Source organism: Hemitrygon akajei, chromosome 18 (assembly GCF_048418815.1).
Source record: "Hemitrygon akajei chromosome 18, sHemAka1.3, whole genome shotgun sequence".
Classification (NCBI taxonomy): domain Eukaryota; kingdom Metazoa; phylum Chordata; class Chondrichthyes; order Myliobatiformes; family Dasyatidae; genus Hemitrygon; species Hemitrygon akajei.
Window position 1 is genome coordinate 8,250,857 of NC_133141.1, and position 288,358 is coordinate 8,539,214.

Sequence of the window (288,358 nt, forward strand, 5' to 3'; positions counted from 1 at the left end):
CAGGAAGTATTAATGTGCAGTGTCCCAGAAATCAGAAAGGTCTGCATTGTGGTTTTGAAATATCTTGCTGTCACTTAAACTTTGTCAGAATCCATAGCAGGTCATACAGGCACCAAAGGGCAGGGGAAATTGTAATGGGAAGATACCACAGAGTAGCAATGGCCAGGAATGGCCCCACACTGATATATCTGTCCTTCACCTACTCCGCAGTCCCAGTGCCAGTCTCCTCAGTTAAGCACTTTACAGTTTTCCAAGTTTAAATAAGATTTCAATGATTTCCATATAACAATTACAGCACAGAAACAGGCTGTTCTAGTCCATGCCGATGCTTACACTCACCTAGTCCCACTGGCCCGCACTCAGCCCATAACCCTCCATTCCTTTCCTGTCCATATACCTATCCAATTTTACTTTAAATGACAATACCGAACCTGCCTCTACCACTTCTACTGGAAGCTCATTCCACACAGCTACCACTCTCTGAGTAAAGAAATTCCCCCTCGTGTTACCCTTAAACTTTAGCCCCCTAACTCTCAAATCATATCCTCTTGTTTGAATCTCCCTTACTCTCAATGGAAAAAGCCTATCCACATCAACTCTATCTATCTCCCTCATAATTTTAAATACCTCTATCAAGTCCCCCCTCAACCTTCTACACTCCAAAGAATAAAGACCTAACTTGTTCAGCCTTTCCCTGTAACTTAGGTGCTGAAACCCAGGTAACATTCTGGTAAATCGTCTCTGTACTCTCTCTATTTTGTTGACATCTTTCCTATAATTCGGTGACCAGAACAGTACACAATACTCCAAATTCTGCCTTACCAATGCCTTGTACAATTTTAACATTACATCCCAACTCCTATACTCAATGCTCTGATTTATAAAGGCCAGCATACCAAAAGCTTTCTTCACCACCCTATCCACGTGAGATTCCACCTTCAGGGAACTATGCACTATTATTCCCAGATCACTCTGTTCTACTGCATTCTTCAATGCCCTACCATTTACCATGAATGTCCTATTTGGATTATTCCTACCAAAATGTAGCACCTCACACTTATCAGCATTAAACTCCATCTGCCATCGTTCAGCCCACTCTTCTAACTGGCCTAAATCTCTCTGCAAGCTTTGAAAGCCTACTTCATTATCCACAACGCCACCTACCTTAGTATCATCTGCATACTTACTAATCCAATTTACCACCCCATCATCCAGATCATTAATGTATATGACAAACAACATTGGACCCACTACAGATCCCTGAGGCACACCACTAGTCACCGGCCTCCAACCTGACAAACAGTTATCCACCACTACTCTCTGGTATCTCCCATCCAGCCACTGTTGAATCCATTTTACTACTTCAATATTAATACCTAACGATTGAACCTTCCTAACTAACCTTCCGTGTGGAACCTTGTCAAAGGCCTTACTGAAGTCCATTTCAGATTATAAGCATTATTTGCTTGACTTCTCATCAACATCTTCCAGTTATGAGTCTGTGATCACTCCTGTCTTCTTTCTTTACTGGTTCCATAGAATCCTGCTTCCTTGTTCCTTCATTGCTCTTGGTAAGACGGTCAGAATCAAGTTTATTATCACTGGCATATGTTGTGAAATTGGTTGTCTTTGCAACAGTAGTACATTGCAATACATAATAGAGAAAAAAATAAATTACAGTAAAATAAGCTGAGTGTGCACTTTCAGGCTCCTGTACCTCCTTCCTGATGGTAGCAATGAGAGCAAGGCATGACCTGGCTGATGGGGGTCCTTAATGATGATGCTGCCTTTTTGAGGCACTTCTCCTTCCTCCTACTACCTACCTACTTACCCTTGTGCCCTTTCCTCTTCTCTTCCTACCCATATTCTACATAGTTTCCTATTCTGTGCTTGCTAAATAGTCCTTCCTGACATTTCCCTGTTCTGATTGAAGATTATCAACCCCAGAAGTGAATTTGTTTCATTCTCCAAAGATGTTCCCTAACTTGCTGAATACTTCCAGCATTTTGGATATTCAATAGTAATGTAAAACTTAATAAAAGAATAATTTTAATAAGGATTTTGTAGGAGGGAGGTACGGAGTTAATTAAGTTTTGGGGCCTCGGCGTTGTAGAGAATCAGGTACAAGTGACTGCAATGGAGCAGGGAGATCAGAGGATATCTCCGGACTGTAATGAAAATCAGTTTTTCCAGATTGGTAGCTGGCTAGGTCAGTCAGTGCAGGAGTGATGGGTGAGTGGGACTTGACAGAGACCTGCCACAGGGCAGCAGAGGTTTGAATGGATTCGAAATAAATTGGAATAGATTTTCGCAGGACTGGCAAGGGCACATGAGAGGGAAGTAGCAACAGATAATGTGAGGCAAGAGCAAGGAATAGGAGTAAGGACTAGGAGCAAGGAATCAGGAAGAGCTGATGAGTTGGATGCACATTGTGGGACAAGATCAAACAGTGGGAGGCAGGAAGGGGGGGTGGAGAGAAAGGACGGAATGAAGATGAAAGGGACAAGCAAGTGCAGAAAGAGTGGTTGGAGGTGATGAGGAGCTGGTCCAAAGAGAAAGATGAAAAGCGTTATCTAGTAGTTTTAAAGATAGTCCCAGAAGCCACAGACAGTATCAGCTGGTTCATGGCACACGTATTATCGCAGTACTTTTATAAAAACACAGGCTGTTTTGTGTGTGGAATGCTGCCTGCCACGATTACTATGACAATTGTCATCAGACTCACTGAACAGCGTTTCTGCACGTGCACTCTCATTCATGAGGGAGTTTACGGACCTGAAATGGTACTGAACCTTTGGAGCGCAGCATGTGCACACTTGAAACCGGGTAGAAAACTGGCTTGGGCCTGAAATACTGACTGTTCTTTCCTACAGATGTTGCTTCTGTTCTTGTGTCAGATTTCCAGCATCTGTGCTTTTTTTCCAGATAGGAAACTGTATGGATTTTATGATATTTTAAAATATTGTTTTCTATGTATATTTTCATTTCAATACAATCTTTGTTCTTGTCAATTCTCAATACCTCTTGAATTTGACTAATTCCTACTACAAATTATACATCCCGATGAATGTGAAGAAAAATTAAACTCGCGGAGTCCACCACAAGGTGTCCTGCTCTGATTAATTCTGACTCCTGCTTTCCGCCGACAGCGCAACTGCCATTTGCGTTGTGGTTCGGTGTTTATTTCTGCAGATCGACCGTGGATTCCAGAAATATGTTACCCCACGAAAGGCTGACACTTCAATAAGGTCTGAACTTTGCCGAGTTGGAACTTTCCATAACCATCCTATAAAAAGTACTGTCTTCTTCCATTTGTTTAATGTCACAGAGGTGTGACTGTGACTTGGTCCATTTGAGTGAGAAGCCCTTTCCGAAATGACCATACAAATGTTTACAAAGCACCAGCAAAAGAGAGAGTGCAGCTTTTCCCCAGTAGCCTCAATGCAATCAAACTCAGCGATGCAAAGTTTGTGATCATTTGTTGCCCCTATCACACACATAGCAGTTGGACGCGAATTGCCTCATGGCCATTATTTCCTATCGAAAGCAGATTTTGCTCCCCTGATGAACATCTTTTTTATTTGAGCGGGGGAGGCAATTTGCATTGCAAGATTTTTTTTATAATTATAAAACAATTTTGTAACATCTGCATAGGTGCCTGCAGTTTGTGCAGGGTGCGAGTGGGTTGAAGAGCGGCGCACTGCTGCTGCTGACGCACACTGCTTCTCCTCTCCTCTCCGCCACTCCGCAGTCAGTCGGAGCTTGCATCGGACCCGCGCCTGAGCTCCCCACCAGCCATGGGCACCCGGCCCCACCGCCAAACTCCTCTCGCCAGCCTCGCCGCTCTCTGCCTACTCTTGGTCGCTGGGTCGCGCCCGGCGACTTCAGGTAAGGGACGGGGGAAAGTTTCCATTCAGACTTTGCACCATCCGCCGCCCAGCTAAGGGGGAGCGGCGGCACCGGGCTCTGTATCCCGCTGTGGGAGGAGACCCCTGCCCTCCCGGCGCCTGTGTGGAAGGTCTGATTGGCCACGTTCGTATTTGGTCCTTATTTTTCTATGGAACGATGTCGGTTTACTGGTTGTAAAGTTGCAAAAGGAATTCTTGAACTGAGTGTAAACAGATGTGTTGGGGGGTGGTTTATTAGGAATTGTAGGAAGGGTGCTTCACTGAGGAGGGGGTGTTGCAGTGTACAGCCGGTGGAGTAAAGATGTTTTGTGTAACCCCCCCCCCCCCCCATCATCCTCGATCATTCAGCCCCTGGCCCGGTGAAGTCGGTGGGGGGGGGGGGCAGTAATGATTGGGCGGTATCGTGTGCCTCTGCAACTGCGGGACGCCTGTAAATCTGGGTTCTTCCTTTTGCTCTTCTCGTTCCTGGTGAAGGGCGGAACCCCACTTGGAATGGACGAGTGGGAGTGGGAGCTTTATTTCTTTGGGATCTGGTGAAGGGCGAACACTGCTGTCTAGCACAGATGTGTGGCAATGTTTGGATTCTTTAAGATGACGCGATGTAAAGTATCATCACTCTTTAAACAATCTGTCATTTTCTGGAATATCCAGCTGGAACAAATGCTAGAAATCCCAAAACAAAGCAGAAAGTGTTGAAGACAACTCAGCAGGTCAGGCAGCGTCTGTGAAGAGAAGAAAGCAGAGTTGATGTTTCAGCTCAACAACATTTCATTGGGACCTGGATTCTGGTGAAGACTTGCCCAGGCAAACTGAAAGTCTTGTCCTTTGCAGGATGTGGCTTGTGTTCTTTTGTAGGGTCAACCTTCTGACAATGAATTAATAAAAACAAGAGAAAAGGTACAGTGCATATTCAGCCAATGCCTTGGGTTTGTATCAATATGGCAACATAGGGAACTGCAGCCAGATGGTGCAGAGCAAAGCTCCAGTGCACAGTAGTGTGGTAGTGACCAGATAATATACCTCTTCAGTGATGTTGTTGAAGAATATATATTGGTCAGGGCAACAAACTCACCTGGTTATATTTCAATACACTGGAAGGAATAATCAGGAACCTTACATTGAATGTGGAGATTCATTGTGTGTGTTTATCATTTACTCAACCACCCCCACCACAATTCTTCATCAAATGTGAACACTGCATGGAATCTATTCAGTTATATAATAATGCCCCATCCTTGCCTCATGGGGTCCAAGAACTTTCCTTCCATTTTTATTTTGCAAGCGTTTTGTAGCCAGGATCCTGTCTCAATGGTTTAACTCCATTGTGATAAGGAACAGTTGCTGATGATGCTGTGGTCTTGGTACTTGCCAGTGGCACACAGATAATGGTGTGATTGTCACACTCATCGGCTGTGACAGAGGTAATTACAGGTGAGATCATTTGGTTGATCAGTTGTTGCACAAAATGCACACTCTGTTGTACATGTGTGTGCACACAACACCCACCTACACGTACATTATTACTTTTTAGAAATAGAAGCAGGAATTTGAACAGCAATGTACTCCAACTGCCTTATCCTTTCATTCTGCTTGGTGCCAAAAAGCTATTGGCACCTTAACTATACTCACCCGCAGGCCTCTGGGGAGAGAATTCCAAAGATTCACTTTTCCCTTTGTCCTTGGACAATTATTGTCCTAGTTTTTATCTAGTTCCCTCTTCCATCTTGGCTTACCTGTCACACCTTTCCAATTGGCTTTAAACTTAAGGCTCCAATTTTGGATCTGAGAATGTTTCCATTGAATATTCATTGTATAATGATCACTCTGTCTCAATGAACCCTTGATCACTAAATTATTAATTAACCCTGTCTCAGCATAGGTCAAAATTTAAGAAAAAATGTCACTGGTTGGTTAAGTATAATTGAACCTGTCTTGAAGGTTTGTGAAAAACTGGAGTTCTCCATTCCCTTAATCTCAGGAGTTATATGACAAGCTCATTCCATTTGGTTGGATAACATCTGACAATTCTGCTCACTTGATTCAATGTCCCCTCAATTTTCTATAATAGACAGCTGTTGTTTTTAGCTTTAAGCTGGGCTCTGGCATTAATAACATTCCAGGAGAAGAATTCCAGATGTTATTTAAGTCGAGAGTTCAGGTTTTCCCACCAATTGTAATTTCAGAAACTGGGCTCCCAGTTCCTTAGTTCAGCAGCAAAATTTTAACCTTTAAAGGAAGATTTGACCTCTATTGTTGTTTCTTGCGATACTTTGTGTTAAACAGTAATTAGTTCGAGTGTAAAGTGAGAGCATGCACAGAATCCACAGTGTGAGGAGAGGGCTGCGTGCACGTTATGGCGTGAAAGGGGTGTGTGTGCTTATAGTGCAGACTGTGGGGGAGGCCACGTAACCAAGGCACAGTACTAGTGGTTCTATGGAATGGGATGGGTAATCTGATACCTACAGCTGGTTAACAAGTTAGTTGTGACCTAGTTTGATGCCACTTTAGCCTGGATCACAGGCAACAATCATGGAGTTTTAATGTCTTATCAGGAGGTAAATAGTTAAATAAGCTATTTAATATCAAGAACAAATTTAGGGGAAAACAAATCACTTTGACTTTTGGCCCTCGGAGCAGTTCTGCCATTCTCTGAGATACAATCTTCACTCCCTCAGTTTGCCTCATTTCTCTTTGTGCTGCTGCCAACCACAAATCTCAGTTCGATCTCAGTTCTGGAACCTACATGCCTCCCAGCAATAATACTTTTTCAGGCAATGGGAGATTTACAGTTTTTTCCCTACCATTTAAGATTTTTAAAAAATGTGCTTTCTTCCCTCACCTTGGACCAGCTGGGCTCCTGCATTAAGGTCACATCTGTTTGTTCTCTACTGTATCATCAGAAAAAGGATACTTCTCTGTCCTTTCAAATTAATTGATTGTCATAAACGCTTCAGTTATAGCAGTCCTTAAACTTCTCCACTTGCAACAACAGCAAATCTAGATGACGCAATCTTTATTTTATGTAGAGATACAGCATGGAACAGGCCCTCCTGGCCTTCAAGCTGCAGCCTCCTTCAACCCCTGACAACACCAATTTAACCCTAGCCTAATCACAGGACAATTTACAATGGCCATTTTTAACCTATCTGGTATGTCTTTGGACTGTGGGAGGAAACGAGAGCTGCTGGGGAAAACCCACGCGTTCCACTGGGGGGGACGTACAGAGGTGCTGGGATTGAACTCTGAACTCCGACAACCTGAGCTGTAACTGCGTTGCGCTAACTGCTACGCAACTGTGGCATACCTTTTTTGTGATGTTAACAGTTTTAGCCAGTGTAAGATGCTGGAGGCAAATACTCTCACCACTTTTGAACAGTACCTAGGTGAGAACTTGAATTTGCAACAGATACTGACCAGGAGCTGTAAGGTGGAATTAGTATACGTCCAGCATGGATATCATGAGTCAAAGAGTCTGTTTCCATGTTGGATGACTGTGACTGGTCACTTTAGTCTTCACTATTTCCATGACCAACACATCCACCCGTATGTGAGGAGTCTAGTTTAAGACTTTGGCATCTGGGTATCACCTAAGTTCTGTAGAAACTGTCACTCATTTATGATAAAGGTTAGTTTTCCATTTCCTTTGTGTTATTTCCTATTATATCTGTGTATTATATCCTGCCCGGCCAAACTTGAGAAATCTTGCTTGGGTGGGTGCTGTGTGATGTGTCCCCTGTTACAAATCAGTACCATGAAATAACAAACAGTCCACAATATGCAATTAAACGACTGAGCTTTATAATTCTTAATTTGACTTTCGGGTTAGTAAAGAAACAAAAAAGAAAAGGGCCCATTCTCATGAAACAGTCTAATGCGCAACGTTGGAGCTCACGGTTTTCCTATCTGTTCGTTCTCCATTGATTTTCCCCCTGGTCATCGACTCCCAACCCCATTCCAAGTCCACTCCGTCCTGCAGACTACGACTTCTCCATTCTGGCATCTTCTCTTTCCATCTTCCACTGAACAAAAGACTGCAAAACCTTCGCTCAGGCCCACAAGAAAGAAAAAACATCTTCCCTCATTGGACACCGCATATTCCAAAGTCCCCATTATTTCTAGTCATAACCCAAACACTGCTGCTACAGAGAAACTGTTACATTAGCAGTGAAACGTTACAGAGAAACCATTACATCAGCGTTACACCTGTGCTTCAATAGTTAATGTGTTCAATACTTGTGCTTTAAGTCTCTTTCTCTGCACCATTCCTGGTTTTTGAACGTATTCTGATCTGCCTTCCTTGAGTTTAAAGATGAAGTCACAAATTCATATTTTTCAACATTGAGCACCATCTGCCACATTTTTGCTCGTCCTATTAAGGAGGGAAGTAAATTTCTGATGACGCTAAGTAGAAACTCAAAACTAGACAGGATTAAAATTATCTGGTTGACCAAGCCAGAACTAATTGATTTCCATGGTGTTTGGACAGATGTTTGGAACTGCCCCTAGCTGTAAGGCTCCTCCTTAACACGTCTACATAGGATCATTTGGAGACAGAGTGGAAAGTAGCACTGAGTTTCCTGCCAACACAGGGAATGGATCATGGCAGTAAGATACTTCATTTTCTGCAGGAGGTGTGGAGTGGGAGTGGTTCACTGGACCCCAGAGGGAAAGCTTGAGAGCTCCCACTGTGCCCCCAGACTACTGGAAGTAAAACCCAACCCTAGTCTCAGTTTTTTGTTGATGTAATGCAAGTGGTCAGACCTAAATTTAGAAATTGACTACCTCATAGGCTTAAACTAAAAAAAAATTCTTCCAAAGACTTTAAGCCTAAACTTTCAGTTTTGACAGTAGTTTTCTGAAATGACTCACTCTGAGCAGACACACTCCCTGGCAATATCTGACACTCTCACAATCCACTTCTACAATGACCAACTGTACCCAGGAGATAAGCCCCTAAAACTGATGTGATTTCTATTAGGAGAAGGGTAGACTGTCTAACCTCTTGTATCCATACCAATGTTTGGTAAGATCAAGCCTTTTCTGTGTCAAAAGTCTTTCCACTGGCCTTTACCTCATATTCCTTTGTATCTTTGGTTAATAAGGGTCCGTTGGCCTTCCATTTAAAATGACAGCATTAAAATTTACAGCATTTGCAGAAAGATTTGGCTCTTCTGGGTTGGTTCCTTCCATCCCATCCCTGTTATCAGTGCACAGTGTTAGGAAGCTGCATCTTTCAGAATCTCCAGTTGATTGGTTAACCATGCTAATTCCAGTTTGCATCATTTAAAACTGATGTTTAGTTAAATTGGTCAGTAGGTTCCTCCCACCTCCCACCTCCCACCCCAGTTTACAATTGCTTCAGAGTCCAGGAATTTCAGAAGAATGTTGCCATCATCCGCTCTTTCAGGGACACTGTGACATAGATGATCAGTCCCTGGGAATTTATCTGCATATAACCCAATTAACTTCCCTTTTACTATACCTTTATTGATCTTCTTCAGCCCCTCCCTCACTCACCCTTGACCCTTGGCTCCCCTCACATTGTTGGAAGGGGTCCTTTGTGTTCTCTTAACCTAATTGTTATGCTATATCTTTGTTCCTGGTTCTGATGGTTAGAGACCTACATTTGCTTTCATGAAGTAACTAAAGTAGTTGAAAGGGAATGTCTATATTTATCATTTACTTGGACATTCAGATAATCTTGGAAGTCTTTTATGTTACTGGCCTGGTTTGCAAATAAGCTGTGCAGCAGTGGAAAGAATAGGATAAGCAGGGACGTGCAAGGTAGGGAACTCATGGTGTGTCACATACTTGAGTTGGGTCTGCAATAAGAGGATGTCATAGAAGACTACAGCACAGAAGCAGGCTCTTCAGCCCATCTAGTTCAGGCCGAACTATTAATCTATCTGGTTCCATCAACCTGCACCCTGGCCACAGCCCTCCATACCCCTCCCATCCATGTATCTATCCAAGTTTCTCATAAATGTTGAAATTGAGCCCACGTTCAGTATGAAGTTGGTGTTACATGCATGCATTGAATACTGCTAAATAAGTTATAGATATGTCATAGAAATTTACAGCACAGAACCAGGCCCTTTGGCCCACCTAGGCTGTGCTGAACCCTTTAAACCGCCTTGTTTAAATTTAGATGGAGATTTCAGTAAATTTTCAACCAATCGAATCACCACATTCTCGAGTCAACAGATTAAATGGGCCACTCACTTATTTCGGAGCAATTGGATGGAGCTGCATTGGAGGTTGTAAAATGGCATCAAAATTCATCCAATCAAGTATCAAAGATTGAGTTTGCCTATCAGAGGTCGCAGGAACTGGGATGCCATGAAGTCTTGTCATGCGAGCTGGCCCAGTAGCAGCAGTATAGGGTTGGGGGTTGGGGGTGGAAGGTCATATTTGTAGTTTCTGTGAACATATCCTATACAATTGGCAGCACCAGGAGACTGCAGTCTCTTGCAATGCAAGGGAAACATCAAGAAATTGCCTACAAATTAGTGGGTGCATGGCAGAAACAAACAAATGATGTGAGTTTTGTCAACATCAAAATCAGCTGGTCCAAGGTGAGGGAAGAAAGCACTTTTTTAAAATCTTAAAGGGTAGTGAAAAATTTGTAACTCTCCCGTTGCCTGAAAAAGTATTTCTGAATGACCCAAAGGTCATCCCGTTCCAGCTCCAACTCCTTAACATGGAAATAAAGAAGCTGCAGCTGGATGCACTTCTTACAGGTGTAGTCATCAGAGACACTGCAGGTCTCCCTGATCCCACAAGAGGAGCATTCCACTATCCTGTCTGGCATCCCCACTGCTCTAACTGTGCAATAAGAAAATAATGAAGAAAATTAAACAAAAAAATTCTACCTGCAGACTCTGCCTTTTTTTGCCAAAGCCTCAATTCCCCACTCTAACACTAGACCACTCCTAGAAAGGGCGCTTCCACAATGGCCGCTCTGCCTAAACCTAACTTTTTATTTGTCCTTGCCAAAGGCCTCATTACTCACAATCCACCGTCTCCTAGGGAACTGGCACACAGAATGTCCCCACTGTGCCTGCTCACTTCTTTTGAATCTCTGTCCCGCTACGCCAAATCCAATGTCTCCTAGCAACCTGTGGCGTGCAGATTGCATAAATGGAGAGAGAGCCACATTCCCAAGTTTGCTGAAATTGCTAACAAAATATTGTCAGTGGTGTAAATGGAAATAAAATTCAAAGAAAATAGTTGACTAAGTGAATGAAGTAAACTGTGGAAATTGGACGTTAATACATCAACTAGCATGAGGTAACCAATTCTGGACTCAAAAAAGCAATAAATCAGAGTAGCACCTAAATGATGAAAAGCTCGATCCAGAGTAGTAGAAGACAAGGTGAGAGCAGAACTACTGACATCCAGGCGACATGTGCAGTTCTGGTCACCAGGAGAGGGTAACACACTGGCTTTGCAGAGACAATTGATACCTCGGATAAAATGATTCTACCCCAAAACAGGGCTCTATTCTGTAGAATGTAGAAGATTTTAGAGTGATTTGATTTGGTTAAGGGGAATGGATAATGGAAAACTAATTCTGCTGGATTGGAAATCAAGGTCGGGGATGATAGGGAGGGGATGGGATGGAAGGAAACAACCAAAGGGTTAGGGTGATCTTTATTAACCAGAGACATGAAGGGATATTGGGTAAAGATGAGGGAGGTCTAGTGGATGTGGTATATTTGGATATTCAGAAAGCTTTTCACAAGAGGTTAGGGTGCAAAAGTTAAAGCATGTCAGATATGGGAGTGATATACCAGCATTCGTTGACAGGAAATAGAGAATAGGTATAAATGGTTGATCTCCTGGGTGGGAGATCATGACCAATCTGGTGCCACAGGATTTGCTGTTCAATATAAGTTGCTGATGTGAATGAGGGAACTAAGTATAACATCTGCACGTTGTCAAGCAACACAATGTTGGGGATGGGGAGATGAGTGTGATTTGTGAGGATGCAAAGAGACTCCAGTGTCATTTCAACAAATTAGATAAGTGGGCAAATGCAGTTTTATGGGGGTAAATGGGAGGTCACTCCTTTGATTTTTAAAAACAGAAGGACAGATTATACCACAATGGTGATAGATTGGGAAAACGGAAGGTGTCTGAAAGCAAGTGTTCAGGTGCTGTGAGCATCCAGGAAGGTAAATGGTGCAGTAGCTTTCAATGCAAGAGGATGTTCATGCAGAAACACAAATGTTTTCCTGCTGCTGTACAGAGCTTGGGCGGGACCCTATCTATCTACACCTTTGATCTACTTACCTGAGAAAGAAAGTTGATGCCCTAGAGCAGGGGTTCCCAACCTGCACGGTATTGGTCCATGGCATAAAAAAGGTTGAGAACCCCTGCACTAGAGGGAATACAGCAAAGGTTCACTAGTTTGGTTCCTGCGACGGCAGGCTGATCCTCGAGGAGGGATTGAAGTGTCGAAGAATGACAGGGCATCTCAGAGAGGTGGATGAAATTCTAGCAGGACTCAGCAAGCTGGGTACAGTGAGGATGCTCTTGACAGCTGTCGTGTCTAGAACTAGGGGTCACAGCCTCAGGATGTAGGGTATGTCATTTAGAATCAAGATCAGGAGGGATTTCCTCACCAAAAGGGACGCGACTAGAATTCTCCAGCCCCAGAAAGCAGTGAAGTGCATGTTATTAAATATATTTCTGGGAATATGCAGTTAAATGATGAAGCAGGCTGAATGGTTGAGGTACCTGTCTCTATGGTACATTTTGTACAGTCTGGTGTGTATTTTCTAGAAATTCAATTATCTTCATCAACACTATAATCAAGGGCAAAGTGAATGGATCCAGAAACTTCAGCTGATCAGAGAGAGAGGTCCAACCATGATTCCCCTCTCCTTGCCCGCTTCCCACTCTCAGTCTACGATAGAGACCCATATCAGAATCAGGTTTACCATCACTCACATTTGTCATGAAATTTGTTTTTTTGTAGCAGCAGTACAGTGCAATACATAAAATTACTACTGTACTGTGCAAAACTCTTGGGCAACTAGCACCCTGTGCTTAAGACTTTTGAAGAGTTGTCAGGCAAGACTTCCCTTTACAGAAACCATGTTGACTTTGACTTATTTTATCATTAGTCTCCAAGTACCCTGAAATCTCATCCTTAATAATAGACTCCAACACTTTCCCAACCACTGAGGTTAGGCTAACTGGCCTATAATTTCCTTTCTTTTGCTTTCTTCCCTTAAAGATTGGAGTGACATTTGCAATCTTCCAGTCCTCCAGGACCATGCCAGAGTCAAGTGATTCTTGAAAGATCATGACCAATGCATCCATTATCTCTTCAGCAACCTCTCTCAGGACTCTGGGATGTAGTCCACCTGGCCCAGGTGACTCATCCATTTTAAGATCTTTCAGTTTGCCTGGCACTTTTTCCTTTGTAATAGCAATGGCATTCTCTCCTGCTCCCTGACACTCATGGACCTCTGGCACACTGCTAATGTCTTCCACAGTGAAGACAGATGCAAAGTACCCATTAAGTTCATCTGCCATTTCTTTGACCCCCCATCACTACCTCGCCAGCATCATTTTCCGGTGGTCCAATATCAACTCAGACCTCCCTTTTACTCTTTATACTGTATAACTAAAAAACCACTTTTGGTATCCTGCTTTATATTGGCTAGTCCTCAAATTTCATCTTTTCCCATCTTATAGCCTTTCATTGGATTTTAAAAGCTTCCCAATCATCCAACTTCCCACTCACTTTTGCTACCTTCTATGCCCTTTCCTTGGCTTTTCTTGTCAACCACGGTTGACTCTCCCTACCATTTGAGAACAACTTCTGTGGGATATATCTATCCTGCGCTTTGTGAACTATTCCCAGAAGCTTCAGCCATCTCTGCTGTGCCGTCATTCCTATCAGTATCCTCCTCCAATCCACCTGTGCAAGCTCCTCTCTCATTCAGTATTGCAAGGGAATTACAGATACTTGTGAGTTCTGCTTCTCCCGCTCAAATTGCAGTATGAATTCAAACATATTGTGATCACTGCCTCCAAAGGGATTCCTTTACATTAAGCTCCCTAATAAGATCTGGGTTATTACACACCACCCAATCTAAGATTGCCTTTCCCTGAGTAGGCTCAAGCACAAGCTGCTCTAAAAAGCCATGTTGTAGGCATTCAACAAATTCCCTCTCTTGCAGTCCGACACCAACTTGTTTTCCCAATCCCCTTGCATATTGAAGTCCCACATTACAATTGTGTCATTACCCTTATTACATGCCTTTTCCAGCTCCCTTTGCAATCTCAACCCCACATCGTGGCAACTATTTGGAGGCCTATATATGATTCCCATGATGGTTTTCTAATCCATCCAGTTTTTTAACTCCACCTATAAAGATTCAACATACTCTGACCCTATGTCATCTTTTTCTAAAGACGTAATTCCATCTCTTACCAACAGAGCCACACCACCGCCTATGCCTTCCTGCCTGTTCTTTCGATACAAAGTATATCCTTTGATGTTAAGCTCCCAACTATGGCTTTCTTTCAGCCACAACTCAGTGATGCCCACAACGTCATACCGACCAATCTCTAATTGTGCCACGAGTTCAGCCACCTCATTCTGAATGCTACACACATTTAAATACAGCCCCTTCAGTCCTGCATTCTTTGTCCTTTTGCATTTTGCCCCTGTGGTACAATTTAACTCTTTGCTCTTTCTGTATTTGAATTGAATTGACTTTATTTCTTACACCCTTCGCATACATGTGTAGTAAAAATCTTTACGCTATATCTCCATCTAAATGTGCAATGTGCAATCATAGTAATTTATAATAAATAGAATAGTCAATGTAACATAGAAATATACTCAAATCAGCGTGAGTTAATCAGTCTGATGGCCTGGTGGAAGAAGCTGTCCCAGAGTCTGTTGGTCCTGGCTTTTATGCTGTGGTACCATTTCCCGGATGGTAGCAGCTGGAATAGATTATGGTTGGGGTGACTCGGGTCCCCAATGATCCTTCAGGCCCTTTTTACACACCTGTCTTTGTAAATCTCCTGAATAGTGGGAAGTTCACATCTACAGATGTGCTGGGCTGTCTGCATCTCTCCCTGCAGAGTCCTGTGATTAAGGGAAGTACAGATTCCATACCAGGCAGTGATGCAGCCAGTCAAGATGCTCTCAATTGTGCCCCTGTAGAAAGTTCTCAGAATTTGGGGGCCCATACGAAACTTTCTCAACCATCTGAGGTGAAAGAGATGCTGTTTTGCCTTTTTCACCACACAGCTGGTGTGTACAGACCACGTGAGGTCCTCGGTGATGTGGATGCCAAGGAACTTGAAGCTGTTCACCCTCTCAACCCCAGATCCATTGATGTCAATAGGGGTTAGCCCATCTCCATTCCCCCTGTAATCCACAACCAGCTCCTTTGTTTTTGCGACATTGAGGGAGAGATTGTTTTCTTGACACCACTGTGTCAGAGAGATGACTTCTTCACTGTAGAACACCTCGTTACTTGTACCCAATCATTGGCTTGTCCTTCCTTACATTCATGTTACATCCATCATCTACTTGTAAACCTGCTGGCTCACCCTCAGCTCTATCATCCTGGTTCCCATCCCCCTGTCATATTCATTCAAACCTCTCGAAACAGCTCGAGTGAATTTGCCCGCAAGGATATTGTTTCCCCTTGGATTCAAGTGCAACCTTTTGTATAGGTCATATCTGCCCCAGAAGAGGTCCCAATGATCCAGAAATCTGAATCTCTGCCCCCTGCTCCAATCCCTCAGCCACACATTTATCCTCCACCTCATTCCATTCCTATTCTCACTGTCACGTGGCACGGGCAGTAACCCTGAGATTACTACCTTCGCGGTCCTGCTTCTCAGCTTCCTTCCTAACTCCCTGTAGTCTGTTTTCAGGACCTCCTCCCTTTTCCTACCAGTGTCATTGGTACCAATATGTACCACAACCTCTGGCTGTTCTCCTTCCCACTTCAGGATATCGTGGATGCGATCAGAAACTTCCTGGACCCTGGCACCTGGGAGGCAAACTACCATCCGTGTTTCTTTCCTGCCTGTCCCGTGTCACTGCTGCCATCGTCTTCCTTTCCCTACCCTTCTGAGCCACAGGGCCAGACTCTGTGCCAGAGGTGTGGCCACTGTTGCTACCCCCAGTTAGGTCACCCCACCTCCACAACAATACTCAAAATGGAGTACTTATTGTTGAAGGGGATGGCCACGGGTGCTCTCCACTATCTGATGTTCTCCCTCCCCTCTCCTGATAGTCACCCATTTATCTGTCTACTGTAGCCTTGGGGTGACTATCTCCCTGTAGTTCCTGTCTACAGGTTTCCCCCGCTATTCGAAGGTAGAGCGTTCCTATGAAACGGTTCGTAAGCCGGAATGTCATAAAGTGAAGAAGCAATTGCCATTTATTTATATGGGAAAAATTTGTGAGCGTTCGCAGACCCAAAAGATAACCTACCAAATCATGCCAAATAACACATAAAACCTAAAATAACAGTAACATATAGTAAAAGCAGGAATGATCTGATAAATATACAGTCTATATAAAGTAGGAATACTTTACTGCAATCATTGCGGCACTGTCCACCGTAGTGAAAATCTCACGCAAGCACTCTCGGCAGAAGCGCTGTCTTCAGTAACCTTTAAGCTATGAAGCTGCCAAATCATACCAAATAACACATAAAAATACACAGCCTATATAAAGTAGAAATAATTTATGTACAGTGTAGTTTCACTTACTGGAATCAGGAAGACAGCAAGCACACTGATTACGGTGTGTTAGGCTGAGTTGTCGGAGGTTGGGGTGGTGGGAGACTGGGGTGTCATCTCATCGTCATCTGTATCCATCAGGGTAGGCAGGTCACCTTCTATGTCTGCCTGCCTTGATGTTGAAGGTTGAGGTTCGTCGTCTGCTGTGGCTGATGTGGAAAAGGCTTGAAAAACGACAGTATGGTTGACTGCTTAGCCTCGCGCATTTTTCTATCATACAGTTCTTTGTAAGCACTCAAACCATCCTGTAAATACGCCCTAAACCTACATACCCTTTTAAAATTAAGGTCATACTTTTCTACAATCATTGCAGTGTTGTCAATTGCTACGAAAATCTCACGCAACTGCTTCATGTTCAATTCCTGGATGACTTCACTTTTGGGCCGTTCGCTACTGCATTTGGGGTGCCCTAACCCTAATGCCAAAACCTCTTCAACATCATCTTCGTCAACTTGCACAAACCAAACTCAGTATGTCCTTACTTCGTTCACCACGATCAAAACACTTAATTATGTTTAGTTTTACGCTAAGTGTAACACCCTTACGAGCTCTGTTAGGCTTTTCCGATACCTTAGAACTCATCTTGTTAACGGATGCACAAAATAAATTGACATAAAGCACAGATGCTCACGGGCACGTGTTTAAGCAATGGCGGCTAGAATGCAGTTCCGGGGGAGGAGCTTGGCTGCTTGGCACGCGCTGCCTTTTATCGTAACAGTGAAAACACCTTCTGTTAGCGAAAACAAGTAACTAGTGTAGGTCTTTCATAACAGCGAGGTGTCGTGAAGCGAACGTTCGAAAAACAGGGGACACCTGTATCAGCTGCTCACTTTCCCTAACAAGCCGTAGGTCATTGAACTGTAGCTCCAGTTCCCTAACACGGTCTCTAAGGAGCTGCATCTTGATGCACCTGGTGCAGATCTGGCCGTCAGGGAAGCTGGGAGTCTCCCAGAAATCCCATAGCTGACACCCAGACAGAACACTGGACCTGTAGACATAACCCCTATTCTCTCAAGAGTTAAATAAGAAATAAGGAATCGACTTGCCTACTTACCTTGCCACTGCCATTTTTCGCTAAAGCTCAAAGTTGAGACAAAACCTTATCACTCTGACTTTGACCACTCTGATGATGACCGCTCTGTTGGATGGTACCTCTCCTATGGAGACTGGGTTTCTATGGAGACTGGGTCTTCACCAGACCTGCACGGGAACGCTTCTGCAAGCCTGCACAATATTCCAATCAATCATGTACTGCTTAACCATGCCAACATACTTACTTTAAAATACCCACTATATTTAAGTCTAAATTATTAAGTAGAAAGAAAGAGACAGAGTATTGAACTTGGAATTTCAACAGCAACAACTACTGACTCAAAATTCCCAACAATGATTGCCCTTCAGTTCCTGAGGTGCACTGTTTTTGGATCCAATTCATCCCTCTCTCTTTGATTTCAAGGGCTCTTACTTTTTTGATCAGCCTGTCATGTGTGACCTTGTCAAAAGCCTTGCAAAATCTGCATAGATTCCATCAAATGCTCCTTTCTAGACTTGGCATGATTTGAAGCACCTCTTCACCTTCTTTTGTTAAAGGCACCAGCTCCAGCTTCTGCAGTCTTGCTAGAGAACTGCTGAAGTCTCTTATTTCTACCATTATTCTGCTGACTCTCTACGGCTTTCACATCTTTTGAAAAATCTAGGGCTAGATGCCGGATGTTGTACTCCCAAACATACTGCGGTTGTGGTGGTTGTCCATCGTGTCTGATGACGACAGGAGACCTGTGCAGTCGAAAAGCCGTTGCTCTGGGGCAGTTCCACTCTCTTGACCTCAGAAGTTCGGGTCCAGTGGTACGAACAAGCATCACAAATTGGGGTCTCGTTGGTGGCAGTGGATGACCATGACGTATTCTGTGCCTTGTCATGCCCTTCGCTCTCCACGGAGCGTTGCAGAACGGCCTTCCTGGTCATCGGATCTCACTGTAGATCCCATTCGCCCAGCCTGCCAGAGCTAGGACAGGCTTGTTCCTCTCTCACCAGGGTATGAGGCCCGCCGGCTACCCTCTCCCGGTTTAGCCCACCCCTGTCGAATCGGTGAACCGGGGTGTGGCCGTTGTCACATGCAAACAGCTACTTGGAGTCACAGGTGAGAGGTAAGTGTCCGGTGGGGACCAAAGGTGAGTGAGCTGCCCCAGAATGGACATGACAAGCCCCTTAACCAGAGGGGCTACCCCTCCCTGGAAATCCCATACACCTCAACCATACCATTGTTTCATCAAAAGGTTTACCATGCTTTCAATCTCCCTCTGTTCTCCTCTTAAAGTTCAAGATCTTGTACGCTTTCTTGCCTTGTCACAGTCAACTGGATCAACAGACGTGGCTCAGAAAGTCCTCTTTTGAAATGCCTTCTCCTCTGTTTTATATTACCTCCTCTCATTCTTCCTTTTGAACTGTATTGCTGGATTCCCATTTGTGTTCCCTTTCTTGAAGTCTGTCATAAGGACTTTGTTTTCTTACTTTCATTTACTCTTGACCTCTTTGGCCATCTGAGGACCTCTGTCTATAATTGTCCTACCTTTGTCCCTCTGGGGAATGTGCCTTTGCTGTATCTGAGTCATCTCAGAGGCTGCCTATTGTTCAATTGCTGCTTGTATCCCACTCATCAGGATCAGGAGAATGTTTACATGCCTTGTAGTTTCACAATGTTCACCTCGAGTTGCCTCTTTCATATGAGGTAGAATTCTTGCACCTTTAGGGATTTCGATTGATTCACTATTGAACTTCATTTAACCTTAAACGTAATTTTTTTTTTGAAAACCTGCCACTTTTTAAAATAATTTTCCTGATTTTCAAAGTGCCATAGAAAAAAGCTACAGATGCTGGAGATCTAAAATTCCAACAGAAAATGCTGGAAACACTCATCAGAACAGACAGGATCTGTGGAAAATATTTTCAGCTCTACACACTCAAATCTAGAATCTTGGTTATTTTGTCTTTTTCCATTTCAGACACAGAATTGAACGTGATCATTTAATACTCTATGAGATTAATGTTCAAGGCAATTCATTAAAACTCATGTGGTGCTTATTACTAAATATCAAACATGGTTGTAGAAAGGTTGTAAAGAAAGTTATGACCTTGCTGAGACAACTAACATATGAAAATAATAAAATCCAATTAAATCCACAGTGTCTTTGCTTCATGTACAGCTAATCTCTATATTGAAGATGGGCCTGAGCCTAAAATGTCGACTGTTTATTCATTTCCATAGAGGCTGTCTGATCTGCTGAGCTCCTCCAGCATTTTGTGTGTATTGCTCTGGATTTCCAGCATCTTCAGACTTTCTTGTGTTCCTTTTTAAACAAAATAAGCCTTTCTGGCAACATACTATGCATTAGTATGACTACAACATTTTTCTTAATATCTGGAACTAAGATAACTTTTGGATCTCATCTATGTGAGTTGAGTTGTAATTGGCCAGTTGGTCTGTAGTGTGTTTCTTGAAAGAATTTCAATAGTACAAACTTGGGAGCACCTCTCTTGCACTATCACCCAAAAACTGAGAGCATGTGGTGTGTGCTGTTACCTAAAGCTGGCATGCTGATTTGAAATGAAGCCTTTATGAAGAGCATCATCTTGGCTGGTGATGGGGTTGGTGGGACCCCCACAGCTCAGGTGGTCAGCCCAGTGCAATGTATGTGTCACCCTAACCTTACCTCAGATTATGTTTGTCAGGCTTGGGCCAATCTACCTGGCACTTTTAGACTATCTCTTCACTTGCTTTTCGTAGACATTGGTGGACCTAGGAGGACCCACAATTGGAATCCATCTGTGAACTCCTGTCTTGAAACCTGAACACTGTACCTAATGGTGATTGGGCCATCCACCTGGCTGAATTCATGGCAGGTTACGAGGAGATGAGGTCTGCAAATGTGAAATCTTTGGGTAGATGGATCTTGTTAGCCGTGGTTGGCATCTCATCTAGGAGAAGGAAAACTCTGATCTCAAACCTCTGCTGCCTTGTGGCTATACCCACTCATGGGGAAGGCTTTGGGAGTAAACCTCGAGGAAAAGTCTGGATCTGGAGTCCCTAAAGCAGTCCTGTATTGAGTTCAACATCAACTCGCAACTCCTGCAACACTGCTGGTGCCAGCCAGTCTCTGCCATTCCTTTAGATTCATCAGCTGTGTGGAGAGGGGGAGCCTACTGCATGGGCAACAGCTTGCTCTCCATGTTGTGCTGCCCTGGCTTGCGTACTACCTTGCATATCACATAGACAGCTAGGACGTAATATCCATGGTCGACCTGACCAGCGGAGGGCCTCAGATGAGAAAGATCTGTGTTTGATGTCTGCTAGCGAGTGTGTTAATTGCATTGCACACAATTACCACCTGCATTGGCAACTGGCAAGTTCTGATGGCCCAAATATTGACTGTTGGTTCATTTCAATATAGGTGCTGCCTGACCTGCTGAGTTCCTCCAGCACTTTGTATGTCTTACTTTGGTAAATGGCAGAATGTGTTTGTTGTGTGAGCCTGCTCCTGCTCCAGCTCTCTCTCACTATCTCTCTTTCCCCTTCTCTCCCTCTCCCCTCACACTTGCACAATGCCTATCATGATAAAAAGGATGAGGAAAAACTATTTTCTCTCTGGAGAGAAGCAGAACCTGAGATTGTTTCATAGCCACAAGTCTCCCCTGGCAAGTAGAGTACCCACTTTCAGTCAAAGTCTGGCAAAATCTACATGAATCCTCTGCCAGGGCAATGCAGGCCTATCCCAGGGATGGAGAGGTGTTGCTCTTGTCATGTTGACATCCTGAGCAGTCCATGGCAAGCTGCTCAATCTGCTGATCTATCCCAGGCCACCAGACAAAGCTTCGAGCCAACACTTTTCATTTTAACCATGCCTAGATAACCGGCATGTAGCTCCACCAACACGTTACCTCTCACTCTTATTACCCATGTAAGGCAACCTCCATCAAGGGCAAGTTCATCCCGATGCTGGGGAAACTAGAGTTTCTGCTGCACGTTCTAATTATTTTGGGTGTCCATTTAGACCTGCTTTTCTGCTTTCCCTCTAGATCATCGCTGCCATAATAGGGAGACTTTCGATTGCATTCAGGAGAAAACATTGAGGAGTGTCTTTTTTAGTAATTTTTTCTGTATTTCCTTTTCCATGAGTAAATGGGATAATCTATCAGCATTTTCATGATTAGTCATCCTCTTGAATTCAATCTTGTAATTGTGTCCTCCAAGAAACAGAGCCCATCTCTGCATTTGTGCAGCTGCTGTTAGTGGAACACCCTTCTGTGGATTGAAAATGGACCCCAGTGGTTGATGATCAGTAATGGGGGTAAACTCTTCCATACAAGTACTGGTTGAAACGTTTGACACCCCAAACCAGACTCAAGGCCTCTCTGTCCATCTGTCCGAAACTTTTCTCTGCAGCGGTAAGGGAACGTGATGCAAAGGCTATGGGACGTTCACTTCCATCACTCAGAACACCTGACGTGACTGCACCTATACCATAAGGCAAGGTGTCACAGGTAAGCTTCAGTGGATGATGTGGATCATAATGTGTGAGTACAGTGTCTGACATCACCATTTCCTTTACCTTTTGGTATGCCACCTCACACTGCCTAGTCCATTGCTATTTCTTCCATATCTATAGTAATGAGTTCATGGGGTGGAGCCAGTAGCCAGGTTTGGCAGGAACCTGTTACAGCAGTCGACAAATCCAAAAAAGGACCGCAACTGTGTCACATCCTTTGGCTTTGGGACAAAGCACACTTGTGTAATCCTTATGTGTCAATCGTGTGACCACAGTAAGCGATGCTTTGTTTGAAGAGTTTACACTTATCGTGTCAGATTGTAAGCTCATAATCTTCTAATATTTTTAACACTGTCTTGATGTTTTGGAGATGTTCCTTGTAATTCTTACTGGTAACAATGATGTCATCCAGGTAACACATTGCATTGCAGCAGCTGCTCCATAGCTTTCTGCCAGAGTGCAGGTGCAGATACTACTCCAAAAAAGCCTATTATAGTGATAAAACCCTATACGAGTGTTTATGGTGAGAAACACTTTGCTGAAGTGTTTTCCTCCAGAAAGGTTTGCAGAGGTATCCTCTAACCTGGACAGAGGGTATTGATCTACTTTCAGTACTGAGTTGATGTTGACATTAAAATCACCACAGATCCTGGCAGATCGATTCTTCTTGGCTACTGGGACCAGTGGCATTGCCCATGGGCTCCACTCAACCTTGGAAAGAATTCCTTCAGCCTCCATGAGATCTCGCTCACTGGCTATTTCATCACAGATGGTATAAGGAACGGATGGGCTTTGCAAAACTTGGGTGTGGCATTTTCATTTAACACTATTTTACCCTTGATATGTTTGAGTTTTCCAATGCCATCCTCGAACACTGCTGTGACATCATCCAGTATCTTTCTTAATTCACTTTCATATGACTTCATTGCAGGGGATGTGGTATGCAAATGGTGGATGGATCTCCAATCAAGTTGTATATTCTCAGCCAATCACACTCCCACAATGCTGGTCCTCCTGTTTTTACCACATATAAGCTCAACGTGGCTTGTTGTTGTATTTCAGTGTTAGAAATGTCATTCCTAAAGGAGTTATCTTTTCTCCAGTTTAAGTTCTTAGTTGAATATCTGCAGGCTTCAGTTCAGTATCTTTGAAATGCTGTTCAAACTCAACTTGTGGATTAATTCCATCTCCAGTGTTCAGTTCCATTTTAATTAATTTGCTGTTCACTTCTGGTGTAAGCCACATTGCTTGTCTATTGTTAATTTTCACATTGTGAATCTTAGGGCTACACGGTCCTGTGTCACTCTCATCATGATCAGATTTTTCATCAACAGCATTCAGATTAGTGCTCGTTTTGAAACAGCAACTTGACTTTTCATCTTTTTCTCTTCACTGTGAAGTCCATTTATTTTTGTCTACCCAACCCGCTCTTCATATGTGTCCTCCGTTTGCGTTTTCTGCAAGTTTTGTCTTTACACCTGCATAGGTTTGGGATGTGTGAGCCAAGCTAGTTTCTGTTTAGATGCTACAATTTTTGTTCACGCTCCCTTTCATACCTGACTGGAACTCAATTTCATCTCTCTCTGTGGTTTCCATTGATAAAGCAATTTCATCTGCCCTTTTAAATGTAAATTGTGCTTCAGTTAGGAGCTATTCTTGAATGCTTTCTTGTAAGATTCCACAAAGTAAACCGTTTCTCAGTGCATCATTAATCCCATCTCTGAACTGACAGTACTCAGACAGTCTCTTCCAATCAGCCACATATGCTGAAATGGACTTGATTCTGGTTATGAAACCTGAGCGTTCTGCATTCAACAATAGCTTTGGTTCTAAGTGTTCTTGCATCACTTTGACAATATCGGCAAAGCTCATTTTGGGTAGTTTGGTTGGAACATTTAAAATTTCAAGACAAACTGTAAGCCTTTAAACCCAATGCACTCCGCAAAATTAGTACTCATTTCTCATTGACTATTTCATTTGTTTCAAAATATTGTTCAATTAGCTCAGTATATAAAATCCAATTACCCATTGTGTAATCAAATGTGTCTTTTGGATGGAGCCAGCCATTTCTGATTTTTTAAATGATTCTTATCACTGTACTCACTCTTTATGAACCCATGAATTCCTCTGTTTCCTGATTTAGAAAAAACTTGGATTGTGTCTTCCCTCCTGAAGAACAAGTGCTGCTGCACTGCTTTTTGTAAAACTCAAGTCTCTGCATGTACTGGGCTCATTTTTTAAAATTCCACTGTTCCTCTCTCTGCACTTTTTTTAGATTGAATGTATCGCTGTGCTTTAACAGGTCGGTAGCCATCTTGGGTTCGTTTTAAAAAAACCTCGTTGCCAATGTAATGTTTTGTAACTTCAGAACGTTAAGTCAAAGTAAGTCATGGGAGTCAAGGAATGCAGTTCTAACTTCATGTTTACTTTAAGCGAGGCATTTGGTAGTATGATGGTGTATGCAAGTCACGTATTTACAAATAACCCATATGAATTATTTAAATGAACAAGAATGCTTAATCTAATGATGTATATGTAATATTACTCAAATATTATAGAAATATCAAATACACAACATAAGTATAAAAACAAGGATTTAATACTGAGGCTTTATAAGGCTTTGGGCAGACTGCAGTTGGAATATTGTAGGCAGTTCTGAACTCCTTATCTTTAAAAAAAAATGTGCTGGCATTGAAGAGTGTCCAGGGGAGGCTGACAAGAATGATCCCAGGCATGGAAGGGTTAACATAAGAGGAGTGTTTGATGCCTCTGGGCCTGTACTCACTGGAGTTTAGAAGAATCATAGTGTTCTTATTAAAACCTACTGAATATTGAAAGGCCAAGATAGAGGGGACATAGAGAGTATGTTTCATATAGTGGGAGAGTCTAGGAACAGAGGGCACAGCCTCAGAAGAGAAGGACACCTCTTAGAATAAAGATGAGGAGGAATTTCTTTTGTCAGAGTGGTGAATCTGTGGAATTCATTGCCACTGATAACTGTAGAGGCCAAGTCATTGGGTATAATTAAATTGGAGGTTGATAGGATGTCGAAATTTATGGGGCAAAGATAAGAGAATGGAATTGAGAGGAAAAATAAATCAGCCATGATTGAATGGCAGAGAAGACTCAATGGGCCAAATGGCCTAATTCTGACCCTCTATCTTAAGGTCTTTCTTCCCTAATTTCCACCTGCTCCACTTTTGAAGGCACCGTGCAAGTTCAGTGACTTGCTTCACCTCCCAGACCTGTTTCAGGTGACAAGGTGGTGTACATGTAATATTAATTTAATCTACTCTGCCTGGCAATCCAAACCTCAGACTGGTGTTTGGTCAGATGAACAGCTCTGCTGTGTCGACAAGCCTGCTGAGAGCAAATGCTGCTCTACCCTAGTCTGATCTCAGCCGTCTGCATTTGTACTGTTACACTGAAGCTGAATGGAAGCTTCACCCTCCAGAATGCATGTTAAATCTCCAAACTCAACACAGAAGGTCACTCTCTCAGATTACAGCCAGCAACATTTAAGGAGTGTCTAGCCAAGAACTTGAATCACCAAGGCCCAGAAGGCTATGGAGAACATGCTGGTAACTAGGACTAGTATAGATGGGTATTTCATGGTCAGTGTGGACTTAGTGGGATGTTCTGTACTATAAGGTTCTATAATTGCTATTTTTCCAACATCAACTGTCAATATGGCTTTGGTTAATGTCATGCACATCTTCTCAAACCAAATTTCTGTTCATGACCTTTTCCCACCTCCTCCAACTAACTCATTGGTATTCATTGCTCTATCATCCCTTCATCTGTTTCTCTCTCACCTTCTGCCCTTGCAAGCACTGTTGTAATTCTGATATCCAGCTCTGAGACTTCTTGCTTTGATCTCCACTGATCCTCCTCCTTCTGCTAAAAATGAGGCATTTTTTTCCATCCATGGTGTCTGGATTTTGCATTGACTTCTTTGCTCTCTCTTTCCTCAATTGATGCACAGATGGAGGGAGAGCCATTGTTTAAAGCAGATTTCTATTCATTAAAGTTACGGTAACTAAAATGTTTCCCAATGACAGCTATGCAGCTGGTCCCTAGAAGTGTAGGCAGGTTTACGAGGTGATGGTGTTTATGGACAAGGCTGGGGAAGTTGAAATCCTGTCATGTGGGTGTACGTAGAGTGGGGACTAAGAAGGTGGCCAACTAGGGGATAAAGTATTAAATCTCATCTTATGCTGTGAGTTTATTCATGGTGTTATTCAGGGGCTTAGGAGAGGAGTGATCATAATATAATAAAACTATACAATGTCTATAAAATAAAATAAAACTATATAATGCCTACAAAAAGTATTCACCTCCCTTGGAAGTTTTCATGCTTTGTTTTACAACATTGAATCGCAGTGGATTTAATTTGGGGTTTTTTTTTACACTGATTGACAGAAAAGGACTCTTTCATGTCAAAGTGAAAATAGATCTGTACAATGTGATCTAAATTAATTACAAATATAAAACTCAAAATAATTGATTGTGTAAGTATTCATCCCCCTCCCCCTTAAGGTGACACACCAAATCATCACTGGCGCACCCAATTGGTTTTAGAAGTCACAAAATCAGTTAAATGGATCTCTGTTTTTGGAGCCCTGTGTGCAGTCAAGTTGTTTCAATTGATTGTAGTAAAAATACACCTGTATCTGGAAGTTCCAAGCACTGGTGAGTCAGTATCCTGGCAAAAACTACACCATGAAGATAAAAGAACACTCCAAGGAACTCTGCAAAAAGGTTATTGAAAAGCGTAAGTCAGGAGATAGATACAAGAAAATTTCCAAGTCACTGAATATCCCTTGGAGTACAGTTAAGTCAATCATAAAAAAATGGAAAGAATATGGCACAGCTGTAAATCTGTCTAGAGCAGGCTGTCCTCAAAAACTGAGTGACCATGCAAGAAGGGGACGAGTGAGGGAGTCCACCAAGAGACCTAAGACAACTCTGGAGAAGTTACAAGCTTCAGTGGCTGAGATGGGAGAGACTGTACAGAGAACAACTGTTGCCCGGGTGCTTCACCAGTCACAGCTTTATGGGAGAGTGGCAAAGAGAAGGCAACTGTTGAAAAAAACTCACATGAAATCTCAGCTAGAGTTTGCCAGAAGGCATGTGTGAGACTCTGAAGTCAGCTGGAAGAAGATTCTGTGGTCTGATGAAACCAAAATAGAGCTTTTTGGCCATCAGACTAAACACTATGTTTGGCATAAGCGAAACACCGCACATCATCAAAAACACGCCATCTCTACCGTGGAGCATGATGGTGGCTGCATCATACTGTGGGGATGCTTCACTGCAGCAGATCCTGGAAGGCTTCTGAAGGTAGAGGGGACAATGAATTCAGAAAAATACAGGGAAATCCCGGAGGAAAACCTGATGCAGTCTGCAAGAGAACTGCAAAGTAAGAGAAGATTTGTTCACCAGCAAGACTTTGACCCCAAGTATAAGGCCAAAGCTACACTGGAATGGTTTAAAAACATCAAAGTTAATGTCCTAGAGTGGCCAAGTCAGAGTCCAGACCTCAATCCAATTGAGAATCTGTGGCTGGACTTGAAAAGGGCTGTTCAGTCATGATCCCTATGTAATCTGACAGAGCTTGAGCAGTTTTGTAAAGAAGAATAGGGAAAAATCGCAGTGTCCAGATGTGCAAAGCTGTTAAGAGACTCAAGGCTGCAATTGCTGCTAAAGGTGCATTTACTAAATACTGACTTGAAGGGGGTGAATACTTATGCAATCAATTATTTTGTGTTTTATATTTGTAATTAATTTAGATCACTTTGTAGAGATCTGTTTTCACTTTGACATGGAAGAGTCTTTTTCTGTTGATCAGTGTCAAAAAAGCCAAATTAAATCCACTGTGATTCAATGTTGTAAAACAATAAAACATGAAAACTTCCATGGGGGGGTGTGAATACTTTTTATAGACACTGGTCATAAATGTATGAAAGTGATGTTGTTCAGCCCAAATCTAAGGTAGTAAATCTGAAGAAGGTAAGAATGAAGAACTGGCTGTGGTTAATGGGAAAGTATATTGAAAGGCATGGCAGTAAAGGAAATGCTGCATTATTTCCAGGAAAATGATAATCCTTTAAGACACCAAAATTCAAAATGTCTGTATCTGTACTGAAAGGAGAAATGAAAGGAATTAATTAAATTAATTCCAAAGTATTTTCTTTGAAATTAATTAATTCCAAAGCAAGGACTGATAACATTGCTGGAAAGAGCAAGAGGTCTGAGATTTGGGATCATTTTAAAACTCAATAAAGGAGAACCAAGAAATGAATAAAGGAAGGTGCTGAATATGAGAGTAAACTGGGAGGAAGGAAAAATGGATTCTACGCTATGTGAAAAGGAAGCAAAAAGGCAAATGTGGATCCCTTGAAGACAGCGGTGAGAGAAGTTACAAAGCGGGAAATAAAGAATCAGAGAAATTAACTAGCTACCTTATGATTGTTTTATGGAAGGAAATATTAAAGTTCCTGGAATACTAGAGAACAAAAGATCGAGCAGGAATGAGGAAATAAGTAACAGTGGGCAAAGGGTTGTGGAGAGCTTGGTGGGAGTAAAAACCAGGAAAATCCCAAATCCACCTAATCCCTAGTTTTGAAAGGAGACGTGGCTTTAGAAATTGTAAACTCTGTTGTTCCTGTGAATTGGAGGATAGCACATGTTGACTGCACTGTTTCAGTAAGGAAAGAGAGAGGAAACCAGGAAGGACTACTGACCAGTTCTACAGTAGGGATGGTGCTGGAGTCCTAGTGAAGGATGTAATAACAAAATAGCTTGAAAAGAATAGCAGGATTGAGCAGAGTCAATGTAAAGTAAGACAGGAAAAGTCTGTTTGACTAAACTATTGGATATTTTTGAGGATATAAATAGTAAATTAGAAAAGGCAGAACAAGTGGATGTGATTTATTTAGATTTTCAGATGGCTTTTGATAAAGTTCCACAGAGGAGGTAGATCTATAAAGTTAGAACACATGGAATTGGGTTGAATATACAGATGTGAATTGATTATTTTCCAATAAAGAGTTGGAATAGAGGCACCTTTCTTGGGCTGATTGGTTGTGACCTGTGAGGTACTGTAGGTTTCAGTGATTATGCCTCAGCTATTTACTGTGTTTATTGGCTGAGAGAATCAACTACCATGTTTCCAATTTCTTATGATATAAAACAAGGTGAGGTAATGAATAGGGTGAGAGAGCTTGGACAAGTGCTGATGTTCAAAAAGGCCTGGTTGTCCTTGTAGACAAGACATAGATAGCCAATGTGTGGGGATTAGGCAGACATTTTGTATGTTGGCCTTAAATAAGAGAGGATTTGAGTAAAGATGTCTTGTGATTTTATGGGACTGCTTGCCCAAAAAAAAGGATCTACTTGCCTTAGTAATAATTGACTAAACTGGTTCCAGGAATGGCTGATTAGTCAGATAAGGTGAGATTGAGTAGACCAGGTGTGGTGAACTAGATATACCTGTCTGACTGCTCCTGTGGCTCCTCCCACAGACCCCTGTATAAAGGCGACTGTGGGCTGCTGCTCTCCCTCATTTTCCCCAGGATGTAGTGTTGTTTATTCTTCCAGTCAATAAAAGCTGATATCTCGCTTCCTAAGTCTCAGCGTGAGTTATTGATGGTGCATCACCAGGACTGTATTCACAAGAGTTTAGAAGAATGGGGGGAGATAACATTGAAATTTGTATAATTCCTAGAGGTCTCAACTGGCTAGATGCAGGGAGGATGTTTCTCTTGGTTGAGGAGTCTAAAGCCAGGTCTAATTCTTGGCTTGAGGCCTTTTAGAACAGTTGAATTTCTTCAAGCAGAAGATAAAGAATGTTTGGAATTCTCTGCCTGTGGAGACTCAGTCATTGAGTTCATTCAGAGCAGATTTCTGGATTTTTAGAGAGTCAAGTGATATGTAGATTGGGGAGGGGACAGGTACAGAGCTAAAGGATCATCTAGGATCTTGTTGAATGGTAGGGCAGGCTTGAAACTCCTATTTTATATGTTCTTATTCTTCTGGCAACATTCATTTACTCTTCATTTTCTCCTCCCTTTGAACTGACGTGAGTTTATTTGACCTCCCCCTATGGGACTATGAATTGCAAGAGAAATGGTTTGCAATGTTTTCAGTCAACCTTCAGCTTGGCAATAGGCACCACCTCCCCAGCTTGGGCACAGTTGGGGGGAGGGTAGTGAGAGCACTACCTCGGTGGGGTTACTTGATGTGATCAGCACAAGCTGTAATTAAGCAGAAGGAAAATGAAGACGTTGCTTTGGAATGTTGCTATGTTTGTCTGGCAATGTTCCACTCCACGAGTACTTTGGACTTGGGACCAGAGGAGACCATCTCCAAGTGGAGTACAAGAAGCCAAATAATTCATATGTTGGAAGTCTGAAATAAAATGCTGGAAGCATTTGAGGCTGGGCCATATCTGTAGGGAAGGAAATGAAATTAGTACTTTAGGTTTATGTGCTTGCTGGAAAATGTTCCAGGTAGAAGCTTTAATGCAAGTATTGATGCCTGGAAGTAGGGCAGGGAAGAGGAAGAAAAATGTAGTCTGTGATGAGATAAGAGACAAAATAATTGAGAAATTGGTATCAGGCAAATGAAAATGGTAATGGCAAAACTGCAAGCCAGATCCAGGGAAGGTGCAAATGTTCACAATGGAATAATGGAGGCAAGGCAGGGAAGCTTCCTTCAGAGGGAATATGGCCTTTGCTGCTTTTAGCTTTACCAGAAACTGCGCATTGTAGGAAACTAAGTAGAGAATGTTGAAAGAGGGAGGGATTAAAGTACTCTTGGTAAGACAAGGATAAATCAAAAATTGTCAGCATGATTTTGGTCAGGAGATACTATAACTGATTTTTTTTTCGCCCAGAAATATAAAGTGTATTCTGCCCTCGCTCTAGATTTTACCACGTTTGCTTAAGCTAGACAGATAGGTAAATCTCGCCCCAGAATACCGGTAGTTAAAGGCAGTTTTACTATTCCGCAATGTGTTACAGTACTTAAGGAACTGGTGTAAAACACCAGTACTTCTCGTTTTAACGAAAGGCAGATTCAAATATTGATTGTAATTCCTTTGACTTCTAACAAGTGCTTCTAACTACTAAATGAAATCTACAAAGATATAAAATGGCTGACCTGATGACAAAATCCAATTGCCTAATAATACGATGAGCAATCAACAACAGCTGTGAACCCACAAGTGGTGAGATCTAGTAATTAGAAATAAAATAACAATCCAGATCAGATAAAACATAACATGTGTTGATGAGGATAGTTGATGTGGTTTACATGGATTTCAGTAAGGCCTTTCACAAGGCCCCAAATTCTTTTTACATTATATGTCAATAATTTGGTTGATGGAATTGATGGCTTTGTGGGGGGCAGGTAGTTTTGAGGAAGTAGAGAGGCAACAGAAGGATTTAGACAGATTAGGAGAATGGGCAATGAAAAGGCAGATGGAATATATTGTTGGGAAGTGTATGGTCATGCACTTTGGTTGAAGAAATAAAAGTGTAGGCTATTTTCTAAGCAGAGAGAAAATTCAAAAATCTAAGGTGCAAAGAGATTTAGGACTCCTCATCTAGATTCCCTAGTCAGGACATAAGGGATATGGGAAAAGGTAGGAGACTGAAGATTGAAAAACAACAAATGGAATTTAATGCAGACAAGTGTGAGGTAGAACTAACTAGTGTAGGTCCTACATAGTGACTAGTAGGGCACTGGGGAGTGTGGTAGAACAAAAGGATCTGGGAAAACATGTACATAATTAATTGAAAGTAACGTCACAGATAAATAGGGCCGTATGTCTTAAGTGGGGCACTGAAGGCAGACCCAAATGCAAGACACAGACACTGAAGTACTGGGAACTGGACTGGACACAGACTAGGAGCTGGGTTGGGAACATAGACTTGGGCTAGGAAAGTGGGACCAGGACAAGGAACTGGGAACTAGGAGCCTAGGCTTTGACTCCGAGCCAGAGATTGGACAAGGACCCAGAACCTGGGTCTTGACTCCAGCTCGGACCCCGGAGCAAGGCTAGGCTTCTGCGAGCATGGGGCTGGGACCCTTCCTAGGACACTGGGCCAGGTCCCTTCCTTGGATGCCAGGCCAGGATGACTGCCGAGGTAACCCCCCAAGGAAACTGTCAGGGATTCAGATGGGGAGGGGAAGAGAACAGTCCTGCCTCAGGGTAACGGCAAGGACAGCCTGGCTTACCCAACAGAGGCAAGGACAGGAAGGGACAGATCCCACCGCAGGGTAATGGCAAAGACAGCTTGACTTACCCCACGGAGGCGAGGACAGGAAGGGAGCTTAATCTGGGTGGCTCCGAGTCTCGGGGCAGCCAGCAACCTTGGCTGGCTACAGAAACAGCCAAATCCATACCCCGATGACTGCTCCGACTAGAGACAACGAGGCTCCATGAAGCAGTGGTCCTCCAACCAGGCCTAGCGATCACAAAGGGCTGCTCTAGCCTTCCACTAATGAGACAAACCAGCCCCCCAACTCGACCCCAGGGCCACTCATATTCCCAGCCCCAAGACAAGCATCAGGTGCCTATGATTAAACCCAAGTGAAGCAAGGGACAACCGGAAGAACCGGACTGTGAACCAGAATGCGGACTTCACGGACCAGACCAGACACTGCAATGAAAGCTTTTGGAACATTCACCTTCATAAATCAATGTATTGAGCACAAAGATGGGATGGAATGCTGAAGTTGTATAAGACATTGGTGAGGCCTCATTTGGAGTATTGTGTGCAGTTTTGGTCACCAACCTACAGAGAAAATTTACAAGGATTTTGCTGAGTCTGGAGGATGTGAGTTATCAGGAAAGATTGAATAGGTTAGGATTGTATTCTTTAGAACATAGAAGATTGAGAGGAGATTTGATAGAGGTAAACAAAATTATGAGGGGTATAGATAGGGTAAATGCAAACAGGCTTTTTCCACTGAGGTTGGGTGGGACTAAACCAGAGATCATGGATTAAGGGTGAAAGGTGAGAAGCTTAAGGGAACATGAGGGGTAAGTTCTTCACTCAGAGGGTTGTGAGACTGGGGAATGAGTTTGCCAGCACAAGTGATCCCTGTGAGTGAGAAGTTTGGATAGGTACGTGGATAGTAGGGATATGGAGGGCTATGGTCCCAGTGCAGGTCGTTGGGGGTAGGCTGTTTAAATGTGTAACGCGCTGTAATGGCGTCTCTGTAATGTTTCACTGCTGAGGCTAATGAAATGGCTTCTCTGTAATGTTCACTGCTGAGGTAACGGTTTCTCTGTGGCAGCAATGTTTGGGTTATGGCTGCAGATAACAGGACTGTGGTATGCATGTTAGCCAATCAGAGATTTTGTTGCTCTGTCTTGTGAATCTGGACCTCGAGTAGTGAATCGTTCAAATTCCCTTCCCAAGAGTGCTGTGGAAGGCATCATCCCTGACAACGTTCATGTCAGACACCGATAGATTTTTCACAACTGAGGGAGTTGTTTGAACGGTGGTTGGTGGGTCTGGAAGACAAGTTATATGGAAAGCTCGAATAGGTTAGGACTTTATTCCTTGGAACATAGAAGATTGACAGGAGATTTGATAGAGGTATACAAAATTAGATGGGTTTAGATAAGGTAAATGCAAGCAGGCTATTTCCACTGATGGGTGGGACAGGTGGGTCATGGATAGAGGGTGAAAGGTGAAAAGTTTAAGGGTAACATGAGGGGAAACTTCTTCACTCAGAGGGCCATGACAGTGTGGAATGAGCTGCCAGCACAAGTGGTGCATACAAACTTGATTTCAATGTTTAAGAGAAGTTTGGATAGGTACGTGGACGGTAGGGGTATGGAGGGCTATGGTCCTGGTGCAGATTGATGAGAGTAGGCAGTTTAAATGGTTAAGCATGGACCAGATAGGCCGAAGGGCTTGTATCTGTGCTGTACTTTTCTATTTCTCTGTGCAAGAAAGTGACAGGTCAAAGATTAGTCATAATTTCATTGAATATCAGGACAGGAAAGTGTGACCGACTGACTACTTGTTTCTTCCCACTGCTTCACATAGTACAAATTTCAAGTTTTACAAAAATTGCATCACTAGCATCTGCCTTAAATTTTGAAAAGTTTAATTACATGTTCCCAACTGTATATTGTACAATGCAAGTGTTGTCTCAGCATGTTTCAGTGTGTTTGCTTTTGTAAAATGACTCGGGAACTTGCAGCTTCAAAGAACTTGGAACAGTGACAGACAAGTGGGTCACAGTCAGGAGGGGGAAGGGCAAGAGGCAGATACTAGAGAGTACCCCTGTGGCTGTCCGCCTTAACAATAAGTACTCCTGTTGGGTACTGTTGGGGGGGACAGCCTACCTGGGGGAAGCAACAGTGGCCGTGCCTCTGGCACAGAGTCTGGCCCTGTGGCTCAGAAGGGTAGGGAAAGGAAGAAAATGGCAGCAGTGATAGGGGACTCTATAGTTAGGGGGTCAGACAAGCGATTCTGTGGATGCAGGATAGAAGCACGGATGGTAGTTTGCCTCCCAGGTGCCAGGATCTGGGATGTTTCTGATCACGTCCACGATATCCTGAAGTGGGAAGGAGAACAGCCAGAGGTCGTGGTACATATTGGTACCAACGACATAGGTAGGAAAAGGGAAGAGGTTCTGAATACAGACTACAGGGAGTTAGGAAGGAAGTTGAGAAGCAGGACCTCAAAGGTAGTAATCTCAGGATTACTTTCTGTGCCACATGACAGTGAGTATAGGACTAGAATGAGGTGGAGGATAAATGTGTGGCTGAGGGACTGGAGCAGAGGGTAGGGATTCAGATTTCTGAATCATTGGGACCTCTTTTGGGGCAGCTGTGACCTGTACAAAAAGGACAGGTTGCACTTGAATCCCAGGGGGACCAATATCCTGGCAGGGAGGTATGCTAAGGCCTTTGGGGAGAGTTTAAACTAGACTTGCTGGGGGGTGGGAACCAAACTGAAGAGACGGAGGAAGGGGCTGTCACTCACAAACCAACAGCTTGACCCAAGAACCAAGGTACCAGTTAAGACAACCGACAAGAGCAATGTGGTATACAGAATCACCTGTGGAGACTGCAAAATGACAGGGCTTAACTCTCAATCAGGCTCGTAAGGCACGACCTGCCTTTGACAAAGCCATGCTGACTATTCCTAATCATATTATGCCTCTCCAAATGTTCATAAATCCTGCCTCTCAGGATCTTTTCCATCAACTTACCAACCACTGAAGTAAGACTCACAGGTCTATAATTTCCTGGATATCTCTACTCCCTTCCTTGAATAAAGGAACAACATCTGCAACCCTCCAATCCTCCAGAACCTCTCCCGTCCCCATTGATGATGCAAAGATCATTGCCAGAGGCTCAGCAATCTCCTTTCTCCCCTTCCACAGTAGCCTGGAGTACATCTCATCTGGTCCCAGAGACTTATCCAACTTGATGCTTTCCAAAAGCTCCAGCACATCCTCTTTCTTAATGCCTATATGCTCAAGCTTTTCAGTCCACTGCAAATCATCCCTACAATCACCAAGATCCTTTTCCATAGTAAATACATACTGAAGCAAAGTATTCATTAAGTACCTCTGCTATCTGTTCCAGTTCCATACACACTTTCCCACTGTCACACTTGATAGGTCCTATTCTTTCACATCTTATCCTCTTGCTCTTCACATACTTGTAGAATGCCTTGGGGTTTTCCTTAATCCTGCCCGCCAAGGTCTTCTCATGGCCCCTTCTGGCTCTCCTAATTTCATTCTTAAGCTCCTTCCTGTTAGCCTTATAATCATCTAGATCTCTATCATTACCTAGTTGTTTGAACCTTTTGTAAGCTTTCCTTCTTGACTAGATTTTCGACAGCCTTTGTACACCACGGTTCCTGTACCCTACCATCCTTCCCCTGTCTCATTGGAACATACCTATGCAGAACACCACGCAAATATCCTCTGAACATATGCCACATTTCTTCTGTACATTTCCCTGAGAACACCTGTTCCCAATTCATGCTTCCAAGTTCCTGCCTGATAGCCTCATATTTCCCCTTACTCCAATTAAACGTTTCCCTAACTTGTCTGTTCCTATTCCTCTCCAATGCTATGGTAAAGGAGATAGAATTGTGATCACTATTTCCAAAATGCTCTCCCACTGAGAGACCTGACATCTGACCAGGTTCATTTCCCAATACCAGATCAAGTACAGCCTCTCCTCTTGTAGGCCTATCTACATATTGTGTCAGGAAACCTTCCTGAACACACATAACAAACTCCACCCCATCTAAACTTCTTGCTCTATGGAGATGCCAATCAATATTTGGGGAATTAAAATCTCCCACCAGGACAACCCTGTTGTTTTCCACCTTTCCAGAATCTGTCTCGCCATCAGCTCCTCGATGCCCCTGTTACTATTGGGTGGTCTATAAAAAACACCCAGTAGAGTTATTGACCCCTTCCTGTTTCTAACTTCCACCCACAGAGACTCAGTAGACAATCCTTCTGTGGTGTTGCCTAACTTTGAAGCAAGCATGCCATCCACTCAGCTCGGGTCAGTTTCACGTCCTTCTCTGCACTCTCTATAGAGTAGCATGCTGACTACTGCTGTCCAGCACCCCTGAACAAAATGGAAACCAAGCTGTGCAATGGTGCCTGCTTCAGACTTGGTTTAGACCAGTATGGCATGGAGGATATCTAATGCTAGATCAATGTGGGTCCATGCTGGAGATCGTTGGGTCCTCTCTCTGCAGGTTCATGTTGCTCTGGATGTATGGGAAGCAAGTAATACCAGCAAATATTATCCATTCCATATTCAACAGAATGTTCACCCCTCAGTTAAAGGTAGGGGTCCATGGCATAAAAGAGTTTGGGAACCACTGCCTTAGATGGTAGGTACAAGATTGGTGTAGGACTCAAGTCATTTCCAGGCCATGTTGGACAAGGCTTACAGATTTCTTTTCCACACTTGAATTGGGTTTATTTTTCAACAATTATCGGAGAGGATGCTGACAGTCACTGATATCTGTTCTTTATTTCCAGATTTTATTATTGTGCTCATACTTTAAGTTCGCCAAGGGGGCATGTGAACATGTGAACTTTGGATTGTTAATTCAGGTTGTTGAGAGTTCAAGTTAAAGCAAGTTTAATTGTCATTCAAACCATACATAGATACAGCTGAATGAGACAGTGTTCCTCTGGGGCCAAGGTGCAAAGCAATTCAAAATAGCAAGAAAACTTCAAAAATAGCAAGTAACATTCTTCAAAATGCTTCTTTGCTCGCTAAAAATACAGATATAAAAAACATTCACTTTTCACGTGCACATTGTTTCTGGAAGCAGGCAAAGACGTCTCATCTTCTCGTGCCCACTCCAGTGTTTGTTAAAATCACTTTACCTCTGCACCATTTTCCTGTACTAACCCCACATCCCTGAAAACCCTGAATATTTAAATATCTGCTTGCAAGTTGAACCCAAACAGATTTTCCCAAATCAGGATTTTAACGTATACCAGTGATACAAGAAAGTAACTCGACGTTACTGTTGCCCCTGGGGCAATTGGAGTTGAGCAGCAAATGTAGGTCTTGCAGGCCATGCCCAGGTCTTCGAAATGAATATGTAATAAAAATCCTTTCTCATGTTAAAGTACTCACTGTTCAAACTTTTTGGAATGTGGAATGTTAAACTTCCTGTGCAGCTGGAGTTGGGTTTCACATGTGCATTTACAAACTGTAAAAGCCTTAGTTTAGCAACACACACAAAATAATGGAGGAACTCAGCAGGCCAGGCAGCATCTATGGAAATGTGTGTGTTGCTTGGATTTCCAGCATCTGCAGATTTTCTCTTGTTTGTGATGAGAAATTTTAGATTAGATCATCTGAGTTTGCTTTTAATTTCTTTGGCAAGAAGAACTTTAGGGTCCACTAGTTTTATTTCAGTTGAAAGGCCCTCGCATTACAGAATGGAATGTTGTAGCTTTGCCATCCAATGTACTAGAGACTCAGGTATGTCTCTTACACAACATTTTGATACCCCTGAGGCGGGTCTCCTTGTAAACCAGTTTAAAAAAGGAATGAACAAGGTGGTGAAGTGGAAAACTGTACATGTGACTTGGGTTCATTTCACGCCACTGTCTGTGAGGAGTTTGCATGTTCTCCCCGTGACCACATGGTTTTCCTCTGCGTGCTCTGGCTTCTTCTCACAGTCCAATGACGTACCGGTTAGTAGGTTAATTAGTCATATGGGTGTAATTGGGCAGCGGGGGCTCGTTGGGTTGGAAGAGCCTGTTACTGTAATGTTGAAGCCCTCCAGTGGTCGGGGCAAGCTATGGATATTGGGTGATACGCAAGCCAGAGCAGTACGATATGGAGAGTGGCAGGCTCCCCCTCTCCACGCAGCTGATGAATCTAGCAGTGTCACAGGAGTTGCCAGTCTGCGATGAACTGCCTTAGGGACTCCAGCTCTGGGATTTTTCTTCGGGGATTAGTTTGAGTGTTGCAAGGCAGCGGAGGTTTGAGATCAGAGTTTTCTTTCTCCTAGATGAGCTGCCAACTACAGCTGATGAGCCCCAGCTGCCCGAAGCGACTGATTTTAAGGCGCCAGTACCTACCTTTTCCCCTTCTCCTGTTAGTAGAAACAGTTCCGCTGGGCTTAGTAACCAAGCCACATGTGAAGACCAGGAGCTGGACTTAGTTGTCAGAGGCTGTTTGAGTCACACGTCACTGGGAGCATTTAATAGGTAGTGGGAGCTTATTCCCCACTCCCTCCCCCAGCTATAACAACCTTAAGGAACCTGTCATACTGTATCTCTAAAAAATGAAATAAACTGCATTTGAAATAATTCTAAATGGGTTCCAGTTGACAGCATAGCTGCACTTCTCTACCCTCCTTGATATTCACAGCTCCCAAAAGCTGAAGTGCTCTTGTACATGCTGACCATTTCACACGAGACAAGATGATCCACTTGGGGCATAGGAGATGTGGCCCCAATATTTACAGGACGGGCATTCCAAGCACAATAGTCGTACCCTTGTTCCAAGGGTAGAAATAGCTAGTACAAGAGGACGTAATTTTAAGACGATTGGGGGATGTCAGAGGTAGGTTTTTGACAGAGAGAGTGGTGGGTGCATGGAATGTGCTCCCGGGTTTGGTGGCCGCCGAAGATACATGAGAGACATACAAGAGACTCTCAGGTAGGCACATGGATGAAAGAAAAATGGATGGCTATGTGGGAGGATAGATCTTGGAGTGGGTTTAAAGGTTTGCAGACACTGTGGGCTGAAGGTTCCTGTACTGTTCTATATTCTCTCTCCCCTCTCGAAGAGTGGAGTGGCATTTTTGATTCTCAGGTCCTCTGCAACAATTATTGATTCTTGAAAGATCACTACTAATGCATCCACAATCTCTTCAGCTACCTCTTTCAGAACCCTGGGGTGTAGTCCTTCTGGTCCAGGTGACCTATCTACCTTCAGGCCTTTCACTATCCGTGTATACAGGGAAGGACTCCGCCCCTCACCTGGATAATCGAGATTCAACTTCTAGTTTAAAATAGAATTGACTTCCTGTGAGTGAGTGGATATTTGTTCCCATATGTGATCAGTTGTTACAGGAAGTGTGTGGCTTCAAGAGGGCTGGGTTCAGATTTAAGCATTTTTGTTCACTTTAGTGTCCTCTCTAACCCGACTGCACCTTGGGTGAGGTTTACAATGACTATATTCAGTTACCTTATGAAGTGTCCCACTCTGGCCAGCAGTAGTTATGGCAATTATCATGGAGGGTAGTCTGAGAAAGCTAATATGGGCAAAGGAAGCTTAGATTAATTTATAGAGTGTTTTAGGGATTCTTTCTTAAAACCACATGTTTCTATGCGAACCAGAGAGCCACACTATACCAGGCCTAGAACTGTGCAACAAGATATGCTGAATTAATATTCTCAAAAAAAAGATGCTCCAAAGTAGTGACAGCCATAATCCGATCAAATTTTACATTCAGTGTGAAGTGAAGAAATCAAGACCCACGCCAACAGTTTAAACTTAACAAGGAACTACGACGTTGTGGCCACTACAGAGACTTGGCTGTCAAAGGCAGGAATGGCTGTTAGATGTTCAAGGGTTTAGCTGTTTCAAAGGGGACAGGGCGGGAAGTAAAAGAGGTGGGGGAGTAGCATTGCTCGCCATGGATAGTATCATAGTTGCAGAAAGGAAGACCGTCATGGAGGGATTGTCTACTGAGTCAGTGATGTGGAAGTCAGAAACAGCAATCACTGTATCAGGAGAATCCTATAGACCTTCTCCCCCAATTCGCCCCCATAACAGGGGCACTGAGGAACAGATCGGAAGGCTGATTTTGAAAAAGGTGCACAATAAACAGTGCTGGTGTCATGGATGACTTCAACTTCCCTAATATCGATTGGCGCCTCCTTAGTTGAAAAGGTTTAGATGGGGTGGAATTTGTTAGCTGTGTCCAGGAAGGATTCCTGGCCCAATATGTACACAGGCTGACTAGAGCAGAGGTCCTACTGGATCTGGTACTAGGCAATGAGTCTGGTCAGGTGACAGATCTCTCAGCGAGAGAGCATTTTGGACATAGTGACCACAACTCCCTGACCTTTTCTATAGCCTTGTGCAGGGATAGGAGCAGACAGTATGGGAAACTATTTAATTGTGAGAGGGCGAATTATGATTCTATTAGGCAGGAACTTGGGAGTGTAAATTACAAACAGATGTACTCGGAAATGTGCAGGAAATCTGGAGGTTGTTTTGGAAGCACTTGCTGGGGGTGCTGGATAGGATTGTCTCACTGAGACAGGGAAAGGATGGCAGGTTGACGGGAGATGTGGAGCATCTAGTCAAGGGGAAGAAAGAAACATACTTAAGGTTTAGGAAGCAAGGATGTGGCAGGGCTTTGGAAAGTTATGGGGTAGCCAGGAAGGAACTTAAGAGGGACTCAAGAAAGCTAGAAGGGGACATGAGAAGGCCTCAGTAAGTAGAGTTAAGGAAAATTCCAAAGTATTTGACATGTATGTGAAGAATAGGAGGATGACTAGAGTGAGGATATTACTGATCAGGGATAAGAAAAAGAAACCTACAATACTGTGTAAAAGTCTGAGGCACATATATATAGCTAGGGTGCCTAAGACAGTTCTGTAGTAATTTTATGTATTGCACTGTCCTGCTGCCACAAAAAAACAAATTTCATGACATACGTGAGTGATTCTGATATGGGTCTCTATTGTGGACTGAGAGTGGGAAGGGGGCAGGGAGAGGGGAATCACAGTTGGGAAAAGGAGGACGGAGTGGGAAGTACCAGAGAGACATTCTGTAATGATCAATAAACCAATTGTTTGGAATCAAATGACCTTGCCTGAGTGTGTCTGCACCCATTCCAACCTCCACCCCGGCACTCCTTCTCTGCCACCTGTCTCACACCTCTCCTGCGGCACTCCACCTTGACCATTCCCAACATCCTTTGCTCCTGCCAGATTTACAAACTTACTCTCCACTCCACGTTGACAAATACAGTACTGTGCAAAAGTCTTAGCACCCTAGCTATATATATGTGCCTAAGACTTTTGTACCTGGAATCAGAGGAGGTAGGTGAGATCCTTACCAAAATCTTTGCTGCAGTATTCACCAGCGAGAGAGTCCTTGAGGGATGTAAGGACACTGTTGAACTACCGTAGCTAATATGCTGGAACAAAAGGATGTGCTGAAACTTCTGAAAAGTATTGGGATAGATAAGTCCCTGAGGCCAGACAGGATATACTGCAGGTTACTACGGGAAGTGAAGGAAGAGAATGCCGCTTCTTTGGCGATGATCTTTGCATCCTCACTGACCACGGGAGTAATAGCAGTAGACTGGAGGGTGGTAATTGTTATTCCTTTATTCACAAAAGGGAATAGGGATAACCTTGGGAATCAGAGACCAATGAGTCTTATATCAATGCTGGGAAAACATTTGGAAAAAATTCTTGGAGACAGGATTTACAAGCATTTGAAGAAGCAGAGTCTGATTAGGGATAGTCAACATGGCGCTAAGAGGGGCAACTCGTGCCTCATGAACCTGACTGAAATTTTCAAGGAACTGACAACACAAGTTGATGAAGGTAGATCAGTGGGTGTGGTGTATATGGATTTTGGTATGGTTTTGACAAGGGCTCATTCAGAAAGTCAGGAGGCATGGGATCCAGGGAAATTTGGCTGTGTGGATACAGAATTGGTTTGCCCACAGAAGGCAGAGGATGATGAGCGATAGAGTGTATTCTGCCTGGAGGTGACTGTTGGTGTTCCACAGGGGTCTGTTCTGGGACTCCTGCTCTGTGATTGTTATAAATGACTTGCATGAGGAAGTGGAAGGGTGGGTTAGTAAGTTTGCAGATGACATGAAGGTTGGTGGATAGTGTCGAAGGCTGTGCTGAGCAGTGACAGGTGGAGTTCATCCAGAAAAATGTCAAGAGATACACTTTGGAAGGTCAAACTTGAAGGTAGAATACAAGGTTACTTATCGAAATACCTCTTAAAAGTTGAAATTAACCCGCATCCACCACTTGTGCTGGCAGCTCACTCCACATTCTCACCACCCTCTGAGTGAGGAAGTTTGCCTTCATGTTTCCTCTATACTTTTCACCTTTCACCCTTAACCCATGACCTCTGGGTGTAGTCCCACCCAATCTCAGTAGAAAACGCCTGCTTACATATACCCTATTGATATCCCTCATAATTTTGTATACCTCTATCAAATCTCCTCAGTCTTCTACGTTCCAAAGAATACTGTCCTAACCTATTCAGTCTTTCCTTGTAACTTAGGTCTAGACCCGGCAACATCCTTGTAAATTTTATCTGTACTCTTTCAAACTTGTTTACTTCTTTCCTGTAGGTAGGTGACTAAAGCTGCAAACAATACTTGAGAGAGAGTGGTGGTGGCAGAGGCAGATACATTAGAGACATTTAAAAGACTCTTACAGTAGGCAGATGGATGAAATAAAAAATGGAGAGCTATGCAGGAGGGATTCATTTTGAATTAAGTTGAAAGATTGGCACAGCATTGTAGGCCCGAGTGTCTGTATTGTGCTGTACTGTTCTATAAGGCCAGTGAGGGCCTAAAAGCTGCACTGAACCAGAGAACAGGGTGAAATGCAGTGCATATATTTGATGGTATTTTTTGAAATACACTGAAAAGATGAATTCCAATGGAAGGAAAATATTCCACAATCCATGGTTAAAGGTAGTATCAGGCTTAAAGAAAAAAAGATAATTGTGTAAGCTGGAAGTGTCTGAGGGTTGGACAGAATATAAAAAGAAATACCAAAGAGTGATTAATATGGAAACAAAAGTGTAGGTCGAGATAAAAATAGTCATAAATGTAAACACAGTCAGAATTTCCATAGACTTTTTAAGGTGAAAAGGGTGAATGGAGGGATTGTTGCTCCCATAGTAAATGAACCTGGGGAATTAATAATGGAAATTGAAGAAATAGCAGATGAATTAAAATGGTGATTTGCATTATGATAAAGGATAGGAATAGCTTACCAGAAATAGCTGGAAGCCCAGAGCAACACACACAAAATGCTGGAGGAACTCAGCAGGTCAATAGACAATAGACAGTAGGTGCAGGAGTAGGCCATTCAGCCCTTCTAGCCAGCACCGCCATTCACTGTGATCATGGCTGATCATCCACAATCAGTACCCCGTTCCTGCCCTCTCCCCATATCCCTTGACCCCGCTATCTATAAGAGCTCTATCTAACTCTCTCTTGAATGCATCCAGAGACTTGGCCTCCACTGCCTTCTGGGGCAGAGCATTCCACATATCCACCACTCTCTGGGTGAAAAAGTTTTTCCGCATCTCTGTTCTAAATGGCCTACCCCTTATTCTTAAACTGTGGCCTCTAGTTCTGGACTCACCCATCAGCGGGAACATGCTTCCTGCCTCCAGTGTGTCCAATCCCTTAATAATCTTATATGTTCCAATCAGATCCCCTCTCATCCTTCTAAATTCCAGTGTATACAAGCCCAGTTGCTCCAATCTTTCAACATATGACAGTCCCGCCATTCCGGGAATTAACCTTGTCAACCCACACTGCACTCCCTCAATAGCAAGAATGTCCTTCCTCAAATTTGGAGACCAAAGCTGCACACAATACTCCAGGTGGGGTCTCACCAGGGCCCTGTACAGCTGCAGAAGGACCTCTTTACTCCTATACTCAATTCCTCTTGTTATAAAAGCCAGCATGCCATTAGCTTTCTTCACTGCCTGCTGTACCTGCATGTTTGCTTTCATTGACTGATGTACAAGAACACCTAGATCTCGTTGTACTTCCCCTTTTCCTAACTTGACTCCATTTAGATAGTAATCTGCCTTCCTGTTCTTGCCACCAAAGTGGATAACCTCACATTTATCCACATTAAACTGCATCTGCCATACATTTGCCCACTCACCCAACTTGTCCAAGTCACCCTGCATTCTCATAACATCCTCCTGACATTTCACACTGCCACCCAGCTTTGTGTCATCAGCAAATTTGCTAATGTTACTTTTAATCCCTTCATCTAAATCATTAATGTATATTGTAAACAGCTGCGGTCCCAGCACCGGACCCTGCAGTACCCCACTGGTCACAGCCTGCCATTCCGAAAGGGACCCGTTAATCACTACTCTTTGTTTCCTGTCAGCCAGCCAATTTTCAATCCATGTCAGTACTCTGCCCCCAATACCATGTGCCCTAATTTTGCCCACTAATCTCCTATGTGGGACTTTATCAAAAGCTTTCTGGAAGTCCAGGTACACTACATCCACTGGCTTTCCCTTGTCCATTTTCATAGTTACATCCTCAAAAAACTCCAGAAGATTAGTCAAGCATGATTTTCCCTTCATAAATCCATGCTGACTCGGACTGATCCTTCTACTGCTATCCAAATGTGTCGTAATTTCCTCTTTTATAATTGACTCCAGCATCTTTCCCACCACTGACGTCAGGCTAACCGGTCTATAATTCCCTGTTTTCTCTCTCCCTCCTTTCTTGAAAAGTGGGACAACATTAGCCACCCTCCAATCAGCAGGAACTGTTCCTGAGTTTATAGAACATTGGAAAATGATTACCAATGCGTCCACGATTTCTAGAGCCACCTCTTTAAGTACCTGGATGCAGATCATCAGGTCCCAGGGACTTATCAGCCTTCAGACTCAACAGTCTATCCAACACCGTTTCTTGCCTAATATAAATTTCCTTCAGTTCATCCTTTACCCTAGTTCCTTTGGCCACTATTACATCTGGGAGATTGTTTGTGTCTTCCCTAGTGAAGACAGATCCAAAGTACCTGTTCAACTCATCTGCCATTTCCTTGTTCCCCATAATAAATCCACCCGTTTCTGTCTTCAATGGCCCAGTTTTGGTCTTAACTATTTTTTTGCTATTCACATACCTAAAGAAGCTTTTACTATCCTCCTTTATATTCTTGGCTAGTCAGGCTGCAGCTGTGGAGGGGAATAAACAGTTGACATTTTGGGCCGGGATCCTTTTTCAGGGCTGAGAAGGAAGGGGAAGATGAGAGAATAAAAAGATGGAGGGAGGGGAAGGAGACTAGCTGGAAGGTGATGGGTGAAGCCAGGTGGGTGGAAAAGGTCAAGGGCTGGAGAAGAAGGAATCTGATAGAAGAGGAGAGTGGAAATTTTAAAAAGTTACAATTGCTAGAGAAATGGTACTGAGCAAGTTCTTCAACTGTGGACTGACAAACCTCTGGGTCCTGATGGATTCCTTCCTTGGATATCAGAGGGTGATAAATGATACATGGGAATTTCGGAAAGTCAAAACCATAGATTCAGGGAAGGTTCCATTAGATTGGATAAAGAATGAATACAACCCCCTTAATCAGGTAAAAGCAACAAAATTTTGGAAAGGGAAATCACATTTGAATAATTTATTGGAGTTCTCTGAAGAAGGAACATGTGCAGTGAATAATTGGAGAACAGTAGGTGTACACCTCCAAGAGGACGACAACCTTGTCATGGGGTTTGGAGGCTTGCGTGCCTCAATGACCCAGAGAGCTATGCTGGCTAGAGCCAGGACTTCATGCTTTGGCTCTTGGTAGGGTCACCCATGGCAAACAGGTCAAAGGGTAGAGGCCAGACTACGAGTGGTCCACTGATCCTCCAGGTTCGGGGATTCAGCTCATGGTTACCAACCCTAACTGGTCAAAAAAATTTGTTACTGAATCCTACATCTGAGTGTGACAGTATTCTTGAGTCTCCACCTGGGACGTGCATGACTGACAGTAGTGAAAACCAAGAGGAAGCTACTGACACGATGAAGGAAGCCCTGAACACCGACAGAGATGGAGGAGCCTCATTGTTGCCCTAAACACCAGCGGCGTAACAAGCAGTAAATAGAGCAGAGAGAGTGTACAACAGTTAGAGTTCCAGATGGCATTTGACAAGGTGCCGCATCAAAGACCTCTGATGAAAATTAAAGCGGATGATGCAGGAGGTAACATTTTGGTCTGAAGAAAAGATTGATGGGCATAACAGACAATGTAAATGTGCCCATTTCTAGTTGGAAAAATGTAATAGATGGTGTACCACAGGGATTGATGCAAGGACCTGCTGCCAAGGTTGTGACTTACAAAATTTTTGTTGTGCAAGAGGAGCAAATAAATAGGAATGGCTTCCTTTGATGCTGTCCATTTCTGTGATTTCAAAGGGCTTGCCTTTATATACCCTCTTCCACAATCTGAAGCTATGAGATAGGAATGGGACTAGATTGTGTAGTCTCACTGGGCACTTGATGAGATGCTGTCCTGTCTTGTGCCTGTATCTCTGTGTTTCATTCATGTCCATGAACCCATGGGATATACTCTGCTGAGCATCCTTGTCTTTTCAGGACTGGAATAGTCCAAAGGACTACAGCCCTCCATGAAAAATGTGTCTTCCCAGTCTTAAACAACGGACAGGCACCTTGTTCTGGATGTTCCAGTCACATGCAAGAGCATCAACTCTGTTGAACTTTCCGGAAAATGTAATATTAAAACAGAAATTATTGAAAATATTCAGCAGGTCACCTAACATTGGTGGAGAGAGAAACAAGAGTCAATATTTCAGGCTGATGACCTTTTGTCAGACAAGAAGTCATTGCCTTGAGGTATAAACCCTTTTCCTCTCACTGCCTGACTATTTTGAGCATTTTTTGTTTTCTACTTCTGTGCTAAATCTCCAACATTTGCAATTTTTTGCTTCTTGATTTCCAAAACATATCTCTATTGTAATAAGTTCATGTTATCCTAGCCACTGAAGCACTCTTGCAGTGTAGTTGCTGTGACAACGGTCTGTTCAGAACCTCTATCGCTGGATCTGCCTGTCGTCAACACTGTTACTTCAAGATCTATGATAACACAGAAGCTGAAAAGTAATTAGATCTAATAGCCACTTAAACACATTTTAGCATGAGAGATTTAGTAAAGAAATGTTAATTTGCCCTTTATTTTCTCTTCCATTCACTCCATCTCCATCTGCATCCTCAGTTTGCTGCTGATAGTCTGAAGAAAGCTTCAGACATGCTTCCTGAACCACGCACAGGTGATTACAAAAGTCTGTTGAGAGTGTTCCCTTGTGGACATGTTTAAAGAAAGTTCAAAGTAAATTTATTATCAAAGTGCATATATGTATATTACCATATACAACCCTGAGATTCTTTTTCTTGTGGGCATACTCAGTAAATCTATAGAATAATAACCACCGTAGAATCAATGAAAGATCACACCAATTTAGACGTGCAACCAAGAGTCCAAAAGACAACAAATTGTACAAATACAAAAAGAAAGAAATAGTAATAAACAAACAAATAAATAAACAATAAATATCAAAAACATGAGATGAAAAGCCCTTGAAAGTGAATCCATAAGTTCTGGGAACAGTTCAGTGATGGGGTAAGTGAAGTTGAGTGAAGTTATCCCCTCTGGTTCAAGAGCCTGATAGTTGAGGGTTAATAATTGTTCTTGAACCTGGTGGTGTGAGTCCTGAGGCTCCTAAACCTTCTTGATGGCAGCAATGAGAAGAGAGCGTGGCCTGGATGATAGGGGTCCTGTTTACGATTTACATCAACGATTTAGATGAAGGCATTGAGAATAACATCAGCAAATTTGCTGATGATACTAAGCTGGGTGGCAGTGTGACATGTGATGAGGATGTTAGGAGAATTCAGGGTGACTTGGATAGGCTGGGTGTGTGGGCAAATACTTGGCAGATGACGTTTAATGTGAATAAGTGTGAGGTTATCCACTTTGGGTGTAAGAACAGGAAGGCAGATTATTATCTGAACGGTGTAGAGTTAGATAAGGGAGAAATACAAAGAGATCTAGGAGTACTTGTTCATCAGTCACTGAAGGTGAATGAGCAAGTGCAGCAGGCAGTGAAGAAGGCTAATAGAATGTTGGCCTTTATTACAAAGGGAATTGAGTACAAGAGCAAAGAAATTCTGTTGCATTTGTACAGGGCCCTGGTGAGACCACACCTGGAGTATTGTGTACAGTTTTGGTCTCCAGGGTTAAGGAAGGACATCCTGGCTATAGAGGAAGTGCAGCGTAGATTCACGAGATTAATTCCTGGGATGTCCGGACTGTCTTACGCAGAGAGGTTAGAGAGACTGGGCTTGTACACGCTGGAATTAAGGAGATTGAGAGGGGATCTGATTGCAACATATAAGATTATTAAGGGATTGGACAAGATAGAGGCAGGAAATATGTTCCAGATGCTGGGACAGTCCAGTACCAGAGGGCATGGTTTGAGAATAAGGGGTAGGTCATTTAGGAGAGAGTTAAGGAAAAACTTCTTCTCCCAGAGAGTTGTGGGGGTCTGGAATGCACTGCCTCGGAAGGCAGTGGAGGCCAATTCTCTGGATGCTTTCAAGAAGGAGCTAGATAGGTATCTTATGGATAGGGGAATCAAGGGATATGGGGACAAGGCAGGAACCGGGTATTGATAATAGATGATCAGCCATGATCTCAGAATGGCGGTGCAGGCTCGAAGGGCCGAATGGTCTACTTCTGCACCTATTGTCTATTGATGATTGATGCTGCTTTCTCGTGATAATACTCTGTGTCAATGTGCTCAGTGGTGGGGAAGGCTTTATTCATGATGGACTGGGCTGTATCACTACTTTTGTAGGATTTTCCAATCACGAGCATTGGTGTTTCTATACCAGGCCGTGATGCAGCCCATCAATATACTCTCCACTACACACCTATAGAAGTTTGTCAAAGTTTTAGACATTGTGCGGAATCTTCACAAACTCCTTAAGGAAGTAAAGGCGATGTCGTGCTTTCTTCATAATTGCACTTACATGGTGTGCCCAGAACAGGTCCTCTGAAATAATAACACCACTGTGTGGGTTGATCTGAATGTATACCCATGCTGTGCTGTATCAGAGCCTCATCCAGCATTGGCATGGTTTTCATCAATAAAACAAGTCCCATCCTGTTCTGCATTAGTTTTACATTGCTGCAGGTCTATTGTGGAAACAGAATTTTAGTGTCTGTCAGTCCTCTGTGTTCACACTACTAAACTCCACTCACAACTCATGTTCTCCTGGTGGTAACATTGATAACTCAGAATGTTGCTTTTGAGGGAAGGGAGGTGAAGGAAGAGGCCCTGTCATTGTGTAACTAAACACAAGGTGAAGTTCATCTAGCTTTGCTCACGCGAGTGGGGTGTTGCCATCGAAAAGTATTCATTCACACACTTGTCACCATCCAATGATCTTTGTCAAGAAATTTGTTTAAAATTTCTTTTTACCATTTAACTTATTCACCCTTCTTTCATGAAGTGTTTAAATTAGAATTTGAAGCAAATAGAAATTTTGAAACAGCTCCTAAACTGGACATGTAGAATGGGAAGGATAATTCTCTCTGCCTCTCCTTGGGGCCTGGGTGATTCAGCCTTTCTTATGTAAGTTTGTCTTCAACAGGGAATTGCAGTGCATAAGCCTGAAGGCCCTCCATCCACCTTTCTGCCTCTCCAAGCAGTACCAATCCTTCACCTCATTCAGTGCAAAGCGGTTTCATTTATCAGTCTGATAATGTTGTTGGCTTCACCATGTAATGAAGTCAGCACTTCGCCAGCATTCATCCTTGGCCAGCATAGCTTCCTGGAGCAACACACAGGATGCTGGAGGAACTCAGTGGGTCTGTGTCTGCAGGCCCTTGTACCTGCTCTTTGGTTTTCTAATAAGGGCAAATGTAGGTTTGTTGCTTGGCCCAGCTTATCGATGCAGTTACAAAGAAACTCCTAATGAAGTATAGCAGCTATATTTCATCAGGAGCTTCAGGAGATTTGGTATATCACCAACGTCACTGGCAAACCTTTACAGATGTACCATGGAAAGCATTTCAACTGGATGCATCACCGTCTGGTATGTGAGGGTGCAGTGGGGTGGGGAAGGGAGGTTACTGCACTGGATCGAAAGAAGGCACAGAAAGTTGTCAAATCAGTCAGCTCCATCATGGACACCAGCCTCCATAGTATCCAGGATATCTTCAAGGAGCGATGCCTCAAAAAGGTGGTATCTGTCATTATGGACCCCCATCACCCAGGACATGCCCCCTTCTCATTGCTACCTTCAGAAAGAAGGCACACACTCAACGATTCAGGAACAGCTTCTTCCCCTCTGCCATCTGACTTCTGAATGGACGTTGAGCCCATGAACACTACATCCCTACTTTATATTTTTTTCTTTTTTTGCACTAAATTAATTTAATTTATTTGTATATATACTTACTGTAATTTACAGTTTTTATTAAATGTATTGCAATGTACTGCTGCTGCATAACAATGAATTCCATGATATATGCCAATGATAATAAACTTGATTCCGATTCTGGTCTTGTGTACAGTACTTCAACTGTTGATAGGATAGGCTGCAGAGCTGGGGCAGTGTAGTGTTCGAGGTTGACCAGTTGCTGAGGACAACATTAATTGTGTGTATCAAATATTGGAATTGATTCTGTTGCAATGAGACCTAGAATGTGCCAGTCAATGGAGAAGATATCACGTTTCTGCAGACTTCATTAGATGAGAGAGCATTTCTGACAGTTTGACTGTAGAACTGGTGTGGTCGGTCACATTCAAGTACTGGGATAGACAGAGGAGTCCAGTCTTTCTGTGAGCATGTTACATCTCCATGGGCAGTGTGTCACACTGCTATATGTAAATACAGGTCATGAATCAGCAGAGTTGGAGATTAGGCTTCCTGCTAAAGATTGGCCTCCCTCTAGAAAAGAAATACAGACTCACCCACTTCTTAGAGATGAGCCTGCAATGATCCAAATGTTAAAATTTACTGGAGACCTAGATGTTGTACAGAGAAGAATTGGTTGACACAAGGTCTTCGGATGCTAACAGCTACGCTGGACTTTCTCAACACTTCATTAACTGCATTTAATTTAGAGAAATGTTGGGCTGATGTATCCTTGTTCAGGATGGTGGAATCACTGTCTTCATTTGAAGCAGCATAATGTGACCTTCATGTGTGGTTCTCCCTAAACGCCCTTTATAAAGGTGGCACAGCAGTGGAAACTGTGAGCAATTTCAAACTCCTGCACACACAACCTCTCATGGTCCCAGAACACACCCCACAGAATCAGGAAAGCTCACCAATGCCTCTCCTTTCTGAGAAAGCTCAAGAGAGCTGGATTATGGACATTTGTATTCACGTCTTTCTACAGATGTGCAGTAGAGCACACCCTAACAAGCTGCTTTGCAACATGGTACGGAATCTGTACTGTGACAGACAGGAGGGCTCTACAACAGGTAGTCAAAACTGCTCAAAGTATCACCGGCACCAGCCTACTCAGCATCAAGAACGTACAGTACATACAGAAAGCTGCTGGAAAAGGGCCAGTGACATCTTGAAGGATCCCACCCACCCTGCTCATGGACTGTTGGTCCCACTCCCATCACTCCCATCAAGTGTATGTGGCATCCACACCAGGACCACCAGACTCAAAAACAGTTCCTTTTCCCAAGCAGTAAGGCTGATTAACACCCCCACCCACTAACACCATCAGCACTTTATTATTTCCCGTGCTGATATTATTATATCAGCACTTTATGTATAGCCTATTGGCACTTTATGGACATATGATCAATCTATACATATAAGCTATCTTCTGTATTAATATTTACTGTGCTTTTTAATTATTATTGTGTTCTTTATCTTTTGTGTTTTTTCTGTGCTGCATCAGATCTGGATTAACAATTACTTTGTTCTCCCTGCACTTGTGTACAGGGAATGACACTAAGCAATCTTGTATCTTGAATTTGCCTATGGATCTCTGGCATCTGTTTGACATTTTGATGCTTGGAGTGGTTGCTAAGTTCTCTAATCTGTAAAAAAAATCAAAATCAAAAAGCAAGTCCATACACATTGCGGATTTGTCCGTTGGCATATTTGTGGAGAGGTTTGCTGGCAGCTGGAAGGGCATTTGATTAGTTGCCAGTGTTTAATACCCACACTTGTTCCTGCGGGAAGTTGCTGATTTCCCAATAGGAATGGGAAAAGCCGTAAACTGACCCATAGGACGGAGGTGTTTTTCATGGAGGACCTGCATCAGAATTTTGTTTTTACTTTGTCTGCAGTATGACTAGCGTGGCTGCTCCCGCACTTCGAAGTTGGAATGTTGTGGGATATCGATACCTGTCCGAGTAACTGGCCTCATGCTGACCAAAGAATGAACTATGTACACCAACTTCGGAAAAAAATCCTCTCAAAAATAACTTTAAAGCTGAAGCACTTTGTTCGAGTAACTGGGACAAGTTTATGCAACCTTTCTGAGTTCTGGGATCATGGAGTGGTTATGTAGCCCCCTCTCCAGGGTGTATGCAAACTTGGCTCGTTTAGCTGGCTCTGCTAATAGCCACATGACTCAGCTACCTTTCATAAGCAATATACATCTAGGGTCAGTATTATTTGGGGTAAAGTTCTGATGTTCCGATTAAAGAAACCTCAATTTGAGCGATATTCCCAAGTTGAACAGCAGGACATCTTACCTTCAGCCAAAACCAAAACATTCTACCAGCAGGACACACTGGTTTTGCAGGAACTGCTAAAATGAACTGTCTACAGCATAGCAGTAGCGATCTTAGCCAGGGCATTACACTCTCCCCACAACCAAAAATAATCATGTCCTCAAAGACTTTGGAACTTATTAAACCATTACTAATAACACAGTATTCAAATGAATGTCGTGATTTCAGGATCCCAAATCCATTTGTAAATGGAAGTAGCATATCTCCCCATGGGAATGGACATAACACTCTGTTTCCCAGGTGTAACCTCTGCCAACCTAGCTAGGGGTTCCCTGACTCTCTGAGACCTCCTTATCTCATCTTCAGCTTCAACCACTCCTCGTGACCTCTCCTGTCTACCAGAGGGTGCCTCCCCCGTCTATCACTCGTGTCTTCCGACGGCTCAGCTCCCTCGCTCCATGACTGAACATAACTTCCTTCAGCTTAAGCAGGTGCTGCTGAACATCTTCAACCTCCGCTGGTGCTAACTGGCGAGGCCTCTCTCGGAAAGGGGCGTGTTTGGTCACTCCAATAGTATGGCAAGTACTTTTGGAGCAACCAACATCAGACTCGTCAGTAGAAAAAGCAGCTTCGCGTCCCAACATCTTCTCTTCCGTTTCCCCAGGAAAACTAGACACTACCATCACAGGAAGAAGAGGGGCGACTGGCACCACACGTCTGAGGGTAACCTCTCTTCCTGAGGCGTTCCTGACAGTCACTCATCCTGTCTGCTGTTTAGGTCTCAACAGCAGTACAGTTTCGGGAAACGTCACTCTTCCTCCTGATCATCAGGAGCATCCACCTGGATGGATGGCCAAGGTGTTGGGCAAAACTTGGGTCTCCTGTCACTCTAGCTGCTCCTCCAGGACACAACATGACAGGTTTAGACGAGCCTTCTCACAATGGAAGTGTTTGTTCCCACAAGAATGGAAGCTCCATCCTTTTTGACTGGATCCGAGCAGACCAACACAGGTGTGTCAATAGCTTCAGCTACTACAACATCTGTGCTTCTGAAAACTCCCGTTTCAAGGACAAGTAACCATCGTATGGGTACTCATCGGTACTAAATCCCTGACTCTCAATGGTATTGAGTGGTGTCAATGGTAAATATTCAAATGCTGTTTGTAAGAGGATCGATAAAGTAACTTGAGAACCTGTGTCAAGTATGGCTCTAGCATAAACACCTTCAATCCGTATGGATACGTCAGAGCCTGGTCCCACTGAACCTTCAGGAATGCTGTTTTGCACTTTACTGTTTCCCTCGATACACCGATTGAAATGTTTCCTCTCCAAAACGCCAGCCCATTCCTTTACTGGGCCCCTTTGTAGTTTTGTCCCTTTTTTTCTCTGTCTAATCACCCACTGAAGTACTGTCCGAAGATTTTCCTGTCCCTCACAGTCTCACTTGAAATGTCCATCTTCTCCACACTTGTAACAGAAAATACCCATCAGCTCTCCAGTCAAGAGACCCTTCTCAGCAGCACTCCTCTTTGTTGTAAGTCCTACAGGTGGGTGAGGTTTCACATTCGGCTGAAACGTTAGCAGACATCCATCGAACGAGCTCAGCAAGAAGGTTTTCCACCTCATTCCTCGAAAGCTCTATCTCTGTGGCATCACAAGTCTCTTTAGCAGCAGCTGCCGCCGCTGGAGACACAACCTGACTTTTGGAAATGTTCCACTTCTCAGTCGTGTTTTCCTCCCCTCTCACTTCTCTGAGTAACTCAGTAAAAGATGGAGGAGGAGGGTGCACCTTGTGGGTCATTCAAATATGTAGAACAATCACATCGTGTGACAGCACGCCCTTCACAACTTGTTCCACCCTCAAGCAATTTCTCTCAGACGGTTGAATGCCCCCTTTGTGACACAAACAATGCGGCAGTTTCTCCAACCTGAAAAGGTGGGCAGAAAGCTTCTCTCCTCCCTCCTGGAATGTGTGCCTAAACTTCATCATCAGATTGGCTGTGGTTTCAGCAGTGCCAAAGGCATCTTCCAGAGCTTGCAAGTAATTAGCTAACGCGACTAATGGGTTTTTTGCCTTTAGGAACCTTATTACATCAGCCGTCGGACCCTTTAAGCTCTCCACCAGTCTCTGTTCTTAATCATATTGTCTGAGCACTGCCATTCATCCAGTAACTGAGATGTCTCCTCAGCCCAAGCCTCATATTCCTCTTCCCCATCGGGTGTGGGCTCGACTCTGGAGAGCACTCCCAGCCTATGATAACTTTGGCTCTCTGCAAGTACACTTCTGCAGTTATCAGCCAGCGATGTAATAGCCAAAACCAGCTCAGAATTTAAATCAACTGCTGACGGACCCATGAGACCTTTCACATCAGACAGCTCTTTTCCCTCACTTTGCAGAAACGAGAACGACTTGTCTTTAAAGTCTTCGCCCTCAGCTACATGTCCCCTTCTCTAAAAATATGGATTGTCCATGGCCCCGCCTCTCCAGGGTCTCCCAACCTATCAGGCAGCACGACTTCAGTCATGTCACTGCTAGTCTGGACTAATGTGACATCCTTACAAGCTGACTGGTCAAAACACCGATCAATCAGCATAACTTTCCCCAAAGCTCTTACAGACCTCAGCCCTCTGAGTAACCGTTCATCAGGAATTTGGACATCTACCCTGCTCAAAACAGAAGCATTATTTGTGGATAATCTCTTTGAATGGCACCAATCCTTAATTTCTGTAAGGTCCATAATAAAGTACATTAGTCACTTCCCCTGACACTAGTTTAAACACAGGCTTAAACACACAAACTGCTTTATCAATTCTAAAACAGCAGTCAGGGAATTGCCAGACGATAGCCCCTATAGTCAGGACTGCATGAAGGGTCTCGGCCCGAAACATTGACTGCTCCTTTCAACGGATGCTGCCCGACCTGCTGAGTTCATCCAGCTTGTTTGTACGTGTTTATTTGACCACAGCATCTACAGTGTACTTTGTGTTTAGTCCCTACAGTGTAGCCCCTTCACCGGGCCTGTATGCAAATTTGGCTTGTTAGCTAACTCTGCTAAGAGCCACTTGATTCAGGGGTGAGAAGACCACCTTTCACACACAATAGGTGTCTTGGGTCAGTGTGATTTGGGGTTCAACCAAACAGGAATGTCATGAGGTTCCGATTAAAGAAACTTCGATTTGAGTGATTGCTGTGTAAATACTGCCCGTACACAATTGTCGGTTGGCAAGAAATATTACTGCACACTGCATAAAGTTACAAAGAAAGTATATTTACAAATTTCAGCTTCATCAAACAGTTAATAGGAAAGAGAAAAGAAAAAACAAATAAAAGGGCCCACTTTGGTTGACCCAGTCCAAATGTGCACATGAAGTTGGAGCTCAGTTTTTAACTCATGCACTGGACCCAAGTTTGCGTGAAAGCACACACCACATTCCAAACTTACCTTGAAATCCATCTCGAGCAAACTGGCACTCTCTTTCAGGAGTATTGTCCTTCCTACTTGGAGATATTCATCTGCACAAAGCACTTTGTGCAATGGGGACTTGTCTTCCGTCGCCATTCTGCGTCATCTTCCCTTCTGTCCCCCTTTGCAGCTCCCGCCAAAAGCCCCCGAACCCAGACTACTGTCCGTCACAAATCTCTCTCCATTCCACCCTCTCTAGAACTTTCTCCGATTCCACCATCCTGATTGGCTGACCCAACATTCCTAAGTTGAATGGCTGGGCTTCTTCAGTTGAAATCAAAACATTTTACCAGCAGGACGCATTGCTTCTGCAGGAACTGCTAAAATGAATTAACTACAGCCTAGCAGTAAAAATCTTAACCAGGACATTACAGTTACAAACAGAAATACACCATTGTGTCAATCCTAGCTTTTCACCAATGCATCTCATTGTTACCACACATCTCCACCCAATCCCAGTCCCTTCTTGAAATTTTTTCTCCACTATATACTTACCCAGTTCCCTCTTGAAGACCATGTTGGACCTGCTTCCACCATATCTGGAAGCAGTGCATTCCAGACTCCAACCAAGTGCTGTGTGAAAAAAAAATTCTCATATTTTAATTCTTTTTATTTTCTACCTGTGACTTCCTCGAACTTGACCCCTTCACCAACAGCAACTGCCATCCCACTATCCTGACTTGAGATCTCTTCTTAGCCTTCTCTTTGAAGAAAACAGCAGCAGCTGCTGCGTACCAAGGTACCCACATTGTCTATGAGCAAAAGGACAAGAGCATCACTGCCTACCTGTTCCCCTCCAATTCACACACCTTCCTGATTGCACATGTATTGCTTAATGTAAATCCTGCAACGCATACCCAACAGCATGATGGGATTCTCTTCAGCAGAAGGACAATGGTGAAGGTGACCACCATCTTCTCTGGGGTAACTGGGACAATAAATCCTGTGGTATTATCAGTGACACCTTTATCTCAGGGTGCGGAATGTGATGGGCTTCACCAAATATTGAGGAGGAGGAGACCTCCGTTGGTCAGGGTTGACCATGGGTGTTACATCCTAACCGTCTACATGATACACAAGCCAGGACAGTACAATATGGAGAGCATATTGCCCATGTGTTGCCCATGTAGCAGGCTCCCCCTCTCCATGCATCTGATGAACCCAAAGGAACGGCAGAGACCAATACAGTTTGGCAACACCAGTGTTGCAGGAGTTGCCAGTCAGCATTGAACTCAATGTAGGACTGCCTGACAGACTCCAGCTCTGGATTTTTCCCTTGGGGTTTCCTCCTGAAGCCTTCCCCATGAGTGGGTATAGCTGCAAGGCAGTGGAGGTTTGAAATTCAAGTTTTCCTTCTCCTCGATGAGCTGCCAACCACAGCTGATGGGCCTATCTGCCCAAAGCGACTGGTTTTAAGGTGCCAGTAATCCACCTTTTCCCCTCCTGTCAGTAGAAACAGTTCGCCGTCTTTAGTGTCTGAGCCACATGTGAAGGCCAGGAGCTGGACTTGGTTGTCAGAGGCCATTTGAGGTGCACGTTATTACGAGTATTTAGTAGGTAGTGGGAGCTTGGCACCATTACCACCCCCAGCTATAACAACCTAACAGAACCAGATATTAGGAAACTTGGTGTGCTGGTGTGCCGTGTGGCCACTTCTATATTCCAGAGGATTGCTGAAGAACTATATTGTCTGTAGGACAGTCACTACCTCAGCTGTTCCCACCTACCATCATGGTGGGTATCATGTGAAGCAACTCCTTGGCTGACCACCTGAGTAGGGTGGCCTTGACCGGCCATCTCACCCTGGAGAGCAGAAGCCTAAGCATTACGCCCACTGGTGATGTTCATCTCGTCTCTCTATGGGTCATCGAATAAGTTTCACTCACTTATTCATGCCTCTTTTCCAGTGCTCCATTTCCTTCCAAGCTGACTGCTGAGCATAGCCCAAGATGACGGCTCAAATGCCAGGGCATTGTAAGTCAGCAGGTCATTGGACTTGCTGCCACAGCCTGCAGTCCGTAACCTGCCTTTGATTGGGGAAAAGCTGTTCAGGAAAGGATAAATATTGCTGCTGCTCAAATAAAAATGAGGAATTTCTGGAAATATCTGTGGAGTGAGAAACAGAGTTAATATTTCAGTTTGAAGATCCTTCTGCAGAACTGGGAAAGAAATATAAAACAAATGTAATTTTAATTTGCAGAGAAGGTGGAGGATGGATAGGACAAGGGGAATAACTGTGATAGAGTGAGGCCAGGGTTACCATAGAGATGATTTCAGGAATCATCTGATCAATGGGACAATTAGGAGGTGATAATATTGACAAAAGGATGCAAGGTTCTGCAGCAGGTTTGGGACGTTCCCAGCTGGTCTGGCTGTACTAATGGAGTGAGGAAGAACTGGAGCACTATCACTATTGGGACTTACAGGAGAAATGGCCACTTCTGATACAGACAGAGAAAGCAAGTTACCTAATATCGAGTCCAGAAGGCTGCAATGTGGGCAGAAGGAAGAAGATAAGGTGTTTTTCCTCAAAGTTACATTGGGTCTAATTATAACACTGCAGAAGGACCCATACAATAAGTTTGGAGGGAGATCAAGAATTAAAGGGCCAGGCATGAGGAAGCTTGAGATCATTCCTGCAGACTGAACACTACTGTTCTGCAACACAATCACCCAATCTGTGTTTGGTTTGTCCAGTGTAGAGAGACCAGATATAGCTTGAACATTATCCTACCAGATCATTAGTGAGAATTGAGAATGAACTGACAGCAGCACAAGAATGTTGTATATCTGAGATTGGAGCAAGGGGTTCCTCTGAGGCAGTGTTTGTGAAACTGGTGCTTTCAATTCCAGCAGACATTCTACTGTATTACAAATCCCAGAGGAGATGATAACCTCAGTTTTGATAAGGCTGTGTCATAAATCATAAATGTTTCTCATTGTTGCTTCATTTTTAAAAATTAATGAACATTAAATTCCTAGCCTCCTTCAGAAGGCCAGCATTCATGATTGAGGACCCCCATCATCCAGGACATGCCCCCTTCTTGTTACTACCATCAAGGAGGAAATACAGGAGCCTGAAGACACAAACTCAATGTTTCAGGAATAGTTTTTTCCCCTCTGCCATCAGATTTCTAAATGGATATTGAACCCATGAACGCCAACTCAGTTTTTTCTTTTTGCACAACTTATTTAATCTATATTTATATACTTATTGTAATATATAGTTTTTATTATTGTGTATCACTGCAGCAAACAACAAATTTCACAACATATTCTAGTGATGTTAAACCTGATACTAATTCCTTTTATGGAACACTTTCTTATCATTGAACACTAATCATTGAACTTAATCATTAAAGAATCCCATGTCAAAGTGAGCTCCCTTTGGTGGGGGTGGGCAGTAGCATAACTGAGGGTGTGATGAGATGAACCAGGGTCAAAGCCAGTCAATATTACAGGCAGAGAGATGGAAGTAGGTGATCTTCTTTATGGCACAGAACTAGCCTCTGGAACTCAGGGTTTTGACGCCAAGGTTGCAAGTTACAAACAGACCATTTATCTTCTACAAACAGAGGTCCAGGAAATGGCATTTGTGGCAAGAATGAACATGTTCTCAGTCTTATTAACGTTTAGGTGGAACAAATTTCAGAGTTGCACACTGGCCCAGTGAATAGACCAACTGGTTCACAACTCGGTGACCCAGCTACATTCCTGACCTTTGGCACTGTCTGTGGGGAGTTTGCACGTTATCTCTGTGACCATGTGGGTTTCTTCTAGATTAGGAGTTCCCAACCTTTTTGATGCCATGGACCCCTACCATTAACTGAGGGGTCCATGGACCCCAGCTTGGGAATCCCTGGTCTAGGTGCTCCAGTTTCCTTCCACATCCCAGGTGCTTAGCTACTGTAAATGATCCATTATGTACAGGTCCGTGGAAGAATTTAGGAACTTTTGATAAGAATGTAGGGAGATCAAAGATGAGAAGTTGTAGGATCTGATGCTTAATAGTTGGCCAAAGGCCAGTTTTCATGTTCTGTTCATATGATACTAATTGGTGGACAAGCACTCAGGCAACTCAAACAGAAAGACAAGATTTAAGTCATGGTAGTGTCATCAGCAGGGTCCATGTGGAAATTTGATACTCTCTTGAAAAAGGCATTAATTAAATGAGCAGAAAGATCAGATCAAGGATAAATCCTTGAGGGTTGCCGCAGGAAATGGGGAAAAAGCTTTTGCAGATGATTCCCTCATTATAACGAGTTAAATAAAAAATGGGGCTAAGCCACTATGGGGTGAGCCTGCTGGCAATGGTCAAGGGATGTTGCAAGGTAACATGGTCAGTATGGAGGATAAGGTGGTCAAGCTGAAGAGAGACGGATCACCTTGATCACAGTCTCACGGGCAACTTTGACGAGAATTGTCTCCATGACAAAGTCCAGAAACCCATTTCAAACAAGTAGTTGTTAGAACATTTGATACAAGCCTAGAAGGCTCAAGGGACATTGAAGATGGAGTAGTGGTTTGCAGGGATTAAGAAGTAAAAGGTTTTATTTTAAGTGGAGACATGAAGGAAAGGTGTCAGTGTCTGAGAGGACTGCTACAACATCTGCTAATGTCAGAGTCAGTACGGGTAGTCACATGGTGAGTGTTATAATGGGAACAAATACAAAAAGGGACAGAGCAGGGGTTACATGGACAAGTTAATTAGCACATTCCTGTGAGACCTGTGGTTCCTGTAACACCTCTCAATGGGTTGGCTGCATTGAGATGAACAATGCTTTTTTCTATACAGTACAGAAATGGAAATTGTGTAGAAGTTGTTTCCATGCGCCATGTCTCCATGACTTCAGGACTCGAAGATTGCTAAGTGTTTACAAAGATGATGGTGCTCTAAATAATGAGATTTGGAACATGTAATTATAGAGGTGGTTCACACTGACAGCCTGTGGTTTCCTGCCCAGATAATGACCCTTTATGGAATCTATCCTAATTACCTCTTGAAGAGACATACCAGCTGCTAAGTTGAGGGTTGGGAAAAATATATATTGTTGCTCATTTGTACTTTTTCTCTTTCATGACGTCATTTAGCATGGAAACAGGCAATTTCAGCTCACCAAGTCTTCACTGGACATCAAGCACCCAGTTGCACTAATTCTATTTTATTCCTCCAGATTACCATCAACTCCCTGGATTGAATTACTCACCTACACACTCAGGGCAAGTTGCTGTTGCTAATTAAAACTACTAAGATGACACATATTCAGGATGTGCGCGGAAGCCTGAGCATTCCAAGGAAACCTTTACGGTCACTATGTGAAAATGAAAACTCCTCACAGCCAGCGCTGGAAGTCAAGATTGAATCTGGAACTTGAGCTGCAAAGTAGTAGCTCTGCTCACTGTTCTGCAGTGCTGCCTCTCGCAAGAGACCATTTAGTTATTTCTAAAATGCTATTTCACTGTCTATTATACAGGCCTTTCAGTCGAACTGATCTCTTGCTTTCTAAAATTCGTCTGAAAAACAATTCTGGCTTGCTCAACTTCTTCATTGTTAAATGTGTTCTATATTCTAGCCTCAGCATTACATCCATTCTTTTATATTCAAGAGCACTAGAATTTAAAAGCAAGGATGTAATGCTGAGGCTTTTGTAAGGCACTGTGATGGCCTCACTTGGAGTCTTGGGAGCAGTTTTGGACCCCTTCTTTAAGAAGGGGTGTGCAGATGTTGGAGAGGGTTCAGAGCAGGTTCAGGAAAATGATTCTGGGAATGAAAGGCTTATCATTTGAAGAGTATTTGATGGCTCGGCCTTTACTCGCTGGAATTTAGAAGATGGGGGATTAGACATTGAAACCTATCGAATGTTAAAAGGCCTCGATAGAGTGAATGTGGAGAGGGTGTTTCCTACGGTGGGGGAGTCTAGGACCAGAGGACAGAGCCTCAGAATAGAGGAATGTCTATTTAGAACGGAGATGAGGAGGAATTTCTTTAGCCAGAGTAGCGACTCTGTGGAATTCGATGCCACAGGTGGCTGTGGAAGCTAGGTCATTCAGTGTATTTAAGGCAGAGGTTAAGAGGCTTTTGACTAGTCAGGGTGTGAAAGGTTACAGGGAAAAAGGAGGAAAATGGGGTTGAGAAGGAAATGGAGCAGCCATGATGAAATGGTAGAGAAGACTTGATGGGCTGAATGGCCTAATTCTGCTCCTCTGTCTTATGATCTTATATTCCTTTAGTTTTTGTCATTGATTTCTATAGTTTTATAGTGATCTGTTCTGCCCCATCCACAGTCAAAGGAAACTTAGCTTGTAAACATTCTTAACTCGTCTCTGATCTCTTTTGTTAACAGAATTTTTTTGTTATAAAATTTGATCGTTATAATGCCTTCTCTGGAGGGCATTAATGAACTATTTGGTTTATTTTCTTACAACCTAATACCGCAGTAGTTACTGTTATTAATTTAATGGAATTTAATTTTCCTAGTTCCATTTTTGAACTCTTTCTATGATTACTTCTTCTGCTCACTGAATTCCTAACAATGATATTATTCATTGTGTAGGTCTGATTCCACTTGACCATTGAGTGTGGCTGCAGTCTTGTGCAGCGTTGAAGACATTTATTGGGTTCTGATGCTTCATCTGGGGATGCTGGAAGGCTGTGCTGCAGGCTAAAACTCGACAAATTCTCATCTGCTCTGACCCTTAAACTGAGCTTCTGCAAAGCAGATCTGCTGATGTCACTGTGTTGTTAGATGCTCTGGTACAGTTACTTCTGAGTTGCTCACCCGTCCCAAGCAAGGACAGCCAAAATCATTATCTCCTCATTTAATCGTTTCACTGGAGAGGGTCTCAGAGCTGAAAGGGTGTACTAGTCAGTCTAATACTGAATGGAGACTGATCAGCTCTTTAAAATTTTCTTAACCAACACCACCTAATCCATAGCTGAATGCCTTTAATGCTGTTATTTTCAACCTTTCTTTCTTAAAAAATATCACTTCTACTGAGTAGTGATTTCTTTGTTATGTGAGGGCAAGGACCGGCCCACTACTTGACCAATCGAAGTACCGGGCCAGATTGAAAAGGTCAGTGTGTTGGTGTCAGATGTTCAGCTCGCTGCTTGGCGAGGTTTACTCGTCTCTGCGCTGAACTGAGGCTGTGGCCTGCAGCGAACGGGCTCCTGGACCAGCTGTAGTGATGACTGGCTTTGTGGCTGTGAACTCACTATCATGAATTTCAGTTCTGAATGTTATTTGCTTACTTTTATTGTTTGCAGGTTTTGTTTTTTTTTGCACATTGGGTGTTTGATGGTCTTTTTAAAATGGTTTGTGTTGATTAATTTGTTTAGTGGCTGCCTGTAGGGAGCCGAATCTCAAGGTTGTATATAGTATACATACTTTGATAATAAATGTACTTTGAACTTAGATGTTCCGGGAAGGAAAACGATATTCTGAGCAGAATTGACATTGTGGATGTCAAGAGGTTTCTTCAGGCCGGAGAGCTTAGAACTCAGCACAATAGTCTCTGGATAAAGATGCTTGCATCAGTTATCCTTTAGTGTAGAATAAAGGCAAATAGAATCAAAGCAGAGTTGGTGTGTGTATGTGCGTGAGAGAAAGATTTGCAGGTGTACAGAGATATAAGAGGAGGGGATGGGACTAATAGGAGTGCTCCTCTATGAGCCAACATGGGCCATATGGAATGAAATGGCCACTTCATGTGTCATTATTAAAATAAGATCATGCATTCAGGACTGATGTGAGGAGAACTTTCTTTATTCTGAGGACAATGAGCGTCTGGAATTCCCGCCTCAGAGAGCTATGTCTGCTTGGTTAGTGAGTTCACTCACAACTGAGATTGGTTGGAGTCTCAGACAGATAGGGGGTCAGGTAGAGAGCGGGTGGGGCTCGACCTCACTGGATGTGGAGAGGTTGAGTGTTCTGCTCCGGCCTATGTCAGTGTCCCAAGGACAATACTGTCTGATCCATCATCTTCAGACAATCTGTGTCATCCATTTAACTCCAGCTGTCCTTGACTTTGTCCTGGAATATCTTTACCTACTAAATGCCATTTCATCTTTCTCTCTGATTCCACCTCACTATGTCAGCCAATTAGATGTTTGTGAAGAAAGCATCAGATTTTACCGCAACTTGCTCACTAAAATCAAATTTTAGTCCCTGAAAGCAAAAAAAACCAGCAGATGTTGGGAATCTAAAACCAGCAAATATGAGAATTACTCAACGGGTTAGGCTGCATCTGACAAGATAGAGAAGTAATATTTCAGATCAAAGACCTCATGTCAGAGCCTTGGTTGAAGGGCCTTTAGACTGACTTGTTTCTCTTCCAGCAGTTGTCTGATCTGCTGATTACTTCCAGCATTTTCACAGTTCAAAGCCATCAATTCCGTCATCCAAATCATTGACTGACATATAACATAAAAAGTTGAGTGAAGTTATCCCCTCGGGTTCAGGACCCTGATGGTTGAGGGGTAATAACTATTCCTGAACCTGGTGGTGTGGGTCCTGAGGCTCCTGTACCTTCTTCCTGATGGCAGTAGTGAGATGAGAGCATGGGCTGGATGGTGAGGTGTTGCACTGGGATCACTAAACTCATACTCCCCTTACACAGCAGCGAGAAGAGAGCATGACCTGGGGTGTGGGGATCCCTGATGATGAATACTGTTTTCCTGTGACAGTGCTTCATGTAGATATGCTCAATGGTGGGGAGGGCTTTACCCATAATGAACTGGGCCGTATCCACTACTTTTTGTAGGATTTTCCATTCAAGGGTATTGGTGTTTGCTTACCTTGCTGTGATGCAGCCAGTTGGTATACTCTCCACTTCACGTCTATAGAAGTTTGTCAGAGTTTCAGACGTCATGCCGAATCTCCACAAACTTCTAAGTAGCATCTCTTTGTGCCTGCCCTGCAACAGTTATTGGAAGAATCTAACAGTAAGTAAAAACATTAGAATTCCCAGTGTGAATAATTTCAGGTATAAGCTTCTAGACCACAAAAACTCAAATGAAGCACCACTGGCCAATTAAAGCAAATCAGGAACTCAGGCTTCACAAAATACCGACTGCTTTTTGAGGTTTCGTCCAATGGGATGTTTTGCAGTTTTAGAATTGCTTTTCCCAGCTAATAGAATCCCATTTGACTTGGTCAAATAGACCTGACACGGTGCATTAACACACCCAATTTTCTTCATAGCTGGCTATTTAAAACTTATGGCAAAACTTTGGAGTAGATGAGAATTGGCAGAGGATTAGAAAGAAGCAAATACTTCTTGGAGGCACCATGTTGGGGTGGGCATGAAGTGCTGAGCCATGTTGGAGTGGCTTAGAGGCCAGAGTTGGAATCATTTGCTTCTCCATTACTTGTTTACAAAAATCTGCATATTGGGAAAATTTGTACTTGGAGCCAAATTAGGAGGCAGCAACTACAAATGTGTGAGACTGATTATGTACGTGGAAGTAAAAAAGGTGTTAAGTACAGTATAAACCTGGTGTTACATATACAGTGCCTATAAAAAGTATTCCATAACCACATAAGACACAGGAGCAGAATTAGGCCGTCTGACCCATCAAGTCTGCTCCGCCATTCAATCATGGCTGATCCTTTTTTATCACCCCCACCCCTTGGAAATGTTCATGTTTGTTTTACAACATTGAATCACAGTGAACTTAATTTAGTTTTTTTGACACTGATCAACAGAAAAGACTCTTTCATGTCAAAGTGTAAACAGATCTCTACAAAGTGATCTAAATTAATTACAAGTATAAAACACAAAATAATTGATTGCATAATTACTTTAATGTGACACATCAAATCATAACTGGTGCAGCCAATTGGTTTTCAAAGTCACATAATTGGTTAAATGGAGATTGTTTTTGGAGACGTGTGCAGTCAAAGTGTTTCAATTGATTGTAAAAATACACCTGTATCTGGAAGGTCCAACTGCTGATGAGTCAGTCGTCAGTAAACTACACCACAAAGACAAAAGAACACTCCAAGCAACTCTGCGAAAAGGTTGTTGAAAAGCACAAGTCAGGAGATGGATACAAGAAAGTTTCCAAGCCACTGAATACCCCTCGGAGTACAGATAAGTCACTCATCAAGAAATGGAAAGAACATGGCGCAGAGTAGGCTATCCTCAAAAACTGAGTGACTGTGCAAGAATGAGACTTGTGAGAGCAGCCACCAAGAGACCCATGATAACTCTGTAGGAGTGACAAGCTTCAGTGGCTGAGATGGGAGAGACTGTACAGAGAACAACTGTTGCCCGGGTGCTTCACCAGTCACAGCTTTATGGGAGAGTGGCAAAGAGAAGGCCACTGTTGAAAAAAACTCACATGAAATCTCAGCTAAAGTTTGCCAGAAGGCATGTGTGAGACTCTGAAGTCAGCTGGAAGAAGGTTCTATGGTTTGATGAAACCAAAATTGAGCTTTTTGGCCATCAGACTAAACGCTATGTTTGGCATAAGCCAAACATCGCACATCATCAAAAACACACCATCCCTACCATGCTGGTGGCTGCATCATGCTTCATTGCAGCAGGTCCTGAAAGGCTTCTGAAGGTAGAGGGGAAAATGAATGCAACAAAATTCAGGGAAATCCCGGAGGAAAACCTGATGCAGTCTGCAAGAGAACTGCGACTTGACAGAGATTTGTTTTCCAGCAAGACAATGACCCCAAGCATAAAGCCCAAGCTACACTGGAATTGCTTAAAAACATTGAAGTTAATGTCCAGGAGTGGTCAAGTCAGAGTCCAGGCCTCAATTCAATTGAGAATTTGTGGCTGGACTTGAAAAGAGTTGTTCACTCACAATCCCCATGCAATCTGACAGAGCTTGAGCAATTTTGTAAAGAATGGGGAAAAATTACAGTGTCCAGATGTGTAAAGCTGATGGAGACCTGTCCACACAGGCTCAAGGCTGTAATTGCTGGCAAAAGTGCATCTACTAAATACTGACTTGAAGGGGGTGAATACTTATGTAATCAATTATTTTGTGTTTTTCATTTGTAATTAATTTAGATCACTTTGTGGATATCTGTTTTCACTTTAACATGAAAGAGTCTTTTTCTGTTGATCAGTGTCATAAAAGCCAAATTAAATCCACTGTGATTCAATATTGTAAAACAATAGAACATGAAAATTTTCAAGGGGGGTGAATACTTTTTATAGGCACTCCATGCATTGAATACCACTAAATAAGTTATAGAGTCATAGAAAATTGCAGCACAGAATCAGACCTTTTGGCCCATCTAGGCTGTGCTGAACTCTTTAAACTGCCTTGTTTAAATTTAGATCTAGAGATTTTAGTAGATTTTCAACCAATCTAATCACCACATTCTTGAGTTAACAGATTAAACGGGCCACTCACTTATTTCAGAGCAATTGTAGAGTACATGATATAGGAAGCCATGCTTTAATTGGATGGAGCTGCATTGGAGGTTGTAAAATGGCATCAAAATTCATCCAATCAAGTATCAAAGATTGAGTTTGCCTATCAGAGGTCGCAGGAACTGGGATGCCATGAAGTCTTGTCATGCGAGCTGGCCCAGTAGCAGCAGTATGGGGTTGGGGGTTGGGGGTGGAAGGTCATGTTTGTAGTTTCTGTGAGCATATCCTATACAATTGGCAGCACCAGGAGACTGCAGTCTCTTGCAATGCAAGGGAAGCATCAAGAAATTGCCTACAAATTAGTGGGTGCATGGCAGAAACAAACACAGGATGTGAGATTTGTCAACATCAAACATGCCTTGGAAAGGTGCATAGTCTTCTCCTCTGGCTGAGCTGTTTGCTGCACTTGTCACAGAGTTATAGAAAAGTACAGCAGAGCAACAGGCCCTTCAGCCCATCTAGTCCATACCAAACCATTGCCCTTCATATCCCTGCCATCCGTGTACCTATCCAAACTTCCTTTAAACATTCAAATCGAGTTCGCATGCATCACTTGTGCTGTCAGCTCATTTCACACGGTCACGACCCTCTGAGTGAAGAAGTTTCCCCTCATGTTCCCATAAAACATTTTAGCTTTCACCTTTAACCCATGACCTCTAGTTGTGGTCCCACCCAACCTCTGGAAAAAGCCTGCTTGCATTTACCCTAACTAAATTTTCCATGCTGTGATTGTTATATGGTTATATACCCTTCATAATTTTGATACCTCTATCGAATCTCCGTTCAATCTTCTACATTCCAAGGAATAAAATTCTAACCTGTTCAATCTTTCCTTATTACACAGGCCCTCCAGTCCCGACAATGTCCTTGTAAATTTTCTCTGTACTCTTTCAACCTTACTTACATCTTTCCTGTAGGTAGGTAGGTTACCAAAACTGCACACCTGATTCATTAAAACCCGCAGGTCCAATCCGTGAAGCAACTGTGGGGAATGACATCATGTGGAAGATAAATATTGGCCAGAACTTGGGAGAAGTCCCATACTTAGTAAAAGTATCATGGAATCTCTTAAATCTACCAGAAAGAATAGACAGAATCTTAGTTCAGTAGTTCAAATCGATAACATTTCCAACAGTGCAACACTCCCTCTACTCCAATGGAGAATTAATTTAGACTACATGGGAGGAATAAAATAACGCACCTGACCATTGTTCCATTTTTTATGTGCTAAGCCTCAGTGAGCATCAACATTCCCTCTAAGTTTTTTTTACAGCTGCACGGACCTACCATTGTACTGAGCAGGAAATTTTCACACAGCTTGAAAACTGTGTGGCACTTTATATTAATGTTGTATTAGAGAAAATTCCAGCTGTGCTGCAACAAAGGCTCTGTGTGTGGGAGCATTTCAGTTCCTGTGTGGCCGCGCACTCGCGCATTTTTGGAGAGAATAGTAGTGAGGATGCAACCAGAGAGGTTCTGAGCTACCTGCAGATATCTGCTATGCCTATTCCCCTTTCTGTGTCATAGAGTAATGACATTAAACGGGCCATTCACCCTGTCATGTCTATGCTGACCACTGTATGAGTCTCATTTGCTCTGTAGTTTGCTTATCTAGATGCTGTCTATCTCCACCACTTCCTCAAGCAGCACCTTCCAGATTCCAAGAACTGTGTGGAAAATATTCCTGGACTGACCTGCCTCTCACCTTAAACTAATTCTCTCTTGTCTTAGATGTTTCTTACTCTCTATCCTGTATAATCCCTCATAATTTCGTATATCACATCATCCCTCAGCCTCCTCTCCAGGAAAAGCAAACCAACATAGTCCACCATTGCACTATGTCACTGGATCTTACACTCTGTGCACTGTCTCTCTCTGACACTTCTTTCCATTGCTGCCAACAGGAAGAAGGTACAGGAGCCTCAGGACTCACACCATCAGGTTCAGGAACAGTTACTACTCCTCACCCATCAGGCTCTTGAACCGGAATCAGAATCAGATTTATTATCACCGGCATATGTTGTGAAATTTGTTAACTTAGTGGCAGCACTACAATGCAATACACAATAATATATAAATAAATAAATCAATTACTATACCAGATGGTGATGCAGCCTGACAGAACGCTCTCCATAGCACATCTGCAGAAGTTTTGAAATGTTTTAGTTGACAAACCAATCTCGTCAAACTCCTAATGAAGTATAGCTGTTGTCTTGTCTTCTTTATAACTGCATCTATATGTTGGGACCAGGTTAGATCCTCAGAGATATTGACACCCAGGAACTTGAAGCTGCTCACTCTCCCCACTTCTGATCCCTCTATGACGATTGGTATGTGTTCCCTCATCCTACCCTTCCTGAAGTCCACAATCAGCTCTTTCGTCGTACTGACGCTGTGTGCAATGTTAACTTCAGAAGTTATGCAGAGGAGATAACTGCACTCAACTTCACTTGCCTCATCACTGAACTGTTCCCACAACCAATGGACCCACTTCCAGGGTCTATTCTAATTTTCTTGATATTTATTGCTTATTTATTATTATTATTATTTTATTTTCTTTCTTTTTATATTTGCACAGTTTGTAGGTTTTTCTTGCACATTGGTTGTTGTCCTTTCTGTAGGTGCAATCTTTCATTGATTCTATTTGGATTTACTGTGATTGCCCGCAAGAAAATTAATCTCAGAGTAATATATGGAGACATATACTGTATGTACTTTGAAAATAACTTTACTTTGAACTGTAGACACTATCCTGTTCAATGTGCTGTTGCCTTGCAAGCTGACTATTGGCAACTACAACAATAGTTTATTTTGTATGTAGTTACAGTAATAAAAAGTCCAAAAGTTTCAAAGGGAAATGAATTCCACAGCTTGAAGCTTTAACAGCTGGGATAATCCAATGTCAGTCTACTTCTGAGAAATAGATGCGTGTGGGTAACGTACTTATATTTTGCCTTTACTTTATATTTTTACTTTAATGTTTGGACCCAAAGCTGAGCATGGAGTTTAAGCTAATGCCTTTGAGGTTTGTTTCCCACAGTTTTGCACTGTTGCAGTCTGGGTGATTTTAGCTGAATGTTGTTTCCTCACTTGGGCTCTGCCTTTAATTTTAACATCATATTTCTGATTGGCAGATACCAGTGTGTTTTTGATGTACAGTGGGAGAGCAAGAAGTTGCCTGGAGAACCGAGGATCCAGCGTAGGGCTGACCCTGGCCTGCAACGAGAGCTCCAGAAGCCAGCAGTGGAAGTGGGTGTCCAGGCTGCGCCTCTTCAACTTGGGATCCAGGCAGTGCCTGAGCACTCAGAGGAAGAACGGAACTGCGCCTGTCCTGGGGATGACGGAGTGTGACCTGGAGTCTGCCCAGATGCGATGGCATTGTGACAGTCTAGGCACTCAGCTCAACAGCATCCTGAATCTGCAGCCTCAAGCCGCTGCCACAGGCTCTGATGCCCTGTGGAGGGTATACAATACTGATGAGGACCTGTGCTCTCGACCATATCATGGTAAGGTCTAAAATCCTCCTTAGTGCAACACGAGTGATTTAGTGTCTGGATTTGAATTCTGACTTTGAGACAATTTGTTAATCCATCTCCCTTACACTGACAAGATTTGTCGGTCTTCTAGTTTCCCTGGATGATAATGGGATCCCTGTTGAGAGGGTGAATTTACTGGGCATGAAGGCCATGGAATGAAAGGAACTGCGGTAGCTAGAATGGAAAATTGGCTAAGCCGATTGGTGAAGGGCTGTTTTTCAGAGTGGAAGGCAGTCTTTCCCACTATTTTCCTTAAAAGAAGAAATTTGGACTTGGGCAAAGAGAGCACTGTTTCTAAACTTGCACAATAAGCAGATCTTGGGGCCATAATTAACAGCGAGGAAGAAAGTAATGAACTTCATATAGATGTAAGAAAGTTTGTAGAATGAGCAGATAGGTGGCAGATGAAATTTAATACTGAGAAATTTGGCAAGAAGAGAGAAAAGTGGCAATAAAAAATAGAAGGCAAAATTCCAGACTGATATCGGGAATGGATGTAGGTACCCAGTATGTTGCAAGTAACAGAGGAAATTGAGAAGTCGTTAAAATGCAAACAGGTCCCTGGGCTTTATTTATACAAATGGCACAGAGGGTAAAAGTGAAGAAATCCTGATGAATCTTTATTAAAAAAAACATTGTCCTGGTCACACCTGGAGTACTGTGTTCAGTTCTGGCTGCCGCATTTTAGGAAAGATAAGAGGGCTTTAGAAAGGGTGCAGAAGAGATTTACCAAAGTGATTCTGGAGATGAGGAGCTTTAGTTATGCAGATAGACTAAGAAAGCTAGTGCTGTTCTTGCAGTAGAAGAGATTTTAAGATCTCATTGATGTATTTGAAATCAAACAAGGTAGAGGGGAAAAAACTAGATAGAGGAAACTGTTCCCATCGGCAGAAAGGTCAGAAACTGGGAAGGACAGAGTGGGGTAATTGACAATAGAACTAATAGTGAGGAAAACACTTTTTGATAGTGAGAGATTAGATGGTGGAGGAGGCAGTATCAACTATAGCATTCAACAGGAAGTGAAATAAATACCTGGAAGGAAAGGATGATGGAAGAGGATAGGAGAGTTGGATTGCTGTTGCATAGAGCTGGTATGAAGTTGATGGGCCAAATGGTCTGTTTGCTGTAGCCATTGTGTGCTTCTATGAACCTTGAAGTGCTTGAGTGCAGAAACCATTTCTAATGGCTAAGCTTTCGTTTTTCAATAAGAAGGTTATTAGAAGATCAAAAACAAGAGAAAATCTGCAGATGCTGGAAATCCAAGCAACACCCACAAAATGCTGGAGGAACCCAGCAGGCCAGGCAGCATCTATGGAAAAGAGTACAGTCGACTTTTTGGGCTAAAACCCTTCGGCAGTCCTGCCAGGCCTGCTGAGTTCCTCAGGTATTTTGTATGTGTTGCATTAAAAGATCAACACCTTGCAGATGAAATGTTCAGGACACATTATTTTTGAATGAATTTCTTCTATTTACCTGACTTTCAGGAATTTAGAATGATGTAAATTTTATTTCATGATCTTCTTCTAAGCATTAGCTTGTAGAGGGACTGTGAAAAGCATTTCCACCAAATGCTGCCTAATTATTAACCTAATTAATGTTTCCAGCCTGAATATTTTTAAGAGTTTTGTTTTAAATTTAATATATTGACCTCTTGAGCTGATCATAAGAAGCATGGGAACAATTATAAAGATGAGGAAACTTGAAAATAATATGTTTTATGTGTCTGTATATATAACCAGATAGGCAAATGATTGTACAAGTGCATATAGAAATGTCGAGAGTGTTTTCTCATTACTACTATGAGGGAAGAGGTTCAGGAGCCTGAAGACCCACACTCAACATTTTAGGAACAACTTCTTCCCCTCCACAATCAATTATCTTAATGGTCCATGAACACCATCTTGTTATTCCAATTTTGTACTATTTATTTATTTGAGTAGTTGTTTTTATGTCTCGCAATGTACTGCTGCCGCAAAGAAACAAAATTCATGACATATCCCAGTGATAATAAACCTGATTCTGAAGAAAATGTTGGTCCCTTAGAGGGTGAGCTAGGGGAAGAGAAACAGCAGCAATTCTAAGTAATTACTTTGTATCAGCATTTAGTAGAAGGTACTGAAAATATCACAATAACAGTGATCAAGTGCAGTAGGGAGAGGGGAAGTTAAAACTTAAAAAGGAGCATTCATGAGCTTTAGGCATTTTCCGGCAGCACAGATTCATTAGCAAGGGCAAACAAAATAAGGTAGGGACAAGTGGAGCATCCATTGTGTGAGTGGACCATTGTTAGAGTGGAAAGGCTTGTGTGAGATAAGTTTCTGGTAAGTTTCTTTTTCTGCATTTTTCATCAGTTAGTGTGGTGAATATGGCTCCTGGGGCTGTCTTGTGTTCTTTGTGTGAGATGTGGTAATCCTGGGAGTCTTCCAACCTCCCAGATAACCACATCTGCACCAGGTGCACTGAGCTGCAGCATCTCAGAGAACATGTTAAGGAACTGGAGTTGCAGCTTGATGACCTTCAGCTCATATGGGAAACTGAGGAGATGAAAGATAGGAGCCACAGCGAGGTAGTCATCCCTAGGTTGCAAAAGGCAGGTACCTGGGTGTCTGTCAGGAGAAGGAAAGGAAATGGGCAGCCAATGCAGACCAACCCTGTAGCTGTTCCCTTCAATACTAAGTATGTTGCTTTGAATACTGTTGAGGGGAGCGGCAGTGACCGGGTCTCTAGCACTGAGGCTCAGAAAGGAAGGAGGAAGTGGGGAAGAATAGGAGTGCAGTAGTGATAGGAGATTCCGTTGTTAGAGGAGCAATCATGAGATTCTGTGGACATGTAAGGGACACCCAGATGGTATGTTGCCTCCTAGGTGCTAGGGTCAAGGTAATCTTAGATTGGGTCTACAGCATTCTAAAGGTGGAGGGTAAGCAGCGAGCTGCCTTGGTACATATTGGCATCGATGACAAAGGTAAGAAAAGAGAGGATGTCTTGAAGAGAGAATTTAGGGAGTTGGGAAGCTGAGAAGCAAGACCTCCAGGTTAGTAATCTCTGGACTGCTGCCTATGCCATGCGACAGCCTCATGTGCGGCACCTTGTCCAAGGCCTTCTGAAAATCCAAGTACATAACATCCACCGATTCTCCTTCGTCTATCCTGCCTCTTATTTCTTCAAAGAATTCCAAAAGATTTGTCTGGCAAGATGTTCCCTCAAGGAAACCACACGGACTTTGGCCTATTTATCATGTGCCTCTAAGTACCCTGAACATCCTTAACATCCAACTCTAATATCTTCCCAACCACTGAGGTCAAGCCAACTGGCCTATGATTTCCTTTCTTCTGCCTCCTTCCCTTCTTAAAGAGTGGAGTGATGTCTGCAACTTTCCAGGCTTCCAGAACCATGCCAGAATCTGGTGATTCTTGAAAGATCATTACCAATGCCTCCACAATCTTCCCAGCCACCTCTTTCAAAACCCTGGGGTGTAGTCCATCAGGTCCAGGTGACTTATCCACCTTCAGACCTTTCAGCTTCCTAAGCACCTTCTCCCTAGGAATGGCATCTGCACTCACTTCTGCTCCCTGACACTCTCAATTATCCAGCATACTGCTAGTGTCTTCCACAGTGAAGACTGATGTAAAATACATATTTAGTTTGTCCACCATTTCCTTGTCCAGCATCATTTCCCCCCAGTCCAATATTTACCCTGGCCTTTCTTTTACTCTTTATATATCTGAAAAAACTTTTGCTATTCTCTTTGATATTACTGGCTAGCCTACCTGTATGTTTAATCTTTTCCCTCTTTATGGCTTTTTTAGTTGCCTTCTCTTGGTTTTAAAAAGCTCCTCACTATTTCTTGCTCTACTACATGCCCTCCCTTTTGCTTTTATGTTGGTTTTGACTTCCCTTGTCAGCCACAGTTGCATCTTTCTGCAAATAGAGTACTTCTTCTTTGGGATCCATCTATCTTGCACCTTCCAAAGTACTCCTAGATACTCCAGCCATTGCTACTCTGCTGTCATCCCTGCTAGTGTCCCCTTTCAATCAACTTCGGCCAGCTCTTCTCTCATGCCTCTGTAATTTCCTGTACTCCACTGTAATACTGATGCAACACACACAAAATGCTGGAGGAATTCAGCAGGCCCGACAGCATCTATGGAAAAAAAGTATAGCCGATGTTTCGGGCTGAGACCCTTCAGCAGGGCTCGATTGATGCTGCCTGGCCTGCTGAGTTCCTCCAGCATTTTGTACATGTTGCTTGGATTTCCAGCATCTGCAGATTTTCTCTTGTTTATAATACTGATGCATCTGACTTTAGCTTCTCCCTCTCAAATTGCAGGGTGAAGCATATGTTATGATAGCTACCTCCTCAGGGTTTCTTTACCTTGAGGTCTTTAATCAAATCTAGTTTGTTACACAACACCCAGTCTAGTGGACTCAACCACAAGCTGCTCTAAAAAGCCATCTCATAGGCATTCTATAAATTCTCTTTCTTGGGGTACAGCACTGACCTGATTTTCCCAATCTACCTGCAAATTGAAATCCCCCATGATTATTGTAACATTGCCCTTTTGACATGCCTGTTCTATCTCCCAATGTAATTTGTAGCCCACATCTTGGCTACTGTTTGGAGGCCTGTATGTAACTCTCATCAGGGTCTTTTTTCCCTTGCAGTTTCTTAACTCTACCCACAAGGATTCTACACCCTCCAATCCTATGTCATCTCTTTCTAATGATTTAATTTCATTTTTTACCAACAGAGCCATGCCACCCCCTCTGTCTACTTGCCTGTCCTTTCGATACAAGGTGTATCCTTGAATGTTGAGCTCCCAACTATGATCTTCTTTCAGCCACGACTCAGTGATGCCCACAACTTCATACCTGCCGATCTCTAACTACGCTACAAGATCACCTACCTTATCCATATACTACATGCATTTAAATATAACACCTTCAGTCCTGTATTCATCACCCCTTTCGATTTTGCCCAGTCATCTGCTTGTCCTTCCTCACAGTCTCACTACACACTGCCTCTACTTGTATATCAACTGCCCTAATCTCACCCCTATCACTCTGGTTCCCAACATTCTGCCAAATTAGTTTAAACACCTCCCCCCCAAAAAGCTCTAGCAAACCTGCCCACAGTGATAATAGTTCCCCCTTGATTTCAGGTGCAACCTGTCCCTTTTGTACAGGTCAGACCTTCCCCTGAAGAGATCCCAATGATCCAGAAATCTGAAATTCTGCCCCCTGCAACAGTTCCTTAGCCCTGCATTCATCTGCCAAACCATCCTGTTCCTACCCTCAAGATAAGAGCCCATGGTATTACAGGTAAGATACTCATGTGGATAGAGCATTGGCTGATTGGCAGGAGGTGAATAATGGGAATAAAGGGAGCCTTTTCTGGTTGGCTGCTGGCAACTAGTGGTTTTCCACAGGGTTTGGTGTTGGGACCAATACTTTTTACGTCAACGATTTGGTTGATGGAATTGATGGCTTTGTTGCAAAGTTTACAGACAATACAAATATAGGTAGAGGGGCAGGTAGTTTTCCGGAAGTGGAGAGACTATAGAAGGGCTTAGACAGATTTGGAGAAATGGCAAAAAAGTGGCAAATGGAATTCTGTGTTCAGAGGTGTCTGGTCACCCACTTTAGTAGAAGAAATAAAGGCATAGACTATTTTGAAAACAGGCAGAAAATTCAAAAATCTGAGGTGAAAAGGGACTTGGGAGTCCTTGTGCAGGATTCCCTAATGGTTAACTTGCAGGTTGAGTCAATGGTGTGGAAGGCAAATGCAATGTTAGCATTCATTTCAAGAGGACAAGAATATAAAAGCAAGGATGTAATGTTGAGGCTTTGTAACACATTGTTGAGGCCTCACTTGGAGTATTGTGAGGAGTTTTGAGAACTTATCTAAGAAAGGAGAGGATCCAGAGGGTTTACAAGACTGTCCCAGGAATGAAGGGGTTAATGTATGGAGAACCTTTGTTTCATCTGTGCCTGTACTCACTGGAGTTTGGAAGAATAAGAAGGGAACTCATTGAAACCTATCAAATACTGAAAGGCCTAGATAGAGTGAATGTGGAGAAGATGTTTCCTATAGTGGGGGAGCCTATGACTAGAGGCCACAACTCATAACAGAGGAGCATCCCTTTAGAACAGAGATGAAGAGGAATTTCTTTAGCCAGAGGGTGGTGAATCTGTGGATTCATTACCACAGGTGGCTTTGGAGGCCAAGTCTTTGGGTGTATTTCAGGCAGAGGTTGATCATTTCTTGATTATTCAGGGCCTGAAAGGTTTTGAGGAGAAGGCGGGTGAATGGAGTTGATAGGGAAAATGGATTAGTCATGATGGAATGACATAGCAGACTTGATGTGCTGAATGGCCCAATTCTACTCCTACCTCTTATGGTAAAACAGTATCTATACTTGCAAACTAATGGCACTATAGGCCTGGGCCTCTTGGCTCTGGATTCCTACTTGATAACCACACACAGTAAAAACATATAGTCTGGGTTTAATATTATTTGCACTGACAGGGGAATGGCTAACTAGTGGAAAATAGAGTTGGGATAAATCAGTCATTTTTGCAATGGCAATTTCTAACTATTGTGGTACCACAGGGATCAATGCTGGGGTCTTAGCTATTTATTATCTATATTAATAACTTGGATGTAAAGATCAAATGAAGTGCAGCCAGATTTGCTGGTGATACAAATGTAGGTAGGTTAGCAAGTTATGAGGAGGACACAAAGAGCTTCCAAAGCGATATAGTTAGATTAAGTGAATTTACAAGAAGTTAGCAGATGGAGTTTAATATGGGGAAATTATATGGTTGATCACTTTAGGTGGCAGAATTGACACTAGAAGATATTGTGATACAACTGATCTGTGGTGGGGGGGGGGGAATCCTGTTGCATGAAGCACAAGTGGTTAGGGTGCAAGTACATCAAGTAATTAGGAAGCCTCATGGAATGAGCTAGGGGTATGAAGAGAGGTTTTGATGTAACTTTGCAGGGCATTGGTGAGACTGCATATAGAATTCCAGCTATAGTTTTGATTTCCATATTTGAAGATATGTTGCATTGGAGACCATGTAGATAAGTTCACTAGGCTGATTCCTGGAATGAAGGGTTTGACACATGAAGAAAGACTGAGTGGCTTGGGCCAATACTCATTGGAGTGTATGAATGAGAGGTGATTTTATCGAAACAGATCAGATTCTGAGGAAGAGGAACAGTATGGATACTAAGATGATGTTTTCATGAGAGGGTAAAGTTTTGAGATGAAAGCCTGTCTATGTAAACAAGAGATGAGGAAACAAGGAAGAATGGGAAAAAATTGCAGTGTCCAAATGTGTAAAGCTGATAGAGACCTATCCACACAGACTCAAGGCTGTAACTGCTGCCAAAGGTGCATCTACTAAATACTGAATTGAAGGGGGTGAGTAATTATGCAATCAATTATTTTGTGTTTCAAGGATTCAAGGTCTGACCCTTGATGGGGGTGACAGCAAAAGTGATTGTATGATTGCAGAGCAGCAGTGATGAGAGGGGATGGGTGAATGGTGTGGGTGCAGTGTGAGGTGGGTCAGAAGGATGACAGGCAAGTTGGGAGCTTGCCTTTCAAGGATCCCAATGTATCGGTGCATGGAACAATGATGGTCTACTCTTGGACAGTGTGGTCCAAATTCCCCAGCAGGTTGCTAAAGGAGGGTTGCATGGGAATGGTATGGAAATAGTTTTGGTAATGAAAAGGTGAATCATGTCAGATGAATTCTGGAGTGAAGTGGTTACATTTTGATCTGGGGAAAATATCCATTTTCAAATGATTATTTTATGCAATTCAATGTTTGCGACGATGTGTCTGGCATCGTGGCTATGTGTATTGTGAAGTATTGGCAGCTTGTCTTAACCCAGTAAGTGAGTAAAATGTGCATATGCTTGAGTGTTAGTGGAAGTTGGTGGAAGTTATAGGAAGATATCCAGAAAATGAAAACCCACAGAAAACTCTTTGGTTATTCGAAAAATCGTTCAACGATTTTTTTGAAGTATCAGGAAAAACTGAACTTAACTGATTGAATGAAAATCAGAAGGTGCTTTCATCACTCAGCCAATCATGAACACTTTCCCAGAAATAAATAATTGGCTTTTAAACATGACAGGCATCGGCCAGTTGTACCACTGTTGGTGTGCATTTCATTTTTGATGCCCAAGAAACCTTTGAACAGATTGACAGATTGAATAATGGTAGATTTTCCTGATAGTTCCTCAGCAAAGAAAAGACATCTCTGGAAAATCGTCCTTTCTTGGGCCGTGGTTACCACCAGAGGGTCACAAATGTCTCATTTATTCTTCTTGCTGTGTTTATAATCATACAGCAAACAGCTTTCCCAAAATAATACTCAAGCCCTCATATTAACAAAAGAGTTAAAATATGAAAATTATATGGCTGTGATTTAATGAGCTGGTATGGATGATTTATATATGGAGTGATGGAATCATGGAATGAAATAGCATCTTGTATAGCTTCCTGTGGACCTCACAAATTATTTCTGCAGTTAATTCACATAACAACTTAGTGTTTCAACTATGGTTGCCTTATTTATCTTTGGCTGAACCAGTTTTGCACAAGATTGTATAAAATCATCATTATTACATAACAACATTGGCATATAAAAAAAGCTTTATTCACCCACTGGAACGTGCCTTGCGTTCATTAAGATCGTGGATGACCCACAGCACAGTTCTGCTGTCCTTTTGCCCCTCAGCTCTTTGTAATTTAAATGGATTTCCCTTCCCACCTTGAATACAGCACCAATAAAAAGCATTCACAGAAGTCTTCTTCTGTGGGACATATCTATCCTGCGCCTTGTGAACTATTCCCAGAAACTTCAGCCACCTCTGCTCTGCTGCCATCCCTGCCAGTATCCCTCTCCAATCCACCTGGGCAAGCTCCTCTCTCGTGCCTCTGGAATTCCCGTTATTCCACTGCGATACTGATACATGTGACTTGTGCTTCTCCCTCTCAAATTGCAGTATGAATTCAATCCTAAGGGTTCCTTTACGTTAAGCTCCCTAATAAGATCTGGGTTATTACACACCACCCAATCTAAGATAGCCTTTCCTCGAGTGAGCTCAAGCACGACTTGCTCTAAAAAGCCATTTCGTAGACATTCAACAAATTTCCTCTCTTGCAATCCGACACCAGTCTGATTTTCTCAATCCCCTTGCATATTGAAGTACTTATGGAATCAATTATTTTGTGTTTTATATTTGTAATTAATTTAGATCACTTTGTAGAGATCTGTTTTCACTTTGACACAAAAGATTATTTTTCTGTTGATCAGTGTCAAAAAAGCCAAATTAAATCCTCTGTGATTCAATATTGTAAAACAATAGAACACAAAAACTTCTGGGGGGGGGGGGGTGATTACTTTTTTAGGCACTATAATTTTCCCAATCCTCTTGTTTTCACAAATTCCAGAGTATCCCTCCCCGACCCTCTGAACCTCTCAAATACCAGCACTTCCAACCCTCTGATTCTCCTGACTGCCTGGATTTTCCCTTCCAGCTCCTCTGATCCTTCTAACCACTGAGTCCCATGATCTCTCAATGTGAAGGTCAATCTCCCAACACCCTATTCACCTCACGATTACGTCCTACAATATCCTCAACCTCCTTCCAATCCTAGTCCCTGCCCTCATTCTCCTCCACAGTTATTCTCCCTTCTCCCCTCAGCTGTCTGCTCCAAAATGTATCTTTAGGTGATCGTTGGAGTTGATGTATCTTCCACCTATAACAATAATAGAACACAGAAGCTTTGTTCAAACCCAACAGCAAGGAACACACAACATGTACCTCATTGGATGTACAGTGGATTCTGGTTAATTGGGACACATCAGGACCAATACATATTGGCGTAACTAAGCAACTGCCCCAACTTGCCAACATTTCATGGAAATAGTTAAAAAGGTATAAAATAGAGAAACTAATGTTTAACTGAGTAACAAATTATGTTTTTAAATGAAGTACCGAAGAGATTGAAACACCGAAGAGATTGAAGAGAATGCTACTACAGTACTGTAAAAACAATGTCACGTCAGTTCCTAATAGTCATTGACAGAGGAATTAATCCGGTGTACAGTGATGTGCTCTTTTGATTGACTGTAAATGAACAAAATTAGCACAGATACCTAGTGCAGATAATGAACTGCCTTCATTGAAATGAATTGACTTTATTTCTTACATCCTTCCCATACACAAGGAGTAAAAATCTTTACGTTATGTCTCCGTCTAAATGTGCAATGTGCAATCATAGCAATTTATAATAAATAGAACAGTCAATGTAATATAGAGTGCACTCAAATCAGCATGAGTTAATCAGTCTGATGGCCTGGTGGAAGAAGCTGTCCCGGAGCCTGAGGCTGGGTCAAGGCCAAGGTCTCTGAGCTTCTTGTCGAGTCTGGAGGGAATTGTGGTGTTGAATGCTGAACTGTAGTCCAAGAACAGCATTCTCACATAAGCATCCTTCTTCTCCAGATGTGTAAGGACAGTGTGTAGAGCTGTGGCTATTGCATCATCTGTCAATACAATGTTTTCAGCAATTGTATCTTCCAAAACTTAATTTTCATTGTAACATTCAAGATGGTTGACTCTGTGGTTAAGAAGGCATACGGTGCATTGGCCTTCATCAATCGTGGGATTAAGTTTAAGAGCAGAGAGGTAATGTTGCAGCTATATAGGACCCTGGTCAGACCCCACTTGGAATACTGTGCTCAGTTCTGGTCACCTCACTACAGGAAGGATGTGGAAACCACAGAAAGGGTGCAAAGGAGATTTACAAGGATGTTGCCTAGTTTGGGGAGCATGCCTTATGAGAATAGATAGAGTGAACTCGGCCTTTTCTCCTTGGAGCGACAGAGGATGAGAGGTGACCTGATAGAGGTATTGTATCCAGAGATACCGGCCACGTGACAGATGCACTGCCACCTGGCTGGTCGGAGGACACACCACATGCCAATCAACATTTGGTCCCTCCCAACTAATCAATGCACACCTAAATTATTGGTCACCTTAATTGGATTATCGCGCCCAGCCCCATGCTATAAAAGGTGAGACTTGGCCCTGGATCACTCTCTCTTACAGACCACCTCATTGGAGGTAAATGCATTGATTTATGTTTGGGAAGGTCTATCGTTTGTCCTGGTAAGGGAGCCGCAGCTATCCAAGGTCAAGGGGGATAGCTGTTGTAGTGCTTTTCCCTTGTTCTTTGTATGTGTAACTGTACCCTGTCCCCACACTGCTTCCTGTGTATTGTAGTTGCTTGTGTTGACCCGACTTCCCCTTTAGTAATAAATTCCTTATTATTAAAACTGTGTGTGTCCAGGCCTCTACTTTTGAGACTCAAAGAACCAGTTATTTTCCATCACAACATGTGTACAAGATAATGAGAGGCATTGATGGTATGGATAGTCAGGGGCTTTTTCCCAGGGCTGAAATGACTAGCATGAGAGGGCATAGTTGGAGGAACAACACCTTATATTCTGTTTGGGCAGCCTCCAAACTAATGACATGAACATCGATTTCTCAAACTTCCATAATGCCCCCCCCCCCCCCCATTCACCATTCCCCATCCCCTTTTCCCTCTCTCGCTTTATCTCCTTACCTGCCCATCACCTTCCTCTGGTGCTCCTCCTCCTTCACTTTCTTCCATGGCCTTCTGTCCTCTCTTATCAGATTCCCCTTTCTCCAGCCCTTTATCTCTTTCACCAATCAACTTCCCAGCATTTTACTTTGCTCCTCCCCCTCCTGGTTTCACCTATCACCTTGTGTTTCTCTCCCCACTCCCTGCACCTTTTAAATCTATTCCTCAGCTTTTTTTTCCAGATCTGCTGAAGGGTCTTGGCCCGAAATGTCGACCTTGCTCTTTTCCATGGGTGCTGTCTGGCCTGCTGAGTTCCTCCAGCATTTTGTGTGTGTTGCTTGGATTTCCAGCATCTGCAGATTTTCTCTTGTTTGCTATTTAAAAACTGTTTGCTCAAAGCACGATGTAGTGTCTAATGGCCACACAATGTACACATGACTGGTTCTAGTTACAAAATGTTTAGCAACAGCCTCCTGCCCCAATTAAGTGGCATAGAATCCAAAATAAATGAAAGGATCCCTGGCTATTTTCTCGATTTGTTTTTGTTCTATAAGAGTTATCTCCAAATTAGTGACTGTCCCGATTAACCAATGGTTCAATTAACTGGAAACCACAGTATATTTACATATATCATTGCATCCTGTGAACATGACACATTACATATATTACGCCAAGTACACTAGACGGCTCTCCCTCTTTACAGAAAACACTTTAAATACTACATAGTGTAGCAGGCAGTGAATACAGATTCAGCCTATTCACTAGTTTCCTTAGTTAGAACAACCTCCTCAATTGTCTCTGATGTTGTCCACAGCCAGAAGAACCGACTGACTTGACTCACTGCTGTTCTGTGCCTCATTACAGTAGTTCACTCCGTAAAGTGCAGACCCTGAGGAGAGCATTATGCAGTGATGTAGATTTTGTGCTCAAAGCCGTTTCCATCCCCTTATAGGAGAAGCTACCCAATCATCGCCCTTCTGCCAGCATGTGTAAATGTGTTGTGCAACAAGGTGCTCTAGCAACTTTTTATTTACCTGCACTTTTACTGTAGGTGTTAGACTTTATTCTGCATTATTATTGTTTTACCTTGTTCTACATTATGTAATGATTTGATCTGTGTGAACAGTACGCAAGACAAACTTTCCACTCTATCTCAGTGCCAGTGACAATAATAAACCAATTCCAGTTTCAAAATCAATTCAAAATTGATGTGTTATTTTTCCTTTAGAGATCTACACCATCCAGGGGAACTCCCACGGGAAGCCCTGCACCATCCCATTTATATACGACAGCCATTGGTTCCATGACTGCACCGTCATTGGGCGGGAAGACGGCCACCTTTGGTGTGCAACAACGGTGGACTACGGGAAGGATGAAAGATGGGGATTCTGTCCCATCGCAAGTGAGTGAGCTTCACTGTGCAAGGAGGGGAACCTCTCTGTGCTCCGCCACACAGTCCAAGTCTCTGTCTTTCTTCCTTTCTCTGGTGAGAAGCTCTTTGATATTCCCATGAGAGAGTTCACTGCAGAGTTTCTAGTTAGACCATCTTTAGCTATTCCCTGACAGTTTGGCACATCTCATAATGTGAAACTTTATTCAAACTCTTAGCAGTTTACCTGGAGCCATGCAGGTTTATGCCTCCAAAGAAATTTGAAGAGATTTATAGTTTGCTTTTCATATCATTTCTGTTAGGTACAAATGTGAATCTTATGGTACAACTGACTTATTTCAGAGACTGCATGCAAGGAAACTTCAAAATGCAAACTGTGTGCTAGAAATCTGTAGTGTCTGGGACATGAGCCAAGTAATGGCTTTATGGCTGGACACCCAAGTTTGCGAGAATCGTAGTCCGAACCATGCCAAAGGAAGATTTATGATTCTCTCATAGGTTGCAGAGCTGAGAGGGCAGCTCTGCCTCCAGGCAGCTGTGACGGTTCAAGCTGACCTTCTGCTGGAAAGTGTATGTGTTTATGTGTCTGTGGATGTTACGTGAGGGCAATGTTGGGTTTGGCCCAGAGGCTCACTGGCTCAGACTGATGTGCCAGGTTGGCACACAAAGAATGGCCAATTGTGTGAGGCGGGAGCTGGCACCACCGAGTGAGCACCCGAAGCCTGAGAGAGACAGTGAGGCGCGATTGGGAAAGGAGAATAAGCCTTTGTGCCCTCTTTTGCCCACGAGAGTTCTTACAGACTTCTGTGCAATATTTACATGTAACTTTGTCAGGTTTCAACCCACCACATCCAAGGGCTTGTATATTCCAGTGGGACCTGCACCTCCCAGCATTTCTACCATTAAATTGTGCATTGTATGAGACTCTTGACTAAGAGACTACCCTTCTCTGCCTGCAGGTGATGACTGTGAGACCTTCTGGGACAAGGACCCACTGACCAACAGCTGTTACCAGTTCAACTTCCAGTCAACACTGTCGTGGAGCGAGGCTCGCACCAGCTGCCAGCAACAGAATTCCGATCTCCTCAGTATCACCGAACTCCATGAGCAGACCTACATCAATGGTACAGCCGTGACACCTGCACACTACTCCTCTGCCAGTTACAAGATTCTGGGTTCAAGTCCCTGCCCAGGGCTTTAAACACATCATCTGGACTCTCAATGCAGCACAGAAGGCAGGAAAATAGGAGCAGGAATGAGCCACCAAGCCCTCAAGCCTGCCCTGCTATTTCATAAGATTATGGCTGATCTGTGCTGGCCTCAACTCCTCGTGCCAATTCCCCGTAGAGGCCTTTCCTTGATCTTTCACATATTTATCTATCTCTATCTTCAATAAATCTAATGATTTGGCCTCCACCATCCTTACAGACAGAGAATTCCAAAGTTTCACTAACCCCTGAGAGAATAACAAAATCTTGGCACCTCAGTTTTAGGTGACTGTCCCCAAATTTGCTAGTTATGCACCTTTGTCATCATGCACCCAAGAAAATACAGTAAAAATTAAGATCACTTACCCCTCTGACTTGTTCTGCCATTCATCAGATCATAGCTCTTCTGCTTGTAACTTCAAATGTACATTCCCAATCACCATCTGAAGCCTTTCATCCCCTTGCTTGTCATGTTTCTATGAATGTCCATCTTACACACATTAAATCATATACATTTACATATTTCCCTCTCAACGCCATTCTCCTATCTTTGAGAAGAATAGTTCCAAACATCCACAACCCTCAGGGAAAACATTTCATTTTTCTATTAGCTGGGTGGGCACTTATTGTTAAACGATGATGACTCGTTCTGTAGATTGGTAAATTGGTTTATTATAGTCACCTGTACTGAGGTACAGTGAAAAATGTTGTTTTGCACGCCATCCATACAGAACAGTTCACCACATTGAGGTAGTACCAGGGGAAAGCAATAACAGAATGCAAAGTAAGTTACTATACTTTAGTAACATGCAAAAGTGCAGTGCAGGAATTCTTTGAATCATAGAATCTAGATTTAAAAGAGGTTGTTTGTTCATTATGTGCTGTGTTGTTTGACATGGGTGGGCGATCGTGATCTTCCCATGACCATGATTGTTCTTCACAAATTTTTCTACGGAAGTAATTTGCCATTGCCTTCTTCTGGGCAGTGTCTTTACAAGATGGGTGACACCAGCCATTATCAATACTCTTCAGAGATTGTCTGCCTGGTGTCAGTGATCACATAACCAGGACTTGTGATATGCACCAGCTGCTCGTACGACCATCCACCACCTGCTCCCATGGATTCACGTGATCCTGATCGAGGGGCCAAGTTGGTGCTACACCTTGCCCAAGGGTGACCTGCAGGCTAGCAGAGGGAAGGAGCGCCTTACACCTCCTTTGATGGAGACCTATCTCCACTTCACCACCCCATTTTAAAGTGTAGGTGATGATATAGTGACTGGGTCTGCATGAGGGGAAAAATCCTCTCCACATCTACCCTTTCAAAACCCATTAGGGTCTTGTGCTTCAATGAAATCCCCTCTGCTCTGACTGAAACTTGTTCTTTTTAAGTGTACCTTAAACCAGGTTTCCTGTGGCCATTTCTGGTGCAGCAGTTGGGATGTTGCTGATTGCAGTGGAGTTCTCCCACTTCTGGTCAATGTCAATAAAACAGCTGCTCTAGTCATTGATATTGTGGAGTTTGCTGCTAGAATTCCTACACTGTCATCAACGATTATCCATCAGAGAAGTGGTTTGGGCTGTCTTAACATTGCAAGTTCTTTCCCCCCCCCCCCCCTTTTCTTTCTTCAGTGCATGGTGTGCGTGGTAGCTGCAGGCATGGTTAGAATTACAAATGGATTATATAGCACAGATGAAAGCAAGAATTTAAATTTGTATAGCAGCTGTCAGATGCAATGCAGCTTCAAAGCCAACAAGTTACTTTTGAAGCAAAGCCACTGGTGTTGATTTATTGATTGATTGATTGAGTGACTGAGATACTGTGAGGAGTCGGCCCTTCCAACCCTTTGAGCTGCGCTGCCCAGCAATTCCCGGAGTTAATCCCAGTCTATTCACGAGATAATTTACAATGACCAATTACCGTACCAACCAGTGTGTCTTTGGACTGTGGGGGGAAACCAGAGCACCGGAGAAAACCCATGCGGTCACGGGGAGAACAGGCAGCGGCCGAATTGAAGCCGTACTGTAAAGCACTGTGCTAACCACTACCTTGCCGCCCACGGTTTTGAAGAGATGCGAGGTAGCTAATCGCAGGTTTAAACTCTTCCTGTTCCCGCCATCCCACTGAAATAATCAAATAATCTTCGACCTCTGGACCAGGAGGCACCAAACTAAATGGCAGGAATGGCTTGGGACGTGAGGCTGTGGGGTGGGGTGGTGCGGGAGAGAGAGATAGGTTATGATGCTAGAACTTACATTTCTGGCAGTGCGGGTGTTGAAAATTTGCGACCAATTGGCTTAGAGAGGTCCAAGGTCATTTAGCTGCTGACCCTGCTCCTCATTGAGGTCAACCAATCCTCTTACTGCGATGTCCGCACTGGTTTCCAACACATTATGTAAATTGGAGGAGCCAGCACAGGTTGCTTCTATTAGAGATATTGTGGTATCGTTTCCCACTGCTCTCGCTGTAGTATTTTTGTATGTTTTTTTAATGTTTTCTTTTCCACTCAGCTGGTCACGTGACCTGCCAGCTCTGGGATTTCAGTGAGGGAGGGGGAGGTTAGGATGGAGCCCAGGGGAATAACTTCCATTAATATTTTGCATCAGCCTAAGTTGGAAGGTTCCCATGTTGTGAGTCATTTCCTCTGGCAGAAGCCCGTGAGCAATGTATGGCTGAAGCTGCCGAGACAGCAAAGTTTTCACTCCAAATGCCTGCAGTCTGCTCTCTTGGTTCATTCTAATTTGCAAAAACTTGAATGATAGAGAAGTGGGGGTCCACAGACACGGCTGATAATGACATTTTAATATTGAGTAAAAGAGCGACTAATGTGCTTGTCCTTAAACTAAAATGCTGAGTTTTCAGTTCCCAACCCAAGAAACTCATAGCAGTTCAATATTCAAGACAAAGGTGTATAGATTTTCAGACATTAAGGCTACCAAGGGTTGTGGGGTTAGTGTGGGAAATAGGAGCTGTGTTACAGTTCAGTCATAATGTTGTTGAATGAAGGAGCCTGGTTGAATGGTTTGGACTTCTGATATCATTACATTCCTCTGTTTAATTTCAGAGTGGGCTTAATGATGTGATATTAGTGGGATCTCGTTTCCCACTTTTGATGTGGAGGCATGCAATATTTGCCAAGTTTTCCATCAGTGTCGAACTCTGTCCCTCTGACCCCAAAACCCCACCAACTCTGCAATCTTCTTTCAGCTGAGGCCACACAGTTTGCAGCAGGAATGATAAGGACTGTGTGTGGGAACTGTGGACAGTTAGTCTGACCACCAGTTCATATGAAATTGATGTGATTTGTAATTACGAATGTGATAAGGGGGTATTTTAAACTCATGATAGACAGTCAAGTTGGCTTTATGAAAGGAAAACCACATTTGATGAATCTAATGGAGTTTTATTGAGGATATATTTACTTACTGCCTGTTTAGGCACTGCCATTTAAGGCAGCAGTGGAGGTTCTCCATCTCTGTCTGTCCATACAGTCGTACACAGATATAGAGTGATTCTTCATTGCTGTTTCTGTAAACATTTAATTTTACCAGTCAAGGCTGTTAGCCCTGAGCTGAACCCTCGAACCCGTAGGATCAGTGGACCACTCTTAGTCTGACCTCTGCACTTTGACCTGTTTGGCATGGCTGACCCTACCAAGAGCCAAAGTACTCCTCATCCCAGTCCCTTTATTCTGAAGTTGTGCCCTCAGATCCTAGGCTCTTCTACTGTTGGAAGCATTCTCTCCAGATCCACTCTGTCCAGGCCTTCTCCTCATCTTTCCAAACTCCATCGAGTACAGGCCCAGAAACATCAAAACCTCAAACTGTGCATGATCAGTGTATAATGATGATGAAACAAGTAAAGTGCTGTTAGTCTAGGCAATATATTTATGCTGTGATGTTGTTTCCTTTTCTAGGCCTGCTGACTGGCTACAGTGCGACTCTTTGGATTGGCCTGAATGATCTGGACATTAATGGTGGCTGGCAGTGGTCAGATGGGTCCCCACTGAAGTACCTCAACTGGGAGAGTGGTAATCAATTCTAAATATTTCAGTAATTCTTTCCTGTCTAAAACATCTTCTTTTCCCCAACCAACTCACCAGGTTATGGACTAGATTGGTGTGTTGTCTCAGATGCTTTCTGGCATTAAAGTAATCCAATTTCTTCCTCAAGACTAGATTACCTTAGAGATGGTCTAAGTCTGCCATGCTGTATTGCTTCCAGTTAAGATGGCGCTGGTGAACTTTAGCGGCTTCTGACTGGTCACCAGTAAAGCAAGGAAAACAACTAAATATTTTGTTAACCACACTTTTTCTGGTAAATGATCATCGCAAGCAATAGTCTGTAACTTCCCTTTAGACTTAATGTGACAGAACCGAGGTGAGGTAGCAGGCCTGCCGCCGAGAGTGAGGAAGACCCGAGGTACAATTGTTCTAAGGACCGTGCCGAAGACCAAATTGAGGTGGTGAGGTCCAGGTAGTTTGACTGAACTTGATGTTTGGACAGAGACTTAAGTGCCTTGCTGAATCAGAAAGATCAGATACAGGCTGAATTGAGGCGTCGAGGTCCAGGCCCCAGAGCGTTCTGATTCAACTAGACTCAATGTATGGACATTTAGGCACGGGCCAGATTGAAAAGCTTAGGGTGTTGGGACCCAAGGAAAAGGATGGGCCAGTTCAGATCGGTGCTCCATGAGGTTTACTCAGCTCTCTGCTGAACTATGGGAATCTCCTGTGGTTCTTTTTCTCTCTGCACATTGGGTGTTCGACAGTCTTTTATGTATTTGAGTTTTGTGGCTGCCTGTTAGGAGATGAATCTCAAGTTTGTATAACGTATACATACTTTGATAATAAATGTACCTTGAACTTTGAAATACTCAGCAGGTCAGGTGATAGCTGTGGAGAAAGAAATAAGCACTGCAGATGATCAGCAATTCAATAACTTTCAATTTTCAGCACCCACATTTCCCCCCCCCTTCTGGTTAATTCATTTTCTCTCAATTCCACTTCCTTCAGGCATCTTTGAGGTATTCACTAATTGTCCTCATCCACTTTCTCTTTTTTCACTCTTTCACAGGCTTTCCTTTCCATTCTTTCTCCCTCTCCCACAATCCCAGTGTTATAAAACTTGTTTTGATTTCTAACTCTTCTTAATTCTGATGAAAGGGCATTGAGTCGCAACATTAACCCTAGGAAGGTACTGAATATTTTCAGCAAATGTTTGATTTCATATTTGCAACATTAGTGAGGTAAGGGGATTACTCTGTGAGCCAGCGTAGACTCCAATGGACTAAATGGCCTCTTATAATGTCTTAAGGAAATTTCTGGAACGTGGAGACTGATATAAGGGTCCGTGTTGCAGTTCATCCCCGGCAGCTGTGTAACAGAGGATTCTCTAATCTATGAACTGTTCCCAGGGACACACACTGAGAAGGTCATTAACTTGGTGAAGAAGACCCTTTGGTCTGCCTGAATCTTGTTGGTCTTCCAGCACAGAGAGATGTCTGTGAGGGAATGCTGCAGAGTGGCACGGTCCAGGCTGCTGAGGGACACACTGAAGCTGAGGCTCTGTGGGGAAGGGCAACGGTCTGGGCTCCTCCCGTCACCTTACCTGGAGGGGCAGAGGTGAATGGGGTTCATGTTAGGGATCTATGGCATAAACAACTTTAATCATGAATAAAGTGTATCTTTGAACATAAGAGTTACTAAGTGATGAAGGACATGCACTAGTTGTGTTGTATTTCCTCTATATATTTGTGAACTCTTTTCACTGGAATCGAGAGGCAGCAGCTGTACTGGCTTTGCCTCTGTGCCACTCCTCACCCCAATAAGGACCTGCACAGCTACAGCCACACTGCCCGTGCTTTCAGGCACGCCTTGCCTTTGAAATATGTATAAGCAGATCAACTATGAGTTTCATAATGTTTCCAAAGAAATTCTCTGTCACACTTTCTCACTTTATCTTCTCTCACTTTTTCTTTCTGTCTCTGACTGTCCCTTTATCTATCTAATTTCCTTTTGCCCTTATCTCTCCATTTTCCTTTCTCTTCATCCCTTTTTCTGCCATTCACTTCCACTTGCTTTCCAACTCTGGTTTTCTCCTTAGTCTGCCTTCCCTAATATCTTTTTGTTGAAGTTGTGAGCTGAGCCAGTCACAACATCAGTTCAGTCTCACTTTCCAGATGGAACTCATTGGGAAACCACCAAAGGCAGATTTTATTCTTCTCCCCTTGTCAAGTGGTGACCTTTTTATTTGATTAACCTTGTGTAGGTGAGTAGTTGAATGTGGGTGGAGTTGATAGGAATGTGAGAAGAATAGGTTTTTGGGAACATTTGAAGGGTAGGAGGATTGCTCTGTGAGCTGGCATAGACTCCGTGATCTTCCAAAGTCATAAAAGAATGGACATTCTGGATCAGGGTACATGCTATTTAGCTAGCATCTACTCTTTCACCTGTCTGGCATGGGTGATCCTACCAAAAGCCAAAGCACACGGCCCTGACTCCAGTCAGCACAGCTCTCCAGGTCACTGAGGCACACAAGCGTCTAAACCACAACAAAGGTTCAACACTGGGGTTAATGGATTATCCTTAGACAAGGATAAGAAGCACAGCTGTGGTCTCTCTGTTCCAACAACCCAGCTTTGTTCTTGACTTGATGTGGTGTCTTATGTGTAGTGTGCACACTCTTCCTGTGCCCACATGGGGTATCTCCAGGTTTCTAGTTTCCTGAAATGTCCCAAAGACATACAACTTGGTACATTAATTTGCCTCTGTGGAATACTCCTTGAGTGGTAGAATTGATGGCAATGTTGGGAGAATAGGTTACAGGGGGAATTAGTGCAGGAATAGGATTGCCCTGTGGCTTAGAGGTGACTCAATTTAAAGTAAAGAAGTCCGAAATTGTCACAATTTCAACCAGAAACAATCTCCAGCACAATGCCCTTTGGTTAAAATTAAAATTGGATCATGTGGCACATAAAATTGAGCACTACACTCTCTGGCTGTGAGGTTTGAATCCTTGAATCTGTATATGGTCACAGGGTAAGCTGACCAGAGGCCTGCTCTTGGCATGAACCAAGTCCAGCAATAATTTAACTTCTTCCCTTTCTCCCTCTGGTAGATCAGCCAGTGAACTCATTAGAGGAAAATTGTGGGGTTATCCGGACTGAATCTTCAGGAAGGTGGCAAAACAAAGACTGTGGCATCGCTAGGCCATACGTCTGCAAGAAGAAGCCAAAATTAAATGACCGTGTAACCATAGGTAAGGAATTATCCAGGTGTGCTGGCTCCCTAATTAACACAGAATCCCTGTGCCATGTCAGGGCAGAATAGGCTTATACTATTGAGTAAAGTTTCAGTAGAACAAACCCTCTCTATCCTATCAGTCACTAGCAGCCTGACACTAATCCACCAATCAAGAACAAATCTTTGGTTCCTCTAATGTACTCCAGCCTTGATCACCAGTGGGACTTTTTACCGTAGATTCCACACACAGTTTGGAAGTACAATGTGCTTGCAGTTTTATTCTTCATTGGCACGGTAGCTTCCCAACTGTGTGTGGAATCTACAGTAAGAAGTCCCACTGGTGATCAAGGCTGGAGGTACATTAGAGGAACCAAAGATTAGGTGAGAAGATGGAGCTGGGGTTGTAGAATGGTCATGATTTCAAAAGAAGGCAGGAAATAATGTGGCCCAGAACTGTAGGGGGTGCCAAGTGTCATATAGAAGTGAGAGATGCCAGATCAGGTCAGAAGAGCAGATCCCCTTTTTTGGCTAATAGAGCCATCAAGGAAGCTCCTAATTTTCCAGTGTGTCCCGAACTTAAGCCAGACCTATGGGTTAATTGTGTGGTTGTTTCTGTCCCTGATATGGCAGGAATTTGCAAATTATGGCTCATTATGATTAAAAGCAGATGATATTTTAGTGGAGCCCTGAGTAAAAATAGGATGCCCTTGAGTAACCCAGCTGGAGGAGTCTCAAGCTGTGTGAGGGCTTGAAGAATCCTCAGTGTATGCCAACTAGTGTTAATTATGTTTGCTTCCTCTGTGAGCAACTGCAGTGCTCCCCGAAACTCTGAGATCATCAAGTTGGGAGACGGTTCCTCTTCTTTAAGGTGTCAGATTATATCGGGTGTGGAGGTTTGGAAGAAGGAAAATCCTGATTCAAAAACAAGGAAATGAAGGGCTAAGATGAGAGCTGAGTTGTTTAAGAAGGAAATCAAAAAAACTTTACACAAAGAGAAATGGAAACTGTCTCTGAAATTACCTGAGCTTTGAAGTAACTGTCATTGTCAAGACAGTGATTGATTCATTAATCTGGAAAGGAAAAGAAACTGCTGGAGGAACTCAGTGAATCAGGCGGGAAAGGGGTAGTCAACGTTTCAGATCGAGACAGTTCATTAAGCCTGAGTGTAGAGGAGAGATAGCCAGAATAAAGAGTTAGAGGGAGGGGTGAGGCAGGGGCTAGCAGAAGCTACGTGGTGAGGATGGAGGTAATGGGCAAATGGAGCCAGGTGGGGAAGGGAGAGGAGTAGAAACAGAGGTGTGAAGGTGATTGGCGGAGACATGAGATGTTGTGGATGCTGGAATTTGGGAAATAAGGAAGGAGGTAAGTGAAACCAGATAAAGGAAGGATGATAAGCAGGTGAAAACAGTTAGGATTGAGAAAGTATTTGAAAGGTGAGGTTTCCATGAGATGTGGAACAAAAGCAAGCAGATAGATGGAGTTCAGATGCAAACTAAGTGTAAATCTGACAGGTAGAATGGGTCGAAGGGGCGAATGGCCTCTATATTCTCAGAGTTTGGCTGCAACCATTGTGAGTGTTGAATTCTGGCAAGATTGTCTTGACTCTGGTTTCCTTTTCTCTTCATTGCAATAGCATATTTGCTTCTAAAAGAACTTAATTGCTGCAAGGCACTGGCACGTCTGGAGGCAATGGAAGAAGCCATATACAACATTTTGTTTATTTCTCATCACATTCCAAATCCCCTAAATAAGAATAAGAGTCTGAGTTCTACTGACTGCCTCTTCTTGTCGAGGACTTAACCATGTATTTCCCTTCTAGATTCCTGTGCCAATCAGACAACCAAGTGTGAACCCGGCTGGTTGAAATTCCAATGCAATTGTTACCGGCTGAATCGAGAAAACAAGAGCTGGCAGGAATCCCAGAAGAGCTGCATGCGGTCTGAGGGCAACCTGGTCAGCATCCACCACCTGGCTGAGCTGGAATTCATCCTCACCCAAGTCAAGCAAGGTACAGCCATGATTCTCATGAAAAGCGGGTCTCCCTCTTTGCAGGCAAAAAAAAAAAACGCACATGCAACCAATGACTTCTGCTTTTCACGGAGTTTTGCTCCGTGCTCAGGACAAGTTATTGTTGAAGTTGGTCACACTGTATGGAGTAATCTGTCTTTGTGTCTGTTGCTGGATTCCTCTGCCATCAAGTCTCTGTTTAATAGTTTATCCATACACGAACCTGCGCTTAAAGCTTCTGATCAGTGAGCCAGATAACCTGTAAGCCTAACTGGTTTCACGGACATTGAGTACTCCATTTATAAAGCCAAATGTCCCCAGTATGGGGTAAGTGGTGGAATCTAGTGGGGAGAGTTGATTGGAATGCAGGGAGAATGGAGGAGAGTTAGTGTGGTGGGTGTTTGATGTCAGGTGCAGACTGAGTGGGCTTGTATGGCCCAGTTCTGCACTCTGTTACAGTGAGAGCTCTGCTCTTTAGAAATTGGCACAGAATTATTTTCTTGATCAGGCAACCATAGATTGAGACAGGTATAGATAGGGTAAATGCAAGCAGGCTTTTTCCACTGAGGTTGGGTGAGACTAGAACTAGAGGTCATAGGTTAAGGGTGAAAAGTGAAAAGTTTAAGGGGAAAGTGAGGGGAAACTTCTTCAGTCAGAGGATGGTGAGAGTGTGGAATGAGCTGCCAGTGGAAGTGATGGTTGTGGTTTCAATTTCAGCACTGAAGAGAAATTTGGATAGGTACATGGATGGGAGGGGTATGGAGGGCTGCAGTCTAGATGCAGGTTCATGGGACTAGGCAGATTAATAGTTTGGCACAGACTAGATGGGCCGAATGGCCAGTTTTTGTGCTGTAGTGTTTTATGACTCTATGACTCTAACCCTACCCCAGATGTTCACCTCACCTGGAAAACAATAGATTCAACAGTGCATCTCCTCCTTCAGGACTGCATCTGTCAAGTGTACATCATTTGCTTGGTCATGGATGAGGTTTCAACACAACCTCAGGACCGAGGCTGCTACCAGCTGCCAGGCTGACCTCCTGTTTCCTGGTCACAGAGTGGGATATCCCTTCAACAATCTCCAAGAGATGGATTCTGGCAGAGAAGTTCCATGTTTCAGTGCAGCTGCAGTTTGATGTCTACTACAGCTCAGAATTAAAGCATTTACGTTTCTCCATGATCTCATTCTTAAATTCACTCCTAATTATTATGATCTACAACACTAAGATTCCTGAGCTCTTCCAATTCTAGTCTCTGATAAATACCCACTTTTTCTCCAATTGGCAGCCATGGTTTCAGCTTCCTGGGTTATAAGGCATCTTGGTTAACTCAGCTGCAGAGGGAGGGAGGAAAAAGGTCAAGGGGGTGATAGTTACAGAAAATGGACCCTTCAGAAGGGTTCTGATGAAGAGTCTTCGACAGAAGCATTAATATTTTGGTCTCTGCCCAGTTGCTGCCTGACTTGCTGAGTGTTCCTGAACCTCACTGCACCCTTAGGACAGTACAGCACTGAAACAGGCCTCTCAGCCCACGATAACTATGCTCCCATGATGCCAATTTAAACCATGGACCTATCTGCACATGGTCTATTTCTCCCCATTCCCTCCCTAATCATAGGCCTGTCTAAATGCCTGTTAATCATTTTTTATTGGATCCATTTCCACCACTTCCTCCCGGCAGAGCCTCCCAGACACCCATCGCTCTGTGTAAAAAAAATTACCTCATAAATCTCCTTTAAACTTCCCCCTCTCACCTTAAACCTATCACTTCTAGTATTTGACATTTCTATCCTGGGACAAAGATTCTGATTAACTACTCTAAGAATGCCTCTCCTAATGCTTACATACTTCTGTAAAGTCACACCTCAGAAACCAATGCCCCAGAGAAAATAATCCAAATTTATTCAACCTTTCCCTATAGTTGATACTTTCTAATCCTGGCGGAGCTCTTCTGCGCTTCTCCAAAACGGCACACAATACGCCAAGTGTGGACCAGCCTAAGTTTTATATGGCTGTGGCATGAACTCCTGACCTTTATACTCAATGCCCTAACCGATGAAGGCAAGAATGCTGTACACAGTCTCTACCACATTCCTTTAAAAACTAAACACTTTCAACAAATTTTCAGTCATTTTGTCCTAATGTCTCCTTTATAAGTAAGTCATCTTTTGCTTAGTAACTTTAAGTGAAGAACCTGACAGAGTTCTGCCCTTGCTGCATGAAGCTAGCTTGCCTTACAGTGCAGGACTACTTACTGTGTTGTTATATGTTGTAACTGTTTTGTACCAAGTACTAACATCTGGTTGGGGCAGGTGTCTATCTGCAATCACTCTGAGGAGCAAATACAGTGGTTAGATAGGATGGACAGAATCTATAGCCCGAATAAAAAGCAATGTTTCAGATTCTGGACCTTTTGAAAACCTCTTCACCCAAGTTTGAACAAACTTTTGAAACTACTTGCCCTGCAGTATCATTTGACAAATGTAATAATTATGACGGCCAGCTGTTGTAAAGTTATACGAGTGTAACTACAAATTCTTAAACATCGCTGCTATGCAAAAGGATGGAATACAGGGAACAACAGGTGGTAGCTTGTCAGTAAGCCTTCTTGAAGCTCTTCAGCCTCTCAGTCCCACCTTCCTTTCTCACCGTTGTTTTCACCATGGCAGCTGTCACCCTAAACTCTCCTTTCTCAGTTCCTTTGAGCTACCGATGCACTTAATCTAGAATGAAACTAGAATGCCACAGGTGCTGGAAATCAGAAATACAAACAGAAAATTCTGGATATACTCAGCAGGTCAGGCAGCATCCGTGGAAAGAGAAAAGGAGTTTCTGCTCCTGGTGAAAGGCCCTTCATCAGAATCCTGTTACGTGTCTGTGCTCTGTGCAGTTTTGACATATCTGTGGGCTTAGGTGAGCTGGTGTTAACGTCTTTCCTCAGCTCCCTAAACCTCTCTTTCTTGCTGCAGATGTTGAGAAGTTGTGGATTGGTCTCAACGACATCAAACACCAGATGAACTTCGAATGGTCAGATGGAAGTCCTGTTCAGTTTACCTACTGGCATCCCTTTGAGCCGAACAACACTGCAGACAGCCAAGAGGACTGCATCATTCTCTGGGGCTCGGTAAGGGATGGTCACACCATCAGGAGAGCTAAAAGTGCCGGAACAGAACTAAGAATGTTTTTGGAGTTTGTTTCACCTCTGAATAGTTAATGAGCATATTTGGAAGCCTTTGCCTCCTCTACTGTGAGTTGGTGTCTGTATAATGCCATGTAATCCGTTTCAGCAAAGAACAGTGGCCAAGCCAGGCAACTGGGATCAATGTCTCCAATCTTAGTAGAAAGTAAAATGGTGTTCATCAGTTTTGAAGAGGTTGAATAAAGTAGGTGGGCAGAAACTGCTTATTGTAACAAAAGAGTTGGTAACCTGAGGGCACATATTGAAGATATCAGGAAAATCACTAGGGGGAGAAGCACAGTATAGAGAGCATTTTGTCACTTGGGAAGCTCTGCCTGAGAGGATGATGAAAGTAAACCCAGTAGCATCTTGAAAATGAAGATTTTTTTATCATAATAGGGAATGTGTAGGAAGAGTTAGACTATTTGGACAGCTCTTTCAAAGTGCTGGTGATTCCTTGGCTTCCTTCTATGATTCTGGTGACTGATGGATCTAAGGAAGTGGATAGCTTGGGAACGAGACCCTAATTTGCAGGAGTTGCAGCAATGGAGAAGGCAAGGCAGAGGGGGAGCAATACTGACAACTGGTGAGTTTATGAAGCAAGCTTCAGTTTACACTCAACACCAAAGCACCACCACCAATATTCAGGTTAATCAAGGGGAAACATTCCGTGCACTTCAGCCTCAATGTTTGGTTTCAATACTCTTCTGGGTATAATGCATTAAGAAGGATTTCCTTGCTCAGGACACACTTTTTGGATATAATGAAGTGTAGGAGATTCCTTTCCCAAAGATAATGAATCATAGAGGTTACTCTCTTCAGGCTTAACGAAGCACAGAGTTTGCCTATCTTGAGCTCCAATTGCAAGCCATTTTAATTCTCACACAAAACTGTCCATCCTCAACTGCCAAAGTGAGGCCAAATACAAACTAGAGAAACAGCACCTTATAGTCTACAATCTAGCGATATGAACAATAAATTCTCCAATTTCAGGAAACCTGTACCCCTTCTGACATGACCAGGTGCTCTCAAACCTCACCCCCAAATCTCACCTGTCTCTATCTCCCACTTTTGTAGTATGATGCATTATATAGGGAGCTTTTTCTGGATTTATTGCAACGTGGGAAATCTCCTTTCTTGGTAATATGTTATTTAATGGATTCACTTTCTGGATAATGCAATACATGAAATAGCCTTTCTGGATATAATGCAGGATAGGAAAAGCCCTTAACAGAAATGACATTGGGCACTGAGACCCCTTCTGGGTTTGGTGTAGAATAAAGTATCCTCTCTGGATATGGCAAGAAATCTTTTAAATGATCCCTTGGGATCAAAGAAATCTTGCTTCTACATCAGATCTGTGAATTCTGAGGTGACTGATTAGGATAACGTGAATTCTTACTTGTATTTATGGGTTGAGTTGAGATCTTGATCTTCAAATATTTTTTTAAAATTTCAGACAGCCAAAGGCATTTAATCCTAGTTAATTTATTCACAGATTTTTGTTAATCTGACACTCTATTAAGTGGGCATTTGAGTTGTGCATCTCTGCGTGACCCCCTGTGCTGTTGCTCCACTACATTGTACATTTACCTTGGTAAACACTGCACCTTCTATCTGTTTTCGGAACCAGGAAGGTTGCTGGAAAGACGGTCTCTGCAACAGCATGCTGCCAGCCATCTGCAAGAAACCTGGCTACTTTTCCACAGAGGAAGAGGAGACGATGGAGGACAACCTCGGCTGTTCAAAGGTCAGTTTACTGGCACTATACCTAAAATCAAAATGTAATTAGTGGTGCTAAAGTCTAATGGCACTAGGGTCCAAAATGGAAATGTAATTAGTGTTACTCCACAGAGCATTGATTCGATCGAGCTCTTGTGCACCTTCAGTATATGCACCCATGCCATCTGTGCATTGGTGTGGCATGATCCCCTACTGGCCTGGCACTCCCTTCAGCAATAAAGCAGTGATTTCCTTGGCACAGGGCAGAGTGTGAATGCTCGAGCTGAGTGTTGTGGTGCACCCTGGAGAACACGGTGACTGCAGGATTTTACTGGCAGTTGGGCTTTTTTCACCCAGAGCAATCTTGGGGGTGGGCCAGCGGTCCTGATAAACAGGGAGAGGGAGACTCAGCAGCTTCTGTCAGAGCCAGTTGGAGATGTGGGTGGACATAGAACTTGAGATTTCAGTCACACCCCCCGTGCCCACTGCCAACCGGCCTGACCCCCACAGCTCATTATCATTCGCCCCACAGACTGCCACTCCACACTGAGAATCATGGCCAGCTTCCCAGCGCTGCAGCCCTGTCAGTAAGACGTATCTCTGTGTATCTGATATTATACTGAGCCCTTAAAGTATTGATTCCAGTAACATGCTTGTTTCTAGAAAGCTATTCCTGAACACTAAGCAAGTTTCCAATGTAGCACTGAAGCTGGAAATTTAAACATAAGCCATGTCAGAAGTACTCAACAGCTCAAGCACCATCTGCGTTGAAACAAGAGTTTTGCTTCATGTGTGTTGGCAGCTGGTTTTTTTGATCTGAGGTTCCTCAGAATTCAAGAATGAGACATAAAAGTTGTTGCTCATGATTGTTTATTAAGTGCTAAGAAAAGAAAGGGATTGGGAAAAGAGAATAGCGAGTACAGAGCCTAGTAGTGAGAGCAGGTGATGGTGGGAAAGGAGCAATGAAAAGAGGGAGGTGCACAAGAGATCTCAGTGGTCGGGAGAGCAGTGGTCTTACCACTGAGATTCATGGGTGGTTGTCCCAACTTTGTCTGAGAATCATTGAGAGGACAATGGAGAATTCCTTTCAGCCCTTTGGGCTTGCTCTACCATTTCGTACATTTATAGCTCAATACCGTAGTTCCTGCATGCTTACCTTTTTGATGGCTTTGTGTCAAAAATCTATTAAAAATCTACCTTCTTAAACCTATTCACTAAGGTTAGCCCCCATAGACCTTTTTAGTGGCAAATTCCACAGGTTCACCATCTTCCTAGTTGAACTTTTTTCTCCCTTATCTCAGACCTAAATATCTTATCAACACTGCTGTCACTACCTGTAGACCACCTGCACCCCAGCTGGAGAAGCATCCTGCTCGCATCCCCTTTATCAAACCCTTCAGAATTGTGATTCTCTCTGGTTCTTTTAAGCTCTAATGAATTCCAGCTAGCTGACCCAATCTCTCATTTGCCAATGCTGGTATCCCAGGAATTAGTCTGGAAACAATTGCTGTGCTCTGTCATTGGCAAGTATAGCCTGACTTTGGTAAGGACATCAACATTGCACGAAGATTCTGCATACAGTACCTTGAAAAAGTATTCAGCCCCCACATCTAATTTCACATTTTACTGTCTCATTTTCTGCATTTAAAATGTATTGAAGAATGATTTTTTTTAGCTAATCTACAAAACGTTATTCATCATGTCAAATCAAAAGAAAAATTCCAAAACCTGTCAGCAACTTATTAAAAATTAAAAACCAAAATTGAGAGGCTGAAAAAGTATTCATCCCCTTCGTAATTACTATGCTAACTTTCCTCAGATGCAATACTGTATAATACCTTATCAACTTATACAATTTGTTGATGTAGAAAATTGGAGAATCACCTGTTTTCAATGAATTCATAAGAATGAATACCCCCTCTCTCTGTAAGGTCCAAAAGTACAGTAGATTTTCAACAGACCAAACCAAAATGAAGGCAAAAGAGTATTCAAGATAAGTTAGAGAAATGATAATAGAGAAGCACAAGTCAACACACAAACCTCCAAGCCAACAACCAGAAGTTGTTTAAAAGCAGCCCAATGAGTCACTTTGTCTCTCACTTCTCCTTACGGGGATGCTTTTGCCTCTACATGCCATCTGGCCTAAAGTCGGGACTTGTGAGAATGAGCGGTGAGCTATAAAGGATCAGCCCTTTGACACTGTGGTATCAAAGAGCCCACCCACCCTGGACATTTCCTCTTCTCCCCTCTCCCATTAGGCAGAAGGTACAAAACCCTGAAAGCACAGGCTCAAGGACAGCTTCTGCCCAACTTGTTATAAGTCTATTGAATGGTTTCCAAGTATGATGACGTGGACTTTTGATCTTACAATCTACCTGATTATGATCTTGCACCTTATTTTTTGCCTGCAATGCACTCTCTCTAGCTTTTACACTTTATTCTACGTTGTTTTTGTTTTACCTTGTTCTCACGCACTGTGTACTGATCTGATCTATACGCAAGATAAGCTTTTCACTGTATCTTGGTATATGTAACAATAATAAACCAATTCCAGTTCCAGATGCAGAATTTCATTGACGGGGCAATGCAAAATTCAAAACCTTTGGCCTTTTCTTTCTCTCTGTTTATGATTGCTCTAACAACTTCCAAGCCCATTGCTTTTTTCCATTCGAGTGCCCAGTTTTACAAATGAAAGCTGCTGAAAGACCCAAAGTTTTAATAAATTACGTAATTCAAAGTCTAAATATAATATTCTTTGATTCAAGCAAGCCGGAAATGACAATAGTACCTTTCTTATAGAGGTATGAAGAAACCTCCTATGTTGTAATTCTCTACTGCAGAGAGATTAACACGTCCAAGAGTTAACAATCTAAGTGGAGTTAGTTTTGGCAAGGTCTGTGAAATTCTTAATGAATGTGTTTCACAGATGTGGGTTTGCTATGCCATTCCATTCCATTTTTCCTTGTGACACAAGAAGCCATTTCAGTTCATTGAGGCACACAGAGCAAATGCATATCCCACTAATTTTCCCTGTACCCAATTCTTTCAACATTCCTATCAGTTCTCTTCTGCGGACTCACTTTCAACTCATGTTCTCAGAATTATTGATTAATTATTTGATTTTCTTGTATTTGCACAATTTGTCTTCTTTCGCACATTGGTTGTCAGTCAGTGTAGTTTTTCATTCTATTTTATTTCTATCTTTTAATGAGAATGCCTACAAGAAAATGAATTTATGTACTTTAATAATAAGTTTACTCTGAACTTTGAATTCTTGCCAGATTCCACCACTCACCAGCATATTGAGGCAATTTTCAGTGATCAATCAACCTACAAACCTTCTGCTCAACTATGTCAATAAATTTTGTATGTCTTTAGTACAACCTTCCAAAGCACTCAAAGTTATATAACTGACAAGAATCTGACCTGGAGCCACATAAAAGTTGGATAATCAAAGGATCAAGTAATTGGACAGAGGTTGGAATCATGAGAGTTGAGAGCCTCGAGGCATCAACACTTGCTACCTTCTCTTCAAAATCTCTGAGGCAATATATGGCATGGGTCAGAATGTACACAGAAAATGTGAGTGGCTCTGGGGCAGAGTGCATGTGAAAGTCCCATGGTAAAGTGCACAAAGAGGTGTAGGGCTTTAGAAACAACAAGCACAAGCTATGTGCTTACAAATCATTATCTGTTTGTAACCTAATGTGGCCATGGAGCACTGCCTGCTTCCCCAGTCTCATATTGCAGACCTCTGCATTGGTGAACATTCACCTTGTTATCAGGACCTGATAACGGAGGTCCTCTGCAGCCAAGGAAAATGAGTGATAAAGTTCCTCTGTGCCTTTGCCCCTCTCTCTCTGGATCTCCTCCAGCCCTACAACCACCTATGTGTTCTTTTCATTTCTGGCCTCCTCTTCCTCTCCTGACTATGTTCATACCCTCACTGACTGCTTGCCTACAGTTGCTAGATATTCCCTCTTTAAACCTCTCTACCCTTCTCTCCATTTTCAAGCCATCCCTTAAAACCCATTACCTTTGGTGATGCGGTATCCCCTAATGTGGCTAGTTGCCAGACTCATTTTGTCAACTCTTGTGTTAGGAGATAAAACCACACTGGAAGTGTCATATCAACACAGCTTCTTGTTGTAAACTTCTGAAAAGTCATTCAGACTGGGAATAGAGGAATAAGAGAATGGAGCTATCTTGATTGGCTCACAAATGCATCCACGTTATTCCACTTGTATTATAACAATGACTACACTGTGAACTAGGATGGCTAGAGATCGTAAAAGAGTGAAAATCCAGTCCTTTTATTCTGGTTATTTCTTCAATAGCTTGTGAAAGTATGTTCTGGTTTAATGCTCCCTAATTCTTCCTCACTGAGAAATAAATTGGCTTTCCATTCTCACTGTTGAACCCAACCCCCATATCCTAAGGGATACAATTGTCTGTTTTAAGTTGCTCTTATAACATTTGAGAGGATTTTCAATCCCCAAGTGTAAAATGGCATACTTGTAAGTGAAATTATTTCACTCGACAGTATCCTTTATGAAACCAATACTTATCTGTATTGGGTTGAAATATATTAATCAAGTGTTCAGGCTCCCTGTAGGCTGTAATCCTTACAGACTGTGTTTTCTCATTGAATTTCCTTTGTTTCTTTCCATGCTCACTCTGGACCAGTGATGACCTATTGAACTCATTTGAGTTCTAGCTTGAAGAAACCCTACGAGCTTGTGGTATTACAGGAAAGATGAAACAGTGGCTGATTGGCAGGAGGCAAAGAGTGAGAATGAAGGGAGCCTTTTCAGATTGGCTGCCGGTGACTAGTGGAGTTCCACAGGGGTCTTTGTTGGGACTGATTCTTTTTGCATTATATGTCAGTGATTTGGATGAAGGAATTGATGGCTTTGTTGAAAGGTTTGCAGACGATATGAAGATAGGCGGAGGGGCAGGTAGCTTTGAGGAAGTAGAGAGGCTACTTAGAAGGACTTAGATTTGGAGAATGGGCAAAGAAATGGCAGATGGAATGTAGTATCGGGAAGTGTATGGTCATGCACTTTGGTAGAAGAAATGAAAGGGTTGACTATTTTCTAAATGCAGAGAAAATACAGAAGTACTGAGGTGCAAAGGGACTTGGGAGTCTTTGTGCAGAATCCCCTCTAAGATTAATTTGCAGGTTGAGTCTGTGGTGAGGAAGGCAAATTTAATGTTGGCATACATTTCAAGAGGACTGGAGTACATGTAAGAGCAAGAATGTAATGTTGAGACTTTATAAGACACTGGTGAGGCCTCACTTGGAGTATTGTGAGCAGTTTAGGGCCCCTTAGAAAGGAAGTGCTGAAACTAGAGAGGGTTCAAAGGAAGTTCACAAAAATGATTCCAGGATTGAATGGCTTGTCATTTGAAGAGCATTTCATGGCTTTGGGCCTGTATTCACTAGAATTCAGAAGAATGAGATATGACCTCATTAAAACATCAAATGGTGAAAAGGGTTGATAGAGTGGATGTGGAGAGGATGCTTCCTATCATGGGAGTGTCTAAGACCAGAGGACACAGCCTCTGAATAGAGGGGTGTCCTTTTAGAACAGAGATGAGGAGGAATTTCTTTAGCCAGAGAGTGGTGAATCTGTGGAATTCTTTGCCAGAAACAGCTGTGAAGGCCAAATATTTATGTATCTTTAAGGCAGAGGTTGATAGATTCGTGATTGGTCAGGACATGAAGGGATACAGGGAGGAGGCAGGAGATTGCGGCTGGGAGTAAAATCAATCAGCCATGATGAAATGGAGAACAGAGTTGATGGGCCAAATGGCCAATTCTGCTCCTATATCTTCTGGTCTTATGAATATTACTTTATTAAAAGGAAGTGTAACATGTTGTAGGGTTTCACTGCTGTGTAACATTGCTTGAGCTTACCATGCTGTGGGAAGAATGCATGGAGGAGGCGTATGAATGAAAAAGAGCCAAGTATGAAGATCTGAAGACCGGTCGGGTTGCCTGGGCGAGGATGTATGATGTTGAAAGACCCAAAACACCTGACGACCCCAGGCAACGTCACTGATGATGTGCCCTAGCTTAGCATCATACGACGTTTCTGTAAGAACACTGATAATGTAATGGTTTCTCTGTAGCAGCAATGTTTGGGTTATGACTAGAGAGAACGGGGTTAGGAATGCTGTTGTTCTTTCTTGTGAGCTGGAAGAGAGATTTTTCGCGGTCTTTTGGCCGGGCAGAGATGAGGAGAGAAGACGTGAATGGAGAGAGCTGGCAGACCGCCGGACCGGGTGGACCTGGAGCGAGGGTCCGAAGGGCAGCGACGATCGGAGGTTGATGGTGGATGAATTGCCATATTTGTGAGCTCCAACATTGTGCAACAGACTGCTTAATAAGATTGGGCCCTTTTTTTTCTTTTTTCGTTACTTTACTAACCATATAGTCAAAGTAAGAATTATAAAGATTAATCGCTTAATCGCATATTGTGTACTGTTTGTTATTTCATGGTACTGATTTGTAACAGGGGTCATATCGCACAGCATCCACCCAAATGAGATTTCTTAGGTTTGGCCGGGCCAGGGGCTATCACCCCCTATACTAAGCCGCTAGCCGAAGCGAGAGCTACAGAAGATTTTTGTTTGACCTGGAAACCAGTCTTTGGGAATGTTATTTAGTCTAATGTCCCAGAATTCCTGTAGCCTGTCCTGGTTTTGCCTTAAATGACCTATTGTCAATGCAGTGATGCTCCACATCAGCCTCTCGGACCTACTTCCTGTCTTTTGTTAAATGCAAGCGAGTTTTTTCCACTGTGGTTGGGTGGGACTGCAACCAGAGGTCATGGCTTAAAGGTGAAAGGTGAGAAGTTTAAGGGGAACATGCGGGGAAACTTCATTCAGAGGGCTATGAGAGTGTGGAACGAGCTGCCAGCACAAGTGGTGCATGCGAGCTTGATTTCAACGTTTAAGAGAAGTTTGGATGGGTACATAGATGGTAGAGGTACGGAGGGCTATGGTCCCGATGCAGGTTGATGGGAGTAGGCAGTTTAAATGGTTTCAGAATGGACTAGATTGGCCCAAGGGCCTGTCTCTGTGCTGTATTTTTTAATGACTCTATGGGTCTAGTTTAGCAGAACAATTAATTACAGTGGCATTCATTGAAAGCCCTTGTATTAGTGTAATAGTGTTACCTGCCTTAGGAGATGAGAGGATATTGTAATGCAGAACAAGCTTGAGTCACCCAGCACATATTGAGCCTTTACCAACCTTCACTGTGCCCCTTCCTACTGACTGGTGCCTGCCTTCTGAGGCAGAGGGGACAAACTCACCACTCCAAGTGTGTTACTGAGACTTCTTTCATATTTTGCTGTGATGATGAGAGCAATGGTTTGGAGGCAGAATGGTTTTGAGTAAAAGAAAACTTGGGGGTTGGAAAAAGTTTCTGTTTCTAGGTGAATTCCACTGATAGCTGGGTGCTGATTGGTTCAGTCAAATATGGAAGTATACATGAGAAAATCTAAAAGTAAGGCAGAAAAAGTTTGCGGAATCTTTCCAGGTAATATTGGAGTTGAGGAACTAGTAATCACTGACACATAAATGATCCCCTGTTTGGGATTGGATTGTGTTCCTGGAGAGATTGCATTGAGACAGACAAGTTAGGAGGTAAACAACGGCAAGGTACACTGTACAGTACAGGCGACCCAGGTTCCCACCGCTGCCTGTAAAGAATTTGTACACTCTCCTCTTGACCGTGCGGGTTTCCTCCAGGTGCTCTGGTTTCCTCCCCCGGTCCAAACTTTAAAGAGTCGGCCCACGATCTCCTCTTGTTCCAAGATGAGGCCACCCTCGGGGTGGAGGAGCAACACCTTATATTCTGCCTGGGTAGCCTCCAACCTGATGGCACGAATATTGATTTTCCTTTTGATTTATATTTAAAAAATCCTTCCCCCCTCCCCTCTTCTATTCCCCACTTTGGCCTCTTACATCTTCTCACCTGCCTATCACCTCCCCCAGGGTCCCCTCCTCCTTCCCTTTCTCCTATGATCCACTCTCCTCTCCTATCAGATTCCTTCCTCTCCAGCCCTTGACCTTTTCCATTCACCTGGCTTCGCCAATCACCTTCTAGCTATCTCCTTCCCCTCCCGCCACCTTTTTCTTCTGGTGTCTTCCCGCTTCCTTTCCAGTCCTGATGAAGAATCTCGGCCCGAAATGTCAACTGTTTGTTCCCCTCCATAGATGCTACCCGACCAGCCGAGTTCCTCTAGCATTTTGTCTGTCTTGCTGTGAATAAAGATGCTATTTGGTTTTATCAGGGGACAGGGTGCACTTTAAGTTAGAGGTTTCCCAAAATCTTCCCCTAACAGAGCCTCTTCAAACTTATTAGATTAAAAGCCTCGGTGAGCAGGAATAAGGTACTTCACTCACACCAATGGTAGTGACGTTGTGAAGTTGGCAGTGAAGGGAAGTGAAGACAAAGGCAGAAAAGGAGACGGTCAAGTCTGACTCAAGCTGGATGTTTTAATTGTTGGAAAGATTCAGCTGTACCATTAGTGGATACTCTGTGAAGGATTGTACAGAGGCAGCAGAATAAGAATGGGCTAAGAAACAGGAGAACAGTAACCAGTACCACAACATCCCAAGGCTTTAGATGACACCACCCCCCAAAACATTAAATAAATCCAAGCATGAAATGAAGTGTACCTTATTAGCAGCATATACAGCTCACTTTATCGTAGAGCAAACAGTTGTAAAGTGACACTCTCCCTCTGTATTTAATTCTTATCGTTCATGGTGAGTGAGTTTGGTTGACATTTAGCTGTCAATTTGATAAGCTGGAGATAGTGAAAAATGTATTTAATAAATTACAGAGGAAGCACCTGTAAAGTAGCAACCAAAGCCATTTTTCCAGTCAAGTTGATAACACCTGATTGACCAGGTAGGGAAACTGCAGAAAGCATTATCACTGATTCTTCCTGTCCAGCTGGTACACGTGAATTAACCTGGGGCACCACAGCAGCATAGTAGTTAGTGTGACGCTATTAAAGCTTGGGGCATTGGAGTTCAGCGGTCAGTCGATAGACAATAGGTGCAGGAGTAGGCCATTCTGCCCTTCGAGCCAGCACCGCCATTCAATGTGGTCATGGCTGATCATCCACAATCAGTACCCCGTTCCTGCCTTCTCCCCACATCCCTTGACTCCGCTATCTTTAAGAGCTCTATCTAACTCTTTCTTGAAAGCATCCAGAGAATTGGCCTCCACTGCCTTCTGAGGCAGAGCATTCCATAGATCCACAACTCTCTGGGTGAAAAAGTTTTTCCTCAACTCCGTTCTAAATGGCCTACCCCTTATTCTTAAACTGTGGCCTCTGGTTCTGGACTCCCCCAGTATTGGGAACATGTTTCCTGCCTCTAGCGTGTCCAATCTCTTAATAATCTTACATGTTTCAATCAGATCCCCTCTCATCCTTCTAAATTCCAGTGTATACAAGCCCAGTCGCTCCAATCTTTCAATATATGACCGTCCGGCTATCCAGGGAATTAACCTCATGAACCTACGCTGCACTTCCTCAATAGCAAGAATGTCATGGCATCCTACCTGTGGCCATGTGGGTTTCCTCCAGGTGCTCCGGTTTCCACCCACGGTCCAAAGACGTTCCAGTTAGTAGGTTCATTGGTCATTGTGAATTGTCCCGTGATTGAGATAGGGTTAATTGGGTTTGTCGGGGTTGCTGGGCAGCACAGCTCAAAGAGCCAGAAAGGTCTATTCCATGCTTTATCTCTAAATAAAACAAACTAACTGACTAATTAACAGAGTATTGTGTTTCTGTCAGACCTACCACAGGCGTTTTTAGTGAGTGTTTAATTGGTTGTAGATAGCGTCAAGATTCTGGTTGAGCACTAAGGTAGCTGGTTTTTTAACTACTCAAAAACAGCAGGAGTTGAACAAAGTGAGTCACTTTCCTTCCTGTCTGTTAAACTCCATGCACATTTGAAAATGAGTGTGGTTAGCCCCACGAGAGCTCCTGCTGCTAGTAAAGGATCAAATAAACTTGAACTTTAGCCAAAGAGTGGAGTAGCTGTAACATTGTCAAAGTACATTATTATCAAAGTATATATACAAAATACAACTCTTGAGATTCATCTTCCCCACAGACAGCCACGAAACAAAGAAACACCATAGAACCTGTTCAAAGAAGACATCAAACACCCAAGGTGCAGAAAAGAACAAATCGTGCAAACGGCAGAAAGCGAGCAAACAACATATAGGGTATCGAACGTCAAAGCAATAATATTCAGTTCAGTCAACGCTGTGCTGCTAGCTAGTGGAGGCCACAGGGTCAATTCTTCGCCGAAGTGTCCCAGTCTGCATCGATCACCCCAATTAAGCTGCTCAAAAACAGCAACAAAAAGAGTAACCAGAATGTAGAAGCACGTGCACTGTCAGCATCAATGTCAGAGACTCTCCAGTTTGTGTGCCTTGCCATAGTTGATGGGAAGCGTGAAATGACCTCCTGCGTTGAGATGATTGCACTGCAGATTTCCTTGTGTCTTTCAATAATGGGGTTCTGTCAGAAATACAGAGATTTGATCCACGTCAGGGTTTGGGAAGCTTGATGTTTGTACATTGCTGTCAGGCTCGTGATGTAGATTAGGAAAATGACTTTCGGGTTGACATGGAATCTACTTCATTGAGCTGAAGTCTTAGGGTTTGCCTTTTGATTCATGCAAACACTGTTGATCTCCTGTGATGACTCCCTCCATCAGAAGATTGCCAGGCAGCTGGTAGCGCTCAACCATTTTGTTTACTCATTTCCAAGATACTTTTCCAATGTTCTTTTAGTTCATAGGCACATGAAGCCTTCTCACAGACACTGTCAAGTGAAGGAGGTTCCTGATTTCCAACAAGGGCACTGCCAGAGATCCTTCTTCTGAACCACCCATTGCATAATGCAGCAGAGTGGGATTTGAAGAAGTCTACTCTATTCATATCAGGCAGGTTTCATTTGTAAGATGTGCAAGGTATCTACACAGTGTCTGAGTTACAAGAACTACCTCGATTGCTACAACCATCAGCCGTTTAGTTCTGGTGTCATTTCTTCATTATGGATTCTTAATGAATATACTCAAGACCACGGTTGACAGGTTTTTCTAGATTAGGGGCTGGGGCAGGAAAGTTGATATGGAAATACAGTCTATGGCCTTAGAGATTCATGGATGTAGCTCTCTTCTTGCCCTCTTGTTTTCAAGTCTTTCCTAACATGTACTTTCCCTCCTCACCAGAACTGGAGATTACATGGCTCTTCATGCTATTTTGTGGGTGAGGAATCGGTGACCTTTGACGAAGCCTTGAAGAAATGCACAGATCAAGGGTCAACTCTGGTGACCATCCTCAACAGGTAGTTGAAGTTTCACACAACGGTCAGTGTCAACCTAGGGAGGGGGTGCCTGGGCATCATTGAGAAATTGTCTTGAGGAGTATTGACACGAGCATAGAAACCTCCCATTCACTCTGTCCTCTCCTCTGCAGCCCACAGTGATACTGAGCAGGGTTGTGTTGGCTGCTCACCTACACTGTCCTGGGTTCAGATGTGGAGGAATGATCTTGGTGCACCCTCTTTCTGGTGAGGTGAAGCAGCATTGTGCGAGGTCTCTGTCCATTAACACCCTGCCGACAGGTGGAGTTGGTAGGGGTATGTTGGGGATGGTTGCAAAGCTTAGAAGGGTTTTTTTGGAGAAATTAAAAATTATGAAAACTGATGTAGTCTTTTTTAATGATGAGATAAAATTAATAAAAAATACATTGAAATACTGGACCCAGGGTAGAGATTTTTGATTGGAGAAAGGCTAACTTTGAGGAGATGTGAAAGGATTTAGAAGGAGTGGATTGGGACTATTTGTTTTATGGGAAGGATGTAATAGCGAAATGGAGGTCATTTAAAGGTGAAATTTTGAGGGTACAGAATCTTTATGTTCCTGTTAGGTTGAAAGGAAAGGTTAAAAGTTTGAGAGAGCCATGGTTTTCAAGGGATATTGGAAACTTGGTTCGGAAAAAGAGGGAGATCTACAATAAATATAGGCAGCATGGAGTAAATGTGGTGCTCGAGGAATATAAAGAATGTAAAAAGAATCTTAAGAAAGAAATTAGAAAAGCTAAAAGAAGATATGAGGTTGCTTTGGCAAATAAGGTGAAAATAAATCCGAAGGGTTTCTACAGTTATATTAATAGCAAAAGGATAGTGAGGGATAAAATTGATCCCTTAGAGAATCAGAGTGGACAGCTATGTGCGGAGCCAAAAGAGATGGGGGAGATTTTGTACAATTTCTTTTCTTCGGTATTCACTAAGGAGAAGGATATTGAATTGTGTAAGGTAAGAGAAACAAGTAGGGAAGTTATGGAAAATATGATGATTAAAGAAGAGGAAGTACTGGCGCTTTTAAAGAATATAAAAGTGGGTAAATCCCCGGGTCCTGACAGGATATTCCCTAGGACCTTGAGGGAAGTTAGTGTAGAAATAGCAAGGGCTCTGACAGAAATATTTCAAATGTCATTAGAGACGGGGATGGTGCTGGAGGATTGGCGTATTGCTCATGTGGTTCCATTATTTAAAAAGGGTTCTAAGAGTGAACCTAGCAATTATTGGCCTGTAAGTTTGACATCAGTGGCGGGTAAATTAATGGAAAGTATTCTTAAAGATGGTATATATAATTATCTGGATAGACAGGGTCTGATTAGGAACAGTCAACATGGATTTGTGCGTGGAAGGTCACGTTTGACAAATCTTATTGAATTTTTTTGAAGAGGTTACTAGGAAAGTTGTCGAGGGTAAAGCAGTGGTTGTTGTCTATATGGACTTCAGTAAGGCCTTTGACAAGGTTCCACACGGAAGGTTAGTTAGGAAAGTTCAGTCGTTAGGTATTAATATTGAAGTAGTAAAATGGATTCAAAAGTGGCTGGATACGAGATGCCAGAGAGTAGTGGTGGATAACTGTTTGTCAGGTTGGAGGCCGGTGACTAGTGGTGTGCCTCAGGGATTTGTACTGAGTCCAGTGTTGTTTGTCATATACATTAATGATCTGGATGATGGGGTGGTAAATTGGATTAGTAAGTATGCAGGTGATACTAAGGTAGGTGGCGTTGTGGATAATGAAGTAGGCTTTCAAAGCTTGCAGAGAGATTTAGGCCAGTTAGAAGTGTGGGCTGAAAGATGGCAGATGGAGTTTAATGCTGATAAGTGTGAGGTGCTACATTTTGGTAGGAATAATCAAAATAGGACATACATGGTAAATGGTAGGGCATTGAGGAATGCGGTAGAACAGAGTGATCTAGGAATAATGGTGCATAGTTCCCTGAAGGTGGAATCTCATGTGGCTAGGGTGGTGAAGAAAGCTTTTGGTATGTTGGCCTTTATAAATCAGAGCATTGAGTATAGGAGTTGGGATGTAATGTTAAAATTGTACAAGGCATTGGTGAGGCTAAATTTGGAGTATTGTGTACAGTTCTGGTCACCGAATTATAGGAAAGATGTCAACAAAATAGAGAGAGTACAGAGGAGATTTACTAGAATGTTACCTGGGTTTCAGCACCTAAGTTACAGGGAAAGATTGAACAAGTTAGGTCTTTATTCTTTGGAGTGTAGAAGGTTGAGGGGGGGCTTGATAGAGGTATTTAAAATTATGAGGGGGATAGATAGAGTTGACGTGGATAGGCTTTTTCCATTGAGAGTAGGGGAGATTCAAACAAGAGGACGTGAGTTGAGGGTTAGGGGGCAAAACTTTAGGGGTAACATGAGGGGGAACTTCTTTACTCAGAGAGTGGTAGCTGTGTGGAACGAGCTTCCAGTAGAAGTGGTAGAGGCAGGTTCGATATTGTCATTTAAAGTAAAATTGGGTAGGTATATGGACAGGAAAGGAATGGAGGGTTATGGGCTGAGTGCAGGTCAGTGGGACTAGGTGAGAGTAAGCGTTTGGCATGGACTAGAAGGGCCGAGATGGCCTGTTTCCGTGCTGTAGTTGTTATATGGTTACTTACAAATAAATAAACACTAAACTAATTTTTTTTTAAAGCACATCTTCTATTTCCATGTCCAGCCAAGAATCCCACTGAAAGGAGTCTTGAACCAGTGTGATTGGCTTGGGATTAGGGTGCCTGATTTTCCAGGGGAATGTGAGAAATCCCAGTAAGACTGGATTTTGTGGCTTCACTAAATCCACAGCATCGGAGTTTGGGAATGAGTCGGATGGTAGTTTCCTTTGGAATTACCAGTGCAATTAATGCCTTATACTGAAAGGTCTTCTTCCCTGGTGCCCAAAAATAGGGATCTGTTTTGTTCTGAATACTTTCTGTCTTGCTGGAAACTGTCAGGGCCTCAAGTTTATTCATTGTGGAAAATGCCGCAGTGAAGCATAGATCCTCCACATCTGGCCCAGGCAAGCAACTACACAGACCAGACTCAATACTATAAATATTAAAGTAACTTCCACTTGACCTTGTAAGTAGGAGGAAATGAATGAATGTGCCCCTTGAAGCATTAATTGAGTCTTCATTGTCAGAATCAAACACTCCATCAGTAGCTCATTAGCTTGCACACATCACGTCTTTAGTCTATTAACTATAAGAAGATGCGTCTCAGGAGTGTCACCAAATAAACTGTCAGTAACACAAAAGACGTAACCAATACTTGTAAGATGCAGAAGGGGAAGCAGTGGGGTAGAAGGCTTTATAGTAAGGAATTTAAAAAATCAAGGCTCAAACAGTTGAGGTCACGTCTGTAGTTTACGACGCATTGAAATTCAACAATGACTTGGAGGTCATAATCAGAGCAATGCCAAGATCTTGGTTGTAGGAGGCTCGAGAATGGAAGGGGGAAGGCTATGGTGGGTCTTGGTAAAAAATGAAGCTGTGTCAGACAAAGAAATACAGGTCATGAGATGGGTGACCCTTTGGGCGGTTTAGGTAACAGAGTAGGGGAATGGATGCTTCAAACCTGAGACTCCCACCTCTGTTGGCTTTAATATTTTCCAATCTCCCATACCTACCCTCACCCTCCCACTGTCCTTACTGGTTGAGAGTTGGTGTTTGCAGAGTGTGGGGGTCCTGTAGTAGGATACTGCAGCTGATGGAGACTGAGACATTTGGTTAGGACAGTTTAGGCATCCAGAGAATAACAAATTTGATGAGACCCCCTTCCTGGTCTTCCAAAGCTGTCTAACTCCCCAGTTTTAAATATAGGTTTTTAATTGTCCTGGTTTTCTTTGTTTCCCCTGTTAGATTTGAACAGTCATTTATCATCAGCCTCATTCTTGGTCGCTCTGGTAACTTCTGGACGAGTCTACAGGATGCCAACCACCCAGGGGCCTTTCAGTGGATAGGAGGCGATGCTGTCTCCTATACCAACTGGAATCGAAACCAGCCAGGTAACAGCACAACACTGTTTATCCACATTTCAGCCTGAATGCTTTAAAGTCCAGTGAGCAAAACAGTTCTGAATTGTCTTACCAATTATCAGTGACCAAAATCATTCCATTTTGAATACAAATATATGCAAGTGACACTAATTAAAAACTGTTCACTCTAAGCACGGTCTAACAGCCACACCATGCACATGGACTGGCACTAGTTAGAAATTGTTCGGCAGCAGTCTCCTGTCCCAATTAAGCAACACAGTGTCCCAATTAAGCAAAGGGAATCCTGGCTATTTTCTCAATTAGTTTTTGTTCTTTGAGAGTGTGTCCTCTTCGGTCAGGTATAGGGCATGAAACATAGAAAACCTACAGCACAATACAGGCCCTTCGGCCCACAATGCTGTGCCGAACATGTCCTTACTTTAGAAATTACCTAGGGTTACCCATAGCCCTCTATTTTTCTAAGCTCCATATACCTATCCAAGAGTCTCTTAAAAGACCCTATCGTATTCGCCTCCACCACCGCCGCCGGCAGCCCATTCCACGCATTCACCACTCTCTGAGTAAAAAACTTACCCCCTGACATCTCCTCTGTACCTTCTTCCAAGCACCTTAAACCTGTGTCCTCTTGTGTTAGCCATTTCAGTCCTGGAAAAAAACCTCTGACTATCCACATGATCAATGCCTCTCATCATCTTATACACCTCTATCAGGTCACCTCTCATCCTCCGTCACTCCAAGGAGAAAAGGCCAAGTTCACTCAACCTATTCTCATAAGGCATGCTCCCCAATCCAGGCAACATCCTTGTGAATCTCCTCTGCACCCTTTCTATGGTTTCCACATCCTTCCTGTAGAGAGGTGACCAGAACTGAGCACAGTACTCCAAGTGGAGTCTGACCATGGTCCAATATAGCTGTAACATTACCTCTTGGCTCTGAAGGTACAGATTTCTGACAGAAGTTGAATGCAATGAGAATGAGCTGTTGTTTATCATTTGGTTAAATGAGAGAACACCAACACAAACTTCTGTTAACTTAAGGAGAAAGAGGACAGTAAAATTTGTGCAGAGAGACACTAAGTACTTAGAGTCTCCTGTGATATTCCGTGAACAGAAAGAAGTGCATTTGAGCTAGCTGGCTTTTTGGCTGCACAGTGATATATAGCACATCTGGAAATGATATTAAGAACCAAAACAAGGAAATGAATGTGCAGTGTGAATGGATGGCTGTCTATTTAATCACTCTGGCTAATGTTTCAGTCTTAACTGCTGTAGATTTCAGACTTTGCAGCTCTTTTACATTGTGGCTTTGTTCTGCACTGTGCAAAGCAGTAAAACCTAGGCAAGTTAAAAAGTTCAGCTGCGCCGTGAGTACAGCTCTGCCCTCATGCTGACGTTTCACTCGGGTTTGGCTCACGTCATTGGCTTTATGTCTGACCCTGTTCATCAAAACCAGCCAAGGTACATTTAAAAGCTTTTGTTTCTCCCCTGACCTGAGATTTTGAATGTGATTTGTGAGTCTGGCATTTCTTGCCCATTCCTTTCTGCCCTCAGAAAATGCTGGTTCTTTTCATCATGGCTGGAGAAAATTGAATGGTGTGCCAAACTGGTTTAGAGCTCACCAAATTGGAGCCACATAAGCACATACATACAATAAAAAATAACCATGAGGTTGGACAGTAGTGTAGCAGCTTCTTTATTACTTTTATTGGTATCTTTTATTTCACAAATTATTACAATTAAAATTCTTAAAATGCAGGGGTTGAGGGGTGGGGTGTGAGTGGGTTCTGAATCTGAGCTAGGACTTTCAGGTCTACCAGTTCACTGGCACACTTAGGACTGTGGTAGTGCTAGGCTGGATGTATCTCTGGTTTATTGTACGTTATTCTATTAATCCTCCAACTTCCTTTAGATGTCAACACAGCAGAATAATAAATTATTCTGGCTGCAGTGCTGAACACTCACTTTCAGGAGCTCTGCATTTCATGTTCTGTTTGTTATTTATTGTTTGCACAATCTGTTCTTTTTTCGCACATTGGATGTTTGATTGTCTTTGCAGGGTGTGGGGTTTTTCATCAACTCCTTTGTGTTTCATTGTTTTGTGACTGCCTGCAAGAAGATGAACATACTTATTCAGATAATAAGTTTGAACTTTGAAGTGCTCCAGTGATTCAGTAAGTTTGAAGAGAGCATAGGGAACAAAACCAGGGAACTTGGGCAGCAAGACCCCAGTGCTCCCTTTCCCAGGGAGGGCAGTAAGATGGAATGCGCACCAGTGAGCTGAAGGAAGTGTATGGCCCGGAAAGTGGAAGAGGGTGTGGGAACCTTCGCCCAGGGAAATACAAGTGAGCTCAGAAACCTGGGCCCCAGTGAGTGGAAAGAGAGGGTAGGAACAATGAACAAGAGGGAGCAAGGAAATCAGCATCCAGTGGGCAATGCCCTGAAATATCAGGAATTCCAAACAGGTAGACAGTGTGCTATCAGAGAGTTACTGATCCATGCCACCAATAGAATAAGCAGAGTTTTGCCTTTAAAAAGACCTCCTTAGTGAATCAGTGTCTTGGACATGAGCTTTAATTCTGCAGCTGCCCCACATAGTAATTGGTTTGTTAATGTCACATGTACAGTTACGGTCAAAAACTTTGTTTTGCATGACATCCATACAGATGATATAGTCAGATCAGTTCATTAATAGAGCTTTGACCAGCAACCAATCTGGACATCAGCAGATTGAGAGGAGAGGATTCCAATCAGGTCTACTGCAAGAGTAGAAAAAGGCAGAGCAAACGGTTTATGGCGCCATAATAGAGCTTTGACCAGCAACCAGTCTGCATCTGGGATTGATTAACAAGAGCAAATTAAAGGAAGGCGGGGCAAACGCAGTGGCCATTGTCAGAGTGGACAGAGTCATAGTGGTGAACTTGAGGCTTTAGCTCTTCAAGGCTTCACTTAGAGAAAGCAAAGAAAAGCATGAGGTTAATTACTTTTTCCTTCCTTCCTTTCTTTATATCTGCTCAGCTAGGACAGTATAGATTGTTGAATGCTCCGCTTGTGGGATGTGGGAAGGCAGGGGGACCTCCAGTGTCCCTGACAACTGTTACTATGAGAAGTGCATCCAGCTGCAGCTTCTAACAATCCATGTTAAGGTGTTGGAGCTGAAACTGGATGAACTCCGGATCATTCGGGAGGCTGAGGTAGGAAGTTGTAGGCATCACTGAATTATGGCTGAAAGAAGATTATAGCAAGGAGCTTAATATCCAAGGATACACACTGTATCAGAGGGACAGGCAAGTAGGCAGAGAGGGTGGAGCGGGTCTGTTGATAAAAAATGAAATCAAATCATTAGAAAGAGGTGACATAGGGTCAGAAGGTGTTGGGTCATTGTGGATAGAGCTAAGGAACTACAAGGGTAAAAAGACCCTGATGGGAATTGTATACATACCCTCAAACAGTGGTATGCATGTGGTGTACAAATTACAATGGGAGATAGAAAATGCATGCCCAAAGGGCAATGTTGTGATAATCATGGGGGATTTCAATATGCAGGTAGATTGGGAAACTCAGGTTGGTGCTGGATTCCAACGGGGGAGTTTCTAGAATGCCTACAAGATGGTTCTTTAGAGCAGCTCATGGTTGACCCCACAACCTGTTCTGGATTGGATGTTATGCAATGAACCAGAATTGATTAGAGACCATAAGATAAAAGAACCCTTGGGGATAAGTGATCATAATATAATCAAATTCACCCTGAGATTTGAGTAGGAGAAGCTGAAGTCAGAGGTATCAGTATTACAGTGGAGTAAAGGGAATTACAGAGGCATGAGAGGGGAGCTGGCCAGAATTGATTGGAAAAGAACACTGGCAGGGATGATGGCAGAGCAGCAATGGCTGGAATTTCTGGGAGCAATTCAGAAGGCACAGAATATATACACCCCAAAGAGAAAGAAGTATTCTAAAGGAAAGATGACACGACCATGGCTAACAAAAGAAGACAAAGCCAACATAAAAGGCAAAGAAAGGGCATAAAATGGAGCAAAAATTAGTGGGAATTTGGAGGATTGGGAAGCTTTTAAAAACCAGCAGAGGGCAACTAAAAAGTTATTAAGAAGGTAAAGATGAATACGAAAGTAAGCTGGGCAATAATATTAAACAGGACACCAAAAGTTTCTTAAAATATATAAAGTGTATAAGAGAGGCAAGAGTAGATATTGGACCACTGGAAAATGATGCTGGAGAGGTCGTAATGGGGGATAAGGAAATGGCAGACGAACTGAACAAGTATTTTGCATCAGTCTTCACAATGGAGGATACTAGCAGTACGGTGGAAGTTCCACGTGAGGGATCATTAACTATGTGAAGCTACTATTACTAGGGAGAAGATTCTCGGGAAACTGAAAGGTCTGAAGGTAGATAAGTCACTTGGTGTACACCCCAGGGTTCTGAAAGTAGTAGCTGAAGAGATCGTGGAGGCATTAGTAATGATCTTTCTGGAATGGTTCCAGAAGACTGGAAAATTTCAAATGTCATTCCACTCTTCAAGAAGAGAGAGAGGCAGAAAAATTGAAACTATATGCCAGTTAGTCTGACATCAAGAGGTTGGGGAGATATTGGTATCCATTGTTAAGAATGGGGTCTCACGGTACTTGGAGGCGCATGTTAAAATAAGTTGGAGTCATCATGGTTTCCTCAAGGGAAAATCTTGCCTGACATATCTCTTGGAATTGTTTGAGGAAATAGCAAGCAGGATAGACAAAGGAGAATCAGTTGATGTTGTGTACTTGGATTTTCAGAAAGCCTTTGACAATTTGCCACACATGAGGCTGCTTAACAAGCTACGAGCTTGTGGTATTACAGGAAAAATTCTAGCATGGATAAAGCAGTGACTGATTGGCAGGAGGCAAAGAGTAGAAACAAAGGGAGGCTTCTCTGATTGGCTTCTGGTGACCAGTGATGTTCCACAGGGGTCTGTGTTGAGACCGATTCTTTTTACATTGTACATCAATAACTTGGATGATGAAATTAATGGCTTTGTTGCAGAGATTGCAGATGATATGAAGATAGCTGGAGGGGCAGGTAGTTTTGTAGAAGAAGAGAGGCTACAGATGGACTGAGACAGAGTAGGACTATGGGCGAAGAGGTGGCAGATGGGATACAGTATCGGGAAGTGTATGGTCATGCACTTTGGTAGAAGAAATGAAAGGGGTTGACTATTTTCTAAATGGAGAGAAAATACAAAGAGCTGAAGTTCATGGGGACTTGGGAGTCCTTGTGCAGGACCCCCTAAAAGTTAATTTGCAGGTTGAGTCTGTGGTGAGGAAGTCAAATTTGATGTTAGCATTCACTTCAAGAGGACTAGAGTTAATGTAAGAGCAAGGATGTAATGTTGAGACTTTATAAGGCACTGGTGAGGCCTCACTTGGAGTATTGTGAGCAGTTTTGGGCCCTTTATCTTAGAAAGGATGTGCTGAAACTAGAGAGGGTTCAAAGGAAGTTCACAAAAATGATTCCAGGATTGAATGGCTTGTCATAAGGAGAGCATTTGGTGGCTCTGGGCCTGTATTCACTGGAATTCAGAAGAATGAGGGGTGCTCTAATTGAAACATTGAATGGTGAAAGGCCTTGATAGAGTGGATGTGGAGAGGATGGTTCCTATGGTGGGGGGAGGTGGTCTAAGACCAGAGGACACAGCCTCAGACTAGAGGGAAGATGAGGAAGAATTTCTTCAGTCAGAGAGTAGTGAATCTGTGGAATTCTTTGCCACAGGCAGCTGTGGAAGCAAACAAGGCAGAGGTTGATAGGTTCTTGATTGGTCATGGCATGAGGGGATATGGGATGGTGGGTGGGGGGAAGCAGGATATTGGGGCTGAGAGGAAAATCGGATCAGCCATGATGAAATAGCAGAGCAGACTTGATAGGCCAAATGGCCTAATTCTGCTCCTATATCTTATGGTCTATAGCCTTATGGTTTTATTAAGAAATTATAAAGGAAAAGCAATAACCAGGTGCAGAATAAATTGTTCCAGTTACAGAGAAAGTGCAGTGCTGGCAAACAATAAGATGCAAGACACAATGTGGCAGAGTGTGAGGTCAAGAGTCCATTCCTATTGTACTGGATGTACATTGAAGGAAACAAATGGAATGATCTAGATTCTTGAATAAAGAGCAGGGCAGTAGGACTGATGGGCTGTTCCCACCAATGAGATGGCATAGATGCAATGGGCTGATTCCTACATATTGTTCAATTCCATCACTTGGCACAAGTGTTCTGCCTAACAGCTACCATTAAGCATTAGTCCAGTTTCCAGGCCTCAGCATTTCAAATAACGGAGTGATTTTTATGGGCGTGCTAGGGATGAAGACTCTTTTAGTATTGAGTACTGAGGATTGTGTCTGCTGATCAGTGGGCTCTGAGCATGGCTCTGGAAATAGTCATAAAATCAAGCTCAACAGAGCAGAAAAAGCCCTTTCAGCCCATCATGTCCATGACTTCTCTTTTGCCATTCAATATGTAGGGAGATGTGGTGCACTGGCTGTTTTCCTCCTCCCTAACTCAGAGGGTGAGGAGTTGTACTCTCTTGCCCAACCACCCCCCTCCACAGATAACCCTACTGACTTTAACATGGACCCAAGACTGAACTCTTTAAGCTTCTGGATCAGTCTGCTGCCTGATCAACCAGCTGATTTGCTAGTGGAGATGAGAGTTTAAACAGATGAATGGTGGAGCAGTAGAAGTGTTGATTCAGTCATCAGCTCATGGAAACTCTGCTGAACAGCAAAATGTTTTCTGGCAGAGTGATTCTATTTACAGCAAATTACAGCAAGCTCAGATAAGGTTCTTATTAGGGAACATTAAAACTTTACGCTTAATGACACAGAAAAGTCCACAAATGATAAAAGGCCATTCTTGTATCCAGCCACCAGCTGAAAGCAATTTACGATCTAATCGATGTTACATTTTGCTTGTCTATTGTGATCTACAGAGTGATGGGTGTAGTTCAGTATAGAGACCATTTAAACCACAAATATGTTTAATGGTGAGTGTTGTTTGCCTTCTTGTTACATTGCAAGGATTCATTCTTACTGCTTCTTGCCAGTAATTGAGGAAGTGAATTGAGGCCACAAGCCTAGTGTTTATCCATGTATTGGTAAAAATTCATACAACACTATCAAGAAGTAAAAAAGTGGCTCCCTACCATGTGAATACATAGAAAATCTGCTATTCTCTCAAATATTGGGATCTCTGTGTTCGTTTATTTTTTTGGCCCTGTACTTCCAGAAATACAAGATGCAAAAAATGCTCCATCTGTTTAGACTAGGAAGTTGGTACCTCGTACTGTTTGTTTGTGAAAGAGGGATTGGGCATTTGGGACTAAAGTTCCAGTATAAATAAATTCATGTAGATTAAAAGCGGTGGTGTCAACACGGATACATAAATGGGCTCAGGAGGATATTGGAATCTGGAGCAACACACAAAACACTGGAGGAACTCAGCAGGTCAAGCAGCGTCTATGAAGTGAAATGGACAGTTGATGTTTCAGGTCAACTGTCCATTTCATCCAGTGCTCAGGGTATTGCTTGGGATGGGAAACTGGTTGTGGTGAAGAGTTTCTGATTTCGGTCTAGTTGAAGGTATTGTCCAAGGGTTGGTCCTAGAAGCACTGCTCTTTATTGAAATGTGTTAATATTTGGACTGTAGTGTGCAAGCATCTTAAAATTCCAAACTTGGAATTAAGGTAAATTTTGAGCAGAATGTTAATAAGGTTCAAGAGGATGTAGACAGCCAGGAAGATAAGTGGACATAGCAGGTAAAGTTAACACAGAAGTGTGAAGTGATAATTAGGATGATTGGGAAAAGCCTGAAGAGGTGCCTGAAAGAGAGATCTGGGTATACTGTATGCTGAGGTTAGTTTGAGAAACCCATTAAATAGAGCCTTTGGGATCCTGAGCCTTATAAGAAGATGAACAGAAAATAAATAAAAGGAGGGTGTTTTGATATTGTGTAAAATACTGGTTCAACCACAACTAGAATGTAGGTAGTGTTACGTACCCCGTAACTGGGTCACTTACCAGCAAAGATAGAGAGGTCCGTTGAAGTCTGATGGTACTATTTTTAACAGTATTTATTGATAAAAATGCACAAAAATAATATCAATGCAACCATACAAATAATATACGTCGTCAATACTAAATCTAAAAGCGCGGGTATAATAATAATCAATAAGAAATAGCTCTATCGTTGTCTAGGGGATAATGTATTGTCCGATGGAAATATAAAAGTCATTTTAGTTCATTCAAGCTGTAGGCTGCAGCCTTTGGTTGGAGTCAAGAGAGAGAGTTTAAACTTGCCCATTCCTTTTATGATGTCAGTCCTTCAAGAGTCGGTGGGGGCTGAGTGCTCCTTTGTGTTAGCTAAAGCCGTTCTTCCGTGGCAAGACCCACCAATTCTGAGGCAAATGGAAAAGGACGCACGTGGGTCGTTTCCACCGGCTTTCGCTGTTACGCTGTTACAGGAGTTCTAGCTTTTCTTCTGGTGCGTCTGAAGGGGCTGTTCCCCAGACCCTCTTTTATCCTGACTCACAGGGTCTCAGATGTCAATCAGGTTGGGATGATGCAATCCCTCCACCAACCCCACCTCAGTTCATTGCCTGGGGGCTTCGATGCATCGTACAGTATGCAATACACAATCCCGTCTCCAAGAGACAATAGCCGTTATCAATGGTTCCGCCTCTCGGAGGCCAGGACACATTCCAAACTCTTTGTGGATTCTGCATGTCTTTCTCTCATTTCCTGGGTCTCCTGAACTGACTTAATAGTGATCTTGCGATTCTCAAAAAGGAGGGGGCCACGGACGTAACAGTAGTATTGGTCACCTTGATGAAAACACTGTAGAGAGGGGCTAGAGTAGATCTGGTGCTATTGACCCATGGACAATCGAGAGATGTCTATTTAGAACAAAGGTGAGAAAGAGTTTCTCTAGCCTAAGGATGGTGAATCTGTGGAATTTGTTGCCACAGTTGGCTGTGCAGGCTAAGTCATTGTGTATATTTAATGTGGAGGTTGATAGGTTCTTGTTTAGTCAAGGCATTAAAGGTTATGGGAGAAGGCAGGAGAATCTGGTTGAGAGGGATGTTGGATCAGCCATGATGGAATGGTGGAGTAGATTTGATGGGCTGAATGGCCCAATCCTGCTCCATTGTCTTTTTATCTTATGGACAAGGGATCTCTGTCATTAGTAGTCTACAGAAGGTGGTATTTTCCTCCTTGGAGGAGGCTGGGAAATGATTTGGGAAGTGTTCCACATCAGCAAAGGTGTAGAGAATGTGAATAAAGAAAAACTGGCTCTGATGAAGGAACAGTAAAGAAGCATGGAGTTAAAGTGAACATGTTAGCGATTGGAGGAGAATAACTTCTCATTTAGCAAGCATTTATGATCTGGAATCTACTTACTCATGGAATGGTGGAAGCAGATTAAGTCCTTGCTTTTGAAAGAGAATATTCAAAGGTCAAAGTAAATTTATTATCAAAGTACATGTAAGTCACTACATACTACCCTGAGATTCATTTTCTTGCAGGCATATTCAATAACTACATAGAATAATACCACACCAACTTGGGCATTCAACCAGTGTGCAAAAGACAACAAACTGTGCAAATACAAAAGAAAAATAATAATAATAAATATCAAGAACATGAGATAAAGAGTCCTTGGAAGTGAGTTCATTGGTTGTGGGAACATAACAGTGATGGGGCAAGTGAAATTATCCTCCTTTGGTTCAAGGGCCTAATGGTTGAGGGGTATTAACTGTTTCTGAACCTGCTGGTATAAGTCCTCAGGCTTCTGTACCTTCTTCTGATGGCAGCAGCAGGAAGAGAGCATGACTTGGGTGTTGGGGGTCTCTGATAATGGATGCTGCTTTCCTGCAACAATGCTCTGAGTGGATGTGTTCATTGATACGGAGGGCTTTACTTGTAATAGACTGGGCCGTATCCACTATATTTTGTAGGATTTCCCATTCAAAGACATTGGTGTTTCCATATCAGGCTGTGATGCGGCCAGTCAGTAAACAGTACCCTCCACCACACATCTGTAGAAGTTTGTCAAAGTTTTGGATGTCTTGCCAAATCTTTGAAAACTTCCTAAGAAGTAGAGGCAATGTCATGCTTTCTTCATAATTGCACTATGCGCTGGGCCTAGATTAGGCTCTTCCCTCATTTTTAAAGGAGGCAATACAGATGAAGGATCTCAGTCTGAGGAACTTCCTGTCCATTTCCCTCCATAGATGCTGCCTAACCTTCTGAGTTTCTCCAGCAGTTTGTCATTTGCTCCAGATTCCAGCATCTGTAACAGGGGTTCCCAACCTTCTTGTGCCATAGAACAATAGCATAAAGCAAAGGATCCATGGACCTCAGGCTGGGAACCTCTGATCTGTAGTCTCCTGTGCCTCCATGTTACAAGGTTAGATTTGCTGCAGATTTTGTGTTGCATTCAGGTTCATCTTCCTCATCCAGGTTTCAGTTTTTAGTTTAGATCAGCTAGTCCTCCTTTTGCTTTGTTCTCACCTCTGACTAAGCAACTAATTCAGTGTTGTTGATAGGTGGCTGTAAGCTATTATTTGTGTAAAAAAAACTAACTCTTACAAAAAGGCAAATGGTTGATATGTGAGAAATGATATAAAGTAATGAATAATGTCGTGAGTATGACATAGTTTTCATGCTCAATCTTTATTTGTAGATCAATATGGCTGATTGATTCATTCTTGCATGTTGATATATTAATCTACTTTTATATCACAGATTGGAACAAAAGCCTGTAAAAAGTCAAAATGTCTGCCCATAAAATTCAGCGTTTGTACGTTGCCCAAAGTAATGCACGTTCACATATTTCCACTGAATATTTTTAGTGAAGAGGACATATGTAGATTATTAGGACCAAGACCCATGTGTACAAGACCATAAGATATAAGAGCAGAATTTGGCCATTTGGCCCATCGAGTCTGCTCTGCCGGTTCACCACCTGATCCATGTTTCCTCTCAGCTGCAATCTCCTGCCTTCCTCCCATAGACCTTCATGCCCTGACCAATCAAGAATGTATCAACTTCTGCCTTAAGTATACCCAATGACTCGGCCTCTAGAGCCACTTGTGGCAATGAATTCCACAAATTCACCACTCTGGCAAAAGAAATTCATCCTCATCTCCATTCTAAAAGGATGCCCCTCTATTTTAAGGCTGTGTTCTCTGGTCCTAGACTTCCCCATCATAGGAAACATCCTCTCCACGTCCACTCTTTTCAGGCCTTTCAACATTCAATAGGTTTCAGAGAACACAGAAAATAGAGCATAGAAAATCTACAGCACATTACAGGCCCTTCAGCCCACAACGTTGTGCCGAACATGTAACCTACTTCCTCATAGCCCTCTATCTTTCTAAGCTCCATGTACCTACCTAAGAGTCTCTTAAAAGACCCTATTGTATCAGCCTCTACCACCTTCACTGGCAGTGCATTCCACGCACCCACCACTTTCTGTGTGAAAAACTTACCTCTGACATCCCCCTTGTACCTACTTCCAAGCACGTTAAAACTATGCTCTCTCATGCTAGCCATTTCAGCCCTGGGATAAAGCCTCTGACTATCCACATGATCAATGCCCTTCATCATCTTATACACCTCTATCAGGTCACCTCTCATCCTCCGTCACTCCAAAGAGTAAAGGCCAAGTTCACTCAACCTATTCTCATAAGGCATGCTCCCCAATCCAGGCAACATCTTTGTAAATCATGTTTCATGAAGTTACCACCCCTGCATTTCTGAACTGCAGTGAATACAGGCCCAGAGCCATCAAATGCTCCTCCTATGACAAGCCTTTCCTGGATAGAATGTGGAACAAAGAAGAAACATCAGAAGCTTGTGTTTGAGGATGTTGGGTAGCATTCACCTTTGTGTTATGTCACAGCAGCAAACAATACGCTGGAAGAACTCAACGGGTCAAGTAGCATCTGTGGGAGGAAAGTCCTAATGCAGGGTTTCAAACGAAACATCAAAACCTGCTTTCCTCCCACAGATCCTGCTCGACACGCTGAGTTCTTCCAGCAGTTGGATTGTTGCTAAAGATTCCAGCATCTGCCATCTCTTGTATCTCTCTGTGTAATGCCACAGAGTAAGAGAGTCTTGTGTGCCTGTGATTATATCTCCTGAAGTTCCAAACAGTTGTTCTGTAAGGGGCCATCAAACCAAGGGCAATGACGGGATATCAGAGGTTGGTGAAACCTCCAGCTAAATCTCTGCACAGTTAACGGTGTGAACTGAGGCAGGGTGCAATCTTTACCTGCTGTCATAGGCAGTGATTGATACGGGGACTTCTGGAAGAGAAAACAAACAAGGGCTATGGTTGTAGTACTTCCAAGTGTGGTCATGGTCCTGCCTTAATGGTAGCTCTTTAACCTCTGGGACAGGTGTTCCAGAAACCTGAGCATTAAAGCTCAACCTAAATTTGTGGGTTACTCCATCAGACCAGCCATGTTTTGCATGAGACATTAAACTGCCTGGGCAGATTTAAAAAGATTCATGCAGTCCTTGAAAGATAAGCAGGAATATTCTTCCCTAGTGACCTGGCCAATATTTATCACTCTGCTAAAAGCACAATAAAATAAATGATCAGCAAATTTGCTGATTGTCATTTTTGGAACCTTGCTGTAAACAGTTTGCCTGTCATGTTTGACAAATGATGATAGTGACTGCACTCTTAACAATAACTGGGTTATTAACTGTCGTGAATGACCCCGCTGTTACCTGAATAAACTTCCTTAACAAATGTGAAAACCATTGAATCTACCCTTATTTAAAATAGTGACATAATTCTGATCTTGAATGTGAGAAATCCCTGCCTCCAGCTTTGTGGTTGGCAGCCTAATTGATGATGAAATTGGCCTTATGTTTCAGGTTACAAAGGTGGCTGCGTGGTGCTGGCCACAGGGAACTCTGTTGGATTGTGGGAGGTGAAGGACTGCCACAGCTTCCGGGCCAAGTATATCTGCAGGCAGAACCTGGCAACCTCTTTTGACCCAGGGGCCGGTTCAGTGACAGTGACTCCGACGCCCAGTGTTACTGGAAGCTGCCCGTCAGGATGGGTATCGTCCCCGACACTCCGATATTGCTATAAGGTAGGAAAGTGTGACATTTTTGTGCTAGTATATATTACAAAGCAGTTAGTGTCCATCTCAAATAAAAATAGAAAATGCTGGGAACACTCAGCAGATTGAGACAGATGTTACATTTCAACCTGAACATGAACTCTTTTTCCATAAATGCTTGATGACTTTCTGAGTTTCTCCAGCATTCTCTGCTTTTATTTCAGGCTTCCAACATGTGTGGTATTTTGCATTTTACCACCCATCTCATCCTCAATAATGCTTTTGTACCTAAAAACACAAAATGCTGGCAGAACTCAGCAGGCCAGACAGCATCTATGGGAGGAGGTAGTGACAACGTTTTGGGCCGAAACCCTTCATCAGGAGTGAAGTAACATGGGATGGTCAAGGGGGGATAAGAAGTGGGGGGAGGGATGAAGTAGAGAGTTGGGAAGTGATAGGCTGGAGGGAAATAGGCTAGGGGGAAGGTGGAGAATTATGGGAAATAAAAGAGAGAGAAAGGTAGGGCTGGGAGGAGATTATAGTGAGGGGGGAAAAAGAGAGAGAAAGAGAACCAGACTAAAATTATAGATAGGGATGGGGTAAGGGGGGGCAGGGGTATCAATGGAGGTCAGTGAGTTGGATGTTCATGCCAGCAGGTAGGAGGCTACCTAGGTGGGAGATAAGGTATTGCTCCATCGACCTGCGTGGCTTCATCTTGATGGTAGAGGAGGCCATGGACAGACATGTCGGAGTGGGAGCGGTCTGTGGAATTGAAGTGTGTGGCCACAGGGAGATCCCGCCACTGCTGGAGGACTGAGCGCCGGTGTTCGGCGAAACGGTCTCCCAGTCTGCAGTGGGTCTCCCCAATGTATAAATGGCCACATCAGGAGCACCGGATACAGTATATCACCCCAGTTGACTCGCAGGTGAAGTGGTGCCTCACCTGAAAGGACTGTCTGGGGCCTAGGATGGTGGTGAGGGAAGAAGTGTGGGGGCAAGTGTAGCACTTCTTCCGTTTGCAGGGATAAGCGCCTGGAGGGAGGTCGGTGGGGAGGGATGGGGGGGATGAATGGACAAGGGAGTTGCGTAGGGAGCGATCCCTGCAGAAAGCCGAGAGTGGGGGGGAGGGGAAGATGTGTCTGGTGGTGGTATCCCGTAGGAGGTGGCGGAAGTTACGGAGGATTATACGTTGGATCTGTAGGCTGGTAGGGTGATAGGTGAGGACCAGGGGGACTCTATCCCTGGTGGGCTGGCGGGGGGAATGGGGTGAGGGCAGAGGTGCGTGACATACGGGAGACGCGATGAAGGGCAGAGTTGATAGTGGACGAAGGGAAGCCCCTTTCTTTAAAAAAGGAAGACATGTCCTTTATCCTAGAATGAAAGGCCTCATCCTGAGAGCAGATGCGGTGGAGGTGGAGGAATTGAGAGAAAGGGATAGCATTTTTGCAGGAGACAGGGTGGATTGTACAGTTTTCTTTTTTATTTATTGAGATACAACGTGAAATAATCTCTTCCAGCCCTTCGAGCCTAGCCTAATCACGGGACAATTTACAAAGAGTAATTAACCTACCAACTGGTACCTCTTTGGACTGTGGGTGGAAACCGGAGCACCAGGTGAAAACCCACATGGTCACAGGGAGGATGTATGAACTCTTTACAGGCAGTGGCAGGACCTGAACCTGGGTCACTGGTACTGTAAAGCATGTCAACCACTACGCTACTGTGCTCTTTCATGTATTTCAATGTAGCAGTTAGGATACAAACAAAGGGCTTTCTAGACCATTTTAGAACACAGTTAAAGAGTCGGCCACGTTACTGTGGGTCTGTAGTCACTTACTGTAAGTCAAACTGGGTGAGGGGTATTAATGAATTTGGTGACTTTTTACCAGTCAACTAAATTTTTAGTCACCATTGCTTTTCCAACAATGCCAGATTATTCAACATTCCCTAAAACCGATCTTCTAACAGCTCCTTAACTCTGTATCAAAGTTTGTTTGATAACATTGCTATGTTGTTATGGGCACGTCTCTTGATTCTCATCAGTATCATTGTTCACTAGGTGCTGTTCTGCAGTGATTTGTGAAGATTTGACATGGTTCATTACTGATTTTCTCTCAGTCACTTAGCATGTCCTGCCCCATAGGTACCAGACAGTGATGACACTGTGGTCTGCCTCAGATTCAGGCAGATTGGCCCAGTCAGAAGGAACTGTGTATATTCACTGACGAAACAACACGTCAGTGTATAAGTGACTAAACAGCAGCTTGGCAGGTTGCATTTGCTTAGCTCAATCATGTTGACAAAAGAGCCCAAAATGAATCAATTCATGTAAATATTCTCAAAGACCTGTTTTCAGTTTCAAGAATAAATTTCTAATCTTCACCCTGTAAAAGCTGATTTATTAATGACCAGTTGGTGTTTGAGATGGTCATTGGGAGGATATTCAGTTGAGCTAGCTGGTGCCTGTTCTCTGTATTCACACTCATCAGGATCGCTGTGCTTTGCAGCATTTCAGCAGGAATCCCTTTGACCCAGAGCATTGCTGAATATTGCATCAGAATCTGGCTTCACTTGCAGTCCAGATGGTTCCTCTGTGTGCAGAGGTATTCCACAATCCACAGGATCCTTCACCTTCCAAAATTCGATAATTAATCCCGCTCACAACAACCTGGGTTTGTGAGACTGTTCCTGGATCTGCAAGAGAATGACTCAGGATCTGCTTTTAAGATTTAGCCAAGTGCCACGCAGCAGTTTCATGGTAATGTGATAAGATTTGGTGGACAGTGGCTTTATTTTAAAATATCTGGCCATGGTGAATCACACCACATTTGCTATAGGATCACAGTTAACTATACGAGACCCAGACATTCCTTTGTCATGTCAAACTTCAAAAATGAGCCTTGAAAATGTGCTCAGCTATTCAACTGTGTGAGACGCCATAGCTGAAACATTTCCTGTTCTGCCCCAAATGAAAATGCTGGACAAGCAGAGGCCACGTCGGCTGTTGAGTCTGTCTGCACACTCCATGCTAGGAGCACCAAAACCTGGCATCGTGTGTGCAGCTCTATTACTTTTCAGGACCTTCAAAAGGAAAGCCAGTACTAGAAGGGTAGAAGATCCCTCAGTCGTCGTCGTCGTCATTATTGTGTGCCATGTCATATGGTTATGTGGTTTTTTTTAATTCCAGGATTAAACAGAATTTAGAAGAATGAGGAGGGGTGACCTCATTGAAACCTATCAAATGGTGAAAGGCCTTGACAGAGTGCACGTGGAGAGAATGTTTCCTGTGGTGGGAGAGTCCACAGGACACAAGACCAGAGGACGCAGCCTCAGATGAGGAGGAATTTCTTTAGCCAGAGAGTGGAGAATCTGTGGAATTCTTTACCACAGGCAGCTGTGGAGGCCAAGTCTTTATGTATATTTAAGGCAGAGGTTGATAAGTTGATGATTAGTCAGGGCATGAAGGGATACGGGGAGAAGGCAGGAGATTGGGTCTGAGAGGAAAATTAGATCAGCCATGATGAAATGGCAGAGCAAACTCGATGGGCCAAATGGCCTAATTCTGCTCCTATATATATATGGTTTTATGGTCTTATCTCTGTTCTAAAGGGACATGCTTCTATTCTGAGGGTGTGCCTGATTATGGATCTGGAAAAGCCACACTTTGCGTTGGGATCAAGAGATTCTGCGTGGGTGAGATTAGTAGTTGGCAATGTTGGGATAAGGACTGGGTGGGGGAGGGAGGAAACTGAAGATGGACCCAATGGCAAGGGTAGTGAGGTGAGAGAAGTAGATGGAAGATTGCAGAGAAGTCAAGAATGGAAAGAAGAGTGTACAAAGATGATTTCCCAGGACTTTGCCTGGGGTGGAGTACTTCAATTACGAGAAGAGATAGGAGGGGCTGGGTTTGTTTTCCTTGGTGCTGATAGAGTTAAGAGAGGGTGCCTAGGTTTAATGTGAGGGTTAGAGGAGATATAAATAAGAATATTTTCATCTATATCAGGGGTTCCCAATCTGGGGCCCATGGACCCCTTGTTTAATGGTATTGGGCTATGGCATAAAAAAGGTTGGAAACCCTTGATCTAGAGGGTGGTTTTGATCTGGAACACATTGCCTGAAGGGTAGTGGAGGCAAAGATTCTGATGACACCTGAAATGCACCTGGATGAGTATTTGAATCACCCAGGCATTCAAAGCTATTAGGATCATGTGATGGTAAATGGGATTAGTACAGATAGGTACTTGATGGTCAGCATTGATATGATGGGCTGAAGGGCCTGCATCTGCTGTATGGCTCTGCAAAGAGTTAGAGAGGACCACATGAAAATGAGAACAGAGTAAAAATTGGCACTCTGAGTTTTGAACGAGAGCCGGAAGCAGCACCAAGTACAGGCGTCAATGTAGCTGAGGGGAGATCGGGGCCCTGAGTGGGACTGAAATAACTGCATTCCGCAAAGAGACAGGTGTTGCTTGGGGCATGTTTTTTCAATGCGAGAAAGTATTCAGCAGGCGAATAATGGAGGGGGACTGGTTGGACTTTGTTCAAGGAAGAGCAGGGCCCTTTGACTGTTCCCGGGGAGACATGGGCTATCAGAGTTGGCCTGCCACTGATTGTGCGTGTGTACTGCCAGTTGTGTTGGAAGGGAGGGTGCATGGTTATCAGAGTGACCTTGGCAGGGATCGATGGTGAGGTTGATGATCGTTCATTGGCTGTTGCTTACAGCTTTTGTGATGGTCATTGACTTGAATTTCTGACTCTTGCTTCTCCTCCCCAGATGCCGTCTGACTGCACGTTCAGTTTTATTCTAGAATTCTGAAAACTGCACCATATTATTTATATAGAGTGGACTTGTTCTCCACACTGTCAAGATGCTCAAAGAAAGGTTTATTCAAGTCAAGTCAAGTCAAGTCATTTTTTTATTGTCATTTTGACCATAACTGCTGGTACAGTACATAGTAAAAATGAGACAACGTTTTTCAGGACCTTGGTGTTACATGACACAGTACAAAAACTAGACTGAACTACGTAATAAAAAAAACACAGAGAAAGCTACACTAGACTACATACCTACACTGGACTGCATAAAGTGCACAAAAACAGTGCAGGCATTACAATAAATAATAAACAGGACAATAGGGCAAGGTGTCAGTCCAGGCTTCGGGTATTGAGGAGTCTGATAGCTTGGGGGAAGAATGCAGACGTTCAAAATTATAGAGGAGTGTGCGTAAGGCGGGAAGCAGTGTTGTCACTTGTAGGCAATTCCGTTAGCAGAGAACGTGGATCTAAGATAATTGGCAGAGGAGCAGAGAACCACAGAGTGCGGGGCACGAGGCACGGGAGTTTTTGGCTTGTTAGGTTGTGAGTCCTGGCCAAGATTTCTGTTCATGCATTAAAATTTGCAGGCAGGAAAGACCAGATGGTCCAGAGAGTTTAGGATGCCTGGAGCACTATGGCTAGACACTTCCTGCCTTTCTCCCATCAGCCACATAATCTCACAGGAGACGCAAAAGAAAACAAAAAAAAGATGCCCAACCCCAAGCACAGAGAGAGAGGAAAAAAATCTGAAAAATTCAGCTCTGACAAGCCTGAGGTTTTCAATCCCAGTTTGACAGAATTTCAGGACTGGTAGCAGTAGCAGGAAGAGATACCCTGTGACTGGTGGAGGGGTTAGGGTCTGTGGGTAACTTTAAAGCAAAGGCCAGGCAGAGAGTCCCTCTGCATTAGCAGGCCGCACATCTGGAAAGGCACGATTTCCCTAGCCTTTGACCCGGCTGTTCTCAGAGATCCTTTGTATCCTCCATGACTGGAAAGTAAAGTGTATTTGAGGCTGTGATCTCTTGGCTGTCAGTCCTTTGCTGAGATCATGAACATTGCCTCAGGGGAGTGATCGAGCTCTTGCCCATTTCCCCAGACTGCTTTGGTTGCAGTTCAGGAGAGACCTTCATGTTTATCTTTATAACACAATCAGCCTCATTCAGAACTCTCCTGCAGGATCAGCAGTTCTGAGCTCAGTTGTCACTTAATGGTGGGCTGCAGGTTTTTAATGCATCTCCCTCTGCGCACTTTTCATGTATATCTAAAGATTTGCTTTTGAAATCCTGTTTTTTTTAATTTCTTTGAAACTTTGTACTGCTTCTCAGGACAAAAATTTCTGATGTTGACAGGGTTTAGCAGACTGATGCAACCTTTCTTTATCTGTTATGTGCGCACAAAATGTTCAGCCATAACTTTTACAGCAACAGTTTGCATTTATATAGCACCCTTTAGTGCAGTAAAACTCATGGAGCTTTAGAGCAAGTTTCTTAGGCAAAATAGACACATTGAGCCAGAAAGAAGACTTTTAGTTCAAGTGACAGAAAGTTTGATTGAAGAGTTTGGTTCTAAGGAAGGTCAGATGTAAGAACAAGACTCGGCCACTCAGCCCTTCAAAACTGCCCCCTCCCTATTCAGTATGATCAGGGATAATCTATGCCAACCTCAACCTCCCTGTGCCAGTTCCCAGTCATCCTCAATTCCTCAATCCTTCCCATATGTATCTAACTCAACCTTAAATCTGAGTTAAATTGATGAAAATCCCTGGTTGTAATACTCATTTATGTGAGCAAAGGCTTGGGGGCTGAATACTTTTACAAGGCACTGAACATGTAAACAATGTGGAACAATATCAGTCGCAGGGAGAAGGTGAGGGCTCCAGACAGACAGATAGTACTGGTGGTCACGATTGTACTTGAAGTTGGCAGGCAGAAGGTACCTACATTGCTGAATGCTACAGCTGCTGTCAGAAGTTCAAGTTTATTATTATTTAACCGTACATATGTATACTGCCAACCAAGACAGTGTTCCTCTGCGCCAAGGTGCACAACACAATGCACATATCTCACACACATAATATATAAAGTAATATTACCACTAGTCAATTAACAATTTATAAGATGCATTTACGACACAAGTTAAAAAGTAACAGTAAAATGCTACTGGTGCTTCATACGTGATGAGACCTGGGAGTTCAGCAGTCACGCTCCCAGAAACTTGGTGCTCCTGACTCTCTCCATGGAGGAGCCGTGTACTTACAGTAGGGAGTGGTCAGCCTGCACCTTCCTAAAGTCCACAATCATTTCTTTGGCATTGTCCACGTTGAGACTCAAGTTGTTGTGCTCGCACCATTCTACAAGCCACTCTACCTCCTCTCTGTACGCTGTCTTGTCATCTTTGATGAGGCCAGCCATTGTTGTGCATCAACGAACTAGGAGATTTGGTTTGAACTGCATCGAGCAGTGAAGTCATGCGTCAGCAGTGTGAACAGCGGCAGGCTGAGCACACAGCCCGAGAGAGTGTCAGTGTTCAGCGTGATGGAGCTGGAGATGCTTCTGCTAACATGGGCTGACTGTGGCCTTTCTGTCAAAAGGTCCATGGTCCAGTTAGAGGGAAGTGTTGAGACCCAAGGGCAGTTTACCCTCCAGCTTCTGAGGGACAATTGTATAAAATGCTGAATTGAAGTCAATAAATAGCATCCTGGCACGAGGCACCATTTTCCAGCTGGGACAGGACGGAGTGAAGTACAGAGGCTGAGGCAACGTCACTGAACCAATTTGAGTGATAAGTGAACTGGACAGCGTCCAATGTAGCAGGAAGATGGGACTTAATATGATCCAGAACCAGCCGCTCAAAGCACTTCATTATTATTGAGGTCAGTGTCACTGGACAGCAGTCATTGAGGCAGATTACTATTGCCCTCTTGGGCACTGAGATGATGGTGGCTGCCTTGAAACCCAAGGCGACAGTGGTTTGTTCCAGAGATGTTAAAGATGTCTATTCGAACCTCTGTTAACTGGGCTGCACAGTCCCCTCAGTACTCAGCCAGGTATGTTATCAGGCCCTGCCTGCCTCTCTCCCTTCTTGAAGAGTGGAGTGACATTTACAGTTTTCCAGTCTTCTGGAACCATTCCAGAATCTAGTGATTTTTGAAAGATCATTACTAATGCTTCTGTGATCTCTTCAGCCCCCTCTTTCAGAACCCTGGGATGTACACCATCTGGTCCTGGTGACTTATCTACCTTCAGTCCTTTCGTTTCCCAAAAAACTTCTCCCTAGTAATGGTAACTTCACACACTTCATGCCCCTGACACCTGGAACTTCCACCATACTGCTAGTGTCTTCCACAGTGAAGACAGATGCAGAATACTTACTCAGTTCGTCTGCCATTTTTTTGTCCCCCATTACTACCTCTCCAGAATTATTTTTCAGCAGTCAAATATCCATTCTCCCCTCTCTTTTACACTTTATATATCGAAGGGGTCAGTGTGGACATGGTGGAGGATTACAAATACCTGGGGATACAAATTGACAATAAACTGGACTGGTCAAAGAACACTGAGGCTGTCTACAAGAAGGGTCAGAGCCATCTCTATTTCCTGAGGAGACTGAGGTCCTTTAACATCTGCCGGACGATGCTGAGGATGTTCTACGAGTCTGTGGTGGCCAGTGCTATCATGTTTGCTGTTGTGTGCTGGGGCAGCAGGCTGAGGGTAGCAGACACCAACAGAATCAACAAACTCATTCAGAAGGCCAGTGATGTTGTGGGGGTGGAACTGGACTCTTTGACGGTGGTGTCTGAAAAGTGGATGCTGTCCAAGTTGCATGCCATCTTGGACAATGTCTCCCATCCACTCCATAATGTACTGGTTAGGCACAGGAGTACATTCAGCCAGAGACTCATTCCACCGAGATGCAACACTGAGCGACATTGGAAGTCATTCCTGCCTGTGGCCATCAAACTTTACAACTCCTCCCTCGGAGTGTCAGACACCTTGAGCCAATAGGCTGGTCCTGGACTTATTTCCACTTGGCATGATTAACTTATTATTATTTAATTATTTATGGCTTTATATTGCTATATTTCTTCACTATTCTTGGTTGGCGCGGCTGTAATGAAACCCAATTTCCCTCGGGATCAATAAAGTATGTCTGTCTGTCTGTCTGAAAAAGAAACTTTTGGTATTCTCTTTAATACTGTTGGCTAATTTACCTTTGTATTCCATCTTTACCTTCTTGTTGACTTTTCAGTTGTCTTCTGTGGGTATTTAAAAGCTTCCCAATCCTCTAACTTCCCACTAATCTTTGCTCTATTATATGCCCTCTCTTTGGCTTTTATGTTGGCTTTGAACATCTCTTGTTGGCCATGGTTGTGTCATCTTACCTTTAGAACTCTTCTTCCTCATTGGGATGTATATATCCTGTGCCTTCCAAATTGCTTCCAGAAATTCCAGCCGTTGCTGTTCTGCCGTCATCCCTGCCAGTGTTCATTTTCAATTAATTCTGGCCAACTCCTCGTTCATGCCACTGTAATTCCCTTTATTCCACTGTAATACTGATACGTCTGACTTCTAACTTCTCCTTCTCAAATTTCAGAGTGAATTCAATCATGTTATGATCACTGGCCCCTTAGGGTTCTTTTACCTTAAGCTGTCAATTAATCAGTTCCTTAATCCATTCCAGTTCATGGCACAACACCCAATCCAGAATAGCTGATCCCCTTGTAGGCTCAACCATGAGCTGCTCTAAAAAAATCTCGTAGGCACTCTAGAAATTCCCATTCTTGGAGTCCAGCACCAACCTGAGTTTGCCAATCTACCTGCATATTGAAATCCCCCACGACTATTGTAACATGGCCCTTTTGGCATGCATTTTCTATCTCCCATTGTAATTTGTAGACCACATATTTGCTACTGTTTAGTGGTCTTTATACAACTCCCATCAGGGTCTTTTTACCAGTGCAGTTCCTTAGCTCTACCCACAATGATTCAGCACCTTCTGACCCTATGTCACCTTTCTAATTATTTGATTTAATTTTTTTAACCGAGAGCTACACCACCCCCTCTGCCTTCTTGCCTATCCTTTCAGTACTGTGCTACAAGTTCATTGACCTTATTCCGTATACTGCGCACATACAAATATAACACTCTTGGTTCTGTTTTCACACTTTTCGAGTTTGTCCACCTTTTACATTGCAACTCATCCTGTTGACTGTAATTTTGCCCTATCATCAGCCTCTCCTTGCTAGGAGTCTCACTACAAACTGCCTCTGTTTGTAAATCAACTACCTCATCCTCAGCTCTATCACTCTGCCAAATTAGTTTAAACCCACCCAAACAACTCTAGCCAACCTGCCTGCAAGAATATTGAACCCCCTTGGGTTCAGGTGTAACCTGTTTGTCTTGCACAGATCATACCTTCCCCAGAAGAGATCCCAATGATCCCTAAATCTGAACCCCTGCCCCCTGCACCAGTTCCTTAGCCATGCATTCACCTGCCAAATCATTGCATTTCTATCCTCACTGGCACATGGCACAGGCATCAATCCAGAGATTACTACCCTGGAGGTCCTGTTTCTCAGCTTTCTACCTAATTCCCTAAAATCTCTCTTCAGAACCATCTCACCTTGTCTACCTGTGTCATTGGTGCCAATATGTACCAAGACTCGCCCTTTTCATCTCACTTATCGACTAAATCTTATGTTCCTTTCTCCTTCAGAACTTTCTTGTTCATCCTTAGTGTTTCTGCTATTATGTCTCACTTGCTTTTTATGGCAGCTTAACCACACTATGGGCAAAAAGATACCTTCTGAACAGCCTGTTTAATTTCAAGATTCATTTATTCATTATGTGCCGTATTCTATGATGTGGGTAATCATGATCTTTCCATGACCGTGATTGTTCCTGAGAAATTTTTCTACAGCTCATACTCTTCAGAGGTTTTCTGCCTCATGTCAGTGGTCGCGTAACCAGGCCTTGTGGATCTGCAGCAGCTGCTCACATGACCACCCACCGCCCGCTCCTGTGGCTTCATGTGACCCTGATCGGGGTGGGGGGAGAGGCTAAGCAGGTGCTACACCTTTGCCCAAATGTGACCTTCAGTCCAGCGAAGGGAAGGAGTGCCTTATACCTCCTTTGGTAGAACGTATCTGCATCCTGCCACCCAGATTTCAAGGCATCATTCAGATGCAGAGAGAGATGATGAGCACTAAAGGTTATGTTTTGCAAAGTAGCTTCAGTATCTGTTTTCACACTGATATTTAGTTTATTCTACCCACCTTGTTTTGTTCTAAAGCAGTAGTCCTGTCACATTCTCAGCATGTGCTACCTGCCACAGCTGAGGCTTATTGATTGAATCAAATGACAGGAGCTTGATCTCATTTTCAAGTTTGTGAAGCTGAGCAGTGCCAGGAGAAGGCAAATGCAAACATTGCTTTGCTAGATGGGATTTGTTTGATCATAGTCTTCCAAGATCTACTGTGGTGAATGCCCAGGAGATGGGCAAGTGAACAAACTTGGGAACATTTTGGATTGCAACCTGAAACCTGAAGGGAGATGCTTGTAAACACTGACCAAGGTCAATGTCAACTTTGGAGATGCAGAGCTTGTAACCTTGTGAAGACTGATGCAAACTGCAGCTTGTGCTTAATGTAATATGTACTTAATTTAGCCCATCCCCCTTTTGGGGCATAGGCCACCCACAGCAGCTCACAGAAGTCTTCTGTCCTGGGCTAGTCTTCCATGTTGTTCCTGGTGTAGCCCATCTTCTCCTTCCTCTCCCAGGGATGAGGTCTTTGCAGCTTCTGTTGCCATTTCTGTAACACTGGGTTTTTACAGGATGTGGTTGCTAGCCCAACCCTCCTCCTTTCACAGCTGGGCTTCGGACTGTCTGTGGCGAAGTATTAACGTAATAAGTTGTCCCGTAATGTTTCACAGTATTGACACGTGCACTGTTTCATAGTGAGCAGCATGGAGAGAAAGAGCCATAGAAACACAAGTATGGAAACAGGCCCTTCAGCCCACCTTGTCTGGGCTGACCATCAACCACCATGTACACTAATCTTACATTAATCACATTTTAATTTCCCTCCCCTCTCCTTCCCTTTCGTATTATCTCCCCCAGATATTATCACACAGCAGCCAATTAGCCTGTCAGTCTGCGCATCCTTGGGATGTGGGAGGGATCCGGAGTACCTGGAAGAAATCAAACCGTTACACAGAGAACATACAGACTGTACGAAGACAGCTCCCAAAGCCTGGATGGAACCTGGGCCAGCGCAGCTCTGAGACTGCGGCTCCACTTTGAAATTGCGAGCAATAGCTTAGTCAAAGAAGTAGATTTAAAGATCTCCCCCAAGGGAAGGGAGAGGGATAATGGGAGAACTGATTCAATGAGCCCAATAGCCTAATTCTGCTCATATGTCTGATGGTCTGAAGGCCAGTGAAATTTAAGAAGAAAACGCTGGTGATGGGGTCCTGGACAGCTGAGGACTTTTCTTTTTCATAGACTTACCCTTAGAATCAAGGATGACTTCATCCATCAACTTCTCTGGATTCTGGGGAGTCTCATGAGGGAATTGTAGACTGCGGCAGGTGGGGTTGGTGGAACTAAGTGGGTTGTTAGAATTGTTGTACCCTCCTGCTGCTTGGCCTCTGATCGGAAAGACTTGAGATGCTTTTGATATTTGTCTGGATATTTCACTGCCAGGTTGTATAGATCTGAGCCAAGGGTTTCTGTGAGTGTGTTTCTGTGAGTCCATTTGCACAAGGAAGCTTTGGGAATGTTCTTGAAAGGTTCTTTCACTCCAGGAATCTTGCTGATAGATCCGGGGTGTAGGGACATTTGCCAAGTAGACTTGAGCTTGAGGGTTGACTTTGAGGTCCTATTTCCAACATTCTTTCTCATTTGGCCAAAGGCAGTGTTGTCAGATTTTCTCTCTCAGGGAAGTGACATGGAGATCTGGCAAGTGATCGACATTGGCTGGGATTGGTGTTCTGCATGAGCAGTCATCCAATGAATGACCTCTGTTACCTGGATTTTGTTGTCAAGTTGTCTTACAGATGCTGACTGAGAAATTTATTGTTTTGTGGTAGCAGTACAACGCAGGCCAAACAAATTGCTCTAAAAATCAATAATTAAACTGGAATAGTGACATAGTGTTGTTGGGTTCATGGACCATTCACAAATCTGATGGTGGAAGGGAAGAAGCTGTTCTTAAAATATTGAGTGTACGGCTTCAGGCTCCTGTACCTCCTACCTGACAGTAATAATGAGAAGAGGCAGTCCTCCTCCTTCAATCTGTCTTCCCTCAGTTCTCTTTCCCGTCTCCTCCCGCTTTACAACCTAGCCCTGCTCTTCCTCTTCCAAAACCAATACCCCACTCTCCATTTCCATCTCCTCCTTTTTCTTTTCCCGTTCTCTAGCTTTGAGCAGCTCCCTTTCTGACAAGTGAGGCCAATCCTCTGTTTGTTTCTGGTATTTTCTATCCATGGTTCTTTAAGAAGTCAAAAAAGAGGCATAAAATGTATGCACCTTTCCTGATCTTATGTTTTATATAAAGCATAAAAGAGCATCACTGTAGCATAGTGGCTAGCACAACACTTTACGCTACCAGTGACCCGGGTTTGATTGCCTGTAAGGAATTTGTATGTTCTTCACGTGACCAGGTGGATTTCCTCCGGGAGCTCCGGTTTCCTCCCACAATCCAAAGACACACCGGTTGAAAGGTTAATTGCTCATTGTAAATTGTCCTGTGATAAGGTTAGGATTAAATCGGGGGCTTGCTGGGCAGCACAGCTTGAAGGGCCAGAAGGGCCTGTTCTGTGCTGTATGTCAACAAATAAATAAATCAACTTGTTGCTTCACAATTGTTTGATTAAGAGTTGATAGAACAGAGGAAAGTTGAACAGACGGTGACGGGGATCTGCTAGTAATGAGAAAGCTAAGATTAAAGATGGCGTTGCTTTATGTTTAGCTATTTTATACCAACAAGATGAGGAAAAATTCTATTCAAACCTATAAATAAGAATCAACCAACTAGAAAGCCATTACTTAAATACTGCAGTACAAAGTTAACCAATGAGAAAGCACTTATTCAAGTAATGCAAACTTCCAGAGCTTTTCAGAATTATACCTTATATAATCACTAAACTTGCATGTAAGAACTACTTAGCACAAGGAGATAATTAATTGTAAAACTGCCAAGAAAATAACAACTGAACAGTCTAAACTAAGAATTAAACAGTCAAATCCAATACCCCCACCACTTCTGCCTCCTTCCATCCCCCCCCCCCCCCCCCCCACTGCTTCCTCCACTCTGCACACATTTCAACAGATGCCTGGCACCAGGTTAAAGGGCACGAGGTGGTGGCGATCATCAAAAGGCCTGAGATGTGTGTTTGAAGGTGATAGAATCCTTTGGTGGTAGATGATGTGGGATGGGGAGCAACCTTACCACAGGGGGGATGCAGGTGGCTAGTAGCTAGAGAGTGAGGCAAGTGGTAGTCATGTGGAAAGTAGGAGGAGGGGGGCAGTGGGAGAGCAGGAGGAGCTTGCGGTATTGGAGAGGGTAGGCAAATGGCGATTGAAAGGGAGGAGAATAAGATCTGAGGGAGGGAGAAGAGGGGACAGAGTAGGAAACTGATGAGATGATGAGACTTTGTCATCTGAACAACACCACTGTATCACCTCCCTCATGTGAATACCACAGCAGCCAGATTTTTTGAAGCCGTATTCATGTACGCACACTATTAAGGTTTGCATTAATGCTGCTACAAGCTGGGCCGGAGGCAGCTTCACATGTGTTTATCACCAGTTAAGAGGAGGATTTGATGTGGGTTCAGATAATCCCATTGCCCTAAACAAGCAAATAGACCGCACAGTCGCTAGATTCACCATACAAAGTCTGTTCAGCAATGCCATCAGCACTGACTGAGCTCAGTTCCTTTATCTTACCCTCCAGGCTTTAAGCCCTCTCTGTCACCCATTTGCTCTTGCCTACCTGCCTACCACTGACCATCATTATCCCCTTCAAATCAAGGATGCAGATGTCCTTTTGAAAAGGAAATATACAAAGGTTCAAAGTACATTTGTTATCAAAGTATGCATGCAGTATACAACCCTGAGATTCATCTTCCCCACAGACAGCCACACAACAAAGAAACACCATGGAACCCATTCAAAGAAAAACATCAACCCCTCCCCACCCATGTACAAAAAAAAATCAAATCGCACAATCAGCAACAAAAAAAAGAGCGAAAGACACAGAATATAAAGTACAAAATCGAAAAGAGTCCAGGCATATTCAGTTCATTATCTGCAGTCCGCCCTGATCAAAATCGCCCAAAATAGCAACAACAAATGAGCAACCAGAAAGCAGAAACACGTCATAACGTGAACTACAGAGTCCACTCCACAAACCGTGTCAATGAACCCTTCCCCAAGACCCAGAACTCTGACACCCTCCTCCAACAGCGCCAAGGGAGAGAGATGCTGTCTTTCATAAACATTTCTTAATCGCACATTAAGCTCCTCATCGTACATTGCTTGATTATGATAGTGTTTCTTTTCTGTCTGAAGTGACCCATTGATGTAAATAATTTAAATGTATTTTAAATTCTATTTTGTACAGCTTTGGGATGTTGTCAGTAGCCTCAACAAATCAAAACCTGCATTAAAACATATTTAAAAGTACGGCTAAGGTTATTTGAGATGTTCTGGTCAGTGAGATGGACATAATCCATTTTAAAACTTTCTATTAAAGATTAGAATTGAATGTATTCAGAGTAAGTGTCATGGGCATAATTTTCATTCCGTTTTAATATAGTTCAGCCATAGCCTTGGTAATTTTGTCTGACTTCCCATCCAAAAACACTGAGGAAAATCTAAGGATTCATTTTAACCCTTGCATGATTGATCGTAATGGATAAGTCTTCCTTGCATAAATGTGCAAGTTTGCAAGAATTTGGGAGTTAATGATGTATACCTTATGGAGGCCAAGGTCATCAATTCAATTACCATCAATTTGGTAAGGCAAACCAAAAGGTTTAAATAAGGCAAAAGCAGGTCAAAGTGCAGCTAGGTTTGCTAGAGTAGAAGAGCTGGGATACAAGAGGAATATGTTTCGCTATGAGAAATTAGCTCTCTAAACCTTGGCTTCACTTATGTTGCCGAATCATCATAACATCCCTGAGTTGCTATTAACCAAAGAACTGGGTTGTCAAGATAAAACTTCTGAAAAATGTGCCCGAAAACCACAGTTTGTAAAGGGCACAATGGGGGAATATCCAAGTCAGAATCAGATTTAGGTTTAATATCACCAGCGTATGTTGTGAAATTTGTTCACTTTATGGCAGCAGTACAATGCCATACATGATAATAGAAAAAAAACTGTGAATTACAGTATGTATATGAAATCTCCTGGTTTCCTTGGCTGCGCTAAGTCTAGGGCCAAACTCGTATGATTGAGGTGCTCTCCCACCTGAAATCCCAGTTTGGATGCTGTGTAATTTGCTACCCTGTTACAAATTAATGTCACAAAATAACAGACAGTACACTGCATACGATTAAAGGAATAATATTTATGAATCTTAACTAAAGTGCTAGTAAAGAATAACAAAAAGAAAAGGGCCCACTCTAATTAAACAGTCAAATGTGCACAAGTTGGAGCTCATCTTGAACCTCTCTGTCACTCATGAGCTGGGCCCGCGTCAACGTGAACGCCCACACCACCATCTGAACGTCACTCGCAATCCATCTCGAACAAACGGGTCTCCCACCGGGTTGCATCCTGCAACCAGAACTTAAAAAGAAATTAAAAAGTGGTGAGGTAGTGTACATGGGTGCGTTTAGGAATCAGATGGCAGAGGGAAAAAGGCTGTTCCTGAATCGCTGAATGTGTGCCTTCAGGCTCCTGTACCTCCTTCCAGAAGGTAGCAATAAGAAGAGGGCATGACCTGAGTGATGAGGGTCCTTAATGATGGATGGCACCTTTTTGAGGCATTGCTCCTTGATGATGTGCTGAATGCTGGGAAGGCTATTGTCCATGATGAATCTGACTGAGTTTCTAACTCTCTGCAGCTTCTTTTAATCCTGTGCAGTAGCCCTCCCCCGCCCCCTACCAGACAGTCAAAGTATTTAAAGGAGCAAGATCTACGTATGATGTAAAACGTGTGACGGCAGTATCCCGATGATGTAATGGGGCAGATCCATGAAGACATGGAAGCCCTTTTGGAGAACATTACACGCAGTGCTGTAAGACCTGCAATAGAGGAACTTGTCTGTGCTTCGTGGCAGGAATCAGCAAAACAAACCAAGTGACCTCTCATTCCATTTTACTCTCAATAGGCTCAGACTGCTGACTGAGCAAAAAATAAATTAACAATTCCTGCTCTTAATTTATGTTGGCCGAGGGCTTCTTTTCCTGTGGAATTGGAACCAAGAAACCAGACTTGCTGAGGCCGAACTCTTCTGTTTCAAGTGTTACTGGTCTGATTTATTTTCTATCTTAACCAAAAACACATGTTGCAAGCCCCAGCAGAATAGTGCTGCCACGGTGCAGTCACTTCCCACTGAACGTTCAGATCGTGGAAAGATGCTGCATCCCTCAGCAAGCAAAGCCTGCTACTCACCAGAGGGGCCCTTCACGTTGGCCGTACTATCTCACATGAGATTTTGCCATCTGGAAAAAGAATTGTGGGCAACAGTACCAAACTGGGAAGATGGCCACTAGTTTTACACTCCTCTGAATAAAGTGGCTCCTGCATTCTCTTACTCCTCCTCCTCTCCCCCCCCCCCCCACCACCTTACCCTATTATAATAGCAGCAGCACTTCCAAACATCAATTCATTGCATTCCACTAGAAGATTTATGGATGCGAAACATGCTGAATAAATTGCTTTTTAAGGTGCAGTATATGGCTGTCAGTGCACTCTTACTTTGCATCTTTAGGGAATAATTTTAACCTAATCTCAGCTTCAAAAACTGACAGGTGTGGGAGTACTGGTTTTACAGGTCACCTGGCTATATTCTGCTCAAGTTAAGGGAGAATAACATTAGATAGCATATGAGTCCCTCCTTTTCTTTCTTCCATGTCCTTCTGTCCTCTTCTATCAGACGCCCCCTTCTCCAGCCCTGTGTCTCTTTCACCAATCAACTTCCCAGCTCTTTACTTCATCCCCTCCCCCTCTCTCAGTTTCCCCTATCACCTTGTGTTTCTCCCTCCCCTCCCCTACCTTTGAAATCTACTTCTCAGCTTTTTTTCCCTCCAGTCCTGCCGAAGGGTCTCGGTCCAAAACGTCGTCTGTACTCTTTTCCATGGATTCTGCCTGGCCTGCTGAGCTCCTCCAGCATTTTGTGTGTGTTGCTCGGATTTCCAGCATCTGCAGACTTTCTCTTGTTTGTGACTGGACCAGATCCTGTGGGTTCCTGTTATTTGGGCTGAAGCCTCCCCTTAGATCTCATGGCAGAGCATTAGAAAGAACTCAGTGTAGTCCAGCACACAGCACAGAAAGTAACATTAACTAAAGGAGCATGGAATGTCCTTTGCACTTGAAGCAATCTCTGTACAGAGCAGATTGTGATTTATTTATTTATTATTTAGAAATACTGCAGCTGATGTACATCACAAGTCCTGGTTATGCGACCACTGACACCAGGCAGACAATCTCTGAAGAGTACTGATAATGGCTGGGGTCACCCGTCTTGTAAAGACACTGCCCAGAAGAAGGCAATGGCAAACCACTTCGGTAGAAAAAATTGCCGGTAACAATCATGGTCATGGGAGGACCGTGATCGCCCATGTTATATGACGTGACACATAACGGCAGCACAGTAATAGGTCCTTCCAGCTCAACAAGCCCGCGCTACCCAATTAGACCCCTGCAACCAATTAACCTACTAACCCGTACATCTTTGGAATGTGGGAGGAAACCAGAGCACCCAGAGGAAACCTACACAGTCATGGGGAGAACATTAAAAGTCCTTACAAACAGCAGCGGGAATTGAACCTGGTGTAATAGTGTTACACTAGCCGCTACGCTACTGTGCTGCTGAATAGCGGCACAGTAGTTCCGCACTTGCCTTGAAATTCTCTCTTTCTTTTTGTGGGATCTTTTAGATTGTTTATACAGACTTTGTGGCTGATGATTTAAGATGTCAAGTGGAATGCATCATGAAGAAGCCTTCTGGCATAGAGGAAGAGCAGTAGCAGTCATAAAACATTGAATGATTATAATGCACGGGACCCACGCAGTGCCACAGATCTATTCTCCGAGCCTTGAGCATTGCTTACTGGAACCACTCAGTGGAAATTCAGGCATAATTACCTTCTCTGTGCTTCTGGCAGTAGTCTTAAAGCAGAAGTGTAATTGTGGAAAATCACACTTATGGTGACCTCTTGCTCAATTGATTAAACAGTGGGATAAATTGGAGTGCTGATGGGGTTGCCATTAATAGTTGGATGCTTTCCAGAATGTTTCATTGCATTTTTACACACTTTGCCTCCATTGACTGCTGACTAAAGTATCAATGAATAGGAAAACAATCCAAATCTTTTGTAACCTCTCTTCTAAATTCTGAGCATTAGCGAAGAGATTGTTATCCCTTCCTGGAGATCCAGGATATTCCAGGAAGATGGGTACCATAGGAAGAGGTGGGTTGCTGTCCAGGCTAGCCTCAGTGTCCAGTTAGTGTGTATCAGAGGAAAGTGCAAGTGTCCATACATGAATAAAAGGACGAGTCAAGCTTCTGGAGTTGTTGGAGATGGATAGAAACAAACTAAAATGTTGCTTGAAATTGCCTTGATTTCTTGTGGTTGTGCAAAGCTGTCTCCCGGGAGTAAAAGAGCTGAGACGCAGGAGTCACAGTGCTCATTGTGGTCTGAAAAGATCGCAGTGAGCTGATCTGTGAAAAGGCTCTACCTGCAAAATCCAGAAGGCAAAAGGCAACCCAGTACTGGCTGAAAGGACCACTGTGCTACTTCCTCTGAAGAAAACAATCTTATGTCCAAGAAACTCAACCCAGCACAAAGATATAAAGCATTCAAAGGGAGAAAGTTTCATTCTTAACCTGATATCACAAGACCCCATCAAGCTAGCTCACTTTTTAAGTAGTTGAGGGCGAGCTTCCCATAGGTATAATTTTCCACAATTATACTCTTATTGCAAAGCTGTTCACAACCTTTGGCCTTTCAGCAGCTGTCAGACAAATGAGCTCAACAAACATAGCCCACTCTACTGAATTAAATGTTCCCTTCCTGAGATACTGTAACCTACAGAACTGTGCAAAAGCCCTAGGCACATATACGTAGCTAAGGTACCTAAGACTTCTGCATAGTGCTGTAGTAATTTTATGTATTGCACTGTACTGCTGCCACAAAAAAAATCAGATTTCCTGACAAATGTGAGTGATGATAAACGTGATTCTGATATGGGTCACTACGGAGAGTGGGAAGGGGTCAGGGAGACGGGAATCATGGTTGGGAAAAGGGGAAGGGAGAGGGGAGGGAGTGGGAAGCACCAGAGAGACATTCTATAATGATCAATAAACTAATTGTTTGGAATCAAATGATCTTGCCTGGTGTCTTAGGGTTGGGTGTGTCTGCACCCACACTACCCCCTGCTCCTGGCACACCTTCTCTGCCACCTGTCCCACTCTGACCCTTGGCACTCCACCCTCACCATTCCCAACATCCTTTGCTCCTGCCAGATTTACAGAGTTGCTCCCTACTCCATGTTGACATATACAGTACTGTGTAAAACTCTTTGGCACACTAGCTATACATGTGTGCCTAAAACCTTTGCCCCACTCCAGCACCTCCACTCCCTGAGGATTCACCACTTCCTGCACCTGCTTTGAATTTCTGATTCAATAAGTAGATACAATTGACTTAGAAACCAGACCCACACCTCTAAATGCCAGAGAGAGTAGCCAGTCCAAAAACCATAGCTCGGGCCAGCCGATCTACTAGTTCCCCAGCCCCCTATGCTAGATGTGTTTCAGGGGATTTGCTGCCAGAACAGGAAGAGGTTACATTCTGTCCTTTGCATTTGGCCTGTTGATCTACATTCAGAAAACTATAAGGAGCACAATTAAGATTAAAGGCTTATCAAACTGAGGTATTTAAGACCATTATAGGATTCCTTAACTTCAATATTTCTAGAACTTTTTCTCAAATTGGAGAGTCATAATTTGAAGGGAAGAGGTTAGGCCATTCAGCCTATTGAGTCTACTCTGTCATTTAACCATGGCTGATTTGCTTTCAGCCACTTTCTCCCCATAGCCCTTAGCCCTGTTGCCAATCAAGAACCTATGAATCAATGCCTCAACTGCACCCAGTGACATGGCTCCACAGCCGTCTGTGGCAATGAATTGCACAGATTCACCACCCTCTGGCTGAAGAAATTCCTCCCTCATCTCGGTTTTATAGGGATGTCTGTTTATCCAGAGGCTACATGTTTAGATCCCAGACTGTCCTACTAATGGAAGCATCCTCTCTGTCCATTTTATCTAAAACTTGCCTCATCCTTATAAACCACATTGATTTGAGATAACAAACAATCTTCATAGGTTAAGCCTATCATTCTTGAGAACATTTGGATCCTCTCCAGCGCCAGCATATCTTTCTTCAGATACTGTGCCCAAACTTGCACATAATATTCCAAATGCAGTCTGACCAATGCCTTATGAAGCTTCGGCTTTGTAAGGAAACTGGAATCCTCTCTACCAAGAAAACACCAGGTCTGAAATTTGAAACCCTTAAAACTGAGATCGCCATACTAAGGCTGACCCAGTTCTAGAAATCAGATGCTGGACCTTTAGCCCAGATGGATGAGAGAGGCTCCATGTGCCTACCTAAGAGCCTTTGTACATGCCCCTATTGTATCAGTCTCTCCCACCATCTCAGACAGTGCAGGCACCCACCACTCTGTGTAAAGTACACAAGAACATAAGAAACAGGAGCAGGAGTAGGCCATATGGCCCATCAAGCCTGCTCCGCCATTCAATAAGATCATGGCTGATCTGACCATGGACTCATCCCACCTACCTGCCTTTTCCCCATAACCTTTAATTCCCCTACTATGCAAAAATCTATCCAACCTTGTCTTAAATACATTTACTGAGGTAGCCGCCACTGCTTCATTAGGCAGAGAGTTCCACAGGTACACCACACTTTGGGAAAAGCAGTTCTTCCTCACCTCCATCCTAAACGCTCTGCCTGACTGTTTGTTCGTTTGTTATGTGCTGTATCGTATGACGTAGGCGATCATGGTTGTTCTAGGCAAGTTTTTATACAGTAATTTGCCATTGCCTTCTTCTGGGCAGTGTCTTTACAAGATGGTGACCCCAGCCATTATCAATACTCTTCAGAGATTGTCTGTCTGGTGTCAGTGGTCACATAACCAGGACTAGTGAGATGCACCAGCTGCTCATACGACCATCCACCACCTGCTCCCATGGATTCATGTGACCCTGATCCTGGGGGGGAGGGGTGCTAAGCGGGTGCTACACCTTACCCAAGGGTGACCTGCAGGCTGGCAGAAGGAAGGAGTGCCTTACACCTCCTTTGGTAGAGATGTATCTCCACTCTCACTCATTTATCTCTGACATCTCTCTGAAAAGTTCCTCCACTCATCTTAAAGACTTGTGGCTTGTACCAAGCAACAAATGCAATGTGGCTTTGTCCGGAAGAGAGTATTTCACAGTCCATCAGAGGAGGTGTTAAGTTCTGAGTTTATAGCTTGCGCAAGCTCCTGTAGTGGTCTGAAAAGTGGCTCCCTGGCCAATACTGAAGGCTCAGTTAACATACCAATAATACAGGAGTTGGTCACAGATCTTACTCTTCTGCTGCACCCTCTGACATGCCTGTGATATTGTGTATTTACTGAGTATGCCCACAAGAAATCGAATCTCAGGGTTGCATATGGCGACATATACGTACTTTGATAATAAATTTACGAACATTTTGAACCTTTACCAGTGATTTCTCTTGTCCTAAACGTCTGAATGTTAATGTGTTATCTACACTGTGCAGACTGTCTTGTTCTCCTTCTGGGCAGGTGTTTCACTTCAACACCATCTATGGTAAGAAGAACTGGGTGCAAGCACACATGTTCTGCCGTGAGCAAGGAGCTCAATTGCTCAGCATCAGCAGCTTTGAAGAAGAGAAGTTTGCTGAAAAAATTGTCCATGACATATTTGGGTGAGTCAGATTACAGAATTCCTTTTTGTGCTAGGCATTGGGTCATTTTGGGGTGCCTAATTTCCTTTTCCTTCGTGGACTTCTTTTCATACAAGCTTTCTCTGGAGATGAGATCTTGTCTTTAGAAAGCATGGATGTGGAATTTGCATTAGATCCACTGTTTCCACGCTGTTAGCAACTCACTCCCTGGAATTCCATAACATATTGCTTGAAAGTCTGGTAGGAACCTACCAGAACTAAAGACATTTTCGAAAGTCTCCATTGTCACAATGCAAGCTCACAGTAAACCTTGTGTAACCTCGCCACAACCTTCATGAACCTATAACCTTTAAATTGCAGATTATTGTCACAACCCAATCTGACCTGCAGTATCTGTGTAACTCCACAGCATATCATACAATCTCTAACTCCTATATAATGTATGATACATAACAAATACCAACTCACACCCAAATTCTACATGACTCCATAGCACCCAGCTCACCATATACATCTGGCTTGCTTCCCACTTCCCCTGTCAATCTATATCTAATCCCTCTGCTTGCAACATGACCCACAATCCACAAAATCTCTATCTGTCCCCACAATCTCATTTAATTCTGTGGTAATCAAAATTCAAAGCAACACTGTGATGGTGAAAGTTAGGAGATAGGTGTAGAGTCATTGTTGGATCTCTCACTCTGTGTTCCTGGTTCCCAGGGAATCGGAGGACCATGAGTATCATTGGTTCTGGCTTGGGCTGAATAGGCGGAACCCTGGGACTGACCGCGGCTGGACATGGAGTGACGGGACAGGAGTGAGTATCTGAACAAGGCTCGCATGGAATGAACAAAGGTGTATTTCTACACCATAGGCTAACTTAGTGCTCTTTACCAGGACGTCAGTATTTTTCAGTCAGCTGAACACCACACCCTGATTAACCTTCCTGTTCTCCTAGCTTGTTCCATGTTTAATTCCCAGTGTACCTTATACAGCCATTGACACCTACACAGAGTAAATGATTCTACGTGAATGTTTCCTTCTCACACTGGTAATGGGTGATCCAGTCAACAATGAAGCAAGTGTGTAACTTATGATTATGATAAATTGTTGACCATAATAGACAACTGTACTTTGAGCACAAGTTCCCTTTGGCTCTTGCTATTCCCCACTGCCTTTGCTACACTATTGTTGGCCTCAGCAGCCTCTGAACAGGTAGACCTAATAACTATATATGGATGTGTGCCAAGCTTTATCTGCTGCTGATGCCATGAAACACCTTTGACAATGATAAAAAAATTATAAATGCTAGTTGCTGCGAAGGCATAGCTGTGTCCTCTCCCTGGTCCGGAGCCTGGAAGGCTCATTAACATAGTGCAGGAGTAGACCGCTCGGCCTGTCAAGGTGCTCCCACTGACCCCAGCCCTTGCCAGTTCCCCACGAGTGACAACGTACCAGCGTCCACCCAGTAGTGCCTCAGTTAGAGTACTCCTCATTGTTTGAAACTCTGAAGAATGCAGATCGTGAAGCAGGCCACATCTGAAACCCGTATCCTTCCTTCACAGTATTCCTACAGTAACTTTGGGCGGGATACCTATGACGACGACGACATCCGTCGCTGTGTGGTCACAGATATCGCCGCCTCACTGTGGCGTTCTGTGCGATGTGAGATTCAGCTGGACTGGATTTGCAAGATACGCAAAGGTAGGAATAGCGATGATGGGAGGGAAGGGGATCTGCAGAAAGCAACTGCTTCGGGCAAATCGAATGGAGCCTCAGCCTATTTGTTCTCAGTGTTTGGTGCTGCAGGTCACCCTCAGGTTCTGAGATCCCTGACTTACAATTTGAATTTTTGGAGTGGAGTGAAAGGCTAAATTAAGTGACCATGTAGCACAAATCACAGAGAACAATCATTGGACATGGAATTCAATAACTAATAATATTCTGCCTTATGCTCTTGAAGGGTCTAGCTGGGAAAGTATTCTGGAATAGTAGCCTTCGGCAATATTCCCAGCCATCCAGACAACATTTAGTGGGTGGTTGCAATAATCCCCTTCTGCCCAGAGTGGAACAAGTTATATCACCTCAAAGCAGAGGAAAAGCCTGTAAGGTTTGAGCACCCAGCACAGGCTAGTGAACCATTACCACTGTCACCTTCTCAGTAACACATCAGTGAAGGAACAATCTCTCTCTCTCTCTCTCTCTCTCCCTCTCTCTCTCTCTCTCTCCCCTCCCCTCTCCCTCCCTCCCTCCCTCTCTCTCTCCCTCTCTCCCCCCTCTCTCCCCCCTCTCCCCCTCCCTCTCCCCCTCCCCTCTCCCCCTCTCCCTCCCCTCCCTCCCTCTCTCTCCCCCTCTCTCCCCCCTCTCTCTCCCTCCCCCCCCCCTCACACAGTCTAGCGGTCATTACTTTAAATATGACTGGTTTCGTTACAGAAAGCAGGAAACAAGCAAATTCAGCTTTCATCTGTGAAATTATAACAGCCAACATGTTCATTCCCAGAATCCTCATCTCTGTTAATACTCCATTCAGTCTGAAACCACATCCTATCCATTAATATCTCACCCAGTCTAATTTCTCTCCAGCTTATTTCCTGTACTCTTCAAACATTTGATCCATTCACTCCCAGATCCTTAAACACCCACCTAGTTTATTGTAATTCTCCATCATTCCTGTAGGCATTACTATCCCCTAAAATCTAATCTTCAAACCACTCGCTGCCAGATTGTTCTCCTATTCCTGCTGGTGTCTGCCTCACTCTCTGGGCCCTTTTGGTCTGTGTTTTTAAGCAACTTTCTAAAACTCTTTAGTAATGATTTATAGGTTCTGAAATGATGTGATAGATATTCTGATCATCCTTGCAGTAGATACACAGTATTCCCATTCCCTACCAGCCTGCACAGGCCCCTGTTTGAGACTCCAGGAGCATTCTCTATTCCCACCCCTTTCACTGAGCAGCAACTCTGCTGGAAGCAGCACTCTCCAGTAGCTGGAAGAGTGCTCCATATGTGTGTGTCCGTTGACTGGCTCTCATGGTACAAGCTGTGAGGCTGGGTATTGGCTGCTACATAACCTTGGAATAGATCAATACAACTGCACGTGTGCAATCTTAACACAGAATTGTTTTAAACCCAGGAACCTGACAGTGTTGTTCTGTAAATCACAGGACACAGGGCGATTAGCTTAAAGGCACTTATTAAAATGCATTTGCACATGATATAATGATTACTTCGTGAAAAGGACAAAAGGAATTTCTGGGCGAATGAATTCCTGGAATAAGACAGTTTTGTATCCTACCCTTAATACTCCATTTTGCAATGAAGTTAAGCACACTCCTTTTCAATGACCTGTGGTAAGTATCTGGTGTTATTTAGTTTTGCCTAATTCTGAAAAATTCATGACAACTTTTATCATTTTGATTAATTCCAAAAGTAATTAAAGGGGAGACCACAAAAATATGAAAACTAATTAAAGGAAAATTTCTTTTCTTTTCTTGGCACTATAACATCTCTACATTGTACACAAGTGCATTTTACCAGTTGCCTTGAAACTTTTCGCACTGTGTGGTGAGAAACAGAAACCAGGTTTCCTGGTCTAATCTGCAGCAGATTCCATTGATCTATTCCAAGGTTTCACCACTGCTTTCCTGGGAGCCAGTTAGTGGATGCAGACGTAATTCAAAGAGCACTCCTCTGACTACTAGAGAGTGCTGCTTCCCACGAGAGGTTCTGCTGCAATGAACAAGGTGAGGATGGAGAATGCTTCCAAAGTATCAAACAAGGATCAATAGGGGCTGCTGGAGAACAAAAATTCTTCTTGGGGGCCCTCCAGAGCTATATAGCCAGTTGCAGAGAAGATTCTGCAAAGGGTGTATTACATGAAAACAATGTTTGGATGCCTGCACTGTTGGGATCCTGCAGTGGTACATAGTCCTGAAGCTTGTTGTGCTGTGCCATGCCGGTGCAGTGAAGAGAAGGTGGATGAAGTTTTCTCTGCATGTGAACAGACTTGGGGAATCTTCCTAATGCATACTGAGCAAAAAATATATATTTATTTATCTATTGAGACACAGTGTGGAATAGGCCCTTCCTATCCTACAAGCCGTGCTGCCCTGATTTACTCCCAGCCTAGTCACGGGACAATTTACAATGACTAATTAACCTACCAACTGGTACGTCTTTGGACTGTGGGAGGAAACCGAAGCACCCGGAGGAAACCCATGCGGTCACGGGGAGAATGTATGAACTCATTGCAGACAGCGGCAGGAATCGAACCTGGGTCACTGGTACTGTAAAGCATTGTGCCTACCACTATGCCACAAAATATGGGAGGTGTGGTACAGATCAGCGGTAGATGCCGAGACGGACTGCAAAACTGGAAGCAGAGAGTATGGTGACTTTGACTTCAGCAGTGAGAATCATCTGGGCACATACGTGAGGATGTAGTTGAGGTTGCAGGAAGTCACACATCTCAGCCTTGGTGAAACCTAGAAAATGTATTAACTGAATGTGTATCACTGTAATATCTTGTGTATTCTATTCCTCCTTCCACATGATGCCTGTGGCTGTTTGCAGTGTCAAAGATTCAAGGATTCAAAGTACTGTACATTTATGTATGTTGTATACGGCCCTGAGATTGGTCTTCCCCCCCCCCCCCCCCCCAGACAACCATGAAACAGAAAACCATTCATAGAAAAACATCAAACACCCAATGTGCAAAAAAAGAATAAATTGCGCAAACAGCAGAAAAGAAACAAGTGAAAAGCAAAGAGTGCAAAATACCAAATCACAAAGTCATTGAAAGAGTCCAGGCATGTTCAGTTCAGTTCAATCCAGTGCTGTGTAGCTCATTATCAGCAGTCCCCCTCAATCAAAATCACACAAAACAGCACCAAAAAAGGAGTGATAGAAACCAGAAACGCATCGTGATATCTTGGCACCGTTTTCATTCCAGTCTGTAAGAGATGATGTCAGATGTATAGAGACCCCATTTGAATGCAGAAAAGCCACTGAAGATGCAAAGAAGACTCAGCAATAGGTGTGAACTGTATGCAGAGAAAATAGAGTTGAGCAATCAAATGAGCATTGCAGAGTGAGCTTTGTCTCTTTAAATACTGTACATTATTTCAGGGGGAAAAGGGGTTCCCCAAAGCTGATTGTTGTAGAAGTAAACAAGATCTACAGTTTTTCTATCATTGACACAACTCTGGGAAATGCTATGCTGGGTCCATCTTTCTGGTGCAGAAAATTAGGGTCAAATCTCCCATCAGGAGCTGAGAAGCTGCAAATGGGTAACTTGCTGAATTACTGCTTGTTTGCTGCTGAATTGTACCGGATCTGTCAGGCTAGATAGGTTTCATGATCAAATGTAAGTGGACCGTTAATGGAATGTTTTGCTTTCTGGGTATCAAGGTCAGTATTGAGTCTGTCAATTAATTTATATGCCATCGTAACAGACAAAGCAGCCGAGGAACTCAGTGGGTCAGGCAGCATCTATGAAGGGAAATGGACAGTTGACATTTCAGGTCGCGACCCTTCTCTGGACAGATGATTATAGATGCTGCCTGAACTGCTGAGTTCCTTCAGCAACTTTGTGGCTGCAGTCTTTTGTCTTTCCAGTTTGTGCCTCTTGTCCTGTTTCGTTGCTCTTCTATTTTTCTGCACTTTCTTGGCTTCACACATAAATCTTCAGGTTCTTCGAATGTGTGTTGACCCTGTTCCCGTGACTTTCAGAAAGACTATTATTTCTTCCCATCACCCTTTGAAGAGATTATTTTTCTTCACCTCTTTGCTATATTTCAATGTTAAAATTACGTTCAAACCTCCTGACAAATTGTGTTGCCTGAAAGATGTTATGCTTTGTTGATAGCCAGATATTCCCAGCGACAAACCCCACAACTGGGACTACTCCTGCAACGTTATGCACTGGTAGCATGTAAAGAGAGAACAAAAATTTGAAAACAGTGGGATAGAAGCTGTCCTTGATCCTGGAGTGCGTGCTTTCGGGGTTTTGTATCCTCTGCCTGATGGGAGAGTAGAGAATGGCCAGGGTGGGTGGGCTCTTTGATTACGCTGGCCACTCCATTCAAAAGGCAGTGCCTCAAGAATGCAGCACCCATTTTGAAGGGCCCTCACTATCTAGGACATGCCTCTTCTCATGACTATCATCAAGGAGGAGGTACAGGAGCCTGAAGACACGCACTCAACATTTTAGGAACAGCATCTTCCCCTCTGTCGTCAGATTTGTGAACGGTCCATGAGCTGATGAATGCTACCTCACAGTTTTGCTCTCTTTTTACACTATGCATTTACTTATTAAATGTACTTCTTATTATAACTTAAGGTTTTTTTTGTGTATTGCACTGTTCTGCTGCCACAAAGCCAAAAGTTTCATGAAATACAGGTATGTCAGTGATAATAAACTTGATTCTGCTGCTGATTTTGAAGTGGCAAGAAAGACTGGGGTTTACACCAAGTGCCCAGAGATACAGCTCCGAGAGCAGTGTTAACACTTAAATGCTCCTGATGGAGCTGCTTTCAAGTGCTTCCCTTCCTGGGAGCACATCCTAAGTGCTAAGTGAGAAGTACCAGTGTCCCAGTTCATGGGCTGCATTAGGGAGGCACCTGCTGGACGTTAGTGGCATTGCAAGTAAGAACAGTTTCGATGAACTCTGATTGAAAGCATATGTCACCTATCTGCCTGTTTGGAAGTATGGAGTCAGCTGGCATACCACTAAAGTCATGTGCTGTAGCCACATCACGGAAGGAATCTGGAAGAGAATATATCCAACAGTTTGAGCAAATTCAAAAGGGAGCTTGAGCTGAACGCAATGCCAACAAGGATTGCCAAACTAGAATAAAGCAGGCAAGAGCATTGTGTATTGTGTCAGGATAAAGGTGCTGTGGAATCAGAGGTCAGAGTGCAATAGATGGGGATGGAGAGTTTGCAACTGTATACCAGATATTAAATTGCAGGAATAAGATTTAGTAAATAAACAGTAGGTTCCTTATTTTAAATGTAAACAACAAGCCTAATAATTAGAATTCTGGGATTTACTCAAGAGACTGGCAGGTAGTAGGCCAGCTGCGTTTTGTAGTTTCTTATTTTGACATAGATGAGGAATATGAGAGCAGGGTGGAAACTGGCAGCAAAGCTGATGAAGCAGCACGTTAGCAGGAAGCAGTATTAATGCAGCCATCAATGTACCAGGAGAAAAAGTGAGGGTGAGGGTCTGAGACCAACCTCACTGCACATCCTGGCCCTTGTCCCCTGCTTGTGTATCACCTGACTACATCTCCTGAGTTTAATAAAGGAGGAGGAAGAAAACAGGGAACTATTGAAGCTACACACATAAGATGCTGGAGGAACTCAGCAGGTCAAGCAGCATCTGTGGAGGGGAATAAACAATCGATGTTCTCGGCTAAGACCCTTCCTCAGGACTGAAAAAGAAGGGGGGAGACACCAGAGTAAAAAGGTGGCGGGGAGTGTAAAGAGGATAGTCAGAAGGTGATGGGTGAAGCCAGGTGGGTAGGAAAAGTCGAGGGCTGGAGAGGAAGGAATCTGATAGGAGAGGAGAGTGGACCCAAGACGAAGTGATAAGCAGGTAAGAAAAAGTCAGAGTGGGGAGGGGGAGATTTTTTATATCCGAAGGAGAAATCAATATTCATGCCATCAGGCTGGAGACTACCCAGACAGAATATAACGAGGCCTCATCTTGGCACAAGAGGAACTATTGATCTGCCTGACATCGGTATTTGAGAAAACATTGGAATCTGTTGGACTGATGAAAAAAAGGAAATTGTGCTTAAATAAACTACTGGAGTTCTTTGATAATCTGTCCAGTGAAGTGGATGAGGGGAATCCGATGGATAGAGTGCATTTTGATTTTCAGAACAGAGCTCTGTTGCATTCACTTTTAGTCACCTAACCCGAAGAAGGTTGTTCTGTAAAATTTGCCAGGTGGGTGCCTGGGATGGCGGGTCTGTCACATGAGGGAAGATCAAGTAGGCTAGACCTTTATTTCCAAACCTTTACGGAAGGGGTTAGAATCATAGAACATTACAGCACAGAAACAGGCCTTTTGGCCCTTCTTGGCTGTGCCAAACCATTTTTCTGCCTAGTCCCACTGACCTGCACCTGGACCATATCCCTCCATACACCTCTCATCCATGTACCTGTCCAAGTTTTTCTTAAATGTTAAAAGTGAGCCTGCATTTACAACTTCATCTGGCAGCTCATTCCACACTCCCACTACTCTCTGTTTGAAGAAGCCCAAGGGTTCCCAACCTTTTTTATGCCGTGGACCTTACCATTAACCCCCTGCTTTACAGGCATGAGTGGTGACCTCATTGAAATGTACAAAATTCAGGTAGAAGTTGGTTTGGGGGGGGATGTTTCCCATAGCTATGAAACCAGGGTCACTGTCACAAAATAGGAGTGGGCCATTTAGGACTGGGCTGAGAACTTCCTTCTTCCCCTCAGAGGATGGTGAAGCTTTCCAGAGCAGCTGTGGAAGTTCAGCCATTGGTTGCATTCAAAAGAGGCATTGATATTCAGTGAATTAAAAGGGAACACAATAGCTATGGGGATAGAAGAAGAAAATCATGTTGAGGTCAATAATCAGCCATGAACCTGCTGAATTGTGAACAGGTTTGAGGGACCAAACTGTCTCTTCCTGCTTCTGTGTTTCCCATTTAGCTCTCTGTTCCCCTTCCTCTTTTCTCTACAATTTAAAACTTGCTTCACCTCCAGCTTTTGCTGGTTCAGTTGAACGGCCATGGACCTCTTTCTCACTCCATAAATACTGCCTATTGAATGATTGCACATTTTCTCTCGTGTTATTAGTGGGGGTTACAGGCAATTTGATATGTTGGTCTGGGATACAGATAGGACTGATGTACATGGAGACAAACATAGAAGAAGAAATAGAAGCAAGAAGAGGCTATTTAGCCCCTTGATCCTGTTCCATCATTTAATGAGATAATGACACCATTATCCTGCACTGACCCTACATCCCCTAATATCTGAAAACCTAGTGAAAGGTGTAGTGGACGTGGATTGGTGTTAAGTAAACGGATAACATATTAGTTTGATACAGGCTGGTTATGTTTCAGTGGGGATTCCATTTGATAACACTGGACAATAAATTTTTTCAAAAGTGTTGCTTCCTCAGAATTTTTTATTTTGCTTATGATAGATGACTTGAAGCTGAGCACAAATATAGTTTAAGACTTCTTGTATCACGTAGGAATTTGGAAAGGCAAGAAATTAACTTTTATTGAATATAATGCATTTAATTACATAACAGTGCTGATGCTTTGCAATAGTTTATCTAAGCTAAAATTGTTTTGTTGATGATTTTCATTTGTACTCAGTATCTGAGGCTTCTCGCTTAACTGTCCAATAATAATCAGCCAACACTGATGATTCCAGTTGCCCTGATACAGTTTCTCCATGACCACAATGTCCTGGTGAATCCTTTCACCGTGCTCGTCACTGACAGCACCAAGATTTGCAGGGAAGAAGTCTAAATGGGAATGCAGAAAATGAATCTTTAGTGATATGTTGCACTTCATGGTTTTATATGCTTGAAACATGTTGTCAACCAGCTCCACGTAGTTCGATGCTCTGTAGTTGCCAAGAAAATTTTCAACAACATCCTTGAATGCCTTCAACGTGATTTTTTCCAATCCCACTAATTCTTCGAACTGCCTGTCATTGATGACCTCTTTGATTTGGGGACCAACAAAAATACCTTCTTTAATCTTGGCATCAGTTATTCCGAGAAACATCTGTCTCAAATATCAAAATCCTTCACGGAAGTCTTTAGCCTTTCTAAAACCTGTCCTGCCATGCAGCATCCGCCCTGCCTAAGCATGCCCAGGCATGTCTGGAGAAGATAGAAAACTTTGCAGCTTACATTGTGGACAACATTTTAATTAACTTGAATTATGAATTAAAATAACAAATATAGATGATTTCAAAAAAATGGTGCATGATAGGGAAATTTCATTTTAAGTTTCATAATCAGCAGCCCAAAATCCATAAGATATACCCAAAAGTCTCCAGGAAGCAGAATCTTTACTGACAGTGTAATTTATTAATGAGGAACATAGACAGCTAGTGTTTGAATGAGGTATAAAGGCTGATTATGCTTGGTGAGGATGAAGGCAGATGATACCTCTTTGTGGGCCACAGATGGTTGATGTAGGAATGCTGTGTGATGCACCAGCGTGGGTTACAGACAGGTGATGTCTTATTGTGAGTGAAAGTGGATGATATATTAGTGCGGCATTCAGATGGGTGATGCGTTAGTAAGCGAGCAGATGGATGATGCATTAGCGGGGATACAGACAGACGACATGTTAGTCAAGACTAATGATGGATAGTAGGTAAGTGAGAAATATTAATTATTGATGTAGTGGTGTGTAGCTCACAGGTGTGGAATATTTGTGGGATAGATATTGATGAATATTACATTATTAAGAGATGCAGACAGAAGTTGCAATACTTCTGGGACAAAGGTAGCTGTGATATATTAGTGAGAGGAAAAGCCAATGAAATATAGTGAGGAATGTAGATTAGTGAATGATAGCTTAGTCTTTATGGAGATAGATGATGGATTAGTGTTGATTCAGAGGACTGATGTATCCTTACAAGATACCAGGCAAGTGCTTTATGATTATACATATAGGGGCATGAGAAATTCAAAGTTCAAAATAAAATATATTATCAAATTGCATATATGTTACCATGTACAACCCAGAGATGCATGTTCCGAAAGGCATACTCAGCAAATCTATAGGTTCCAAGGAATAAAGACCCAGCCTGAACAACTTCTTCCTATAACACAGGTTTAGTCCTGCCAATATTCTCATAATTTTTTTTCTGAATTCTTTACCTTTTATCCACCTGTCTCCTACAACAGGGTGACCAAAACTGTACACAGTTCTCACCAGTGACTTATGCAATTGCAACATAACATCCCAACTCCTAGACTCAGTGCCTTCGCTTCAAAACTCTATAAAGGTCATCGAGCAATGCCCAATGACTCCTCCGAATCGGACTCTGTCTATCTGAATGCGAGAGGATCCTCTCCCTCAGAATTCCTTCCAGTAACTTCCCCACTACTGAAGTCAGGCTGACCTGCTTGTTCTTGCTACCCCAACAGAACAACATTAGCCACCTTCTAGGTCTTCTGGAGCTTCACCAGTGGAGCAACTACCTCCTGAAGGCCCTCTGCAATTTTCTCTCTAGCCTCCCAGGGAGTCTGAGGGTGCACCCGCTCAGGCCCTGGGGATTTATCCACTTTAATATTCCTCCTCCCTGGCAATATGAATGGCCTCCAAAATATCTGCACTTAGAACATAGAAACATAGAAAACCTACAGCACAATACAGGCCCTTTGGCCCACAAAGCTGTGTCAAACATGTACTTACTTGTTTCCCTTTTGAGCAGCCATGATTTTCTCCTCCGTAAACACCAAGGAGAAATGTTCACCAAAAAGTTCCACCCATCTCCTGCGGCTCAAGTCATAGGCAGCCCTGCTGATCTCTAAGGGGAACCAACTCTCTCCCTAGCCATCCTTTTACTCTTTATATAGCAAGAGAGCCTCTTGGGAGTTTCCTTAACCTTACCTGCCAGATCCATCTCACAACCTTACTTTGTCCTCCTGATTTCACAAGCTCCACCCACACAGGCCCTTAACACTCTGGATGGCCCAGTCAATAACAGGGATAATTAAAATCTCTCACTATACAACTCTGTTATTCTTACTACGAGCAACTTCCCTACACAACTGCTCCTCAACGTCCCACTGACTGCTGGAAGGGTCTATAATACAGGCCCAGTAGAGTGACCCTCCCCTTCTTGTTAGTAAGTTCTACCCATATAGCCTCTCTGGACAATCCCCTCATCAAAAAAAACACACTGCCTCCTCACTACCATGTACCTCAGTCACATCTATAGTATCTATATCGTGGAAATACGATAGCTGGCAACTTTTATAGGAAACATATAACGAGGAATATAAATGGCAAAATATTAGTGAAAGCTATTGATGAATGCAGTATCAGTGTAACCTTTGGATGTGTCATAACAGTATGGTATAAATAAATAAATAATGTGTGTCAAATGAAAAGCAATAAATGCAGATGCTGGAAGTCTGAAATTAAAGCAGAAATTGCTGGAAGCTTACAACAGATCAGACAACATCTATGGAAACTATCTGTATATCAAAACAAACAGCATTGTCTCTGGATATAGAAGAAGATATAGCTAAGGTAAGTGTCAGAGAACGAGAGTAGAAAAGAAGGAAATGGTAGGTAACTTAAATCTTTATATCCAAGGACATTGCAAGTATCCCGACGATTGGCTGTGGTCTAGATTCTAACAGTATGAAAGAATCACTACCATGGGGGATGAGATATTCAAAAAGCCAACATGACCAAAGGCAGACAAGACCCAGATCCCAAGGGTTTCAAAGGAAATGGATGCCTAGATAGTGGAGTCATTAGTTGGAGTTAATCAAAACTCACTGAGATCTGGGAAGGTGCCAGTGGATTGGAAAACTGCAAATGTGATTCCATGGTCCAGGACTGGAAGAAGACAAAAAGTAACTATAGACTTGTTAGGTTAATATCTGTTGAAATCCATAATCAAGGAAGAAATAGCTGTTCATTTTGCAAAGTCAGCAAGGTTATGATGAAAAGTAAGTCATGTTTGAAAAGTCTGCTAGTTCTTTGAAGAAGTAACAGAGTCTGGTGAGGGAATCCTGTACAGGCAGTCCTCAGTTCCTGAGAACTGTTCATACCCTGATTTTTCTGCAGATCAGCAGCAAACTATTTGAGTGCGGGTTGATGAACATTAACAAGAACATTTATTTATTGTCTTCCTCCTGTGTAGTTACAATGGTACAGAGTCAGAATGTCCCACATTCAGTGTCTAGATTTGGTGATCTTAAAATATCAGTGAATATTGATAAAACATTTGATAAAACAAATTTTATAAATCAAATAAAACATTTTACCAGTGTCAGAAGAAGAGATTGCTTTGTCAATTTCCAAAACAATGCTTTGAACCCGGAAGTTCTCTCTCCAGCACTCGTTATTTGAGCATGTACAGACTATTTTTTCTTGTCATTATTCCCTAAACAGTACAGTATAACAACTATTTACATAGCATTTACATTGTATTAGGCATTATAAGTAATCTAGAAATGACATAAAAGTACAGGCAGTCCCCGTGTTATGAATGAGTTCAGTTCCTGAGTCCGTCTTTAAGTCGGATTTGAAGTCGGAACAGGTACATCTGGTATTATTTAGTGTCAGTTAGTCAAACGTTTTTCTTAGTATATAGTACATATTTTACCTTTCTATGCATATAAAACACTTAAGAAACATATGTATTTCAATAATTAAACCACTGCATTGCTTAGTAAGAATTATCGCTTTCATCGGGGCAGGGCCTTTCACATCCTCCGTTAAAATTGTTCCGATCGTTGACCGACTGTAGCCTAATGCTTTTCCAGTGACCGATGGCGTTTCACCTCTTTCCGATCGCTTTATTACTTCCACCTTATTTTCAATTGTGATCGTAATTATTTTCATGAACTTCAGAAACACCGCGGATTCAGAGCTGCACCGCCAGGTCCTAATGTCCACCGCACGGAGCATGTTAAATAAAGTCCGGGATTCCGCGGGGTCCTAAAGACCACCGCATCGAGTCAGGTTAAATAAGGGACTTCAGCATCCGCCAGTCCCCCGCGGATAAGGAGGGCGGATTGTACCTTCCGATCTTGGGTGTCCACAGTCTCATGCACTCACCATCTCAAACCTGACCCTGATCACTCCTGGAACATGACTCTGGCACCTCTGCCCAAACTACTCAGTTACTCTTGTTCCCAAACCGCCTCTCACTGATCACCCTTACCTCAAATCCCTGATCACCCATGACCCACTTCCCTGGTCACCTGTAGCCTGTCCTGCTTCCACCCCTCAACCCCTGAGCTTCTGGAACTCCAACCCACTTTCCTCTGGCCAACTGCTCCCAAGTCCAAGGGCAGACCAAACACAAGCCCATGCACACCTACAAATCAAAGTTCAAAGTCAATTTATTATCAGTGTATGCACTGTAGATGCCACCATATACTACTTTGAGATTAGTTTTCTTACAGGCATTCACAGTAGAATCAATGAAAAGCCACACACAAAGACTGACAATCAATGTGCAAAAGAAGACAAACTGTGCAAATAATAGCGCTGAGAACGTGAGTTGTAGAGTCCTTGAAAGTGAGTCTGTAGGCTGTGGAATCCCTTCAGAGATGAGGTGAATGAAGTTATCCACACTGGTTTAGGAGCCTGATGGCTGAGGGGTAATAACTGTTCCTGAACCTGGTGATGTGATTCCTGAGGCTCCTGTACCTCCTTCCTGATGGCAGCAGTGAGAAAAGAGCATGTCCTGGATGGTTGGGGCCTTAATAATGGATGCTGCTTTCTTGTGGCAGTGCTCCATGTAGATGTGCTCAATGGTGGGTAGAGCTTCACCCATGATGAACTGGGCCATATCCACTATTTTTTGTAGGCTTTTCCATTCGTGGGCATTGGTGCTTCCATACCAGGCTGTGATGCAGCCAGTCAGTATACGATCCACGGTGCATCTATTGAAGTTTTAGATAACATGCTGAATCTGTGCAATCTTCTAAGGCAGTAAAGATATTGTCATGCCTTCTTTGTGATGGCACTCGTATACTAGCCCCAGGACAGATCCTCTGGAATTTAAAGTTACAACCCTCTCCACCTCCATTCCCTCAATGAGGACTGGCTCATGTACCTCTGGTTTCTTCTTCCTGTAGTCAATAATTCAGCTCTTTCGTTTTCTGACATTGAGTGAGTTTGTTGTCATCAACAACCAACTATCTCAACCCAATCATCCACCTTCTTCATCTAAGTGGCAATCAGGACAGCATCCATGCACCACCAATCTACAGGCCATGATACACAGGGACTTGGGTTATTTATTTGTGTAACTTTATGTTTTTTTGCTATCATAGTTATATGTGCTATGTGTGACTGTTGATTCTGTGTTTTGCCACTTAACCCTAGAGGAACGTTGTTTTGTTTGGCTATGTTCATGTGTGGTTGAATGACAATTAAATTAAACTTGAACTTGAACTAAGTGTCTCTAATTTCTCCTTCAAAGCAGTAGTTCCTCACTAATTAGGCTTCCAACAACATCCCATTCTTCCTACTATCAATGCACTTAGACTTAACCAGCCGCATTGTCCCAGCAGGTGTCTGTCACTTGAAGTGAGGAATTGCATGACTTGGGGTTTCAGACTATTCTAACCTACTCTTCCTTCTCCCCACAGGAGCAATTGTGAAAGAACCAGAAGACACTGAAGGTACGGTGCAGTTTTACCATCCTACAACCTGAGGGGATTGTATGTAGTGGCTCTGAACTTACTATCAGCAATGAGTATTGTTGTCCCTGTTTTTTGTTATACTCTTCGCTGTGATCAGAATTTCCCAGAGCAGCTTTCCTCCTTGGTAAAGTTAACAACAACAATATCCTGTGTCTTCTTAATTCGGCTCAAGCCCTCAGTTCAAGGCTTACATTCCCTGAAAGCAATGAAGCTTTGGATAGAGCAACATTCTAAGCATTTTGTCGGGATGATGCTGCTGCTGGTGGCTTTCATTGCCAGTTGCACCTCTCCAGAGGCTCGTGTCCTTACACTGAAATTAATGAGGAGAAGCCAACTTATCTTCTGTTGATTCTCAGGTCAAATGTTCAAAATTGTAGTAGAAATGCTCTTTGATCTTTTTCCGTTGTTTCGAGAGTCAGAAACCGATGATTATTATCCGGTGGTTCTGTGACAGAGTGAGCCCGAGGGTCATGAGAATTTCTTTTAAACACCAGGATTTACAAGATACCAGATTAATTAATTTGTGATGACCAAACCAATCCCTTAGAGACAAAATTCCTCCTCTGGTTTGCTCTATCAGCAGAAGGGTATTCACATTGGATCAGGATTTCTCCTAGTCAGAGTGACCACATCAGAGTTGAGGTGTCTGAATTCCTGGGCTGTGATCATGAGGCGAGATTCAAGTCTATTGCTGTTGGGATCGTCCATGAGTGTTGCGATCTTTCAACTGCCCGAACTTCATTTTGAAGAGCAGGAGATGCACATGTATGAATTCTTCTGACGAGAAATGGCTAGTAGGCAGATGCCATGGGAGTATTCAAGACCGAGACAAACCAACTGACAAGAGTGATGAGGAATGTCTCTCCTCAGGATGAAAGTGATAGAGTTCTACATGCCCTCGAGCTTACTGAGGGGATTAGTTGGAAAGCCAATATGAGGAGCTTGGATTATTGGAATCTAGTGGTGATAAAGGCATGAGAGAGGATTTTGGTAGCAAAACCTGAAGTAGAAGAGTAGGTATAGAGGAATATAGGGCCTGTGATAAAGATGATCGCACATGTGAAGAAAGGTGCTTGCCTTCATTAGCTGGACACAGTGTATAAAACCATGGAAGTCTAGGTATAGCATTGGTTCACAGCTGGAAATTTCTGCATACTGTAGAAGGATATAGATGCAATGGAGAAGAGCAGGGCTGGTAAGCAACTGCAGTGGAGTGTTTTGAGTTATGAGGAGAGACTAGATAGGTTTCATTTGTTTTCATTGAAGCAGTGGAGGCTGTTAGAGGACCAGATAGAGGTCAGCATTAAGAGAGGCATAGGTAGGCTGGATTGTAAGAAACTTTTGTCCATGGTGGAGTTGTCAAAGACTAGAACATTTAGGATAAGCAGTGAGAGGCTTAGAGATGTGAGGAAGATTTTCTCTCACCCAGAGGATGGTCAGAGACTGAAGCACACTGTTTGAGAAGGTGGTGGAGGCAGGTATTCTCACAATGTTGAAGCATCTAGGCAAGTACTTGAATTGCCAAGAGGTAGGTGCATACAGTCCAAGTGCTCTAAATGGGATTAGTATAGATGGACATTTGATAGGCAGCATTGAGCTGATGGGCTGAAGGGCTTGCTTCCATGCTGTCTGTCTCTCGGTGGAAGTGGTGGACTTGATATTCAAAAGGATATGTGATATAAGTTCACCCAAAGCCTTTGGAGGTGTGACCAAGAAAGTTAGAGGGGGTTGTTAGTGAACAGACTTGTGGCAAAGGATAGTCATGAAATAAGAAGATCAAGTGAGGCAACTTGCACATTGCAATAACAATCCAGAAACTATTCATTTCCATCTCACGTCAATGAAAAAAATTGTAAAAGACTTATCTACTGTCTTCAGTGTAGGGAAAAGATACAAATATCTAGCACCTACCAAATCCTGGGTTCCTTAAATCAACTGAGTATTTTTGGAAGGTAATCGTAGTACTGACCTGGACCAAATTTGTTGTTGTTCCATTCTGTGCCTTGTGGCACATTGGGTGGCGACCTTGCTGTTTTCTTCAGCATTTGTCTGTTTTACAAGGCCCAGTTGCTAACTCAACACTCAACCCAGTACCGATGGAAAACGTGCAAGGAACGGGCAGATTTGAACTCAAGACCACTTACCTTGAAGTCCGGTGCTGATGCCACTACCCTACTGGCGAGCATTAGGATCAGAATTGTGTGCAGCAAAGTCCTGCAAGCAGAAGTGAGGAGAATGACTTGGTAGTCCTGTGAAACTTGAGTCTCTGCTGCCTAAGGTGTGAATCTGGGATAGATGGTGTATCCATCAAGAAGATTGTGTTACTCATTGACTGCAGAATATTGAGTGCTGTACCTTCCATAATGAGAGTGAGCTAGGTGAACCCTGGATTTTTTCAACGTGTAGTTTGTACTTTACGGTTATCCAATCAGCCAGCTGAGAAAGTGAACTGGATACACACAGAGCAGAGGTGACTTCAGAGCAAGAGCTGCAGTTTTCCAGTTGTAGCTCTGCCCTCCTTGTATCTGGCCAGTCCCACCAGTGATTTTCCTTTTGTTCTACACCCTGCATCTTCTTAAGCACATCACCCCTACGGGGGCACAGGCCACTGACAACAGCCCACCACTGGCCTCTGTCCTGGGCCAGTCTTTCAAATGTTCCCAGGTGTAGCTCATCTCCTTGGTGTATCCTTCTCTCCCAGGGATGAGGTCTCTAGAGTTCCTGTAGGTGTTTCTGTAGCACTTTGGTCTTTACAATCCCATGTCCAACCCTCCTCCTTTTGTAGCTGGTCTTGGGACTGTCCATGGCAGTGTTTATACCCTGCTTTTAAGCTGTTAATTCTAACTTGGTCTGGTTTTGGACAAAAGGTCATCCACCTGAAACATTAGCTAACAGTCTCAGTATTTCCCAGCTCTTGCTGTCCCGTTTCTGGGGTTTGCCCATCCTTCACATAGTATTGGCTAGATAATGTCAATCACGATTAAGGTCAATGGAACAGACTAGAGAACAACATGCAGCCACTGCCAGGTTGTTCACAATCAAAGGTGAATTCCTTCCCTGATGCTTCGTTGACTTTGAATGACTCTGTTCGTATAAACGGAGCCGTTTTTATTTCTTCCCAGATTCTTCAAGCAACAAGTGGGTGCGTTTCAAGGATGCTGAGTACAAGTTCTTTGAACATCGCTCCACCTGGCCACAGGCCCGTCGGATCTGCACCTGGTTCCGAGCGGAACTGGCATCCATTCACAGCCAACAGGAGCTGACCTTCCTGGAACAGAGTCTTCAGGAGGTAGGAATCTGGAGTCATAACTGGGACTAGATGGCAGATAGTTTCCTAGGTAGACTACATTAAGGTCAGGATAGTTAGTTTCGGAAAGTAAGGCACTGGAGGCTACTGGGAATCATTCAACTAATTTAACTGTTCATGTGAATGCATACAGCCCACATGTAGATCTTCTGATAAGATTATTTTTGCTGTTCAGCAGCTTGTGATGGTCTGTCCGTTTACTTATTTATTTAATTTATTTAGAGAAACGGCGCAGAACTACCCTTCTGATATTTTGAGCTGCACTGTCCAGCAACCCCTATTTAACCCTTGTCTAATCACGGGACAATTTTCAATGACCAATTAACCTACTAACCAATAGTTCTTTGGACTGTGGGAAAAAAACATGCATTCCACAGGGAGAACAAAAAAAAAAGAAATAATAATAATAAATAAATTAGCAATAAATGTGAGTCAGTAGCTCTACCAGATGATCTCCAGGCATGAGATGCAAAGAATTCCACCTGCCCAGGTAGTTTTGACCAAACCAGCACTCATGCCTCCAGGCAAAGCATTTGACAGGTTGACACCCATTCTACCACCTTATCCATTCACTCTGTTTTCTGCCCACTATGACTGTAACATGTTTGTCTACAGGATGAACTTCCCAACTAACACAGAATCCAGAATTGGAATCTTATCATCATTTGCTTCCTTATCATGCAGTCAACAATTAGCAGCAGTCTGCTAAATAGTGAGAAGTCCCTTCCACAAAGGGTCATTAGCATTGAGCAATTATTGGCCTCACCAGTGAACATAAATAATTAAGTAAAGCATACCCTCAGGAATAACGGATACAATTTGTATTTCTCCAGCTCTCTCGAGTTCAGGACCAGCTTTGGTGGATTGGCCTCCACACCTACGAGAACGATGGACGATTCAGGTTGGTGGTGTTTGGTCTCCTGCAACAAGTGATCCTTTCAATAGTCATGTTACACAGAGTGGTGGATGCCTGGAATGTGCTGCCAGGGCTGGTGGTGGAGACAATGATAGAGCAGGAGTTTCCAACCTTTTTTATGGCATGGATCCCTACCATTAACCAAGTGGTCCGTGGACCCCAGAGATAGAGGGATAAGGGGCTCTTAGGTAGGCATGTGAATGTGCAGCAAATGAAAGGATATGGACATTGTTCAGGCAGAAGTGATTAGTTTAGTTGGGAATTTGATTACTACAACACTTTGGGCTGTAGGGCCTGTTCCTATGCTGTACTGTTCTATGTTCTATGTCATATTTTGCCATCTCTTGACATATCATCCATTATTAAAGACCTCCAGCACCCAGGGCATGCCTTTTTCTCATTGTTACCATCAGGAAGGAGGTATAGAAGCCAGAAGGCGCACACGCGGCGATTCAGGAACAGCTTCTTCCCCTATGCCATCTGGTTCCTGAATGGACTTTGAAGCTTTGGACACTACCTCACTTTTTTAATATATAGTATTTCTATTTTTGCACATTTTTAAATCTATTCAATATACATAATTGATTTACTTGTTTATTTATTATTGTTTTATTTATTATTTTTTTCTCTCTCTGCTAGATTATGTGTTGCATTGAACTGCTGCTGCTAAGATAACAAATTTCACGTCACATGCCAGTGATAATAAACCTGATTCTGATCCTGATCCTGATCCTGATCCTGATCCTGATCCTGATCCTGATCCTGATTCTGATTCTGATTCTGATTCTGATTCTGATTCTGATTCTGATTCTGATTCTGATTCTGATTCTGATTCTGATTCTGATCCTGATCCTGATCCTGATCCTGATCCTGTCCACGGAGCTCTTTAAAGCCATCCTTCTTTTGTACATTAATGTCTCACTTTTTCTGACAATCCTCAACCAACTGGTTTTCCTGTATGGATATCGGGATACAGAAACAGAGCCTGCCACTGCCCTGCTTCCTCTCATTTGTTCAGTGTATTCTCTCTCTCGGGAGCTTTCCTAGTTTACCCTTAAGTACATCAATGCAATTTGCTTCCACAGCTCCCTGTGGTGACAAGTTCAGTTACACCCTTCACTCCAACTACAGGATTAACGACCAATTTTTCATCTCCCCCACTGTCCCAGCACCCCACGCTTCCTGTTAGTTATATAGCACAGAAGCAGACCCTTCAGCCCAACTGGTCCATGCTAAACAAGATTCCCATCTTAGCTAGTCCCATTTGCAAATTAGCAAATTTTCCTTTCCTATCCAAGTAGCTTTTAAATGTTGTTAATGTACCTGCCTCAACCACTAACTCTGGCAGCTCATTCTATATACTGACCATTCTTGGGGTATACCAGTTGCCTCTCAGGTTCCTTTTAAATCTCTTCCCTCTCCCCTTTCACCCTAAACTTGTGCCCTCTAGCTCTTGATTCCTCAACCCTGGGAAAAAATCTCTGCATATTTACCCTATCTGTGCCCCTCATAATTTTACACACCTTTATAACCTCACCCCCTCATTCTCCTATGCTCCTTTTAGGAACTGAACACGAGATTTTGCAGATGTTGGAAATTTTGAGCAATGCACACAAAATGCTGAAGGAACGTAGCAAGTTGGGCAGCATCTACAGAAGGGAATAAACAGTCAAATTTTGGGTTGAGACTCTAATGAAGGTCTATTTATAACCAACCATAGATGCTGCCTGACTTGCTGAGTTCCTCCAGCATTTCGTGTGTGTTGCTCCTGTAAGGATCTTTTTGTACAGGAGCCTGAGGTAAGTCACTAACACCCATAATCCTCTATGTCTGCATCCCCACACTTCCTGTTGGGTATCATTCCACCACAAGCAAACTTTTTTGATGTCAGAGGCAGGAGGCATTATAGCCATTGCCCCCCCCCCCCCCCATCAGTGTAGTAAAAGATTGGCATTCTTGATTTCAGGTGGTCTGATGGCTCACTGCTGAACTTCGTATCCTGGGCCTCTGGGAGGCCACGACCAATTTCGAGAGATAGAAAATGTGTTTACATGTCGCCCATTAAAGGTAAGAGAGGCTGTGAATGAGTAAGCTTTATACTGGCCAGATATTTCAACTATAAATGCTTATTGCTTTGTTTCATCCTGCCCTGCAGCATAAAAGCAGGTAAATGAAGACTCTTGTAATGTTGGAAACACAGTACCCAATCAGTGCAGAGTTAGCTCTGAGAAACAACAATGTGATAATGACTAGCGAATCTTCATACAAATATAAATAATAGAATACCAAAGTTTTTCACCAAAATGGTGCTGTGAAATCTTTAGCGTCTGCATCAGAGCAAACAGCTCATTACCGATGAGTACGCATAATGGGAAAAACTTGTATTCATTTGTAATGAACCATCAGAGCAAAATAATGGAGATGAGAAGTGGTTGGACATGAGTTTGATGGGGCAGGGGAAGGCAGAAGTGATTGAAGGAGAGCTTGGTGTCATTGGGGCGTGTAACTCATTGAGCGTGGGTGCAAAGGAATAAATATTATTGCCAAATGAGCTGCTTTTGACAGCATGGAAACTGGAGACATCAATTGGTTTCATAACTTAATGCCCTTTTAATGGCAAAAGTGTGGGTGTTGCAAATAGACAACACTGCTGGCCAACAGTGTGTTTGTCCATCCCATGTTGTGTTTTTTCTACCATTTAGTAGATAACAAAGTGTTTCTTTCTTACAGTAAGGAGTTGTTTAATGTGTCAAAGTAAACGCCTTTGATCACAAGTCCATGAATATATTGTAGGCATTGCGAGACAGGGATTCTGTGGGGTTTTTTCCCTGAGAAAACAGTCGTAGCTGTGTGGAAGAATGCTTCATCTTGAGATCTGACCAAGACCTCGCTTGGCTGGCGGTGAGAAGTGCCTCCACCTCCCCCAGTCAGAGCTTTCCTCTACAGCCAACAAACACATCAGCCCCATGTACACTGCCCTTGGGATGGGGAAGAAACAGTCACCCACCTCTTTGCAGAGAGTAGATTTGGTGAGAGAGTGTGGAGACCGATACAAGGGTCATGTCGCAGCTGCGTAACAGAGGACCCTCTAATCTGTGGACGGGTCCCAGCGACACACACTGAGACAGACATCAAGTGCTGCTGGAAGGTCATTAACTTGGTGAAGAAGACCCTTTGGTCTGCCTGAATCTTGTTGGTCTTCCAGCACAGAGAGATGTCTGTGAGGGAATGTTGCAGAGTGGCACGGTCCAGGCTGCTGAGGGACACACTGAAGCTCAGTGCCGGCAATGCTGAGGCTCTTGGGGAAGGACCACAGTCTGGGCTCCTCCCGTTACCTTACATGGAGGGGCAGAGTTGGGTAGAGAAGGCCCTTGAACAGAGGAAGGGTATTTTAAGCCAGGGAGCCATGGGAGGGGCAATGGTTTGTGTGTGTGTTTTCTTCTCTGTAAAGTTTACACTACTGAATGTACCAACCACAGATAATTTTTGTGCACTATTTCTTCCTTTGTATATACTTTGTTCATGAATAAAGTATATTTTTGAAATTAAGAGTTACTATGAGTATGATGAAACACACCAATTGTGTTGTATTTCCTGTATATAATTTTGTGAATAAGATCTATTTTAAAAATAAGTGAACTATGCTTGTACATTGAAAATTTTAAACAGGAAAGAATTTGTTAAATAAGACCATAAGAGCATAATATATAGGAGCAGAATTAAGCCATTCAGCCCATCGAGTCTGCTCCACCATTTCATCATGGCAGATCCAGTTTTCCTCTCGGTCCCAATCTCCTGCCTTCTCCCCGTATCCCTTCATGCCCTGACCAATCAAAAATATGTCAACCTCTGCCTTAAATGTGCATTAAGACTTGGCCTCCATAGCTTCCTGTGGCAAAGAATTCCACAGATTGACCACTCTCTGTCTAAAGAAATTCCTCCTCATCTCTGTACGAAAAGGATGCCCCTCCATTCTGAAGCTGTGTTCTCTGGTCTCAGACTTCCCCAGCACAGGAAACATCCTGTCCACATCCACTCTATCAAGGCATTTCACCATCGATAGGTTTCAATTAAGTCACCCCTTATTCTTCCAAATTCCAGTGAATACAGGTGCAGAGCCATCAGACTCTCTTCATATGACAAGCCATTCAAACATCAGTAGCAGAGCAAAAGGCGCTGAGTAGGCTACGGTCAATTATGGAAAACCCTGAACATCCTCTACATAGCACCATCCAGAGACAGAGAAGCAGTTTCAGTGACAGGTTACTATCGATGCAATGCTCCTCAGATAGGATGAAGAGATCAATACTCCCCAATGCCATTAGGCTTTACAATTCAACCGCCAGGAGTAAGATATGTTAAAGTGCCGGGGTTAGGACTCAATGTATTTAAGTAAACTACTTAAGAACTTTTTAAAAGCTATTATTAATGCTTTTTGAGAGGGTGATTTTAGATGCATATCATATTTTTACTGAGTTAAGTATTGTATGTAATTAGTTTTGCTACAATAAGTGTATGGGACATTGGAAAAATGTTGAATTTCCCCATGGGGATGAATAAAGTATCTATCTATCTATCTATCTATCATTGGACTTGCCTTTCTCACCACAGACTCAACCTTAAAATTAACCTTTAGAGAATCCTTTGCAAGGACTCCCAAGTCCCTTTTTCACCTCAGTTTTTTGTATTTTCTTTCCATTTAGAAAATAGTAAACTTTCATTTCTTCTACCAAAGTGCATGACCATACACTTCCGGACACTGTATTTCATCTGCCATTTCTATGCCCATTCTCCAAATCTGTCTCAGTCCTTCTGTAGCCTCTCTACTTCCTCAAAACTACCTGCCCCTCCACTTATCTTCATATCATCGGCAAACTTTGCAACAAAGCCATCAATTTCATCATCCAAATCATTGACATATAATGCAAGAATAATTGGTCCCAACACAGACCCCTATGGAATACCATTAGTCACTGACAACCAGCCAGAAAAGGCTCCCTTCATTCCCACTCTTTGCCTCCTGCCAATCAGTCACTGCTTTATCCATGCTAGGATCTTTCCTGTAATACCATGGGCTTGTAACTTGTTAAGCAGCCTCATGTGTGGCACCTTGTCAAAGACCTTCTGAAAATCCAAGTGCACAACATCAACCAAACAATAGAAAGGGTGCAGAGGAGATTTACAAGGATGTTGCTTGGATTGGGGAGCATGCCTTACGAGAATAGGTTGAGTGAACGTGGCCTTTTCTCTTTGGAGAGGCAGAGGATGAGAGATGACCTGATAGAGGTGTATAAGATGATGAGAGGCATTGATCTTGTGGATAGTCAGAGGCTTTTTCCCAGGGCACAGTTTTAAGGTGCTTGGAAGTCAGTACAGAGGAGATGTCAGGGGTAAGTTTTTTACACAGATAGTGGTGAGTGTGTGGAATGTACTTCCTGCAACGGTGGTGGATGGAGACGGATACAATAGGGTCTTTTAAGAGACTCCTGGATAGGTACGTGGAGCTTAGAAAAATAGAGGGCTATGGGTAATCCTCGGTAATTTCTAAAGTAAGTACATGTTCGGCACAGCATTGTGGGCCGATGGGCCTGTATTGTGCTGTAGGTTTTCTAAGTTTCTAAGAGCGAGATATACCAGCTAGTGGAGTGATGTCACAGCAACAACCTGGCATTCGACAAAAGAGCTGATTGTGGACTTCAGGAAGGGTAAGACGAAGGAACACATTCCAATCCTCATAGACGGATCAGAAGTGGAGAGAGTGAGCAGCTTCAAGTTCCTGAATGTCAAGATCTCTGAGGATTCAACCTAGTCCCAACATATCGATACAGCTATAAAGAAAGCAAGACAGCGGCTACACTTCATTAGGAGTTTGAAGAGATTTGGCATGTCAAAAATACACTCAAAAACTTCTATAGATGTACCGTGGAGAGCATTCTGACAGGCTGAATCACTGTCTGGTATGGGGTGGAGGGGGGGGGGGCCTACTGCACAGGACTGAAAAAAGCTGCAGAGCTCCATCATGGGTACTAGCCTCTAGTATCCAGGACATCTTCAAAGAGCGATGCCTCAGAAAGGTGGCGTCCATTATTAAGGACACGCATCACCCAGGACATACCCTCTTCTCATTGTTACCATCAGGAAGGAGGTACAGAAGCCTGAAGGCGCACACTCAGCAATTCAGGAACAGCTTCTAACCCTCTGCCATCCGATTTCTGAATGGACATTGAATCTTTGAACACTACCTCACTACTTTTTTAATTTCTATTTTTGTACTTATTTAATTGAACTATGTTATATATTTACTGTAATTTACAGTTTTTTCCTTTTCTATTATTATATATTACATTGTATTGCTGCAAAGTTAACATATTTCGGGACACGTGCTAGTAATATTAAAGCTGATTCTGTCACACTTGTTCTCCTCATCCGCTCCTCTCTTACACACATTTGTGTTCTCATTACAGGAGTGTGGGGTGACCAGAGGTGTCTGAATGATCTGCAGTACATATGTAAACGGACAAACACCTCAGTAATAAAGCCTCCTGTCCTGCCACTACCCTCTGTGCAATATGGGGGTTGCCCAAAGGGATGGATTCCATTTGTAAATAAGGTATAGTCCAGGACTTTGTTTTGTTTAGGCTGTGTTCAATGTACTTGCCAGCATATCATTCTGTAACAGACCTCATTCTCATTAGGGATTGGTCCAATCTCTGCGCCATTAGTCAATGTGTGACAGGGTCCTGAACATTAATCAGGTTTTGAATGGATGAATGAATTAGTCCAGATGTTCAGTCTTGCTGGTATTGAACAGAGGACGGCAGACCTGACCCAGGGGCCCAAATTCGCTTGTACATTCAAGTATAAAGTAATTTAAATTCAAGCAAAGTAGTGACAGTAGTGAAACTTGACATTAAGAATGTTGGAAAAAGTTAGTACCTGTGGAGAGAGAAAAACTGTTGACATTTCAGAACTGAAAACAGCTCAGTGTCTCATACAGAGGAAGGTAGCTCTCCGCCCCACATCATTGCAAGGTTTCCACGGGGCAGTATCCTTGAACCAGCCATCTTCAGCTTCAATGTCCTCCTTCTTCTGCAAATTCAGAAGCCTGAATGTTTCCTGATGATTGCGCAGTGTTCAGTTCCAACTGCAAATCCTCAGAAAATAAAACAGGATTCTACTGCATGCAGCAGAACCTAGGCAATATTTAGAGCTGTAACACACACCCCACAAATGTGCCAGGCCGTCTCCAATGAGAAAGTCTAAAACCCTGCCTTTAACATGCAGTGCCATGAATCTCACCAACATCCTGGGGTTGCCAGTCACTTGAAACTCCACGTAAACACCATGCCCATAAGGGCAGGTCCGGTAGATGATGGGATTCTCTCCTGAATGAGTACATTTCCAGCAAGTCTCATGAAGCTCAACACCATCCAGGATAAAGTAATCCAGAGGATAGGTACCTATCCACCACCACATATATTTATTCCCTCCACCAGTGGCAGCAGTATGTACCACCTGCAAAATGTGCCATAGTTACTCACTTTGGCTACTTTGACAGCACCTACCAATCTATTCCCTTTACCACCAAGAAAGTCAAGGACAACAGACACCTTCAGGTTACTCTCTGTTGGATTAGACTCTTTAATTGTTATTTTCTTTTCATCCTAACTGTTAATTGCTTGCTTGTGTTCTATATAATTACTTATATACATGTAACTGTTTAGTATATTTCCTAGTGGCCACAGTATATATTTGCAGTTGTTCAGTGTGTCACCTAGTGCTTGCAGTTCTTTGCAAGTTCTGGAAGCTTCTCTTGGTATTGCATTATTTGAATAGGGGCCATCTCATTGGCTGACTCTTATCTCCGAATTTGAATGGTATGTTTCTTATCTATGAGGTATAAAAAGAGCTGACCATGCTGCTCTGCCATCTTTTCTCCTTCTCTCTCTTCCCCTACTAGACCTCTGCTTCTGCAGCTCCATATTTCCAATTCTCTTTGTTCTACTAATGCTTAATAAAATGATCATGAAGCAACAAGTTTTATGCCTCTTTCTTGACTTCCGAAAGAACCTTGGATTAAAAACATCAGAATCCAACAATTTGGCGTAGTCGGCAGGATGGTTGTGAAGATTTAAGGACTTGGAAGAATCCCAGATGAAGTGGAAAATTTCAGCGCCTAAAGAAAGGAGGTAAGAGCTTCTCCTAATCCCAAATTGTCTGAGAGAAAACCTAGTTCTGGCTTCAATGCGGATGGAAGTAGGAGTGAGGAACTACTACGTTACTATTTTGAGAAAACAGATCTGTAAAAATTAAATACGTGCAAGCGGTGGAGCGCGAAATACGTGCAAGCAGTGGAGCGCGGAAAAAGATTAAATACATGCAAGTGTTGGAGCGCGAAATACGTGCAAGCGGTGGAGCGCAAAACTAATGAAATACGTACAAGTGGTGGAGCGCAAAATATATGCAAGCCAGTGGAGCGCAGAAAAAAATCAAATACACACAAGCAGTGGAGTGTGTGAGAAAACTGTGGTTGCATTTCAACCTATTAAAATTTCACTTGGAATCTATTAATACATCGAGATTGCAGTCAAAGTAACAAAAAGTAAGTACAATTAATGGCCAAATTTGTGAAACCTGCTACAAGCTCTTACCAGAATGAAACATCTCAATTTGATAAAATTAATGAAAAATCCAGATTAAAAATGCCAACAAAGTTTATTATGAACTAGGAGGTATGTGATATGATCCAGAAATTGCCTGAGGGAAAGGAAAAGCCTGAGCTGAAGATAAGAAGACGAGGTTGGCTTGATCGAGTGTGTGAGCAAATTAAAAAAGTCAACGGGGCAAGTAAAGACATTTACTAATTGATTGGGAAAGAAATGTGACAAACTACAAAAACAGCATAATATAGACAGTAAGAAGTCCTGAAGAGCAAATCTCTGCATTAACTGAACAAGTGAAAGAACAACATGATAATCAAATTGACATGCAGTGTGTGGAGCTCCAAAGCAGATTGAACCAATTTCAAAAAGTGGAGCAAGGACCTCAAGTGGGCAGTCCTGCTGATGATGCTGCCAGTGATGATACTACTGACGCTCCTTGTTCGGACACATCTGCTGCATCAGACAGTTCTCTGAGACGGTGACATCATCCGAATTCTGAAGAATTACAGCCTACATCGGACAGTCCTCAGAGACAGCAACACCATCTGAACTCCGAGGAACTACAGGATGGGCGTGACATTGATTCTACAGCAGCTCCTAGTGACTCAAGTGAGGATGACAGTGATGAAATAATAAGATTGGCAGCAATGTCAAGCCTTCCTCCAATAAAGGCCAAGGGAGTGAAGACATGCAGGACGGAAGATGACACCTATGAAAGGAGACTGACAGTGGATTACTAGGCTGCTGATCAATGTATTGGTGAGCTAACTCCTATAGTGCCAGATCCATCAGCTATTGCTCAACTGTTCAACAATCTGCTGAAGGACATAAAGTGCTCAGACAACCCTGTGACCCTTAATGAAGAACAATGGAAAATGTTTCAAACTTTAAAGGTGACATTTGTGTACTGCACCTGCATTAAGAATCCCTTAAACAGGTAAACCATTTACCCAGTATGTCAATGAGAAACACAATGGCAGTCTTAACTCAAGAATATGGAGACCAACACCATCCTGTTGGGTATTACTCTGCTAAATTGGATTATGTACAATTAGTATGGGGTCTGTATTTACAAGCAGTGCAGGCAACCTACCTGGCAGTTATGACTGTTTCTAGCATTGTGTTTGATCAAATATTAACTGTTCCATATCCACACTCAGTACACACTTTACTGACTATGATTAGGGTCTCCCAATTAACAGCTTCTCGGTGGTCCAAGTTGTCTGCTGTTCTTGAGGCACCTAATATCATCATTCAACAAGCGTGTCCGGTGAATACAGCTACACTGATACCATCGGACGTGAAAGACTATGGTGACCATGAATGTGCAAGGACAATAACATGCCATGAAGATGCAAATTATTACAAAGAAATGTCCTTATCGAACCCGGATCTGATTCTGTACACTGTTGGCTCCTCAACGATTGAGAGAAGAATTTGAATGGCTGGATGGGCAGTTGTCTCTGAAGCTGGAATGCTGGCATCAGGAAACAAGGCTTCTGGCACCTCCGTGCAAGAGGCAGAACTAAAAGCTTTGATTGAAGCCTGTAAATTGGCAGAAGGAAGATCAACAAATATCTACACTGATTCTTGATATGCTTTTGGAGTTGTTCATGATTTTGGAAACTTTTGGACAAAAAGAGGATTTCTTATGGCTGTTGGAACCCCAATCAAGAATGGCCAACTTGTACAAGAACGTATAGATGTCATACAACTGCTATCTAAAGTTGTTGTATTAAAGTGTAGAATTCTCCCAAAATGTCTACAATGGAAAGCCATGGAAATACATACATGGATGAAATTGCAAAATGCAGAACATGGGAAGAGGTAAAAGAAATATAGCAATACCAAGAACAAATACAGTGAACCTGACAAATGGAATTATAGAAATGAAATTGAACTCTGTATCATAGATGAGCATGCAAGATATTCGAGAGATGCAAGTTCAATGCTCTAACGAGAAAAGTAGTTCTGGATAGAGAATGGTGGGAAATTAAATAGTGGTGGAGTATGAAGATATTGCACTAGTCATAGACGAGTAGCTCCAATTATGTTGCTTCCTTATCTGGCACAGCAGATACACTCCCCAGGACACATTGGAGTGGAAAAGATGATCGACAGATTCTTCCAGTGATGGTGAAATCCAAAGTTCGGCGCACAAGCTCAACAAACATCTAAAAGATGCATGACGTTCCAGAAAACAAATCCTGAAACAGCGGAAAAACAACCACAATTAAGTACTCCTGCCAAAGTGTCAAGGATACTCAACCGTACTGGTAATAGCAGACAAGTTTTCAAGATGGGTGGAAGATGTTCCGGCGAAGAAAGCTACTGCCACACACACAGCAAAAACTCTGTTTAAGAACTATATTCCTAGATGGTGATTGCCATGTCACATCAACTCTGACCAAGGAACATGTTTCACATTTATTTATTTACTTATTGTGATTCAGCATGAACAGGCAGGCCCTTCTGGCCCTTTGAGCCACACTACCCAGCAGTCCCCTGATTTAATCGTAGCCTAATCACAGGACAATTTACAATGGCAATTAACATACCAACTGGTACATCTTTAGACTGTGAGTGGCATCCGGAAAAAACCTAGGTGGACATCTGGAAAATATACAAACTCCTTACAGGCAGCGGTGGTAATTGAAACCAGGTTGACTGTACTGTAAAGTGTTGTGCTAGCCACCATGCTACCATGCCACCCTTGGACAGTTTGTCAAGAATTCTGTCGACTGACAAACATTGAATGACCTTTTCATTGTCCACATTGCCCAGTCATCAGGATAAGTCAAACAAATAAATAGAATTATCAAATGACTGACTAAGTATCATGAGGAAGGCATACCATGGCCTATGGCTCTTCCTATGAAGCATCAAAGCAACCCCAAACAAGAAAACTAAGCTGTCCATTTGAGGTAGTAACATGGTGTCCTACGTCACCAACGGGAGCTCTCAGTTTCCAAGAGGCTGATATACACATTATAGCTGACAGTTCAGTTAACTATGGTGTGAAACTAACCCAAGCTGTACAGTCTGCTTCTCAACAGATTTTTGCTGCTTGGAGTATTCCAAGAGGAGGGTGACAAGCCCTGATTCCTGGTGAGTGCATCCTGATTAAGAAATCACATAAGGAAGCTCGATGGGAAGATCCTTATCAAGTGCCTTTAATAACTAAGTCGGCGGTGAAGGTAGAAGGTAAAAGTACGTGGGTGCACGCCAGCCACCACAAGAGAGCTGAAGTGGTACCTGATGAGGACAACAAGCACTGTGGTTAAAGTGCTAATAACCTTTGACTCAGTGCTTATGCTGCTGGGCTACAGTGAGCAAATCACTAACCAGCCAGAAGACTTCATAAAGAGTTGACTACTGGACTTTTTGAAGTTTATTCTGATATTAGTTGTTATTATATTTTTGCCAATTCTCCCTACTTAAAATGAGTGCTAATAGTCAGACTAATATGCTTTATCATAATTTGCATCTTTTTTACTTGTCTGAGGGTGATCATTAATTAAGTAATTCAAACTCACTGATCTGTCTAACAATGACATGATCCTATAAATACTTTGAAGAATATATAACCTTTGATATTTTCATTACCTAAGTAATTTTTGACTATTTTATACTTAACATAGATACCACAAGTTTTTTGCCTCTTAATTTTCAGATGTAATGATTTTAAATGTGTGATTTAGAATCAAAAGGGACAGGGTTGTTGGATTAGACTATTTTATTGTTTTTTTGCATCTTAACAATTAATTGCTTGTATTTTATATAACTACTTACATACACATAACTGTTTAGTGCAGTTTGTTTCCTAGTGGTCACAGTACATTTATGCATTTGTTCTGTGCTTACAATACAAGTTTTGGAAGCTTCTCTTGCTATTGTATTATTTGAATGTGGGCTATCTGATTGGTTGAATCTTATCTACGAATTTAAATGGACTGTTTCTTATAAAAAGAGCTGACCATGCTGCTCTGCCATCTACGCTCCTTCTCTCTCTTCCCTTACCAGACCTCTGCTTCTGCAGCTCTACATTTCCAATTCTCTTTCGTGCTTAATAAAATTATCATGAAGCAACAAGTTTTATGCCTCTTTCTTGATTTCCGAAAGAACTTGGACTAAAAACATCAGAATCCAACACCTCCATTTCCCAAAGCATCCAGACTTCAAAATATAATACCAATTCTCTATCATTGCTCAATTTAAATTCTAAAGCTCACCAGGTAACTGCACTGTGGGAGTGCCTTTACCAGATGGATCAGAACAGGGATGTAACCAGGATTGTAATGGACTTTATTAATAAAACAGCTGTAGATGCATGTGTCTCCACTAAATTGTTCAGAGTCTTCCCAATCAGAAGCCATAGATGAACCATGAGATCCGAAATTTGCTGAGGGCCAGATCAAAGGCATTCAAGTCTAGAGGCCAAAATTGCTACAAGAGGTGCAGGTTTGATCTCTGGAAAACCATCTCACAGGCAAAGTGGAGATTCTGGACCCAATGAGGGATGCTCGTCAGCTGTGGCAGGGTTTGAATGGTATAACCTCCTACTAAGTTAAATCAAGCGATATGGGGGACTGTAGGCCTTCACTTCCAGATGAGCTCAGTGGTTTCTATGTTCACTTTGAGCATCAGAATATGGAGGAGCCATTGCGAACCCCCACATTTCCTGATGATCCTTTGATCTCAGTATCTGAAGCTGATGTGTGGGCTGGCTTCTGAAGGGTGAATCCAAGGAAAACATTCAGCCCGGATGGGGTATGTGGCCATGTACTAAAGACCCATGCTGACATCTGGCTGCTGTGTTTACAGAGAACTTTAACCTCTCACTTGGGCAGCATGTGGTACCCAGCTGCTTCAAGCAGGCTCCAATTATACTGGTGCCCAGGAAGAGCGTGGTGATCTGCCTCGATGACTATCGCCCAGTTGCACTTACATTCACAGCGTTGAAATGCTTCAGGATGTTGGTGATAAAACCTATCAACTCCTGCCCAAGAGGCAAACTTGGATCCACTCCAATTTGCCTCCCAGAGCAACAGGTCCACAGTAGATGTCATCTAATTAGTTCTTCACACAACCCTGGAACATCTGGGCAGCAAAGAAGCATACATCAGGATGCTCTTTATCGATTACAGCTCAGCATTTAATACCATCATCAATAAACTCATCAATAAGCTCCAAAACTTTGACCTCAGTACCTCCTTGTGCAATTGGATCCTGGATTTCCTCACTTGTAGACCTCAGTCAGTTTGGATTGGCAACAACACCTCCTCCACAATCTCCATCAGAACTGGTGCATCACATGGCTGTGTGCTTACCACCTGCTCTACTTGCTTTACACCTTTGACTGTGTGGCTAAGCACAGCTCAATGCCATATTCAGGTTTGCTGCTGACACCACTGTTGTGGGTTGTATCAAAGGCAGTGTGGGATCAGCAAAAAGGAGGGAGAATAAAAATCTGCCATAACAACAATTCTCACTCAATGTCAACAAGACCAAGGAACTGATTGTAGTCTTCAGGGGAGGGAAACCAGAGGTCCATGAGCCAGTCCTCATTGGACTGGGTGTTACTGTTTCAGAGAACCCGTCCTGGACCCAGCATGTGAATGTAATTACAAAGAAATCACGACAGTAGTGGAGAGTGTGCTGACTGGCTGCATCATGGTCTGGTATGGGAACACCAATGCCTTTAAATGAAAAATCCTACAAAAGGTAGTGGATTCAGCCCAGTACATCACGGTTAAAACCCTCCCCCCCCCCCAACCATTGAGCACATCTACATGAAATATTGCCATAGAAAAGCAGCATTCATCATCAAAGATCCTCACCACCCAGGCCATGGTCTTTTCTCACTGCTGCCATCAGGTAGAAGGTACAGGAACCTCAGGACTCACACCACCAGGTTCAAGAACAGTTACCCCTCAACCATCAGATTCTTGACCAAAGGGGATAACTACACTCACTTGCCCATCCATTGAGATGTTCCCACAACCAATGATCTCACTTTTAGTCTTTATCTTGTTATTTTGTGTTCTGGTTATTTATCACTATCTATTTTATTTGCATTTGCACAGTTTGTTGTCTTCTGCACTCTACTTGATCTTTCATTGATCCTGTTATAGTTACTATTCTATAGATTTGCTGAGTATGCCCGCAGGAAAACTAATCTCAGGGTTGTATGTGGTGACAAATGTAGTCTGATAATAAAATTTACTTTGAACTTTGAGACAAGGTAGAAGGTCAGTTATGATCTGAATGAATGGCAAAGTAGCTCAATGCTCCTGCTCCTGCTTGTTATGTTCTGTTAACCACTGGAAATCAAACAGGTTCACCTGCTGATAGGATGTACCTTGACTGTCACAACTTCTTTTTTCATGCCCTGGTAATGTTTTTTTTCCAGCAGAGTCTTGTAGATCAATATCAATTCTTAGAGGGTAACAAACTGTACATTCCCCTGGAGAGTTGGCAACCCTTTCCCAACCTGATGACCCATTTGGTTCAGTTGGGATTGCAGGAATTATTTTTACTTCAGCATTTTAGGAGTGTAAAAGTTGACCTAACAGCTCCCAAGGACAGGGATTTAGACAAGGAGATGAAAGCAGAGAGGTGAAGCATATTGACTTATCTAGTGTGTAGTGTTTAAATTGCAATTTAAAGTACATTTTGATTTCTAGGAATTCCTGAAGGCTGAAACAACCTGTGTTTCCATTGCACATCACCACAGACCCTGCTTCAGTGTGTTGTGTGTACAGGTCATACCTGGGTCTTAGGGTTCAGGGTCACCCCTCTTCCAATAAGTCCTCACTCCTCTGGATCACTGCATGGCCGAGTCACCAGAGGGTCTCAGGTGTGGCCTCTCATTCTTCGCATCAGTGATATGAAGGTCATCAGCCATTCTCAGTGCCTGGGTTAGGGAGGAGGCTGCTCACCCCTTGTCAGTTTCAAGCTGCTAGGGATGAGGACAAACCACTGAAGTTCTGCTGTAATGAAATAGTCTGCAAAGGTTCTCTACATGTGGGCAATGCCCGTAGACTTCACGTTGGATAATGAAGGATGCCTTCAGTGGGGGGAGAAGTGCTGGGGAGAAAAGAGCAAAGATAAGATGAAAACTGTTCTCTGTACACCTCTCTCTCCCCTCGCCCTTTCCTTTGCTGTATTTCCTTATGAACTATGTGCTAGCCTCTCTAACCAATCAATTCTTACTCTCTTTTTCCAGTTCCTTCATTCTTCTCTCTTGCTCTCTGCACTCTATAACCTGCCTGGAAAGGGGAAGGGAAGGTAAGGAGGCTGAAGGAGATAATGCTGGGGTGTGGGCCCAATACTTTATGTTGATGAATTGATTGTCCAAATCATAAAATTGTACCATACGTAGGACTGATCAGCCTAACTGTAGGTGAAATACTATTGGTGGCATATGTTTGTGGTAGATCATAATCAGCCTAACAATCCATCTACCTCTTCACACTGTCCAACTAGAGTGATGCAAAAATAACATGTTCTTTATTCATTTCTATCTTTCCTCTTTTCCTACATTTTCACCTGATCTGTTGTTCATCTCTCCTCAGTGCTACCAGATAAATGGATATACTAAAATGGGTCGTCTTAACTGGATTGAAGCGAAGGCTGCTTGTGAGAGAGCAGGAGGGCTACTGGCAACGATCTCCAATTACCACGAGCAAGGTATCAACTCTGGATCCATTCTCAGTTTTGCACCAAGTTCCCATGTCTAACTTTGGTTTAATTTGACCTGTTTGAGACGGTCTGTTCAATGGGATTGTCCCCTGACTTTGGTAATTTATCCCTATTCTGTCTCACACTCCATCCTATTGGTAAGATAGGTCAATGAGGAACATAAACAGTGGAGGGCTACTCATGATAGGAAGAGGTACATTCAAATGTGTATAACAAACATACAGGTATGCATACATAGTTGTAGCTCCTGTGGAGAAATAAGCTCACAATCTGTGAACCAATAACAGATGAAAATGCACAAATGCACACGCAGTTTAACAGTTTGAATCAGATTTAACTTGTGTCACTCACACTTGGGTAATCTCTGTGATGGAGATCGGCTGTTCAGAACGGGATTCACAAAGTTAAGAGGTGGCATCATAGTAAGACCAGGGCAGGTTTCTGTGGACCTGTCCCCTGTCCTATAATCAAGAAAAGCAGTGTCTAATGAAGCTGGGACATGATATATCACAAAACAGTGATATATCAATTAACTTCCTCAAACCTTGTTCTGTTGGTATTTTTCATTCATTTTCTGAATGTAGTTATTACTACATTTATTGCCTGTCTCTAATTGTCTTTAAGGAATTGGTAGTGTGCTTTCTTGAACAAATTCAATGTTTTTAATGCTGATGAGAGGCAGTTCGGGATTTATCAAATGTCAGTCGGGCACTGTGAGTGGGGATAATTTAGACTTCAGAGGACATTAAGTTTCACAGAGAAGCCCAACAAGTAGACAGGTATGTCTACTGTTTTGCCATTGCTCAATATTGAAATTATATTCCCCACATTCTGTCCAATCACTGAGCCAGCTCTGGGATTCAACTCCTTGTACTTTGCTCATTGCCTTCCCTTATCTGAGCTTTCTTTACATCAGCCTTTATAACAGCCTTGCTTCCGAACATCACCTTCGACCTCTGGATTGGGTTGCATGACATGAGCAAGGACTTCCAGTGGCTACAGAAGAAACCATTGAAGTATATGAACTGGGCTCCTGGTGAGCCTTCAGGCCAGCACATCTCCTCCACATCCAGTGATCTGGTAAGTTGCACTTCTTGGCCTGCTTCCATTCAGCTGATCTGTGAATGACGTTGACTGGTGTGCTGCATATCCTGACCCTTCTCTGGCAGCACAATCATGTAGCTGGTAGAATTACTGTCTCACATCGCCTGAGACCCAGGTTCAATCCTGACCTCTGGTGCTCTCTGTGTGAAGTTTAAGAAGTATCTAGAACTGAGGTTTGCAACCTTTTTTTATGCCATGGACCCTTACCATTAATCAAGGGGTCCATGGACCCCAGGTTGAGAACCCCTGATCTAGACGAACACTTGAATTGCCAACTAACAGAAGGAAAATGAGGTTAGTACCGATGAAAACAGACACAAAATGCTGGAGGATCTCAGCAAGTCAGGCAGCATCTGTGGAAGGAAATTAACAGTCAATGTTTCAGGCCGAGATCAAAAGGTCTTGTTGACTTTTTATTCTCCTCCATAGATGCTACCTGACTTACTGCCAGAGCATCTGTGGAAGCTCCTGTGTCCACGTTAGTATAGATGAGGACTTGATATGACTCCATGTCTTTGCATGTTCATCCTGTGAGGTTCCTCTGAGGGCTCCAGTTTCCTCCTGCAGGTTTGTAGATTAATTGACCAACATAAATTGCCCCTAGACTGTAAGTGGGTGGTGGAACTGAGAGTTGATGGGAATGTGAGGACAATGCAGTGGGATAGGTGTAAATGGGCGGGTGAAGAATGCTGCATACTCAGTGGGCTAAAAGGCCTGTTTCGGGGTTTTCTGCAGGCTGATTTAGCAAATCTGTTCTCAATTCACTTTTATCACTCTCAAGTTAACTTTCAGTTGATCTTTTGAGGATCTGCAAGGTCCACATTTTGCTCCAGTTGGTCTCAGTTTTCCTAGTCAGGTTGGCTCCCATCCGAGGTCTAAGGCATCCAACTGCAGTTTCTGTGTGCTTAGTTCTGAGGCTGTACCCTCAGATCCTAGACCCTGCTACTGATGGAAAGTTTCTATCCATGTCCACTGTTTACAGGGCTTTGATTTGGAACTGCAGTCATTTGCAGTGTCCTGAACACTGTAAAGGGTGAAGCTATCCATTTCTAACCAGGCCCCAGCAAGCTTCCGGCATGAGCAGGAATGCTGGGACGTAAGCTCCCTCACAGAGAAGTGAAAGGACAAGGGACAAAGGGCTCCAGTCACGAAGGTCTAGCTCTCTAGAGCAGGGGTTCCCAACTTGGTGTCCACAGAACCCTCAGGTAATGGTATAAAAAAGATGGAGATGCCTTGCTCTAGAGTTTTGAAGGTGCAGCAGGGATTACAATCAATCATCAGCTGCTGTGGAGATTCTTGGTTATCAAGGTTGAGGTCACTCATGGAAAGAACAAGGTGACCGGTGCTTCTCATCAGCAACAAGAGGACAAACCAACAAGAGACAAGTGGTCCTCATAATCCAATATCTTACTGCGTATTTTCCCATGGATGGATTTATAGGCAATTGGCTCAGCCCAAATATAGATTCCTCCACCAGCCCAGCACACACTGAAGTTTGTCCTGGACTAGAGTTTAAGCCCACGTTTTCTGATTCCAGTTTTCACACAGAAAGTGGTGGGTATGTGGAGTGAGCTGCCAGAGGAAATGGGGAGGTAGGTACAAGTACAGGTTTTAAGAGTCATTTGGGCAGGTACATGGATAGGAAAGATATTGTGGGATATGAGATATGAATTAATGTTGATAGGGATCTTGGTCAGCATGCATAAGTTGGGCCCAATGGCCTATACATGATGCATTGATGGCACTGATGCCCTAAAGCCTGGCCAAGGTGTGATTGTATCCCTGTAGTCACTAATTGGTCAGTCATTTGACATTCAGTTAGTTGGTGCTAAGTCTGCTTCAGAAAGCAATGTTCTGTTCTGGTCAATATCTGATGTCATTTAACCTGAGGACTAAGCTATCGTATTGTCTGTGCAGGAAAACTGCGTGGTGATCTGGCATGCCTTACACCCCCAGTTCACCGGACGTTGGGATGACAGGAGCTGCACCAATGATAAAAATGGCTACATTTGTCAGAGAAGCAAAGGTATGGCCTATGTAGTGTTCATCCAACTCATTAATTCCAATCTCTGCTCACTCTCCATGCTCTGACACTGAGGGGTCTATATCTTAGCATCTAAAATGGCCAAGTCAAGTTCATTGTTGTGGTATCTGATTGGATGGAATGTAACATGATGAGGGCTGTTTCCTGCTCATTTGGTGGCATCCTGTAATCAGATTGGATGTTTCTAAGATAAGTCATGTTGAATATCCAATACAATTTAAGCATTTAATATACAATCCATGGAAGTGACAACCAACCCAATCCATAGACCTCAGCCCTTGATCCAACTCAGATCTCCAATTAACCCAGACCCCAACCTCCAGTCCTGGATGCCTACAGTACTCCAATGCCCTGTTCGTGGGGCACTGCTTCCTCAATGAAAGATATTGGCATGGATAGAGGAATGGCTGTCAGGCAGGAAGCAGTGAATGGGAATAAGGGGCCTTTTCTGGTTGGCTGCCAGTGACTAGTGGGGTTCAGGGGTCAGTGTTGGAACCGCTACTTTTCAGATTGTTTGTCAGTGGTTTAGATAATGGAATTGATGGCTTTGTGGCAAAGTTTGCAGATGATATGAAGATAGGTGGAGGGGTAGGTAGTGCTGAGGAAGGAATGCGATTGCAGCAGGACTTAGATTGGAAGAATGGGCAAAAAAGTGGCAGATGGAATACAGTGTTGGGAGATGTATGACAAAGCATTTTGGTAAAAGGAACAAGAGTGTGGACAATTATCTAAATGGGGAGAAAATTCAAACATCAGAGCTGCCAAAGGACTTAGTAGTATTTGTGCAAGACACCCAGAAGTTTAATTCACAGTCTGTGATAAAGAAGGCAAATGCACTTTTGGCATTTATTTCAAGAGGAATAGAATATAAAAACAAGGAGATAATGCTAAAGCTTTATAAGAGACTAGTCAGGCCGCACTTGGAGTATTGTCAACAGTTTTGGAACCCTATATCTCAGAAAGGGTGTATTGTCATTGGACAGATTCCAGAGGAGGTTCACAAGGAAGATTCTGGGAACGAAGGGGTTAACCTATGAGGAACATTTGGCAGCTTTGGGCCTGTACTCACTGGAATTTAGAAGAATGCAGAGGATCTCATTGAAACCTACCAAATGTTGAAAGGATTAGAGAGGGTGGATGTGGAGAGGATGTTTCCTACAGTCAGGGTATCCAGAACTAGAGGGCACAGCCTCAAAATTGAGGGGCAATCTTTTAGAACAGAAATTAGGAGGAATTTTTTAGCCAAAGAGTGATGAATCTGTGGAATTCTCTGCCACAGACTGCGGTGGAGGCCAAGTCCATGGGTATATTCAAAGCGAAGTTGATTGATTCCTGATTGATCAAGGCATCAAGAGATATGGTGAGAGAGCAGGTGTATGGGTTTGAATGGGATCAGGGATCAGCCATAATGGAATGGTGGAGAAGACTCGATGGGCTGAATGGCCTAATTCTGCTCCTATGTCTTATGGTCTAAGGTCCTGATGTCCCAGGCTTCCAGTCACCTGGTGGCCTGGTTGTTGTCCCGATCCAGATTGCCAACCCTGGCAATGTTCTCTAGGTTACACAAAGTACACTGCAGATGCTGGGGTCAAATCAACACGTACAACACGCTGGAGGAACTCAGCAGGTCGGGCAACATCCATTGTAACGAACAGTCAATGCTTTGGGCTGAGAAGGGTCGAAAAGTTGACTGTTCGTTTCAACGGATGCTGCCCGACCTGCTGAGTTCCTCCAGCGTGTTGTCCCTGTTGATTCTCTAGGTTAGCCTCGCTAATCAGTAAAGCAAGTAGGACCAGGATGTTCAGAGCAGCAATTAGGTTAAAGCCAGAGCACACTTTTTCAGGTCTGGCTACTGAGTTGCTGAGGCTAGGAATGGCTACAGAAGACAGGTGGGGTCCTGGGGTGGATGCGTAGAGAGGGTCAATAGTTAAGTCTGAAGGTCAAGAGGCTTCATCCACTCTTGTGTCTCTCTCTGTTGTCCTTGCTGTGTTGTAATCCTTGTTCTGTTGGTGTTTCCACCATGAAGCTGGAAGGAATGTTATGTGTACATAAGAGAAGAGCTACCACTACCCCTCCCCCCCCCCCCACTCTCCAAATGGCTGACCACCATTCATCAAGCCTCATCATTTCTTTTGAGCCAGTTGCCTGGAGCCTTCATTCCTCAATCTTTTGAACACATAACTGCCATCGGTGGTCTTGCCTCCCACAGTCTCGAGAACAGAGAGTCCCAGAGGTCCACCACCCTCTGCAAAAAAGAAGTTCCGGCACATTTCAGCTTTGAGCAACTGCCCCCTTACTGTGTAACTGTGTTCACCATCTGCTTTGTTGCACTGACAGAATGCAAGTAGTTGAGAATTCACCATTTCCAGCAAAGATGCACTCCACACAAGGCTGAAAAATAAATCTTAGGTCATCCCTTCTATGTTCCAGAAACAACACATCTTATGTCTGTTTGGTTTTGAATCAATACATCACTTGTCTCTCAGCTCCACTTGACTCCAGACATCCTTGGCAAGGGTTACAGAAAAACAAACTGAATTTAAGAATGAGATCCCAAAGGACTGGTAAAATTCCTGAAAGCTTGTTGCACAAAACAGCACTAAAAACATCTAAGTAGCAGCATCAATTGTGGGTTGATGGCAGATGTTTTTTTTCATCTGTTTTTATATTCATTCTCAGGACGTGGACATCACTGGCATTTGCTCCATCCCGGGTCTTTCATTAAGAGCAGATATTTATTTATTTATGTAGCGATACAGCGCCGAGCTTTTCCAACCCTTTGAGACCCACTGCCCAGCAACCCCAGAAAACCTCAATTTAACCCTAGCCTAGTCACGGGACAATTTACAATGACCAATTAACCTACCAACTGGTACATCTTTAGACTGTGGGAGGAAGCTAGAGCACCCGGAGAAACCTCAAACATTCCACAGGAATTTCAGCTTATATCTCTGTGGAATTCCAATTTAAGAACTTTTAAAATAAGTTTCAAGCATGTTTTCTGAATTACTAATCCCTCAGCATAACTACTCAACACTGTTACCTACTTCATCTGTTACTTAGCAAGCTTCATTGGTGTTGGATTAACACCAGAAAAGAGGGGGTCTAACTCTTTACCTCTTTCTTGGTCAACTAGCTGGAAGCCTTTTCTTTGAGACAAGAGCCTCTCCTCACTTTCACTTTGACCCAAACTCTTCTTCTTTCACTGCAGACCCATCTCTACCATCTGTACCTGCCAAGTTCCCACCTACCCTCACGTCGAAGTTGACCTACATGAACAGCACCTACCGGGTAATTCAGAAGCCCCTCACATGGCAGGAAGCTGCTTGGCTCTGCGAGACTCGAAACGAGACCCTGGTCACCGTGATGGACCCCTACCACCAGGCTTACCTCACACAGGTCATCAACAGTGTCCAGTTCCCCGTCTGGATTGGACTCTCCAATGAAGAGGTAACTCCAGTGACTGAGGCTCCTCGATTTAATTGTGATCCATCCGTCTGCATGGTGGTTGGTTGTACCCTGTAAATAATATGGGGGAAATGCTGATTTTAATTTATTTACTTGTTGATTGATTGAGATACAGCACAGAATAGGGCCCAATTTAACCCTCGCCAAATCACGAGACAATTTACTATGACCAATTAACCTACCAACCGGTATGACTTCGGACTGTGGGAGGAAACCCATATAGTCACAGGGAGAACATACAAACTTCTTACAGGTAGTGGTGGGAATTGAACCCCGGTTGCCTGTAAAGCATTGTGCTAACCACTACACTGCTGTGCCGCCCATTTTAGATGCGCTGATACTAAGTTGTTGTGAACATAAAGCATGTCACTGTCAACCATGTAAACCCTCCTTACCAACACTGAGGCTCTCAAACCTTCTGCACCCTTGTGGTTCAGGTTCCCATCTCGGTACTGCATGGGTTAGTATAGATAGGGGTTTGCTGGTCAGATGGGCTGAAGGGCCTGTTTAGATCATGTGTTGAAATCATCCTCAGGTTACAGAGCAGTTGTATCACACTCCACAATTAGACCTTTCGGCCCTGACAGTCAGCGTTGGTGACAATGGGTGACATCACTTGGTCAGAGGCTGGGTTATCCAGTTGTACATCCTTCCTATGGAATGTGGGTTTTCTCTGGGTCCTCCCACACCTTGCTGCTATTACATTCACTTATTGCCTTAACATAATGCCTGGATTTACAGACCCCATCTGCTCTATCACTGTAGCCTGCGACGCAGCTCTCTTCTCTCACCCAGGCAAGAGGAGGGTCTTCGTTACATTCTGGTCTTGTGTCTTGTTGACGATGCTTTTAACACAGGGTGTGTAATGGTTGGGTCATATGTGTGATGGGGGCAGGACATTGCCAACACATGATTTAACCTTAACTAAATCATGGGACAATTTACAATGACCATTTAACTTAGCCAGTACATCTTTGGACTGTGAGAGAAAACCAGAGGACCCAGAGAAAGTCCATGCATTCCACGGGGAGAACGTACAGAGACTCCTTACAGGATGGTGCTGGAATTGAATCAGGCTAACTTGAAGTTCCTGACTAACTATCATCAACACTTGACCTGTGGAACCAGAGGAGTCAACGTGCTTGATCACTGTTGCACCACCATCAAGAAAGCTTACCATACCATCTCATGCCTAGGAAGTCTGATCATACTCCAGTGTGTAGGCAAACACTGAGGGCCACCGCACCAGTGCTTTGGACCAAGGGAGGCAGAGGAGCACTTCCAGGACTGCTTTGAGTCAGCGGACTGGATCATATTCAGAGACTCATCTTCACATTTGAATGAATATGCAACAGTTGTCACCAATTTCATCAAATTGAGTGTGTGTCTTCGAGAACATAGCAAATACACTCTAACCAGAAACTGTGGATGAATCAAGCGAATTGCAGTCTGCCAAGTTCTATATCTGTGGCATTTATGACATTTATGACCAATGATTCAGGGTTCTACTAAAGTGCAGTACAATCCACAGAACACCAGAAGTTCAGAGTACATATATGACACCAGATACAACCCTGAGATTCACCTTCTGGCGGGCATACTCAATAAATCTATAGATTAATAACCATAACAGAATCAATGAAAGACTGCCCAACTTGGGCGTTCAAATGGAGTGCAGAAGACAACAAACTGTGTAAGTACAAAAAGAAAGCAATAAATATCAAGATCATGAGATGAAGAGTCCTTGAAAGTGAGTCCATTGGCAATTCCGTGTGAAGTTAGAGACATAATCAAATGCAGGTCACTTGTGGCAAGGTTTGCATAATATTATTTCATATAAGGTGAAAGCCACCATCATGAATGGCTGTGATGCCTGACTCCCCTGACGAGCTGAACACTTTTTGTGCATGCTTTGAAAGGGAGAATGAAACTAGACATGTGCAAATCCCAACAGTATCCAGCAATCCTGCAATCTCTCTCAGGCTGATGTCAGAACATCCTTCAAGAGAGTGAGGCATCAAGCCCCGGGCACTAAAAACCTGCACCAACCAACTGGCTGGAGTGTTCAAGGACATCTTCAGTCTCTCACTGAGGTTCCCACCTGCTTCAAATTGCGAGTGCAATTTGTCCGTCGCTGCGTCAGGTCTGCAGTGGACACAATCTCACTGGTTGTCCACTCGGAGAGAAGGTGGACAACAACAAACCATACATCAGACTGCTGGTTATCGATTACAGCTTGCCGGTCAGTGCCACCAACCCCCTCTAAACCTGGGCCTCCGTACCTCTCTCTGCAGCTGAATCCCCGACTTCCTCGCTGAGAGACTGCAGTCAATGCAGATCAGTGGTAACATCTGCTCCTCGCTGATACACCACAAGATTAGAGAGATTAAAGATTAGTTTTATTTATCACATGTACATCGAAACATGAAAATATGAAGTGAAGTGTGCTGTCTGCATCAATGACTAACACAGTCCGAGGATCTGCTGAGGGCAGTCCGCAGGTGTCACCACACTTCCAGTGCCAACATAACATACCCTGGCTCACGTGTCTTTGGAATGTGGGAGGAAACCAGAAGAAAGCCACAGAGTCATGGAGAGAACATACAAACTCCTTACAGTTGTTGAACCTCGATTGCTGGCACTCTCAGTGTTATGCTAACCACCACGCTACTGTGTAGTTCACTGCTCTGCTCTCTCTGTGCTCGTGACCGTGTGGCTAAGCACAGCTCAAACACCGTCTATAAATTTGCCTATAACACCACTGTTGTTGGTAAAGTCTCAGACAGCAACGAGGAAATGCACAGAAGAGGCAGATGAGTCAGCTGGTTGAGAAGTGTTTTGGCAACCTTGCACTCAGAACACACACCAGTCCCCATTGAGTATCGGCCAGGGTAAAACATGTTGATGCAATCACAAAGAAGCACGCCAGTGACTCTACTTCATTAGGAGTTTGAGAAGATTTGGTATGTCACCAAAGACTCTTGCAAATTTCGATAGATGTTTAGTGGAGAGCATTCTGTCTGTTGCATCTCCTCCTGGTATGGAGGTTCCAAAGCCCAGGTCGTAAAAGGTTGTAGATGCAGCCAGCTCCATCATGGGCACAACCCTCCTCCCCTCACGATCGTGGACATCTTCAAAAGGCGGTACATCAAGAATACGGCATCATTACGGACCTCCAGCAACTGGTACATTTTCTCTTCATACTGCTACCTTTGGGGAGGAGGTACAGGAGCCTGAAGACCCACATTCAATGATTCAGGAATGGCTTTGCCATTTCTTACCCTTCGCCGTCAGATTTTCAAATGGTCCATAACCACTCCCTCTTTCTTTGCCATCCTTATTTTTGTAACTTACCTAGTGCCGGCATAATAAACCTGATTCTGATTCTGTTGTACACTTCTCATGTTGTATGCCTGTGTGTTGCTGTGCACCCTCTGTGTTATTTCATACCTTCCCTGATGTGTACATTATTAACCATGCACCTCATTCTGCAGTATTTAATTGTTTGTGGTTTTACCCAGCACCCTCACCCCTCTCTCCCCACACCCCCCCCCCCCTCACCAGCTCTCCCTCACGCTCAGTGACCACTGTGTTTTTGCACAGGGAGGCAGGACCTACTCGTGGCTCGGCGGGGAGGAGCTGTTTTACACCAACTGGCAGGATGGCGAGCCCCGTCAGGTCGCAGGCTGTGCTCGGATGGACGTGGACGGCACGTGGCAGACGTCCAACTGCGACGTCAAGCTGAATGGAGCCATCTGCCTCGCAGCGGGAGGTAGGAGGGGATGAGGAGGGATCTGTCGTGCAAAGGAGGCAGGATTTGAAGCTGCCAGTAATTTTGGATAAAGTTGGAACGTGTGAAGTATAAAAACCTCATCATCTGGGCCAGATATCCTGCTTGTTGGCTGTAAACTCTAGTTCTAGGAGAGAGGCAGATGCTTAAAATTATAACCTATTCCTTAAAGTGACAGGAGTCACAGAGGCTGATAATCTTCATATTGTAACCAGGTGATGAAGGGTCTCAATGTGAATCATTGGCTACCCACTTACCTCCATAGATACTACCTGATGTTGATTTCCTTCACCGGTGTGTCTCCTTATTCCCGCTCACTGTACGCTGTGGCCGTTGCCTTAGGTTTTTCGGGCTGTTGACCTTCCATCTCATGTAATCTGATTAATTGGTCATGAATCTCCCCCTTCGTCTCCCTTCAAGCTCTCTGAGATCTTCCCATCAAAAGTCCTGGTGGGCACCCACCTCACCCCCTCCCCTGATTTTATGTTCAACCTCTCTGCTTTGTCAGTTTGTTTATTGATTTATTGAATAGACCCTTCGAGCCATGTCGCCCAGCAACCCCGAATTTAACCTGAGCCTAATCATAGGACAATTTACAATGGCCAATCAACCTACCAACCGGTACGTCTCTGGGCTGTGGGAGGATACCGAGGCACCCAGAGCAACCCACACGGTCATGGGAGAAGGTGCTGCGGCAGGAATTGAACTCAGGTTGCTGGTACTCTACATGCTGCCCAGTTCTCTTGTCATGGATTCTACAGGACATGTAGCATTATAAAATATACTCCTGTGTTTAAACTTTCTTTGATTTGGTACCGAGGGGATGTCAGGGGTTATTTTTTCACACAAGAGAGTGGTGGGTGCATGGAATGCACTGCCGGCGGTGATGGTGGAATGGATACGATAGGGTCTTTTAAGAGCCTCTTAGGTACATGGAACTTAGAAAAATAGAGGGCTGTGCAGTAGGGAAATTCTAGGCAGTTTCTAGAGTAGGTTACATGATCAGCACAGCATTGTGGGCCGAAGGGCCTGTAATGTGCTGTAGATATCTGTGTTCTACGTATATTGACTTTTGGTAATTGTAAGGTGTAGAGGTTCCAATGCATGGGATCACAACAGGCTGCAGAGGGGCATAGACTCAGCCAGCTTCACGATGGGTACAACCCTCACCATTATCAAGGACATCTTCAAGGGCTGTTGTTTGCGCCCTTACCCCACTGTGTGGACGGTGGAGACCAGCAACAATCATGCCTTGTTTGGACAGTGAACCCATTTTGAAAGCTGGGTGCAGTGTTACTGGTGCCAATGCCCCCCTCTGCTGGTAAAACATCACACTGCAGCATCAGCACTGGCTCACTTTGCAATGGCAGCTACCCCACCTCACTCTCAGCTACTAGATGATTGCAACAGATAAGGACTAATATGGCATGACATTTACTCTTCCCTTACTGTAAAGCACACATCCAAGCAATGATGGCAAGAACTTAAATAGTGCTTGCATTAAACAACTGATGTGCAGAAGTCCAGTATGTGTGAGTGCCACTGGCAGATAAAGCCCAAGGCATTATACATTAATTTAGCATATCCAGTACTTTGGAGTGTCTCATTTCTATATTAGCAGAGGTGTGTAAAGGAAATTCAATACAATTCAATTCAAGTTTAATTGTCATTCAACCATATACGAATACAACCAAATGTGACAACGTTACTCTAGGGTCATGATGCAAAGACACATTTTTTCCCCAAATAAAATGACCCCATCTTCATGGAAACATATCGAATGTTGAAAGGCCTAGATAGAGTGGATGTGGAGAGGATGTTTCCTATAGTGGGAGAGTCCAAGACCAGAGGGCACAACCTCAGAATTGAGGGACGTCCATTTAGAACAGAGATTAGGAAGAATATCTTTTCCCAGAGTGCAGTGAATCTGTGGAATTTATTGCCATATGTTTTATTTTGACTGAACACAGAGGTCAGAAAAACCAGGCGCCACATAATCTGGTTTCAGAACCTTAGTGTTTATCCACTTTATCAAGGACAGGACATTACAGGGTAAAGCAGAAAGCACTCCTTTTTAACTTCACAATAGTTCATTAACTTTGAAGCCTTTTAGGACATCCAGTAGGTAGCCTTTAAAAATGCAGGTTTTCCCTAAACTTGTGTTGCTATAGAATTCATCCCTTCCCGTTCTGTGTGAAGTGTGGGTGAGCTGGGATGGTGGACACCAGCAAACAATCATTCTTTTGGACAGAGAACCCATTTTGAAAGCTCAGTACGGAGTATTAGTGCCAATGCTGCCCTCTGCTGGTGGAAAGTCACACTGCAGCATCAACCCTGGTCAAAATACATTTATGAGCAAAGTACATATACGTTACCTAATGCTGCCTTCAAATTCATTTTCTTGCAGGCATTTACAGTATAATTTTATATTTAGTTGTTATGAAAAAATATACATAAACAAAGATTAACAGACAAACAATATGCAAAAGAAGACAGTTAGTGCAAATAAAAATAACACCAAGAACCTAAGTTGTAAATAAACCTTGAAAGTGAGTGTTGTAGAATCGGTTCAGAGTAGAGGTGAAGGAAGTTATCCATTCCGATTCAGGAGCCTGATGTGTTAGTAACTAGTTGGCATTACTAGTCAGGGAAAATGTCATGGCAGTACTCAGATAGGACAGACCGGAGAGGTTTAGTGAGGCTTTGTGGGTAGAACTGAGGAATGAGAAAGGTATGACCATGTTAAAGGGATTACATTATAAACCATCCAACAATCTCCAGGATTTAGAGGACCAAATTTGTAAAGAGATCGCAGACTGTAACAGGAAACAAGGTTGTGATAGTAGGTGACTTTAACTTTCCACACATTGACTGAGAATTCCATACTGTAAAAGGACCAGATGGAAAAAAGTTTGTCAACTGTGTTCAGGAAAGTTTCTTTAATCAGTACACAGAAGTCCCAACTAGAGAGAGTGTGATACTGATCTCCTGTCAGGGAATGAGACAGGGCAGGTGACCGAAGTTTGCATCTAGTGATCATAATGCCATTAGTTTCAAGGTAATTATGGAAAAGGATAGGTCTGGTCCTCGGGTTGAGATTCTAAACTGGAGAAAGGCCAATTTTGATGGCATCAGCAAGTGTGGACTGGGACAGGTTGTTTTCTGGCAAAAGTGTACATGGGTAAATGGGAGGCCTTCAAAGTGAAATTCTGAGAGTACAGAGTTTGCACGTGCCTGTCAGAATAAAAGGCAAGGACAGCAGGTTTAGGGAGCCTTGCTTTTTGAGAGATATTGAGGCTCTGGTTAAGAAAAAGATGGAGGTGCATTACAGATATGGACAGGGAGGAACAAATGAGGTGCTTGAGGAGTATAAGAAATGCAAGAGAACACTTAAGAAATCAGGAGGGCTAAAAGAAGACATAAGGTTGTTCTAGCAGACAAGGTGAAGAGAATTCCTAAGGGTTTCTACAGATATGTTAAGAGCAAAAGGATTGCAAGGGACAAAATTGGTCCTCTGGAAGATCAGAATAGTTATCTATTTGTGGAGTCAGAAGAGATAGGGGAGATTTTAAATGGATTTTTGCACCAGTATTTACTCAGGAGATAGACGCACAGAGTCTATAGAAGTGAGGCAAAGCAGCAGCAAGGTCACTGACCCTATACAGATTACAGAGGAAGAGGTGTTTGCTATCCTGAGGCAAATCAGGGTGGATAAATCCCCAGGGGCTGAAAAGGTGTTTTCACCTTTGACCTCTGACCCTGTGGGAGGCAAGTGCAGAAATTGCAGGGACCCTAGCAGAGGTATTTAAATCAGGTGAGGTACCGGAGAATTGGAGGATAGCTAATGTTGTTTCACTGTTTATGAAAGGCTTTAACATAAACCAGGAAAGTATAGGCTGACGAGCTTGACATCAGTAGTGGGAAAGTTATTGGAAGGTATTCTAAATGACTAGATATATAAGTATTTAGACAGACAGGGACTAATTAGGGATAATCATCATGGTTTTGTGCATGGTAAATCATGTCTAGCCAATGTTTTTGAGGTTTTTAAGGAAGTTACTAGGAAAGTTGATGAAGCCAAGGCAGTGGATGTTGTCTACATGGACTTTGGCGAGGCATTTGACAGACCTGCATGGGAGCTTGGTCAAGAAGGTTCAGTCACTTGTTATTAGTAAGTTTAAAGGTTTATTTTATTGTCAAAGTGTGTATATACAAGACAACTCTGATATTTGTCTTCTCCAGAGAGCCATGAAATACAGGAAAACCATGGGAATCATTGAAAGAAAAGACATCAAACCCCCCTCCCCAGCATGAAAAAGAAAAAGAAACAAAGCTCACAAACCCCAGAATTCCCCCACTCCCCACAAAAAAAGCAGTAACAATATCACAAATCCCCAACCCTTCCCTCGCAGAAAACAATGATAATAGCAACCCCTGATCTCCACAGTCACAGAAAAAAACATCAAAACCCAAACACCCCCCCCATGAGGTCACCCACCCGCCAATCAGCCACAAGAAAACCGAAAAACTGAAGGAAACCAGTATAAAGTGCAGTCCAATAATCACATATATCCCAGAATATCGAAAACATCCTTTTGTCAGCTTACGAGGAGAGTAGCTGCACAAACTCAGTCCTTCCGTGAAGCGTGTTCGCGACCCGGGTCCGAATGCCACCGATCCGGCTAGTGATCATCATTACCTCTGTTGAGAGCAATCGCTGACCCCTCCACATTCACCTCAATGTTTCAATCTTCTCGCCACTTTGAAATGGAGTCACTCATGACCCTACACCCCGTCTCTGGTCTGTTCCAAGAGTCAGCGCGTGTTCTCGGTCCTTTTTGGGTCCCCATCTCTGATCTCCACAACGCAGCTCTCTGGATACAGCAGAGCGCTAGGTCATTCATTCGAGCTCCAAACTGTATGTCGCCTGCTCCAACAGTTTCCGTAACACAAACAAGACAAAAATAACAAGCAGAAGGTGTAGAAAATGTGAAATAATTTAAGAGATTTGCTATCTGGAAGATGTCACCGGAGGAATCGTTGTTCACTGGTGCCATCTTGACCTTTCCCCTCTAGGCCTTTCTCCTGTGCTCCTATGGATTAGACACTGGCTTCATGGTAGATGGTTGCCTCTGACTGGAAGCCTGTGGCTTGTGGTGTGCTGCAGGGATCGGTGCTGCGTCTGTTATTGTTTGTCATCTATATCAATGATCTGGATGGTAATGTAGTAAACTGGATCAGCAAATTTACTGATGACACCAAGACTGAGGGGCAGTGGACAGTAAGAAAAACCATCAAAGCTTTCAGTGGGATCTGGGCCAGCTGGAAAAATAGGCTGAAAAGTGGCAGATGGAATTTAATGCAGACAAGTGTGAGGTGTTGCACTTTGATAGAACCTACCAAGGTAGGTCTCACACAGTGAACGGTAGGGCACTGAGGAGTGCGGTGGAACAGAGAGATCTGGGTTTACAGGTTCATAATTCCTTGAAAGTGGCGTCACAGCTAGATAGAGTTGTAAAGAAAGCTTTTGGCACACTGGCCTTCATAAATCAATGTACTGCGTACAGGAGATGGGACGTTATGCTGAGATTGTACAAGATGTTGGTGAGGCCTAATTTGGAGTATTGTGTGTAGTTCTGGTCACCCACCTACAGGAAAGATGTAAATAAGATTGAAAGAGTACAGAGAAAATTTACAAGGATGTTGCTGGGACTGGGCGACCTGAGTTGATCGGAAAGGTTGAATAGGTTAGGCTTTTATTCCCTCAAACGTAGAAGATTGAGGGGAGATTTGATAGAGGTATACAAGATTATGAGGGGTATAGCTAGGGTAAATGCAAGCAGGCTTTTTCCACTGAGGTTGGATGGGACTAGAACTAGAGGTCACGAGTTAAGGGTGAAAGGTGAAATGTTTAAGGGAAATATTCAGCGGAAGTTTCTTTGCTCAGAGGGTGGTGAGAGTGTGGAACGAGCTGCCAGCAGAAGTGGTGGATACGGGTTCAATTTAAACATTTAAGAGAAGTTTGGATAAGTACATGGATGGGAGGGGTATGGAGGGTATGGTCTGGGTGCAGGTCGATAGATTATTGGTTTGGCATGGACTAGATGGGCTGAAGGGCCTGTTTCTATGCTGTACCTTTCTATGACTCTGTGACTCTAACTGATCTTGAACCTGGTGGTTAGGACCTAAGGCTTTTGCGTCTCCTTCCTGGTGGTAGTAGTGAGAAGAGAGCATGTCCTGAATGGTGGGGGTCCTTGATGATAGATGCCATTTTCTTGGGGCAATGCTCTGTGTAAATGTGCTTAAAGGTGGGGAAGGCTTTACCCATGATGAACTGGGTTGTATCCATGATCCACTTTGCCCACTTTACAGTGGCAGTGACCACATCTCTCTCAAGCAAAGCTGGGCCAGTGATTGAAAGGCCACTGGATTTCAGAAAAGAGTTCCAATTAGCAGATGTTAGTTTTCAGCTGTTTGGCTGGTCTTAGATTCACTGCATTGCTTTGTCATGCAAGAAAAACGCTTCAGGCTTCCTTTCATCCACATTTCCTCTTGCACCAGCTCTCTTTCCATCTGTTTCTCACTCTCTGTCTGTTTTGCTGCTAGTGCCAATGTTTGGACAACTTTCCTTTCAACACTTTGTTCTGCATCAATGCAGATGTCCATCAGCAGAAGCACTAACATCGCATGCCTCTGGATTCTGGATCCTATGACGTCCCAGAAATTCAGAGTCGTAAAAGTCCATTTTGTCCACAAATGGGCTTCACCTGACACGCCCCTACTATTCTATGAACATTTTTCCCCTCAGTTACCCCCAGAACCCTCCATCAATTACTGTAAATCCATGCCCATAGAAACCATCTACTGCAAAATGAAATATTTATGGAGAAGAGCAAACAGTTGATGTTTCAGGCCGAGTCCCTTCACTAGGTCCCTCCAGCATTTTCTGTGTGTTGATTGGATCTCCAACATCTGCAGATTTTCTTTTGTTTGTGAAAAGGAAATACAGTATTTCCTTTCCACATCCTCTCTAGGCCTCTCAGAATTTGTACACCGCCAGCTTACTGCCAGTCTCTCTTGTTCCCGAATAAAATGACCCCATCTTCATGGAAACATATCAAATGTTGCAAGGCCTAGATAGAGTGGACGTGGAGAGGATGTTTCCTGTGCTGGGAGAGTCCAAGACCAGAGGGCGCAACCTCAGAATTGAAGGACGTCCATTTAGAACAGAGATTAGGAAGAATTTCTTTTGCCAGAGTGTAGTGAATCTGTGGAATTTATTGCCATAAACGGCTGTGGAGGTCAAGTCATTGTGTATATTTAAATCAGAGGTTGATAGGTTCTTGATTAATCAGAATGTGAAAGGGATATGGGGCAAAGGCAGTAGAATGAGATTAAGAGGAGTAATACATCAGCCATGATGGAATGGCAGAGCAGATTCAATGGTCCAAATGGCCTAATTGTGCCCCTATGTCTTCTGGTCTTATGGTTTTGAACCTCATTGTAGTGGTGCCTCAGGGTTCACCAGTAGTACTCAGGTTGCTGCTGGCAAGATAACATCCTAGGGTAAATCAGCGCACGATCAGGGGTCAAGATCAGGAGGTCAGGGCTCGTGGCCAGAGTCCAGTGGGTTGTTACCATTACTCCTGGCTGAGCTGGTTGTTTTCATAGTTGGGTGTAGCTGTAAATCCCTAGACTTGTGTCCCTTGAGGTCAATAGCAGCCTCAGGGCAATCTTGGAGAGGAAGCCTCAAACAAGCTTTATGTCTCTTGACCGGAAGCTCAAGGTTATCCTTCAGAGCAAACTGAGATGTCACTCAATCCGCAGTTAGTTTCTACAGTGAGGAGGAGTCTGTGTAGGGAGCACCAAGTACAACAGAAATAATATATAAATCAATCAGTCTCAGATATGACATTTCAAATTTTCTCTCTCACTCTCTGTCCCCCTCTCTTTCTCTCTCTCTCTGACTTCCTATCCTGTAGAATTCTTTATTGGCCTTAATCTCAGTTACATCACCCTGTCACCTGCAGCACTTTTCACAACCTTGGGTAGTTACAACATGCTTCATGTAAATTGCTTCTAGAGTGTAATCGCTGTTGAAATGTGTGTAGGGGCGGGGAAGGCTGGAACAGATTGATTGTCCATTATAGAATCTGTCTGGTTGAGATCAATGAAGAGGTGGGACTGGTGCATTCAGTGAGCGCTAGTAATCATATTTTTTTAAATGTATTCCTTTAAGAATAAAAGTCCCAACTACCAAACTATTAACCAGACTCCTCAAACCTAAACTTTAAAATTAAACATGATCTGATTGAGATCACCAGAAAGCCCGATCGTGAAATGTCAAACATCCCACTGATTCCTGCCTCTCAATCAGGACCAGTAACAGTGGAGGTGAGAGACTGCAGTGCAGTTGTAGCATGTTAATGAGTGAGGAAAGGACCGCCCCTCTCTTGCTCATACCTCTGTTCAAGGTTCAAAGTATGTATATTTTATACAACCTTGAGATTCATTTCCTTACAGGCAGCCACAAAGCAAAGAGACCCAATAGAACCTAAAAAAAATAGACCCAATGCGCAGAAAAAAGACAAATGGTGCCAACAGTAAAAGTAAGCAAATAACAGTCTGAACTGAAGTTCACGAAATGAGTCCAGAGCCCGGAAGCCAGTCATTGCTGCAGCCGGTTCAGGAGCCCGTCTGTTGCAGGCCACAACCCTCAGTTCAGTGTGGAGGCAAGTAAACCTCGCAGTGTAGTGAGTTGAACCACCCTGTTCCTCACATCTGGCTCCAACACCCTGACCTTTTCAATCTGGCCGGGCACTTAAATTGTCCAAACCTTGGATGGTTCCTCACTCTCAAACCCAGGCTCTGCCACTTTGTTACGCTCTTGGGCCGGGCCTTGCCGCCTTGATTTGGCCTGTACCCAACCTTTCCAATTTGGCCCGGTGCTTAAATCAATCAAAACTTGCATCTTTCCTCGCTCTCAGGCCCCACCACCTCAACTCTGCCTCTGATATTTAATTTTTCCACCATTTGCTCTCTATTTTAATTTTAAACTCTTTTATTCACATTTCCTGTGGCACAGTAGCATAGTGATTAGCACAGCACTATTACAGCTTGGGGCTTCAGAGTTCACTTCCAGCGTCCTCTGTAAGGAGTCTGTACATTCTCTCTGTGAGTTTTCCCTGCATGCTCCAGTTTCCTCCCACAGTTTAAAGATGAGCTGGGTAGGTTAATTGGTCATTGTACATTGTCTTGTGATTAGGTTAGGGTTAAGTTGGTGATTGCTAGGTGGTGTGGCTTAAAGGGCCGGAAGAGCTAATTCCATACTGTATCTGTAAATAAAAATGAAGTAAACATTCAGCTCAAACATTCCAGATAACTGTAGCAAGATAGCAAATGCCAGTAAGTTGGCTGCAAGGGAGAGCAAGAATGAGTTTCAGTTATCAGCCGGGACCATCTTTTGATTTATATGGGAACGGAGCAAAGGGGGAGCATAAGTAAACTCCTCGCTCCCTGAGAATGTTGTGATCCCTGCACTTTTGATGAGGGAGATCATATTTGTAACGTATTTTTCACTGCTATTTTAAAAGCCATCAAATACAGATGCTCTTCTGAATGTGGCAACCTATTGTTACACTTCAAAATTCCACAAACACCAAAAAATTCCATTTCCCTCTACAGATGCCTGACCCTCTGAGTTCCTCCAGCTGTTTTCTACACCAATAAGCACTCAATGTGTTTGAAGTACTTTTTTAAAAGGACATATATTGATCCTGTCAGGAAATATAGAGGAGGCTTGACCCAAACACAGAGCAGTGTGGATGATTTAGTGGTGAGCGATAATTTTAATAATAAACTGCAAAATTACAGGCCATGACGGGCCACAAAACAAAAGGGGATAGATACTTAACTTGACAAGGCAGCAAGATAACTGAAGGCTAGGAGCAACTGGCTGAAGCTGGCTAGCTTGAAGGGTGAGCAAGTACTGTGGATGAGAGTTGGGTTTAAATAGGCTGCAGGTGATAGTTGGAAACGAGTGGCAGGTGGGTGAGACTGGGAGGTGCCTGTCTGAGCAGGCTTGACAGATCAGGACATCAAGAATTAATATAGCATCAGGGGATCATTTGTAATGAGAAGATAGATCTGGTTCCATCATTAGACGGTACCCTGTTGGTACAGCAGTGCCTCAAACCTGAACTCAGATCTGACTGATTGTCCATCTTCCGACTCAAAAGGGTGATCACTGAACTTTAGGATGCTATTTGTTGTCAACCCACAGCTGACACTTCTTGAGTGAATGGAATTAAAGAGCCAAAATGTTCTATAGGAGAAGGAGATGACATGTTCAGCTCTGGGCTCAGGACTGCCGGGTTAACTGCCTATAATAAAACAATTGTTAATGTGCATTCTGAATTGTTAACTGACCAAGCAGTGAATGCAATTATGCAATTAAATTAAAATGAGTAAGAACTAACTCTGATCCAACAGATGGCCAGTGATACGCAGGCTTAGAAGCTGTGCCTTCTGCTTGCATTAAACTTCAGTTTGTCATTTAATCGCTCCAGTCTTCCAGCTTTTGTTCCTAACCTTCTCATCTTCCCAACCTTGGCACTGTACTTCCATAAATTTTGTAACATCTCAAACCTTTTCTGGTTCCGATGAGAGGTCACTGACTGGAAACATTAACTGTTTCTCTCTGCATAGGCTGTATCCCGCAATTTCTATTTATATTCCACATGTCCAGGATTCTCGGTATTTTGCCTTTGTAATAATTGTGGCACTTGAGTCATAGACCAAAGGAAATGATCTTATCAGGGAAATCTAATTCAATTGTAACCGGGTATAAAGGATTACAGAGTCCAGCTGAAGGGGGAAACTGGCTTTAGGAACATAGGAACAAGGTTCCCCCCCCCCCCCCCATTCCTAAAGCCTGGCCATCTGTAGTTCACAGTATTGAACGAAAATCAAGGAACCAAGAGGAGAGGAGCAGTGGTAATGTTTCTGAATTTAATCTCCTCCAGCTCGAGTATTGGTTGTTTTCTTCCCAGATTCATGGTCCGCCAAGTCAAATTTCTCTGGAAGTTGCCCAACTGGCCTGGAGGATTCCTCTTGGATCCCCTTCCGCAATCACTGTTACACCTTCCACTTGGAGAAGAAGGCGAGCCCCAAAGATGCGGCCAAGTTCTGTCAGAAAGGTATACCGTGTGTGTGACTGCTAAAGGAGATTTCATATGAGACAGGGCTTTGGGGGGATGGAGTGTTGTCCTCTGCTAAAAGCTGTGCTTCATTGTCATTGTGCTTGAACAGTGCGAGGGGCAGAGATGCTGTCCATTCTTGATGAGACAGAGAACGTCTTTGTGTGGGAACATCTACAGACGTATGAAAATGATACCAAAGGTGCCTGGCTGAGCCTCACGTACAACACAAAGGGTAAGTGTGTATTGCCATAGAAACCTGGAAATAGAACAAACAGTTCTCAAATGGAGTTAATTTTATGTAGGGCATGGTTTCTTCAGCTGTGTGCTATGCAGTGAGGTGTAATGGCACAATGCTCTTTTGAAAGGGTAAGCCTAGAAGTTACGTTGCTACCATTTAATGGTAATCATGTATTGTTATGGGCTGACCTAATGTTGTTTGTGGAAGTCCAAAAATGACAAAAAATACTCAGTGGCGAAACTGATAGAACAATGTTGTCAAGTTTCCTCGTGGAAGGCCACTCTATTAGCTTCAGTGATGTATATTCAGTAGGTCTGTTGTCACAAAAGCTGTCATTTATTGTTGCAAATACTTACTTGTTGCCCATTTTGCTGCTGGTGTTTAGGGCAGCAATGAAGGTCTTCCATCTCTGATAAAGTTCAGGGCTTCCTTCATTGCGCCAGTAGCTTTCTCTTGGTTTTCATTACCACTAGTCCTGCAAGTCCCAGGTGGAGACTGAAGAATACCCTCGCGCTCAGATGTAAAAGGAATCTTCATTACTATTTCCATAACAATTTTGTTTTACCAGCCCTGGGCTCAACCCTCGAACCTGGAAGAACGGTGAACCACTCTTAGTCTGGCCTCTACCCTTTGACCTGTTTGGCATGGGTGACCCCGCCAAGAGCCAAAGCATAAAGCCCTGACTCCAGCCAGCATAGCTCTCTGGGTCATTGAGGCAAGCAAGCCTGCAAGCCACGACAAGGTTGTGGTCCTCTTGGAGGTATTGTCATAAGAGTAGACTCTCAAAAGGCCACGAAGCACTCTTTTATCCACAGCCCCAGCAACCTGCGTACAATCTTGCTGTTGGGTGCTGTGGAGTTTACTTGTTCTCCCTATGAGAACATGGGTTTCCCCGGATTCTCTGTTTCTTCCCACAATCCAAATGCATGATGGTTAACTGGCTGCTGAAATTGTGGAATCTGGAAAAGCAGAGTTAATGGGGACATTGGAGGGAATAGGTTCCAGGGAAACTGATTGTTCTGTGAACCAGTGTAGATATAATTGGTCAAAACAGTGTCTGTGTTCTTAGAAACTCAGAAAATAAAAATATAACATTCTTGAGAAATCTACAATACCAGTACATCTCCAAGCTCAATCTGCCTGCACCAGTGGACCAGTGGGAAATTGGATGAAGACTCTCCACCCTTCGAGTGGAGCACATGTGACTTTCCTAATGCAGCGGTGATTAGCAAGCTGAGAGGTGGCAGCGATCATCAGTAATCAGCAGCCGGAAGGAGTCCTGAAGAGTGACCTTGGCCTTGACATCCTTCAGCTAGGCTGTCCAGGCATACAGGAGGCTGAATTTGAGTCTGTACAAGGCATAGAGCATCATCTGTATGTGTGTATGTTTGGGGGGGGTGGGGGGGTGTTGAAGGTCAGTGCAGATTTCATATACACAGTAGATTCCTGTTAATTGGGCCAGCACATACTTGGGACAATTCTAAAAACTAATTGAAAAACTAACCAGGATTCCCTTCATTAATTTGGGACACCATGCTGCTTACTTGAGACAGGAGACTGTTGCTGAACAGTTTCTAATTAGCGTTACTCACGTGCGCTTGCGTGGCCATTAGACACTACATCGTGCTTCAAGCAAACGTTTTTTAAATAGCGTCAGTTGCACAGTTTTGTGTTCAAAAAGCAGTGATTTTTGTCACTGATAGTTGGAGAGAAATGAGCAGTAAGACAATTCAGACCTGCTTTGCTCACTGTAGTTTCAAGCATTCAGGCTTGGAGATGCCAGAAACAGCCAGGGATGAAAATGAAACCATTTCACTATTTCAACAAGGTAAAAACTACAAAGAATTTTAAAGTATCGACAGTCATCTCAAACGTTACAATGAAAATGAAGGTTAGGAGGATGCAATCATTGAAAGCATTGTACGAAGGCAGTTCATTATCTACACTAGGTGTCTGCATTTGATTTTGTTCATTTACAGTCAATCAAAGGGAACATAACACAGATGAATTCCTTCATCAATAGCTATTAGGAACTAATACACAGTTTTATAGTACTGTGATAGTATTGGTAGTGTTCCAATTTGTTCTGGATTTCATTTAAATACATAATTTGTAACTCAGTTTTGTCTTTTTATACCTTTAACATGTTTCCATGAAACTCCGGCTAATTGGGGCAGCCGCTTAATTGGGCCAAAATGAAATGGCTGTGATGTGTCCCAATTCACCGAAATATCCATATATAAGTGTGAAGTGGTTCATTTGGTAGGTCAAATAGGATGGTAGAATATAGTATTAATGGTAAGACTCTTGGCAGTGTGGAGGATCAGAGGGATCTTGGGGTCCGAGTCCATAGAACACTCTAAGCTGCTGTGCAGGTTGACTCTGTGGTTAAGAAGACAAATGGTGCATTGGCCTTCATCGATCGTGGGATTGAGTTTAGGAGTCGAGAGGTAATGTTACAGCTGTATAGGACCCTGGTCAGACCCCACTTGGAGTACTGTGCTCAGTTCTGGTCGCCTCACTACAGGAAGGATGTGGAAGCCATAGAAAGGGTGCAGAGGAGATTTACAAGTACGTTGCCTGGATTGGGGAGCATGCCTTATGAGAATAGGTTGAGTGAACTCGGCCTTTTCTCCTTGGAGCGAAGGAGGATGAGAGGTGATGGAGGTGTATAAGATGAGAGGCATTGATTGTGTGGATAGTCAGAGACTTTTTCGCAGGGCTGAAATGGTTGGCACAAGAAAACACAGGTTTAAGGTGCTTGGGAGGAGGTAACAGAGGAGATGTCAGGGTGAAGTTTTTTACTCAGAGAGTGGTGAGTGTGTGGAATGGGCTGCCGGCAACGGTGGTGGAGGCGGATACGATAGGGTCTTTTAAGAGACTTTTGGATAGGTACATGGAGCTTAGAAAAATAGAGGGCTATGGGTAAGCCTAGTAATTTCTAGGGTAAGGACATGTTCGGCACAACCTTGTGGGCCGAAGGGCCTGTATTGTGCTGTAGGTTTTCTATGTTTCTATCTATCACATGCACACCCTCGCTCTCACAAACTCTCTCCAAGTAGTCCAATATTTCATATTTACAGCACCTTCGCTATTTTTGATTATTATTTATTTGAATTCAGTGTCAAATTCCAGGAGCTGCAGTACATCCAGCTGGGAGATGAAGTTCTCTTCCTCAAACAAGACCAGCCCTTATTGCATATCTGTGTGTTAGGGAGGATAACGGTGATACTACCTTCAAAGCTGCAGTTTGTCTCTGGTGAAGGTATCAGAATCAGGTTAATTGTCATTCTTAGATTCATTTATTTCTCACATGAAATGTGTTGTTTGTGTTAACACCAACATAAACCTAGGGACGTGCTGGGGGCAGTCTGCAAGTGTTGCCAGGTACTTCAATGCCAACAGAGCATACCCACTGTGCTCAGCAGAACACAACGGAACAGAATATACCAAAGTGAAACAGCAGCAACATCAAAACAAGTCCTGTTCATCTCTCCCACCCTTGTACATGCACAAGACCGTTTTCGGTCTCCAGCCTCCAGTGGACTTGTAGATTCCCGGACACTGGACCTTCGACTTTCCCAGCAGCCATTCACAGACTTGGGGCTTCGGTCATCGGGCCTCGAATTCAGGCTGTGATCTGAACATCCGATTAACTTTCGGGCTTCAATCTTCGGTATCAACCCAGGAATTGCTGATGATGGTGCATGAGGACCCAGATAAGGCATGAAATTTGTTGTTGTTTTGTGGTGGCATTAGTGTGCAGGCATAACAAATTACTACAAATTACAGCTAAATAAGACCATAAGATATAGGAGCAGAATTAGGCCATTTGGCCCATCGAGTCTGCTCCACCATTTCATCATGGCTGATCCAATTTTCCTCTCAACCCCAATTTCATAGAAACATAGAACATAGAAAACCGACAGCACAATACAGGCCCTTCAGCCCACAAAGCTGTGCCGAATATGTCTTGACCTGAAAATTACCTAGGGTTACCCACAGCCCTCTATTTTTCTAAGCTCCATGTACCTATCCAGGAGACTCTTAAAAGACCCTATTGTATCCGTCTCCACCACCGTCACTGGCAGCCCATTCCACACACTCACCACTCTCTGCGTAAAAAAACTTACCCCTGACATCTCCTCTGTACCTACTACCAAACACCTTAAATCTGTGCCCTCTCGTGTTAGCCATTTTAGCCTGGGAAAAAGCCTCTGATTATCCACACGATCAATGCCTTTCATCGCCTTATACACCTCTATCAGCTCACATCTCATTCTACGTCGCTCCAAGGAGAAAAGGCCGAGTTTACTCAACCTATTCTCTTAAGGCATGCTCCCCAATCCAGGCAACATCCTTGTAAATCTCCTCTGCACCCTTTCTATGGTTTCCACATCCTTCCTGTAGTGAGGCAACCAGAATTGAGCACAGTACTCCAAATGGGGTCTGACCAGGGTAGCTGTAACATAACCTGTAACATTACCTCTCGACTCTTAAACTCAATCCCACGATTGATGAAAGCCAATGCACTGTAAGCTTTCTTAACCACAGAGTCAACCTGAGCAGCTGCTTTGAGTGTCCTATGGACTCGGACCCCAAGATCCCTCTGATCCTCCACACTGACGAGAGTCTTACCATTAATACTATATTCTGTCATCATATTTGACCTACCAAAATGAACCACCTCATACTTATCTGGGTTGAACTCAAGTCAAGTCAAGTCAAGTCATTTTTTTATTGTCATTTTGACCATAACTGCTGGTACAGTACATAGTAAAAATGAGACAACGTTTTTCAGGACCATGGTGTTACATGACACAGTACAAAAACTAGACTGAACTACATAAAAAAAACAACACAGAGAAAGCTACACTAGATTACAGACATACACAGGACTGCATAAAGTGCATAAAAACAGTGCAGGCATTACAATAAATAATAAACAGGACAATAGGGCAAGGTGTCAGTCCAGGCTTCGGGTATTGAGGAGTCTGATAGCTTAGGGGAAGAAACTGTTACATAGTCTGGTCGTGAGAGCCCAAATGCTTTGGTGCCTTTTGCCAGATGGCAGGAGGGAGAAGAGATTGTATGAGGGGTGTGTGGGGTCCTTCATAATGCTGTTTCCTTTGTGGATGCAGCGTGTAGTGTAAATGTCCGTGATGGTGGGAAGAGAGACCCCAATAATCTCAGCTGACCTCACTATCCACTGCAGAGTCTTGCAATCCGAGACGGTGCAATTTCCAAACCAGGCAGTGATGCAGTTGCTCAGGATGCTCTCAATACAACCCCTGTAGAATGTGATGAGGATGGGGGGTGGGAGATGGACTTTCCTCAGCCTTCGCAGAAAGTAGAGACGCTGCTGGGCTTTCTTTGCTGTGGAGCTGATGTTGAGGGACCAGGTGAGATTCTCCGTCAGGTGAACACCAAGAAATTTGGTGCTGTTTACAATCTCTACCGAGGAGCCATCAATGTTCAGCAGGGAGAGGTCGCTCCGTGCCCTCCTGAAGTCAACAACCATCTCTTTTGTTTTGTTCACATTCAGAGACAGGTTGTTGGCTCTGCACCAGTCCGTTAGCTGCTGCAACTACAGAGTTCAATTCACAAACCGCGTTGATTAGACCTTGCTCAAGACCCAGGACTGTGGCACCTTCTTCAGGCAGCCGAGAGCAAGAGGGGGAGAGAGAGAGAGAGGGAGAGGCACCTTCCTTGGGCAGTGAGGGCTTTTCATGATGAATGCCACCTTTTTGTCCCTTTGTAACCACAAAAGACTGCAGATGCTGAAATATGGAACAAAAAGCAAACCACTGTAGTAACTCAGTATGCCAGGCAGCATCTGTAGGGGAAACAAACTGTCAGTACTTCAGATCGGGGCCTTTCTTCTGGATTATCCTCTGGACCAAGTGCTGAAACTTCCACTGGTTGCAGTGGACAAAACATCTGTGAGGAAAATGAGAAAACAATGGAGGTGGTCATAAAAGCTTTGTAGATTTACAATGAAAATGACTGGGAGTCCCTATTGGAAAGGCAGGCTGTAAAGCCTGATGCTTGTTTGATCATTGATCAACTTAATGAGCAGTCTTATCTTGTACTGTGCAGTGCCCTCTCTCTCCTGAACTGAAGCCGTAAATTTTAACTTCATCAGTGAAACGTCAAATTAGATGCTTTTAGTGACCAGCCAATAAAGGGAAGAACAGCAGTGCTGTCAGTAATTTAGTATAATGATTCAAAGGAGACCCTTTTGCTTCCAGTTAACCCTTTATTTGTTCACTGTTCTGATGATACAACATTTAAAGGTGAAACGCTGTGGATGATGAGCAGCTGAAGTGGAAGCAGAATATTTTGTAAACTCTCAGCATTTGTGAAAGAGAAACAGTCATCGGAATGGTTCTGCAGCATTCCCAGAGAGCTCGTGGGATAGAGTTTGTGATGCAAGTAAATCAGCAATCTCAGCACAAAGTTGTGCCGTGTTTCCAGTCCAACTTATTTGATTATCACCAAGTGCTAATTCTCAAATTTCCTCATGATCTATAAGTAGGCTATTCAGTCTAGCAAGTTGCTGCAATTCTGTCGGACCTATTCACCCATATTATTCCCTGTGATCTAATCTCTCTCTCAGGTGTCTGTAAGTTCCACCCTCATTCTCCAGCCACCCACCCACACTGAAGGCAATTTATAGCTGCCAATTAACCTAATCCTCCTGCATCTCTTTGGGATGTGGGAGAAAGCTTGGCACTAAAGCTAGCAGACAGCTTTATAGAAGGCCGATGGCTGATTCTAATCAGGGAGATGGTATTGTAGGTATTCTTGATGAGTGACAACTGAAGGGACACGGAAACATCTGGATCTAATCTGTGTGATCTCAGGGACAATGTTCCCTCTAATTTGTAATGACCAGTGTGTGCAAAAATCTTGTGCTGTGCAACTTTTTGCAAAGTGACAACAACATGTGTGCGCTGAGTTTTATATATATAGCAAAACACTGTCAATAAGAACTTTGATCTCCTGTGGGTTTGATTATTTTTGCTTGCATTCATCTGCACTCTCACAAAACATATGTAGCAGGCCTGTAGTGAGTAATGGAAGATTTTCTTGCTGAAGCTTTTGCACACCATCCATATATGATTTGCTTTCTAAGTGACGCTTTGAAAAATCAAGTTTCCAAATATCACATCACTTCTTCCCACCTGCAAATTCTCCATCGTGACAATACGTGCAGGTCACACCAGTTTCTGTATTGAACATAAATATTTCTTGTAGTTGCATGTTCCTGACCTCATGAGCTTTCAGTGTAGCAGTTTCTACCGTTTCATTAAGCCATTCCGCTTTAAATGAACGAGCAATTCTTTTGTGCTTCACACCCTTCTTTGGAATTATAGGGAATCAATAATGTCTTCAGTAGAAACAGTATAAATAAGCCGGTTCTAAAATTGTCAGACAGCTCATCGCAAACTCCACGTTGTCAACACTGTCCGTGCCAGAAACCGGAAAAGGACATGTGACTGTTAATGATTGTGAAATATACTTAACGTGCCAACAAGGTAGAGCGTGACAACCTTTTACGTGCAGTTTAAGTTCCTTTGTGCACTAGTAGCAAAAGATGTGTGTGTGTGCACACCTTAGAGGGAACATTGCTCAGGGAGAACGTGCAAACTCCACACCAGTCTGCACTGGCTTATTCCCAGCTCTGGGAATTCTGTGATCCTCAGTGGGTTTTAGGTGAATTGAGCCAATCCAATAGAATCTCCAGGCTGTTACCTGCCTGTGCTTAGACTTCATTACCTTATACAACCTTTCTGCTTAATCTCAGATACTGAAGCTAGTTATTAGTCAGCATCAGAGTCAAAATGAAAGCATAGAACACTACAACACAGTACAGGTCCTTCAGCCCATGGTATTGTGCCGAATTTTTAACCTACTGTACGATCAATCTAATCGTTTCCTCCCACATAGCCCTCCATTTTTCTTTCATCTATGTGCCTAACAGCCTCTTAAATATCCATAATGTATCTGCCTCTACCACCAGCCCTGGCTGTGCATTCCACACGCCCACCACTCTCTGTGTAAACAAACCTACCCCTGACATAACCCTGTGTTTTCCTCCAATCACCTTAAAATGATGGCCTCTCATGTATTAGCCATTTCCTCTCTGGGAAAAAGGCACTGACTGTCCATTCTATCTCTGTCTCTTATCATCTTGTACACTTCTATCAAGTCACCTCTCATCCTCCTTTGATCCAGAGAAGCCCTAGCTCATCCAACCTTTCCTGATAAGATGTGCTCTCTAAAATCCAGACAATATCCTGGTAAATCTCCTATTTTCTCTCGACAAAGCTCTACATCCTTCTGATAATGAGGTGACCAGAATTGAACGCAACACTCCACATGTGGCCTTACCAGAGTTTTATACGGTTGTAATATCACCTCACAGCTCTTGAACTCAATCCTTGACTATTGAAGGCCAACATATCATACTCTTTCTTAACCACTCTGTCAACTTTGAGGGATCTATAGATGTGGACCCCAAGATCCCTCGGTTCCTCCACACGATTTCATATACATGAGGAGTAAAAATCATTACATTAAGTCTCTGTCTAAAAGTGCAATGTGCAATTTATGGTAATTTGTAATAAATAGCATGCAGAACAGGACAATCAATATAACATAGAAGTACAATTGTATCAGCATGAATTAATCAGTCTGATGGCCTGGTGGAAGAAGCTGTCCCGGAGCCTGTTGGTCCTGGCTTTTATGCTGAAGTACTATTTCCCGGATGGTAGCAGCTGGAACAGTTTGTGGTTGGCATGACTGGGTCTCCAGTGATCCTACAGGAACTTTTTACACACCAGTCCTTGTAAATGTCCTGAATAGTGGGAAGTTCACATCTACAGATGCACTGGGCTGTCCGCACCACTCTCTGCAGAGTCCTGTGATTGAGGGAAGTACAGTTCCCATACCAGGCAGTGATGCATACTACCAAGAATCCTGCCCTTAATCCTTATACCTTCCAAAGTATATCAGAATTAGAATCAGAATCAGATTTATTATCACTGGTATGTGGCGTGAAATTTGTTAACTTAGCAGCAGCAGTTCAATGCATAATAAATGAAATAAAAATAATAATAAATAAATTATAGTATGCGTATATCGAATAGATTTAAAAATGTGCAAGAAACAGAAATAATATATATTTTAAAAAGTGAGGTAGTGTCCAAGGGTTCAATGTCCATTTAGGAATCAGATGGCAGAGGGGAAGAAGCTGTTTCTGAATCGCTGAGTGTGTGCCTTCAGGCTTCTGTACCTCCTACCTGATGGTAACAGTGAGAAAAGGGCATGTCCTGGGTGCTGGAGGTCCTTAATAATGGACACTGCCTTTCTGAGACACTGCTCCCTAAGGATATCCTGGGTACTTAGTAGGCTAGTACCCAAGATGGAGCTGACTAGATTTACAACCCTCTGCAACTTCTTTTGGTCCTGTGCAGTAGCCCCCTCCATACCAGCCTGTCAGAATGCTCTCCACAGTACATCTGTAGAAGTTTTTGAGTGTCTTTGTTGACATGCCAAATCTCTTCAAACTCCTAATAAAGTATAGCCACTGTCTTGCCTTCTTTATAACTACATCGATATATTGGGACCAGGTCAGATCCTCAGAGATGTTGACACCCAGGAACTTGAAGCTGCTCATTCTCTGCACTTCTGATCCCTCTATGAGGATTGGTATGTGTTCCTTCGTCTTACCCTTCATGAAGTCCACAATCAGCTCTTTCATCTTACTGACATGGAGTGCCAGGTTGTTGCTGCGGCACCATTCCACTAGTTGGCATATCTCACTCCTGTATGCCCTCTCGTCACCACCTGAGATTCTACCAACAATGGTTGTATCATCAGCAAATTTATAGATGGTATTTGAGCTATGCCTAGCCACACAGTCATGTGTATATAGAGAGTAGAGCAGTGGGCTAAGCACACACCCCTGAGGTGCACCAGTGTTGATCATCAGCGAGGATGATATGTTATCACCAATCCGCACAGACCATGATCTTCCGGTTAGGAAGTCAAGGATCCAATTGCAGAGGGAGGTACAGAGGCCCAGGTTCTCACTTTGCATGTTTTTGGTTTGAACTCCATCTGCCACTCCTTAGTTCAGCTCTGCATTCTATTGTAACCTACGATAACCTTTTTCTACTGGTGTGTCAGTAGTTAGTATTGTTAGCTTTGTTACTGTGTAGTTTTAATTGATTTCTGTTATTTGCTAATGTTGGTGCAATTACCATTTGTCGTAAGCTTTGTGTGCTGTGGAATATGGTATGGTGAGAGTGTAAGCTATGAATATAGTGAATGAGTTTCGAAGCCATGTCATCAGGTTGTTCTAGATCATTTGTTTACAGGGATGTGTAGCCATTTACTATAAATATTTCATTAGTAGGCAATGTAGTTACCATGTGATGTAGCTAATCTGCTTACTGTGCAGCACAGTCAGTTTTGTCATTAACCTAGTTTCCAAACAGTGAATTCAGTGCTAAAGTTAAAATGGTTACCATGTGTGTCGCTAGTTCATCTAGTTGGATTAGTTTGTGCAACTACCGGCTGTGTTACGGTAGGTAGTGTGGTGGGAGAGAAGCTGGGGAGAGGGAGTCGTGATACAACTGGTGTTACAATTAAAGCAATGGCCAAGCGGTGATATCAATTCGAGAGACGAGTGGTTACCAGGACATGTATTCTATGTTTTCATAGAATCTGGTTAACAGATAGCTTCATCGTTTACTAAAGCACAAAGGGTTATGATTTCAGAAAAACAAAAATAATGTAGCTCTAAGTCGTATGACTGTAATCCTGGTCCAGCTTATTCTTTCACTGAGTGAACACTGGAGGGCAGCACTGAGCAAACCCCAGAGAGCCGCAAGTGTAGTCATTTGAATGCAAAGAGTTCACCAGGTGATCTTGGTAATTATTGTACCATGCGATTAGTGTAGTTATCAATCAGTTACTTTTGTTAGAGAGTTATGTGATCAATTTCTGTGATAAGCCTGGTTATCAATCAGAGTATCCAAGTACCCCGTGACTGTCAAATATCCTCTCAATGTTCTTTACTCTAGTTAACAACCACAGTCAACCTGTGATTACACAGAACCCATAGTGTTTGTAGTTAGCAGTTACTGTGCAGTGTAACCAGTTGCTCTCGATAGTTTATTTACAGAGTTCTGAATGCTATTTGCTTATTTTTTATTGTTTGGATGATTTTTTTTCTCTGCACATTGGGCGTTTGACGGTCTTTTTAATGGGTTTCTTTGTTTTGTGGCAGCCTGTAAGGAGACAAAACTCAAGGTTGGATATGATACATACTTTGATAACAAATGTACTTTGGACTTTGGCGTAATCTTCCGTTCATTTTCCCTTGCTTCAGGTGGCACACTTGTCTGGCCCAATAAGACACCATTGAACTATTCAAACTGGGCTCCAGAAACCGAGAACATGAGCTTAATGAGTCCAAACTCATGTTACTGGATCAAGAGCAACACCGGCATCTGGGCAATTGGTCCCTGCACCAGCATCGCGCTAGGCATCGTCTGCAAAATGCCAAGAGGTAAGAGCTGAAAGGGAAGAAACTTCTGAGGTGAGCAGAATGCCACAACGGGCAGGGTCATTGGTTCAATTTGTTCATTCCCTATGCATACAAATGAGCATTTGGCAACTGGCAGGATGGGTGGAGATGGATTTGCTGGCTGCTGTAGGGGTACAGGCGTCTTCTGCCAGGTGTTAATTTGGGCATTTCCACGTGTCTTCTCTCCCCACACCCTGAGTGCAAACAATCGGGATCCGGATGGAGGCAAGTAGAGCCGGAAGCACTGAGCCAGCTCGCTCACTCACTCACTGAGTCAGTGAGGCCAGCTGACAACTGCTCGCTGTCCAGCTCTGGGAACTGCCCACGTGTTACAAATCTAACAAGATATTTCTGGTGACACTCTCTACTCCCCTAAAGGCAATGATTCATACCCCCAGAAGGCTGTTCGGTCCCTTTAGTGAGGTTTATCCCAGTCAAATTTTTCATTGATCTATTGAAAGACAGCACAGAACAGGCCCTTCCAGCCTTTCAAGCCGCGCTGCCCAGCAACCCTCGCCCAATCACAAGACAATTTACAACAACCAATTAACCCACCAACCAGTAAGTCTTTGGACTGTGGGAGGGAACAGGAGCACCCGGAGGAAACCCATATGGTCACGGGGAGAATGTGCAAACTCCTTGCAGACAGAGGCAGGAATTGAACTCAGGTCACTGGTACCGTAAAGCGTGCTGACAACTACACTACCTGACATCATTCAACATTGACATTGACAGCCATTCTATCAGAGACAGACAAATTAGAAACAAAGAGCAGAAATTCTGGTGTGCTGAGCACAATTTCTGCTTCCTCCTTCCACAACCACACCATGACTCACAGGCATCGAGGCCAACAGTTCTGCCATTTCCATGGTCCTAGTCAAGGCCAGCCTGGGCAGTTCACACCAGGGTTGAAACTGGGGCTTGTCAGCTCTGACGACTATGCTGACCACCAAGGACTAGCTGGGACACTCATTTACTTGGGAACGTACTCTGAACACATCGCTCTTACTATTGTCTGCATCTTCTTTTTGGTTCTTTTGAAGTTCAGTTTTTGTAAGAATTATCTGGAATCAGATCATGTGTAGACAGCAAAGTGTTCTTTAATTGGAAGCACTGTGTTACAGATGCAAAACAATCTTTAAAAAGCAGGCCAGTTATTTCCTGCTGTTCCCGCAGTCCCTGGGGAACACCTAGAGATCTACAGACAACCTTGTTATCCAATCTGTAGACAAACCCTTGCCCTTTGAATTACCTCAGGAAGTACTTAGCAGGATGTGTCCTTTCACTGACCCAAGCAAATCCTTATTTACAGCAATCAGCCCATGTGATTTTGGAAAGAAAGCAGCTCTTTATCAGAGTTTGAGAACCCCACAAGTTGCGTTTATTCTCATATGCACAATTACATATATGCATCGGTACAATGAAAAGCTTCCTTGATGCTGCGACAAGTAAGCTTTTCATTGCATCTGTGCAGACATGTAGCTGTGCATAAGATGACGAGAAGGACTTCTGAAGGACTCGGTGGATTTAACTCTCAAGTATGCAGGTATGGCACTTTTAAGCAGGTGAAGGTACATCGCCATGGCCAAAAGTGAGGGAGGACTCGAAACCAGGCTAAAGTGCCAGGGAATGAAACTCCCTCTGCCCAGCATCTTGTTAGCAAACGCTGGAGAACATGATCAAGGACCTAAGGGCAAGATTACTGTATCGGAGGGAAATGAGAAATTGCTGTGTTCTGTGTTTCACGGAGACATAGCTCACTCCAGACATGCCAGATAAAGGCTTCTCAATGCATAGGATAGATCAGACTGCTATTTTGGAGAAGGCAAAAGGAGGGTGTCTGCGTTCCATGATAAATTCTGTGACATTTGGACGCAGCAGACTTGTCACATCCTTGTTCCCCAACCTGGAACTTCTAATGATTAAGTGCCGACTGTTCGCCTCTATGATCCTGACCACAGTTTACATACTGCCTAAGGCTGACTTCAATCAGGCACTCAAGATATTTTGCTGTCATCAGCAAACAAGAAACAGTCTACACCAACACCTTTCAGCTCATTTCCATGGACTTCAATCAGGCTTATCTGAAGAAAGCTCTGCCCAATTATCAACATATAACCTGCAGCACCAGGGGTTCCGACACACTCAGACACTGCTATACTACAATTAGGAATACTTAATATTCCATGCCCAGACCACATTTAGGAAAATCTGATCACTTGCTTGTTCTTTTCCTGCCTGCATCCAGGCAGAGGATAAAGAGCAAACCTCCAGAGATAAGGACAATAAAGAGGTGTTTGCAGAAGGCCGACGAGCGGCTACAGGATTGCTTTGAGTCGAAGGATTGGGTTGTGTTCAAGGACTCATTGGAGGATCTGAATGAATACACCATCGTTGTCATGGATTTTATAAAGAATAGTTGTAGATGAGCGTGTCCCCACAAAATCATTCAGTCTTCCCCAACCAGAAGCCCTGGATGAACCATGAGTTCCACAATCATCTGAGGGCCAGATCAGTGGCATTCAGGTCTGGTGACTAAATGTGTTACAAGAGGTCCAGGTACGATCTCCAGAAAGCAATCTCACGGGTGAAGTGACAATTCCGGACCAAACTTGAATCAGTGAAGGATGCTTGACTGCTGTGTCAGGGCTTGAATGCTATCATCTCCTACAAAATGAAACCAAGCAACATAGGTGACAACAAGGCTTCACTCCCAGATGAGTTCAGTGCCTTTAATGCTTGCTTTGACCACAGAGGAACCTTCACAAACTCCCACAGCCCCCAATAACTGTGTGATTTCAGTTTCTGAGGCCGATGTGGGAGCTTCCTTCAAGTTACGTGAACCTATTTAAGGTATCCGGCCCAGATGGAGTACCTGACTGAGTACTAAAGACCTGTGCTGATCGACTGGCTGGAGTGTTCACTGAGATCTTTAACCTCTTGCTTCGGCAGTCTAAGATACCCACCTGCTTCAAGCAGGCTTCACATACCAGTGCCTGAGAAGAACATGGTTCCATCTTTAATACCTTTATTTTTCCCTTTCAGTGTTTTTTTGAAGACCCTGATGTGGAGTTACACACTGACTTTGGTTCTTTGCGAGAATGGGACTCGCTCTCGGGGTTTTAGGACTGGCCGTTGTTTGGCATGCCAAGGGTTTGGCCTGAGAGGCAGCCTCTCAGCCTTAGTGTTTTGAAACCTAAGATCTCGGGGCTCTGGAGACGGGTGGATCGAGGGTTGGTGTCAGGGCAGGGGACTTGTGTGTCGTCGGGGAGGCCGGAAAATCTTTCACTGTGGGCCCAAAGACCCGAGATCTTTGCGATCTTCCGGCACAGAGCTCGTAAAAAGCGACGAAACGGACTTTTTAACATCGTAAACCAGTGGGTTGTTGTTATGTTTCCCGCTTGCTGTAAAAATGGGGGACATCTCCTTCTGCCTTATGAGGGAGAGAGAGAACCTGTGGGTTACCGAATGCCGGATGGATTGTGATAGTCCTTGGGTCAACTGCAAGGCCTGTGTCTTTGCTATCGCTTAGATCACGCTTGTGCGCGGTAACGGGTGCGCTTTTTGTTTTGCCGGTGGGAGAGGGCTATCGTTGCTTGCCGCCGCTTACATGCGAGAGGGGGGAGCTGGGGGGTACTTTGGGGTTCTTATGTTTAACTGTCGTTCATTCTTTGGGGCACTTTTCTGTTTTTGTGGATGTTTTGTGAAGAAAAAGCATTTCAGGATGTATATTGTATACGTTTCTCTGACATCAAATGTACCTTTGAACCTACTCGGTGACTATTGTTCAATAGCATTTACATCCACTCTGAATAAGTGCTTTGAGAGGTTGGTGATACAACACATCAACTCCTGCCTGAGAAGTGACTTGGATCCGCTCCAGTTTGCCTACCAGCACAACAGCTCAACAGCCGATGCCATCTCATTGGCTCTTCACTCAGCCCTGGAACATCGGGATAGTGAAGATGTATACATCAGGATGATCTTCATTGATTATAGCTCTGCATTCAGCACTATCATCCCCTCAAATCTAACCAATAAGCTCCAAGACCTTGTCCTGAATAGCTCCTTGTGCAATTGGATCCTTGATTTCCCCACTTGCAGACCCTGGTCAGCTTGGATTGGCAAAAACATACCCTCCACAATCTCCCTCAGCACAGGTGTACCACAAGGCTGCGTGCTTAACCCCCTGCTCTACTCACTTTATACTTATGACTGTGAGGCTAAGTGCAGCTCTAAATGCCATATTCAGATTTGCTGATGACATCAGGTGGAGATGTATCAGCATATAGGAGGGAGATTGAAAATCTAGCTGAGAGGTGCCATAACAACAACCTCTCACTCAATGTCAGCAAGACCAAGGGGCTGACTATTAACTTCAGAAGGAGAAAGCTAGAGGTCCATGATCCAGGCCTCATCGGGGAATCAGAGCTGGGGAGGGTTAGCAACTCTAAATTCCTCGGTGTTATCACTTCAAAAGGTCTGTCGTGGCTCCAGCATGTAAGTGCAATTACAAAGAAAGCACAGCAGTGCCACTATTTCCTGAGGAGTTTGCGAAGATTTGGCATGATACCTGGAACTTCTATAGATTATATTGACTAGAGTGGAGAGTATATTGACTGGCTGCATCATGGCCCGGTATGGAAACATCAATGCCCTAGAATGGAAAATCCTACAAAAAGTAATGGATATGGCCCAGTCCATCACAGTAAAAGCTCTCCCCACTGTTGGGCACATCTACATTTTCAGGAAAGTAGTATCCATCATCAGGGACCCACACCACCAGGTTCAGAAATAGTTACTGCCCCTCAATCATCAGGCTTTTGAACCAAAGGAGGTAATTTCACTCAACTTCACTTGCCCTATCATTGAAATGTTCCCACAATCTATGGACATTCAATGACTCTTCACCTCATGTCCTAGTTATTTATTGCTTGTTTGTTCATTATTATTTTTTTTCTTTTGTATTTGCAGTTTATTGTCTTTTGCATATTGATTGTTTGTCCGTCCTGTTGGGTGCTATCTTTCATTGATTCAATTTGTTTATTGGATTTATGTCCTCAAGAAAATGCTTTTCAGGGTTGTAAATGGTGACATATATGTACTTTGATAATAAATTCACTTTGTACCTTTGAACTTTGCATTTTGAAAAATTTGACTTTGACTTGTGGGGTTCTCAGCAGCCTCATTTTGCATGCTCCATATTTAAACAGAATATCAGTTTGGCTTTCTCAATGTACAGGTTCTACCCTACCTAGTTCACAAATGCTAGGCATATGCAACCCATTTGCAAGACTGGCAGGGTGAATTTGCCAGGGGGTGTAGGCATCTTCTGCTGTGTGGGAACTTGACTCACTGTAACATTTCCCACCCTCAGACTGTTTGGGTTGTGGACAATCCATAGGAACCCTGCCGTAACCTAGCGACCGCCTGCAATATGACAGATCTTACGACAGAGCTGCCAAGACTGAGCCCAGCAGCGCACACAGCAAGTCAAGCAGAATCTATGGAAGGGTATAAACATTTGATGTTCTGGGCCGAGACCCTTCACCTGGACTGATGATGGGTCTTGGCCTGAAGCATCAGCTGTTTATTTCCCTCCATAGATGCCAACTGGCTTGCTGAGTTCCTCCAGCATTTTGTGCATGTTGCTCAATATTTCCAGAATCTCCAGTGTCTAAGATTGAGCTGGGGCCCGTTTGTAGTCTGACTGTCTCTGGGTCCCCAGTTGTGCTGCAGTAAGCCAAGGGTCAAAACTATGAGGTTAGATGTAAGCCTAGTTAGCTCTCTGCTGACCTACATGAAAAACGAAAGCTTATTTCTAAGCGGTCTGCTTCCAGCAGAGGGGAGATCTCCACATAAGGCAAAGCGAGCCTTCTCCACATGCCACGCCATAGCCTCTGAAATAAGCAGTTGCTGTTTTGCGTTACCATGCACCCTCCACCATAGAACTCATCCAACCCTCTACCATAAGGTTCCCGCATAAAAGCTGTTATGGAAAAGTTAAAAACTGTACAGTGTCCCTTTTCTGCCACAGTAGCATAGCAGTCAGTGCGACACTATTACAGTTGGAGGCCAGTTCCAGTGTTGTCTGTAAGGAGTTTGTACAATCTCTCTATGGAATGCGTGAGTTTCCTCCGGGTACTCCAGTTTCCTTTCACAGTCCAAAGACCTGTGGCTTAGTAAGTTAATTGGTCATTGCAAATGGCCCTGTGATTACTTGTTACACCACTGGCGCTTAGGGCAGCAGTGAAGGTTCTCCATCTCTATTGTGCCCCAGGTGTGGTTCTCACTGTCCTATTGTGCCCCAGGTGTGGTTCTCACTGTCCTATTGTGCCCCAGGTGTGGTTCTCACTGTCCTATTGTGTGGTTCTAGGTCCTGCTTTCTGCCTCTACGGCGCTTTTATCATGTCAGTAGCTTCCTCTTGGTTTTCACCCAGTCAGTCATGCATGTCCCAGGTGGCAACCCAGGAATACCATCACACACAGATGTAGGATTCTTCATTGCTGTTTCCATTTTTTTTTTACCAATCTGGGTTGTTGGCCCTGAGCTGAACCCCCGAACCTGGAGGACTAGTGGACCACTCTTAAACTGGCCGCTACCCTTTGACCTGTTTAGCATGGGTGACCGAACCAAGAGTCAAAGCACAGGGCCCTGACTCCAGCGAACACAGCTCTCTGGGTCACTGAGGCACGCAAGCCTCCAAACCCTACGACAAACTTGTGGCCCTCTTGGAGCTGTCCTGTGATTAGGCTAGGGTTAAATAGGTGGGTTGCTGGACAGCACATCTTGTTATGCTGGAAGGCCCTGTTCTGCACTATACCTAATAAATCAATCAATAAATCAATAAATTTTGCAGGGATAAGCCTGACTTTATGCAGTACCAGACTGGCAATCTGTTTTACTTCACAGACAGTTTTTATTTTGATTAAAAATCAATCAGAAGAGTTATTAACCATCTTGGCTATTCACCACACCTACAAGTATGTTACACTGTTGTGCAGAGTCAAAGTGCACTTGCTGTGCCTTAGCTGGGAACCTTGTTAATTCCTCTGGTCGGTAATTAAGTTAATGCAATTTTTCTTTTATTTCTTCACACAGTCGAAGAAAGCAGTCTTGCTGTTTCCTGTGAGTAAAACCTCCCACAGTTTTTTGCTACTGATTTTTATTTGAGCAGTCACTCAGTGCTGGGGTTTCACTTGTCTTTGCTTGTGCGTGTTTGTTTCTGCAGCCAACCTGCAAGGCCGCACCCTGGATATCATCCTGTACGTGCTAGGCGCGTTGGTGCTCCTGACAGTGGTGGTGGTGGTCCTCCTGCTGCTGTATCGCCGGCGGGCAGCCTTGGGCTCACGGCGCAGAGCCTTTGAGAGTGCGCGGTACAGCCGAACATCCTCTGCACCCAGCGAGTCGGTGGAGAAAAACATCCTGGTGTCAGACATGGAGATGAACGAACAGCAGGAATAACGATGGGCCTTTTCTTCATCCTCGAGCAGTATGGAAAGCATAGACTGGTGATCGGAACACAAAGAGCTGAGTCCCACCACCGTAATGTTCAGGATGCAGTTGGCACTGCTTAGTGGGGATATGCCTTTATAGGAAACCCGTTTATTCCCTATGTGTATATGTATATATAATATACTGTATGTATGTATTATATATAGATATACAGAATATATTTACATCACACTGGTGGAATTTGCCTCACTGCGATGATCTGACAATGGAGGCAATTTGTATCCATGAGGGCACCCCAATAAACAAGCTTCAACTGTCTTATTGACTATGGTCCAGGAGTGTTTTTATGTAAAAGTGCGTAAAACTAAGTGTAAAATTGTCATGCACTACGTGTGATGAGCCTTCCCTCGGTTTCAGCTTGGTAAAGGTGTTGGCCACAGTGTTAACCCCAGTCATTTTGCAGATGAAAATGGAGGAATATGTTTACACTGAGTGAGAGAGACCTGAACTATTCACCTTTGACCTTGAAATATTTCCCAAGAACAGCACTTGATCTCCTTGTGACTCCAACCCTCTAGAAGCTGTGGAAAGCTTAGAGCAGCACAGAAAATAGACAGAGGTGACACTAGTACAAGGGTTCCCAACCTTTTTTATGCCATGGACCCCACCATTAACCGAGGGGTCCGTGGACCCCGGGTTGGGAACCCCTGCACTAGAAGAATCTTAAGAGATTGGGGGGTGTACTCGATTGATACAGGGTGATTTTTAACTCCTCTGACCTGTCACTTGTTATACACTTGACTCATATTTAAGGTTGTTTGTGTTTGGCAGAATGGAGCGAAGGAAACATTTCTTCTGGTGGGGAAATTGGAATCAGGGTGGGGGGGTGGAGGGAATAAGTGGTGATGTCAGGAATGGCAGCATCAAAATGCTAGAACTCTGCCTGTAGATACCAGAGGTTAGAGGTCAATTGATAATGTCAAAATTGGGATTGAAGACCTTTGATAGGAAGGTACACCAAGAGTTGCAAGTGTAAAAGGAAAATGGAGTTACGATTCAAACTAAGCATAACCTGGTAGAAGGGCAGCACAGAGTTGAGGACTGAATGGCCTTCTGTTTTTGTCTCAATTTGCATTCAGCCAGGAGTTGAAAAACCTGTCTTTAAAAGTTGTTTGAACATTTTCATTGTGAAGGCAGAAGAGACAGAAATGAACCAGATCAGATGTGGAGCACGTTCAAGTTGGCAGATGTGGGAACATCTTCTTTTCCAGATGTCCAATGTCTCCTGTTTGAAAGACAGGTAATGGAAATATGGGATCTGTGAAAGAAGTGTCCACTTCTAATGGGCCAGTAGGAAGTTTTCTGGCTCCTGAGGGTTGCTACCCTCATTAGATTTTTATTGTATCAGTCTGGGGAAGTGACTGGTCAACAGATCACAGAGAAGATCTCAAAGAAATGTGGTTGGTAGGTTAATTGGCCATTGTAAATTTCTCTCTGTGTGAATGGAAGAATCTGGGACAAGTTGTGGGAAAGGGCAGAGAATAAAATGGGCTTAGTGCTGGGTGGGTTTAAATGGCTGGTGGATGGCTAAAAGATCCGTTTCTGTGACCTTGAGTCCTAATGTTGGTGGAAAGTAGGTGAAGTGTTCCTAGAGAAGAATAGAGGGCTCAGGGAAGGTTACAAATACCAGTGAAGAACGATGTTGGTGAAGGATGGGATATTGAGGCAATGAGGGAGAAGAGGGGAGCAGAGCTCATAGTTTGGGAGGACTGGAGCCACAAGGTACTGTCTATAAAACTCTGGTTAGACACACTTGGAGTATTGTGTTCAGATCTGGTCACCTCAGTATAGGAAGGATGTGGAAGCTTTAGAGAAGGTGCGGAGGAGATTTACCAGGATGTTGCCTGGATTGGAGAGTATGTCTTAAGAGGAAAGGTTGAACTAGCTCGGGCTTTCCTCTTTAGAGCAAAGGAGGATAAGAGGTGATTTGGTAGAGGTGTACAAGATGGTAAGAGGCATGGATTAAGTGGACAGTCATCACCTTTTTCCCGGGGTGGAAATGGTTAATACGAGGGGGCATGATTTTAAAGAGATTGAAGGAAAGTATACGGGGGATGTCAGAGGTAAGTAAGCCGGCTGGTGGCGTAGAGGCATCATCATTGGACTTCAGAGCGAAGGCTCCTGAGTTCGAATCCGTCCGTCCGTGCTGGGTTGAGCATTGAGCTAGCAACTCGGCCTGGTAAAAACAAGAAAGCCTGCTAAAAAAAAGCCATCACGACGGCGTCCCGATGACTCCACCCGGAGTTAAGGGCTATAGAGCAGAGGTAAGTATTTTACATAGGGATAGACTCTTAGGTAGGCAAGACTGAAGGGCTATGTGGTAGGGAAGGGTTAGAATGATCCTGGAGTAGATTAAAGTATGGTAATGTAATACCAGGGTATAAATGACTGAATTTTAGCATCATGCCTCCCCATGGTACGAGTATCAAAGTATGAGGATGAGAGGCCATTGTTTTAAAATGGGAGTTTTAAAGTAGATCTGAGAGTTGGGTTTTTTTTACACAGAGAGTGGTTGATATCTGGAGCTTGCTGCCAGATGAGGTGGTGGAATCAGAGATAGTCACTACGATAAAGGGCATTTAGACAGAGATATGAATAAGCAAACCATAGATGGATGTAGACCTAATGTGGGCAAATAGTATTATTGTAGATGGACAAAAGGGTTTGTGTGGGCATGGTGGGACGAGGAGCCTATTTTTATGCTGTACAGATCCATGACCTTTTGATTGAAATAAATCCTCCTATTTTCTGACATTCTTTCAGTTGACGACATTGTAACACTAGAGACCAACGTGCATCTGAAGCCATTACAAAGAATTCTGTAGGGCACTTTATTGTAATAGTGATCTGTACACAGCCATGAAGAGTCTCGGTGCCAATCATAGGATGCAGGGTGTGGTTGTGGTGATGTTGGTGTGCGCGTGTAGCCAGAACAGGCTCACTTCATGTCAGTGGCCACACATTACTTTGCCTGTCAGAATACGAAGAGGAAAGCAGCAAACTACTAACGAGCCTGCTCAGTGTAACTGTTTGAACCAACTTCATCTGTGCAGAAGGTCCAAATAAATTTAGAGTAAAATCTGTTTGATTTTCAGGGGTTAGGGAATCCAGTAGGGATTTGGCCCTTTCCTGCACTGGAAATGACTTCAAGCTTTTCATTCTTACACAATTTGTGATCGAGGAGCTCTAAAAAGTGATTTTCTGTCCATTTCTATTGCTGAATATAACAGAAGGCAGAAACATTTGCCAAACAGGATTCTCAGAATAAAGTGTTTTTTAAAGTTTATGTTCTGAAGAGTTTTTATTTTGCTGTAATTCTCAAAGAATTAGATTGTAACTCTGCCAACCAGAGTGATTGATTGTGTCTTCACTGCGGATAGTCAAGTAGATTGAAATTGATTTTAGATTCTACTGCATGGGTGATGCACATTAGCTGGGCAGAGCCCGGCAGGAGATTTCAGGCTCTCTGTTGTATTACACACCCTTTATTATTTTCCCTTCAGATCATTTAAATTGCAAACTTATAAAGCACCAATCAGAAAATGACTGATTATCAGACTCACCCATATCTTGAGAATTTATAAAATGTTGGAGAAAGGGTGGTGTCCAAAGCAATGGAGCCCCTTACCAGTCTACCTCTCATAATGTATGTCCAATTCATACATGAACTTGAGCTCTTGTTCATGTGCCCTGTTTTAATAGGATTACTTGCTGGTGATGGAGTGGGGTGAGTCCTGCATTCCCTTCCTGACCAAGCTGTCTTCAGTGGTGTTCAGTCATCTCTTGCACTTGAATCAACGAGTGAAAAATATTTACAGACCTGAAAATCCACCTTGTGATGGTTATTTATTTTACAGCAGACTTACAGAGGGGAATGTGTGTGACAGGTAGTTTATTTTGGCCTGCACTTACTGGAAAGCTGGAACTGTCTAGCAAGATTTAATTTCAGTTTACAGAATGCAAGTCCGGCCATGGAAAACATGGCCTGAACAGGAAATCTGGGTGTGTGACCTTGGATCCCACACCTCACTTTCAATTGCATTTTTATGTCCAGTGAGGAAGTCTACTGTACTTTCATGGGGCTTGGGTTTATTCAGGAATGATTTGAGAAGTGGTGATTCAGCCAAGAACTTGAGACCCAACTCCCCCTATCTAGTTTTGGTTATTTTTTTATTACAAGAGTCACACAAAATGGCAGCAGACCACTCATTCTGCTGGATGAATGACAAACATCAAGCACCTATTTGATTCTCCCCACATTCCCCACCCCCTTCAACTGTCTCCAGATTCTATCCCTCTCACTACACACTAGAGGCCAGACAATCCAGCAATCTGCTCACCTTTGGGGGTTTGGTGGAAACAAGAGCACTCTGAGGGAAACACACTCTGTCACAGGAAAATCATGCAATCTCCACACCGACAGCACTGGGAGGATGAATCGGGTCACTGGACCCGTGAGGCAGCAGCACTACAAGTTGCCCACTGCCATCTGTAAAACTAAATCACTCAAATAAAACTTTCCAGTGGAAAGCAGGGTTTCACCTGCCCTTATTTAACAGTTAAATTACAAACATCCTATATGGATGTTATCAGACAGAAATATATCTTTGTGAGAACTGTGAAGAATGTTAAACTGCTCTCAGCCAAAATGCTGTGAAGTTTAATTTCAGTTTTGGGCATGATGTTAGTAATAACTGGTGTTCAGAGAATGTCTGATGAGTGAGCACATTATCTCTCCACTGCTTTTAAAAGAAACAAAAGGTCTTGTTATAACAGAGAAGTAGAAATTTTAAATCTTTTTCACTTAACTTCTCAGCATTGTCATTACCTGTATCACTGGGGCTTCATCTGACCCTCTTTGACAGCAGTACAGGGAGTGCTCAGTTAAAAACGTGTTCAGTTTTTACAGACATCTGTAAGTTGATTTTACACAAAATCACTCAATATGGTAAACATATCTCCCTTTATAGTAAAGAATGGTGTTTGATGCGGGATAATTAACAGGAACATTTACTCTTGACTTCCCCATAATAGTGATCATGGTAAAGTATCAGGATTCCCCACACGCAGTAGGTTTAAATTATCAGTGGATATGACATTGTTTAATGGGGCATCATTGTACAAGTATTAATGGAAACAATTGTTTGTCGATTTCCAAGCCAACTCTCGTAAATGGCCTCCAACAGTGAAACTGGCAGCCCGTGTTCTTAAGAGATGCAGGTGTCTGATTAGTGCTGGGAAGTTACATGGAAGTAAACCCTGCCCTCCCTCAGATTGTTTCTTATTTGAATTTATAAGAGCTCATTCATACATAAGTTGGGTCTTTGTAACCCAAGGAAGGGCTGTGTAGAGGTGGAGTGCTACAAAATATTTGTAAGCTTTGCATTATGGTGTTATTGCCCAGTTTTCAGTGAATTGAATTGAATTGACTTTATTTCTTACATCCTTCACATACATGAGGAGTAAAAATCTTCATGTTACGTCTCCGTCTAAATGTGCAATCATAATAATTTATAATAAATAAAATCAACGTGAGTTCATCAGTCTGATGGCCTGGTGGAAGAAGCTGTCCCAGAGCCTGTTGGTCCTGGATTTTATGCTGTTGTACTGTTTCCTGGATGGTAGCAGCTGGAATAGATTGTGGTTGGAATTACTTGGGTCCCCAATGATCCTACAGGCCCTTTTTACACCCTTGACCTTGTAAATGCCCTGAATCATGGGAAGTTAACAACTACAGATGCGCTGGGCTGTCCGCACCACTCTCTGCAGAATCTTGTGATTGAGTGAAGTATAGTTCCCATACCAGGCAGTGATGCAGCCAGTCAGGATGCTCTCAATTGTGCCCCTGTAGAATGGTAGCTCATGAGAAATGAGCTTCCTAACCTCAGTGAAAATTAATGTAGAAAGCTTGACAATATTACTGACTGACAATGACAGCAGCCTAGAACTCTTGGAGTAGGATCATACATTCCCTGCCTTATAGAGCGATGTACAGAAACAGCTACTGTGCATAAGTGGCATCTACAAATTACTAAAGTCATTACAATATGATTACTTAGCAAAATCTAGCAAATTCTGATAGTTTAACCCCAGCAATGCATCACAGAGTTTCCATAAATCCAGAATTTAACTTGTTCCCTTCAGCAGAATAATTTCAGTGTTCAGGTTTGGTTTGTAAATATTAGCATACTTATATCTGCAGAGGTAATTCACTTTTCGGGGTGAAAGAAGATGTATTTGTGAACTGTACCTAATGACTCTAGGACATCCTGAAGCACTTTTGAGAGTAGATATCATTGTTATATGGGAAATACAGTTGCCAAATTTGTCTCCCATGCACAGCAGAGAAATAAATCACTTGATATGTGTTTCCAGTGTTGGCATGATGTATATGTTGGTCAGGACACTGGGATAACTGCTTTGCTGTTTCAATCATCTTTTACAACTTTCTGGGCAGGCAGACCACAGTTCCCCATCCCTGTGGAGAATAGGGATAAAAGAGAGCCCGTGACAAGTAAAGGCAAGCAAATGGGCCTGTTTCTATGATTCAGCACAGAAAACCTTGAGGCATGTAGAAAGTGGAAGAGTTAATTTAGACATCAAAGAGAGTGTGTGGAAAAATAAAGTCAAGTTAACCAAGGGAAGTCCTTAAATTAAAATAAAAAATAAAGCAGATACTGGAAATCAGAAATAAAACCAGAAGATGCTGGAAATACTCATCAGATGAGACAGCATCTGTTGAGTGAGAAATAAAGTGAATGCCTTTTGACATGAAATAGGAGAGTGGGGTCAAGTCCATCCAGTATGATCATGGCTATTCTGCCCCACCCTCAATTCCTCTACAATGCAAATCTTTCATAGCCTGCAAATTATCTGAAACATTAGCTCTATCTCTTTCTGCACAGATAATGTCTGACCTGCTGAGTATTTCCAACACTTTCTGTTTTATTTCAGATTTCCAGCAACTGCTGCATTTTGATTTTTATTTACTCTTGGAATACACCTCGACAGATTGCTGAATATAGTTGTATAGGTAGATATGGTCATTGGAAAATTTGATGGGATACTATATTGACCCAAGGGTACAATAGGAAAGGAGGTTAACTGTGCTAGAATGGTTTAAAACACTAATTAGACAACATCTGGAAGATTGCACATGGCTCCGGTCACTAAAAGAAGAAAAATGATTGTGTTGTGTTGTGTTAAACTTTATACTGATATCAAGAATGGAAATATTAGTTCTGAGGCAAGATTGGCTGCACTGGGTTTCCCTTGGAATAAAATAAGGAGAGATTTACTCATAATCTGTAAAATGAAAGAAGGCCAATGAGAATGAACAGAACAAACACTTTCCCCTTAACAGAGATGTCAATAATTAGTGGATTTTAAATAAAATTAAGTTGAGAAGCATTTTCCACAAGGTGTGTTTGGAATTTACTGTCTGAAGGGCTAGTAGAGGCAGAAATTCTTCTTTAAAAAATATCTGAATATGCACTTACATCTCTCAATCTTGGAGGATTGAGAATGGAATTATTCCTGATGGCTCCTTTACAGCTGGCACAGACACCACTGGCTGGAAACCGGCCAATGTGTCTTGTGTCTCATTGATGAGAGCACTGGCTCAGGAATGCACCGATCAGCTTAGGTTTCATAACTCCTTCTCCAGTGTGAGACTTGAGCCCAAAAATTCCTAACTCGGAGGTAAGAGCTTGATCCCAGGGCTACATCAGGCACTCTTACAAAGAATTATTTCAACAGAACAAAGATAGGTAAACAGTTTTTCACTTCTATTATTACTGTTTCCATAGTCCAATTCCAAATGGTTTACTCTTGTGGATCAATTAATACTCAACTAAATCTCTCACATCTCAAAGTCCAACACACAAATTGGAGTTAGTGTCTTGGAATTACACAACACAGACGCAGGCACTTTGCCCCACCAAGTCTGCACTGACCATAAAGAACTAATCTTACACCAATAGCATTTTATTCTCCCCATCTACTCTCCCCAGATTTTACCACTCACCTACACGCAGAAGGTAAGTTACCCACAACTCATAATGGTGGAAACGAGAACATCTGGAGAAAACCACACACAGTCACAAAGGGGATGTGAAAATGCCACAGTGACGGCACCGAAGGTCAGAATTGAACCTGGGTTGGTGGAGCAGTTCTACTTGCTGTGTCACTGTTCTACCTCTCATTGGATTGTAGTTGGCATTCCCCTGAATGCTTGCTGCACATGTGAAAAAAAAGACCGGTGAAAGCTTTGATCTTCTTTCGATGTTGCAACAGATGATTTGAGAATATCCACCAACATTCAATCCATGATATTATCTATTTGTTCTTAAGAAGTTGGTGGAAAAAAATTGTATGAATTGGTCATTATGGGCACTGGAGTCAGGATTGACCTGAGTGATGGTAAGACCCTCACCAAATGATACCAGTGAATAACATTGGTTTTTACAATCTGGGAGCTTTCACAGTCACTCCAGAATTTATCATAGTGACATTCCACCTCTTTTGTTACTTGCCCAACACTATAATCATATCCAATCAGGGGAAGACAAAGAAACAGCAGAAAATTGCTGCTGGAAAACCCCAACTCTGTGGAGTAGTACGTCAGCATAGTGGAGAAAAGAATGAGTTAATAATGACTGAGGATTGGCCTCTGTACACATGCAAACAAGCACTGTGTACTGTGGCTCAGAAACTTGAGTTCTGGAGTCTATCCCCAAAACGTTTATTTATTATTTCATTTTATTTAGAGATGCAGTGTGGAATAGGTCTACCCATCCCAACAAGCCACGCTGGCAGCAACCCACCGATTTCACCTAACCTAATCATGGGACAATTTACGATGACCAATTAACCTACCAACCAGTATGTGTTTGGACTATGGGAGGAAACTGGAGCACTTGGAGGAAACCCACACATTCATGGGGAGAACGTACAAATTCCTTACAGAGGATGCTGGGATTGAACTCCCAACATCCCGAGTTGTAATGGTGCATGCTAACGACCCACGCTACCATGACGCCCCAATGTTGGGACAATGGTACAGTCCTGTTTGATATTGGTCTTCACTGAGATTGGTTGTGTTGTAGAAATGTTGTTAGGGTTATGAACAAATGTTGGATTGGGATGAATTTCCATGGGCAGCTGAATTTAAAGAGTCTTCCCTATCATCCCTTCCAATTGATGGAGTCAAGGCCACAGATCATGGTTGGTGCTACTCATTGCATTTCTCAAACTCAAGCAGTGGAGATATGCCTCTAGATGGACAGAAGCCACACTGTCATTCAGAGAACAGTTCTTCAACGATTTACTGAGCAGTCAGATCCCTCCATAATTACTGGAGTCATACCTGTCTGCTTTCCTGAAGGTGATAAAAACTATGCCATTTCAGAGGTGCTCTGTAATGTTCTCCTCTTCCTAGATGAGGATGAGGAGCCTGTAAACTTTGGTGAGTAAAGTTCCATCATCTGGGACCCAGTTGTTTATCAGTTGACATATGGCTTCCCACTCTCTTTATGGTTTGAGGTAGCAGAAACACTGGACAGCTTGCTCCGGAATAAGCTCAAGAGTATTCACACTCCATCATGCCCCACCCTCCCACCGCCTAGGACTGCATGCTCAGCCTGCTACTGTTCACACTGCTGACGCATGACTACTGCTAGATCCACTTCAAACCAAATCGTCAAATTTGCCGATGACACAATTGGCAATTTATTTTCTCCCACAGGTAAGACTCGATCCGATGAGTTCTTCCACAGATTATTTGTTGCTCTGGATTCCAGCATCTTCTTTCTCTGTGTGTCCAAATTATACTAATCCCATTTTCCAGAACTTTTCCTGTAGCATTCCATGCCTCAATGTTTCAATTTTTCACCTTCTATATGTTCTGAGATTACATGATCCTTCATTCCCTCAGGCAGAGTGTCCCTGATTTCAGTTGCCCTCTAGATATGGAATTGCTCTCTAAATCTCCTCCTCATACCCATAAACCTATTATGTTTGGTTGTACACATCTAAGTGAAGGTGAAAAGTTTCTTTTTATCTATCCATCCCCACATAACTTTGTTCACCTCTATAAAGTCCCCCATCAATTTCTTCCCCTCCAAGAAAAACAATCCCAGCCTGTCCAGTCTGTCCTCATAACTGAATCATTCCATCCAAGGTAAGAGGGATCTTGGGGTCATACTCTATAGGACACTCAAAGCTGCTGCGCAGGTTGACTCTGTGGTTAAGAAGGCATATGGTGCATTGGCCTTCATCAACCATAGGATTGAATTTAGGAGCCGAGAGGTAATGTTACAGCTTTATAGGACCCTGTACAGACCCCACTTGGAGTCCTATGCTCAGTTCTGGTCGCCTCACTACAGGAAGGATGTGGAAGCCATAGAAAGGATACAGAGGAGATCTACAAGGATGTTGCCTGGATTGGGGAGCATGCCTTATGAGAGTAAGTTGAGTGAACTTGGCTTTTTTTCCTTGGAGCGGTGAAGGATGAGAGGTGACCTGAAAGAGGTGTATAAGATGATGAGAGGCATTGATTGTGTGGATAGTCAGAGGCTATTTCCCTGGGCTGAAATGGCTAACAGGAGAGGGCACAGTCTGAGAAGATCTACCTTTTGGTAACCTTCACCAGTGAATTTTTTAGCAAAGGGTTTTTGTTGCCTCTGTTATGTTTGGGATCACACTGATGGAGGTAACAGAATGGATCAGGCAGTGATCAGCCACCTGTCATGTCTCTCACTCTTACGGAAGCTGGAGCTTGATTCGATGATGTTGCATTTATCTCTCACACGAAACAGATATAAATCTGACAGAACTCTATTTAAAATATTTTATTGAGTGGACGACTTAACTGGAATGAGATTTTCCTTCTCAGTGTCATGTATGAGGGAACTGACTCCTAGATATGATAAGCAGTGAGCATCGACTAACCAGTGCCAGGAAGATTTCTCACTGGTTCCCCACATCTGGGATTCTGTTACAAAAGTTAATTACTCTTGGTATACAGAAATTTTAATGACAATTTGAAATTCGCCATTCCCATAATGAACTCCTGTCGAATCCTACAGCCACATCTCACTCTGAAATGCTTTTAGCTTTACTTTTATCGGCCATGTTTAATGTGATATATTCAGGCAGTAAATCATCTGAGGTTATTAAAGGCAATCTACATGTGAAAATCTTACTTTTATTCACATACCAAACTTACCATGGATTTTTCCCTCATAATGACACAGGCAGCAAGACACGAGCAGACAGGATAATACAAGAGAATGAGTGAAGGTATAGGCAAACATGCATTGCTGTGCCTTACCTTCCTCTAATGTCATCTACCCTTAAGGATCAATTCGCCCAACCAACCCAATGCTTGGATTACCCATGGGATAACCATTGAGCAAAAATTGGAGTAAATTTGAGCACAGACTGAGTACTTTGGAATATGTAATAGTATCCAGCAAGCTCTAAGCTCATTTGTGTAATTTCCTGCACAGAGTTCATCCCCAGCATCAAGGACATCTTCAGAAGGTGGTATCTCAAAAGGGCAACATCCATCATTAAGGACCCTCACCATCTGAGACATGCCCTGTTCTCAATACTACCATGAGGGAGGAGGTACAGGAGCCTGAAGACACACACTTAATGATTGAGAAATAGCTTCTTCTCCTCTACCATTAGATTTCTGACCAGTCTATAAATCCATGAACTTAACTCATTATCACTTTTTTGCAGTATTTATTTATTTATTTATTTGTTTTGTTGTAACCAATAATAATTGTTTTATGCATTACACTGTACTGCTGCCACAAAACCAATTTCACAACATATGTCAGTGAGAATAAATCTGATTCTGAATCTAGAGTGGAGCTGGCTGACACGTTGCTTGATGAGTGATGCCAATAGTCGTGTGTGAGCCTCTATCCAGGAAACCATCAAGTGCACCGACGTGCACGCAAGCTGTCCAATTTCACCATTAATGCAACCTCAGCTGGAAATTATCATTAACTTGATTTAGTCTGAGAGAAATCAATTTTCAATCATCGAACACAAAGAAACAAGCATCCACAAAGACCAGTCATAGGTACTTAGTATGGTGCAGAGTTGTACCTCTCACCTTGCAATCAACGTCACGTCATTACAATAGCATACTGTGTGCGCAGAGAGCAGATAAACTGCTCTCCTTCACAGCAACCTTTCAGATTTACTCTAATCAGCGCAGCAATTAGGCTAGGTTTACAAAGATAACAAGAGAAATAAAAAAAAGGTTTCAAAGCCATTAATTTCCACTGCTTGAACAGTGAAGTTCACTCAACACTGACTTCGGTAATAGTGTCATTTAGAGGTCCTCTCCCGCATTTTAATGATGATGCCAATGTGGAAAGAGGAGCCAAATGTTAGCACAATGAATCATACAGTAGTGCATTGCATTGAGATAAGTGACAGACACTTTCACTGTCTATTACTTAAAAGGGTAAGTACTAATTTCAATGACTGTTGGGAATGATTTGTGTTTCTTTGTGTAGATGACAATGAGTTTGTTTCACTCTCTTCATTATCAGAATCAGGTTTCATATCACCGGCATAGATTGTGAAATTTGTTGACTTTGCGGCAGCAGTACAATGCAATACCTGATAATAGAGGGAAAAATAAAACGGTGAATTGCAGTAAGTATATAGTTAAATTAAATAAGTAGTGCAATAAAATGGGAAAAGAAGTAGTGATGTAGTGTTCATGGGTTCAATGTCCATTCAGAAATCTGAAGGCGGAGGGGAAGAAGCTGTTCCTGAATTGTTGAGTGTGTGCCTTCAGGCTTCTGTACCTTCTACCCGATGGTAACAGTGAGAAAAGGACATGCCCTGGGTGATGGGGGTCCTTAATGATGGATGCCACTTTCCTGAGTATTTGCTCCTTGAAGATGACCTGGATACTACAGAGGCTAGTGCCCATGATGGAGCCCATGTTACAGCTTAGCCTCCCTCCACCCTCACCCCCCCCCCCATAAAAGACAGTGAATCTTTTTTATAGGAGAAAGTACCCGTTTTGATACAATCAATGTCAAATTTAGTATAGGAATGACCTATTGTGAGCACAACTAAAGAGCTTTCCTATGATGCTGAGATACATCCTAGGATGTGCTGGGACATATCATCAGCAATGTACCCTGGGGTCATTGGGTGTCTCTGGTCTTTCAATATCAGACATTTTCGCCCAGGTGACCCAGCCAGGGTTGATCAGGCCCTGGCTTGTGTCTCAGCAGCACTGGTCCATGGATCACACCTCTTGACCCAGATCGTAGACATCTGGAGGCTCTCTCAGCAGCCACTTTGACGGTCCTGATGGCTCTTTTCTTTGCAGCCCCCATAATGCCAAGGAGAAAGCAGGTCCAAAATGCTAACAAGAATCATTCTTCCTACTTAGGCATTACCTTGAGATTGAGGTTGATCTGCTTCTACTTTGGTACTTGGGGTCATGGGAAGACTGCTGAAGCCAAGGTGGGGGCTGTAGACTGTTTCACAAATGGGGCCTGAGGTGGCTGAATTAGTGGGTAGTCTGTGAGGTGGTCCATAAACTGATCATAGGGATGAAGAGCGCTTGATGGGTCTGGATCTGTATTCACTAGAATTCAGAAGAATGAGGAGTGACCTCATTGAAACCTATCAAATGGTGAAAGGCCTTGATAGAGTGGATGTGGAAAGGATGTTTCCCATGGTAGGAGTGTCTAAGACCAGTGGACATAACATCGTGCTTGGAGCAAACCATATTTGAATAGCATTTTTAAGTAACTTGTGTTCAAAAAGCAGTGATTTTTGTCACTGATAGTTGGAGAGAAATAAGCAGTAAGACAATTCAGAACTGTTTTGTTCACTGCAGTTTCAAGCATTCAGGCTTGGAGATGCCAAAAACAGCTGGAAGTGAAAATGAAACAATTTTTCTACATCAACAAGTTAGGATTATAAAGAATTTGCAGGTATTGACAATCACCTTGAATGTTGCAATGAAAATGAGGAATTGGAGGATACAATTGCCAACAGCATTGTATAAAGGCAGTTGAAAGGGAGAATATAACTACAGCTGTGAAGACCCCTGCTGCACCTGATGACCTTGTGATCTCTATCACAGAGGCTGATGTTAGGCTGTCTTTAAAGAGGGTGAACCTTCACAAGGCAGAAGGTCCCGATGGACCACCAGGTAAGGCTCTGAAAACCTGTGCCAACCAACTGGGTGGAGTATTCAAGGACATTTTCAACCTCTCACTGCTATGGGCAGAAGTTCCCATTGCTTCGAAGAGGAACCAATTATACCAGAGCCTAAGAAGAATAATGTGTGCTGCCTTAACGACTATCGCCCGGTAGCACTCACATCTACAGTGATGAAATGCTTTGAGAGGTTGGTCATGACTAGACTGAACTCTTGCCTCAGCAAGGGCCTGGACCCATTGCAATTTGCCTATCGCCACAATAGGTCAATGGCAAATGCAATCTCAATGGCTCTCCACACGGCTTTAGACCAGCTGGACAACACCAACACCTATGTCAATGACTATAGCTCAGCACTTAATACTGTACCATCATTCCCACAATCTCGATTGAGAAGTTGCAGAACCTGGGCCTCTGTACCTCTCTCTGCAATTGGATTCTCAACTTCCTAAGCGGAAGACAACAATCTGTGCGGATTGGTGATAACATTCCCTCCTCACTGACAATCAATACTGGCGCATCTCAGGGGTGTGTGCTTAGCCCACTGCTCTACTCTCTATATACATGTGACTGTGTGGCTAGACATAGCTCAAATACCCATACCATCTATAAATTTGCTGACGATACAACCATTGTTGGTAGAATCGCAGGTGGTGACGAGAGGGCTTACAGGAATGAGATATACCAACTACTGGAGTGGTGTTGCAGCAACAACCTGACACTCAATGTCAGTAAGATGAAAGAGCTGATTGTGGACTTCTGGAAGGGTAAGATGAAGGAACACATACCAATCCTCATAGAGGGATTAGAAGTGGAGAGAGTGAGCAATTTCAAATTCCTGGGTGTCAAGGTCTCTGAGGATTCAACCTGGTCCCAACATAGGGATGCAGTTATAAAGAAGGCAAGACAGCAGCTATATTTCATTAGGAGTTTGAAAAGATTTGGTATGTCAACAAATGAACTCAAAAGCTTCTATAGATGTACCGTGGAGAGCATTCTGACAGGCTGCATCACTATCTGGTCTGAGGGAGGGGGCTACTGCACAGGACCAAAAGAAGCTGTAGAGGGTTGTAAATTTAGCTGGCTCCATCTTGGGTACTAGCCTACAAAGTACCCAGGACATCTTTAGGGAGCAGTGTCACAGAAAGGCAGCGTCCATTATTAATGACCCCCATCACCCAGGGCATGCCCTTTTCTCACTATTACCATCAGGTAGGAGGTACAGAAGCCTGAAGGCACACACTCAGCGATTCAGGAACAGCTTCTTCCCCTCTGCCATCTGATTCCTAAATGGACATTGAACCCTTAAACACTACCTCACTTTTTAAATATATATTATTTCTGTTTTTTGCACAATTTTTAATCTATTCGATATACATATAATGTTATTTATTTATTCATTCATTCATTTATTTATTTATTTATTTATTTATTATCACTTTGGTTTTTTTCTTCTATATTATGTATCGCATTGAACTGCTGCTGCTAAGTTAACAAATTTCACAACACATGCCGGTGATAATAAACCTCATTCTGATTCATTATCTGCACTAAGAGTCTGCGCTGATTTTGTTCATTTACAGTCAAAAGAATATGACATGGATGAATTCCTCCGTCAATAACTATTAGGAACCAATGCACAGTTTTATAGTACTGTGTTAATATTGGTAGTGTTCCAATTTGTTCCATATTTCATTTAAATACATAATTTGTTACTCAGATTTGTCTTTTTTATACCTTTTTAACTATTTCCAGGAAAATTTGACTATATGGGGTAGCCGCTTAATTGGGCTAAAATGCACTGGTCATGATGTGTCCCATTTAACCGGAATCCATTGTATATATCTGTGGATGGCACAGATGGTTGAGGATGAGGAAATAAGATGTTTTAGAGAACACAATAATATTAAACTATGCGCATGGAGAATATTTTATATCTTCCCCATGTCAAAGGGTTATGGGATTTTATCTACCCCAGGGACTATGTTGGCCTTTATTGCAAGGGAGTCTGAAATCAAGGGTAGAGACACCTTGCTCCAATGAAATAATGCCCCATTGGAACTACATCTTGATCATTGCTTATAGTAGGTCTGGACTTCAGAATGTCAATAGAAGGAATGCAGTGAAAGTTTGACAAACTGGTTCCTGCATGAGCAGTTTTAGAAACATGGAAACATAGAAAACCTACAGCACAATACAGGCCCTTTGGCCCACGATACCATGCCAAACATGTACTTATTTTAGAAATTACCTAAGGTTACCCATAGCCCTCTATTTTTCTAAGCTCCATGTACCTATCCAGGAGTCTCTTAAAAAACCCTATCATATTTGCCTCCACCACCATCGCCAGCAGCCCATTCCATGCACTCACTACCCTCTGCATAAAAAACCTGCCCCTGACATTTCCTCTGTACCTACTTCCAAGCACCTTAAAACTATGCCCTCTCATGACAGCCATTTCAGCCCTGGGGAAAAAGCCTCTGACTATCCACACAATCAATGCCTCTCATCATCTTATATACCTCTATCAGGTCACCTCTCATCCTCCATCGCTCCAAGGAGAAAAGGCCAAGTTCACTCAACCTATTCTCATAGGACATGTTGCCCAATCCAGGAAGTTTTGTTTTGTACGGGGAAGTTAATCCAACTGGTCTTTACTCTTGAGTTTTGAAGAATGACAGGTGATCCCATTAAGACAAACAAAATTCTTAAGAGGATTGGAATTGGTTTATCATTGCCACATGTAGTGTAAAGCTGATCTTGTATACTGTTCTTACAGAACAGATCATTACACTGTGCATTGAGGTAGAACAAGGTAAAACAATAACAATTCAGAATAAAGTGTAACACCTACAGAGTAAGTGCAGTGCAAATAAACAATAAGGTGCAAGATAATGACAGGGTAGATATGTCCTCTGGCTGGAGTGTATAGAACTGTCAGGAAATGTAGAGAAGGCTTGGCCCAAAAGCAGAGCAATGGAGATGAATCAGCAATGAGTGATAACTATAATACTAAACTGCAAAATAACAAGCCTCAAGGGGCTACAAAGCAAGAGAGAACAGATACTAGACACCACAGGCAACAAGGTAACTGGTTATGACTGGCTGGTTTGATAAGTGAACAAGGACAGTGTGTAAGAGCAGGGTTTAAATAGGCTGCAGGTGATGAGTTGGAAACGAGTGGCAGGTGATTCCTGTTAGCTGGGTGGAGACTCGGAGGTGCCTGCTTGTGCAGGCTGGACAGGAACCTCAAAATATGGAGGTGGATATTCAGGAGACAGAAATAAACATATTCCTTTATGGAGAGGGTAGTCAACCTTTGGAATTCACCACTGGGGAGCTGTGAAGGCCCAATCACTCTATATGTTCATTACAGTTTTCAATGGGTTTTTATGGAATCGTATGTCAAGAGATTGAGGGAGTTATTGCAGGAGGATGGTGTTGAGGTAAAATGTCAGCCATTATCTCATTGAGTCGTGGAGCAGGTAAGAAGGGTCTCATTGCCTATGTTTTTTCTACTCTGGGTTGTATTTAAAAAGACACATTGATTGATTTGATGCTCTTTCCAGTTTTAGAAGTTCTGTCATTCTGAGGCCTCCATTGGTCAGGATCAACCATGGATGTTGCATCCTAACTGTCAAGATATGCAAGCCAGACCTCATTGAAACCTATTGAATAATGTAAGGCCTTGATAGAGTGGGTGTGGAGAGGATGTTTCCTATGCTGAGAGAGTCCAAGACCAGAGGACACAGCCTCAGAATAGAGGGGCATCCTTTTAAAATGGAGACGAGGAGGAATATCCTTAGCCAGAGAATGGTGAATCTGTGGAATTCTTTGCTACAGGCAGCTGTGAAGGCCATGTCTTCGTGGATATTTAAGGCAGAGTTTGATAGATTCTTGATTGGTCAGGGCTTGAAGGGATACGGGGAGAAGGCCGAAGATTGGGGCTGAGAGGAACGTTGATTCAGCCATCATGAAATGATGGAGCAGACTCGATGGGCCAAATAGTCCAAATCTGATCCGATATCTAATGGTCTTATTGTCAAACAACACATTTCTCTGTATGTTTTGATGTACATATAGCAAATAAAGCTTATCTTTAATCTTGAATTCTCAGTCCCACTCCCTTTCTGACCTGTTGTCTGCAGCCTCCTCCAGCCATAATAAGGACCAATGTAAAGTGAAAGAACATCTTACCTTCCATCTATGCGATTTGTGACTTCAACTCTCTTATCATTTCCATGACTTTGTTTATATCCCTTTCTCATCTCATTTCCATAAAATGCCTTTGTAGAGATCAGTACTCAAGCTCCTTGTAACCTTATTGTCTTACATCTCACTCCTACTCCCAGCTCTACTCTGAAAATTCAAACCCCTCTACTTTCCCCATAGTTCTGAGGAAGGGTCGCTGACCTGAATCAATAATCAGCTCCTCTCCCTCCAGATGCTTCTTGACTGGTTGAGTTCTTCCGGCATTTGTGTTTGTGTTCAGACTTCAGTTTTTATTTGTTTTCTATCAAAGGCTGTTCACTTTCGTCTGCAAATTGGAGTCTTGGTGATCATTTTTTTTCTCTGTCCTTCTGTGGATGTGATCCTGCTGTATGGAACCATACTGAATATAGGCATCCGTTAGTCTCGTGAGACCATGGATTTGCGCCTTGGAAGGTTTCCAGGGCGCAGGCCTGGGCAGGGTTGTATGGGAGACCGGCAGTTGCCAATGCTGCAAACCTTCCCCTCTCCATGTCACCGATGTTGTCCAAGGGAAGGGCACTAGGACCCAAGCAGCTTGGCACCGGTGTCGTCGCAGAGCAATGTGTTGTTAAGTGTCTTGCTCAAGGACACAACACGCTGCCTCAGCTGAGGCTCGAACCAGTGACCTTCAGATCACTTGACCGATGCCTTATCCACTAGGCCACGCGCCAACACGGAACCATACTAAACATTGCAGATATGGTCATGAATGTTAACAATGACTCCACCATAGTCCTGCAGATCCTTTGGCCAAACACTTATTCAAAGCTCAAAGTTCAAAGTAAATTTTATTATCAGAGCACATATATGTCACCATATACAACCCGGGGATTCATTTTCCTGTGGGCACACACGGTAAATCTACAGAATAGTAACTATAACAGGATCATTGAAAGGTCAACCACAGTGCAGAAGACAACAAAATGTGCAAATGCAAATATAAATAAATAGCAATAAGTAATGAGAACATGAGATAAAGAGTCCTTATCAACCCAGATAAGTGTGAAGTGAAGGGTTATCATTTTGGTAGGTCAAATAAGATGGCAGAAAGGGGACATCAGAGGTTGTTTTTTCCCACAGTGAGTGGTGGGTGTATGGAATGCATTTCCATGGATGGTGATAGAGGCAGATACATTAGAGGGATTTAAGAAGCTCTTGGAAAGGGACATTAATGAACAAAAAAAATGAAGGACTATGTGGGAGAGAAAGATTAGATTGATCTTGGAGTCGGTTAGAGGTTGGCACAACATTGTGGGCCGAGGGTGTATACTGTGCTGAAATGTCTTAGGTTCTGTGTTAAACAATATCGTTGACAGTGAAACCTGGGGAGATGGGAACTGACCGGCTCTGTTAGAGCAGCTGACACAGCCCTCATACTGCACCACACTAAGCTGCACCCAGGAATTTGATGAAGGAGGTGTTGATTGAAGGTCAAATTCAAGCGAACTGAATCTCTAATTGAAGATCAAAGGATACTCTACTTATATCTGATATTCATGATGCTTCATTCCTGCATGCTGAGTGTTTGGTTTCTCAGGCAACGGCCAGCTGATCAATAGGGTTATCTGAAATGCTGGTGCTGACGTTCACCAGTAGGCGTGGGCTTCAAAAGCTGCAACATCTCCAAATGCTTAACTATTGCACAGAGGCAGAATTTCAGAGCTCACCAGGAGGACATTCAGTCCCTTGTATCCTGTACTATCCTTTTGAAAGAGCCGTTCATTTAAATCCAGCACGCTGCTCTTTCCTCAGAGTCCTGATGTTTTTTCATTTAGATCTCCACGTGTTAAAACAGACCAGCTGTAGAAAGACAGATGCATTTAATCAATGTCTGAAACCATCTTAAAATGCTCCAACTGCAGTGACTGTTCTGTGGTAACAGTCTGTGATTTGATGCATGTGATGTTTGGCGGTTAATGTTTAGCTGTGGGAGGTGTTAGGGATCGTTAGACATAGGACATCCTTCAGGAATTATGTGGATAGCAGGCATTAATATAAACGAGAACCAGCTTCAAAAAATCCATTCAAATGTAAATTACTAGCAGTAATCAGCTTGAATTTAAAATGACAGCTTTGTAAACAAACAGCACTACAGAGTGCTGGTCCACAACAGGAGGTTGCTGAAGAGATGTGCTTTCCAAACAGAATGACTATGAGACATTTTCATATACATCAGCCAAATGAAAGACAATGGGCTATGTTAATTACTTACATCAAATCAGGCATCAGACATCTTCAGTTAAGTACTGTGGAGCGGCACAGTAGCATAGTGGTTAGCACAATGCTTTATAGTGCCAGCGACCCAGGTTCAATTCCTTTTGCCGTCTGTGGGACGTCTGTACGGGTTTCCTCCTGGTGCTCCAGTTTCCTCCCACAATCCAAAGGTGTACTGGTTGGTAGGTCATTGGAAATTGTCCCGTGATTAGTGCAAGGGCAGGGAGCCCCTGAGCTCCGAGCAGCAGAATATGAGGCGAAGGTTAAATAGGTGGGTTGTTGAGTGGCGCACCTCAACTCGAAGGTCCAGAAGAACCTGTTCCACACTGTATCTCAATAAATAAATAAAGTAATAAAAAAATGAAGTTATATTGTGTCATTGTGGCATAGATCAAGAAAGCTTCCAGACCTGCACATCAAACATGGCCAAGGGCATCTTTGCCCTGTTTATTAACAGTTTATCAATTCTACTCTGAGAAGTGGCCTTCACAGCACTTATTTTAGGTATCTGTGTACGCTGTCCTCGGAATCTTTGGGATCATCCACGTGAATTACTTTGCCCCACCAAAGATGTTTGAAGATTCAGGCGTCATGTCAGGTGTGCAGTTCAATTGAACCATTTGTCAGATTCAAAATATTAAAGTAAATTATGTCATTGTTAAGAAACTGTATTCAATCACCAGGTTTTGTTTTAATTCTTAAGAGCATGAAAACTCCAGAAGAGACACAGCAGACTGAAGATGCTGCACCTGGTGCTCCAGACCCAATTAAGACTGGAATGTCATTTCACAAGCATCTCTGCTCCATCTACCATGGCAGCGAAGATCGCCCAGTGGCCAGCCCTTTTAATTCTTATTTCCCATTCTCACACTAATGTGTTTGACCACGGCCTTCTCTACTGCCAAACCTCAACCAAACAAAAATGAGCGGAACAGCTCCTGATATTCCACTAGACAGTCTGCAGCCTGGTGGTGTGAACATCAAATTCTCAAACTTTGTTAAATGTTCCCCTTCTGCCCATTTCCCCATATTTTGCTAGTTTCTCACTTATCCTGATCCTACCGCTCTATCTCTTTCCTCTTCCTGCACCTTCTCCCTCTTCATCTATACATCACTCACCTACTCCTCCCACTAGTTCCCCTCCCCACCTCCTCCTTTATTCCATACCCACCATCCTCTCCTATCAGATTCCATCATCTAGAGCCCTTTGTCATTTCCATCTATTACCTTTCAGCTTCTGACATCATTCCCACCTTCAATTACCTCACCTGGATCCACCTATCACCTGCCAACTTTTCTCCACCCATTCCCTTCAACTTTTTATACTATCTCCCCTCTTACTTTCAGCCCTGATGAAGAGTCCAACCAAAGCATTGACTGTCCATTTCCCTCCACAGATGCTGTCTGATCAGCTGAGTTCCTCCAGAATTCTGTGTGAGTTGCTCAACATTTTAAGCATCTGCAGAATCTTGTTTGCCTCCTTCTACAGATGCTGCCTGACCTACTGAGTTCCTCCAGCACCTTTTGTGTTGCTGTGGTATAAAACCTATTGAATGTTGAAAGGCCTCGATAGAGTGGATGTGGAGAGGATGTTTCCTATGGTGGGGAAGTCTGACACCAGAGAACACAGCCTCAGAATAGAGGGGCATCCATTTAGAATGGAGATGAGGAGGAATTTCTTTAGCTAGAGAGTGGTGAATCTGTAGAATTTGTTGCCACTGGCAGCTGTGGAGGCCAAATCATTGGGTATATTTAAGGCAGGAGGTTGATAGATTCTTGATTAGTCAGGGCATGAAGGAATACGGAGAGAAGGCAGGAGATTGGGGCTGAGAGGGAAATAGATCCGACTCGAGGGGTCAAGTGGCCTAATTCTGTTCCTATGGTCTTAAAACTCAATGTTTTGGTTTGGAGAGGTTCTGTTGAGAGTCTCTTAACTTCTAGCTGAAGGACACCTCCTCTAAAAATATTTCTCTCTCTCTGTCTCTCTCCCAACCCCCCCCCCCAGTCTCTCCCCTCCCGTCTCTCCCCCCCACCCCCATTTCTACCTCTATCCCTTTACCTCTCGCTGCTCGGCTGGAATCCTGTTAGTGCTTGGGCTTTTGACAGATGAGACCAGCTGAGGTTATTGTGCAGTATTTCATTCATTTCATTTGGGCCTTCCTTTCAACGCAGTAGTCCATGAAACGTGATGTGCAAATTAAAATATAACATTTATTATCACTGTTCCATTAAATGTTTCAGAGGAATAATTAAACTTTGGTAGAAATTTTAATGTGATCTCTTATTAATAACAACTCAAGTGTTGCTTTGCTTTGTTTCAGATGCTTCTGCAAATATTTTGTAAGTATTTCAGTTAATTAAACCTAGATCTGAGATCAGGATTTCATCATGTTAAGTTGATATTAGTGGTATTAATATTAATATGAATGTTCATTGAGGATTAATTACCCTGCTGAAGCAATAGCATTCAAATCATAAGAGCATAGTCCATTATTCTGTTGGGGTATTTGTTAGTGCTTGGTCATATAGAACATGGGACATAGAAAAGTACAGCACGACACAAGCACTTCAGGCCTGATGCTTTTTTCCCCAAGATAGCACCAAGCTGCAGTCTCTGTTGCAGTCTCATTATACACCTGATAAATAAATTGAAATCTGCATCTGAATCTGAATGATGTGCTGACCTTTTAACCTACTCCAAGATCAGTCTAATGCTTCCTCCCACGTAGCCCTCCATTTTGCTCTCATCTGGGTGCTTGTCTAAGAGTGTCTTAAATGTCCCTAACGTATTGTCTCTACTATCACCCCTGCAGTCCATTCCATGCACCAACCATTCTCTTTAAGGGCAGATTTACACCCAGGTGCAATTTCCAAGTTGTAAAATAAGCTCTTTTTGATGAAAAAAAAACTGTTTAAAGAGAAAATGCGTCCTTTGGAGCAGAAAGTTACAATGTCAGTGATTTTCTTATAGAAAGGTACCAAAAGCCAGCATAAACTAGCCCTTACCTGAAGTGGGCAATCTAGCTGAGGTCACTGAACATCCTGGAGGACTGTTTTCCCTCTCCTTGTTTTCCCTGCCCTGCCTTCCCTCTCCTTTGTCTGGGAACAACTTAACACTACAGCTGACGGCTCTCTGAGATGTAGCAGAGCACAGGTCCTACACTATGTTACATTCACCAGAACACAGACCCTGAATTCCCTTTAACGTATCAGGGACCCCGTTCACATGTTTCTTTCAATTCATCAGAGCTCTGGCTCTCCTTTCAGACACTAGGACCTAGTTCCATTGGCTGGGGTAATCAGACTCAATTATTTAAGTATTCTGGGGATGTGCCAGTAAGTGTACAAGCACAACTAAGTAACTTAAGCCTAATTTATTATCATAAAAATGGAAAACACAAGTAAACCACACAGAATACTACATGACAAGTCACAGAGATCTCTGGGCTCACGATTCTTAGTCACCACTCAGTTGTTGTTGGGGAATCTCCGATTCAGAGTCATGAAACCACACCTTGGTCCCAGGCACTGATTGCGATTCCGGTCTGGGTGAAATTCCAATGAAAATGGGGAAGTTATTGCATTTATACAGGTTTCACAAGCACAGACTTATCAAGAGGCAGACAAATCCTTTGTTCTTGTCCATTAACACAGTCTGGTTTCCTTCATTCAAACAACATATTGTGACACTCTGGGGGGGGGGGGGGGGCCTGGTCGACAGCCCAACCCGGCATTTCAAATGACCAGTACTGTTTATTGTTCTTGTGTTAAAAATGCTTTTGTGGGATTATGGGGGTGGGGAGGTTCCAGTTCATTTATTGTTACATTTTAGCTTGGGTTATACACTTGAATATTTGTGGGTCACCCTAACTGTAACAGGTGGGTGTGATGGTCACCACCCCTGTCTGTATGAGACTGGTTAGGTTCACTCTCTGGGTCATGGTGCCCGGTATGTTTTGTGTTTATCACAATAAAATGGTTGTTGAGTTAAAGAGCTTCATAGAAACATGGTGATGGCATCTGTCTCGTGAGACCATGGATCTGTGCCTGGAGAATCTACTGGGCAAGGTTGTATGGGAGACCGGCAGTTGTCCATGCTGCAAGTCTCCCCCCTCCACACCACCGATGTTGTCCAAGAGAAGGACCGATACAGCTTGGCACTGGTGACGTCGCAGGAGTTGCCAGAATGAGGTTGAAGGCAACGTCAGACTGCCTTAGGGACTCCAGCTCCGGATTTGTCCTCAGGGTTTACTCCCGAAGCCTTTCCCATGAGTGAGTATGGCCACAAGGCAGCAGAGGTTTGAAATCAGAGTTTTCCCTCTCTTAGATGGACTGCATTCCCAGGCTGACAAGCTCCATCTACACAAAGCACTGGTTTTAAGGCGCCAGGACCCACCTCCACCCCTTCTCCTGTCAGGAGAAACAGTTCCACCGGGCTTAGAGGCTAAGCCACACGAGAAGGCCAGGAGTTGGACTTGGTTGTCAGAGGCTATTTGAGGTACATGCTGTGAGGAGCACTTTTAGGTAGTGGGAGCTTGTCCCCACTATCACTCCTCAGCTTGACAACCTTGGAACCGTATAGAAACATAGAAACATAGGAAACCTACAGCACAATACAGGCCCTTCGGCCCACAAAGCTGTGCCGAACATGTCCTTAACTTAGAAATTACCTGGGGTTTCCCATAGCCCTCTATTTTTCTAAGCTCCATGTACCTATCCCGTAGTCTCTTAAAAGACCCTATCGTATCCACCTCCACCACCATCGCTGGCAGCCCATTCCACGCACTCACCACTCTCTGCGCAAAAAACGTACCCCTGACATCTCCTCTGTACCTACTTCCAACCACCTTAAAACTGTGCCCTCTTGTGCTAGCCATTTCAGCCCTGGGAAAAAGCTTCTGACTATCCACATGATCAATGCCTCTCATCATCTTATACATCAGCCTCCTCGTCTGTCGTTATGGACCAAATACTCACCACAATATTGTGTCCATCAACACGGTGTCATAAATCAATTAAGGGGCAGCTTAATGGTTATCTCATTCCCTATTCTCACAATGTCCATGACACTTTAGGCTTGCACAACTCATATGCAAGCAATAATTCCGAATTCCAGATGAATCCAGCTATCAATCCTTCTAACAGACATTCAGACACTCTACAGTCCTACGGATCCCACATACTAAGAGTTCAGAAAGGGTTAAGTTGCTATCCTACCTGACAGGTATTCAACCGATACTCTACAAATTCCATACCCCCTGTGACACACCACAGCCATAGTCCCTGTGTTCCCTTACGCACACTGGAACCCTAGTTACAACGTGCCCTTGAAACTTACCTGATTCTATTTCCCATATTCTCTTTAAACTTGCCCAGTTCACTAGAAGATATGTTATCCTACTATTATAGCATCAAAAATGGGATGTTTAGGGTGTCCTCAGAGGGGTAGCACCTCTGTTAAAGGGGCTTATCATGTCCGTTCTGGGGCAGCTAACTCACTTTCGGGCCCCACTGGGCACTCAGCTCTCACCTGTGGCTCTAAGTAGCTGTTTGCACGCAACAGTGACCACACCCCGGTACACCGCGTCAACAGGCGGCATAAACCAGGTGAGCGTAGACGGCGGGCCTCATACTGTGAAGTCAGCTCCAGCAGATTAGGCGCATGAATTTTACAGCGAGATCCAACAGCCAGGAAGGCAGTTCTGCAATGTTTCGTGGAGAATGAAAGGCATGACAAGTCACTGAAGAAGTTCCAAGTACATTTATTATCAAAGTACATACATGTCACTATATACAACCTGAGATTTGTCTTCTTGTGGCATAGTCAGTAAGTCAAAGAACCAAAGCAGAATCAATGAAAGACTACACCCAACAGGGCAGACAATCAATGTGCAAAAGTTGACAAACTGTGCAGTGATGGGGCAAGTGAAGTTCAGTGAAGTTTGAGAGCCTGATGGTTGAGGGGTAATAACTGTTCCTGAACCTGGGGGTGTGAGTCCTGAGGCTCCTGTACCTTCTTCCTGATAGTAGCAGTGAGAAGAGGGCATGGCCTGGATGGTGTGGATCCCTGATGATACAGGCTGCTTTCTGGCAACAGTGTTTCATGTAGATGTGCTCAATGGTGGGAAGGCTTTACCCGTGATGGCTGGGCCATACCCATCTCTTACTGCAGAATTTTCCATTCAAGGGCTTGGGTATATCCATTCCAGGCAGATATGCAACCTGTCAACATACTCTCCACTCCACAGCTTTCAAACTTTTTCAAAGTTTTAGATGTCATGCCGAATCTTCACAACCTGTGTGGAACTGGAGTGGCCGTCATGCTTCCTTCATAATTGCACTTGTGTGCTGGACCCAGGACATGTTCTCTGAAATGATAAGGAATTTAGAGTTGCTAACCCTCTCCACCTCTGATCCCTCAATGAGGACTGGCTCATGGACCTCCTGCTTCCTCCTCCTGGTCAATAATCAGCTCCTTGGTCTTGCTGACATTGAGTGAGAGGTTGTTGCTCAGCCAGATTTTCAATCTCCCTCCTATATGCTGATTTGTCATTACCTTTCATTTGGGTCAAGGTCATTCACTGCAACCAAGGAAGATCCCAGTTGTCATGTCCACTCATTCCAATGTACCCAGACTTCCGAGGTGGAGAGAGTGAAACTGTCCCAGTGCAATGGCCTTTCCCCTTTAAAAACTCTCCCACACATCGTCATATATAATGGACAACCACCTAAAAAGATGTAAATTAGAAGTGCATTGAGCTATTAATAAGAATAACAACTAGTGGTCTGAAAAATCTGCTGATCTGACATCACCAATATCAAGAGCCTGCCAGATTAACTGAGTTTTACTGTGTACACCCTGAGAAAGGTTTCAGTGCCAACATAGTGATCTCTCTATATCATTGTGTGGGTTATGGTTGGAGATAACCGGTGCTTTGGAATGTGAGCCGTCCAATGAAGGGAGGTGTTTTTGCGCTGTGGGCCTGTCAACGGGTGTGTGAGCTGGGTTTTTGGTTCGGCAGGAGATGAAGGGAGAAAATGCCGGAGAGAAGGGGTTGTAGGACTCGACCCAGAGAAGGGCTGTGATCTGACAAAGGCCGGGGAGACCGAAGGAGGATCGACGGAGGGGAAACCGTGAGCTCCAACTCATGCACATTAGACTGTTTCATTAAAATGGGCCCTTTTCTTTTGTTGCTTTTTCTTTACTAACCCTTTGGTCAAATTAAGAATTATAGAGCTAAATTGTTTAATTGCATATGGCGTACTGTCTGTTATTTCGTGGTACTGATTTGTAACAGGGTGACACATCACGCAGCATCCACACAAACAGCTCAATCTCACACGTTTGGCGGGGCCAGAGATTGTCTTCCCTAGACTTACGCAGCCCACAGAACCAGAGTGTTTCAACTGAAATTCACAGTGTCCAACCACAGATCATTCAAGATCAACTGACTCATATCGACAATGGTTGCCCCTCAGTCGCCTGTGACATTCAATAACAGATAGAGGTTATGAGAGGCATAGATGGAGTGGACAGAGAGTAGCTGTTTTGCAGGGTTGGAATGTCTAATACCAGAGGGCATGCACTGAAGGTGAGAGGGGTATAGGTTTGAGGGGGATGTGAGGGGTGAGGTTTTTTACTCAGAGAGTGGTGGATGCCTGGAATGCGCTGCCTGAAATGGTGATAGAGGCAAGTACATGAGGCTTTTAAGAGACGTTTGGATAGGCGCGTGGATGTAAGGAAGATGTAGGGATATGGACATTGTGTAGGTAGGAGGGATTAGTGTTTGGCCATTTTTGATTTGCTTTTTAGCTGGTCGATGCAACATTGTAGGCCAAATACCCCGTTCCTGTGCTGTACTGTTCTATGTTCTAGCACATCAAAGTTCAAAATAAATTTATTATCCAAGTACATACCTGTTTATGTCACCATATACAACCCTGAAATTCATTTTCTTGTGGGCATTCAGTCAATCCAAGAAACTCAATAGAACCAATGAAACACTGCACCCGACAGGACAGACAAACAACCAATGTACAAAAGACAACAAACTGAAAATAAAAAAAGAAATAATAATAATCAGTTAATAAATAAGCAATAACTAACGAGAACATGAAATGAAGAGTCCTTGAAAGTGAGACCATAGGTTGTGGGCAACACACACAAAATGCTGGAGGAACTCAGCAGGCCAGGCAGCATCTATGGAAAACAGTACAGACGACGTTTCGGGCCGAGACCCTTTGGCAGGACTGGAGAAAAGAACTGAGGAGTAGATTTGAAAGGTGGGGGGAGGGGAAAGAGAAACACAAGGTGATAGGTGAAACTTGAGAGGGGAGGGATGAAGTAAAGAGCTGGGAGGGAAGCTGATTGGTGAAAGAGCGAAGCCCAGAGAAGAAAGAAAAGGGGGAGGAGCATCAGAGGGAGGCAATGGGCGGGCAAGGTGATAAGGTGAGAGAGCAAAAGGGGATGGGGAACGGTGAAGGGGGAGGGGTGGGAGGCATTACCAGAAGTTTGAGAAATCAATGTTGAGGCAATCAGGTTGGAGGCTACCCAAACGGAATATAAGGTGTTGTTCCTCCAACCTGAGTGTAGCCTCATCACAACAGATGTATGGACACGTTGGAATGGGAATGGGAAGTGGAATTAAAATGGGTGGCCACTGGGAGATCCCGCTTTTTCTGGCGGACAGAGCGTAGGTGCTCGGCGAAGCGGTCTCCCAATCTACGTCGAGTCTCACCGGGAGAACTGAGCACAGTATCTGGCCTCACTAGACTCACAGGTGAAGTGTCACCTCACCTGGAGGGTCTGTTTAGGGCCCTGAAAGGTAGTGAGGGAGGAGGTGTAGCACTTGTTCCGCTTGCAAGGGTAAGTGCCAGGAGGGAGATCAGTGGGGAGGGATGAATGGACAAGGGAGTCGTGTAGGAAGTGATCCCTGCAGAAAGCAAAAAGTGGGGGGGAGCGTGAGGGAAAGATGTGCTTGGTGCTGGTATCCCATTGGAGGTGGCGGAGGTTTTGGAGAATTGTGTGCTGACGCAGAGGCTGGTGGGGTGGTAGGTGAGGACAGGAGGAAGCTTATCCCTGGTAGAGTGGTGGGAGGACAGGGTAAGAGCAAACGTGTGTGAAATGGAAGGGATGTGGTGGAGGAAGGGAAGCCCCTTTCTTTGAAAAAGGAGGATATCTCCTTCATTCTGGAATGAAAAGCCTCATCTTGAGAGCAGGTGCGGCTGAGATGGAGGAATTGAGAGAAGGAGATAGTGTTTTTACAAGTAACAGGGTGGGACAAGGGATAGTCCAGGTTGCTGTGAGAGTTTGTGGGTTTATAATAGACATCTGTGAATAAGCTGTCTCTGGAGATAGAGACAGTGAGATCAAGATAGGGTTTCCATAGGTTGTGGGAACAATTCAGTGGCAGGTCAAGTGAAGTTGAGTGATTCAAGAGCTTGATAATTGAGGGTAATAACTGTTCCTAAACCTTTTTGTTGGAATTGCCCACTCAGGCCATAGAAGGGATTGTCTAAATAGCTTTTTATTAAGCAGTGAAGCCAACTTAGAAGTGACATGATTGCTTAATGCTGAAGAACAGAGCAGGCAGTCTGCTGACAGATGCCAAAGACAGTAATATTCCTCAATCAGCAATGATCAAATCATTTCAACTTGTAAGGTTGCCTGAGAGTCAACTGGATAGGCCCACCAGGAGAATTCACAATCAACAAGGCCATGGAATGTACCTACCTACTTGAGAGGCACAACACCCCGGCACCCCATCAAAATGTGATACCTTTGGCACCGCAGCTGCCCCCACTACAATCTAAACCACTGGCTCACAGTGTACATCTTGTGGGCTGTTTCTGGTCTTTGAGAGTCTGTCCTGAAGCCTTTTTCATTACCACGTGGGGAGGTAGCAGTGAGACCATTCTGTGCCTATGTGGGACCAAATTTCTAACATTCCAGCATAATTGATCAGAAAACAGCAGTTATCTCGTGACATTTGATACCTCCTACATCACAAAGCACTGTACATCACGCAGAGTGTTCAATCTCCCACAGTCAGCCTACAATCACCATCTGATTAACACTGGTTCACAGCTCCCACATCAGGTCACAAACTATGGATGGCGTCCCAAACAACTCCCTGCCGGATTTAGGGACAGATGCAGATTGCAGGCCTTGGATCTGTACTAAAGTATTTGCTCTGTACCCAGAACCCATTCACAGTACACCCTGGAATCTTTAGAGTGACAAGCCCAGTGATTGTCTGTGCTGGACCACAGGCTTCTGGTGATGAAACTGTTGGGATCAGAGAGTGGTGGGGGAGCCAGGAAGATGAAAGACAACCGGTTCTTTGAGGATACAATGAGCACAGTGGATAGAGGGGAACAAGTGGACGTTATTTACTTGGATTTCCAGAAGGCGTTCGATAAGGTGCCACATTAAATACTTATCCATAAGGTAAGGATGCATAGAGTTGGGGGTGATGTATTAGCATGGATAGGGGATTGGTTAACTAATAGAAAGCAGAGAGTTGGGTGTTACTCTAGTTGGCAATCTAGTTGCCATAGGGGTCGGCGCTGGGTCCACAACTTTTCACGATATACATTAGCAATCTGGAAGATGGGACTGAGTGTAGTGTATCTAAGTTTGCTGATGACACTAAATTGAGTGGAAAAGCAAATTGTGCAGATGATACAGAAAGTCTGCAGAGATATAGATAGGTTAAGTGAGTGGGCAAGGGTCACCTGGACACGCCGGCGAGCACTGTGAGGGTCATGTTTTTTGACTTCTCTAGTGCGTTCAACACCATCCGCCCTGCTCTGCTGGGTGAGAAGCTGACAGTGATGCAGGTGGATGCTTCCCTGGTGTTATGGATTATTGATTAACTGACTGGCAGACCACAGTACATGCGGTTGCAACACTGTGTGTCAGACAGAGTGGTCAGCAGCACTGGGGCTGCACAGGGGACTGTCCTGCCTCCCTTTCTCTTCACCATCTACACCTCGGACTTCAACTACTGCACAGAGTCTTGCCATCTTCAGAAGTTTTCTGATGAATCTGCCATAGTTGGATACATCAGCAAGGGAGATGAGGCGGAGTACAGGGCTACAGTGGGAAACTTTGTCACATGGTGTGAGCAGAATCATCTGCAGCTTAATGTGAAAAAGACTAAGGAGCTGGTGGTGGACCTGAGGAGGGCTAAGGCACCAGTGACCCCTGTTTCCATCCAAAGAGTCAGTGTGGACATGGTGGAGGATTACAAATACCTGGGGATACAAATTGACAATAAACTGGACTGGTCAAATAACACTGAGGCTGTCTACAAGAAGGGTCAGAGCCATCTCTATTTCCTGAGGAGACTGAGGTCCTATAACATCTGCCGGATGATGCTGAGGATGTTCTACGAGTCTCTGGTCTGTGGTGGCCAGTGCTATCATGTTTGCTGTTGTGTGCTGGGGCAGCAGGCTGAGGGTAGCAGACACCAACAGAATCAACAAACTCATTCAGAAGGCCAGTGATGTTGTGGGGATGGAACTGGACTCTCTAATGGTGGTGTCTGAAAAGAGGATGCTGTCCAAGTTGCATGCCATCTTGGACAATGTCTCCTATCCACTCCATAATGTACTGGTTAGGCACAGGAGTACATTCAGCCAGAGACTCATTCCACCGAGATGCACCACTGAGCATCATAGGAAGTCATTCCTGCCTGTGGCCATCAAACTTTACAACTCCTTCCTCGGAGTGTCAGACACCCTGAGCCGATAGGCTGGTCCTGAACTTATTTCCACTTGGCATAATTTACTTATTATCATTTAATTATTTCTGGTTTTATTTTGCTGTATTTCTACACTATTCTTGGTTGGTGCGACTGTAACGAAACCCAATTTCCCTCGGGATCAATAAAGTATGTCTGTCTGGCAGATGGAGTACAATGCTGATAAATGTGAGGTCATCCACTTTGGAAGGAAAAATGAAAGAGCAGATTATTATTTAAATGGTAAATGATTGCAGCATGCTGCTGTGCAGAGGGGCTTGGGAGTGCTTGTGCATGAATCACAAAAGGTTGGTTTGGAGGTGCAGCAGGCTATCAAGAAGGCAAAGGGAGTGTTGGCCTTCATTGCTAGAGGGATTGAATTTAAGAGCGGTGGGGGGGGGGTTATGCTGCAACTGTACAAGGTATTGGTGAGACCTCATCTGGAGTACTGCGTGCAGTTCTGGCCTCCTTACTTAAGGGAGGATATACTGTCTTTGGAGGCGGTGCAGAGGAGGTTCACCAGGTTAATTCCAGAGATGAAGGGGTTAGACTATAAGGAGAGATTGAGTTGCCTGGGACTATACTTGCTGGAATTCAGAAGAATGAGAGGAAATCTTATAGAAATGTAAAATTATGAAACGGATAGATAAGATAGAGGCAGGAAAGTTCATTCCACTGGTAGGGGAGACTAGAACTGGGGGCCATAGCTTCAAGATTCAGGAGAGTAGATTTAGGATGGAGATGAGAAGGAACTGCTTTTCCCAAAGTGTGGTGAATCTGTGGAATTCTCTGCCCAATGAAACAGTGGAGGCTACCTCAGTAAATATATTTAAGACAAGGTTGGTTAGATTTTTGTATAGTATGGGAATTAAGGGTTATGGGGAAAAGGCAGGTTGGTGGAGATGAGTCCATGGTCAGATCAGCCATGATCTTATTGAATGGCGGAGCAGGCTTGATGGGCCAGATGGCCTACTCTTGCTCCTATTTCGTATGTTCTTATGATCTTATGATTTGAGGGAGAAGCCTCAACACAGGAGAGAACAGATGGCTGGGGAAGGGGATAATAAATTGAATCATGCTAAATTATCTCCAACAGTTAAAGTGCTGAAAACAGCTATATATCAAGAAACTGACTGCATTGATTGGAGTCAATAGCACTGAGCAACATATTTTTTTGAAAGTGTTGCTTCGTCAGAAATTTTTTTGTGGTTATGATAGACAGCTTGAAGCTAAACACAAATATAATTTCAGACTACTTGTATCACGTAGGAATTTGATGAACCAAGAAATTAACTTTTATTGAATATAATGTGTTTAATTGCAAAATGGTGCTGACACTTTGCAATAGCTCAACTAAATGTTTTGTTGATGATTTTCATTTGTACTCAGTGTCTGAGGCTTTTCACTTAAGTGCCCAACAATAATCAGGCAGCATTGATGGATTCCAGTTGCCCTGGTACGGTTTCTCCATGACTGCAATGTCCTGGTGAAACCTTTCACCTTGTTCATCACTGACAGTGCCAAGAGTTGCAGGAAAGAAGTCTCTATGGGAAAGCAAAAAATGAATCTTTAATGACATGTTGCACTTCATGGTTTTGTATGCTTGAAGCATGTTTTCAACCAGCAGCATGTAGTTTGGTGCTCTGTAGTTGCCAAGAAAATTTTTAACAGCTGTAATTTTGTATACCTCTATCAAATCTCCCCTCAATCTTCCACGTTCCAAGGAATAAAGCCTTAACCTATTCAATCTTTCCTCAGCAACCTGCCCCAGCAACATCCTTGTAAATTTTCTCTGTACGCTTTCAACTTAATTTACATATTTCCTGTAGGTATGTGACCAAAACTGCACACAATACTCCAAATTAACCCCCAACAATATTTCATACAATTTCAACATAACATCCCATCTCCTGCATTCAATACTTTAATTTATGAAGGCCAATGTGACTGTTGGAACCCCATCATAGTCAAACATATATCACATTGTGAAAGAGGTAATGTCGCAGCTGTATAAAATTCCGTTAAACCACACTTGTATTGAATTCAGTTCTGGTGCCTTATTATAGGAAGAATGTAGAAGCTTTGGAGAGGGTGCAGAGGTGATTCACTAGGATGCTGCCTGGATTAGAGAGCATGTCTTTTGAGGATAGATTGAGCAAGCTAGGGTTTTTCTTTTTGGAATGAAGGCAGATGAGAGGCAACTTGACAGAGGTGCATAAGATTTTAAGAGGCATAAGCAGAGTGGACAGCCAACAGTTTTTGGTTAATACCAGAGGACACTGGTTAAGGTAAGTGGAGGAAAGTTTAGTGGGGATACCATTGGTAGTTTTTTTATATACACAGAGAGTGATAGGTGCCTGAAATATACCCCTGTTGAGACAGATACAGCAGGGACCCTTGGATAGGCACATGGTTGAATGAAAAGTGTGGGAGTCTGTGTAGAAGGAAGGGGTTAGATTAATCAGGGAGTCGACACAATGTTGGGCACCGAAGGGCCCACACTGTGCTGTGCAGCTCTATGTTATCTGGCCGACCTACAGCTCCTACATTTCCCCATCAGAAGGGCCTTAAAGCTCTCCACTTCTTTCAGGACAATAGACCCAACCAGTTCCCCTCTGCCACCACTCTCCTCTGTCTAGCGGAACTCTTAATAATTTCTCCTTTGGCTCCTCCCACTTCCTTCAAACAGAAGGTGTAGCCATGGACACTCGTGTGGACCCCAGCTATGCCTGCCTGTTTGTCGGCTACATTGGACAGTCTATTCCAAGCCTACACTGGTATCACTCCCCAACTCTTCCTATGCTACATAGCCGACTGCATTGGTGCTGCTTCCTGTACCCATGTGGAGCTCGTTGACTTCATCAACTTTGCCTCCAACTTCCACCCTACCCTCAGACATATCTGGTCAATTTCCAACACCTCTCTCCCCTTTCTCAATCTCACTGTCTTTATCACTGGATACTGATATCTTTTATAAAGCCACTGACTCTCACAGCTGCCTGGATTATATTTCTTCCCAACCCATCACTTGTAAAACTGCCATCCCCTTCTCTCAGTTTCTCCATCTCTGCCGCATCTGCTCTCTGGATTTTCATTCCAGAAATACTGAGATGTCCTTCTTCAAAAAAAGGGGCTTCCCTTCCTCCGCCCTCAATGCCACCCTCACCCACATCTCTTCCATTTCGTGCGTGCCTGTCCTCACCCCATCCTCCCACCACCCCACCAGAGAAAGGGATCATCTCCAACAGGATCCCACCACCAGGCACATCTTCCCCCCCCCCCCAACATTTTGCTTTCCGCAGGGATCGCTCCCTACGTGACTCCCTTGTCCACTTGTCCCTCCCCACTGATCTCCCTCCTAGCACTTATCCTTGCAAGCAAAACAAATGCTACACCTGCCCCTACACCTCCTCCCTCACTACTGTTCAGGGCCCCAAACAGTCCTTCCAGGTGAGGTGACACTTCACCTGTGCGTCTGTTGGGGTCATCTACTGTATCCGATGTTCCCAGTGTGGCCTCCTGTATATCGGTGAGACCCGACAGGGATTGGGAGACCGCTTTGTTGAGCACCTTCACTCTGTCCACCAGAAAAAGCAGGATTTTTCAGTAGCCACACCCCACCCATTTTATTTCTACTTTCCATTCCAATTCTGATATACTGTATCTATCCATCAGCTCGTCCACTGTCGCGTTGAGGCCACAGTCAGGATGGAGGAACAACACCTTATATTCCATCAGGGTGGCCACCAATCTGATGGCATGAACATCGATTTCTTGAACTTCCGTTGGTTGACAACCTCCCCCCCCCCTCTTCACCATTCCCCATTCTTGTTTCCCTCTCACACCTTCTCTTCTTACCTACCCATTATCTCCCTCTGGTGCTCCTCCTCCTCTTTTTTCCATTGTCTTCTGTCCTCTCCTCTCAGATTCCCCCTTCTCCAGACCTTTATCTCTTTCACCTATCAGCTTCTCAGCACTTTACTTCATCCCTCCCCCTCACAGTTTCACCTATCACCTGCCATCTTGTACTTCTTCCTCCCCTTTCCCCACTTCTTAGTCTGACTTCTCCCCCTTCCTCTCCAGTCCTGAAGAAGGATCTCAGCCTGAAACATCAACTGTTCATTCATTTCCAAAGATGCTGCCTAGCCTGCTGAGTTCCTCCAGCATTTTGTGTGTGCTGCTTTGGATTTCCAGCATCTGCAGATTTTCTTGTGTTTGTGATTTCCTATATGTGCAAGGGCATTCCTTACAGGTTTACCTGGACGAGCGGAGCTGTTATATATTCTGACTGCTCAAGAGGCATAAACGCTCTCAACCAACTATTGGATTGGGATTTGTTCTTAAATTAGTGCACCCCAATTCCTTGGTGACTGTTATATGTTCCAACCCTGGACTTTGAGTGTTCCAGTGTCTAATAGATATCTTGTGTCCAATAATTACCTGAGAACAGCAGCAGTAGACTCCACTTGATACCAAGAAAACTCTCCTTACCCCAGTAAAGAGTGAAGCACAAGGAAGAGAGTTAGGGAAATGATTTCCCTCCTACTTTCCAGGAGTCATGAATGTCAGTCATGATTGAGCCTCATCAGTTAGGCAACCTTCAAATGTGATGTAAAGTCAATAACAAGATAACCCTCTCCATATATTGATAAATTGGCATCCGTTAGTCTCGAGAGACCATGGATTTGCGCCTTGAAAAGTTTCCAGGGCGCAGGCCTGGGCAGGGTTGTATGGGATACCGGCAGTGGCCCAAGCTGCAAGTCTCCCCTCTCCACGCCACCGATGTTCTTCAAGGGAAGGGCAAGGGCCGATACAGCTTGGCACCGGTGTCGTCGCAGAACAATGTGTGGTTAAGTGCCTTGCTCAAGGACACAACACGCTGCCTTAGCTAAGGCTCGAACTAGCGACCTTCAGATCACTAAACCAACGTCTTAACCACTTGGCCACGCACCAACACATATATATATATTTATAAGTTTAGATAATTACACCTAGTCATTGTTTGGCCTGAGAGGGGCTATAAACTGTGATGTTCTAGGGCATGGTGCTGGGGCTGTAGTTGCAATTTCCATGGGGTAGTGAGAAAGAGTTGCAATGGGCATAACATTTTCTTCCATTCCCCACCCCCTGGCACCAGTTACGTCCATGTTAATTTGTTTTTTGGCCACTTTGTTCACCAATCACAAAAGTACATCATCTGTAAAAGAGTTGCTAAATTAATTAAGTGTCTGATTTTTTGCACTGAAGAATTCACCGTGCACCTTGCCCCTGTCCCAAATGTCCTCTCCTATTTCCACCAAAGTCTTGGTACTTGGTAAATGGTGTACCAGGAGCTCGAAGGGTTGCCATGTTTTTTGTGAAGAGGAACTCCACCATCTTCCAAACTAAATGCACCAGCCACTCGTTGGTCCTGCTAGGATAATGCATCAGATAATTACTTGTTAAACAGCAGAAACATACCCCTGCATATGTAGTTGTCCCATTGATATTGTCATGGTCATAGAGAGTTATAGTACAGCAACAGGCTCTTTGGCCCAATAAGACCATGTTGACCATCAAGCACCTATTTTTAAACTTATCCTATTCTAATGGTGGAGGAGTGGAGATAGGTCTCTACCAAAGGAGGTGTAAGGTGCTCTTTCCCTCCTCTAGCCTGCAGGCCACCCTTGGGCAAGGTGTAGCACCAGCTTTCCCTCCCGATCAGGGTCAGGTGAAGCCATGGGAACAGGTGGTGGATGGTCGTATGAGCAGCTGGTGCACATCACAAGTCCTGATTATGCGATCACTGATGCCAGGCAGACAATCTCTGAAGGTCGGGCAGCATCCGTGGAAACGAGCAGTCAACGTTTCGGGCTGAGGCCCTTCGTCAGGACGTGTTGCTTTGACCACAGCATCTGCAGTGTTCTTTGTGTGAGACAATCTCTGAAGTGGCTCTGATAATGGCTGGGGACACCCATCTTGTAAAGACACTCCCCTGAAGAAGGCATGGCAAACCATTTCTGTAGAAAAATTTGCCAAGAAAAATCATGTCATGGATAGAGAGAGGAAGACCATGATCGCCCACATCATACAACATGGCACGTAATGATGATGTTGATGATTCTAATACATTTTATTCTCTCCACGTTCCCATCAGCCCCCTTGCCCAGAATTCACTGTGCATCTACACACTAATGGGGAACTTATAATGGCCAAATAACCTATCAACTCACATTTCTGTGGGAGGAGATCAGAAAGTCACAGAGCAAAAGTGCAAACTTCAGACAAGCAGCACAAGAGGTCAGGGTTGACCCTGGGTCATAGGAGCTGCACCATGTGCCACCTGTCAGTTCATCCTTAAACTGCAATTCTTTGCCAAGATTTTGATAGGAGGAAGTGGGTTTCGGGAGAATAGTGTGAGGATTGAAATGTACATGTATTATAATCATTGAAAGTAAACTCTTGGTGTTCAGAATCAATGTCACTTAATTTGAAAATGATGAGAAAATTTCGGTCAGACATTCAAGTGGCCAACAAAGGAAGACAAATTACCATCTACAGGCTTAGCGTAGGTTGAAAATTTGCATTATTTAAACAACCAATGTTTAGTTTAATTTGTAAGGAATTGAATGTTTTAAAATCCATGATGGGATATTGTTTGATATAGTTCAAAGATCAAAGTTCAAAGTAAATTTATTAGCAAAGTACATATATGTAACCATATACAACCCTGAGATTCATTTCTTTCAGGTATTCACAGTAAATTCAATACGATAACAGAATCAATGAAAGACTGCAGCCATCAGGGCAGATAACCAGTATGCAAAAGACAACAAACTGTGCAAATACAAAAAGAAAGAAAAATAATAATAAATAAGTAAGCAATAAATATCGAGAACATGAGATGAAGAGTCCTTGAAAGTGACCCTGACTGCTATTGAGTCTCCAGGACTGATAAAGACTAAAAATTAATTCAAGGTAATTATGCTGTCAAACACACAGGGCTATGTTACAATTCCATGCATTTTAAATAAGGAATCATTGTTGGGTTGCTGTTGCTTGACAGCAATCTGAACTTGAACTAGGTTGCTAATAAATTCTGGCAACTCTGTCCTCAAACACACAGCTAAAAATAACCTGATTTTGAGCAGTTATAATAGAGCCAGTTTCATACGAATGGGGCTGGAAAGTGATTTGGACTGTCAGTCTGGTCCTCCACCCAACAAAGTGGCACCACTCTAATCTAAATGGTGTATTTGTTTTTCTGTCGGGGGCTGGAATAAGTCCTTGTGAATCGGTGCCTCTCCCCGAGGATGACAATTGCAGAGCTCCGGTCGAGTACTCATGCACTCTGGGGTATGCTTGCATTCACTCAACAGTTCCAACAGTCATAAGTCTTGTGCACAGTGCCCGCACAGGTTAAAGTGCTTCAGGCATATTGCTAAAGGCAGTATTGGCCTCAAAGGCTTTCTGCACCAAGACAATTCTAATGGAAACCCTGTATGACCTGTTCAATTTAATTGTATGGATTTATTGACAATGTAATCTCCTGTTCTCATTTATCCATTCCCAGGACTTCCTTTTACAATCCACAAACAACCCTGTAATCAACAGTTTCATAATTATGAATCATCATAATTCAGTTTTAGGGAGTTTACTGAATGAACACAACTGATTGCTGCATTTCCAATGTAACTACTGACTGCAGTTCCAAAGTCCAAGGCTTGAAGTAGGATGGAAGTATCAAAATTACAGGCAACACACACAAAATGCTGGTGGAACGCAGCAGGCCAGGCAGCATCTATAGGAAGAAGCACTGTCGACGTTTCGGGACGAGACCCTTCATCAGGACTAACTGAAAGAAAAGATAGTAAGAGATTTGAAAGTAGGATGGGGAGGAGGAAATCTGAAATGATAGGAGAAGATGGGGGGAGGGGGGGGGGAAGGGATGAAGCTAAGAGCCAGAAAGTTGATTGGCAAAAGGGATACAGAGCTGGAGAAGGGAAAGGATCATGGAACGGGAGGCCTAAGGAGAAAGAAAGGGGGAGGGAAGCACCAGAGGGAGATGGAGAACAGGCAGAGTGATTGTGAGAGGGACAGAGAGAGAAAAAAAGGGGGGGGGGAATAGACAAATAAATAAGGGATGTGGTAAGAAGGGGAGGAGGGGCATTAACGGAAGTTAGAGAAATCAATGTTCATGCCATCAGGTTGGAGGCTACCCAGACGGAATATAAGGTGTTGTTCCTCCAACCTGAGTGTGGCTTCATCTTGACAGTAGAGGAGGCCATGGATAGACATATCAGAATGGGAATGGGACATGGAATTAAAATGTGTGGCCACCAGGAGATCCTGCTTTCTCTGGCGGACAGAGCGTAGGTGTTCAGCGAATCGGTCCCACCAGCATTTTGTGTGTGTTGCTTGAATTTCCAGCTCTGCAGATTTCCTCGTTTTTGTGAAAATTACAGGCACATTGAATGTGAAGTACAGCCAGAGTTGTCCCTACAGTACAGGTGTCAGGTTCTGCTTAGTCAACACACAAGAAAGCAGCAACTAATTTGGTTTGTCGCCGTATTCATAATTACAAACATTTGTAAAGCAGCAGCCACAGCTTGGAACATAGAACAATAGAGCAGAGGAACAGGCCCCTTGGCACATGAGGTCAACATCGACCGTGGCCCAAATTAAACTAATCGCTTCTGTCTTCACATAATCCAAATCCCTCTATTTCCTGCATATTCATATGCCTCTTAGTTGATACTGTTATGTCGGTTTCCACCACCTCCCCTGGCAGCACATTCCTCACTGTGTAAAAAACTTGCTCTGTACTTCTCCTTTAAACTTAAACACAAAGTATATTGCAGATGCTGTGGTCAAATCAACACGTGTGAGCAGAGCTCATTTCAACAGATGCTCCCCGACCTGCTGAGTTCATCCAGCTTGTTTGTACGTGTTCCTTTAGACTTCCCCCTCTCACTTTAAAGATATGCCTTCTAGTATTTAACATTTCTACCCTGAGAAAGAGTTTCTGACTATCTACCCTATCTAAGCCTTTCATAATTTTATATTCTTTTTATCAGGTCTCCTCTCAGCCTCTGATATTCCAGAGAAAACTATCTAATTTTGTCCAACCACGCCTGAAAGCTAATAAATTTCAAAGTTCAAAAATTCAAAGTGCATATATGTCACGTATACTACCTTGAGATTAATTTTCTTACATTCACAGAAAAAAACATTAGGATCAATGAAAAAATATACACAAAGACTGACAAGTAACCAATATGCATATACAAATTATATATATATAGCTAGGGTGCCAAAGACTTTTGTGCAGTACTGTAGTAATTTTATGTATTGCACTGTACTGCTGCCACAAAAACAAAACAAATTTCCTGACAAACATGAGTGATGATAAAGCTGATTCTGATATGGGTCACTATGGAGAGTGGGAAGGGGGCAGGGAGAGGAGAATCATGGTTGGGAAAAGGGGAAGGGAGAGGGGAGGGAGCAGGAAGCACCAGAGAGACATTCTGTAATGATCAATAAACCAATTGTTTGGAATCAAATGACCTTGCCTGGTGTTTCAGGGCTGGGTGTGTCTGTACCCATGCCTCCCCTCGTCCTGGCACTCCTTCTCTGCCACCTGTCCCACACCCCTCCCACAGTGCTCCACCCTCACCCTTCCCAACATCCTTTGCTCCTGCTAGATTTACAAACTCGCTCCCTGCTCCATGTTGACAAACACAGTACTGTGCAAAAGTCTTAGGCACCCTAGCTATATATATATATATATATATATATATATATATATACAAAAAATATGTGCCGAGGACAGGAGTTGTAGAGCCCTCAAAAGTGAGTCCATAGGTTGTGGAATCAGATCAGTGTTAAGGTGAGTGAAATTATCCACTCTGGTTCAGGAGCCTGATGGTACCCTAATACTTTCTAATCGATGCAGCATGCTGGTAAAGCTCTTTTGCACACTTTCCAAAGCCTCCACATCGTCCTGTAATGGGGGTGACCTGAACTACACGCAGCAGCTACAGAGAAAGTGCAGTGCAGGTAAACAATGAATTGCAAAATCAGAATGAGGTAGATTGTGAGATCGTCTATCTTATCATACAGGAGGTCTATTCAAGAATCTGATAACAGTGGAGTAGAAGCTGTCCTTGAGCCATAAGACCAAAAGACAGAGGAGCCTAATTAACCCATTACACCCAGTGAGTCTGCTCCACTATTCAGTCATGGCTGATTTATTTTCCCTTTCAATCCCATTCCCCTGCCTTCTCCCAGTAACCTTTGACACCCTTAAAATCAAGAACCTATCAACCTCTGCTTTAAACAAACCCAATGACTTGGCCTCCACAGCTACCAGAGGCAATGAATTTAACAGATTCGCCATTGTCCGGCTAAAGAAATTCCTCCTCACCTCTGTTCTAAAGGGATGTCCTTTTATTATAGAAGCCGTAGAGTCTCTATGGGTTGAGTTAAGAAATGACAAGGCTAAAAAGACCCTAATGGCAGTTGTATACAGGCCTCCAAACAGCAGTCATGCGAATTACAAGTTACAGCACAAGATAGAAAAGGTGTGTCAGAAAGGCAATGTCATGATAATCATTGGGGATTTTAACATGAAAGTGGATTGGGAAAACCAGGCCAGTACTGCACCTCGAGAGAGAGAATTTGTAGAATGTCTAAGGGATGACCTTTTAGAACAGCTTGTTGTTGAGCCCACTAGGGGATTGGCTGTACTGGATTGGGTGTTGTGCAATGATCTGGAGGTGACAAGAGAGCTTAAGGTTAAGGAACCCTTAGGGAACAGTGATCACAATATGATCAAGATCACATTGAAATTTAAGAAGGAGGAACTGAATTCCAATGTGTCAGTATTTCAGTGGAATAAAGGAAATTATAATGGCATGAGAGGGGAACTGGCCGAAGTTGACTGGAAAGGGACACTAGCAGGAAGGACAGCAGAGCAGCAATGGCTGGAGTTCCTGAGAAAAATTAGGGGAAGTGAAAGAGATATATTCCAAATAAGAAGAAATTTTCGAATGGAAGAAGGACACTACTGTGGCTGACAAGTGAAGTCAGAGCCAAAGTAAAAGCAAAAGAGAGGGCATACAAGGAAGCCAAAGCTAGTGGGAAGATAGAGGATTGGGAAACTTTTAAAAACTTGCAGAAGGAAACTAAGGAGGTCATTAGGAAGGAAAAGATGAATTATGAAAGGAAGCTGGCAACTAATATCAAAGAAGATACTAAAAGCTTTTTTAAGTATATAAAGGGTAGAAGAAAGTTGAGGGTAGATATAGGACCAATAGAAAATGCTGCTGGAGTTATTGTGATGTGAGAGACAGAGATGGCAGAGAAACTGATCGCATATTTTGCATCAGTCTTCACAGTGAAATGTATCTGCAGTATACCGGACATTCAAGAGTGTCAGGGAAGTGAAGTATGTGCAGTGAAAATTACAACTGAGAAGGTGCTCAGGAAGCTTAATGGTCTGAGGGTGGATAAATCTCCTGGACTTGATGGAATGCACCCTCGGGTTCTGAAGGAAGTAGCTGGAGAGATTGCAGAGGCATTAACAATGATCTTTCAAGAATCGATAGATTCTGGCATTGTACTGGATGACTGGAAAAATGCAAATATTACTCTGCTGTTTCAGAAGGGTTGGAGGCAGCAGAAAGGAACAGCACAGCACAGGAACAGGCTCTTCTGCCCATAATATATGCTGAACTAATTAAATGAATGGCAGTTATTGCCTTCTGCCTGCTCATGGTCCAGAGAATGAAAACCATTCAATAAGGCGCTTGTACTAATTTCTCCATCGCTCTCCATGACAGAGCTGCCTGGCTACAGAAACCCCAGAGGTTCTCGCAGCCACTCCTCCAGCATCAGCCTCTTTCACCCTCACACCCCACAGGTTTGAACATGATTCACTGAGCCCACACCCTCTATCGTGGCCAAGACCTACAGGTGGGCAATGACAGAATGATTCAGGTACCATTGGGAGTACATCACAGGTTTGACAGTTCTGTGGGAGAAAACACAGGAGTGTGCTGGAAATTCATTCACACATCTGGGAGATTTTAACTTTCTGAATATTGATTGGCATCTTCCTAGAGCAAGGGGTTTAGATGGGGTGGAGTTTGTTAGGTGTGTCCAGGAAGGTTTCCTGAAACAGTATGTAGATAAGCCTACAAGAGGAGAGGCTGTACTTGATCTGGTATTGGGAAATGAACCAGGTCAGGCGTCAGATCTCTCGGTGGGAGAACATTTTGGAGATAGTGATCACAATTCTATCTCCTTTACCATAGCATTGGAGAGGGATAGGAACAGACAAGTTAGGAAAGTGTTTAATTGGAGTAAGGGGAAATATGAAGCCATCAGGCAGGAACTTGGAAGCATGAATGGGGAACAGATGTTGCCTGGATTGGAGGGTGACCTTATGAGAATAGGTTGAGTGTACTTGGCCTTTTCTCCTTGGAGTGACAGAGGATGAGAGGTGACCTGATAGAGACGTACAAGCTGATGAGAGGCATTGATTATGTGGGTGGCCAGAGGCTTTTCCCCAGGGCTAAAATGGCGAACAAGAGGGGGCATAGTTTTAAGCTGCTTGGAAATAGGTACCAAGGGGATGTCAGGGATAAGTTTTTCCACACAGAGTGGTGGGTGCGTGGATTACACTGCCAGTGGCAGTGGTGGAAGTGGATACGATAGGGTCTTTTAAGAGCCTCTTAGATAGGTACATGGAGCTTAGAAAAACAGAGGGCTGTGTGCTAGGGAAATTCTAGGCAGTTTCTAGAGTAGGTTACATGGTTGGCACAGCACTGTGGACCGAAAGGCCTGTAATGTGCTGTAGATTTCTATGTTCTATCTCCAAAATAAATGGGCTGTGCTCACCAGGTTCAGCAACCTCCAATGAGGTCCTGTCACCAATGTCTGCCACGTCTCTCAGTTTGCCGCTCACTGCCAGTCAAAGGCAGAATCACACACTTCATAATGAGGGAGAGGAAACTTCATCTCATTTTCCTTCAGCCTGTAAGATCAGGTATAGCAGGTGCTGGCATTCAAAGTTCAAAGTAAATTTATCAAAGTACATACTGTATATGTTCCCATATACAACCCTGGGATACAATGTCTTGCAGGCATACTCAATAAATCCAAATAACCATAACAGAATCAATGAAGGACTGCGCCAACTTGGGCGTTCAATCAGCGTGCAGAGGACAACGAACTGTGCAAACAGAGAAAGAAAGAAATAATAACAATAAATATATAAGCAATAAATATCAAGATGATCAAATGAAGAGTCCTTGAAAGTGAACACATAGGTTGTAGGAACATTTCAATAATGGGGACAGAGACATCTCCCACAACCTTCTGCCAGGGTGCCTAGCTGTAGCAATGGAGAGCCTCCACAAATAGGCAATCTTCTCCAGCGGTTCCCTTTTACCACTTAGAATCAGGTCAGCACAGTGGAACAGAAGAGCCTCTGACTCTCAGCTTCAGGAACATGGGTTTAATTGCAGCCTCAGTTGTTATCAGTGTTCACCCTGTACATGGGATTTGCTTTCCTCTGAGTTCTCCAGTTTCCTCCCACATTTCAGTGACAAGTAGGTAGGTCAGTTATTCAGTCACTAAATTGCACCTAATGTGTAGGTGAGTGGGAAAATCTTGGAGTGCTGATGGAAATGTAGGGAAAGTAAAATTGAATGAGTGTAGGATTAGCATACATGGGTGCTTGATGGCTAGCACAGACTCGATGAATCAAAAGGCCTGTTTCCTGCTATATGACTCAAAGGCTATTTCACCTCTTCCAGGCACCATCATTCTTCCTCATTACAGCGTGCATTTGTTGAGTGGAGATACTCCCTGTTCTGAGCAAGTGTTGTTTGGATTGTCTTTTGTCACAGTAAGACCGTCCCCAAGGAATGAACCTGCTTGTCTCCACTCCGGAGACTGCAGCAACTCAACAGGGAACACCATGCTGGTACCAACAATGTCTGTCACACCGGAGAACCCAAACATGCTGCTCTGTGAAGTTCTCAAGTGAAAGCTTCACTCCTTAAGCAAATTTCAGAACCATCGCTAATGTGACTGCAACTCTTTTATACTATCAATAAACTGGATGGTGGAACTCATGGGCAGTTAGCTTGTGGAGCTCATTTTAGAAATGCTAAAGAACTAATGGCCAGGAGGAGAAGTGGAAGAAATAATTGACTGGCTACAAAAGAATCACAAGTTGGGTCACATTGCATTATCCTCAGACAAATCATAAACAGCAGAATATACAATCAGAGGCATTATGAAGGAGGCTTTCTTCTTTGTTGCCCATGGGTCCCAACATTTTACTAAGTTCTTGACCCTGTGTGATCTACCCTCAGACTTGGAGCTTCTCCTGTGTACAACAGTAATTCAGCATGCCTTTATAATGATAAAGGAGAAGAAATTTTCGAATCACCCAACCAATTTCTAAGATTAGTTCATATTGGAACATATAGGACAAGGAAAAGATTAATCAGTTCATCAAGCATGTGTGACATTTAAAGGCTTTCCCAAACCCTACCACCAACAACCACCCTGTGGGTGCCACAGTTGCGCAGTGGTCAATGTGCCACTATTACAGCTTGGGTTGTCAGAGTTCAGAGATCAATCATCATCTCTAAGGAGTCTGGACATGCTCCCCGTGGAATGTGTGTTTTTTCTCCAGGTGCACCGGTTTCCTCCTACTGTCCAAAGACATACCAGTTAGTTATATAACCATATAACAATTACAGCACGGAAACAGGCCATCTTGGCCCTTCTAGTCCGTGTCGAACGCTTACTCTCACCTAGTCCCACCTACCTGCACTCAGCCCATAACCTGCCATTCCTTTCCTGTCCATATACCTATCCAATTTTTTTTTAATGACAAAATCGAACCTGCCTCTACCACTTCTACTGGAAGCTCATTCCACACAGCTACCACTTTCTGAGTAAAGAAGTTCCCCCTCGTGTTACCCCTAAACTTTTGCCCCTTAACTCTCAACTCATGTCCTCTTGTTTGAATCTCCTCTACTCTCAATGGAAAAAGCCTATCCACATCAACTCTATCTATCCCCCCTCATTATTTTAAATACCTCTATCAAGTCCCCCCTCAACCTCCTATGCTCCAAAGAATAAAGACCTAACTTGTTCAACCTCTCTCTGTAACTTAGGTGCTGAAACCCAGGTAACATTAGTTGGTTAATTGGTCATTGTAAATTGTCCCGTGTTCAGGCTAGAGTAAAATTGGTGTGGCTGGAAGGAACTATTCCATGCAGTATCTCAATCAATCAATAAATAGATAGAGAGATAGATGAATAAATAAATAAATACATCTACCCCACAACCATAAAATCTCCAGGGAAAATTTGCTGCCTCCTATTACTTTCTAACAATACTCAACAGATTATACAGTTGGCTTTAGGCACTCAGACATTGTCTTTCCAGCATCATTATCTCAGTGCTTATCATCACCTCTATCCTAGTCCATTTCCCCATCTCAAGCAGGTAGTCATTTATAAGACCAAAAGACCACAAGATATAGGAGCAGAATTAGGCCATTTCACCATGGCTGATCCAATTTTTCTCTCAGCCCCAATCTCCTGCCTTCTCCCCATATCCCTTCATGCCATGACCAATCAAGAACCTACCAATGTTTGCCTTAAATATATATAAACACTTGGCCTCCACAGCCGCATGTGGAAATGAACTCTATAGATTCACAACTTCCTGGCTCAAGAAATTCCTCCTCATCTCCGTTCTAAAAGGATACCCCTCTATTCAGAGGCTGTGTCCTCTGGACTTAGACTCTCCCACCATAGGAAACATCCTCTCCACATCCTCTCAATTGAGGCCTTTCCCCTTTCAATAGGTTTCAATGAGGTCACTCCGTATTCTTCTGAATTCTAATGAATACAGGCCCAGAGCCATCAGACTCTCTTCATATGACAAGCCATTCAATCCTGGAATCATTTTTGTGGAGCCTCCTTAGAACCCTCTCCAGTTTCAGCACATCCTTTCTAAAATAAAAGGCCAAACACTGTTCACAATCCTCCAAGTGAGGTCTCACCAGTGCTTTATAAGGTCTTAGCAAAACATCCTTGCTTTTATATTCTAGTCCTCTTGAGATGAATGCTAACATTGCATTTGCCTTCCTCACCACAGGCTCAACCAGCAAATTAACTTTTAAGGAATCCTGCACAAGGACTCCCAAGTCCCATTCCACCTCAGTTTTTTTAAAATTTCTCTCCATTTAGAAAACAGTCAACCCTTTCATTTCTTCTACCAAAGTGCATGACCATACACTTCCCAACATTGTGTTCCATCTGCCACTTCTTTGCCCATTCTCCTATCTGTCTAAGTCCTTCAGTTGCCTCTCTACTTCCTCAAAACTACCTGCTCCCCACCTATCTTTGTATCATCTGCAAACTTAGCAACAAAGCCATCAATTCCATCATTCAAATCATTAACATATAATGTAACAAGAATGGGTCCCAAAACAAACCCCTGTAGAACACCACTAGTCACTAGCAGCCAACCAAAAGAGGCTCCCTTATTCCTACGTTTTGCCGCCTGCCCATCAGCCACTGCTTTATCCATGCTAGAATCTTCCCTGTAATACCATGGACTCTTAGCTTGATAAGCAGCCTTGTGTGTGGCACCTTGTCAAACGGCCTTCTGAAAATCCAAGTACACACGATTCTCCTTTATCTATCCTGCTTGTTATTTCTTCACAGAATTCCACAAGATTTGTCAGGCAAGATTTTCCCTTAAGGAAACCATGGTCTATTTTATGATGTACCTCCAAGTACCCCAAAACCACATCCTTAACAATTGATTCCAACATCTTCCCAACCACTGAGATCAGACTAACTGGCCTATAATTTCCTTTCTTCTGCCTCTCTCCCTTCTTGAAGAGTGGAGTGACATTTGCAATTTCTCAGTCTTCCTGAACCATTCCAGAATCTAGTGATTCTTGAAAGATCATTAATAATGCCCCCACGATCTCTTCAGCCACCACTTTCAGTACTCTGGGGTGTACATCATCTGGTCCAGGTGATTTATCTACCTTCAAACCTTTCAGTTTCCCAAACACTTTCTCTCCAGTTATGGTAACACTTCATGATCCATAACACCTGGAATTTCCACTATACTGCTAGTGTCTTCCACTGTGAACACTAGTGCAAAAACATTAAGTTCATCTGCCATTTCCTTGTGCCCCATTACTACCTCTCCGGCGTTGTTTTCCAACGGTCCGATATCCACTCTCACCTGTCTTTTATACTTTACATATCTGAAGAAACTTTGGTATCCTCTTTAATATTATTGGCTAGCTTACTTTCATATTCCATATTTACCTTCTCAATGACTTTGTTAGTTACCTTCTGTTGGTTTTTAAAAGCTTTCCAATCCTCTAACTTCACACTTTTTTTGTTGTATTATATGCCCTCTCTTTGACTTTTATGTTGGCTTTGATTTCTAAGCCACAGTTGTGTCATCTTGCCTTGAGAATACTTCTTCCTCTTTGGGATGTAAATATCCTATGCCTTCTGAATTTCTTCCAGAAATTCCAGCCATTGCTGCTCTGCAATCATCCTTGCCAGTGTTCTTTTCCAATTAATTCTGGCCAACTCCTCTGTCATGCATCTGTAATTCCATTTACTTCACTGTAATACTGATACATCTGACTTTAACTTCTCCTTCTCAAATTTCAGAGTGAATTCAATCATATTACTTTTACCTTAAGCTGTCTAATCCATTCCAGTTCATGGCACAACACCCAATCCAGAATAGCTGATCCCCTTGTAGGCTCAACCATGAGTTGCTCTAAAAAAAATCTCGTAGGCACTCTAGAAATTCCCACTCTTGGAATCTAGCACCAACCTGATTTTCCCAATCCTGACTTTCCTTGCTAGGAGTCTCACTACACTTTGCCTCTGTTTGTAAATGAACTACCTCATCCTCAGAACTATTACTCTGGTTTCAATCTCCCTGCCAAATTAGTTTAAACTCTCCCGAACAACTCTAGCCAACTTGCACATCCTCTGGTTCAGGTACAACCCATCCCTTTTGTAAAGGTCATACCTTCTCCAGAAGAGATCCCACTGATCTATAAATCTGAACCCCTGCCCCCTGCACCAGTTCTTCAGCCGCACATTCACCTGCCAAATCATCCTATTCTTATCCTCACTGGCCCGTGGTACAGGCAGCGATCCAGAGATTACTACCATGGAGGTCCTGTTTCTCAGCTTTCTTCCTAGCTCTTTAAAATCTCTCTTCAGGACTTCCTCACCTTATCTACCTATGTCATTGGTGCCAGTATGCACCAAGACATTTGGCTGCTCACTCTCACCCTTGAGAATGCCGTATCCAATCTGAGACATCCTTGAGCCTGGTACCAGGCTCAACATACCATCTAGATGTCTCTATCGTGCCCACAGAACCTCGTCTCTGTTCCTCTGACTGAGGAATCTCCTATCAACAGTACAGTCCTCTTCACCTCTCTGCTCTTCTGAGTCACAGCACCAGACTCAGTGCCAGAGACCCGGTCACTGTGGCTCCTCCCGGTTATATAGTTATTGTTTGAGGGAACAGTCACAGGTGTACTCTCTACTGGCTATGCATTTTCCCTCCTTCTCCTGACAGTTAGCTGCCTCCTGCAACCTAGGGGTGACTACGTCCCTGTAGCTTCTGCCTCCATCAAAGGTTGTAATACTGGATGGACTGTGAAGATCAATAATAGGAGAGAGAATGCTAACATTTGATAAGGGATGTGTAACAGGGCAGATCAAAAATCATTATTTGATTACCTAAATTTTTGAAAGATATTTGATAATATTTTCCCCCAATATTTGACAAAACTTTCTTGAGATAGTAAACAGTGATCATCCCAAAACTGGATTTTCCAAAAAAAAAAGAATATTGAACTTTATCGGAAGAGTATATGAACACCTTTCTGAAATTATATAAGATCTTAGTTAGACCACACCTTAATGTTACAAAGTAGGCTGGTCTCCTGCTTGTGACGGAGGTGGTGCAATGAAAATTCACCAGATAGACTATTGGGATGTGGTGCTTATCCTCGGAGGAGAAAATAAGCAGGCTAGGTCTACACTCTCTTAGAAAAACCAGAGGTGATCTCACTGAGATGAACAAAATTGTTACAATGCCTGATTGGATTGATGTTTCTTCTAACCAGGGCGTCATACTCACACAATAAGGGGCAGACTATTCAAGGTCACAGGAAGAAATTTCTCCACACAAGGAGTTGTACATGTTTGGAATTCTCTACGCAAGATGTTTAAAGATTAACATAGAAACATAGAAAACCTACAGCACAATACAGGCCCTTCAGCCCACAAAGTTGTGCCAAACATGTCCCTACCTTAGAGATTACTAGGCTTACTTATAGCTCTCTATTTTACTAAGCTCCATGTACCTATCCAAAAGTCTCTTAAAAGACCCTATCGTATCCGCCTTAAGATAGATTTTTAGGTATTAAGGGCTATGTTAATGGATGAAAATGGCATGAGATAAATGTTGTACTTTATTGAACATAGGAGCAGGGACAATGGGCCGAATGGCTTGCTCTTGTTTCTTCATTTGATAAGACACCAGACAGGAAGTTCCAGGTGTTCTAGTTTCCTCCCACGTTCCAAAGGCAAATGGTTTAGTAAATTAATTGGTCACTTGGGTGCCATGTGGCTCGCTGGGCAAGAAGGGCCTGTAACTGTGCTGTATCTCTAAATAAATCAAATGTTACCAAAAGCTTATGCACAGAAAACAGAGTAGGGATAACATAATGATTGTTGTTTTGACAGGCTGTAAATAATAGGATATTGGAAAGATCAGAACTTGAAAATGAACCACATCAGTAGCATAGATAATGTTCACTATGGAAAGTTAGAAAGTAAGTTGTGAAAAAGGTAAGAAAAGATTGCAAACAGAGCGGTGAAGTGTGTGGGTAAGAACATTGCCGATGAAAGACGAGTTATTGTTTGGATGGATGTAGGGGGCTTTTGTACAGGATTCACAGATGGCTAACATTCAGATACAGCAGATATTGAGAGAAGTCAATGATACTTTTATTACAAGGGCTTTATTTGGATTCATTTGAAGGTGAGGTCATTGCTGCCGATGCCAACATTTTTTGCCCTTCCCTTTTTGCCCTGAGCAGGTGGTGCTGAGCTGTGCAGTACTTTTGGTGAAGGTGCTCCTATGTGGACAAAAATAGAAATTAAAGGAAACATTCAGCAGGTCAGCCAGCATCTGTGGAAAGAAAGACAGGAGGTATTGTCTTTAGCCTAGAGCCTGTGACAAATCGACAAGATGACATCCAGCTGACAGTTCACAAAACTACTTCTTTTACTTCTTCTTTGTTCAATATGATTCTGCTGCTAAATTGTATTCGATTGGAACGAATGATTTACATTTTGATGGTGTGTTTTTGGGCCAATTGAGCAATCTGGCACTTTGCTGTCTCTGAGGGAATTCAGTGAGGTTTGGAGTGGAGTGTGTGGCCAAGAGGCCTAGAAGCCTGGAGACGGGGCGTGAGCCCTTGATCAACTCCGTTGCTTCTTTCTGATTGAGGAATCGAACAAGATTGAAGTGCACAACAATGAGGGCAGAGGACGGGAGGGTGTCTGGTCTTCCTCTCCCTCTCGCTAGCTGCTGTCAGAGGAAAGTGCACAAATCTTGGGTTCCATGCTGCAAGGATTGACCGGTGAGGCTGTGGACTCATTTTGGGAACTTTGGGGCTCATGTGCATGTATTTCTGGATTCTGGTTACACTTTTTTTTTCAGTTTTTGAGCAGTTTGATCGATACGGACTGGGGCGCTTCAACGGAGCCGGCTTTGCTTGCGCCTGCAGTGGGCTAGCGGTGTGGCGCTGAACTGAATTAAACTGAATACCGCTGGACTCCTGGTTTGATGCCTGACATTCTACGTGTTTGCGGTTTTCTTGAACAAGTTCCATGGTATTTCTTTGTTTCATGGCTGCCTGAGGGAGGACGAATTCTGTGTACATACTTTGATAATAAATGTACTTAGAATCTTTGAATTAACTCTGTTTCACTTTCCACAGATGCTGCCTGGCTTGTTGTGTTTCCAGCATTTAATCTCTTTTTCAGATTGCCAGTATCTGTATTTTCATTCCCTTCAGGGACTTTGGATAATGAGTTCTAGGATTCAGGCACCTTCCCATGGCAACCGAACAACTGTAAAAACAGAAAGGAGATAAGACTGGAGAGGTCACAGGAAAATCATAAAGTTCCCCAAATGAGATATTGAAATGTGGGTGACTGGGACGTATGTCAACAGGGAAAACACACTTACAACAGAACAATGCCAGAAAAAATATCATGACATTTCCAGATAAGTCAAGTTGACCTCTGCAGCACCATAATTACTGCTTTTTAATGCTGACATTTATTCCTTCACATGACTCTGTCAATACAGACGCACATGCGCACATATGTACACAAGTACATGCACAGAAAGACAGACAGACAGATACACACACAGATTCCTCTACTGCCATGATGAGGTCACACTCAGGTTGGAAGAGCATCACCTCATATTCTGTCAGGGTAGCCACCAACCTGGTAGCATGAACACTGATTTCTCCAACTTCCAGAAATTTCTCCCCCACCCTTCCTCTTCCTCTCATTTTCCATTCACCATTCTGATTATCCTCTCACCCCTTCTCCTCATCTGCCCATGACTCCCCCTGGTGCTCGCCCTCGCTCCCTTTCTCCCATGGTCCACTCTCCTTTCCTATCAGATTCCTTCCTCTCCAGCCCTTCAGCTCTTCCACCCCCACCTCCACCTCCCAGTTTCTTACTTCATCTCCACTCCCCCACTCACCTCCTTCCCCTCCCTCATCTTCTTATTTTGGCTTGTACCCCCTTCCTGATAAAGGGTCTTGGCCTGAAGTGGTGTCTGTCTAGTCCTCTCCATAGATTCTGTCTGTCCTGCTGAGCTCTTCCAGCAATTTGTGTATGTAACTCACACATTATTCCTTCTTGAGCCCCATCCCTAGCTCTTCGTCTTTAACCTTTAAGTATTGAAGAACATTTACTGCGGGCATCAGTACACACGAGGTGGAAGAAATCTCCACTAGCCTGTCAGGGCCTGTGCCCGAAGGGACCACTCCCAAGTTAAGTGACCTTTCTTCCTTTTCAATCTGCAAACAATCATCTTATTATCTATTCATCAGCTTGCATGAACAGGAGATTACATTGTTTTACCAGTCAAAGTTGTTAGCCCTGAGCTGAATCCCCGAACACGGAGTACTCCTTAATGGGTGGCATAAATTTGGGAACACTGTGCCAGAAAATTTGATTTCTGACCATCAGGGTGAGGTTGAGGAACAGGTGGCACTGAATCATGGAATACACTGAGTCGGAATCAGGATTAATATTACTGACATCTGTTATGAAATTTGTTGTTTTGCAACTGCAGTTCAGTGTAATATATAAAATACTACAATTTGCAATAAGAAATGTATACTGTGGATTCTGGTTAAAGTACTGGAGAGTTTAACATCGGTAGCTGAGCGAAGGGCGCTGAATTATGGAAAATTCATTATGGAAGGTCAATTATGGAAAACCCTGAACATCCTCTACATAGCACCATCCAGAGACAGAGAAGCAGTTTCAGTGACAGGTTACTGTCGATGCAATGCTCCTCAGACAGGATGAAGAGGTCAATACTCCCCAATGCCATTAGGCTTTACAATTCAACTGCCAGGACTTAAGAACTTTTTTTAAAGCTATTATTAATGCTTTTTTGAGTTAGTGATTTAGATGCATATCATATTATTACTGAGTTAAGTATTGTATGTAATGAGTTTTTGCTACAACAAGTGTATGGGACATTGGAAAAAATGTTGAATTTCCCCATGGGGATGAATAAAGTATCTATCTATCTATCTATCTATCTAATTGGAACACATCAGAAGCGATATATTTTGGCCCAATGAAGCAGCTGACCCAGTTAGCTGAAGTTTCATGGAAATAGTTAAAAAGGCAGAGAAATACAAACTACCATTTAACTGAGTAACAAATTGTGTATTTAATGACCAATACTACTACAGTATTATAAAGCTGTTTATTAGTTCCTAGTTATCAATGGAGGAATTCATCCAGTATACGTACGCTGCCCTGTTCTTTTGACTGACAGTTAATGAACAAAATCAGTGCAGAAACCTAGTACAGATAACCGCCCCATGGGGATGAATAAAGTATCTATCTATCTAGACTGTGTTCATACAATGCCTTCAGCAAATGATTCCTCCAAATCTTTATTTTCATTTTAACCTTGTAACATTCAAAATGATTGCTGATACCTTCAAATTTTTTGTAGTTCCTATCTTGTTGAAGTTGTAACATCTTTTCATTTTCACCCTTGACAGTTTCTGGCATCTCCAAGCCTAAACGCTTGAAACCGCGGTGAGCAAAACAGTTCTGAGTTGTTTTACTGCTTATTTCTTGCCAACTATCAGTGACAAAAATCACTGCTTTTTGACAAGCAAATGCAATTGTTGCAATTTAAAAGCTGTTCGCATGGTGTAGTGTCTAACAGCCACACAGCATGCATGCAACTGACGCTAATTAGAAACTGTTTGACGACAGTTTCCTGTCCCAATTAAGTGGCAAAGTGTCCCAAATAAATGGCTGCCCCAATTAACCAAAGGCCTAATTAACTGGAATCCACTCTATGTAATACTATATGTAAAATACTGTATATAAGAAATTAAATTAAATACATTGTGCAAAGTACTGAGGTTCATTGCCCATTCAGAAATCTGATGGCAGAAGGAAAGAAATCTGTACCTAAAGCATGAGTGTGTTTCTTCAGGCTCCTGTACCTCTTCCCTGATGGTAGCAATGAGAAGTGGGATGGCGATGGGGGTCCTGAATGATGGATGCCTCTCAGTTGGTGAGAGACAGAGTGTAAGAGGAGATGGAAGAAAGGAGCAGCTCATAATTTTTTTTTAAATTTCAGTGGCAACTTGCCACTTCACTGCTGAATCAATAACCTTAAAAAGTCCAAGGTCAAGGGATAAGCAGAAGAAGAGATTGTTAATTGGCACCAAAACATACTGTAGCAGGTTGATGCCTTTATGTGACCCAGATTGGAGCACTTCAGTTATTGGGGAAGAGATTTGATACATTAAACGTGTTTTCTCTGGATTAAAGAAGGCTGATGGTTGATATGAAAGAAGTATATAAGATTATTAGGGTTATAGGTAGGACTAATAATCAAAATCCTTCTCCCGTGGAAGGGGTATCAAAAATAAGAAGGCATTGATTTACGTTGAGAGGAAAGAATTTTAAAGGGGATCTGAGGGGTAGTTTTTTGATATCTGGAATTTGCTGCAGAGGAATTGATAGAATCAGGTGCCATTTTACTGGATTTAAGAGACATTTAAGCAAATACTTACATAGGTGGCGGGGTGGAGATAGGTCTCTACCAAAGGAGGTATAAGGTGCTCCTTCCCTCTGCCAGCCTTCAGGTCACCCTTGGGCAAGGTGTAGCACCTACTTAGCACCTCCCGCCCCTCTGATTAGGATCAGATGAAACTGGGAGCAGGTGGTGGATGGTTGTATGAGCTGCTGGTGCATATCACAAGACCTGGTTATGTGACCACTGATGCCAGGCAGACAATCTCTGAAGAGTATTGAAAATGGTTAGGGTCACCCATCTTGTAAAGACACTTCCCAGAAGAAGGCAATGGCAAATCACTTCTGTAGAAAATTTTGCCAATAACAATCATAGCCATGGAAAGATCATGATCACCTACATCATGTGACACAGCTCGTAATATACTTACATAGGCAAGGCATCGAAGGATATGGTTCTAGTGTGGGCAAATGGGATTCGTGTAGATGGACAAAAAAGTAGACATGGATGTAGTGGGCCAAAGGACATCACTGTGAGATAAGGGGCAGAAGTTGTAAGGTGGGCCCCACAAGAATCAGTGATGTTCATCACTGGTGTTCATAATTTACAGCATCAATCTAAATGTTTTAATCAAAAGCACAAGAGCTCAGTATGCTTCCCACAACTCAGCGGGCTTGATAAAACGGAGTCTTCTAGTAGAGCATAGTTCCTAATGTGTCAATCCAATAACATGGGTAAACACACACAAAAACCTTACCTCCTCAATGGCATCCAGACTATACTGTATATTCCTCACAGAGGCAACTTACTTGCTCATTATTATCGGGGGATCTCTTCGTTGAGCACCTTCGCTCCATCTGCCAAAAGCGGACTTCCCGGTGGCCAAACATTTTAATCCCCATTCCCATTCCCATTCCAACGTGTCAGTTCATGGCCTCCTCTTGTGCCAAGCTAAGGCCACCTTCAGGGTGGAGGAGCAACACCATATTTCTGTCTGGGTAGCCTCCAACTTGATGACATCAATATCAACTTCTCTTACCGGTAAACAAATTCCCCGCGCCCTACTTCCTCTATTCCCAACTCTGGCTTTTTACCTCTATCACCTGCCTATCACTTCCCCCAGATCCCCTCCTTCTTCCCTTTTTCCTATGGTCCACTCTCCTCGCCTATCAGATTCTTCCCTCACCAGCCCTTTACTTCCTCTACTACACCTCTACTTCCTCAGGAGTGTGCGGAGGTTTGGCACGTCATTGAAAACCTTGCCAAAGCGCTATAGATGTGTGGTGGAGAGTGCGCTGACTGGCTGTATGATGGCCTGGAATGGGAACACCAATGCCTTTGAGTGGAAAATCCTACAAAAGGTAGTGGATTTAACCCAGTATATCACGGGTAAAACCTTCCCAAACATTGAGCACATCTACATGAAACATTGCTGTAGAAAAGCAGCATCCATTATTAAAGATCCTCACCACCCAGGCCAGGCTCTTTTCTCACTGCTACTATCAGGTAGAAGGTACAGGAGCCTCAGGACTCACACTACCAGGTTCAAGAACAGTTACTACCCCTCAACCATCAGGATCTTGAACAAAAGGGGATAGCTACACTCATTTAAGGAATTTGTTATATTGTTATTTCATGCTCGTTATTTATTGCTATTTATTTACATCTGCATTTGCATAGTTTGTTTACAGTTTACAGTTCCTGATGCGTACAGTTTACTCTTACGGTGCTATAGATTTGCTACGTATGCCTGCAGAAAAGGTATCTCAGGGTTGAATGTGGTGACATGTACGTATTCTGATGATAAATTTTACTTTGAACTTTGAACCTTTCCCACCCACTTGGCTTCACCTATCACCTTCCAGCTAGTGCTCCTTCTCCTCCCCCACCTTTTTATTCTGGTGTCTTTCCCCTTCCTTTCCAGTCCCGATGAAATGTCACAGGCCAAAATAGTGACAACCTATTCCTTTCCATCGATTCTGAGTCCCTCCAGCATTTTGTGTGTGTGTTGCTCATTATTACATTGCTGTTTGTGGGGCCTTGCTGCGTGCAGAATGGGTGCAGAAATTCCTGTGCAATAACTGTGACTACGAGAGCGCTACATCAGCTGCAGAGTGAAGGGTCACACACAAAGCCAATGATCTTGAGGTTTTGATAGTGTCGCCCCCAAGAATCCTGCTTCGACTCCCAGCAAGGAGTCAAACTATAGGCATCAACAATGAATTCAAACGTAACTTGTTCACCTCTCGGGCATCAGGAATGCGGAGCTCACTGCCACTGGGAGTGGTCAAGGTGCTTGGAATAGATACTCACAAGGGAAGGCCAGGTAGGCATAATAGAGAAGCTGATGGAGATTACTTACTACGAGGGATAAAGGAGACTATTCAATACATCAAATCCATACCATTAGAGCAATTGCTTCAGTCCCATTCCCCCATTCACAGAACCACACAGCATAGAAACAGATCCATTGGCCTACATATCTTGCCTGACAATCTGTTGTAATTCTTTGAAGAAATAACAAGCAGGATAAACACAGGAGAATGTTGTGTACAGGAATTTTCAGAAGGCCTTTGACAAGGTGCCACACACGAGGCTGATTAACAAGATAAGAGCCCTCGGTATTACAGGAAAGATACTAGCATGGGTAGAGCAGTGGCTGATCGGAAGGAGGCAGAGAGTGGGAATGAAGGGAGCCTTTTCTGGTTGGCAGCCGGTGACTAGTGGTGTTCCACACTAGTGTTGGGGCCGATTCTTTTTACATTATTTGTCAATGATTTGAATAATGGAATTGATGGTTTTGTGGCCGCATTTACAAATGATATGAAGTGAGGTAGAGGGGCAGGTGGTATTGAAGAAGCAGAGAGGCTACAGAAGGACTTGGACAGATCAGGAGAATGGGCAAAGAAGTGGCAGATGGAATGCGGTGTCAGGAAGTGTATGGTCATGCACTTTGGTAGAAAAAATAAAAGCGTAAACTATTTTCTAAGTGGAA

At 43.3% G+C, this 288,358-nt stretch overlaps 1 protein-coding gene across 1 annotated transcript; it reads left to right on the forward strand.

The window, feature by feature from the left end:
• Positions 1 to 3,698: 3,698 nt before the first annotated feature.
• Positions 3,699 to 231,810, forward strand: mrc2 (mannose receptor, C-type 2). Its single transcript, XM_073070731.1, has 30 exons — positions 3,699 to 3,888; positions 71,257 to 71,628; positions 84,520 to 84,693; positions 85,641 to 85,805; positions 89,807 to 89,920; positions 93,009 to 93,149; positions 94,953 to 95,141; positions 98,109 to 98,263; positions 99,951 to 100,067; positions 111,314 to 111,429; positions 115,302 to 115,447; positions 128,374 to 128,594; positions 151,433 to 151,575; positions 152,275 to 152,371; positions 153,120 to 153,258; positions 166,920 to 166,952; positions 170,096 to 170,262; positions 171,114 to 171,181; positions 173,163 to 173,263; positions 177,661 to 177,806; positions 187,437 to 187,551; positions 188,480 to 188,643; positions 190,585 to 190,693; positions 193,923 to 194,161; positions 197,783 to 197,951; positions 209,021 to 209,167; positions 209,280 to 209,402; positions 220,813 to 220,992; positions 228,113 to 228,139; positions 228,243 to 231,810. The coding sequence occupies exons 1-30, from the start codon at positions 3,798 to 3,800 to the stop codon at positions 228,473 to 228,475; spliced, it is 4,401 nt and encodes a 1,466-aa protein (XP_072926832.1). The 5' UTR covers positions 3,699 to 3,797; the 3' UTR covers positions 228,476 to 231,810.
• Positions 231,811 to 288,358: the final 56,548 nt, after the last annotated feature.

Bases quoted from the DNA above. Each gene is read 5' to 3' on its own strand.
- mrc2 (XM_073070731.1), top strand. From the start codon at position 3,798: ATGGGCACCCGGCCCCACCGCCAAACTCCTCTCGCCAGCCTCGCCGCT. The intron at 71,629-84,519 runs GTAAGGTCTAAA...TTTTTCCTTTAG, and splicing joins GTGCTCTCGACCATATCATG to AGATCTACACCATCCAGGGG. The intron at 194,162-197,782 runs GTAACTCCAGTG...GTTTTTGCACAG, and splicing joins TTGGACTCTCCAATGAAGAG to GGAGGCAGGACCTACTCGTG.